Source organism: Prionailurus bengalensis, chromosome D3 (genome assembly GCF_016509475.1).
Source record: "Prionailurus bengalensis isolate Pbe53 chromosome D3, Fcat_Pben_1.1_paternal_pri, whole genome shotgun sequence".
Classification (NCBI taxonomy): Eukaryota; Metazoa; Chordata; class Mammalia; order Carnivora; family Felidae; genus Prionailurus; species Prionailurus bengalensis.
In genome coordinates, this window is record NC_057356.1 from 35,393,121 (window position 1) to 35,681,478 (window position 288,358).

Below are 288,358 nucleotides of genomic sequence, written 5' to 3' on the forward strand. Positions count from 1 at the left end.
GGAATCGCTTGCCCCACAACACCGGCTCCAACCGTAATTCGACAGAGCAAGTTAAGTTCCGCTTAAACCCAGGAAACAAGGAAGGCATCTGTTTTCAAATGTGACATTCTTTCCCGTGGGACATGTTTGCCAGCGTGTTTCATTCCTGCCTTTTGCTTTCAACTGTCTCCTTCCCTCTTCCCAGCAGGACCATGTCATATTTTCCCAGAACACAGCTCAGTCTTGGGCACGTGGGATGAAAGGATGCTTTGAAACATACAACACGAAAGATTTTCTAGCTCGTAGTGAATTTTGGAAGAGTTAGGGTACTCGGGGGGAAAAGTAAAGAATAGTTTCCATACATGAGCCATTCAGTAATTACTCAGAAGTTTAAGGTAAGTAAAACTGCCCCGAACTGTAGTCGGACTTACATTCAGAGCTTTGGTGATGCAGCTGAGGCAGAAATGAAATCTGGGCAGTAGGAAGGGAAAGCTGAGAAGTGGCTTCTGGGAAGTCAGGGTGAAGCTGGTTCTTGAAGGCTGAGTCAAAGCTGCTCGGGGAAGGCCTCCCAGAGGAAAACCAGCACATGCCGGGGCACTGTGTTACCTACAGTCTCAGGTTCGATCCCAGCAATAGTCACTAAATACCTATTTTCTTCATATCTCCCATTTTAGGCACGCTGTATTTTTCCTTGTGTTTTAAAATGAAACTACCCTACCACCTATAAGCTGAGTTCTTTCCGGATGATAAGTTCCTGGTCTTGTCCCTTCTCTATTTAGTCTCTCCATCTCATTTCTATTTGATTCTTATTCCTTTTGTGATTTGGCTTCACATCCCTTCCCATAGTCCACCTGAAGTCCTCTTTCCCCTCTTGGGTCCTACGGCCACCCCTCCTGTCCCCTCCTGTCTGCAGGTGGGCAGCGAGCCAATGCCTGGCAGTCTCCTTCTGAAGATGGACGTGGCTAAGTCTGGAGTAATCACCAAATAATTGCACAAAGCTCTGCTTATATTTTCATCGCTACTATCCATTTAACAAATGTTTGTTGAATACCTACTATTGAGGCAGACGTATGAACAGAAATCCTCATATGTCTTGTCAAATCATAGGTGATATGAACTATTAGATAAGATAGAAAGCACTATATGGCCCCAGAGGGCTTCCCCCATTTAGGGAGCTCATGGAACGCTTAACACGAATGGTGATCTGGGGCAGATAAGGAGGGGGTCTCAGGCTTGGAGGGGTCTGAAGGTCATCCAATTTGGATAGCCCTTTAACGAAAAATAATTTTTTTAAGTTAATTTATTTATTTTGACAGAGAGAGAGCGAGCGAGAGAGCAAGCAAGCAAGCAGGAAAGGGGCAGAGACAGAAGGAGAGAGAAGGAGAGAGACAGAGAGAGACAGAGAGAGAGAGAGAGAGAGAGAGAGAGAATCCCAAGCAAGCTCCATGTTGTCAGCGCTGAGCCCGATGTGGGGCTTAAATTCACAAACCATGAGATCATGACCTGGGCCAAAACCAAGAGTTGGATGCTTAACTAACTGAGCCATCGAGGTGTCCCTAACCAAAAATATTTTAATTCTATACTTTTACGGAAACAAGAAATGCCCACGTGAACACATTGCTAGAACCCCTCCCATGGTCTTAGTAGAGGACCATGTGAATGCCAGTCCTGAAGCTTAAATCTCATTGGCTTCACAATCAATCTGCTAATGGAGTTGATGTTTGAGTTGGGTTTTCAAGGTTGTCTAGGAGTTTGCCAGATAAAGAAAGAAGGCAGTAACCCACCTGGCAAAGCGATTACTATTTGCAAGGGCCAAAGACGTGAAAATGATGTTTATCACAGCATTGATTACATGGGGTGGAGTGATGGGGAATGACATCCAAGAAACCGCACTGGGGTCAGATGGAAGACGACCCTGATGTACTGAGGAGTTTTGATTATACCTTGTATCATACACTTAACAGAATTTTACCTGAAAGAATAATATGACCATATCTGTTTTTTCAGACAATAGCTTATCACTGGAAGTGCTTAAAACCTTTGATGCTTTGGGGATCATCTAATTACTGAGTCTGGAATTATGATACTAAGGTTTCAATGAACAAATTAGAGCTACCTGTTTTCCTATGAATAGATCCTGAAATCATACAATGAAGTGGATAAAGCAAGTTGCAGAACATTGGAACAGTATGTTATCATTTATGTAAAAAATGCATAAATCCTACAGAACCACACTGCATTCTGTTTATGGATGCACACACGAGAGGCTCTCAGGACTCTAACCCTATTTCCCCAAGGAGCAGTGATTCTATATTGGCTAATTAAGGTTCATGGCAACTTTGTAGAGCATAACTTCTACCAATAATGAGAATCAATGTAATTTGTGTAATAGGTAAATGTTAACAAATGTTAACCATCCATTTTGGATACTGTATCCATGAGTATTGTTCTGTTATTCTTGGTTATTGCCTATACTTTGGTCAAAAAGAAAAGAAACAATTTGTAGTGTAAACCCAGGGAAGTTTAAGAATCTTTCTTCCCTGTTACGATATTAGCTTGATAATACGCACGTCTAATTCTAGCATTAAAAAAATAAAAAGGAAGGGGCGGGGACTTCCTAACCAAGGTTTTCAAGGGAGAAGACCGCTAAGGTAACCTTTAGCACCACAGAAACATCGCAAGGCTTTTTCTCGACCTCTGCATTAATCTCAGTTGCACCTGGACTTCACTCACTTTCGAATCTGTGTTTCGATTTGCATGAGGCCATTTGAGCATTCTGATCCGTCTCAGTTGGCCAAACCTCACCTGTTGGTCTTTCTAACCCCAACACTGAACCGACAAGAGCCGCGTGGTGAGAGGGGGGCGAAGGCCCAGCTGGAGGAAGAGAGAAGCCAGTCAGAGTGAGGCTCCTGCCTAGAGCAGCATCCAAGGCCTGGCCTTTGGAGTCCACAGGGCAGTCGGACACAGAAGCAGTCCCTGCACACCTCCGATGGTTACATTTTAAGTATCTGTTTTATATGGAAGCCAGGAGGCTTGCTTTTCATCTTCATAGGAAGGAGAAAGTGGTTCTTTCTCTTTCCACATCAGCGATTCTTTCTATTTGGTAAAGAATATGGGTGGGGGGGGGGGGCGCCTGGGTGGCTCAGTTGGTTAAGTGGCTGACTTCAGCTCAGGTCATGATCTCACAGTCCGTGAGTTCGAGCCCCGCGTCAGGCTCTGCGCTGACAGCTCAGAGCCTGGAGCCCGCTTCAGATTCTGTGTCTCCCTCTCTCTGACCCTCCCCTGTTCATGCTCTGTCTCTCCCTGTCTCAAAAATAAATAAACTTTAAAAAAAAAAAAAAGAATATAGGGTGTGAGTCCTGGTCCATTTGGCTATTTTGGCAACGGATATGCACTATTAACTCTTTAGCCTGTTTTCAGTCTATTAAAGCAACACAGTAGACGTAAAACTTCCTTATTTTTTTTCTTGTTTTCTGTATTTTTCCCTAGACTCTTTTCAATCTTCAAAGAATAAGGGAGCTGCCTGTTAAGCTGGGCAGTTTACCAAAATGCTGCTCCAAGACAGAACGAGTGTTTGTCGTTTGCCTAATGCTGCGTCAGGGAGGGCTTTGCGGGAAAGAGGACATATTTGGTTATCTGCTGGGATCCAGTGAGTGTTTGGGATTTGCTCACTCCACTTCTATTTGTCGTTTTCCATGTCTCCAGTACTACAGGAGATCAAGAGGGAGCTAGAAGAAAGGGTTCCTGATTCCTTAATGCGCATGCACATCTGGTGAGATAATTAGATGAAATAATTATAGAATAAACCGGAGCCAATGGTGCATGTGTCTGCAAGGTCTGCCATGCAGCTAAGACTTCGCCAGTGGACTCAGAATCTTTCTCTCCACCTAACTCCTTCATCTAGCCGGCATGTCCTCATCTCCTACGTTGTTAATGGTCCATCCAATAGATAAGCTTCATGCTCCCTTCCTTCAATAGGTCAATGGCCTTCGCTTTGACTGCTTTTCAACCACTTATTCCTGGGGTCATGTTCTTCATTGCCTTATTGCCCAAAAGCGTTCCATCTCTGAGATCTTAAGCTTCAATGTTTTGCTTAGGCCATTTGCAGAGACTGCTACAAAGCCTTCAACTGCCACTAAAGGGCGCAAGCTGTTCAGAATAGAGTCTATATTAATATTCTTCTTAAAGAATGTTTGTTTATTTTTGAGAGAGAGAGAGACAGAGCATGGGCGGGGGAGGGGCAGAAAGAGGGACACAGAATCCAAAGCGGGCTTCAGGCTCCGAGCTGTCAGCACAGAGCCCGATGCGGGGCTCAAACTCACCAACCGTGAGATTATGACCTGAGCCAAAGTCGGATCCTTAACCGACTGAGCCACCCAGGCTCCCCTAAAGGCTTGATTTTCTAGTCTCACTTCCAACTAGGTATGGCAATATAAGTAGTACTAGTCTGATGGGATGTAAGCAGAAGCTGTATTTGCAATTCTTGCAAACTGTCCACATAGGAAGGGGGCAGTTCATTCTTTATTCCTTCTTCCTTCTGGCTGGGTGGAACAAGGCTGTGATAACTAGGGCCTGAGCAGCCATTTTGGACCATGAGTTAGAAGGTATCATTGAGGTTGAGGGTGACAGAGCTATGCTATCGTGGCAACTTGGGTTCCTTATGACTGTGGACACCAGCCCTGCGTTGCCTATGTTTCCAAGGGAGAGAAATAAGTCTCAGTCTTTTTAAGGTGCTGCCCTTTTTGGTCTTCTGTCCCTCACAGGCAAATCTCAGTCCTAATATTTATAGCTCTCTTTTCCCCATTATGTTTGCATCTCAATCTCATCGAGACCTCAGTCCTGTTTATTCTGGATTCTCTCCTGATCTTCGCTCCCTCGCTCTCCATGCTCTGTCTCCAGCCCATGCAAGATACTTCATGAAATGGCTCAGAGCTCTGTGGTGACCTATCAATCCTCCGGATATAAAGAAATTGATCTGTTCGTAGATCAGATTCCAGAGGAAAGCACTGTTCCTTTCACAGCGGCAGCTACAGCCCAGAGGACGACCATGTTACCAAGACCACTGATCCTGCAGGGGGAGCAAAGGCACAAGCAGAACACCAGGCTGTGTGCTGCTTTGTAGACGGCATTGAACAGAGCCCGCAGAAGGACGCATGCCCGTTCCAGGAGACCAGTGGAGGCAGATGATTTATGGAGCTGTGAACTCAGAAGACTCAGGAGTCTATGAGCGGCAGCCCAGACAGGGAGGCGCTGCAGAGAATGAGGTGGGACCAGACCCTGCCCCGTCACACTGGTTACAAGATGCCACCACCACCTTAACGAGAGGGAGGCTGTGATCCGCAGCCACAATTTATGACTCCAATATGGATGCTACGTTGGAATACTTCCTCACTAGGTGCGAGTTCAGTCAGTCTCAAGAAATCCTTTTGCTGGGGCGCCTGGGTGGCGCAGTCGGTTAAGCGTCGGACTTCAGCCAGGTCACGATCTCGCGGTCCGGGAGTTCGAGCCCCGCGTCGGGCTCTGGGCTGATGGCTCAGAGCCTGGAGCCTGTTTCCGATTCTGTGTCTCCCTCTCTCTCTGCCCCTCCCCCGTTCATGCTCTGTCTCTCTCTGTCCCAAAAATAAATAAATGTTGAAAAAAAAATTAAAAAAAAAAAAAAGAAATCCTTTTGCTATCTTCCTGGAGCTCTGAATTCAAGCACCTAGCTAGATATTTTTTATACGGAAAAAAATGAATTAGAAGGGCCTTATCTGAGTCGAGAGTCTCTTCCCCAAAGCAGACTACACCGAGACCACGATGTCTTGATGGGGTTCACCTTTGTTTGCATTTGCTACTCCCAGGATAGAGTGAGGCCCAGCCTCCTGTGCGCTCAGTACCGTAGAACCCTCCACGGCACTGACGTGGAATTATGCCTTTGTCTTCCACTGGACTCAGGGGTTCCTTGAACACACAATCACATAATAGTAACTCAGTCGACTGGATTTATTGGAAAGCAAGACTGTACACGGGGCCTGTAAGGTGAATGCACAATACAATTCCAGGCGTAACTTAGTAGCAGCATGTGATCAGAGGTCGGAGGGGAGGTTGGACTATGGGTGGCCTTGCGGTCCATGTAGAATTGTGTTATGCCAAATAGAATAGCACACTGGGCCCACGTGCCACGCATCCACAGCTCTCTCTCCCGCACTTCATGCATATGAGAAAGAACAATTGGTATGAAATAGCATGGCTCCTCCCCCAGGAGATCCTGCTGTACAGCCCATGACAGGAGATGCCCTGGAAGGAGGAGAAAGGTTTGCCCTAGCTGCTTAGTGTAGGGTAGCCATTTGGCCCAGAGCTGTGCCTCCCCGAGAGATGGGCTGGCCCACTCAGGAGGAAATTGTGGCTTTAGGGTGACAAGATCTTTGGGGGACTTCGTAGGTCGGGGATAACTGCTAATGCCTAGGTGGGGGCTACCAAATGGCTCTTCCTTGTCGGAGTGTGGATCTATTATCAGACAGGCCTTTCCAGAAAACATCTTCCCATGAGCTCTACCAGTGGTCTTTTGTTACCCATACAGCTTCCCCACTACCGTTTTCCCCTTCTTTTTCCTGCAAAATCATCTCTTATTCTGAGCCGGGAGGATGTACTGGGGACCTCTGAATAACCAGTGCCTGAGCCTGAACAAGAGCATAGAGTGACTAGAGGAGGGACAGATGGGCAGGGGGACAGGGAGACGACTGAACAAACAGGAAGGAATGGATGGTGATAATAATGGAGTTAAACCAGGATTTGAGGCAGAGGCGTAGAACATCCCTGTATCATCTGGTCTGGCTGGCGGATAGGCACCTAATTATCAAAATCCAACCGTAGCTTAAAACACAGTCGGGAGTTAAAGCACACCCTGGTCTGAGTCCTGCTCATTTGTTACCCAGAGCCTGTAAATGCTTCGTGAGGGCGTAACTGGTACAATTAAGACAACAATAGACATTGGAGAGTAAGGATCAGTGTGTATATTTCCTGGAAGATTTTGAGAAATGGCTTATTCGCGTGGGTTACCTATTTTTGACAAAATGCCATCTTAAGAAGCACACTTCTCGACAAATGTCAGCCCTTGGCCTCAGGCCACCTCCGACACTGGTGTGCCTCTGTCCTCAATCACCCTCGGTGTCTGGTGCAAGGGCTCGGGTTGAAACCAGCTTTGTTTGCAACTGTGCGTTTGCCAGCATTTTCAAATGGCACCGCAATAAATCTCAATATGTGTTGAAACTGTAGCAAATGCTTGGCTGGGCAGTTTCTCTATGTGATAGGTCTGGTGACAAAGCTGTCTGCTCCATGAGGGCAGGAACCCAGTCTGGTCCGTCTCCTACCATGTGCCCAGCCCCTGCAGAGTGCCGAACACTTGGTAGAGATCAGATGTTTGCTGAGTGACTGAACGAAAGGCACCACTGTGGGGCGTCTGGGGTGAGACTTGTCTTTTCAGGACTAAAGGGATCTGTTCATAAGGTCTCTGGGTGCGGATTCCTCATATACCACCCGTGGGGCTTAATCGGTCTTATTTGAAGGTGACCACAGAGGGTCGATGTTCTCATGTCCTCCGCGATGTCATTGCTGAGCCACCAGCAGGGCGTCCCTTGTGCCTCAGGACACTCGAGCCTGTTCCTGTCCTAATATGCTATCCCGCATGTATGTGCTTGTCTATGGGCTCCTTCCCTTGAGGCAGGAATCAGGTTTTTTTCAACTCTTGCACAGAGTCTAGCAGAGTAGACTTTAGGGGTGGGTACTCACTATGTGTTTGCTGAGTGAATGGGCAAGTGGACCCAAACCTCACTGCTGCACTTCACAGATGGCCCCCAAATGGTGCCTGGTAGGACACGGATTACTAATGATGTGCTTCTGCAGATATTTGGAAATGCTACTGGAAGCCTTCTGCACTGAGCAGGGGGCAGAGGGTGAATCGTGCAGAAGGAGCACGCGTGGGCTGCTGGCTGCGAGCAGGGGCTCTGGGTCAGATGATCCAGGATCTGGCCGTTGGTTCCACAACTATCGGCTGTAAGCGAGACTCAGTTTCCTCATCTATCTGAGGATTGTTGTATTAAATGAGACAATACCTGATTGAGTGCTCAGTAAAAGATTGCTACCGTGTTTGTATTAATGATAATTCATGGACATATCAGGCCCAGCCAATAATTGTAGGGGCTTAGGTGGAGAGGAACACAAACTGGCCAGTTTATTGGCGGCCAGGGGGAGACGTGAGGGGTCTGCGACCTCCCCATTCCACTCACCCCTGCCTCCTTCCCCTGCCATGGCTCAGGATCTGCTCGGCCCATGGTGCGCAGGGACCTCTAAGAGGCGCCCAGGGACCAGATAACAGCCAAGTGATCACAAGACTTGCATGAGGGAATGTTGTAGAAAGGTCTGAAAAAGAATGACCAGTGGGAAACAGGCACTATACTCAAGGCGCCGAGATCATAAATGTATTACCGGAATGACATTTCGCAAAGCACTTTGCGACACCATGAATCCGTCTGCAAACCACAGCTATTAGCATTACAACGTGCTTATTATTGGGCCGCGTGTGTGTTTCCGCTATGTCAATGCATTTATTTGTATTTATTAATATTTATTTATTATTCTTTACATGTCTCCCCCTTCCACCCCCAACCCCCCCAAAAAAAATTGGAAATGGGAGTATTGGATCCAACAAGGATTGGAAGCTCTGCCGATTTGTGCAGGGCACTGTGACGCCCTGTGACAAGGAAGAGCTCCCCTGACTTCTTGGGCTCACAAACCAGCGGGCTCATGAAGCCACGTTGCCTTAATGCAGGGTTCCAAGAAACAGGTCCCTCTGGCTTTCATCTCACTGCAAGTTAGTAGAGCAAAATTAGGCTGCAGGAAGCTGGAAGTATAAACCAGCTTTCCTTGGCCAGCGCACGGCCACCTGTTGGCCTGTGCCACCTGCCCGGGGAACACGCGGGGTGCGCTCCTGCCCCGGGGGGAAGCACAGCAGCTCACTCTAAATGCAGAAGAGGTAGGGTTCCAGCCTCCAAGGCACATGCCCCATCCGCTCTATCTCTCACCTGGAGCAGTGACTTAGAACCCAGTTTACATTTAGTTGAAATGCCAGAGTCATGTGCTCACCAGATGCCGCTACTGATGCTCCCCAGTGACGTCTATGAGGTGTTGCTAGGCAACTAGGCGGCGCCCTGTGCATCCCCCAGCCGCTCACCAGCGTCACCCTCTTTCCTGCAGCCCCTGCTGGCGCCACAGCCCGCAGGTGTCGCCTTGACCGCAGAGGAGGAAGCACTTTGCTGCCCATCTGTCTCTGAGGCGGCGAGTTAATGTTGGATCCAGCCTCCAAAGTGGCCACTGGCTGCTTTATAGGACATCAGCGCCTTGAGTACAGTGTCCCAAATTTCATTAAAAAAAAAAAAGGGGTCACTCGGTTCTGGCTCCTCCCCTAAGTGGGTCAGTGTAAATTTAGATAAGATCTTTAGTGGCTCTGAGAATTCAATTCAATTTGAACTTGACCTTTGAGGACACAGCGTTCTCAGCGGGAAGATGTTCCTGCCTTGTTATTTTGGGGTTTTGCTTTTAACTAGCGCGGCCTGGGAATGACTTCCTTCAGAATGGAGGTGTAGCCAACAAGGCAAGAGGTGACTGGAGAGATCCCCTTTTGTGGCGGAGACAAAGGTGGCTTTTCATACCCAGAAATCCTTTCTGCTTTCTCAGGGCAACAAAATTGCCAGGACAAATGGCCCTACAGCCCTGCAGCCCCATAGCCCATAGGGGTGAATTCTGCTTTGGCAAAACTGTAGAGGAGCGACTTTGGGGCTTCGTTCGAGCAGAATGGGACTAGGTAGATTCTTGAAACTGTTTCCTTGCCGCACAGCAATGAAAAGTCAAGTGTTTGTATCTAAGTAAAGGGGCATGGGGATAATAGAGATGAGAGGAGGTGGGCTAAACACCCCTATCTCCCCCTCCCAGGCACACCCCCCAACCACCCTGGTGCTGACCTGACCCAAGTCATGGTTTTGGCTCTTGCTCGCACGGCAGGTGTGAGGTGGGAGGGCACCTGGGGCAGTGCACTGGTCCCTCCCTAGGGATGAACACATTTTAAGTAAACAAAGTAAACCCGTGGTCATATCTGAGGGTCCTGGGTGTCCCGTCTGGTTCGCGGTTCTATACTTTCCCTTCAAAGTATTACATTCCAAGATGTGGAATTGCCCTGGGCAATTTCCCTGCCTTCTCCATAATCCATGAAGCGAATATAATAAATAATGTGTCCCCAGTGCCCGAGTTCATCCTCCTGCGTAAGGAGTTATGTGAGGGTTTAACAGGCCATGATCCCTGTAGAAAGGGTACCATATTAATAAAAGAAACAGTCGTGAGTAACTAACCATTACTTTTTGTGATCACACTGAGAAAAGGATTCTGGCCAAATGGGTCAACTGAGGCTCTGTTACAATCTTTTTAAATTTTATTTTACCTGTTCACTTTTAAAGTTTTATTTGAGAGAGACCGAGATAGTGCAAGTGGAGGAGGGGCAGAGAGAGGGAGGGAGAGACTCCCAAGCAGGCTCTGAGCTGCCAGTACAGAGCCGGATGTGGGGCTCAAAATCACGAAACCATGAGATCATGACCTGAGCCGAAACCAAGAGTTGGACGCTCAACTGACTGAGCCCCCAGGCGCCCCCGTGTTACAATCTTGAAAAGAGATGAAGTCAATGAAATTCAAGATATGATTTAGTCTCTTACGCTCCAGGGCAGAAGCAGGTGAGTTGGGCCCAGGTCCGCTGGACAACCTAAGTGTGTTGCAAAGCAGGGCCGCTTCAACATGGCGGCCGGCCCCATGTGCTCGGCCAGGGCCGGGTGGTGAATGGAGTGGCCTGAGGCAGCTGCAAGCAGCTGGACACCAAAGCCTTGGGATGAGCCAAGCTTTGCCAATTATTACTGTGTGATCTTGAGGCAACCAGTGACTTTCCGATCCTTGGTGTTCTTCAGCTATCAGATTAGGACAATAACCTGATTTACAGGATTAGTGAGAGAATTAAATGAGACGATACTCACTTGCATTTCTCAAGCAGTTACTGTAGGACAGACACAGTGCCAACTCACTGTCTCGATCCTCACAGTCACTTTATGAGGTGACTGTGGTTATTCCCGCTTTACCGAATGGAAACACGGAACTCTAGAGAGGGTAAGGATCATGCCCCATAGCTGCACGGTGTGGTAGAGACAGGACTTAAGCCACATCTGGCTGACTACACCTCAGGCTCTTAAATTTGGTTAATACCGTGGCTCCCAAACCGTGCAGTAAAATAGAATTAATTCTGATGGGCATTAATTCCTTAAAATCCTAGACTACGTCAGAAAGTAATCAGAAAGTCTCGGGTGAGAAGGCGGCGTTGTTTTGCTTTTTGTTTGTTTTTAAGCCCCAGAGGATTCTAGTGTGCAATAACTTTTGGGAGCCACTAGGTTAAGAAATTCTCTACTGGTCGTTCTCAACCCTGGCTGCACAGAACCATGAGGGAAATATCTAAAATACTGACGGACACACCCACGGGAGTCTGATTTATTTGGTCTGGAGAAGGGCTGTAAGTTATTCTGGGTGATTCTCAAAGGCAGCTGGGTAGAGACTGTATGCTAAGTTACAGGGAAAGCACCCTCAGAAAATGGTTGCGTTCTTCAATTATTTATCACATGAAGGCTTCCTAAGGATGCTCTTAAGTTCTCTTCCAACCTGTACTTGTAATTCCCTAGGAAAATCACTATTCACCTCTGTCTCAGCCTGCTGGCTCAAGGGACGAACTCCAACTCTACTTCTCCAACATCAAGTCCAGTTAGGCAGGAGCCAAGGAGCAGGAAAAGGCATCACTGGACTATTTAGCCCTTCATACATGTACTCAATTCATTCAGTAATAAGCACAGTTCTGCCTTTATCTACCCTCTCAGCTAAAGGCACGGGACATAGCTTTCATCCTCAAGTCCAGGAATTCAAGAAGAAAAATAATAACTGTTGGGGCGCCTGGGTGGCTCAGTCGCTTAAGCGTCTGACATCGGCTCGGGTCATGATCTTACAGTTCGTGCGTTCGAGCCCCGCGTCGGGCTCTGTGCTCGCAGCTCAGAGCCTGGAGCCTGCTTTGGATTCTGTGTCTCCCTCTCTCTCTGTCCCTCCCCTGCGTGCACTCTCTCTCAAAAATAAATAAACATTAAAAAAGAAAAATAACCGTTTCCATGACTTTAAATTCTCTTATGTCTTTCTTAACATGGAAGTAGCCCTTCTATATGCTGTGAAAATTTCATCATCCATTTGGATTTCTTCGTATTATTTGTACACGTATTTACGTTTTCTCGGACAGTTATTCCAGCCAGGAAGGGCTAAGGTATGCTGCATCCACGAACAAGTCCCAAATCTCAGTGGCTTAACACCACGAGGACTTAGTTGTCCCTCATGCTGCATATTAAAGGTGGGCCTGTGTGTGACTCAGGGGCCCAGATGGATGATCACGTGCTTTCGCAACTGCCAAGGACCAAGGTGAGTGGTGTACTGGCTCTTCAAACTCCCAGCAGGAAGTGGCCCCTATTGCTTTTTATTCCCAATTCACTGGCAGAGACCACACCCAACTTTGACCGGGGTGGGAAGAGTGATTTTTATTATGTGCTCAGGAGGACACGGAATATTCATGAAGAGCTCTCATGACTAACACAACCACACTCACATCTACCTCAGTTTTTATTAGCAATACCTTGCGGGCACTGCCCGGGCGTCTAGCTCACAAGTCAACAGGCACGGACCCAAGACAAGACAGGGTAGATGAGGCTGCTGCCATCGCTCGAATGCCCTGAGAGTCTTCTAGTGAGCCGGAGTTAAAGTGACTCCTTCTACAAGACGCCATAGAAGACGGAAGGCTGGGGGAGCCCTTATTCTGAGAGCACCACATGGGGTGGACGGCCGTGTCCTGAGGGTCAGGATGGATGAACTCCTTTCTTCCCTTTGGTTTTCTTTCCAGTGAAGTTTAGCATGGTATCGCATTAGATAAAAACACCAGTTCAATGCGCAAGAGTCATTGAAAATAATTTTGAATCTATCTTGGAAAACCCCAAAGGAACATGCACGCATAACCTTGACAGTTCTTAAAGTTCTTCTCACTTTCTTCCCTTTCCTCACCTTTTCTACCTGGAGAAACCTTATGGATATTTGAAGACTCTTACCGAAGGGATGGGGAGGTGGTCCTCCTAGGCCATCCCCCCCCCTCCACCCAGGCAGAATTAATTCCTTTTAGGTGTTCATTCTACACTTACACATGCTATTACAACCCTTATATTGTGTTAGAATGTGACGTTTATACAGTCATCTTATTTCACAAAACCTAGTGCCAGGCACTATTCTAAGTGCTGAACAAGCATTATCTTGTTTACTCCTCATAACTTACCTAGTAGGTGATTACTACTATTCATTTTCTTTCTCAGAGGAAGAAACAGGCTCAGAGGGCACAGGTAACTTTCCCGAGGGTGTCTGGTTAGAAGGTAATGGAGGAGGATTTGAGCCAAGGAAACTGGATGCCCTTGACCTGGTCATGAACCTCTTGGGAGCATGTATGTCGCATTTATGCTTGTATTCCAGCAGGCCTAGCCCAGTCCTGGGTCATTAAGACTGTTGTATTTTTTAATGTTTACTTTATTTTTGAGAGAGTGTGCAAGCAGGCGGCAGAGAGATGGGGGGGCAGAGGATCTGAAGCAGGCTCCGTGCTGACAGCAGCGAGCCTGATGCAGGGCTTGAACTCACCAACTGTGAGATCATGACCTGTGCCAAAATTGGATGCTAAATTGACTGAGCCCCCCAGGCGCCCCCTTAAGACTGTTTTTTATTATTATTTTTTAACTTTTAAAAAATGTTTTTATTTTCGAGACAGAGAGAGACAGAGCATGAGCGGGAGAGGGGCAGAGGAGAGGGAGACATTGAATCGGAAGCAGGGTCCAGGCTCTGAGCTGTCAGCACAGAGCCCAACGTGGGGCTCGAACTCACGGACCGTGAGATCATGACCTGAGCTGAAGTCGGATGCTTAACCGATTGAGCCACCCAAGAGCCCCAAGACCGTTTTTTAAATGAACGAGCATAATATTCAAACTTGTTGATGGACCATAACTTATTAGCCTGTTTCCAAATTTCGCTGTATAATTTGTGCTGCCATGAAATGTATTTTACAAATTACATTGATTTCATTGAGGTTATCTGGGGGGTAAATGCACCGAGGTGAAATGACTCAGGAAGTATAAACAGTTTTATAGGTAATTGTTTATTGCTTAATCATTCTCCAGAAATTCGGAAACTTAGAATTTATAATTCCACCAGCTGTTTTTAGGTGCGCCTATTTCATCAGCGTATCGGATGAAATCAGACCTTTGTTTTTATTTTAATCGTTTCAAAGTGTATTTATAGCGGACCAATGTGGGCCGTGGTTGATGAGTGATGAATTGTTCCAGGATTACCATAGGGATTATGAAGCTTGGACTCCTGGAGCCATGCTGAAGTGTATTAGCTCTCTGGGAAGTTACAGAAGCTTCTGTCATTGGAATGGAGTGGCTTCTTTCGATCTAATGGATGGAATTTGGCCTAGGAAAAACAAAGTTGGCTCGCTTTGTGTTCCTATCCCATCCTTGTATTTTAGAAAGACAGCGTGTAAGTAGGGGAGAGGGGTGGAGGGAGGGAGGGAGAGAATCTTAAGCAGGATCCATGCTCAGTGTAGAGCCCGAAGCAGGGCTCAATCCCACTGCCCTGGGATCATGACCTGAGCCAAAATCCAAAGTGGAGGCTCAACAGACTGAGCCACCCAGCCACCCTCTATCCCATTCTCTTAGATTAGGTTGTTCAGCACCTGTAACTGCCTCCCCAGCCCTCCCCTCCCATCCCCATGTCTGGGGTCCTCAGTTGTCTCTCTACAGAGCCGAGCCACTTTTATTCATTGACAAATGATCGATAATAGCTCAGAAGTGCCAACTTCCTTCTGAAGGATCAGAACTTAAAAACAAAATGCAGTGCAACCAAATGGGAATATGAACCTTGCTGTGTGATTCTGTGCCCTGAAGGGATGGGAACCAAGAGGGAAGACCGGTTCTTCTGGTTCTTCCTGGCCCAAGGCCATTGGCAGGCCTGCTGGCCCAGCCTGAGAGGCAGCAGAATGCACATGGGCCTCCTTCGGTTTTTATCTGAACAACTGGGGTATATCCCGGAGTCTGGCAGTGGGGCCCTGCAGAATCCTCAGCAGCAGATTCTAAAGCCCAGTTCTTGACGAGCAGCATATGGTGATCGCGGCGGTGGAATCGCTAATAATAACAGAAGCAGAATAACTGGACAAACCACTATCCAGGCTTCTCTGGGTCAACACAACTGCCTTTTACCAGGAAGCCTTCCAGCCTTGCCCTGTTTTTATCCTTGCGTCACAGTAACCTTCTAAAAAGTAACTCTTCTGCTTTAATATCTTCCAATGGATTTTTTTCCCCCACCTAGTGGAAAATCTTAACCCTTTCCGGTGGATCACGGGGCCTCTCCCAGGCTCCCTGGTCTCTCCCTCTTGTTTTGGCCACAATGGCCGCCTTTCGCTTCCTGAAACACACCGGGTCCATGCCCACTCCTCATCCCCACTTTGCACCGGCCCCTCTGCCCGGCAGACAGCCCAACAGCTTCTTCTTGCTCGGGCCTCTGCTCAAACAGTATCACCCCAGAGAAGCCTTTCCATTACGTTCCATCACACTCACACCTGCGGGTTCACATCACTGGAACAGCAGCTCTGCACAAGGAGACACCTGTCTTCTGCTCACATCTGGCGTTCGCAACTCTGAGCAGAATATCTTGCACACGGAGCACCTTGATCCTTACAGGCCTGGGAAGTAGGTATTATTGTTGCTCTTTTTCAAACGAGTCTTCGAGAGACGGCCTAAGGTTGCACTGCTTTAGGTGTTCAAACCAAAATTCAAATCCAGACTTTTTCCACTCCCAGGGCCATCCTGATTCTAGTGACCCAGGATGTAGGAAAGACTCAGCGCCCTCAGATTCACTCGAACAGCCAACCGGCTCGCTTATGCCACTCAGCCTGACTTCTTGCTAAACTGGTTTCCAGGGCCCATGGCATTCAAGGAAAGACGTGGAAAGGACTGAATGCAAATGGAAGGAAAGCGAGACGAGCAGAATGTGTACTGGTGGCCTCGTGCAACAACTACGCTTCAAAGTTAAAGGCGCCCACGTGGCTCCATTATGTAAGTTGACTGATTCGAGTCTTAATTATGCACGGACTCTGTCCTTTTGGCAACCGGGGAATGCTTCAGGTTGCTTCGAATGACCAAACCGTTTCCTTTTAGAAATAGGCATGTTAGCATCAGCTGATAGGAGTGAATAAACAACATGTGGTCCATCCATACAATGTGCGATACAATGGAACAGTGTCCAAGTGTGAAATGAATGAAGGCCTGATAACACCCTACAGTGTGTATGCAGCTCAGGAACACTATGCTGATTGAAAGGAGCAGGCAGAAAGGGCCACATGTTGCGTGACTCCATTTACATGAAAGATCCTCGACAGGCAAGTCCAGAGAGACTGAGAACAGATTCGTGGGTGCCAAGGGCTGGGGGCCCTGCCTGCCAAATGCCTATTTCCTTTCTGGGGGGCTCCAAATGTTCTGGGATTAGACCACGCGGGTGGCTGCACAACACTGTGAATGTACTGAATGTCACCGAATCAGTCGTACACTCCAGAACGGTTAAAATGGTAGATTTTGTGTTAGGTGTATTGTACAATTTAAAAATAATCCGTGCGTTAGAAAGTGATAAGCTGTACTTCCCAACTACTTTTTGAGCAAAAGAAATATGCTGAACTCTGGCAAGTTTAATTCAAAAGAGGACGAAACACAAATGTACTAAATAAAAATTAGAATTGTGGAAAGCACAGGTCTTCTTGTTAAAAGCCCAGGTCGAGGGCAACTTGATGAGAAGTAGCCAGGCTGGTCGTGACCCCGCGGGCAGGGCATGCTCAGTGTGTGAGGGCTGCTAGCTGGGCTCCAGGAATCTGCTTCTGGCTCTTTCCTCAGGACATAAAAGCAAATGGCACATTGAGGATGGCTCCTGGAGACATAAACGGACACTTCCTGCGGGGCCGGCCCCTGATGCTACCTGCTCTCCTTTCAGAGCCCAGCATTACCCACTTAGCTGCCTCCACATTCATTTGGACAGGAGCATAGAACAGGATTTCATCTGCTTACCGTCTTGCCTTCGCAGGAGCTGGCGTGCTTCCACAACAAACGGACTCAAGAATCCATACGCGCAACTATTAGAGAATCGGATGGTCGGAGAAGTTCCAAACTGGCTTTCAAGGCACTGGCACCTCAAGGCTCTGGATTGTGACTGCACTTGACACTTTGCTTACTCCGGGGTCGGCTTCCAGCCGCTTAAGCGTGTCATTGCCCTAGTCGGATGTAGTTATTACACCACTTCACAGCTCTGCTCCCACTGTTCATCCACCCAACAACCTCTCCTGCCTTCACGCTGAAATCCTGCCCTTCCTCGAGGTCCAACTCAAGCCCTACTTTATTTAGGATTTACACCATAGCATTTAAATTTTTTTTCTTTTTTTATGTTTATTTATTTTTGAGAAAAAGAGAGAGAGAGTGAGGGAGGGGTAGAAAGAGAAGCAGATAGAGGACCTCAAGTGGGCTCTACACTGACAGCAGAGAGCCGGATGCGGATCTCGAACTCGTGAACTGTGAGATCATGACTCGGGTTGAAGTCGGAAGCTCAACCAACTGAGCCACCCAGGCGCCCCTATACCACAACACTTTAGCATTTTGGTGCAATGCTTTGAAATTTTATCTCCTCCAACCAGATAGCACGTTCTCTGTGATGACCAGACCTCTCCTTTTAACTCTGGGCTGCCCTGCGGTCGTATACAGCCTTCACTGTCTGCCAGGCACCTTCCCCTCTATCCTGCTAACCCCCTGGTTCTCCTTTGCTGGGTAAATGTGTCACCGATTGGCTCAGGGCAACACGTGTGGTTTCAGGAGACATAGATTTATCACTCCTGGGGCTTTTTGCTGGAGCTACTGGGAAGAGATCTTCTTTCTCCAGGAGTTGGGAAACTCTTCCGGGGGAGTCGCCGGGGACCCTTGCAGCTGGCTCTTGGGGTAAAGCCGTACAGAGGGGAGCAGAGCCAGGAGACAGAGCAGACCCCTGATGGCACCGTTGGAAGCTCTGGCTTGTGACTGCACCCAATGCTAGCTAGCACTTTCCCAGTTATGAGTACCAACAACTCCCCCTCTTCCTGCTGGGTGGTTGCTTCCAACTGGAGAAAAACGCTAATGCACCTTCCAGCATTTACTGTGGGCACAGGGTAGGCACGAAAGTAATGTTTGTTTGCAGCAGAATATGTTTTTGCATTGAAATGGTTATTGTGGTAAAAGACACATAACATTCGCCATTTTGATCCCTTGAAGTGTAGAGCTCAGTGGCACTAAGTACATTCAGATTGTTGTGCAACCATCACCACGATCTGTTTCTGGAACTTCATCTTCCCAAACAGAAACTGTACCCATGAAACAGTAAGTCCCTGTTCTTTCCTCTCCCCAACCCCTGGTAACCTTTATTTTACTTTTGGTAACGTTACTACGTAATGCGATTACTCCAGGTATTTCGTATAAGGGGAGTCATACACTATTTATTACTTTTGTGACTGGCTTATTTCACTTCACGGCCTTGGGATTCGCGCAGGTGGCAGGAGGCATGTGCCACAGTTTCCTTCCTTTCTAAGGCTGAACAGCAGCCCGGGGTATGTGCAGACCACATCTTGTTTACCATTCATTCACCGATTTGGCATCCCGGCTGTTTTCCACCGTTTGGCTTTGTGGATAATGCTGCTATGAGCAGGGGAGGACAGATATCTGTTCAGGTCCCGGCTTTCAGTTCTTCTGGGCCTACGGCCACAACCACGGGATCGTAGATCATCTTGCTGAACTTCAGGAACCGCCGTTTTCCACAGTGGCTGCACCATTCTGTGTCCCCAGCAATACTGCACCAGGGTTCCAGCGTCCCCACGTCCTCACCAACGGTTGGTATTTTCCATTCGGGGGGGGGAAATATTTAGCTTAAAGATGGAACTTTGGTCACATGGGGACACAACTCACTCTGTTGGCCAGTCTAGAGAACAGCACTGTCGGGTCAACGGAACACCGAGGCCAGAAGCTTCGGCCTGACGTAGTTCTTACCCTCTTTGGGAGCATCACATCACCACCTTGCAGACCCCTAGTGGGTCGCACACTGACAGGCTGGGCTACATCTCATGAGGCAACATCATCCTGGTGATTCGCCACCCCCGCTTTCTCAAGTTGGGGAGAGGCAGAGAGGCCGGGCACCTTCCGGCTCGTGGGTAAGTTTCCTCACACCCGCCACCATATTTTCAACAAGAACGAAGGTGCCTTTCATCAACCTCAGGGCACTCTTACGGGGAACAGGGAAGATGCGGCGTATCACGCACGTGCCGTGGGTCCCCAGGGAGATGTGCTGGCCGCTGTTGCCTTTTTTACATGACCTCCCCTCCCCCTCCTTCCCCTGGCTCCGGAAAACTGTCAGCTTGAGCCCTTAGGAAGGGATGGAGGGCATGTGAAACACGAGGTCCCGGAACAGGCTGCCATCTTGTAAAGGCTTTATTTGCACTTCATCATTGTCTCACACAGACTCCGAGGCACGATCCTTTGATCCAGTTTGGTACCCTTTTCGTAGTGCTTTTCCTTAAACAAGAAAATCTGGGGCAAACACCGTATACTGCCAGTTCATCTTTAACAATAATTTAAAAATGCCACTGCCGTTGTGTCTCAATGCAAGAGGACAACGATAAAAGTACAGTACGAGGGATTCACAACGTGTTACGGTGGGACAGAGGACTCACACTTACGCGATGGTTGAGACCACACAGCAGTGTATGTACATGCACCCCAGTGCTTCGAACCCGAAGACGTGCAAGTCGAGTAGAGTATGTAGATTATACAGCGAATTCGGTAAGCCCAGCTGAGGACTCTGTACCTTTGCAAAAATGCTGACGTGTACCCCCTCCTGTAGAGAGGATATCTGTCTCGTCGACTGGCTTCATGGCTTTTTCACTACAAAAAGTTCACTGAATCACACAGTCTGAAGCATTTCAAAAATTCTTAAAAAACAAGAACACTGACAAAACAATATTAACTTAAAACACTCTAATTCAACGTGGAAAGAAACCAAACCGAAATGTAACAGTGCAAATTTAACAGAGAGGCAGTCAGTATTGAGAGCAAGGGTGTTCAGAATCTCTTAAAATGTACACCTTTAAAACTTTTATTTTTTTAAATTTATTTATATCTCACCTAGCTTTGTTTGTTTGTTTGTTTGTTTAATATACTGTGTGTAAAAAAGATGGAGACAAAAATAGTTTTCTGAGCTATGAAAAAAATTAAGTTATTACAGGCACGTTTACGGTTTCGTTCTAGAAACATCTCAGGTTCACAGGTTGGACATTCAGCAGCTGTGTGTGTTTTAAGAAACATTCTTTGACCTTGGGAAAGCTGGATCTCTCCTTGTGGGCGGAGCTTGGTTGATGACGACGGTGTGGTTACGCAAATCGCAGGGAATCGGTCCCCAAGAACCCATGCAAACTTGCACTCTCGTCATAGGTGTGACTTCTCCCCGGGCGGCTCCTCTTCTCCGAGCTCCTCCAAGGAGGCTGGGTCTCCGGGTGACTGAGCCGCTGAGGCAGTGGGGGAATGTGAGGCCCAACGGGACGGAGGGCGACGGTTTGCTGGTCTCTCGGGCCTGGAGAAGCAGGGTTCTAGGGATGGAGCTAGTGCGGAACAAGGTAGTTCCTTCAAAGCCGAGAAAGAAAAAGACACGGTTACTCAGGCTGACAACGCCTTGCTGGGACGACTCTCCCCACACACTTCTCAACAGACTCGGGTTACATGCAACGGACCAGGGGTAACTTCAAAATGTTCTAGCGTGCCGGGAGAGAATAACTTTAAATGGCAAGTGAAAAGTTCCACACGGATGATCAACGACACAGTAATGGGAACATACCAAATTATGATCAAAATATGGCGACGCCGTGAGATGGGTATGTTTACGCAGCATCTTCAGAATTGGGCTGGAGCCTCTGGACGGTGGGGAAAGCCACAGGCCACCTGGTCATAGCCTGACCCAGCTGACCCCATCCTTTTGGAACCCCCCCCCCCCGAATGATCTATTAGCCATAGTGACCTGGCCCTAAGAGGCCAGCCTCCCTGTGCTTTGGTCTGTTGGAGGCCCGTGAAGAGACAGATGATTTATCCAGCTATGTTAACAACGAGACTCACCTCGACGTGAACTCTGCTAGTGTTTATTCCCAATAGACTGGCAGTGGGTTCAACAAACCCCCATGGAAAAAAAGGCTGCGGGCAGAAATTTTAACTTCGGTCTGGTTTTCTCTAATGGCTGTTCCTTGCTGCAGCACTTAAAAAAGTGGCATCAGAGCGTGCTTGTGCTCTGTCACAGGCATCCTACGCCCTCGGAGAACAGTTCCTGCAGGACACGCCCAACCATGGTGCGAACCCCCTATACCACTTCCTCTCCAGGGCTGCTCTTCCTTTTCTGGTGTTAACGAACGTGGAGCTACTTGTCCCCAGTCTGCAGGACAGGAGACACGGGTGCCCAAACTTGGAACATGCTGGCGCACGGAAAGGCGGTGGCGGTGTGCAGAGACAGTGAGTCCCACAGGGCGGAACCCGTCCGCCCCCGTGACACTCACCCAAGAAAAAGCTGAGATGGCAAACCACTGCGATGAAGAATGACAGAGAACACAGACTCTCAGAGCCGGTCAGGAAAGGCGTCGGAGGGGTGACAGAGATGAGACAAGCAAGGGCAGAGGCCAGGATGAGGAAGGTTAATCCGCGGAGCAGGGGAGTGACAGTGGGGAAGAGACTGGTGGGCGATGTGGATGGGCGACGTGAGGAGGAGGGGGAGCACCGGCCTGGTGCTCCTGGAAGAGCGATGGAGTGAGGTGGTCCCTGCCTCCCTGTGGGCTCGGCAGAAAATGGCGTTAACCTTGGCGACTACTCCTAGACGTTTCCTGCCTCTTTGTGACCGCGAGCGTTATAGGACAGGATGGGGAAGCCTTGATTAACAAAGCACTGTGCTGATGGGAGCCATGACAACCAGAAAGACCTCGCCCACGAAACGGCCTGAAATAGCTGAAATGCAAACTAGGCAGGGTGAGCTGTCCTCACCTCACCTCAGCCCTGTGCACGGGGGTGGGGGGTGGGGGGATGCATGGCTTGGGAGATCTGCCACTGATTTGTCTTTTGGTGTCTCTGCTCCCGGCATTGTAAGAGTTGTGTGTGGGAGTGTGTGTTGTGTACTGTTTGCACTGTGTGTGTTGTTTAGCGTCTAAGTGTATTGGGTGTGTATGCTGTATGCGCGGCATCGTGTTGTGTAGGTGTGTTGTGTTGTACTGCTGTATATGCGTGCACATTGTGTATGTGTGTGTTGTACGTGTATGGACGTATGCTGTGTATATGTGCGTCGTGTGGCATCTTGTATATAGGAGCGTCGTGTGCTGTGTATGGGTAGGAGTGTGTTGGGTGTGTTACACGTAGGGGCAGCGTTGGGTGTGTTACACGTGTTGAATCCTGGTGTGGCTGCTGCTATAGGGTTCTTCCAACACCCCTGCAGCCTGGAGGGCTTTTTATTAGACGGCGTGACACGACTTTTTCACTAGCATCTGGTTGCAAGCCCCTACAGGAAGAAACGTGTGACCACGAGTTCAGGGGAATGAACTTTGTCTTTCGTAACACGCCAGCACATGCAAGCAAACAATCCTGTCCTTCTCAGGGGGGCCCCTGCAACGGGCGATGTGACCTTTTATCTTTGGAGCCTGCTTTTAGTCTTTGCGGGGGCCAGCTGCACTTTTGGATTTAGCAGTCCGAGCGCTCGAGTGGCCCTGAAGGCAACTCTGTGAGACTGTTCTTTGGAGCAAGCGATGGCTTTGTTGTTGAGTCATCCGACAAATATTAATTGAGCGCTTGCTATGTCACCTACGGTGACCACCTGGAAGGACAAGGTACGTTTGGATTTATTCCTTCTGAGGTGGTTGTAGAAAAACAGGGAAACGCCTCATCGCGTTATGGTCACCCCTCGTTTTGGCATCTGGTGGTATATGTGTGCCTGCAAAATACCAGTGAGCAGATGCAGGCCGAGTGGGAAAATACGTGGCTCCCAGACCCCCGCAGGCCAGGCCTCTGTGACGGAGACAGTGCCCTCTCCAGCCAGGATCCCTGTACCCCTGGAAGCATACTGGCTGCAAACTGCACAGGACAGCAGAAATCTCAGCAGCATCCCTGTAACCGTCCTGCACAGTGAGCAGTCGGCACTCCGTGAGCAAATGGGAAGGTCTACGCCTGCCAGTCTGTCCCTGAAGATGAACGCCAGGCCGGCGCAGGCGGTGGGCTCTACGGACAGGGAAGATCTACCTGGCATGATCTGGCCTTGCTTCTGAGTGTCAGATACCAACCCCGAGTTACACAAGTGACCTTTCCAGACGGTGTGCAGCGAAGGTAGAAAGCACTTACGGCGTGAGGCAGGCAGGGCTAGAGTCCCCAGGGGGCAGTTAGTAAGACAGTTTGGTTCTGGACGGAACAGACAGAGAAAAGAAAAGAAAAGCAAGTAGGTTGGAAAGTATTTTTTAAAAAAAGAAGAACAGTAAAGGTTTCAAGTCAACAAGCCCAGTGGCAGGTCCAGGGACGGCTACGAGGAGACACGCGAGGGCCGCAGAAGCGGACAGGTGCACGCCCGGTTACGCACGTCTCTCTCTGCATGGGTCTAGTCGGTCCAGAGCGCAGAGGGACCCTCACCATGGAACAGCAACAGACCTCTCCCTCCTTTCTGCTCTTCCCTGATTTGCCCTTCAGCATTTCAGACACCCATTGGTGTGCCGAGAGAGAGAAATCACACGACTGCTGTATTTGAAACAGAACATTAACGGCTGTTTGTTTTAGTCACAATGATCATGTGACCACTGCTCACACTGAAGATTTCCTCCGGTATGTTCCACTAGACACGGGAGGGAAGAACAGCACTGCATTTCCAGATTATTCTTTTCCTTCACAGAGAATGCTTCTCTGCAAGGTAGAACTGGAGCCATGGTTTCAAGGGAAAAAGAGGACAAATAGAGGTGCCTGGGTGGCCCAGTCGGTTGGGCGTCCGACTTCGGCTCAAGTCATGATCTAACAGCTCTAACGTCAGACTCTGTGCTGACAGCTTAAAGCCTGGAGCCTGCTTTGGATTCTGTGTCTCCCTCTCTCTTTGCCCCTCCCCTGCTCACGCTCTGTCTGTCTCTCCTTCTCTCCCAAAAGATAAATCCACATTAAAAAAACTGTTTAAAAAATCAATTAAAAAAGAGGGAAAACGGAGACATGGGGTGGAGATTTCCCATCATGCCTCCGGCCGGGGATGCTCACATCCTCCCCGTCCCTTGTGCAGGCGTCTGAGGGAACATTCAGGGAAGGGTCCACAGAGCGGGGCACTCAGGGCAGGCTGGCAATCAGCATTAGTCCTGGTGATTTGGAAACGAAAGCCCGGAACTACTTACTACATAAAGGGGTTTCCAATGGGCTGAATACAGTAAGTCAAGTCAGACAAGGACTAATTCCACTGGAATCTAGAACACACAAAATTCCAACCGAAAAGGGAAAAGAGCCTGCAAACATTTAATCTCTGCCAGTGAGTGTTCCACACAGGTTCTGAATCCCCGAAACTGTGCTGTGCTCCCTACCAATTGGCCAATCACCTGTTTGCAGCAAGCTCAGCCAGGGAGAAGAAAATCTAAATGGGAACTTGAGACACGACCAGAGGGGCACGGGGCGGGCATAGCTCTGTGCTGATAAAACCATTTTCGTGCCTTAGAACTGTGATTTACCCATGAAGGAGTTGTCCTTTTATTATCATAGACGGCTTGGAGCATTCACTGCAACTCAGAGCCCTTTTCGGTTCTTAAAAATTAATTTCTAGTTACTAATATTACTGGGCACTGCAGACATATCCAGTTAATGCTCTGGGACAGAGCCTAATTTCAACTGATTCCTCCAGAGCCCTAAGAAGGTAGGACATTCCCACAAATAAACTCTCTGCAGTAGTGAGTCAGAGTCACTTACCTGAGGGCCCTGGAGGGATGGGGGTTAACAGAAGCCCACAGCAGACACAATTTCTCACCCGAGAACACTCAACCATGGTATTTGTTCTTGTCAATACTATCACCTATCAATACAACAACTATCACAGAGCCTCATATGTTTGAAACATGGCCGATATGCTATCAATATTGAGTTGAATGAAAGGCATTGCCATTTCTGTAGGTCGCTGGCAATTTGACATGGTTTGACCTACCTCAGATTTAAACTCTGCATTCTGGGTTGAATACTCCTTGGTGGGTTAGACTGGGAACCATCCTTCTCCCCCAGAGGGAAATGTGGGGCTGTAGGTGATACAGGAGATACACCTGCCCCTTCTCCTCGCCTGGGAAGCCAGGGCTGCCTGGGCTGTGGCAGCAGAGCAGTGGGGTAGCCCAGGGAGCGTATTTCTCTCCCCTCGGACCCATGCCGTCTGCAGGGGCTGCCTTGCTTGGAGAACGGGTATGCGTATCTGGATTCCACGCCGTGGAGTCCGTCCATCCGGGCTGGTGGTGAGTGAGCCTCACCCTCAAGTCTACACGTGGGCTCACTGGCCGAACAGTGTCTCACTGAGGGTGGAGAGCACGTGCTTCCTCACGGCATGAGGCTGGCACCCTCACCCTTCCAGTCCCAACATCACCGTCAGGTTTTGTTTTGTTTTGCTCATTCTTGAAGTGGAAACGAGGTGGAAATGAGGATTGTTTTTTTTTTTAACGTGGTTTGGTACAGACATACTATATGTGGACATGCATCGGAACAAAATTCAGGGGTGCCTGGGTGGCTCAGTAAGTGTCTGACTCTTGATTTTGGCTCAGGTCATGATCTCACAATTCGGGAGTTTGAGCCCCACGTCGGGCTCTGCGCTGAGCGTGAAGCCTGCTTGGGATTCTCTCTCCCTCCGCCCCTCTCCCGCCGTCTCTCCCTACACACTCTCTCTCTCAAAATAAATAAAATGAACTTAAGTAAAAAAAGAACAAAACTCAGGGGCATCTGGGTGGCTCGGTCGGTTAAGTATCCGGCTTCAGCTCAGGTCATGATCTCGCGGTTTGTGGGTTCAAGCCCCGCGTCGGGCTCTGTGCCCGACAGCTCAGAGTCTGGAGCCTACTTTGGATTCTGTGTCTCCCCCTCTCTCTGCCCCTCCCCTGCTTGTGCTCTGTCTCTGTCTCTCTCAAAAATAAATAAACATTAAAAAAATGTTTTAAAAAAGAACAAAATTCAAGGTCGACTGATTGGTGAGTGTTAAGGGAGATGTAATAATAATCGCGTAATAGTAACAGCTGACAATATGTGTGTGGTCATATATAACATGATGATAATAAGTGAGGCAAAGGGGAACAGTAACAATCACATTGTCTGAAGACAGGATTTTGATCATATCTGTCTGTCTCACCTGGTTACTGCTAGGGAGATTCGTGGTTGCAGAGGGCACGGAATTTGGGGGGGCACAGAGGACTGCTATTCTGTACTGAAGCCAGCACTGGAACCCAGACATTCTCATACGTTCCTGCTGAAGGACGTTCTAGCATCCATGCCACCACACCCGCTCCGGCACACCTCTTGTGTTACCGTGGCTAAAGATCTGGATGGAGCACACACTTCACACACACACCTTTCTAGGACACAAATTCACAGAGAAAGAGGGCGAATTATAACCCCCCCGCTCCACCCCATGAAAAGCCCAGATGGACAGATGAGCATCCATCACTTAGACCAGGCGAGAGAACCTGAATCAAACCCTGAGCTATGTCTTTAAGAGAAGTTCATTTTAACTGTCCTCAGAAGATCGCTGAGGACAATAATATGAACTTTTCTTTAGAAGTGGCTCGGGGCCTGTGTTTCTGCCTATTCCAGTCTCCCATAAACTCTGTATCTTGCGAGCTCACAAGAGCCTGTTATGGACAAAGATTCTTGAAGTCAGATGACCTAGCACAATCCCCGGTTTACATGTGTTTTCCTGACATTTAAACAGAAGAGCTAGTAGGGTGAGGGTTGGAATACTCAGCCTCATTACCTCGATGGACCCTGGTTCAGCTTTGACCGTGTCTCCCATGTGGCTGTCACTGTTAAGACCTGGGGGCCCATGGGGGGCCTGTCTCCTCTCCTCCTTTAAGGCATGCTCCAACAGCTTCTTGTGGAGGATCCGGGCTACGTTCTCGGTGAGTGTGTAGCCAGGGGGAGCGGATAAGTCCTGCCTCAACGGCGTGCCCTCTCCCCCGTCCTCCCTCCACGTCTCTGAGCCAGCCCCGATGGGGCTCGGGGACCGTCCCCGGGAATCGGGGCCGGTGTCCTGGCCTGGGCCCAGCTCTGGCCGAGGTTCTGCTGAGCGAGACCGACTGCCGGCCCGCGTCCCCTTCTGGAAGGGGTCCTGCACCACGGGGCTGTGGTCGATGATGTTGAAGAGGCTGGAGAGGCCATCGTTGATGGCGGTGTGCACGGGGCTCTCCCTTGTGGTGGTGGAGCGGGCCCAGGCTGACCCGCTGCACCCTTTCTGGGCCAGCCCCAGGGAGGTCCTGCTATTTGGCTGCTCAGCTTTGGGGAGGGGCTTCCTCTGCAGCTTGGGAGACCCGTACTTGGGGGAACAGCATGTGCGTTCGAACTTGGCCTGCACCTTCTCGATGGCGGGGGCCACCTGCCTGCTCCTAAGGCCGCGGGAAGGAGACGACGCGGGCGTGGCACCACCCCCCGCCTTTGGCGTGAGACACTTGTGGGGGCTGCTGGTGATGGCGCTGCCACGCAGGGCTTCAGTCTGCAGGCCGATGTTGATGGTCTGGACGGTCTGTGTCCCTGTCGTCCGGGACCCGTTGGTCTGGCAGGCCATGTCCTTGAGAGGAGGCTTGGGGGGACCAGAGCATATGGCGTTCCTGACGGAGAAGGCCACCTCCTTCATGTCATCACTCATGTTCTTGGAAATCTGTAGGCCGTGCAGGGGGGACGCAAAACCCAGGGGGGCGCAGAGGGCACTCTCAAGGGGGCGCAGCCCTCCCTCCACGTAGTCTCGGGGGTGTCTGGAGGGGGCGCAAGGCCACCTGCTAAGCACATGTTCTGAGGGGCCCCCCTTTGAGTCTCCAGTGCCCCCCCTGGCTCTGCTTGTGGGAAACGGGCACTCGGGCTCCAAGTGGCCCTTGCCCTCGCCGCCTGCCACCGCGATGCTCTCCATCCTCCGGACCGCGGGTGGGCTATGCAGTACCCGCAGCCCGGCCTGCTCGGTGCACACGTGGCTCCTCAGAGGCTGTTTCCGGCAGTGCTCGGGGCTGGTCATGGTGTCTGTGGTCATGGTGACGCTTGTGGTGAGGTACCAGGAGGAGTCGGGGAAAGACTCGGCACCGGCCTCGTCCCCTGCCCGCCCCCCCTCGGTCCTGTCTGCCCAGGGCTCCGGGGGCCTCTCGTCCCAGCTCTTGCTGTTGAACTCCTCGATGTACTTCAGGTCGTCAGGAGACAGGGGCGGGGTGACGTCCTCCTTGCTGCCAGCAGCCGGCAGGCCCTTCTCCGGCAGGAAGGGAGAGACGTCCATCAGACGCTGGAATTCGGACATGGAGGACACGGACACAGCCCTGGGAAAAGGGGGAGAGAAGAGGGCGTCAGCTGACCCGCCACCCCCTGACCCTGCGCGACAGGCGACACACGACACGCGCGTCCTGCCCACCAGACAGGTGCCTGTTGTGCGTCAGTCTCCACCACCCGAACGACTGGGACACCTTCTAGCTGCTTTCCTGAGCTGCCCCCTGTGGATGTTTAACGGACTCTTTGTGGCTCTGGAGTTGTTCCAGAAGCCTTGTGTTAGTCAGAATTTAATACAGGTGACCCTCAAATACTATGGGAACAAGTGGGAGGCTGGGCTCCAGGGAAGTCAGAGCTAAGCTCCAAACCCACTTTGGAATGGTTTCATTTTGGCCTGTGGATGCTCCACAGGAAGAGGGAAACCTGGCTGATGAGTGCCTTCAATTTCTAACCTACCAGGAGTTTCCAGAATTCTAGGCATTGTGGCAGGGGCTCGTGGTAGGACAGGAACACAGCCCCGTCCTGATCCCACACCAGCTAATGGCATACGGGCAGGGGGTGGACACCACAACATCAGAGCTATAATCCCAAGTCCTGCTCACCCACCGGCCTCATGCTCTACTGGATGTGCTTCTCGGGAAGCACGGGGGACCCTGCAACAACACGGAGGTTAGGGGATCCGGCCCTCACGCAGTCAACATCCCACATATAACTTTGGACTTTCCCAAAACCTAAGTACTGATAGCCTACTGTCGAACGGAAGCCTTCTCGATAAACAGTCGATTAACACATATTTTGTGTATGTATTAAAGGCTGTATTCTTATAATAAAGGAAACTAGAGAAGAGAAGATGGTATTAAGAAAACCATGAGGGGGCGCCTGGGTGGTTCAGTCGGTTAAGCGTCTGACTTCAGCTCAGGTCATGATCTCGCCGTCTGTGAGTTTGAGCCTGCATCGGGCTCTGTGCTGGCAGCTCAGAGCCTGGAGCTTCAGATTCTGTGTTTCCCTCTCTCTGCCCCACCCCTGCACACGCCTCTGTCTGTCTCTCTTTCTCTCTTTCTCTCAAAAGTAAATAAACTTAAAAAAAAAGAGAAAAGAAAACCATGAGGAAGAGAAAATACATTTACAGTAGTATACTGTCTTTACTGGAAAAAATCCACAACTCAGTGGAGCCGTGTAGTTCCATCCGTGTTGTTCAAGGCTCAACTGTACCAAGCGTAATCTGCAGAGGCCAAACGGAAGATGTGGAAGGAAGCAGGGAAGTGGAAGGTGGGACAGATGTGCACATAATTTGCAAATACCGCTTCAAACAGAAATTCCATCTGGTCCTGTCCAAATCCACCAACAGGGTTCAGTTGTCCCTTCCCTGTCTGCTCCCTCCGTTAGGGCCAAGCCTATTTTTGTTCTTGTTCCCTTCCGTATTCCTGGACAAGAGGAAGACTCCCTCGGACACACACACACACGCCAGGAGGGTAAGGACAGGTGAGTTAAAGGAACAGCCGGTTTGGGATAAGTGCGGCCTGATCGATGTGGATTTGGATGTAGATGCCTCAATATATCAGCCCTTTCATTCTGTATATTTCTATTTGGTATGAATTTACCGACCGCCACCTGTATGCCCGGGCAGGCCCTGTATGAGGTGCTGGGGATTCCAAAATGCTAAGACAGGAGGTTGCTAGAGTGCTCAGGCAGCTTGTCAATCCCCTACCCCCACCCCCCAGGGCAAAGAAGTGGTGGCCAGGAAGGAGGCTTGGGACTGGCTGTGCCTGCCAGCTCAGGCCTGGACCCCCTGGTCAGAAATCCCTCCTGATGGGGTAGAGGGGAGGGAAGAAGTCTGCAGACTCACTGCCTCTGCAGCTAGACCACTTTCTCATGGGACATACTCCCATCTGCACACCACGAACAGAAGTTTAAATCCCTGGTTCTAGACCAGCACAGGTGCTGCCCAACGGGTCCCAGGTGGAGAGTACGTGGGCCACCCCACTGCAAAATCCATGCATGATGGGGAGGCCAGAGTTGGGGTCTATGTACCACAAGGACTGGCCCACAGAACATGTAAAGCTCTGGGTGGCTTTGCCCTCACCCTGGGGTCACATGCTCTTGGGGTCGCCACCCTGGGGTAAAAGAACAGGCTACAAATGATAGCAGTAGGTCTTCTACCTTGTTATTTCTCACCAGACGCAAAAGTGGGTGGTATTTTTTGTGTGTGTGAGAAATAATCTATAAACTCTCCCATGGCCCTGTGAATAACAGAAAGCTGGCTATACCTAGCATTGAAACTAAAAAGAAACAAGAGGGGATGGGTTGATTTATCACTAGGGGTATTAAGCTTTCCGGTAAGTGTGACTTCCCTCTTCTTGCCTCCGGTCAGGTCAAGGAGCTGCTGAATTAATAATGAGCTTTAGAACGCTTCTCACTGCCGGCCGGAAGTACTCTATAGGCACTGAAACCCCAATCCTTTCTGCATTTCTCGGACATGGCTTGTCTAGCCCCCAATTTCTGCCCATAAAGGAACTACCCTCAGAGTTAAGTCAGTGGCACCTGTGTGGGGACTTTTTGCCTCAAGGGTTTGGATGGATATCGTGGAACAGAGGTGATGTGGCGGGAGAAAGGGGCCGCACCAGCCTTAGCAGAGGGCAAGGTGAAACAGATATAAAACGAGAACACATCTGGAATACACGCCAGTGCGTGAAGGCGCACAGAACAAAGTATGGAGGGAAGACACGAAACCGCTAGAAGCAAGAGGGAAAAGGGGAGGATGGGGAGGACACATGGACTTTCTTACCTCGGACATTTTGATGTGTAAGTTTTAATAATATCTCTGGTGCTGTGCTATTTAAGTTTTAATTTAAGGTTAACTTTTTCAAGCATGCATGACTTTTGAAATTAACAACAGCAATTAAGCTAAAAAAAAATAAGAGGGGAGCCTGGCTGGCTCAGTAGGAAGAGCATGCGACTCTTGATCTCGGGGTCACGAGTTCAAGCCCCATGCTGGGTGTAGAGATGACTAAACAAAAAAAAAGGTTTTAGGGACACCTATGTGGCTCAGTCGGTTAAGCATCCGACTTCAGCTCAGGTCATGATCTCACGATCTGTGAGTTCAAGCCCTGTGTCGGGCTCTGTGCTGACAACTCGGAGCCTGGAGCCTGCTTGGGATTCTGTGTCTCCTTCTCTCTCTGCGCCCCGTCCCTACCCACCCCCCCCCATGCTCTCTCCCTCTCTGAAAAATGAATAAACCTTAAAAAAAATTAAAAAAAAAACACTTAAAAAATAAGATAAAATCTAAGAGCTCCTGGGCAGGGAGGAGCTCTGTGAAGGTAGCTGAACTTTGTTGACTCTTAAGTCTGTGCCAGGCATTGCTTTCCGTATAGTAACACATTTAAGCTGTAAAGAAATTGAAACACCTCCTGTTTACAGATGAGGAAACTGAGGCACACGGCAGTTACCTAACGCACCCCAGGGCACAGAGCCTGTGAGAGGCAGGAGTGCATGTGAAACCAGGCTCTCACTCTCGAATGCGGCCCTGGACTGTCCGAGAATGACCGGACGAGACAGAGCCTGAAGGACAGAAAGGCACCTCCGTGGTCTTGGATGGTTTGGGATGAACTGATACAGGGCAAAATGCGAAGGAGGCAATAATTCATGGACTCGAAGTTTACAGGAAAACCAGGGATGAGGATATCTGGAAACTGCGAACTGCCCTGGGGAGAAGTTTCCTGTGGTGGAAATAGCATGTATTCATCTATAAAGAAAAAGCGCGTGTGTGGGGCTGGGGGCGGGGGCTGTGTATGGGAAATCTTTGTACTTTCCGCACAGTTGTGTATTTTTAATGTTTAAAAATAAACAAATTTTGCTTGGATGTGTTGTTTCAGATACATCCTATCACACCTGTATGACCTAAAATATATCATAACTAACGTCAGCAAATCACTTACTTTGTATTTACTTCAAAGTTCACTGTTGGGAAATATCTTTTTTCTTTTTTCTTTTTTTAAGTAGGCTCCACACCCAGCAAAGAGCCCAATAATGAGGGGCTTGAACTCATGACCCTGAGATCAAGACCTGAGCTGAGATCAAGTGTCGGACGCTTAACCAACTGAGCCACCCAGGCGCCCCAACGGCCAGGAAGTATCTTAATAAATCCTCCTGGGAGAGCTTTAAGTTCACGGTATATAAAATGTCTCACAGCACATCAAGAGGGAGTCTTTCCAGACTAAATGACAAGAGAGGGGTTTCTGTGGACTTTTCCAAACCCACTGAACACAACATTCCTTTCTATACACAACGCACACCTGTAACGGTTCTCACCATGACACTAACGCCCACACAAGTACAGCATGTCTCTGGCTTTTCCGTGGTGAATGATAGAAAAGAACCATATTGATGAAATCAATAATACTAAAGCCACTACTTATTCGGAAGTCTTACTTTAAGTCATTTTGAAGACCTTGTTATCACGACTGCAGTGACAAGAGAGAGTTTGAAGACCAAGAGGTTTTCATTCCAGTAGCCTAACTACTGTTTTCATCAAGCTTACTTACCTTTGAAGATTTCCCTTGTGATTTTCTTCTTCCTATAAAGAAGAAATAAGATCGTCTGAATCAGTTAATACTGGCTGCCTAGGCACCTTCGATGTGCTAAATTTCGGTCGGGAGAGCCACTGCCCCCCAGCCCTTCGAGATACGACAATAAAACCAGAACCCACAGGGTGATGAAGGATTGGAGCTCCTGCAGTCCAGGGAGGAGCCCGTGTGTTGAGAAAAACTGGCTTTAAACTTCACCATGAAGGAAGTGGCTCTTCTGCGCTTCCTCAAAGGACTTCTAACTACGTAAATTTCAAAGCTGGCTTTTGTAATGACCTGAATACATCTGAATGTGTGTGTGTGTGTGTGTGTGTGTGTGTGTGAGAGAGAGAGAGAGAGAGAGAGAGAGAGAGGAGGAGGTGGGCGAAGGGAAGATCGGGCCCCAAGAGAGGAAGTTAGGAGACGATGTCCCTTGGGCTAAGCCTCACTGTAGAAGTTGATGCAACCTCCTTACACGTGAGCACTTTCTTGATTGTGAGCGTGGCCATTCGGAATGAGAGGTGAACTTACAACGACTCCCACTTTGTACCCATCAATGTGGGGCCGCGGTCACTCTGGAGCTGGGACAGGGCAGGCTCCCGACCCTGGTCTGCTTTCTCTCTGCTGTGTGGCTGCACTGTGGGGGTTGCTGACAGATCAAACAGGGTGGCATATTGGTGATGTCATGCCACCTGGCTACATACCGCTGAGAAGGTACTTGACCTCACAGACACCTGACTCACAGTGTAACTGACCCACATTTCAACACTACTTGACGAGAACTCTTTGAAGTCTGTTAAGTGTTTGGGACAGGTTCAATGACAGGTACAGCAACTCTTAAACTGACCCACACGTACTAATTCCTAAAATCAAACCCGGTTTTAAAACCTAGGTTTTGAAAAGGGGTAACCAGAAAAACCTGATGCTGCACCGGGGAAATTTCAGCCCAGTGCTTACCTCATAGATTTGCTGATCTAATTGACGCATGGTTTCTAAGTGTTGGATTTTTCTTCCCCTTTGCACAGAGCAAGAATTTATAGTATGTCATTGTTTAGTGACACTCACTAGTTCCCAATGTGAGTGCTTTCTTTAGAACAGATTTTACTGTTACCAGCAAGTTTAGAATCAGAAGGCTGCTATGATTTAAAGAGAGGCTGAAGACCTATAGTTCCCAGATTGAACTGTCTCCTCCTGTGTTTCACTGTACCTGCTCACGTGGGACACCTTTCATTCACAGAGGACACAGTCCTGCACATTCAAACCCGAGACGCGGTGGCAGAGTGCACGTGACCACAGCACATGCTAGGAGCCTGGGGTCAGGATCACCAAGCCAAGCTCTTGGTATGGTGAACGTTTCCTGTGTACTCAACTCAGAGGCTGCGATGTGCAAAGCCCTGGAGCCTGCAGACCCCACGGCCAGGTTTCCTGACAACCCCGGGGTCCTGCAGCAGTTAACCGGACCCCAAATCCCAAGCCGACCTGGGGGAGGCAGTTCCTGAACTCCCGCTGGGGCCCGCGGGCCGGAGGCTCCTCTGGCTCGTCATCCAGGGACAAGGCGTCCAAGTAGAGATTTTCCCGTGCTGAACACCTGTCCGATTCCTTCAGCTTGGACAGCGGCCGGTCTTCAAATGGGGTAGAGTCTGTGTCTGCGCAGGGCCACATCCCCAAGGGGCGGGGCATACGGGGGCTTCCCGGGTGGGCAAAGGGGCGGATGTTGCCTTCTTTTGGATCACAGAGGAAGCTGCCACTTCTCCGGGGGCTGTTTTCTTTCTGCAACTTGAGCGTTTTAAAGATGAAAGCAGTTAGCCTCACCTTTCCCTCTGTTGCTCTCCCTAAGACCACTGCTTCTCCCCAGTTTGGAATTACATTTGGGGCCACTGGAAAGACTATGAGAAGTATATGTTCTTAAAGGTCTGACCCTAATTCCAAAAGTAACACGACATTACAGATGCTTTTATTTAAAAAAAAAAAATCACAATTTTATCCGGACTGGAAAATCTGCATTAACTATACACACAAGCCAACTCCTTCTGACGAAAATATATATATTCCTATGTGTAACTTGGAGTACTGGATATAACTTGGCGAACTGCTCACGGAAATTATACATTTATTTAAAACATTGAACACTGTTAAGTGACATATTTAGAACTCCCTTTATACCTTCAGAACTTAAGGCACACTCAATGGAAAACCATCAGTGGCAGCAAATTTCTGAGGGTGAATTTGATTTTCCTAACCAGCAGGTTTCCTAATTATAATACTGTCATTTAGGATGGGTCCCCTATGTCACCTAAGTGATCGAACTGGGTTGTAACCACTGGGTGTCAAAAGCAACTTCCACTTTGCTTGAGAGGGTTAAAGCTTAGCTATGAAGTCGATTAAAGATCGGAGCTGACTGAAAACAAGAAAAATATGTCACATACTTTAGAGCCATACTTTTTTTTTGCCTGACTTGAGAAACTCGGGAACCCCCGGAGTTAGGGAGGTCTGAGTTGGAGCCATTGTCCTGTGCCTTGCTGGTTTCCTCAGCTCAGTGTCGTCATCTGTGAAATGGGGACAGCACGGCTTCCTGCTGTGGAGGGGCCACAAGAAAGGCGAGCCCACCAGGGGCCAGGCCCATTGGACAGCTCAATGCTTGTCAGCAAGACGACCACCACTGACCTCGCTCGGGCCTGGGCGCACTGATACACGTCTTGCCTGTTTCCGGCATTAGAACGAACAACCTGGAGCCATTTAGGAAGGGAGTCAACGTGAATTCACAGCGACAGGCAGAGAAATGGTGTGCAGAAATGGTGCTCACTCCCTGGAGAAGCCCTAACGGACGGCTCCCCCCCGGACTCTCTGGAGCTTTCCTCACCGCCTTCCTTCCAAAACAGGCGCAGAAAGCGTAACTGAGGCCTGAGGATATTTCCACCCACGTGTCTCTGCCGGGGTCTTTGCTGGGTGACCTGCTCACACGCTCTAGCACGTTGGCTGCTGTTCTGAACAAGAAAACTATCTGAAGGGCGAAAGTGACATTCGGATTTTCCGAAGAAGAAAGATTTCCAGTCCTCAAGTAGGGTGCCAGGAAGTTCCAAAACTCCCTTGGAAGCATTAATTTTTTTTTTTTTTTAACAGCCCATTTCACCAGCTACACCTCTGGGTCCTCACTGAAGCCTTCATCCATGAGCAGGAGGTATGTGTGGCTTCTGCATCGTCAGGAACAAAGTCACGTGCGAGAATGGGGACAAGGGGACTCTTCCTCATTTTTAGTAATTTCTGAGGCGGTGGATTATCTTCAGTTTCTGAGAAAGATGGAGATGCACATAGCCAGAGCTTAAATTCTAAGAGTCTGAGGCCGGGTCACAGCTGAATTAGCGAACAAGCCAATCGCTCTGGGTTTCAGCTACGCCCCTGTGCTCTCAACCCCAAGACACAATTCTTCTCAGTTCTCTTAAAGATGCTAGCGTTTTCTTTAAAAACAAAAAACAAGAACAAAAAAACCCCAAAACCCAAAAACAAAAAAAAAAACACCCAAAACCAAAAAACAAACAAACAAAACAACAAAAAAGGAAAGCTTTTTTTTTTTTAATTCATCTAACGCATGTCAGCGCAATTGGGTTTCAACACGTGATCATCCCTAAGCTATTCTGGGTGAGAATTAAAACACAAGAATCACATTCGAAGCTGTAAATGTGCTCCGCGGGTGTGTGTGAAGGGGAGGAAAGAATGACTAAGGAGGAGAGCTCTGAACCAGCACATTTCTAACTCAGCAAAGTGGGAATTCAAAAATAAACCCAGGCGGCCAGAAGCAATGTATACTAAAGCTGGGAAGTGTTAGGTTTCCTAAAAATGATCTGGAATGGGTTTAGCGGGAGGTATCTGCTGTAAGATGCCTCTGGGGTGTTGTAATAGAATAATGGGTCCTTAAAAGGATCGGGTTTCCTAGGAGAGTCATTTCAAACCAGCCATCAGCACCTACTGTACTTAGAATCCTGCAGCAGGACAACTTTTAGTGCAAATAGAAAACGGAAAAGCTTTGTATTTCAAGTAATACAGGAAACAATAAACCTTCCAAGGTGTCACCTTCCCCAAACGGTCAAAGGAAAAAAAGGTCACTTTGTGAGCAGGTTTTAAAAGAATGGCCTTTCAGGGTGTAGAAGCCGCTGAGTTAAGGAAGTTACTGGAAGGAGAACGGAACGACACAGGGTCCTTCCTTTAGGTCTTTAGTACAGCGGCGGGTCCTATATCATCTGCGTGTTAACTGGGAACTTAATTCTAAGGAGAAATGTAGTGTGACTCCATAAAAGTTAACTATCACCCAGTCAAATCTGGACCGGGACAGGAGACGTTGATAAGATAGATGATATGTGTTATATGACCTTAACCACATTCCTACAGTCATCCATCATATAAAATGCCTCATGTGGCACAGAAATTATGTCGGAATTTAATGACACCGGACGAGTATGAAGCATGTGTTCTGAAAGTGGAAAATGGATTTAGTGTCACTTCCTTCACCAACTGTGTTAGGGTGATCACAGTCAAGGTTACGTGGCTCACCAAGTAGTCAAATGTCAAGAGCATACGTTATGAAGAATGTTCACTTCTATTTCTTGTTTATCTATGGAATGCGGGGCTAAACATTCAATGAATGATAAACAAAACTTCCACGCATACACACACTTCAGTCACTTTCCTCTTTTACGGAGAACGCCTATAACTGCTTTATCTAATTCTCAGGATTGGGCACCAAGGTTTATAAAATTGTCTTTTAAAATGCTGACTATTTGTGGGAAAAGGCCAGATTTATTTTTGAAAGCCACAACCGCATATCTGAACCATCATTCACTGGCAACAAATCCTCTTCTAAAAACAGCAGTGAGATCATTGTACAAAGCCGGTGGGAGCCACCACACAGATTTCAGGAACAGATGACTGCCTGGAACCCATGTGTCTTGCATCCATTACGTTCAGAGACGTTAACCTTGAGGACTGAAGTTCTGAGGCTGTCGGCTTGGTAGGACTGCTGCGGTCCCGACACGGAATACGGACATGAGTCGGAAATGGGGTTCAGCAAGCACATGCCCGCTTTTATCTTTCAAAATACAGTTTCTTAAAATGGGGCACCTGCACTTCTCTGGTCACGAACTCTTCAAAAGCTCAATATCATCAGATGTCTTACTATATTTTCCCTCACTAGGAATTCTTCCTTCCTCCAGGTAAAACCCTAACAGCTTGTTTAAATGATAGCCAGGGTGTGACTTCTAAAAAGCAGCAATGCCAAGACCAAGGAGCCCATAGCTCACAGCCAAAGGGGACCCCAGAGGGGCCATGGCAGGGATCGTGACGGCCTTACTGTGGTACAGGTGGGACACAGTGAGTGCTCCTTGAGGGAAGGCCAAGAGGGAACCTCTCCGGTAACAAGGTGCCTGGAGTTACGGAGATCCTGGTTAGCTGAAGCTGGATGTGATAAATCAATGACCATTTTGCAAGAATACATGCTATTTTTGCTCTTGCCATTTCCACCTAACAGCTGATCCATTCAGGAGAGCACAGGCACACAGGGGATTTAATGCAGAAGATTCTTCTCAAATGATGCATTTCTAGGCCAAACAGGAAGTGGTCACCTTTCCTTTGATAGAATTTGGGGAATTTTGAAAGGAGCCACATCAGATATCAGTATGGTGGCTCAGTTGTGTGCGTAATCAGATCTGGGAGGAACTGTTGCTCCTTTTTCTCTGCACTGTGCTTTCTTCTCAACGCTTTTTAAAAATTTTTTTAAAAATAGTTTTATTTATTTTTGACAGAGAGAGAGACAGAGTGCAAGCGGGGGAGGGACAGAGAGAGAGGGAGACACAGAATCCGTAGCAGGCTCCAGGCCCTGAGCTATCAGCACAGAGCCCGACGCGGGGGCTGAACCCACAAACCATGAGATAATGACCTGAGCCGAAGTCAGGTGCTCAACCGACTGAGCCACCAAGGTGCCCCTCTTCTCAACGCTTTCTGAGCCAAGGGCTCCTGGTTTGTTTGGTTTTTTTTAGCTCGTTCACCTTCTCTCCCTCCCGGACAGTATACAGAAACTAACCCTGGCCATTGCACCTGCATAACACAGGTACCACATCTTGGAATGATAAGAGCACAGTTTTCAAAAGGCTCCCACATAAATGCCAGCAGTATGGGTATTTGTAATAGAGTAATGTTATTTTTCCTGAACTTGGCTTCCTATTGATTAATACGTTTCCTTGAGGCTTCATAAATTTATAAGTGTGCCTGGCTGGAATAAATAAAAAAAAAATACACATATGCTATGTAAAACTCCATCCAGGGAAGAATTCCAAGCCTTCATCAGTTTAATGAGAAAATTTAATTTGTGCATCACTCAGGCATGACCCCAACTATGCAAACCGTCCTAAGTCTGACGCAATGTAGACTTATTTTCTATCATCTGGAAGGTAGATAAACAACTCCCCATCCCCCGCTGAATTCATCTGGGTGTTGGAATCATTTGTTTAGCTGAAGGCAATGAACTACCAGCTCCCTCTCTGACTACGGTCCTACCTGATCCTAGCTCAGCAAGATCCACAGCAGGTGCAAACAGCCTGGTTTCCAACTTAATTCAGCAATTTCTTCCCTAATGGACAGCAATTCCATTCAAGTTGGAGCAGTGACTGTGACCACATCTTTAGTGGCCAACTTCAAAGGTAGTTTGCACCTTGCAGGAATCACCTAGTAAGACCTGAAATAACCCCATCTTTCAAGTTTAGTCTTTAACTTCTTTTACAGTGCCACCCACCCCGCCCCCAGCCCTGACCACAGGCCTCCCACACGTATACACACAAGGAAGTTACCCACAAGCTTTGCGATGAGATCTGTGTACTAGCAGGGCCCAGTCTGGATCTCCCACACTAGAAATTCTGCTATTTTTTCCTCTTCCTTTGGAAGCCCGTGGAACATCCTGATGTAGTAAGGACCTCGCAATAGGCTGATCTATTTTTTTTCCCCTAAGTGCTCCGATTTCCAGGTCAGTTTAGCTGTCTGTACCCCCTTCCCTGTTCGCGCTCCCTTACCTGTTCTATTCTCCACAAGAGCTCCTTCTTCTGCCTCTCCCACTCCTGCCGGTCTCGGTCTAGACGGTCGAGAAGCTCCACCTTCTCCCGGTTCCAGTTCTTCTCGCTGTGATGGATCTGCCAACGCAGGTCCATAACCAGGCCGTGACTGTCGGCGAGGAGCTTCTGGTGCGTCTCCCTCTCCTTCTTGAAGGCCCCTTTGCTGTCGGCGGAAGAGCCTGGTTCTCCCAAGTTCTTCTCCGTCTTCTCTTCCAGCTGGGAAGGAGAAAAGACTTAGACCTTAATCCCTGGCCAGTCTTGTATTAACAGGGGAAGAACATCTCAGCACGTTTGCATATTGTCCCTGGAGACATGTTTCAGCCCAGATCTGACCAGTCTCGTGGAAGAAACAGTTTTCCGTTTTAAAGTCCTAGTTAGGAGCATTTGACAGAGTCACACGGAATGTAAAGCAGTGAGTCTGCTTAGCTTCCTCTCATCTGCTTCTCAGCTCCACTTCCTGACTCGGTTACCACCCTATCTTGTCTTCCTTCTGCAGAGTTCCTGGAGGGCAGGTACATGTCCCTAAGTCCTCAGCCCCTGTATGGACACTGGTGATGGAGTAGCAGTGGGACCTACCAGTTCACAATAAATATCCGTTAAACAGCCATGAGATTAAATACCAAAAACAAACAACCAAAGAAACTTCCATCTAGGGGCGCCTGGGGGGCTCAGTCAGTCGAACGTCCGGCTTCGCCTCGGGTCATGATCTCGCGGTTCGTGGGTTAGAGCCCCGCATCAGGCTCTGTGCTGACAGCTTGGAGCCTGGAGCCCGTTTCGGATTCTGTGTCTCCCTCCCTCTCTGCCCCTCCCCCTGCTTGCACTATCTCACTCCCTCAAAATAAATGAACATTAAAAAAAAAAAACAAACAAACTTCCATCTAGACATATCATATTCAGACTGCTCAACACCAAACAGGAAACCTTGGAGGCAGACAGAAAAACATACCACACCCAGAGGTACACAGACACGAATGACAGCTGACCTCTCCTCTGAAACTATTTGAGTCAGAGGATGATGGAACAACATCTTTGAAGGACTGAAGGGGGAAAGGGTCAACCTCGATGGACTTCAAAGCTCAGCAACAATATCTTTCAAAACTAAAGCAAAGATGCTTTTTAAACAAATTAAAATAAAAAAAATCATTGCCAGCAGACCCGTGTTTCAAGAAATGATGGAGGAAGTTTTCAGGCAGAAGGATTACGATACTAAGAGACACTCTTACTTATACACACAAAAAATGAAGAACACTGGAAATGACAGAAGTACAAATAAAAACTCATGTTTCCCCTATTTAAAAACATTTTTAAATGTTTATTTTTGAGAGAGAGAGACAGAGAGAGAGAGAGAGAGAGAGAAAACGAGTGGAGGAGGGGCAGAAAGAGAGGGAGACAGAATCTGAAGCAGGCTCCATGCTCTCAGTGCAAAGCCCACGAACCGTGAGATCATGACCCAAGCCGAAGTCGGATGCTCAACCGACTGAGCCACCCAGGTGCTCCCAAACTCATGTTCCCCTTTTTAAAAATCTATTTATTTATTTATTTATTTATTTATTTTTGAGAGACAGAGAGAGAGAGAGAGAGACAGAGCACAAGTGGGGTAGGGGCAGAGAGAGAATGAGACACAGAATTCCAAGCAGGCTCCAGGCTCCGAGCTGTCAGCACAGAGCCCGACGCGGGGCTCGAGCTCACAAACTGTGGGATCGTGACCTGAGCTGAAGTCGGACGCTCAACCGACTGAGCCACCCAGGCGCCCCTTAATTGCTTTAAGGTGTTACTGAGTGCCTAAAGCAAAAACAGTTGCAACGTGATGTGTGTTTACAGACCGTGTAGAAGTAAACTGGGGCAACAACAGCAGAGGGCAGGAGGAAGGAACTGGAAGTTTACTGTTGCTGCAGAACATGATACATTTTAGCCAAAGATTAGCGAACATACAGATGCACGTTTTCCCCATTCCGGTTCGGCAGACCCCCGGATTTTATGGATGGAACCATGTTACTCTATTCAATTCTACTGGGCTTCTAATCCATCCTCCTCCTTGAAGTCAGGACAATCTTTGGCAGAGGTAAATCCAAAATGCTTCACTTCCGTGATACAGTCGGGATTTCTGTTTCAATCTTTTGCACATTCTTCCTCTCCCTCATAACCTGACTAGGTGCGGCTCCTCAGATGGACTATGCTCCTTTCTTCGTTGTGCCTTTTTTTGTCTGAAACATCCTTTCTCTCTTTTCCCCTGTACCCACTCTTATTCATCTTCCAAGACTCATGCTAAGCAGCAGCACTTTCATGAACACCCCCTCCCTGAAACCTCAGGCTGAGGTGTGGGCTCTGCATCCCCCTCCCTCCCCCTGGCAATGCCGTGTATAGGCCTCGTGGGACACTTATCACACTATTACAAATTGCCGCCCTTGTCTGGGTCTCCCACTGCACTGACGGCCCCTTCAAGAAACATCTTATTTGATGGCATCTAGAACAAGGTCTGAGTTGGGAGTTAAGTGAAGGAATCACAGACTTGGGCATTGACACCACATGGCCTTCACGGAGAGAAAATACTTAGCTTTTGATAGAATTCACTTGTTTTGCTTTTAAGTAGAAGAGAGTAAAGACGGGGGGGGATTATAAGTGAACCATCCTCGGCCTGCATTCACTGCTTCCTTGGCTGCAATTGTGTCAGAACCTTCTTCAACGATTTGGGCGGAAGATGAATCTTCACCTAGTGCCTGCCACCTTGCTTCTGGGTTTGAAGTCCTATTTTTATTTCTCAGTGTTATTGACTTTTCCCGAGGCTTTATGTGTAGCACACGTGTGGGTGGCTGCCAGGTTTCTCTAAAACAAAGACGAAATATTTTGAAATCGGCTCATCTCAAAGATTAGGCCTCCTTTCTTTAGCTACACCTACACTTACATCTTTGAAAATATTTAGCTTTCTCCCCCACAAACATATTTTAAAATAGGCTTAAAGAGCATCCTTACTCATTTTTCCTCCACTGCGGACGCTCCAGGCTGTGCACGAAGATAAACAGAGCATCTAGTAAGACTCTCCTACCGGGCAAGTAGACAGGATTCATAACTGGGTCGGCAGCTCCGCCAGCCTGGCCTGGTGCTTCGGTTTTGCTATGCTTTGCTGCTTCCTCTGCAGAGAAGGCTGTGTCTCTGCTCTACCTAGGGCTATGAACCTGATAGCAATGCTCCCTTGGGCCAGCTGGCAATGCAGTTGAACTTGTGGGTACCAGGGAAGCTGTTTGCTTTTGACATGACAGGCCCTTTCATCTCTTATCAAGGCCATTTGGAAGATGTCTCCATTCTGGGAAAATTTCTTTGTCTTTCACGACCTGGCCAATTCATATAAAATTTTAATTAGTTTAAGATCTGCCTCAAAACAGGGCCTAGAAAGTAGATTATCAAAGATGCACAGATTTCCTCCCATGATGATCAAGGGGCTGGAAGAGATCTGGAGAAACAACCTGAGCGAGCAGACTCTGGGCAGGAGGTGACATTGCTTTTAAGCATTTCCAGGGAGAAAACACTTAAGAAAAGAATGTTTCTGGAGAAGTCTGACCTTAACAACCATGGCCCTGGTCTAAAGTCTCCAAAGAGTCTCTGCTCTGTTGGGAGGGTGCAGGAAGGACCCTGTTCTCTCCACTCGAGCACTGAAGGCTCCATGATCTGAGACCCGACACTTCCTCTGGGCCTCCATTTCCTCCAGGGGAGATAAGGACACGGAAACTGATCAGACCTCCAGGGCACGTAGTGGAAGGTCTACAAGCTCTTTTCAGTATTTGGAGAAATCTAAAGGAATGCACATGTTTTCCTTTTCCAGAGATAACTAAGCCACAATCTGCATGTTCTTTGTTCCTGTCTGAACTGTGTCAGCGTGTTCTGATCACCACTTCACATTGGGCCATCCTTCGACGGGGCTAAGTACCGCCTCGTTCAGTGCAGAATGGGAAAATAAATGCTACTGGCCAAAGGCGTTCAGTGGAGACTGTGTTTCCTTCTCGGGAGAGGGACTGGGAAGGGGGACGAAGGTGTCTCGGAAAGGCTGGGAATTAAAAAAAAAAACACCTTTTTTTAATGTTTATTTTTGAGAGACAGAGAGAGACAGAGCGTGAGTGGGGAAGGGCAGCAAGAGGGGGAGACACAGAATCTGAAGCAGGCTCCAGGCTGCCAGCTGTCAGCACAGAACCCAGAAACTGCAAGATCATGACCTGAGTCGAAGTTGGATGCTTAACGGATTGAACCACCCAGACGCCCCAAGGCTGGGAATTTTAAGGAGAGAGCGAGCGAAAAGAGCGAGCTGGCAGCTGTTCCAGGCTTTCACCTCGGAGTCGATGATCTCCTTGGACAAGAATCACCCTGGATCCGAGGTACTTACTGTGCCTTCTCCCCACCGGGCCCAGACAACGGAGGCCCCACAGTTGGGGCAGGGGAGACCCCGCGGGCAGGTACCTGTTCCAGGCGGCACTTGAGCGCCGCCCACTGCACGTCCCAGGCGGCCTTGTCGCTGGCGTACTGCTGCTGCAGCCGCCGCCGCGCATGCTCGTCCTCCCGCAGCTCCGCGTGCAGGTCCTCCAGCAGGGTCTTGAGCGCACCAAACAGCTGCTGGTTTTCCACCACCTGCAGGGGGGAACATGGAGTCGGGTCTGCCAGTTCGTGCCAGGGTTTTCTTTAGGTCCGAAGAGGAGGGGAGCCTAGCGTCAACGGGGTGCCGGGCTGTGTCCAAGGGGGCTGTTGCGGTGGGTGTATGTAGAGCAGGTGCAAAGTCTGCACGGTTAGTGGGACGCAGCCAGGGGGTCCCCCTGCTGCCAGCTGTCAGGCTCCTGGGCCTAAGACTCCTAAAGGCCTGTCGGAATAGGAGGGAGGCTGGCACTCAGGCTGGTCCTCCAGGCCCAGAAGCAGAAGGGAGGAAGCTGCAGGAGGCCACGGGGAACCCGGAAGCTGGGGCTGCGAGGACGCTACATGTGACTTCAGACGTCCAAAGCTGTGACTGGGGATGCAGCTCTAGCAAGATCTGAACACTCACCGACATATTCTGTCATTTTAATACCAGCCACTGAACCAGAAGGGAATAAAAAAATAGGCTCTGTGTCTCTTATAAGCACAGCGTGGTCATACTGTGTGGCTCGTATGGATCAGTATGGCCATGTGGGGAAGGGCATGCTGAGCTTTCATAAACAAAGCCAAAAGTGAACGCTTAACTTGTTCGTGAAGGCTTCCTCATGGTCCTCTGAGATAGAATCACTGTGCCCCTCCTTTCTGCTGCACCAACAGCATGAATAACCATGGCACCTACTTGTTTTCTCCTGCCGCCCCTGATCACTCCACCGCCACGGTAAAGTACACGGGTGGCGGGCGGGAGACAAAACCTTACCCACTCCTGATTTCCAGTGTTTCACACAGTGCTCAGCCTGTGGGAAGTACGCAAACAGGTCTCATAAATGAAAATGGGATTTTTATCCCTAATCTGCTTACACCTAACTTAGAGATTTCATATTTTCTAAAATCCACCCTGCCCTTTGAAGGCACTTTTCAAAACCATGCTGGCTATCTTAGTACATTTTGGCACGGACACTATACCAGAAAGGTTTGTCTAAGTGCATTAAATCCCGAATCAATTATGGTACCTGGATGATAAAAGCCCCATGAGCTCATCTCTTTCAGTTGGGCAGAAAACACTTAGTGCATCGTGAGCTTCCAGACTGTCTCCGGGCCATCTTGTTTGGTGCATTTATGAGGCAGGTAGAATTAAAGCTCTCTCAGTTCTGTCTGGATGCAGACCGTCTCGACTTTGGGAACACAGGACCCCTTATTCTCAGAGCAAATCCCCCCTGCTTGATAAACCTCTCATGCCAAGGGCAGCAGGACACTCACTACTCCCAGCTCTCCTGCATCACGTGGAGAGTCCGTCGTGATTCTAAAACTAGTTAATCCCCTAAACACATGTGCACATAGATAAAAATGGTCAGCCACATTTGGGAAGAATTTAAGATACTTTGGCTATATGTTTGGATTTAAATGAAGTTGAGTTAGAAAAGAGAAACTCCTGGGGTTCCTGGGTGGCTCAGTCGGTTATGTCTCTGACTTGGGCTCAGGTCACGATCTCGCGGGTTGTGAGTTCGAGCCCTGCATCGGGCTCTGTGCTGACAGCTCAGAGCCTGGAGCCTTCTTTGGATTGTCTCCCTCTCTGCCCCTCCCCCGCTCTCTCTCTCTCTCTCTCTCACTCTCTCTGTCTCAAAAATAAAATAAAAACATTAAAAAAAAAGAGAAACTCCTTAACATTAGCAAATTTATTACTGAAAACTCCCCAGTTCTCCCTGTAAGTTGTCTGAAGTTATATGTGGTAGACTTTCAATTGGGTAGAAAGGCCTATTTGTTACCATTTATTGCTCTTTCATTTTTCTCTCTTTGAACACCAGTTTTTACTTTAGTAGCCCTGAGACTGAAGCCATGAAGGGTACAGTTCAGTTAACATTTTCAAGATTCAGCAACTAGAGAACCTTCTAAAAATCCTACACATTCCTTCCAACCACCTGAATGTAAGAAAATTACTACTATACTCAGCGAGATGCTCAGGATATATGTACAACTATAATAAATAACTATAATAAATCAACTTGACACCAAAAGTACTTAAAAATTATGTAAGCACAGGTGAGTGAGAAGAGGTATTGCAATTTTTTTTTTTTCAGAAATACACATCCTTCGGAGTACAGAATTTGTTTGAAAAAATTTATTTATATTTTATGGTAGATTCGTTTGGGATTTTCATCTTTGGAATTTAAGTTTAAAAAATATATACATTACTACTTTTGGGCTCCCGGGTGGCTCAGTCAGTTGAGTGTCTGACTCTTGATTTTAGCTCAGGTCTTGATCCCAGGGTCATGGGATCGAGCTCCACATGGAACTCCACACTCAGCGTGGAGCCTGCTTGGGATTCTCTGTCTCTTTCTCGCTTTCCTTCTGCCCCTCTCCTCTACTCATGGCTTGCTCGCTCTCTCTCAAAAAAACAATCACTACTTTTTAAGTCTAAGCATTTTAAGCATAAACTAATGGGAGGTTTGATCCAGTCTGAGTAGTCATCTCATGCTCGTGGAAGAAAAAGCAGAAAACTATATATTCAATTCTTGTATGTAATGGATAGCTCCCTACAAACCCCACTTTGTGAATGTAGCCAGCCGGTAGGGTTCTTAGCCCCGCACTAAATGCCTCTGACAACATTAGGACCAGAACTTTGTGGTCCTCGAAAGCAGGAGGTCACATTAATAGTCCTTTTGCAGACTGAAATTTTGGTTCCTCTAGAAATAAGTACTTGCTGCCATTAGCAAATATCAGATTAAATAAAATTAAGCCTTAATGTTTTCATGCACATTTGGGTCAGAGTGATCAACATAATGTGCTGTTATACCAGTATAATATTAATCATCATGGCAGGAGTTCAAAAACTGCTTTGGGGGGCGCCTGGGTGGCGCAGTCAGTTAAGCGTCCGACTTCAGCCAGGTCACGATCTCGCAGTCCGTGAGTTCGAGCCCCGCGTCAGGCTCTGGGCTGATGGCTCGGAGCCTGGAGGCTGTTTCCGATTCTGTGTCTCCCTCTCTCTCTGCCCCTCCCCCGTTCATGCTCTCTCTCTCTCTGTCCCAAAAATAAATAAACGTTGAAAAAAAAAAAACTGCTTTGGGATGAAGGTGGCCAAAGGGAGCAGGAGAGTCCACAGGATCAATGTCATTGATACTCGTTATTATAATCACCCAGGAGCAGCGTGTGATATGGCAAGAAGCCAGACTAGCTCTCGGCCATTGGTGCACAACACCAATGATTGATGTCCAAGAAAAAACTTCTGAAGACCCAGATGGGCCTGATGCTTATCAACTTTTCACAACAAAAACAAACAAAAACCCCAAGCCCCAAACCCAGTAATGAAGAGTAATTCTAATTGCTTCTAATGGGTCAGAGGGTGTGCTAAGATCGGGTATGCTGATCATTCACCTGCATGATGTTATTACCTGCTTCTTGCATCAGTGCTAGGTGCGTACCGTCACGTTCCCTGTTACAGAGGAGGAACCAGAACACGCAGCAGCTAAGGAACTGCCAGGCTCTCTTTGCTAGGAAGTGCAGAACACAGACTGCAATCCAGGTCTGTCCCACCCAAAGCTGGACAAACCGAGCCAAGATACTTAAATTCTGACATTATATTCTACCCAGGTTTTTGTTGTTGTTGTTGTTGTTGTTGTTTTTTGAAACGTTGCCTAAGAGAGCCACTTAATCTCTAGGAGCAATTTCCATCCTCCATATCAAAGGTAATAATATTAGTGAGCCATCCTGAAAGAATGCTTTAAAGTTACTTGTGTTACTTTTTCTCCCCGCGGTGGCCCTTGCTGGGCAATGTTTTGGGTAAAAAGATGATCCTAATCAGGTTAAGAATGGAATCAAGATTCTCTGGTCCGTTTAGAGGTCTTTGGGTGAAAGTCTTCCTGGATACAGACTTTTTGGAAACTTCTGTGCCAGGGGCCCAATTACGCAACCTTTTAGCTTATATATCTGTTAAGCATAGGCCAATTTCAATGAAAAAGGCCAATTTTTCAATCTCTTCAAGATCAGCTTGTTGGCTTTCTTACAAAAAAGCAGGAATAAGATGGCTCCACCATTTCCTTTTCCTTAGGCTAAGGGCATTTGAGCCCTTCCAAGTTCATCTCTTTTGGGCAAGCCTTACCATAATTCCAGAATTGGGATCAGGAGCTGGACTGTGCTATAGAGTGTTAAACTTTATACCAGGTTCAAGGTTGGGCTTCAGCTAATTAAGGCTGCCACCCAAATATACAATAAGCATTAATGGAAAGCGAAGAGGAAGTTTCTGAGAAAGGTAACACACCAAAATATTTGTGATGCAATGCCAGCTATTTGATAAAATCGTTCCTGCGTAAGATTTCTAAGATCTGTGTTTCATAATTCTGTGAAAGAGCTAAGCTACCATCAACCACTTTGCCTGTATCAGAGCCATTAATGCTGGAGATGAGTGTAATCTAACACTGGAACAGATACATTGTTCTGTTCTGTTGACCTGCTGCTGAGGGCCCACCCACAGAATGCCAGATGGCCTCCACTTCCTATTCATTTAGGCTCCTAGACATAGGCAGGGAGTTCCAGAATGCTGTGGTAGCTGCCCTTGACCCCCAACACAGGGAGGCATAGGTCCTATTTCATAATTACAAAGAGGGACACCTCATACGCTATTCAATAAAGTAACCCCTCTACCGGCAAGAGTCCCAAGACAAGTCCTTTACTGTTTGATCAGACAGAAAGGATACATGTACACATCCAACAACATTTTACTATTAATAAGCCATTTGTCGTCCTTACTTCCATTGTTCCATTTGGATTATTTTTAAGATTCTTTTCTAAAACTACCATCCTCCCACAGATGAAAGAGAAGGCGTCACTGAAGACTGGCCACAAAAACATAATCTCTGATGGAGGGTTACAGAGATGAGAAATTCATGTTTGTACAAAAAAGTCGTTTGTCCTTTGGCTGAGAATATGCAGGTGATCTGGGCCACGTGGGCTCTGTGCTGCAGGTCACTGTGATTTTCAGAGAGGTTCCCAAGAATAAATGTGGGTTTGTGAAGGAACTGATGGACATGTATTCAGTAAGTTATAAACCCAGAGTTATCAGCCAAAGGCTTCAAAGAAACCGGGACAGGTCTGATGAACATCAAGTGGCCAGATGGGAAGAAATCACTTAGTAGCGAGGTTTAGGGTTTGTTGCACACGTAGAAAAGTATGTCATAAACTGCTGACCATGGCTAACACTGGGGGGGGGGGATGGGGACTGAGAGAGTCCTTTCCTGAGTATCCTTCAGCATTTGTGGCTCTTCCCCTCCTGCATCTGTGCTATTTGCACAGGAACAGAAACAAACAAAAACACACAGCAAACATGAATTATGTTTCATAATTATAAGCTCTGGTCTGGTTCTTTTTTGTTGTTGTTTTTAATTTATTTACTCTTGAGAGAGAGCAAGCAAGTAGGGGGAGGGGCAGAGAGAGAGGGGGACAGAGGATCCGAAGCAGGCCCTGCACAGACAGCAGAGAGCCCAACATGGGGCTCGAACCCACGAACCATGAGATCATGACCTGAGCTGAAGGCAGATGTTTAACCGACGGAGCCACCCAGGCGCCCCTAGTCTGGTTCTTTTTATAGAGTTGCTTATCTCCTAGGTGAGGTTATACAGTTGCAAAGTCCACAGAATAAACCATGGTACAACATACAAAATTGAAAGGTAAACGTGATTTAGGCTCAAGAGGAGAGCTTCCTTATTAAAAAAAAAAGCGGGGGGGGGGGGGTGCGTCTGGGTGGCTCAATCGGTGTGTGTCGACTTCAGCTCAGGTCATGATCTTGCAGTTTGTGAGTTCAAGTCCCGCGTTGGGCTCTGTGCTGACAGCTCAGAGCCTGGAGCCTGCTTCAGATTCTGTGTCTCCCTCTCTCTCTGCCCCTCTCCTGCTTGTGCTCTCTCTCTCTATCTCAAAAATGAATAAATGTAAAAAAAAAAAAAAGAGCAGATCACAGTCTGACATACAGGCCCTGTCTGGCACAGGTGCTCTTTTGGGAAGTTTCTGCATCTTGGGCAAAACAGAAAAGTGGGTACCTAGGTGAGTCGAAGTCTGGGAGGCCCAGGGAGCCAAAGGCACTGACTTTTACTTAGGATGGCTCTTGAAGGCCCTAGGCTCCAAATGAGTCCTGGACCAGTGAGTGACAAAGGTCCAGGGAAACAGATTCTACTTGGTCCTAAAGCTGGGTCCCAAGGGAGGCTCTTCAGTGACCAGCTGTCGTTGGAGACCAACATGAAACATAATTTCATCAGATCTTGCTCTGAGTTTTAAATCAGGTTCTCTATATTTATACTTAGATGTTTTTTTTTAAGTTTGTTTATTTTGAGAGAGAGAGAGACAGAGAGACAGAGAGAGAGAGGCAAGGAAGGGCAGAGAGAGAGAATCCCAAGCAGGCTCTGCACTGTCAGCACACGAACTCATGAACCGAAAGATCATGACCCGAGCCGAAATCAAGAGTCGGATGCTCAACCAACTGAGCTACCCAGACGCCCCTGTACTTAGATGTTTTAATAAAGAATATTATGCCACATCCCTGGAAGAAAAAGTGACTTCTCTTTGAATAAATTAATCCAATTCACAGGCGATTACCTATTAGAACCACATAATTCTGGCACTGTTAATCCCCTTGCATTTAAAATCTTGATTTGGGGAATTACTAGTAGATGAAGCCTTAGGTCTCTAAAGCTTAACATAGTGGCAAGCTTCCTGGAACTAGGTGAGAGCTATCCAATAAGCTCTTGCATGTTTTCCAGTTCTTCCAGAAGGCCAGGCAAGCTAAAAGTGCTTTCTGTTCTCGAGGACAATCGGGTTCCTGACACTAGATCACTACTCGTGTGACTAAAGATCAGTTAACAGGGAACATTCACACAGCTGAGTATTTTCCAACATGATAATTAAAAACATTTTTTTTAACGTTTATTTATTTTATTTCTGAGAGACAGACACAGAGTGCGAGAGGGAGATGGGCACAGAGAGAGGGAGACACAGAATCTGAAGCAGGCTCCAGGCTCTAAGCTGTCAGCACAGAGCCTGACACGGGGCTCAAACTCATGAACACTGAGATCACGACCCGAGCTGAAGTCAGCCGCTTAACCGACTGAGCCACCCAGGCGCCCCAACCTGGTAATTTTTTATGAACTATTCCCAAAGTTGACTCGATACATTTTACCTTTTTGGACATGATGCATTTTGCCATTTACTGCGTGCAACTGTGAGAATGTTCACTACGACCCAGAGCGAAGACCGAGGCCTGGGAAATTGCCTTCCTTGGGAATATAGCCTTGGGAAAGGAGTCAGGCCACGTTCCCCGTTCTGATTATCACCTTGGCAGGATCTCAGGGTTTCTGCAAAGGGCGCGGCTCTCTGAGACACGTGTTCTTTTTCTTGCAGGCAGGCTGTCCAGCTAATACCCATGCCACGAAAGGGAGGCAGACCCACTAACTGAGAATGTTCACTCCCAGGCAATCAGCTGTCGTACAGTAGAGCTCATTAATCTTCTGTCCTCGGATGGACGGCATTGTGCACTTAACTGCTATGGACAGACGGGTCCATTAAAGGCAGTCCTGATTCTGCCCGTTGGCACCCTACCCCGCAGGCCCCCCGTGTGCTTCTAGCGCAAACTGTACAAAGTGATGAGCTCTTGCAAGGGGAAGAGCTAGGAAATCAGCTTGGGAAGGACGAGGCAAAGCGAGATGACACTGAAGTACACTGAATGTGAGGTTCCAGCTGAGTGACTCTGCATTATTTTCCACCCAAGGGTAAAATTTTCCATGAGAATTGTTTCGAAAACCAGATGTGTTACATTTTTTTCCCTTTTCCTAAGCATTTGGATGCACGCGTGGGAAACACCCAACGCGCGATCTCAGATGCAGCAGGTTTATGGCTAAGTAGTAATCAACAGATGTATTTGGGCTAATCACAGATACTTTATAGAACGGACTGACAACATCTCTTTTAAAAATAATACAAGTGGTAGGTTTTAAAGGATTATTCGCAAAGGAGTATTTTATTTTCTAACCAAATCAATTGCTGGAAAAACTCACTCCATGAGCTAAAATCTCCCCAGGGACACTGGCATAACGACAAACTTCCTAATAATTGTAATTAAACGTTCATCTGAAAGTATAATCTCTTTCTCGAGTCATAGTGTTCAGGGAAAATGAAGGACGGATGGGTGTGCATAGAAAACAGCTCTTCAGTTGTGAAAATCTGATTTGACTGTGGAGAGAAAGCCGACGCAGGGAAACACACATATCCCTCAGGACTGTGCTCGGACATCACTACTTTTCCTCATTTGGATTTGAGCCAAAGATCTGATGCCAGCCCTCTCCCACTTGACCCCTCTGTGGCTCTGGGCTGAGGGAGGAGCCGCAGCTGTGGAGTCCAGTGCACAGGGAGTGCCCACAAATGTCAGCGGCTGAGTGGTGACAGCCACACCCGGGGTAACTGCTGTGCTCTGGGTCCACCCGTCCCTGCCCCTCACCCCAGAGCCAGGGGTCTAGGGCGTGGGGCTTTGGGTTCTGCCCTGCAGAACTGTCAAAGAAGCAACACGGGGTCAGAAAGGACTCAGTCCAGAAAGCCTGGGGGCGAAAAACATTTAACGCTGGATGCCTCCTAGGGTCTCAACACTCTAAACCCAACACACATGCTGTTTTGTACAGAAGCGTGAAAAATCTGGGTGGCAGGAACAGTACCTTTTGGTTTATTAAGCAGGGGCTGTCTGCTTAATAATTAACAGACGTGGCATTTGGCAATATTTAATAATTATTTCACATTATACACTGAAATCCCACCTCACTTTAATGTGCTTTCATTTTTTTTTAAATTCATTTATTTATTTTGACAGAGAGAAAGAGAAAGCATGAGTAGGGGAGGGCAGAGAGAGAGGGAGAGAGAGAGAGAGAGAGAGAGAGAGAGAGAATCCCAAGCAGGCTCCCCATTGTCAGTGCAGAGCCTGATGCGGGGCTTTATCTCACAAACTGCGAGATCATGACCTGAACTGAAATCAAGAGTCAGATGCTTCAATGACTGAGCCACCCAGGCGTCCGTCCCCATGCTTTCATTTTTTTAAGTCTCATCAAATATTTTTACTTCAAGTGGCCCAAAAGGAACTTAAAACACTTTATACATGTTTAGGAGTAAAAAAAAAAAAACTTTCTCTTTCCTCCTTATGCATCATGTTGCCACGTGAGTGATGTTTCTCATGCCTATTCAGCTAAACCTCAACAAGAAAAGCCCTGTACATTCTGGCCACGAGGAGGGCGCTGCACTCAGTACTGTCTCTTCCTGGGAAGAATGGTCAACCTCTGTAAAGCCACAGATCACTCTACACACAGCTCAATATTTCCCCCTTTTCTCCTTCTCAGGGACGTTTGCTGACCTCTCCAACTGATCTGATCCTACTATACTCCTTGTGTATACATGTACGCCTAACAAACTAACGGGCTGACCCTGAAATAAAAGACTTAATGATAAAATTTCTAGCATGAATGCAGCTACCAGGCGATCACAGGCAGCCAGAGGAGTTTCCTGCTCCCTGGAACACCAGCACATGAAAAAAGAGGACACACACATAGACTGGCAGTCTCCTCTCCCACGTGTGGGTAGAGTGAGGGGCTGGGACCTCGGCACCCACCTGCTTGTGGAGCTGCCCCCCATGCGCAGGCTGCAGCCGCGATCCGTGGTCACCAATCTGCACAGGGGAGTGTGGAGAATGCTCTCCCATCGAAAAGCCGCAGCCTGGACCATTGTCGTCCCGGTCTGGGCTGTCCCCCTTCGGGTCTCCCTGCTCTCCAAGCTCACCGAGCCTGGGGAGGGTCTCTGGATGCTCACTCTGAAAACAGCAGGAGACAATAATCACAGCTCCACCCAAATCCTTTGCTGTGCAGCCTGGTTTTTATTGTTTGAGGATAATTCTCCACTTTATGGCTTATCAAGTCTTGACTTCTTAGCCTTTTCCCAAATGTGCTCATTTAGCCCATTTCATGAACTCACTGGCCACCTTCTTCATTTATTTATTTATTTTTTAAATGTTTATGTATTTATTTTTGAGGGGGGGTGGGGCAGAGAGAGAGGGAGACAGAGAATTCCTAATAGGCTGTTAGCACAGAGCCGGATGCAGGGCTCAAACCCACAAACCATGAGATCATGACCTGGGCTGGATGGTCAACTGAGCCACCCGGGTGCCCCAACCCTCTTCCTTTGAACAGCACATAACGGGTGCCCAATTGGTCAGCAAAAATTGGAAATTTTACTCTAAGTTATTTTGGCAATGACAAATTCTATGATTTATAAATGATTACTCATTAAAGTTATGGTTTTACAAACTAGAGGAGGAACTCCAAAGGACTGATCAGAAGGAGACTTTACAACTACTTCTAGGTTTTGCTTAACGATGGTTTTCTCGGTCATGGCTCTTTGGAAGCAGGTTGAATTGATTTTGGAAGACTTTCTTCCCTCCTGGAGGAGAGAGAATCCAAGTATCTTCCCCTTCCTAGGATGACTGCAAACTATATACACTGCTCACTAAAGTAAAAGCAGACAAAAAGTTCCTGGGAGTCTAAAGGAAACCGACACTTATGATGCCTTGAAGCCCCTGACACAGGAGTCATGGGTGCGCATGCTCAGAACCTCAGTGGTCCCAGCCCTGCACGCATCAGAAGGCAAGGCTGGAAGGAGCCTGCAGAGCTCGAGGTCACACTGGCTTAATCAATAAGACCAATCAGAAAGGAAGTGGCTCTGTCCTTGTCCTGGGATGAATCTGGGAATATGGAGGCACAGGAGGGAGCAGGCACGTGCCCAGATTCTGAGGGCAGCAAAAATCTGGCCCATCTGGAGCTTATAAAACGGCATTGGCAGGACGGGCTCTAGCATTTAGGAACAAAAACCAAAATGGAAAGAAGAGAGAAAGATTTAGAGCTAGGTTGGACAAACCAGCAAGGCGGAACGAGAGATGGGAAGGGACTCCAGGTGACAATGTCCATGAATCCATAGATGAGCGGCAAAAGAAATGGCAGCAAAACTGTGCTGCGCGATGGAGCCATAGACCAGGACTCTGAAAACAAGGTCAAGGGGCGCCTGGGTGGCTCAGTTGGTTAAGCGTCCGACTTCCGCTCAGGTCATGATCTCGCGGTTTGTGAGTTTGAGCCCCGCATCAGGCTTTATGCTGACAGCTCAGAGCCTGGAGCCGCCTTCGGATTCTGTGTCTCCCTCTCTCTGCCCTTCCCCACTCGTGCTGTCTCTGTTTTATTAAAAAAAAACAAAAAAAACAAAAACGAGGTCAAAGGACAGCATGGGATTCTTGGTCTAACGTATAACTCGACAACCTGTTGCATTTCCATGGCCTGCATTGGACTTGATAAAATAACGTGAAATGGCAGAGGGTGACTCTGTATGTAGAAGGCAGAGGGACAGCAGTGCCTGGGGGGCAAGAACAAAACGGACGCAAATAAAACGAACGCTCTGGGCAGAGGTACCTCCGTGAAATCCTCGCCTTCCTCCTCCATCTGTTTCCCTTGCCGCCAGAGCTTCAGCAGCCACCTGAGTTTGACGTAGAAAAGGAAAATGTTCTGCTTCAAGGAACGGAGCTCCTGCTGCATCAGATTTCTCTCATCACTCCAGGTTCGCTCATGGAGGGTGTTTTGCAAAGCCAGGCTGTGCATTTCTAGCTCTTTCCACCTCAAGGCGTAGAGGTGCTCCTCCTCCATCTTGAATGGAAAAAAGGAGAGAGTGTGACAGTGGCTCTTCCCACCTGCCACCCGAGCCAAACCAAAAGTCTTTGCAAACTGCCGTTCAATCCTTACCATGTTGCACCTGGGACGTGAAACACGGAAACTCCTTGAGACGTGTACTAGTTATAAAAACCTCAAGGGTTTTCCGATTCAGAAGCAAACCCTATATTTCAAAGTAAGGGGTTATAATCAATTTTCATTGTCAAGTCTCTCGGGGTGTTTTTAGTGGTCTCTAAACTTCAGGAAAATGGTTTTTCAGATGTACTACCTGCAGCTGATTTCCATGCAGATTCCATGTGCCCTCTGGATGTGGGCTTGCACACAAAGGCACGCTGGGATTGTAAAGGGGGAGTAGGTGGAGATCCTTCCCCTTGGCTTCCTGAGCCTTCTGGCGTGCACACCCCCAGCAGAAGGTGGAGACCGCCAAGCTGACGGAGAGGCCCGCAGAGAGCAGGCGGGTGAGGCAGGTCGGGGAGCAGGGATTTCTCTAGATGTGAGGTCCTCTGCTGCATACAGTGGTGGGCAAACAAGAATCTGAAAACCTGCTGCCACACTTAGGACTTCACGTTCCTATCAGTTATGAGTGACCCTTAGGGAAAGAAAGCATTGCTGAAAAGGAAGTGTTTCCCTTTGCTATGCTAAGTTCCTGCTTTTCAGCATGGGTACAGGCACGTTACAAGCAATAAACCATCATTATGTCGATAATGACTAAGCCAAGGGGTGTGAATAAAATCTTATTGCACAGATTGGGGCACAAGAATAATATCAATAGTAGCTAAAGTGACAGACGGGATGAAAGCTTTCTGTTCCACAGTCCGAAAAACAAGCTTTAGGATGCCAGCCTTGTTTTGAGCTGTCCTCTCCCGCTTTAACACGCCCCCTGGGCCAAAGATCAAGGCAGTGAGTTTTGTTTTGTCTCACTTTCCTAAAGTGCTAGATTCGTGCGCAGAAACCGTGGGGATGTGACAACGGCTGCCTGAGGTCCACGCCTGTGTGTCCCATGTGTCTTCAGTGGCTTAAAGCCACTGAAGAGAAGCAGCTCTGGGAAGGTCCCGGGTCTGCGCACAGACTTGCGTGGCCAGTCATTGTACTGGATTTTTTTTGCACTCAAGCTGTGATAACACAAAATAGTGGTGATTTAATTCACCACCTTGGCAGCCTCAGAGTCCTCCCTCCCAAGGGTTCTCTGCCCCGTGGGCACAAGAGCAGGACAGAGCGGGGAGAGGGGCAGCCTCCCACCCTGGACATTCACCGTTTGCAGTGTTATCTCAGGCCATCGACCGACTGGGGAGGCTTCAGCACCCTGGGCCGCAAAGCGAAGCTAACTCGGGATGTGCAGAGCACCTAGCTCAGGGCAGGTACGCCAGAGGTTCTAGAGTGTTAGTCAATGGAGGCCGGTGAGGGCGGGGGGGGGGGGGGCGGCTGGGGGGGGGGGCTGCTCTGTCTGCTATTCTGCAGCCTCCTGCCAACGTTCCTTCTCAGACTCTGACTTCCCCAACGTCCTGGCTGCCTCTGCCTGTCTCATGAAGCCAAGCACTTCTCAAGTCTCAGGGTCGGTCCTCTGCCCTCAGGACACGTTAGGAAAAACTGTCCCTTTCCCTCTGAACAAGCCTGGATGACCTCTCACCCCCTCCAAGCTGCAACACACTCCTCTACCCTGAATCCAAGTATGAGGCACACCTGGGGCCCTGGCCATTTTGCTATTAGCATCTCCAGGATGGACTCACTTCTCAAACATGATTTTTGGTGCAGTTAAAAAAAATTTAAAAAAAGGGAAAGTAAGTTATTTAGGAAATAAGTGCCCGTGTCTGCTAATCCTTTCTCTTAGCAACTCTGGTAACGGATTTAACAGATAAAGGATGATTAGCCAGGTTATTCTAAAATAGAAGAGTTAATGAGGCCGCAGCTCAATTAATGGCAGGTTTTTGAAGACAACCGTTTAGGGTGAGCTGCTCAAGTTTCTACCAGAAAGCTTACCACATCGAGAAAGCTTACAAATCTGCGGGGCAACAAAAGTTATGGACACACTTTTCATGTCCAGATGCATGAAGGCCCTTATTTGATTTTCCTTTGCTGGCCGTGGCTGCAGGAAAAGGTAGATTCGATGTTCGGAAGAACTTCCCGCAGACCACAGCGTAAATACAGGCAAAACACGTTCTAGAAGAGAAAGGCAGACAGTTCTCTTCATGAGACGTCTGAGGGGCCGCTCAGTGGCGGATCCTCCAGCCCTGTGAGTCCAGGAGCCTGTGCACGACAGCTTTCTCTCAAATACATCCTGCCATCTGCCTCCAGGGGCTGCGCAGTCAAGAGACCTGGTTGTGCTGAAATCGCGTTACATATTTACCTTACGAATCCTGTCTGTAAATTTCTCTGTCTCCTCTTGATGCAGTCTGGCCGCCTGTGCAAGCTGACCCTGCAGCTCTTCTAGCGATATACTCTGTTCAGGTAAAACAGGGGGGCCCCTGAGCTGATCAGTGGGATAAAGGAAGGGGTTTAGTGGACGCGAGGACTCTGCCTGACGTGAAGACGCAGGACAGACATCTGCACAAACCGGGGACACACACGGAGCGACACAGCACGTGCGGGCGCTGCAGCAGGGGAGTGAGTCTGGGGCAGCTCCCCCAAGATCCTGCCCTGGGCTCTTGTGTCGTCTGTGACGGAAGCCGGGATGCCCTCATCTCTCTCCTGGGAGACAGGTGCATCGCGGTGCCTGTGACCCGAACTTCGACCACCATGGTACCCACCAACCAGGCTGAGACCCAATTAGTCTCTGCTACCACAGCAGCTTTTCAAAATGCCGGGGCGGTCAGAGCTGGCAACTCTGATCGAGTCAAACGTGACCACCTCACATGAGTCGGTCTCTGGGATTCACTGCCCGGGTTCGTTCTAAGCTGCATAATTGATTTGCTCATACGCTTTCTTAGTAGAGATTTTCGTGCTCAGTCCAGAATGCCTTTTTCTTTCCTGGGCAGTGGTAGGCTGGATGCTCAGGATAACTGGGGTGGGGGTGCCCAGAAATACCGTCTCAGCCATTTCAGTTGCACACAGTGCCTACAAGGAACTGCACAAAGTTCTGCTTATTACATTTTAGGTTAAAAATAGTCAAAGGAATCTTTTTTTTCATGCTTCTCATTGGTAATGTCTACCTACTGGTACATGCTTCTCATTGGTAATGTCTACCTACTGGTACAGCCTACCTACTGGTACAAATGGCAACGATAGAGAAATCAAAGCTACGATTTTTGAAAGAAACTGTATTTTTTTTTTTTAGAGATGAAACAGTTACATTAAAATCAGTGGGGGGGTTAGCTATGATCTTGTATTAACCTGGGTTGACCATGTGCCTCCAGATGGTGCGTGTGTGTGTGGAAGCCAGCAACAGAACATAAACTTTCCTTTCCTTGGGGATTCCTAGGCCACCGGGTGACAATCAGTTCAAAGCCTAATCTTGGTGAGGCTGGCTCTCATTATGGTTATGTGAGGGAGACATCATGCTGGTCGATAAGCTTCCCTCTACCAGCAGGCAGATGTCTCTCCAGTTGAGCCTTACACAATGTGCAGCCCTTTGGAGCCCTGGTTCATTGCTTTCTCTGCCTGTGTTGGACCCAAGGCCCTGTGTCCTGTCCCCATGCAGCTATTAAAACCCAAGGCTCTGGCTTACCAATCAATTCTGGCAACTATCCCCCTAACAAGCTCACCCAAAAGCCAGAGACGGCTCTAATGTTCTCTTCCGAAATCAGTTCCACCCCTTGAAGATTTCCCCAAATTTCTTGGGAATTCAGCTACATATTTAAAACGGCATTTTATTCTTTATGCAGCACTTAAAATTTTTTTTTTAATGTTTATTTAAAACTCTCTTGAGAGAGAAAGAGAAAGAGGCAAAGCACGAGTGAGTGAGGAGCAGAGAGAGAGGGAGACACAGAATCTGAGCAGGCTCCAGGCTCTGAGCTGTCAGCACAGAGCCTGATGTGGGGCTCAAACTCACAAACCGTGAGACCATGACCTGAGCCGAAGTTGGATGCTTAACTGACTGAGCCACCCAGGCGCCCCTACTTTATGCAGCACTTTATTCAACAAATATTTACTGAGCACCTATAGTGCTTGGCAGTGTACTGGGGATTTAGGAGTAAATAAAGCTGCCCCAAATCTCTGCCCTCATGGGGTATCCCTTCTGACAGTTTAGGTATTTTGCACAGGACTGCTTTCAGGTGACCCAGGCTACTCTCCTCCCAGCTTTACTTTTCAGTTACTCATTAGTCTGTACATTTAAAATGTAAAAATCCTCCATGTTTTGATACATCTAATACTAGCCCGAAGCTCAATATTATTAGATGTTGAAATAGGCATCCTAATCAACCCTTTTAAGAAAATCAAGTATCTGTTAGTTTAGTTTCTATAGTATTAAACCAAACTAGGTAGTTTGGCTTTAATCTTAATAAGTCATGTACAGGGGCGCCTGGGTGGCTCAGTTGGTTAAGCATCCGACTTGAGCTCAAGTCATGATCTCACCATTCCCGAGTTTGAGCCCTGCGTTGGTCTCTGTGCTGACCGCTCAGAGCCTGGAGCCTGTTTTGGATTCTGTGTCTCCCTCTCTGTCTCTGCCCCTCCCCACCATGCTCTGTCTCTCTCTCTCTCAAAAATAAACATTAAAAAAAATTTTAATAAATAATGTACATAAACTTTTGTTTGTTTGTTTGTTTATTTATTTTTTAGAGAGAGAGAGAGAGTAGGGAAGGGGCAGAGAGAGAATCCCAAGCAAGTTCTACACTGTCAGCACAGAGTCCGATGTGGGGTTCGAACTCATGAACTGTGCACTTATGACCTGAGCCGAAATCAAGAGTCAGACGCTTAACCAACTGAGCCACCCAGTTGCCCCTACACTGTTTTTATTTCAAACAAATATATGAGCCTCATACTTCAGCATTGTTTGATTAAAAATGCGTCCCTCTGTTGGAGCCGCATCTTTGAAGTGTCACAGAAAAGGACCCGTGATGTCCTATGACATTGTTTCTCTGGGGCACCTGGTTTACCTACAGTGGCTCTGTGTCATCTGTGGAGTATGGTCAACAACGGAAACTCCGTCCTCTTCGTCTATTAGGAGTTCTATTTTTCTTTACTGTCCATTTTTGCTAATGGAATCTTAAAACTCCTACTGACAGCTAACTGTTCCTAGCTGGGATGCTGTCACTCCAAATTACAAAAAACAAAGCACAAACATGCTCTGGTCAAAGTTTCGGTCCAGAATTATTCTACCGTCACACGACTGCATCCAGCCACATACATTTGGAGGAAGTGTTCACATAACACCTAGATCTCTAGAAAATAAATACTTCATCACCCAGTTCCCAAAGTGTTCATTCTAAAACCTGTCCTTTGCCCACTTACCTAAGGTCCTGATTATACATCCAGCAAATCTGTCTGGAGCTCTCTGTGAAGGCAGTCTTTTGAAACAAATACCACCCTCACTTGGTGCCAAGGCTATGGAGACGTATCAACCTTGACATCACAGCTACTACCTTCCCTGGCAGTGTTCTGAAACCCACCGCCCACACTTTCCCCCAGATGGCTGAGTCCACACCAATGTATACTGCTCATCTCCTGGACGTCTTTAGAGAAAGTGGCTTATAAATCACTTTCCACACTTAAGAAGATACTTGCATTATCTCGAAGCAAAAAAAAAAAAGTAGGAATGCTTCTCATTATAGAGACTTTAATACTAGCAATGCTACTTAAATATTAGGACTCTATTCCACCTCTACCACGAGGACTTCATTTTCTGGTGAGTTCCATTTTGTTCTGGCCAGTTTTGTTACTGCTTCTTCCAAAAGCCATAGACGAAGTCAGCACATGTGTGCATATACTTGGCGTAAGACCCCATGTCATTTTATCCATTGTGGCTGGTATTTCACAGCTGGGGCATAAGGGGTCACAAATGCTTCATGTGTGTCATTGACTAAGGGATCAAAGGAGGAGTTGGGGAAGAGAGCCCTTTGAGATTCCTGCTCTAGAAACTCAATCCTCTGGGCCACGGGCTTGGTTTCATTTATATCTGAAATGTGACCAGTGCCCATGCTCGGCCACTTCTCATTCAGAACTATTTTTAAGGCGCCCCACACATTCCGAGCTGCATATTCTATACGTTGTTCTCTCTTAACAAGTGGGACTCTCTCAGCAGGTTTGTCGGGAGCCACAGGGAGCAAAGTCAGGGGACAAATCTGGTGCGCAGTGGGAGAACCGAGCTAACATGTACTGAGATGAATAGGTACGAGAGGAACATCTGTCCTTCTGAGCTGTGAATTTTGGCGTGCCTGCATGAATGGGTTAGTGGGTATTAGTGGGTTCTGGCTTCAGCTTTCTCTGCCTGTGATCATTTTAAGAGTGCTGGGTGTGGATGTTCCCGTCCCCTCCTAAGACTAGAGTGTGCACCATCTGCGAGGCAGGCCTTCTATTTGTTGTCACCTAGTGACAGACTCGTCATGTCCTGAAATGCAACAGTGTCAGAATATAGCTTTTCTTTTTCTCCTTCTTGGGGTTACTGCTGCTGCCGGTGGTAGTTCTGGTAGTAGGTGATTCAACCCGGCCCAAATACCCACATCTGCCTAAATAAGAATGCGTCTTCTCTTCTCTAATCCCAAATATGAAAATCTACAAGGCAAATAACATGGAAGGCATTTCACAAGTGGAGCTTGAGGAATGGATCCATTTTTTAAAAAACTTCAGCTTAAACACAGAAAGTTTCTGCCCCCCACCCCCTGCCTTTTTTAAGCTATTGATAGCAGGTATCCGATCAGCTCCCCACCCCCAAAGAGCTAAAGGAAATTCATGCAAGTATAGTAGTAATCGGCTTGCACAGACGGTAATTTCAAAGGTGACGTAAGAGGAAGTGAGACAACTCCTCGAGGCACGCCGGCCTCAGTCTTGGCCTCGTTCTAGACAGAGGCCTGTGTCTGGGTTCGCCTTTTCTGCACTTATGGGGGCATTGTGCACTGTCACACTGACGGCCTGCATGAGTCTTCACCGGGAGATGCTTCTGGGTGGGTCGGGCTGCCCTGCTCACGGACAGGAGCTCTGTGTACCGTTTCATGACAGCCTCACGGGAAAGAGGTTGCGGGCCACGGATCGGGGGATGTTTTCATTAGAAGGCTTTTAAGAGTTCTACGTCTAGCATTGTCCACTGTACAATTCTTTAGCCCAGTGTCATATTCGAAGACCAAACTAAGCAGTCTGTTAGGGTGACATCCACCCCAGGGACACAGCAGCTCTCTCAAGACCCCGACTCTACAGACAGTCTATGTTGGGTTCCTCTCATAAAAGGAAAAATGACAGAGCTATCAAAGTGGTCATAGAATAGGTTTTATCTTTTAAAAAAATACTTTAGGGGCGCCTGGGTGGCGCAGTCAGTTAAGCGTCTGACTTCAGCCAGGTCACGATCTCGCGGTCCGTGAGTTCGAGCCCCGCGTCGGGCTCTGGGCTGATGGCTCGGAGCCTGGAGCCTGTTTCCGATTCTGTGTCTCCCTCTCTCTCTGCCCCTCCCCCGTTCATGCTCTGTCTCTCTCTGTCCCAAAAATAAATAAACGTTGAAAAAAAAATTTAAAAAAAATACTTTAAAATATAATGTGTTTGCACATATATAACTGAATCTTCCGTCTGAAATGCCTTAGTGAATAGTCAGAACAAAGGATGCTCAAGTCCCGATTAATACTATTCCCCCTTCTGGGAAATGATGCTGCCTGGGCCTTGCCTTTCACGATGAGCTTTTCCCCTTTGTCATCAAAATTTATAAAATGAAAGGAAACTGGACAGATGTGTAAAGGAGGCAACGTACCATGCATGGCAAGAGAACTAGGTGTGCCGTCACTCACCCCAGCGATCTGGGTTTCAGAACATCCTCCACAGGAGATGGAGCTCTTCTGAGCAGTGCCCCCCCATGTCGGGGTGGGGAGAGGGCTGAACCAGGCCTGAGGAGTCCCTTCGGGACCCGCCCCACCTTGAGCACCAAATACCCGGGGACTTCCTGGCAAGCCACCTCACTCTCAGACCTCGATTTTCTCACGCTCAGAATGAGGCCCTTAGCCTGAAGATCCGACATTCCCTCCTGAGCTCTATCGTGCAGGGATCCTAAGTCACCACGTGGCACCAGCTAACTCTGCTAATCTGTCTCTCACGGAGGTTTATTTTCGCACAACACTCAGTTTGATTCAACACAGTATTTTCCTCTCCCCGACGTTGCTGGTTTCCAAAGCTACACAATGCCGTGTGTGTGTATGGCAGGCAATGGGGAAGCTTCTTGACGCCCCGGCATTAAGCAACATTTCCTCAGAGTTTAACTAAGCAAGGCGGCGTGTGACGTGCCTTGAATGTTAAATGAGGAGGAAGCTGCAGTTATCCTCAAACAGCGATCAGAGAGAGCGCGGGGCTGCCTTGTTTAGCCGGAGCTATGCTGGTACAGCACCAGGAAGCAGCCAGTAAAAAATCTGCACTCCGGGGGGGGGGGGGGGGGGGGCAGAGGACACTGGAAACACAACTAGGGCAGCTGTGACACCCCTTCCCACCTGGCCATCTTCAGTGGCAGGGCATATTACCCTCTTTATCCATAGCCACACTTTACATTTACAGAGCGTCCAGCGCTTTTCGGGGTACTTTCTCAATAGCTCATCGGCTCTGAGAATCTACGAGTAATCACGTGAGTCAGGGGGAACAGTATTTCTCCTCCCATTTCACAGATGAGAAAACAAGAGGCTGAGACTTGCTTGAGAAAGAGCTAGTAACGGACAAAGCTGGGCTTGAGCCCAGGGATCCTGATGCCCGTGCCAGACTGGATTCCAGCACAGCGTGACCTCCCTGCTAGAAAGAGCTAGTGGTACAGTGTTAACTGCGGACTAGGAAATGTGTCTTCCTGAGGGTTCCATCCTGGAGAGGAATCATTCAGTTCTTCTGAAATGTACACAATTGTGAGGTTGCTACTGCCCAAGCAAAGCAACATTCTCAGATAAAGACCCTGTGTGGGGCACAGGCCGATCAAAGGGGCTTACCGTGAAAGTTGCAGAGTTATAAGACACAACAATCACTAAATCTGTATTTGGGGAAACCCCCAAATAGGTGGTGTTTGCTTTCACTTTTGGTATAAAACCTAGGGACATCTTACCTGCAATTTTGGAATGAAACACACTAGAAATGATATGCTGCGATATATGCCCAACTCCAGGCCCAAAGACAGTGTCCAGAAAACGTTTTCTAAATTACAGATGCTCGTTCTTCCAGCCGGGAAGGCCCGGGGTACCTGTGATCGTCTGTGGAGGCTCCGCACAGCACACTGGGCTCCTGCTTGTTTTCTGGGAGCTTGGCCCTGACGTGTGCTCGGCCCTCAGCATGCGGGCTGCCTCCTTGTCACAGCTCGGTGTGACTCATAGTTACATTCTTCCCTCTGGGGCAAGGACCCGGATGCTGCCTTCTCGGACAAGCTGGGCCTCTGCCAAATAATATAAGGATGGTGGGACTACACAGGCTATTTCCGAAAACTGTTTTTGTTTTCATGGAAGCCTTTCAAGGGCAGTTTAAATGTGTTACCGTACGCCCAAATCAATGAGGGTAGGGATGTGACTTACTCTTACAGGACAGGGGAAAAGCCCAGACCAGAGATACGTGAGCTCAGCTCTGGGTAAGCCAGCAGCCCCGTGCGCCGACCTGTGATGTCAGGACCCACAGCTACCCAAGGCGCTGGCTGCAAGCTGAGCTCAAGGGCACAGGTGCTGCTCTACCCCAAGTGCCTCTGTGCGCATCCCTTCGTAGTCAAATGCCTGACTCTTTTGCTGAGTGAGCTTCAGTGTGCTTCCAGGAGTGAGTCCCCTGTCTTTGTCACCTCTGCTGTTTGGGAGCCACCGGGATGTCTTAGAGCTGAGCAGTAACATCCCTGCTGGGGCTGGGAAATGAAGCCTCTTGAGCTAGACCTTTCCTAACGTGGAGCAGGATGCTCTATTCCTGCAATCACCCACCCTGACCAGCAGTACCGGAGCCAGCCGAGTCATTCCTCGGGGACACCTGTCTCTCTGTCCTGGGTGGAATTACTTGGCAGGAAGAGCTTTCACCAACAGGACGGCTGACAACTGTTTCGCACAATGGAGCATCTAGGGTGTCTGGGAGCTTTGTTGACAAGAGGTTACCATGGCAACAGAGCCTGCTGAAGAGCCCCCAGGCCGGGAGCGCACTCCCTGCTTCTGCTCACCGGCTGGAGCACTGTCACCAGAAACTACAGGACAGGCCACATGAGACACAGGGAAGGACAGTTTCCTCCACACCAGCAAACACAGTGCTTGGTTTTCATGCCTGCTTTTTCTACTGTTTGACACAAAGCTACGGAACACTCACCAATCAGTCTCCTATGTTTTGCTAAAGCTCCCGGCGCCCGTGGGCGGGACGATGGCCGTCGGACCCGGGTGCTGGCAGTCTGCTGGAATTCACCCTGTGCAGACCCTTGTCTTCCATTTGCATGCAATGGTTTGAGTACCCGGGAGTCCTGCCTCGTTCCATCTCAGCCCACCACATCCCCTAAGGGCCTTGGACCCAGGGAGGAAACATCACACAGCCAGCCACACAGCAAAAGGAGGGGCGGGAGGGCAGGGGGTGCTGACCTCTAGACTGAAGTAGCTCTGGCCTGCCTGCTGGCAGCTCCCAGCGTCCCCATCAGCCCGGCGATGCAGCTGTTCCGGCTCTTCCCCGCGTTCCTGACCCGGCTGCCACTCCGGCTGACCTCTCAGTTTGGACTGTTAGGTGCATGGGAGGGATTTGGTTTGCTTTGGTTTGGTTTTGAATTTTAAATAAACAACAAAGGGGAAGGGTGTGGTGGTGGGGGGGGGCAGGGAGTGGGGCTCGAGAAAACAAAAGTGGGCAAGGCAGACAACTGAAACCACCACCAGACGAGGAAAAGCATGAACAGACACAGCGCCGTACAAGAGTGACGAGGACAGAGCCAAAATGGGGATGCGCAAGACGATGGGCGAGAGATCTGGAAAGCAAAAAGAGAATACAGAGGGGGGAAGAAGGCAGAACACTGGTTATGAGGCGCATGCAATGGGGATGCGTGAATCAGACTGAACTGCAAGCACACACCCACGAAGGATACGGAAACAAGGCTCCTCCTTCCTCGCTTGTGGTCGAGCAGCAAAAGCCATAATCCAGGAGGCAGCTGGGTCATGCACCCAAGGGCGATGCATAGGAAAGCAGTCCTTGGAAGGCCACGCCACTCCGCCATACCCTCGGCTCACGGAGGGCAGCGACTTTCTCCATCAGAGCCATCCTTCTCCCGGGGGCCGGCTCCTCTCCCCACTCTGGCTCATCTTCCAGCAGGAGCCGCTGGGCCTGGCTGCCTAGGGCTTTGCAGAACTGTACTGTGTCCCTCCAGCAATCAACCCAAGCAGGGATGCAAACGCTCCTGAGCGAGTCTGCTAAGTATCCTGACTGTGAAATGAGTTTGTACTTTGTTTTTAAACTCCTCTGCTTCTTCATCGGGACAGCCGGTCGTTTGAGACACCAAAAAAAAGGAGAAAGGACGGACTGCGTCGATCCCTATCGCTTCCATTGGGGTGAGCCTTGTGTCATGAAGGAGGGCCTCTAAGCCAAGAGCAGCGGCGCAGGTTAAAAAAGAAAAAAAAAAAAAAGAGCGGAAAAAGGAAAAAGAAACAAGGAAATCAAAGAAAACTCAAAAAAAAAAAAAGAAAAAAAAAAAAAGAAAAGAAACCCAGCCAATAGAAAGGATTTGGTTGACACTTGAGGCTTTAGTACAATGCAGGTTTGAAATCATAACCAAGCAGCCGTGAGCAGAATGAGTTCAAGTGCAGCAATGCCAGCGAGAAGGAGGAAGAGCAAAACGGAGCAGGGAGGCAGAGCCAGGAGCCCCCTTACCTGCAGGTCCGGGACCAGCTCCTTGCCCAGGTTCCCGACGGGGGAGTCCCGGGATACAGAGGTCACAGTGGAGAGAAAGCTGGAAGACTCCGTGAGGTGGGGCAGGGGGGACAGGCCCTCCAGGCGCTCCCTCAGGCCGTCCCCGATCCGGTTCACCTGCTCCAGGAAGGCCTGCAGCTCCTTCCTGAAAGCCTTCATCCTCGAGTTGATGGTCCCCAGCAGCGGGGGCTCCTTCTTGCCCCCCTCGCCCGTCTCCCCTGCCCCCTGGACGCCAGACCCCGGCGAGGCCTCGCCACCGCCCTGCGGCCCCACGTCGTCCCCGAAGCCGGCGGTGTCTGTGATGAGGCGCTCCACGGTCCGCTCGAGGCGCTCGGCCTCGTGCTTTATGCTCGCCAGGCACTCGGTGTCCTCCCTGGCCCTCAGGAGCTCGGCTGGACACGGATCGCTCGCCTCCGACGGCTTCCCGCTGCCAAAGCCCGACGTCTTCTCGCACATGTCCTCTGAGTCGCTCTCGCCGCCGATAGGGCCTTCCCGTTTGGGCTGGGGCTGGCGGCCTTCCTCCCCGTCGCTCTCCTTTTTGCCCTGGTCGCTGTCCGCGTCACTGTCCCGGGGGCTTGGGGCACGCAGGCCCAGGTGGGCGGCCAGGTCGTAGCGCTGCACGTTGGACAGGAGCACCCGGTTCTCATACTGCAGTTTCAGCACCTTCCCGCTCAGCTCGTTGATCTGCAGCCGGGCTGACTTCAGCTCCTCCTGCAGAGGTGCCCCGCTGCCCACGCCCTTGCCCGTGCCGTCCGCCAGCCACCCGGGCTCCGGCCGGGGCTCAAACTTGACCTTGCTCAGCTCATGGGTCAGCTGCCGGTTGTGGTCTTCGATCTCGGATATGGACCTCCGGAGCAGCTCCGCTTCCTCCTGCACAAACTGCAGGTGCCTGCGGAGCTCCGTCGAGGACTCCAGGGAGTCGCCGAAGGGTGAGGTAGGAATGCTTGGGGCGTGGTCCCGGCCCGCACCCTCTCGCTCATACTGGACCCGCAGGTCCTCCATTTCTGCTTTGAGGCCTCGGTTCTCCACCTCCAGCTCCACGATCTTGCGGCCTAAGATGTTGGCTTCTTCCTCAACCAACTTGAGTCGCAGCTTCAGCTCGGCCTCCCTGGTGCTGGGCGGCCCGCCCGCCTCCCCCGTGGGGAGAGGGCTGTCCACGTCACCGTAGACGGCCTTGTACTTCTGGAGCTCCTGTTCCAGCTCGTCCTTCTCCCTCCCCAGCTTGGCCATCTTCTTACGCATCAGGGAGCCTTCCTCTTTGGCAAACTGAAGCTGGCACTTCAAATCGGCACTGTCATCCTGCCAGGAGAGAACAGCCCGAGAGAAGGGTTATTTGAAAATACCAAATGTTCGTGTTTTTGATGATTTCCCTTGCACCTCGCCCCCGACGCGCACACAAACACAAAACAACCATCTTTCTGTCAGTGCGTCGAGTTACAGGTAGAAGGAGCCGACAAAGCCGAGGTGAGCCCAGGCCTTCACGTAGGGGACACCGCAAAGGCCTTCGGTCTGTTGCTTTCTCACAGCAACCAAAGAAACCAAACGATTCATTTGGGGGGAAACATGCACACGGAATCCATCACACAGGTGATGAGTGAAGAGGGCAGAAAACGGAATGAAACCCAGTGTCTGTTAGCAGCACAAAGGTTCGTCCTTCTTTTGTGGGTCCAATCTGACTAATCGCGAGCACCGGTGAGAGAGGCCAGAACCCCCCACTAAGCCCCGTGTAGCAGACAGGCTTCGGTAGCTACTTCCACGTGTCGCCACTCACTTCCTCCACAGTGTGGACCTCCCTCATCTACAGTGGCCAGCAATCCACAGGTATTACCAGGACAGAGAGGTCCTAGTCAGAGCCCTGCATTCTATGGATTTGCTGAGACCCTGAGACGTGGCAATTCAGCTCTACTCCTGCCCTCGTCTCCCCACCCCCACCATATCACAAGGATGACAGAAGGATGACAACACAGGATGATAGGCAGGAGGCAGTTCTGGAAGTCGAGGTGTGGAGCAAGTACCACGTGGTTAGGATGAATCGTGGTTGCAGACCTAACACCTGGGTTACTCACAACCTTTCACCAGGCAAGGGCAACGTCCGAACTTTTGTTCTGTTCCGCTCCCTTCACTTGCTGTAACACAGCAGGAAATTAAACTCAGAAACCCAAGGGTGGAGTTAAGTGTTCCAAAACTGGAGAAGTGGTTCTCACTGGTAGCAGATTCTGGAGGGTCCCTGAAGCAGACTCTCTGCTGCTGAAAGCCCTCACTGTGTGGTTGAGGTCCAGAAGGCACGTTTTGAACCATTTGGAAAGTTGATTGTGCCTTCTCAATGCAGATCTCAATGCCTCGGAACTACATGAGCTCTGATACAGGCCTGCACAAATGTTTTACTAGGCACGTCCAGCGAATGGGAAAAATGACCAATTTCATGAATCATTCCCGTTTGGCTACCAGAAGTTTCAAAAGACTGCCGTGGGGGCAAAGACTTCAGCAAAGGCTTCCCCATCACCCTGAGAGTCTCAACAACATGGTCCATGGTAGCCATATTCCATCCGCCCCAGGGGAGGGAGAGTCATCAAACCAATCTCTAGAATACGTCAACCCTCTTGGGGAGAACGCACTTTTAGATCATTGTTTTGTGCTCAAATCGTCTAGTGGAGTTAGATGCAGCTTTCACACTCCTTCTCTGCCATGTTCTTGCCACACGCTCACCCTTGGGCAGTAAGATACAGAAATAGCCACATTGGTGCCTCCTGTCTTCCTTTTACCCTGCCTAGATCCCTCCTCCTGCACCCCAAGATCATGGAAGGAAAAAAAAAAACCCTGATGCGGCAGGGAAGACTCAGGAAAAATCTAAGGCCAATCTGTGAGCCAGTGCCATATGGAGAGCAGGCCCTGGTGCTACCTGGGTGCCTTTGGAGGGACAGGCTCTCACTGCCACCCTTTGAGCAAAGGGTAAATCAGTCCTGCCAGAAGTGGGTTCCACTTCTGCCCCTTCTGTCCATGACACCGTGGGCTGATCACAGAGCCCTGGTGAGTCTGTCTCCTTATGCCTGAAGCAAGATCCCCACTCAATGACAAGGTCATTGTGAAGGTCAAACGGGATAACGTACTGCACAAATTGTACATGGTAAATCTCCACACTAGCACCCTGAAATTACCTTTCCTCTTTGTCTGAAGAGTAATTAATATTGGAAAAAGGGGTCAGTAACTCTGGCTTTTGTCTTCTTTGTGCATTAGGAGAATGATACAAATGTCACTGACAGGAGAGTACGGTATTTGTGCTCTAAGAACCCAATACACTAAGGATTTGGTTTGGTTTTGGTCAAGCAGACATAAAAAGGGTTTTTGTGACCAACTGGTAATAAAGCTGTCTGCCCACTCATACTGAGCAAAATGGATTATCATCACTGCTGGGGTAACAAGAGATCTATTTTAAAGGGCCTGCATAGAACACATAGGCTGTAAAAGACATTGTTTTTAATTCTAATACTAAGGATAAAAGCATGCTTATTTGTGGATTCATTCATTCTTTCAGTGAATATTGAGAACCTACTCTGCACCAGAAACGGGCATGTTACTTTTAAATGACCCCAGCTTCTTAAAACTTTTGAAAGCAGATCAAAAGCACCCTTTCAATTATTTGATAAACATAGATTTGCAAGAAATCTACGCATCCAAATACACAGAGAGGTCTCTGCTGTTCACATGAAGGAATGGAGTTTTAATACGCAAACGCACATACCAGTGGAGACAGATGGTCAACGCTTTGTAAATGGTTTAGTTTGGGAGTGAAAGCCTAGGATAGGAAGGCATCGCAGTGCCCTCAGCCCCAGCATTAACTTGGTAGCCAGTGTGTGTCCTTTGCCCTTAAATGATCCCATCTCCACCTTGAACCAGAGAAATTCACCTTTTGTGCCTGAAAGCGGCAGCTGATATCATGGAACAGAGTGTCACCAGCCTCAAGGGAACCCCACCATCTGCCCACCTTGAGCCTGGGCAGACCCAAGGAGGGGCAAGACCCCCTGCTGTGACCCATGCCCTGCCGCCACTTCTGTGGAAACCTGCAGCTGGTGAGGCCTCGGTACGGTGGAGGCCAGGCCTGAAACGTGGGGATAAGGGGCAAGGTGACCTGCACAGCTCAGGAAGTTTTTGTCTCAGACCAAAATCTGAAAGTCTCACGTGATATTCCCTGAGGGTCTCCCCCCAAAAGTTGAACCGAGAAACTGAGGAAAGGGGTAAGATCTCTGAGAGGCGCACGCAACCCGGGTCTTCCCCAGGGGTTCGGAAATGCTCAACTCTAAATGCTTAGTGTAGAAAGTCCCAGAGAGCCTTCACATCACCTCGATTTCTGGAAACCTTAAACCTCACACCCCCTTTCCCCTGCCCACCATGACCCACAAATCTGACTGAAACCAAAACCATTCCCCTCCTTCTTCTTGAACCTAGACCCCAGTCAGTTAAAGAAGAAGATTCTATGAGATACCCTAAGGAGGGTCTGATTGGTAGATTACCTGATTGATAAAGTATCCAAAAAAAAATCTTCTTGTTCCTTAAAGACAGAAACTACACACACACACACACACACACACACACACACACACAGACACACACACCCCAGGAATTCTAACACGATTAAAGCATGCTGCCATTTCTACCCAACGCCCATGCACTACCAGGCCTGCGACCGATGCCAAAGCAGTTTTCCAAAGAAAGACAATCTCTGAAGCCAAGGGAGTGTGTGTATTTAGCAAAAGGGTCAGACTTGCTCCCTCGGGTCCAGGCAGCTGGAGCTAGGCGCTGCGCCTGCCGGTTCCCATTGAGGGGGGGAGGGGGGAGCAGGGAGCTGGGCTTCACCTCTTCTGGGGGCACGGAGCCACTCCTTCTCATAAGATGGGGAATCACAGCCTCAGCTAGAGCAGCAGGAGGCTGGGTCCCCCCCCATCTTATCTCGTAACCATACACTTTCTAAGACTCTGCCAGCATTCTGGGGGAGGGGTCTAGGCTGAATCCTAAGCTGAAGGATATCAAGCTCTGGTTTCAAGAGATCATCAGATAGCTCCAGGAACGCAGTATGAGAGCAGAAGGTCCAGTCACGCTTTCCACACGACACAGGTCCTGTGGCAGGCAGAGAAGGCAAGCACGGGACGGAGGGGAAGACACACACGGGACCACCACCACCACCAGCAGCAGCAGCAGCTGGAAAGGCCTTGTCAAGCAACAAAAATATATCGCTCTGGGTATATATTCTTTGGCTTGCAAGTCTGACGTCTAGCCAGCACCCCAAGCGCTGACTACTCACGTTCCTACCTTGCGCCGGGGTGCCGGTTTCCTTTGAGTTTTGGCTGCAGACCTGCAGTTTCCAAGGCGCTCGGTTCCACCGCTCTGCTGGACAGAAACTCCTTTCTCAATGGTACCGCGGGCGGAGGGGGAACGTAACGCATTCCCAGTGCCCGGAATATTTCTCAGACACTCCTGAGAGGCAGTGACGGCCGTTCACAGCCTGGGTTACCCACAGGTGAAGGCAGTGCTATGTTCCGTAGCAGGGAAGCTGTTACCCTTTGAAGGGAGATCTTCCCTGCTCAAGAGCCAGGGAGCTGAAGCACACTCAAGGCCCGGGACACTCCAAGCCCCCAGCACAGGGACTGCAGATTTTACTTTCCCTGTTACTAGTGGATGCCAAAGTGAGGTCAGGGGAGGAGAGAGGGCAGGAGAGAAAGGTTAATCTTTGGCATTCCTGCTGTTCACACGGCCCAGTCCTCTGTGAAGGACATTCTGGGCATCAGTGAGTTTGGATAATGGCAAAACCAAAGGGGATCAAGAGTGGAGTTCACGGGGCAGGTCAACGGAGCTCTCAGTTACCCAGACTTCTTGAGTCTCTCTAATTACTACTTGCTCCGATCACTCGGGGAGCTGATGCCCCACGAATGCCTTTGTTCTCTCCAACACCTCATACTAGAGGCATTTCTTTTTTTCAAAAAAAGAAGGGAGGAATCCAGTAAAGCCTGTGTTGAGAAGCGCTCAGAAAATTCTGCCAGACACAAACCGTGTACAAAGAAAGGGCTACGTTTTTACCATCTTCTGGCGAGAACATCTCACTTTCAGTAAGGACAGTTTAAGATACTGTTCAGCTTACCCGTTAAACAACAACAACAAACAAAAAAGCCAATGTTCAAAACAATGCCTTATGAATGAACGAGCCAACACCTCACTAGCTGACCTATTTTACTGTGTGAATGACTGACGGCCAAAATACGTTTTACCAGTTGTGGATGCTGCCAGAGAGCCCTGAATTACACAAAATTATGTTTTGCACAGAGCCAGTCTGTTCTTGTCTTTCTTGAAGAAGTCACCAGCTTATCAGTGTGAGAAACAAAAAAGGAGGAGTTGGTGGTTTAGAAAGAACATTTTCACCCCATGGAGGTTTTGAGCAAGTCCAAATTTGTTGGCAGGTAACGTTTCTTTGAATATTTTAAAGGCAATGTTCTCACGCTTTTGAGACCATTCAAAATGAGGTGACAGCCCCTCGAGGAGGTGTAACATTAGAATGATACTTCTGCTTACCTGGTTCAAGGTTTTCTTTTCTTTGTACGTTTCCCGGCTGCCTCTTCTTTTCAGGGAACTCTGAAATAGATCCAAGGGACATTCTGTTACGGGGAGGTCACGTGCAGGAGCTGGACTAGGCACACGCCGTCCCCACGGGTAGGGGACACACACAATGGATGGAGGTCCTTTTTTTCCCACGGGAATCAAGGAACCACTCAGAGTCAATGTTTATTTACTTGTTTTTTAAATATTTATTTTTGAGAGAGAGTGCAAGCAGGGGAGGGGCAGAGAGAGAGGGAGACAGAATCCGAAGCAGGCTCCAGTCTTTATTTATTTCTGTAAATCTTTATTTATTTTTGAGAGACAGAGAGAGAGTGCGAGGCAAGGAGAAAGTGCAAGCAGGGGAGGGGCAGAGAGAGAGGGAGACAGAATCCGAAGCAGGCTCCAGGCTCCGAGCTGACAGCACAGAGCCCTGCGTGGGGCTCGAACTCACAGACAGTGAACTCATGACCTGAGCCGAAGTCGGAGGCTTAACCGACGGATCCACCCAGGCGCCCCTCAGAGTCACTGTTTAAATGCTGTAGAAGAAGCCTGGCAAGGTCTCTGAACCCTAATGATTGTGTTTGGAATATTCTTCAATTATTCCGTTTAATTAAAAAGGAAGGGTGGTTTGGACGATTTGTAACAGTGGGAAGGAGAGAGGAGAGAGGTAGGTAGTTTGGGAAATAGACACATGGTATTTCTGGAGCTGCCCTGCCTTCCTAATTAGGCTTTGTTGGGGCTAATATCAAAGTTAAACGCTGTTTCCTGAGTGCCTAAGGGTAAATGGCCAGATAACAAAGTGGTAGGAAGAGAAGGGTGGTGCAGGTTTATGGAGAACACCTAATCTAGGATGCAACAGTCTTCAGCCACAGCCCCCTCCAATTCATGATTAACCCTACATCTTTAAGGTCTTATAAGGCCATAACTTATTCATGTGAAGTGGCCTTGGCCGTGTCCTTCAGTGGGCTGGGTCCCTGCCTAGTTTCACATACAATGCAGTACACCTATGCCTGCTTTCGGCAAGATACGTGTCTGAAATACTAAAATAAAGTATGCTAAAATAAAGTATGAATACCGCAGGACTGGCGGGAAGAGCCAGAAACATCCTAGGGGGAGATAGAGGGATGTGAAACCTGAAAAGATGAATGGAATCCTGAGACAAGCCAGGAGAAGGCAGTTTGGAAAGCTAAAGACTTGGGGGCTTTCATTCAGACCCTGGTAAGCCTGCGACTGGGAAGGAGTCTCCCTGCCCTCCTTGAGGCGTGGACCTGGATGCTTGGATCATCTGGGAGTTCATCTCAAGGGTGCTCAGAGCCTCTTTGCTTCATCCCTTTGCTGCAACCCATCTGCCAAAATAGCCTAGGAAGGAGGCTCTCACACAAGTCACTTACATCACAGTCAGACCTACGGTAATGAACTCAGTTCTGTTTGCATTCAAAGTGCCCTCACTCACAGAACGCCAGGCAGTGCCCTTCACTGGATGAAATTTATCAAACAATTAAAATTCCAGCCCCTTAGCCTCTTAGGAGGCTGGAGGCCAGAGGCCTAAAGGGGGGGGGGGGGGAAGGTAATTGAGAGAAGGGTGAGAAAGTTACAGAATCAGCAGGGAGTGTGGGCACTCCCTGGTCAACCAAGGCGGATGTGTGGAAGCTTATTTCTAAATCCCAGCTGCAGAAGCAGCTTTACTTCCTTTAGCCTTTTTGGTAAAGGCAGGGTCAAACTACAAAGAGAACCAGCTTTCTCCAACAGGTTATGTGAAGCCCGTCTTAGGGCTTGAGATTTACCACCCATAGTATGTAGGCTTTCCAAGATTCTTCATGCTGAAGTGAAGAGTTTCTTTGATTTGAATGAGCTGAGCGAGATGAACACTTCTGGCGATTTACTACAGAGGAGAGTTCCAATAAAGAAGCAGGGAGAGAAACCATTCCCAAGGCTTCAATTTCTGGGATCTAATTCCAGGACCGAGGTCAGCGCGGTGAGCCCGTGGCTCTTCGAGTCACCCTGTACCACATCACCTTCTTCCTATGAGTGCAAAGCACATTCTGCACACAATGAAAGAAAAGTATCTGGAGGTGAGATGAAAGCTAGAAGTGGAGACAGAATAATTATGGTGTTGCATTTCAGTGGGGGAGGAAGGAGCACCTTCTGTGTGAGCCCTCCCGCGGGGAGGCAGCCAGTGGGGAGTCTGGACACAGATTCCTCCCACCAGCCTGATGGGTCTTTCCCCTCGCTGAGCCCTGAGTACAACTACCTGAGTCCCGTGATCCTTCTAGAGAATCATGGAACAGATGGGGGGCCATGGGATCCCCAACACGGATCCCAGTTAAAGGGAGAACTACAATGAAAAACAATGCAAAGATTAAAATTAACCAGAAATTGGCAGGACCTAGATGAAAGAAACCAAACAATTTTGGTGACAGATATAAAGGAATGCTTGATGCTGATGAGAAGACCCTATTTGATAGAGATGTCACATTTCTCCCACATCATTGTTTAGTACAATGGCGTTTTAACCAAATTCCTCTCTTTCCATATATTTACTGCAATGTGTATAAAAATATAATATACAAACATATATACACGAAAAGTATGAGTGTGTGTATATACACACGCATATGCACACACACACATATTCACACACACAAACACTACTGTGTATACGTGAAGGAGGTAAGAGTGGGAAAAGACTTGACAAAATGACTCAAAAATTCATCTAGAATAGGGGCTGGCAATCTAAAGCCCTCGGGATAAACCAACCCACAGTGTGTTTTGTAAATGAGTTTCACTGGAGCACAGCCTTGTTTATTACCTCTTCTCCTGCTTTGCGCTACAAAAGCAGAGCTGAGTAGCAGTGACAAACCATATGGCCTGCAGAACCTGCAACATTTACTATCTGGCCCTTTTCAGAGAGTGTGCTGACCTCTGACCTAGAAAAATACATTGGTAAAAACAGCCAAGAACACTGAAAAGGAAGAATAATGACAGTAAGTTTGCACCCTCAGATGTAGAAATACAATATAACGGTTTGGAGCTGGTACCAAAAGTCAGATGAACAAAACAAAACAGCTCAGAGCAAAACAGCTCAGAAATAAAGTTGAGAGTATATGAGATTTTGGAAGTTGATACAAGTAGCATTGTATTAATGTTTATTTTATCTTTTGAGAGAGAGACAGGGCACAAGTGGGGGAGGAGCAGAGGGAGAGGGAGACACAGAACCTGAAGCAGGCTCCAGGCTGTGAGCTGTCAGCACAGAGCCCCACGCGGGCCTTGAACCCATGAACCGTGTGATCGTGACCTGAGCCAAAGTCGGATGCTCAACCGCTCAACCGACTGAGCCACCCAGGCGCCCAGATACGGGTAGCATTTTAAAAGTGGGTGAAAGAACAGGCTACTTAGTATATGTTGGAAGAACAGCTGGCTAACACAGGGGGAAAAATCAACACCATGTATCAAAAAAAAAAATTGCAGATGAGTTAAATATCTAGATGTACGAATTCATAAAGGAACTAGGAAGAAAAGAGATGAATTTCTGTTTGTTTTGGGAGTATATCCTTTATACACAAAAGCCAAAACATCCAAGGAAAAGACTGAGTGGATTGGTAAGATATAAAATGTTTATATATCAAAAGAAACCATTTACAGTATTAAAAAGCAAGTGGCAAAATGGGGGAAAAAAAGATGTTTCTAGCACAAGGCAGACAAAAGACAAAATTTTGTAAGAATGGAAAACCACTTTAATTAAAAAAAATAAGTGGCCAACAAACACATGATTACTAGCAATTGAAATAAAGTACCATTTTTTTCACGTAGAGGCTTACAGACCAAAAGACGTATGACCGCCCCCCCCCCGCCCCAGTGTTAGCAAGGGTCCACAGAGGAAGGCACTTCATCCAGATCGGTGAGAGTGGGGACTCCCCAGCATGTCAGGTGGGCAACTCAGCCTGGTAAATGGACACACTGTGACCCAGGGATTCCACCTCTGAAAGTGACTAAGTGACGAAGTCCTGATGACTAAGTCCCTCACTCACCCAGCATGAATCCAGTATCTACTATGTTGCCTTGTCTGGGCAGCAGGGTAACAAGACTTTTTTTTTTTTTTTCCTTAAGTTTATTTATTTTGAGAGAGGGAGAGAGACAGGGAGAGAGCTTGAGGGAGGAGCAGAGAGAGAGAGAGAATCCCAAGCAGGCTCTGCACAAACAGTGCAGAGCCTGACGCAGGGCTTGAACCCACAAACCATGAGATCATGACCTGAGCCTAAATCAAGAGTTGGACGCTTAACCGACTGAGCCACCCAGGTGCCCCACAAGTGTTTGTTTTTAAGGAGCTTACATGAGAGTGTGAGGAGTCAGACGATAAGAAAGTAAACAAGAACAAAACAATTTCTAAGGAAATTGGTCTAAGGAAACATGCAGAGATACGTGGGAAGGTTTATGGGTAAGAATGCTTATCACACTACCCTTGAAAACAGCAAATGAATGCTGCGGAGGGTATTAAAATGATGTTCTTGAGGGGCACCTGGGTGGCTCAGTCGGTTAAGCGTCCGACTTCAGCCAGGTCACAATCTCGCCGTCTGTGAGTTCGAGCCCCGCGTCAGGCTCTGGGCTGATGGCTCAGAGCCTGGAACCTGTTTCCGATTCTGTGTCTCCCTCTCTCTCTGCCCTTCCCCCATTCATGCTCTGTCTCTCTCTGTCCCAAAAATAAATAAACGTTGAAAAAAAAATTTAAAAAAAAATGATGTTTTTGAAGAAAAAGAGGAAACATGATGCATTAAAAGAAAAAACGCAGGTTACAAACAGCATGTATTTTGTGATTTCAATTTACATCTAATAAAATATAAATATACGTATGTATTACATATGTATGTTAGAAACGCAGACTGGAGAAGCATATATCTCATGTTAAACAGCCTTCATCGTCAGGTGACAGAATTCTGAGGGATACTAATTTTCTTTTCTTGTGGCTTTTTATAGTCTCCAAATTACTTATGGTGAGTATTATTTCCTTCATAATTAACAAGAAAAACCCAGGAAATTATTAAAGAGGTCAGAGAAAAGAGGCTGTCACCGATCTCCGATGTAGGATTACAGTGGTGCCTCATCAGACGTTATTTGCCAGCTTCCTGGATCTCTCTTTGTATGCTGACATTTTTTTTATTAGCCTGATGTTTCAGGTATAACACACACACACACACACACACACACACACACACACACACGTGTGTATAACCTGTATGTACATTGGCTAAAAAGACCAGGAAACCTCCTGAGGAGTCAGGGAACTGGTCAGGCACCCCATTGCACTGCAGGTTACTGGCATATGGCTCCCTCACAAGCTGTCATGCAGTCACCAGGGCCTCGGCCTGGGGTACAGTGTCCTCCTGGGCTCACTGCTGTGAGTCTCAACCAGGGCTGAGGGCTAAGTGCTTTGTATATTGGCCAAGAGACCCTAGGTATAGAATGATATCTGTGGACATTATTCATGGCCAGTGCATTCCTCTAGATGACTCAGAGATCCAGTGGAGAATCTCTTCCAAGAAACCATAAGGAAAAGAGGAAAATGTTGCCCATCAAATAAACTGAGCCCAGAATGGGGGACCTGCCTGCTGATTCATTCTACTCTTTCTTTTTAGTCTGGCCAACTGCCAGCAAATCAACTCTCAATTCCTACTGAAAAGGAAAAAAATCTGAGTTTCTAACTCCAAATTGAAATCCATCTAAGCCTGATGCATTTGCTGAGTATTGAAAATGATTAAATAAAATATGAAGTTAGGCAACTGCTTAATGCTTCCTATTTTAAGTTAGCCAGTTGCTTCCAGGCAATTTTGGAAAAAAAGAACAAGCTCTCAATTGCTAAAATGTTTCAGAGACAGACTTTGGGCTTCAAATTTAGATTGGTAACAAAATGGAGACAAAAATTCGGATGCTGTGAATTTTGACCCAGGATGGGAAAGAGGGGACAGATGAAGGCAGCTGACTTTCAGAATTCTTACAGATCCTTCATTATTTAGAAAGTTGTCTGGGTTTTTTGGGCTGATTTACAGCACACATGGTTTTAAAATCAGAGTAAGATGGGGCGCCTGGGTGGCTCAGTCAGTTAAGCGTCCGACTTCGGCTCAGGTCATGATCTCGCGGTCCGTGAGTTCGAGCCCCGCGTCAGGCTCTGTGCTGACAGCTCAGAGCCTGGAGCCTGTTTCCGATTCTGTGTCTCCCTCTCTCTCTGACCCTCCCCGCTCATGCTCTGTCTGTCTCTGTCTCAAAAATAAATAAACGTTAAAAAATTAAAAAAAAAATCAGAATAAGAAAATGAAGATGCATACACCTTATTTCTTTTCAGGAGGAAGTTACCAGGATTCTTTCACCCACATTAAAGTCCTCATTTAAGTGTTAGGAGATGGGAAAGATGAGTTACTAGCTTCTCCTTTGGCCAGAAGCACCAGGTCCGCGCTGGTGGATACTTTTTTACTTTTCCTACTCTCCACTTGCCCCTTAGACGGCCCCCCACCCCGTGACTCCCACCTCAGGGAGACTGGCTCCTGTCACACCATGGAACCACGGTACTCAGCCGAAGTCTGTGGCACCACCCTTACACGGCAGGGCCCTGGAAACACAGCTCCCCTGCCTTCACATCCCCCTTGGCCACAACTGGAAGGAAACCCTTCCTCCTTGGCTCTCTTTGGAAGAATAATGGTGATATTAACAATTACCGTTTGTTAGGCATATGCTCATGTCAAAGGCAATGCTAAACTCTTTCTTTCAGCATCTGATGTAAGCTCATCCTCACGAAAGCCTTGAGAGGATACACGGTTATCACTGATTAACAGATGAGAAAACACAGTCAGAAGTTAGGTGACGTTTCAAGGTGCCCCAAACTCAGAGATGGGGCTCCAACCTGGCCCTGAGTCCACCCCCCTCGTTCACAGTCACAGCACTGAGACCCTAGGAGCTGCCTTCTGGGCCTCTGACAGCTCAATCTCCCAATTTGTGCTGCTTTCCTTTCTATTTTCTTGAGATTTTTGAGCCCCAAACTGCTGACTCTTCTTGCACAAAGAGTCTCTCCCTTTTTAGCAAAAGAGCACAAAGAACTATTACCGGAATGGTTGCAAATTGCTATGCTCACGAGGTACTTCATGGCCATGAAATATGTGTTGGCACTGGTAATTTCTGAGGATCTGAGGCTGCAGACGGCACGGGTCCTTATATGGAAAAGGCAGAAACTATTATCAGAGGACAAAATACCACAAAGTAAATGAGGAGAAGAGGAAAATATATTGAGATGCTTTGGCCGAAGAGAAATCCAGCCATTAAAGTCAGAGCTGGTTGGGATCCCCGCACCCAAGGGGAAGAGGAGGAAGGCCAAGGGGACAACAGCCCAGCCACAGGCCACACCGTCCAGGCTACGAGGCCCACCTGGGAGGGACAGAGACCGCCCGCACACCCAGGCTACCAAACGCACTTTCTCCTGGGAAGAGAATGTGGCAACACAAATGACAGGCTGCTGCTGTTGCACGTTTGGGACACATGACACGCATTTGCTTTGCAAATACGATGCATTTTAAACCTTAGAGACATTTATCTTGAGTCCTGGTAATTGGAAAATGGTGGCTAAAACATACAACACAGTAGTCTCAGACAAACACCACAAAATAAAAAGGGAAGAAGATAATGCAACAGTGTACATTATCATTAACATGTAAACCAAAAAATGGAAAATCATGGCCAGCGTAAGACCAAGATTGATGCCTGCACAAGAAATAAAGTATCCTTCCCCAAAATTATAGGAATCCTGACTTACAGTGTGCACATACACCCAGGCACTCAGCAACAACCAAACAGGACGTGAAATACCGAATTGGAGTCTACATTTCAGAAGCTTCTACCGACTCACTTAGTAGGTGACAAATAAATGGCTCTTGGGCACTCATAACAGTTGAAAATCTATAAAAACGTATGTTGTTTGCCAATCAGAACCGAAGATAAGGTTTGCGTCTTATAAATACTAATCTGTTCCTGGCTCCCACTGGTCTGGAAAAAATATACTTAGTCCACTGAGAGAGGCAAATTATTTCCCAGTTTAACAAAAGAATACAAAAAAGTGAGAAGTACTTTGAAAAACAAAACAAAGCCAGGGTGCCTGGCTGGTTTGGCCTTTAGAGCATGTGACTCTTGATCTTGGGGTCCTAAGTGTGAGCCCCACACTGAGGCTCATAAAGCTTTCATAGAGCTTACTTAATAAAAAAGGCCAAAAAATAAATACATATATACAAATCAATGATAATGTTGCCCCTTTTTGGAGAAAATTAATCACTCATTTTTTTTCAGGAGCATGTAACATAAGAAAATATTTAGGACTTTGTTTATCTTTCAAACAAAAGAGCACATGAATAAAGTTCTGAGTTACTTGTGATACTATTTCCTAATCATCAGCCATAAAACCCTTTGGATCTTCTAAATGGACTCTGAGTATTGTTCTAATAATAAAGTGTGCGATTATACTATTAAAATTTAGGCACACATTTGTCAAAACTCAGTGACTATAAACTTAAGATCTGTGCATTTCAATACACATAAATTACTGCAAAGTATAAGTAAAAATTAAGTTCTAGTTAACAATGTACATTTAAGGAAAGTGAATTGGTGCCTCCATTTTCAAATATGTAAAAAAAAAATAAGAGGGGTTAACAGATTAAATCGATGGGTAAACAGATATAGGATAAATCAAATATAGTAAAATGTTAATACAGAATTTACATGGTGAGTATACAGGCGTTCACTATAAAATTGTTGAAGCTTTACTGTATGTTTGAAACTTTTCGTAGTGTTGGAAAGAAAAAAACATTCTGCGCATACATTTCCAATTTCACTGAAAACAAGTTAATACGATATTGGCTAGCCATGAAAATTTATGGTCACTAAAAATTTTTCATGACGTGAGAAATGTTTCATAAAATGCCAATTGAGCTGCAGGATAAAAAAAACAAATTTAATATCTCACCACGATTACTTTTGTCTTTGACATATTTAGAAGCAAATACACTAAAATGCTAATAGGTCTTAGCAATGGGCAGCAGCATCATGGGTGACTTTGTGTTTTTCCTTACAGGTTTTTTTTTATTTCCCTGTAACATTCAAAATTCATATATATTATGTTTTTCAAATCAGAAAAGTTATATTTTAAGGATAAGAGAACTGACCCATAATACAAACACAAATCGGAAAAGTTATATTTTAAGGATAAGAGAATTGACCCCTAATACAAACACACCCACTAAACCTGTGTTGATTTGGCTGGGCTCCCCCTTCGGATGTACCTTTGGCCCTCAAGTGAGAAAGAAAAGAAATTAAGCTAAGGGATTAGCTCCCAGGCAGGATTAGCTGTGTCCTGCTGGAGATCATCAAATAGATTTTCACACAGAGGACAAAGGAGGGCCTAATGGACATCTGGGGACAGCAAATGAATCTGAGATTCTAATCACCTTCCCCAGCTGAAGGCTTCCTCTTGGAGAGGCTCCCCGACCAGGCGGAGGCTGACCTGCTGACCCACGTCTGTCCTGGAGCCCTGTTATCTGAGGAGCTCGGCTCCATTAATCATCCGCCAAAGGCTCTGAAATCTCAAAAGCATCCCTGGGCTGGCATTCTGCACGAAGCCAATCCTGTCCCGTTGGTTAAATCATCTGCAATTCTCATCTCCAAACCAGAGCAATTTGGATTTCCACCTCTAACACCAAGGCACGGTCTTGAGTGACTTAAGGGGAGAGTGGAGATGCCTGCCCCACAATTTCATGACTTCTATGGAGCCGAAGCTCTCTCCGTTCCCTGTTAGCCTGCACCACCATTCAGGGGACTGCAGAAGATTCAGTCAGGCGACAGTAAGTGAGCTGCAGGGTGGGGGCAGGATGCCACTTGCTTTTGCAGCAGGAGAAATCCCTAGGGCCCCAGGAGCTGTGGGGACACTGTTGGAAGGCGCAGGCCAGCCCTGCTTTCTGAGGTGGGCCAGCCAGTAAGCACACGGAAAGAAACACGCTTCCAACAGGATGTAATCTGGGAGGAACGTCACAGCAGGAATACTGGCCCTGGGCTAAGGACTGGCACAGAGCAGAGCAGAGGGCAGGCCCTGGGCAGCACAGCCCTGGGTTCAGGTGAGTCACGCTTTCATCATCTGTGGTGCTGTCATCTGTAAACACACGGGAAAGAAGCTTGACGCCCAAACCATGGGTATTTCTGCTAGCATATCACGTGGATGAGACAGAACACCTGCAAAGGCCCCGCTTCAGTCCACCGGGCCCCAGGCTCTGACAGGGACGGTGGCCGTGTCACAGAGCCCGAGGACAGAATGGGCTGTTATGTGGACTCGTAACAGCATTTTGTTCAGATGGCTCCTCCCGGGGCCGTATATAAATCCATTTGCACAGTCAAGCCAGATCCTAATGGCTTCTGAGTCGACAGAGGACAAGAGGGTTACTCAGGAAGCACCGTCTGCCTGCAAGCTTGTCCTGCCTCCTGCTCTGATGCAGCTGCAGGGCCACTGCCTGCTGGGGACATCACTCATCTCTGACAAGCCTGAGGGCCTGCTCCTGACCCCTGCCTGTCCCGGGATAAGAGCAGATCTCCCTGGTCTCTCCAACCTTCAGATCCTCTGATTTCTCCTGTTCAGCAAAATCACTCCCACCGACAGCAGCCTGGGCTGGGAAGAGCGTGGAGGAGGAAGGGACATCACATGTGCCCACAGCACATGCCCACAGCACATGCCCACCTTACTGCTCACACTCTCCAGGATGGACAGCAGGAATGGTGGTACCTCACTTCCCAGAGGAAAGTGATGCTGGCAAAGGCTACCTGATGCGCCCAAGGCTGTAGGGCGAGGAGGCTATGCCTCACTTTGGGGTGTTCTCTCTGAAGCGCACAGATGAGGCCACTGACGGCTCAGCGACTTGGGGCTTTGCCCAAAAGCCATCTGTTCAGATGTCTCTGGCCCTCTGGGGGCACCACAGCAAGTTCGTGCACTTGGTGTCGCAGCACCAAGTTTCCACCCACCTTACGCCTCCAAACCTTCTGCAGGTTTCCAGAAGGAAAGCCGCGGTGAAGCGCCGGCCCCTCTACTCCCGCCTTCTGTGCTCCTGCCTTGGCTCGGGGACACATGCTTGGCCAATGCTGCACATCTACCTGGGGCGCCACAGCGCTTCAGAAAACCAGCTGACGTCCACAGAAAGACCAAGTAGCCTGCAAATGGGAAAATGCTGGTGGAAAGGCCTTTTCTCATCCCAGCGGACGTCCACTAACTTTTTCTGCGCGCCACACAGCTCACGCTTCTGCAGGGCTTTGGTCACACGTCTCTCTACTCCACCATTTCACCCTGACTCTCCTTGTAGAGACTTTATGTCTTCCTTTTATCGCCTGGAGTACTCGCACCTGAGAGATCTCAGAGTTGAGTGTGCAATTTCAATTGGTTTTAAAAAGCTTTCATAGTTCGGCTTTAAGAGAAACTTCGAGGGGTGCCTGGGTAGCTCAGTCGGTCAAGCGACGGACTTTGGCTCAGGTCATGATCTCACAGCTTGTGGGTTTGAGCCCCTCATCGGGTTCTGTGCTGGCAGCTCAGAGCCTGGAGCCTGCTTCGGATTCTGTGTCTCCCTCTCTCTCTGCCCCTCCCCTGCTTGGGCTCTCTCTCTCTCAAAAATAAATAAACATTAAAACATTTTAAAGGAATAAGAGAAACTTTGAAAATTCACATAAGACTTTTGTGTTCCAAAATTGGTCCACACCTTCGTGAATTTTTAGTTTTCCAGCAAGCATGTGAAAACACGTATGTTATGTGTGTAAAAGGAAAGGTGAGTTAAGCATGGGCATTCATGGACAAATCTAGGTGCATCACTCATAGACTGTGACCCTGTACTCGTTTCTTGAGCTCTTGGTACCTCAACTTCCCTATTTAAAAGCGGTAATAATATTAATACCTATTTTATATAAAGGTTTCTCGTAAGGACTACGTGAAACAACATGCTTAGTAAGTGACAACCGTGAAAAACAAACATTAGCTAAACCCCTATGATTCTTTTCTTGACCAATATTTTCAATGGCTAATCATCTTTTTTTTCCCCCAGAGTAGAGAGTAAAAGCCATTATTACTCACTCCAGCTTTCTTCTGTCTGCAGGAGCAAGCCAATGTTCGCAAAACTGTCTTTTTCACTTTACATGAGAAATGTGCTTGAAGTGTGAACTTTTTCAACGTGTGTGCTTTCTGTATATTCTTTTTTTGCATGTGTAATGGAAATTGGATATCTCAGAACTTTAAATTCTATCACAGGTCACATAAAATCTGTTGTGAAATATCTTGCTATTGTCCGTTACCAAGTCACAGAGGAAATTTTAACTGAAAAAGAAATTCTCTCTGGGGGCGCCTGGGTGGCTCAGGTGGTTCAGCATCCAACTCTTGATTTAGGCTCGGGTGATGATCCCAGGGGTGTGGGATCGAGCCCCCATGTCAGGCTCCGTGCTGAACTGAGTATGGTGCCTGCTTAAGATTCTCTCTCTCTCTAAAGTAGAAGAGGGTGAAGAAGAAGAAGAAGAAGAAGAAGAAGAAGGGAAGAAATTCTCTCTCCCATGGAGTGGACGTTACTTCTATCATTTCAGGGAGGTGAGTAGGTCAGATTTTCCACAGTGCACTTACGCACGCCAAGAGACACTGGCAAAGGTACATAGGATGAGTCGAACCATGAGGAGAAAAGTGAGGACACCTGCTCTCCCTCACCGTCACATCCTATCAGAGACTCCGTCTCAAAGGGAGGCCTCCTTTTTGTTGACTGACAAGGTTTTTCACTGACATATTAACACAAAGTGAATAATAAGGTTGAGGGAGATCAGCTGAGCCGAGGGACAAGTGACAGCACGAAGCAGGGGACAGGGAAGTAAAGAGAAAAAGGATTATGAAAGCTCTGCCACACGACAGCTTCTGTCTGTGGTTTCAGACGGAAACCGAGAAGCGCCTAGAGTGTGAAATGAAATGTTCTGGAAAGACCTCCTTGTTGGTCATGGCATCAGCCAGATAGATGCGCAAATACAGAAATCTCATCTGGATATAAACAGACATCCAGTTGGGAAAAAATGAGAAAAGAGAGATTGTGCACTTTCCAGGCCCTCAGGGCAGGTCGGACCCCCGTGTCCTGCTCTGGCCCCATGTGGGAGTCCTGCTGGCCTGCCGCCTGTCTGTGCTGCGAGGGGCCCTCCCCCTGGTGTGGTTCTTTTCTTGGACGCTGTCTCCCTCCTTCTTATTTCTAACCCCCCGATAATGTCTGGGTTTCGGTTCTCTGTTTTCTTCCACAAAACTGAAAACGGACACAAGGCCTGGTCACAAGATCTCCTTCACTCTGGGCAGATATTGTACATGTTGTTAAAAATTGGGACGTTTTGAATAGGCCTAATTGTGAACTCACATTCTAGGGTAGAGATGTTCTTCGTGCAGTTAGCAGGTTATTTCAGGCTACATAGAATGTAGAAGGCCCTAGCTACAAAAAAATAATTAAGAATCACACTGATAAGGAGGAGAAAGTATACACGGAGACTGAATTCTAAGGGAGCACAGGAGCAGTGACAGCGGTGACAGGCGGGCGTAGACACAGCCTGTAAAGCCCCGCGGTGGGACAGGCTTTCCGTGCACATCCCGCTTAACCTCCTGTGTCATCTGTTTCATGCATGGTCATCTCCACTTTTCACCTGTCTTGAGAGCCTCAGACCTTGTGTCTGTTACTCACGCATAAGTGGTGATACCAAGTGGTATTCTTCTCCCATACCCTGTACCCCATCTGCTGATACCTTCTCATTCCTCCATCTCGGCTGCCAGTATTGCTCTAGTCTTCGTCCCTGCGGGGGGTTCGGGCAGCCCCCGTATCTGTCAAGAACAGAAGCCGCGCGTTTTCATCCACCCCTCTTCTCTCCTTACCCCACAACTGTAACATCCCATCCATTGCACATAATCTCTGATATTTGTCCTTCTCTCCTGCAGCTAAGAGAAGACTAGATCACCTTGGCCATTCTGTAGGCAGTCTCCTTGGTGGTGATGCCCCCCTCTTAAGCCATGCTCAACTAGTTAGAAATGTTTTCTTGGGCTGGGGGGGCACAGCAGTATTTCCATCTTGTTTACACTTGTGCATTTGCCAGGTGGCTGCCTCGGGGGAGGGGACCACATGCTTTGTGTCTGCAGCCGCCACAGGCACGAGGGCAGATCTAACTACCAACATTACACAACACAGCACCAGAGATGCTGTTCAGGCAGCAAATGGGCGTCATTCACTGATGTGGCCTTACCCTTTCTCTTTGAACATCTCAGCCTACAGACAGGTACCTTTTAAAAACACTAATTATCACGGATGTAAATGGATATTTGCACAGTAATGTTTACTGCATCATTATTCCCAACGGCCAAGAGATGCAAACGATCCAGGAGCTGAATGGATAAACAAAATATGCTATGATCCCACCATGGAATATTAATCAGCCACAAAAAGAAAGGACATTTGTGTGATACGTGGATGAGTCTTGGAAACAGGGTCGGTGAAATAAGCCAGATGAAAGAAAAAGGAAAAATATTGCGTGATTCCACTTATGTGGGATCCCTAGATTATAGGCAAATTCGTAGACAGAAAGCAGAATAAAGGTTACCAGGGGCTCGGTGAGGAGGGAACGAGGAGTTACGGCTTACTGGATGCAGAGTTTCCGTTTGGGATGATGGAAAGTTCTGGAAATAATGGTGACAGTTGTATAACATTGTGGATGTCTCTAATGGCACAATTATACACTTAATAAGAATAAAAATGGTAAATTTTACATTATGTATATTTCAGCACAGTAAACATATATGTATCTGTACCTAAAATGGTCTAAGAGCCATTAACAAAGCACTCCAAATAAACCTCTATGGATTGTTATAGCTTATACTTCGATGTCACTATAAGATCCCATGATTTATCTCACTTTCCATGTGTACAATACTATAGATTCTCCCTCTCCTTTTATGGCCAAGAAGCTAAGATTCACTAGTACTGTTTTTAATCTGTAAAATACACATTCAGATGGATTCAAACTGTTTATAAATGTTTTGAAGGCAGCTTTTAAACAGTGACCAAAGCTTTAGCAAGTTGTTTTCTCAAGAGGCCTTGCTTTTTTTTTTTTTTTTTTTTTTTTTTTTTTTTTTTTTAGCAATGGCACATTTAAAAACTTTATTATATCACCAAAGGTAATTTTTCCTCTATTGGCATTTTAAGTCCATACATTTCAACCAACTATTACATGCATGTTCACTTCATAAGAAATACAGGACTTAACTTCTCTGCAATCACAACTTATTTGTGGGGGAAAAAATCTAAAATTTACCAGAATATTTGGATTTTTTTTTTTCATAGAGATAGAAAATCTTAAAACTTGTTGGAAGCGACGCAGGAGTACCTTCCACAATACTTTATGTCTGTTTTCTGCATATACACTCAGAAAAACATTGCTTCTTGTGGAAACGTGGGAGGAAAAAGGAACGGAAGGAGAAAGCCGTTGGAAAGACTGGAGGTAAGACCGAGGGATGAGACCAGGGAAAAGGGCAAGCATTATGTTCTGTTCCTAGATAAGAGTTCTAGCTGAACAGTTTCCTCATCAGCCCCTGTGTCAACTGAGAGGTCAGGACCCTGACGCTTGCTTTCTGGTGGGTCAGCAGGGCGACAAAACACCCCACAAAGGATTGCCAACCACCGCGTCAGGTAGGTTAGCAGACATGCTGGCTTGATTCTGTATCTAACAACTTGTTCCAAGATAGCCAAACACCTTATATTCGAGATCTGTCCTCCTCACAACGCCTCAGTGGGGTCGGTGGTCTTATGTGCATTTTGTAGGTGAGGGAGAGAAAGTAATTCACCTGCCCCCACAGGTGGGACTTGAACCCAGTCTCTCCACAGAGCTGAGCTGCCTCTCTGCTGAGGGGGCTAGGGAGGGGAGGGGTCGGAGACCCTGGCAGGCAGCTCCCCTCCCTGCTGACTGTGCTCACATTCCAGGTGGACTTGTGAGGTTGGCCCACGTCCCAGAAGAGAATGTGACAAAAAATAGTGCTGTGCCTGTGATAGTTTGGGGGCCCCAAAGGGGGCGAGGTGGGGGCTAAGCACCCCTTGCCCCACCAGAGTCGCTTCATGTTTATCTGTCCTTCATCATGGGAGCCGAGCTGGCCTCTGAGGACTCAGGGCCCCTACAAGCTCAAGCCCATCAGGGCCCCCTACAGAAGTTGGAACCCCAAAGACCTTCCTGTCAATCGGGACACCCACAGCTCCCCACTGTGTCTCCCACTGCTCCCTCCTCATGCCAGGGCACCCTGCAAGACACGGCTCTAGGGTTCTCTGGGTTACTGGTGGGCACAGAAAACCTATTAGAATAACAGTTTCTCATTTATGGACACTACTCTCCTCTAGAAATTTAGGCCAGTTACCAGCTTCTCTAAACACCATGGGTTTGAGAGGACAGCCTTCTTTTAAGGATCTCACCACGGTGTTCTGCTTTTTAAACCTCCTGCCTTTCCAGGAAACCGCTTCCACATTGTGACAGATGAGAACCTCTCAAACTGCCCCCCCCCCCCCGATCAGAAGGGTCGCAGAGGGTCCTGGGGGTGGGGGAAGCGGTCTCATATGCACTAAGGGCACAGAAAGAACCCATCCTCCTGTGCGTTCTTGGCTGCATGGAAGAAATCATAAGCGACTCGTGAACCTCAGGGAGTGTGTGTTCCAGCAATCCGTGGGGTCAACAGTATTCTTTCAGCATTCCTCCTGTGCCGCCAGAGACCAGAGAGGGCCTGTGGATGGGGACAAGTACCGAGCTCCAGGAAGAATCCTGAAAACATCACAATTTTTTTTCTGCCTGGAGGAGAAGCAGCATTGTCTTTTAGCCCTTTTACCACACAGATGAGCTTTACAGAGCGGGCGCTCAGCAGCCTGTCAGGAGGAGTTTAAAAGCACTCGATGTAATACGTGTGTGTGATCTACTTAAGTCTTTCCACTCAAAGTCAATTCTCCTCCCAGACGGATCACAAATGCAGAATTACAAAACAGTAACAGCGCCCCTTAATACACTCTCCAGACCTCTCGGCCTTTTATTCTCCTGTTCCTCCGTTATTACTATCCTGGACTGGTATTCTGGAGGAGGCATTTCAACTGTATTTCACTGCCTGCAGCAAGTGGAGAAAAAGAGGAATCTACAATGTTGGTATATTCAGCCCTCTTCATCTCCGTTTTGAAAACCCTGCATCTGGTTCCCCGGGCTATCAGCACAATCTGCAATAATTGTTTTGTCTCTTTGCGTCACTTAAGATTGTCTACCTGTTATGTGATCACAAACACCTAATAACCAAGAATTTACAATTCATGCAGGTCCCTGGCTCCCGAGAGATGAAAGCGTGCCCAATACAAAATAGGCATCCACAATTTGCAGAAAAACTTCCACTGCGCAAAGTAACCCAATCGTAGCTCAAGTAAGACCGGACTTCTACAGATTTAGCAAGTCTTAGGAGTTTAACTAGCATCTTAAGGCAGAGTGCCAAGCTCATCACAGATGAGATTAATCAACCTGAAAAACGTGTCCACTGTCTTTAGCTCAAATCGTACAGATGAAGAAAAACCCAGGTGATGGGCACCGCTGTAATCTACGGAAAAAAGAAAACGTCATGTGAAATTATCTTCACCTAGAAAATGTAAAGTGAGCCACGGTTAGGTAACTGGGAAAATCTCTCTGGTGTTTTCTGGCATCACTCTTGAGGGAAGGCTTAGCAGAGTGGGTGCCACCATGCAAATTATGAGTCACCACTGAAAAGACTTCCTTTTACCTTTCTTGGATGAAAAGCTGACGAACCAGTCTTTACACCCTTGTTTAGCCAATTCCATAGTTATAAAACCAGTTCAAAAAAGAACATCTCTATCAAACGAACAGGTGCATTTTATTAATAACACTAAAACCATAAAAGTAGAAAATGACAGTATTTAATACAACAAAAACACATTCCTTTTAAAGAACTATGGCACTTTATCAGACTGCCTGTATTAGAAGACAGTATTCCACTGAGCTATTGTGATATATAAGAAGTCTATATTTGATCTTCATTGGTATTTGGTCTTTCTTGGAATTTCCTAAATGATTAGAGCAATAAAGATGGTCTTGACATTCATAATAAACCCCTGTCAACCTGAGTTGGTGTTAATGAGGTGACTTTTGGAAAGCTCCTAGATCACCTAAGGATGGGGGCCGATCACTAGAAGAACCACCTAGATAATCGGAGAACTTTCGGTCCCATCACCAGCCCTTCAGGAAGGAGAGAGGGCTGGAGACGGCCAGTGATGGAATCAACCATGCCTACATAATGAAGCCTCTGTAAAAACCCAAAAGGATGGGGTTTGGAAGGCTTCCACGTGGGTGAACATGCGGACAGAGCATGGATGCTCCTTGTCCCCCCATGTACCTCGCCATTCATAAAGTATGTGTGATCTAGTAAGTAAGAGATTTCCCTGAGTCCTGTGAGCCGTTCTGGCAAACTAATCACACCTAAGGAGGTCGTCGGTGGAAGCTCTGCTCTATTGAGGGATGGTCACAAGCACAGGTGGCAACTTTGACTTGCAACTGGCGTCTAAAGGGGGCAGAGGGCAGTCTCGTGGGACCGTAGGACCGGATGTGTTCTCCAGGTAGACAGTTGGAGCTGAGTCAGTTGCTTGGTGGTATGGGAAAAAAAAACCCACATGTCCGAACTGGTATCAGAATCAGAGCCTCACAAACCGCTTCAAAAATGCCAACAACCTCTTTTCACTCGATGTGTGTCTCCAAACATACCTCTGTGTTCTGCAATGTTTCCTGGGTTGGAACCTGAAGGCCTAACTGTTTCCCGTCACACGCCCTCGGGACTTCCAAGATCCTCCATGGGCAGTACCGCACTTCACCTGTTCCCAGGTGTCCCTGTTCCCTGGCCTTCTCTAGGTTTGTTACTGACCTGTATTTCCTGTGAATCACTTGCTACAAAGTCTACTGGGGGTTTTTACTGGTCACTGGGACACACATCTTTACTCTTACGGTGCCCGTTGGCTATTGGGGCATCCTCAGGGAGAGAGTCCCGGGGACATGAAAGGTTTCCAGGGACATAAAACTTTCCCTGTAGAAGGGAAAACTTCAAACAGTAAATAAGTGGAGTTAACCATTATGGGTGATCATGAGGTTCTAGACTCCCGGAAGTTTGGAGTCTAGTAGGAGAGCACGGAGAGGGCCCACAGGCCTCAGGAGTGGGAAAGCTAGCATTTCTAATTCACAGTTACTCTTTTAGAAAACATATCGTACTTGTCCTGCCTTCTTAAATGAAACTTACAGAATACAGGCCAACCTTGTCCTCCTATCTGGGGCTCTGTTACCAACTTTTGTGGGGACCCCGCCGTGGGTTCTCTGGCTGACTATACCCTAAGGCCAACACCATCCCCTCAATTATTAGGGCGTCAGTGGAGCCTTTCGTTCACCCCGCTCCGGCCTGTCCCTGCGGGTGTCAAATCAGCTGGGGGCTGGGGTACTGACCTCGGCCATTACAAGCAGTGGGAAATCCAGCTAATATCAGGACGAAGGGCTCCAAGAGGAGAGCTTGCCCACTAAATGTATCCCTTGGCATTCCAACAGCTCCTTTGGGGCTTCAGGGCCTTTCCTTTTCTTTCTTTTTTTTTTTTAAAGCACTCTGGGATTTGTGACCATGTTCCAGATGTGTAAAGCTGACAGCACCTGAATTTCAGATAAAGAAATTCTCATCATTCACAGTTTATCTTTTCTCCCTCTCCTGTTGTCTCTGAATGTTTCTTTTCTCCAAAAAGTTTGCCTGTGTCCTTCTGTATTGCTGACACTCTACAGAATGAGAATCCTCAATCTCTTGCCGTTGATATATACAATTCTTTTTCATGGCAAGTTACAGCTGAAATCTCAGTGTTCCCTAATGGAACTGTGACAAGGGCCAGAAGTCACCAAACTGCCTTACGACCTCCCGAAAGCCTGGTGACCCTACAAAAGGGACCACAGCACTCAGGTGCTAAAGCCTGAGCATCCCACCCCCCGGGACAGAGCTGTCTGCTCTCGCTCCTTGCCTGCTCATTTCTAATTCTGAATACAAGTCTAACAGAACAGATGAAAAGAGTCATATTTGTGTGAGGTTTTATGAGTTGCTGTATGACCTCTACCTCAAGCCCTGTTCCACGCACAACTCCCTGTGAGCGCACTTTCTGTGGACTTTAGAGGACTGTCTTCTCTGCAGAAGTGGTAGTGTGTCTTTCAAAGGTGTCTTAGGCATTAAAAATAGTCATGACCCATCACAAAATAGGTCAGGTCATCCTGGGGGCCCCAGAGAGATGTCCTGGAATTCTAAGCAGCCATGTTGGCGTCGGGAGGATTTTCTGGGACAGAGCTGGTCCCAGGAAAAGTGAGGAGAAGGGCAGGACGTGCCCATCAAACGTCCTTGGTGGAAACGAAGCCTTGCTCAGCTGCAATTCTTCCATCAAGGGTAACAATCGCACTTGCTGCAAGCATCAGGGCTGCAGAAATTTCTTGGCCACCACCCACCACTTCCTAAATTTGAGTTTGATAAGCAAGGTAATCAAGGACTGTAGACTAGTTTTTCTGGCCCATGTGATACTTTTCGTCTCAAATAAATCCTGGTTTACAAAACAACAATAATGACAAAAACCAAAGCCCCAGGAGCACTTGCAATCCTGGGTTGGGGTCAGAAGGGTCAGAGGCCTGAGTCCTGGCCCTTGTTGTGTGACGTCAGGCAAGTCCCTTGGCATTCCCGAGCCACGCCCTCCCGCAGGTAGACCAGTTGGCTTTAAGACAGCACGAAGGTTGAGTGGGGAGTGGCCTATGGCGCGGGAGCATCTAGTGTTGCTCAAATGTGCTGTATCCTTCTCCAGCAACCTCCACATAAAGCTACCTAGGGCCTCTAAAGTAATGTTTTCAGTGACTTTCAAGTGAAGCGCTTCCCTCCCCAGTAGGAGCAAACGGTGAACTGGTTACTCAAAGCCAAGGGAGGGAGATTTTTTGATACTGTCATGTGGAAAGGACCAAAGAGCTGGGGCAGAATTAGGGAGAGTTGGGTTTTTATTTTTCACATGAGCTCCCCCTGCAAGCTTTTTTCTTCCCACCAAAAAAGCCCGAAAAACGAAACCCCGTTTCCATAAATACTCCTACGCTTGGCACATCAGAGGGACGGAAGCACAGAGAAATGAAGAAAAAGAGAGCATGGAAGATATAGAGACCCGGCGGGGAGGGGGAGGCAATATCCAGTAGCGGGCATCTTGCAGAACTACACGCACCTGTGTTATAGCAGTTGGCAAGGGTAGTGGCTGCGGCTACAGGAATACATACCAAGGAAGGAATATGTAACCATTCTCGATTTAAAATGTTACAAAATGATTTGGTTTACTTTTCCCTCTGACATCATTGGTATTTTATTATTGAGCACTTGATAGATTTACTTCGATTGTTCCAGGTAAGCCTGTCTCATTATTCTAGTAGGTTACGAAGCCAAGGGCAAGGCCTGAGTCATCTACTGCCTCATATTCCCAACAGCACCTGGTGGAATGCTACACACTCAGGAGACATTTTATAGGTGACTGTTTAAAAATAAGAGAGAAAGGAAGTGGGGGAGACTTTTTTTTTTCAAATAGTTGCTTCTCATGGTCTGTAGGAAAAGCAATAGAATCTTCAGGTTTGAAAGAAGAATTCCTATATATTTTAAGTTTTAAAAATACATAGGCAAATTAAAGGCTGTGAAATGGTTCTTTCTTAAACAGATGCAGATTTTAAAACTCCTCTCAGATTTCACCTATAACAAACATCGTGATGCTTACATGTTTATATCATTAGAAGACCGTCTCCACGGGTCTCTCACATTTCCACACGTCTTGCTGGATGTACCAAGGACGCAAGGCTTGGACCAGTCCTTACCTGGACCGTTTCCCAGGACTGTGCTTGCAGGAAGCAACCTCGAAGAATGAAGTTGCATCTTTCTCTGCAACAAAGAGGTGTGCTTACCGCTGCTATGAAAGTGCCCCCCGCACGCCGCGCAGTGTTCCCCAGCTGCAACACAAGCCCACTGTGTGCACAGCATCTATCTGGGCCCTCTGGGTCCTGCCCCTTGCACTTGAGGGCAAGGGGGGGCCGGGCCGCTGATGCTGCCTGATGCAGCCTGACTAAGAAAAGTCCTCTCTGACACAGGAGTCTCGTGTCTTCCATCAGTATCCCTGGAACAGGAACAGGCCAGCTTAGCTACTTGTAACTTTGGTAAAAGCAAAATGCAGATCTGTCAGTATCTTATTTCAAATAATGTTGGAGTGTCTCCAGTTGACTTTACAGTTGAATAAAGGAAAACTGGGTTAGAAGGCCACATGTTTATAACGATGGAATTTAGCATCTGATACATATACAGATATTTAGTATGTGATACATATATACATAGGTACTTTTTTTAATGTTTACTTATTTTTGAGAAAGAGAGAGAGAGAGAGACAGAGAGCGAGCATGAGTGGGGGGAGAGCATAAAGAGAGGGAGACACACAATCCGAGGCAGGCTCCAGGCTCTGAGCTGTTAGCACAGGGCCCGACACCGGGCTCAAACCCACGGACTGTGAGATCATGACCCGAGCTGAAGTCAGGTGCTAAATGGACTGCGCCACCCAGGCGCCCCTAGTATCCGATATTTTTTAAAGTGATTTTAACATTTTGTAGAAACTGTCCAGCCTACCTTGGGTTCTGCTACATCCGGTTCTGTGTGTGCACAGAAACTCCTGTCTGGGACATGCACATCTACCCAGCGAGGCATCCTTGCCTGACCAGTTGCATCTGGCTTATCTGACTCGACTTTCATCTCTTCTTGAGCCCCCCCCCCCCCGCCCCCACGGCAATGCTGAAGGCAAATGGTTTTGTAGCCTAGGAGTCAACAGTAAAAACTGAAGTGCAACCAGCCTCTGCCTCTGGCCTGGGACCACCCTTCCTCCCCATAGCAGTAGGTCAGGATGGCCATGTTGGGTATGGCGATGCTACATACCTTTGGCTGCTTGCCATCTGTGTTCTAAGACCTCCCACATCCTGGTCGTCTATGGCCCAGCTTATCCCTCACTCACGGTTTACTGAGCACTGCACGAAGCCCAGCGCCTCCTCACCTCCTCCCTCTAGCGTCAGGGGCTATGTGCTTCCTCAGATAGCCTACATGCCCAGCAAGAGGGTGCCTGCACCCCAGCAGCACTTTCACAACACTTGATCGGTGAGTGGATCAACTTGTCATCCTTTCTACATTTCTACATTGGCGACACTGTTCTTCAATATGCCGTTGCGTTTAAAAAGTGGGAAAGCAAGCAGCAAGTAAGATTTTTAAACAGCCCAAGAAACTCAGAAGTGCACTGTGTGTGTGACATAGAAACGACAGCACATCTGAGACTGGAAACATCCCCACTCTTTGCTCAATTTGCTATTCTGGGTGCTTTCCTCGGAGACAGAGAGCCAGATCTGAAAATTTCCTCCGAATCAAAGGTGGGAAAATAAGTACCAGTTGCTAAAGTAAGCCATAAAACTTAAAAACTGATTCTCTATTTCAAAGCTACCAACTATCAGCTCTCTTTCAGTTATTATGTAACTAGAACATGAAAGCTTAAATGTTAGAAAAGTTTAACCAACTCTACAAAGCTACCATTCAGTACTTCTCATTCGCAAGTGATCTTTATGAAGCCATGATATTTACACATCTTGCTCAGAATCAAAGTACAGACAGTCCCCGACTTAGGATGGCTTGACTTAACGACTTTTCAACTTTATGATGGTGAGAAAGTTCTATGCCTTTGGTAGGAACTGTACTTTGAATTTGCAATGTGTGCCTTTTCCTGGGCTAGCGATGTGGGATGATCCTCTCCTGTGTGCTGGGCGGTAGCAGTAACACAGTGCCCGGTCAGCCACGCGGTCATGTGAGTGAATGACCAGCATGCAGCCATTGTTGGTCACTTCCAGCATAGTATTCAATCAATTACATGGCATGCTCAATACTTGTTATAAAATTGGCTTTGTGTTAGATGATTTTGCCCAATGGTAGACTCGTATAAGTGTCCTGAGCGCATACAAGGTGGGCTGGGCTACATTGTGACATTTAGTAGGTTGGGTGTATTAAATGCATTCGCAATTTATGATATTTTCACCTTATGATGGGTTTATTAGGACACAGCACATCGTACGTGTAGAAAATACTGGAGGATGTTTAATTTTATCTCGCTCTCCAACTCAACCCTGACCTCGGCGTCTTTTCCCAAATCAGCCCCCTCCTCTCTGTTGACAAGATGTCCCAGAGATTCAAAGCACTGGAATCCTCTCAAGCTCTCCCCTTCGCTTCCTTTTGGTCTTACAGGTTCATTCACAAGCCTCCTATGAAGATACCTCCACTTTTATCATTCCTCCTCATCTTCAGCTTCACCACCCTCACAGCCAATTGACCCAGGTCAATGAAACGATTTTCCAAAGAGAATCCCACTGACTCCGTCTGTCCCAACTCAAAGCATTTCTAATCTAATACAGTCTCAACATGACAACGACCAAAAAAAAAAAAAAAAGGATATTTTTCATTGTGACGTCTCCCTCTTCTAAAAAAGCTGACGGCTCTCTTGAGCCAGCAGCCAACCTCACTTGTGCTGCGCCTCCCCCGTGTCTCACCCCAACACCTACCCCAGCCTGCTCTGGATCTATGGGATTCAGAACAATGAGAAACTTTGTCCTTGACTGCTTAGGGGCATGTAGCAAAACCCCCAAGAACAAAAAGCAATTGTTTTTTACTGTTCATTTATCAGAAGGAAGCATCAAAAACAGCATCGCGGTGAGAAAACATGATGCAAAATTTAAGCTACCTCGCTACAAACCAACATCAACCTATTCTGGAAGGACTGGGATGGCCAACTTTTGAGACAGCCCAGAACAGCAGCAACAGCATTACCAGTATCCCCAGAAACACAGATAAAGTATCACGTGACACTCTTGGGTGGCCACTGAAAGAGGCATGTTTAACGTCTCTGCACACAAAACTCAAAACAGAGAAGCAAGCAGCTGGTAGAACACCCCTCTGGAGCCTCCTTTTGACAAAACACACACAAGCTACGGCCAAACATGTCAAAAATTCCTTACAAACATTCAAGTCCAAGTGCAGAGTCAGCAGCAGCTTGAGCCTTACAACCTTTTTGTTACACAAATATTCTCTTCTCCAGAGAATCCAGACACACACAACCCATGAACTGAGAAACATGCACTTGGAGCATGAAAACGCTCAATCACACGTCCATACCCACTTGACCTGCTCTGGGTCTGGTGCATGGAGCATCCACATAGCCAGCCCTCCCAGAGCCCGGAGGGACGGCGTGGGGACCCTCAGGGCAGACCTGGCCAAGGGGCCCGCTGTGCAGTGATGTGGCACCCCCGTCCCCCCCCCCCACAGCTGTTTCCCACGACTTTCTCCCGCTCCACGTCTCATATGTCAACATACAAAGAGAAGGTTGCAGGCCTCAACCCCAGCAAAGCCACAGGTGACTACCTTGTGGCTCCCCAAAATAAGTGAAGTTTTACAGGCAAGTCGCTTCACTGTAATGAAGATAAAGTACTTTAATTAGCCAAGAACCTCTCAAGTCAGACGGGTAATCTGATTATAGCTGCAATGCATTCCGAAGGCATGTTAATAATCTCTTACCGACTCCTCCCACGCCTAGAAAAAATGTTCTCAAACCTTTCGCAGAGCAGTGTCCTCTGGATTCATTCATTTGGGGTCCAAGTTCGTAACCCCATGGAAGAGCTGGTGGCACTGTAGAGCTCCCCCCTGTCCTCCATGTGATTAGAGGACAGACACTCCCTTCCTCACCCAGCTGGCCAGCCAGAAGATGAGTACATGCGGCCCCTGGCACTGGGTGCCCAGCCCCTCGCCAGGGCCACAAAGAGCGGCAGGTGGGACCCCGCCTGGGAGGAGGGCACGCTCCAGGTCTGGGCTCGCTCCAGGCCGGTCTGGCTTTGGCAGTCAGATGCACAGCCAAACAGCTGACAACAGCTTTAATATTCCCTATAGATTACCAGAAACAGATTCAAAATATATTTTTGTGTCAGCAAATCTTTACTTCAAACATCAGAACAGGTTGAAGAGGTAGGGACCATTGTCTCTATTTTATAGCTGCCAATGCTGAATTTCAAACAGTCAAGCAACCTGCCCAAGTCACATAGTTATGAAGTGACGGAGGAGGATCCGATGTCTGAATGGCGCTCGACTCGGGCTCCCCAGCACCACATGCTGAGTTCTAGCGGAAGACATCGTTCCCATGGGTATTTAGCAGGTGGCAAAAGCCTTTACTGGCTCACAGACCTGTCGCCATGGCACCTGCCTTGGCCCAGGCTGCTCTGCCCATTTAGATCACTGCAAACAGTGTCTGGACCACCCTCTCTCTTCCTGTGTCACTCCGCTGCCAGTTAGCTTCCAAAGATATGGTTCTGATAGTATCATGCTTCCTAAGAAGCCCTCCTGTGGCGCCCCACTGCCTTCAGAATAACATCCTACACTCTGAGCCCAGACAATAGATTCATGTGGTCTGTCCTTGGCCAGCTTGTCCTGTCCAGTCTCACCTCTGGCCACTCTCTATGCCACACCCCTTTGTGGTCTCACGTGGTCTGACTCTCCACTTCTCCTTCCAGTGCTTCCTTACTGTGATGTGACTTAATTACTGGTAGGGGCTGCAGCCTGGACCACTGCATTTGGCACATCAGCTATTTGTGCTATGGCACATCAGCTATCTTCTCATGGCTCTTCAATGCCTTTATGAAATAAGTTTGGAGATGCTGCACGGGAGAGAATGTCCCAGAAATGGAAAACGCTGCTGGATGATCAAAAGCTCCACCTTTTGCTGCTGCCAAATAAATAAGGTAAGTGGCCAAATATCTCAGAAGGTCATCTGAGGCAAGTCCAGGGTCGCCATTTATAACAGGACTAAAAGTAGAGATGAAGCATGACATTGTGAGGGTGGCATCACATGCTACTGGGGCTAACAGAGGACACTTTGCTTGTCCTTGCGCGTGAGAAAGTGCTTTGAAAGAACTAAACAGCCCCTGAGAAGGAGCTATGATCACCTGTGACGTCTGGCCGTAAGATGCAAGGATCTATGTCGATCCCAGTTTACGAACCATTTGGCTTCCCTTGTCACCAAAAGTCTTGCACTGAGTACAGTGATTCCATCCCAAAGACAGAAGTGACTGACCCTGACCTGATGTAAAAAGAATAAAATTCTGGAGGTTCCTGGGGGGCTCAGTCAGTTAAGCGTCCGACTCTTGGTTTCAGCTCAGGTCGTGATCTCATGGTTCAGGGAATCAAGCCCCACATCGGGCTCCATGCTGACAGTGTGGAGCCTGCTTGGGATTCTCTGTCTCCCTCTCCCTGTGTCCAACTCCTGCTCGTGCTCTCTCTCAAAATAAATTAAAAAAAAAATTTTTTTTTAATCTGAAGAATCTATACCAGTATATCAGTAAACTTCCCTAGTTCTAACAGAAATATGTTATATATATTATATATTTTCATATATCTTATATGTTTATCAAAACACATGTATGAAAGGCATAGATCTCATGCATTAGCATCTGAAAATGTAAACTAGCTCTATCGTTCTGTAGCTCTGAATTTTTATTCATCCTCAGTTATAAAATAAGTTTCCATCAGCGATTTTCGTCTTCTTTCTCTTGCTTATGTTTGGTTTCATCAAGCTTGTTAAGATTTTTGTTTAATATTTTCTCCATTTGGGGGTTTAGTTTATTCATTATACGTATTGTACCCAAGTCATAAACTATGTCACTAACTGTCAATAAAAAGCAACCGGAAACCATGGGGACTCTTAAGGGACTTGAGTAGAAATGTTTATAGTTCCAAAAAAATTATGTTCTATCCACTTACTGTGTCTGAGCCAACAGTTAATCTGCTGATGATGCCAAGAAGGTCCTGCGCTCTCAGCTGGGAGGAAGAGGAGCTGTGACCTGCCTGCTTGGGGGTGCCATGCCAAGGAACCTCGCCCTCCACAGGTCCTCACCCTCGACTGGCTGGTCTCGGCCGCTCTGCTTTCGTTTGCATGCAGCTAGGAATTCATGCATGCGTGCACAGCAAATACTCATTAGAGTTTCACTATGTGTTAAATAACACCCAGTGTGATAGAGGCAAAAATGAATAAGACAGCACCTGCCTTCAAGGAGCTTAGGGTCCAGCAGAGATATTGAGACCAATGCCCAAAGAAGAACAAAACAGGGCAGAATGTGATGATGGCTCACATTCTGAGAGCACTCGCTTCCAGCTGGGATCCAGGAGCCTCCTCCGGTAGGGACTGGAGGGGAGAAGGCCCCACAGAGGTAGCCAAATACACAAGCTGCAGTCCTGGAGGAGACGCGTGCAGGGGGTGTGTGACACACGTGATGGAGTGTGGTCACAAGGGCTCTTGGGAAGAGGGTGGGAGACAAGGGTGGAAAAATCTTGGGCCAAGGGGGCCTAATGCCAGGCTAAGAAGTTTACTTCACTTGCCAGAAAGCAAGTCCTCAGGGACTTGGGAGCTTGCAGGTGACTACTGTGGGAACCGTTTAGGAAGACCTTTGTGCAGCTTTGTGCAGAACTCAGTGGAGGGGCAGGAGGAAGGCAGGGCCCATCACGGGACAATTTAACAGTTTGGGCGTGAGGCTCAGACAATGGAGCAAAAGGGGAAGAACCAGGGACGCTGGGGTTCTGAGGGTTTTGCTTTGGGAACTGTAGACCAGGGGTACCACCGGCACGATAGGGAAGTGAGGAAGGGGGGCTGGCGTGTGGATGATGTCCAACCGGCTCTCCCGGCAACCTGAGGGAGGCCCCTCTCTCTCTCAGCGGAACCTTGGGAGAGGAACATGAGGGAGAGGCGGTGAGGAGCAGAGGCCCAGGACAGTGCTGCTCTCTCCAGGGGCCATTTACGGAAAAAATACAATAAAATGAATTATTAAAAAAAAAGAAAACAGAAAATGCAAGCCCTGTGGTTCCGTGCCTAGATGTCACGGCAGTGTGGAATTCCTACAAGGATTTCTAAGGGCTTGCTCTCAATTTCTGTGTCTGTTCCAGTGTTGTGAATTGAACGGTGTCTCCCAAGAAGATATGTTGAAGCCCTAATCCCTACTGCCGGTGAGTGTGTCCTTATTTGGAAATAGGGTCTTTATAGGTACCATCAAGCTAAGATGTATTCATCTGGACAAGGGTGGGCCTTAGTACAACACTGCTGTCCTCGTCGGAAGAGAAGAGACAGAGACAGACGCACAGAGGGAAGGGGCCCTGGTAACATCAGAGGCAGAGATTGCAGTGTGGTAGCCGTAAGCCCAGAAATGCCCAGGAACACGAGAAGTGAAGAGGGAGACAGGGAATGGATTCTCCTCTAGAGCCTGAAGAGAGAGTATGGTCCTGCCAACACCTTGATATAACACTTCTAGACTCCAGGTCTGTGAGAGAATCCATTTCTGGTTTTGAAGCTGTCCAATTTATGGCGCTTGGTGATGGCAGCCCAGGGAAACCCGGAAGTACCTGGGTGGACTGGCCGGCACCAGAGACCTGCTGGGGAAGGTCTGGGGCTCTGGACCTCGTCAGTCCAGAAGGCTGGCCGTCCTCCCAGACTCCCACTGGAAAGAGCCAGGCCATTATGGATGCTCGGGAACAATGGGCTTCGTGATTGCAAATGTGGCCCGAGTCACAAGGCCCAGTGTTAGTGGAAAGAAAGAAACAAGCAAGTCCACATCCCAAAGCTAAATCTTAAACAGCCTCCCCTGTTCATTCAGCTTTTGTCTCCTTTCTCTGAAAGCAGAAAAATATCCTTGTTTGCATTTACAGTAAGTCTCATTAGGACAGACTTTTCCCATGGGAAGCCCAAAGAAGTCAGCCCAATTAAAAAAAAAAATCCCATTGAAGGTACACTGCATTCTCAGGTCTTTATTCATTACTATTGGATACAATGAGATAATTATCTGTGTACTCATCCCACGTCAATAACCTGCACTTATCACTTCAGGGGCTCTGGGTTTGGCCACAGTGAAGATTCCACTCTTCTGCGAGTGAGCAAGTGCAGGGAACCTTCCCACTGGGTCTGCAGATCCCTAAGGTGTGGACACCTTGAGAAAAAGCTTCTTTCATGAGAAGGAAAACCAACGAATTTATTCCCAACCTTATTTTCCCTCCAATCAGGACAAGGAATCATGTGGGAAGGCACCTGCTTTAACATGTCCAGGTTTTTCTGGATTGAAATTGCGTGTGATCCCCCTTCCCACCCCTCACCCCCGAATAACAACTCTGTGTATATATCCAAGGCAGTCCACACATGTCACCTCCAGTCCTCACCATAACCTGGTTAGGTAGGCGTGAATGACCCCAATTAGAGAAGAAAATGTCGACCTCCCAGAAAAACATCATCTCCACTGGAGACATGGGGAGAAAGAGGTCAAGAAAACACCTGCCAATGCGTGAAATAGATAAAAGGGAGAGTAGACCGATCATGAGGAGTACTGAGTAACGTGTAGAACTGCTCAATCACTATACTGTACATTCGGAACTAATACAATACCCTATGTTAATTATACCTCAATTTAAAAGAAAAAAACACCTGTCAGGTGGGAAAACCAATGCTGTGACCCCCTAAGTTCCACACAGTGTGTTGTTCCATTACTTGTGACACACGTGCTGACCCCCCGTCTTTATTTCTTCAGAACACAGACACGTAGAAGTATTTAATACAAGATAGTGCTGCCAGATCTGATCCTGAGAGGGCTACCGGTTTCCTCCAGACAGAACTCTTCTGACTAACAGGGCCATAGGGGACACTAGTCTTTTGCAACCTGTAAATGTGTGAAATGCTCCCCCCACCATGGCAGCGGTTCTCAGGGAGGCGCAGAAAAGTCCGAGTCTGCCGAACTGTTTGTTCACAAGCATCCACACGCACCCACACCTGTTCAGGATTCATTGATCAGAAGGGGAATGTGTGCAGTTGGCTAAACTCCCTGATGATTCTGGGACACGTCCCACTCTAAGTCGAGACTGACTACCCTAAGAAACAACCCAACAAAAGATGCTGGAACAATGTGTTACCCGTGAGGGGTAAGGGGAGGCGGGGGGCGGGGGTGTGTGTGGGGAGGACGAAAAAGGCTCCCTCATTCACACCCTACCAAACAAGATAAATCCCATTTGGGTCAAGAGCTTAATTGCGAATGTTGGCAAACCTATAAAATCATACGAAAATATGTTCATGACCATGACCTACCCGGTACCATGAATAAAAAGACTGATAAGTTTAGCCACATTAAAATGTAAACGTCTGTTCAAGAGACATTAACTACACGATGTGGTGAGCATTGCGTAATGTATAGAATTGTTGAATTGACATGTTGTATGCCTGAAATGAATATAATGTTGTATGGTAGCTATATATACTTCAATTAAAAAAAAAGATGAGGGGCGCCTGGGTGGCGCAGTCGGTTAAGCGTCCGACTTCAGCCAGGTCACGATCTCGCGGTCCATGAGTTCGAGCCCCGCGTCGGGCTCTGGGCTGATGGCTCAGAGCCTGGAGCCTGTTTCCGATTCTGTATCTCCCTCTCTCTCTGCCCCTCCCCGTTCATGCTCTGTCTCTCTCTGTCCCAAAAATAAAATAAAAAAACGTTGAAAAAAAAAAAAGATGAAAAAAAAAATTGAAAAAGATGCACCACAAACCAGAAGAAGACATCTTGCAGCGTCTGCAAACTAAAGCCCCAAGAATTTATCACCTCATTCAGAAGACTGGCAAAAATTTTAAGTCTGACCGTAAAAGAGTTGACACGGATATAGAACAAACAAAATTCTCGTAAGCTGCTAGTTACACATAAGTTGTTACAATCACTTTGCTAAACCATTTGGCATAACCTGGTAAAACTCAACTCATGCAGAGGACCTGAACAGACATTTGTCCCAAGAAGAGATGCAAATGGCCAATAGGCACATGGAAAGATGCTCAACATCACCCGCCACTAGGGAAATGCAAGTCAAAACCACAAGGAGACACCTCTTCACACCCGTTAGGATGGACGCTATACAAAGATTACACAATAACAAGTGTTGGTAAGGACGCCTAGAAATTGGAACTCTTGTGAATTGCTGATGGGTAAAATGGTGCAGCCACTGTGGAGAAAAGAACAGTAGATCCTCAAAACATTAAAAACAGAATTGCCATGTGATCCAGAAATCCACAGAAGTGAAAGTGGGCCTTGAATTGACACCTGTATACCCATGGTCACAGCATTATTCACAACAGCCAAGAAGTGGAAGCAATCCGAGTGTCTGATGGATGAATGGATGAACAGAGTGTAACATATACATACAGTGGGATGTTTTTCAGCCTTAACAAGGAATAAAATTCTGATACATGATAGAACATGGATGAATCTTGAGGACATCATGCTAAGTGAAATAAGCCAGGTAGGAAAGGACAAATTCCATATGATCCCACATGTATGAGAGACCTAGAGCAGTCAAATTCATAAAGACAGACAGAAGAATGGTGGTTACCAGGGGCTGGGGGGAGGCAAAATGGGGAGTCACCGTTTGACGGACACAGAGTTTCAGTTTCGCAAGATGAAAAATGTTTTGAAGACGGATGGTGGTGATGGCTGTGCAATGTGAGTAAATTTAATGCCACTGAACTGTATACCTAAAAATAGTTTCAGTGATAAATTTTGTGTATATGTTACCAAAATTTTTAAAAATGAAAAAAAACAAATTGGGGGCGCCTGGGTAGCTCAGTCAGTTAAGCGCAGACTTTGGCTCAGGTCATGATCTCGCCATTCACGAGTTCGAGCCCGGCGTCAGGCTCTGTGCTGACAGCTCAGAGCCTGGATCCTGCTTCAGATTCTGTATCTCCTTCTCTCTGCCCCTCCCCGCTCATGCTCTGTCTCTCAAAAACCAATAAATGTTAAAAAAATTAAAAAACAGCAAATTGAACACGTGCACACCTTATAGCCCAGCACACCTACTCCTAAGAATACTTAGTAGAGAAGTTACAGTGCTTGGGAACCAGGGCACAGCAAGGCATGTGCACAGAAACATAGCTTTGTAATAAAAACAACCTGGAAGCAACCAAACAACCAAAAAGGCAAAGAGAAGAGATCCTCACAATGGAATGATGGAAAGCAGTAACAATGCGTGCACTCCAGCTACACACATGAGCACAGCTGACTATCAAAAGAGTATGTCAAGTGACATCGTATGTCACAGAAGAAGATCTACAGGGCTACTTCACTCCTTTGCTTATTCAAAATAAGCAAAATTACATGACACACATGTTTGGGACACATACACAGTCGGCAAAATACAAAGAAAAGCAAGGAAAAAATCAACACAATCCATGATGATGTTGAGGCGACGGTGGGAGATAGTCGTACGTGGATTTTCAAACCCACTGGTAATGTTCTATTGCCTAAGATGGGCATTCTTCTTCCATTCTGCTTTAAATTGGACATATGTTTCAAATTTACATATAAAAATGTTAGAATGTATAAATACACTTATGTACATATCCATAGAAATACATTGTGTTTATATATAATGTACATGCTTCAAATACGTTACGTTTATATATAACATAGTTCATAATTGTTTCAAAAATCATCTAAAAAATTAAGATCAATGTTTATAACTGAGAGGCTCCAAGTCTCAAACCCTCTCAAATATTAGGAGGCATGAAGGATTCATTCCTCTTATCCTTCATGTGCAGCCTGGGCCGGTGCCCACGGGTCACAATATCAGCAGAGAACCCCAGAGACAACTGCTAGACAATCTCAGTGCCCCCAGACTTCCCATGCACAGGCTTCTCATTGACATCAGAACAAGAAATCATGGGGCTGGGTTAGGGGATGAGGAACTCTTACCAATGGATCCTCGCAACAGATGGAAGGAACAGAAAACAACACGGGGGTGACCCGGCCTTTAACAAAGGGGGCCTGGAGCTATTCACAAAACCTGACAGATATCACGCCATGGTTCAAATGGGACATAGACATATTAGAATTCATACACTCCAACCAAAGTATCCAGACTTGTTAAAGGAAAAAATAAAACAGAAAGAAGGAATGTGTCAAAGACTAAAAGATACAGAAATATGGGATTCAGCCCTAAGCAGCGAGCGGCAGGAGCCAGAACAAGGAATGGAAACCAGGAGAACTATTTATCTCAGAATTTCCACATAAATCTTCTGGTGTGTGTGAACTGGGTTAATTCGCAATAAAAATCAGGCTCTAAGAGGATGAAAAAATATATATGTATAGTGTCCCTGAGAGAAGGAAATCAGGAGCTACCGAAGTTAAAAGAGCTTGCAAATACCAACGATACTTCAATCAAAAAGGAACTTCTGGGAAAAGTATTATTGCTTGTGTCACTGGAGGAAAATGTGAGCTAGCAGAATGGTATAATGGAAAAAGAATACCAGACAGGAAACCGGAGATCTGATAGGCAACTACCCACACCCAGCACATGGCAGAAAAAGTACTAATCTAACAACTCTGGGTAAGAGTCCCAGCTCTGCCACTTGCTAGCTATGTGGTGTAGGGCAGGTCTGGTAGCCACTCTGAACTTCAGTTTTCTTATTATAGTGGGAACACAAAAATGCCCACTTCAATGCCTATGTCATCTAAGATTAGACAAGAACTTGGGAGCATTTAATACCCAGGGGTACAGAATAAATGCTATGCCCCAGGCCTCAGTTTCCCAAGTATGCAACTACAAGAAAGAAGAAATGAGCTCTAATCTCATCGGCTCTATAATTTTGTTTCTCTACTGTGGTAGGCAGAATAATTCTCCTCCTCCCCCCAAACGTCCACTTCCTTACTCCAGGGGATCTGTGACTGTCTGAAGCCGTATGGCAGAAGGTAATTAAGGTTGCTAATCAGCTGACTTTAAAATAGGAAGATTATCCTGAATTATCCAGGTGGGCCCAGTGTAATCAGAGGGACCTTAAAAATGGAAAAGGGAGGCAGGAGAGAGAATCAGAGATGATCTCATCTTGCCATTGCTGGGTTTGAAGATGGAAGAAGAGGGTTTAGGCCGAGCAAGGCGGATGCGCCCAGAAGCTAAGAAAGGCAAGGAAACGGATTCTCTCTTCACGCCTCTAGGAAGCAATGTAGCCCTGCAAAATCTTCACTTTTAGCCAGCCAGGCTAAACTTCTGACTTATGAACTACAGTGCTGGGAGGTAATGAATTTGCATTGTTTTTAAGTCACTCAGTTTGGGGTAATTTGCTACCTCAGCCATAGGAAACTGATAACACCTGTCTGTGATACTGTCTGACCTGTGCTTGGGACTGGACCTATATGGTGCTGAGCAGGAGAGAACCATGCAGGAAAAGGAAAGCACTCTAAAACACTAACACACTAGTAATGTAATACGTGATTACATTTATCAACCCATTTATATGCGTTATAAAATTTGCATGTGAATATATACACATATGTGGAGATTGATTTATTTATTTATTGACAGAGAAAGAATGCGAGCGGGGAGAAGGGGGAAGGGGGGAGAGAGAGAGAGAGAGAGAGAGAGAGAGAGAGAGAGAGAGACAGAGAATCTTAAGCAGGCTCTACACTCAGCATAGAGCCCGACTCGGGGCTCAATCCCACAACCCTGGGACCATGACCTGAGCCGAAATCAAGAGTCGGATGTTCAACCGACTGAGCCACCCGGGCACCCCTGGATATATTTTTAAAACTCTGTTTAAATTTTACTAAACTGCTAGAATGGTGTTCTGTCCTGAAAAACAGGAAGATATCACTGCATCAAGGTTAGAGGATCTCCTCCAGCTTCTCCACCCCAGGCTTTTCCAGCTCCAGGCTCCACCCAAAGCAGTTCAAAGTAACTCATTCAAATCTCCCAGGTGGTTTTAAGTTCATAAGATGATGTGCTCTTGATTGTGATAAGTACAAAAATAATACGAATAATTTTTATTACCAACCACAAAGGAAATGTCTGAGGCATACAGGGGAATGAGTTGCATATGCATCTTGAAAATCCACAGCATTATCACTGCTATACTTGCTCCCTGCAAAGTCAAGGTTTTGTGAGCTTTGCTAAGGGAAACTGCATAAATTATGGGCTCCTTGAGTGTGTTATTATATGCTCCACGTTTTCTGTTTGAAAAATAAGGACTTCAGAAATACTAAATGTGAGTATGTGTAGATATTCAGAATTTGCTTTAAAATACTCAACATAAGGGGGGCGCCTGGGTGGCTCAGTTGGTCAAGCATCCGACTTCAGCTCAGGTCATGATCCCGTGGTTCGTGGGCTTGAGCCCCTCGTTGGGCTCTGTGCTGACAGCTCAGAGCCTGGAGCCTGCTTCGGATTCTGTGTCTCCCTCTTTCTCTGCCCCTCCCCCGCTCACACTCTGTCTCTCTATGTCAAAAATAAACAAACTTTTAAAAAATTAAAAAAAGGGGTGCCTGGGTGGCGCAGTCGGTTAAGCGTCCGACTTCAGCCAGGTCACGATCTCGCGGTCCGTGAGTTCGAGCCCCGCGTCAGGCTCTGGGCTGATGGCTCAGAGCCTGGAGCCTGTTTCCGATTCTGTGTCTCCCTCTCTCTCTGCCCCTCCCCCGTTCATGCTCTGTCTCTCTCTGTCCCAAAAATAAATAAATGTTGAAAAAAAAAATTTAAAAGAAAAGAAATAAAAAATTAAAAAAAAATAAACTACTCAATATAAAGGAAGGGAGGATAAAACAAAAGGAGGAATAGATAAAATAAGGCAACATGTTGATAATGGTTGAAACTGGGTGAGGACTATTTGGAGGTTCGTTACACCTTTCTCTCAAATGCTGTCTATGTTTGAAACTCTCCATAATTAAAGACAATTTAAATCAGGTATGCTTCCTACCTGCCAACATACTCCCACAAAACTGGGGCTGTGTGTCCCGTGAGAAGTGGCTTTTTGCTGCTCTAGCAGCCCAGGTGTGGTCCCGTAACAGGGCACTTTCCTGCTAGGAGAGCCCCTGAGAAGACAGGCTGCAGCTCTGGGGGGCCAGGCTGAACCGGGAGAAATGAAAGCAGCTGGAATGGGGACAAGGGTCAAGGGAAGGAGGCCCTTCTTAAAGACACAGCTTTACTGGTGTCCACCAGCTTTCACTGAGACCTAAGCCTTCCCGACACGGTGTGGCTGGGCCACGGGAACTTGGGCCCAGGCTTCCAGCTGCCTCAAGCCAGCTTGTTCCAAGGGCCATTTAACTCTCCATTAACTTGATTTGATGAGCTCCTGGAAGGCCACCAAGTGCACTGAGAAATAAACTCCCGAACAGCAAGCACATCAAAATTTACCGCATCCATTAACTGATATGTGAGTCTGTACTGCTTGGCACGAAAGCAAATCATTGCTGTTTTCTGATTTCCCCTCATGTCCACCCTGCTTTGTGTGTGCATTTCTATTTAGCTGTTATTCTATTTATTTTTCCCATCCCCTGATTTTTTTTCCATAATCTTTTTTTAGTTATGCCTGTTGCTATCACGTCCATATACTGGTCGCAGCCCTGATCAACACTTCAAGGCAAAAATCCTCCGACCCACAAACCATCCACTCGTCCCACTTCAAAAGGTTCACAAAACCGAGTATCTTCATGCATAAGGCCAGAACAGTTGACTGGGACTCAAGAAAAGTCCTGACCATGTCACTTAATCATTCTGGACCTTGGCACTGTCCTGTGCAGAAGGAGATAATCTAGGGTGCTTAGTGAAGAGAACACTGCATCTGTGGGGAGAAGACACAGAGGCACAAGATCCGTCTTGATGCTCAGGTTTTAACTCCACTCACCAACTATAAGGGAAACAACTGTCCCAGGTGACACCCTGGTCCTATGGATACAACAACGAAGACCACAGTCCCTGCCTGATGAAGCTTAGAGCCCAGCAGCTATGTGGCTTTTTAAATAAATGATCTAAAATGAAGTTCTTTAATCTCCTTGGGCTTGGGGGCATCTGTCCAACGGGGGATAAAACAATCGAACAGCTTGCTGCAAGAGCTATCAAGTGCAAATAAAACCAAAGCATGAGGGGCCCCTGGGTGGCTCAGTCGGTTGAGCGTCCGATTTCGACTCAGGTCATGATCTCGCGCTCCGTGAGTTCCAGCCCCGCGTCGGGCTCTGGGCTGACAGCTCGGAGCCTGGAGCCTGCTTCGGATTCTCTGTCTCCCTCTCTCTCTGCCCCTCCCCCGCTCATACTCTGTCTCTCTCACTTTCAAAAATGAATAAATGTTTTTAAAAAAAGTTAAATAAATAAATAAAACGAACGTATGAATGAAGTACTAGCCCGAAATGGCCGTTACCTTATTTCTCAAGGATTTCTCATACCTGAGCCAGTTCCTGCTTCCCAGAATGCAGATGCATAAGAGAACTCTAAGGATTGGGCTGTGGTTTGTGAAAGAACCACCTCCATAAAGAGAAGTGAGTAAAAAGAGCAACGTACAACTATTTCTTTCCTAACCAACTGCTAAGACAGTTTTGCTTCCAAACTCACTCAGCAGAATGGGCTCTAGGAGACATTAACAGGTTTCCCAAGTTGTTTCCAACGGTTTTACAACTCGGAGAAAGGAAATGTTACGCTCATCTCTTTACAATCATAGATATTTGCAGCAACCCTACGTACGGCCCTTGAACGTGCACACAGACCTCCCTCCCTCCGACGGGAGACTTGGGGTCAGACGGTGCTGTGATGCTCTCCCTGACCCGGTCAGTTCCTGAATTACTCTGACCTCTCTGAATAGAAGACAGATGCTGACGTTGGTCTCTGGAAAATGTATCTTAATAACATGGAGAAAACATCCCATCTAGGATAAGATGTCTTATAATCACCATAGATACACACAGGGATTTCTAAGGGAAAGTCATTCACGACTCCGGCTCAATACCTTTCTGCCGTTGCCTCTCCCCCACGGCGCACAAGCGCATGCGCACACCCCAATCTTGCTGGAGGACGTGCTTCCGGCTGGAGCAGACCCCGCTTGCCCCTTACTGTTGTCCCAACGCTTTAGCTCCCACATTCCAGTACTTTTTTTTAATGTTTATTTATTTCTGAAAGAGCACGCGTGAGCAGGGGAGGGGCGGGGACAGAGGATCCGAAATGAGCTCTGCGCTGATAGCGGTGAGCTGGATGCGGGGCTTGAACTCACCAGCCATGAGACCGTGACCGGAGCCAAGCCGGGCACTCAACCGACTGAGCCACCCAGGTGCTCCCAGAGTATGTTTTTTGGATGAACACATAACATACACTGAAACACACCATTCCAGACTTCAAGGATGTCTTCTTGGAGCTGAGTAGGCTCTCACTTTAATATAGCATCTGCTGCTAAAGGTTCTATGTGTGGTTTCTCACTCCATCGGGCGTGGTTTGCTGATATGTTATAGAGCCATTCGGGGTAGAAGTTAGCCCAGAAGGACTCTGCGAGTCCCCCTTCGGATTGCCAAAGCATTGTGTTTCTACCTTGTACATGGAATAGGTCAGTCTAACCAGACTTTAAAAGGCAGTTCTTGGGCAAAACTGTGTATTGTGTGGAAGGATAGGAGGGCAATCTCAAAAGAAAGAGCTCTGCTTCCTATTCTGAAAGCAAAAGAAATGCCATGTCTTTGTTCTCTGCAAATCCTATGAGGTCAACTAGACCTTCACAATCTTCCCCAAGGTCGTTTTCTAATTATTAGTGTTCATTGGCCAACATTTCTCAAAATATTAAAGACCACCACCTCAAAAAAATCATGCTATAAACCCAAAAGGATCCGCATTAAGGGTACAAAAAGACTATAAAAAATAATTTTGCAGGAGAAGACAAAATATTGCCTTCCTTGCTCTTTCTGTGAGTTTCCTACTATATGTAAATGGGGACAAAAATACATCTGTGATACCTATAACTTAACTAGAATAACTTAACTAGAGTGCAACTTCAGCTCAGGTCATGATCTTGTGGTTTGTGAGTTCGAGCCCTGCATCAGGCTCTGTGCTGACAGCTCAGAGCCTGGAGCCTGTTTCCGATTCTGTGTCTCCCTCTCTCTCTCCTCCTGGCTCGTGCTCTGTCTCTCTCTCAAAAATAAACACTAAAAAAAGAAAGAAAGAAAGAAAGAAAGAAAGAAACTAAACTAATCAACTCAGAGCAGAGGCAGAATATGGGCCCCCAAGCTTCTCAATCAGATGGCTGCCAGAGAGAAAGGAGTCCTCTAATATGGAAATGAGAGACCAGGCAAGACATATTTGGAGGGAAATGCCATTAAGCCATGACATCGCTGACTAAACTGTTACTTCTTGAATAATACTGAGAGAGAAATGAGAAAAGTGAGAAATGTGTTTTTTAGACTGGATGCACTCCAGTAAGAGTTACATGATGGCTGTCTCAGAGAGCCTGTGTTTAGTGGATACAGATTTTAACTTCTAAAAGCTCTGACTGAAGTCTTTTGCTATAGGTCTGTGCACCATTATAGGGGCCGGACAGACAATGCCAAGCTACTGGACCCGGACATCAGGCAAATACACCTTGAACCAGGCAGGCTGTGCCATTACACTCGAGTGATCCTAACCATAAGAAATGAGGAAAGTGCACTAATGTCCCAAGAGGGATTTACATTGAGACTCCTCATAGTAACACTGCAGCAGTAACAAGAAAATCTTAAAAGGAACCAGAGGGAGAAGTCATATTACTGACAGGGAATAACAACAGGTTAACAGTTATCAATAGACACCCAAAAATAGATACCAAAAAATAATGGAATTTCACCTATAGAAGTACCGAGGCAAGATCAACTGTTAACCTAAGATTCTCTACCAAAATAAATTATTATTTCAAAATAGAGGCAAAATAATGCTATTTAAAAAAAAAAATTTTTTTTTAACGTGTGTTTATTTTTGAGAGAGCAAGACAGAGCGCGAACAGGGGAGGGGCAGAGAGAGAGGGAGACACAGAATCCGAAGCAGGCTCCAGGCTCTGAGCTGTCAGCACAGAGCCCGATGCGGGGCTTGAACTCATGAACCATGAGGTCATAACCTGAGCTGACATCGGACGCTTAACCAGCTGAGCCACCCAGGCACCCCCCCCCTTTTTTTTTTTAGAAATACAAAGGTTTCTCTTAGAAATGATCTACTTATGCTTGATGAAATAACACTAAAAGATGCATTCTAGCAAGAGGGAAACAGAATCCAGAAAGCAACTCAAGTTGGTAAATGTAGATCTAAATGGTGAATCAATATCAGTACTTAAAAGAAAAACAAATGGAAAGTTAAGACTGGGGGTGGGAGGGTGGGGAGAATGACCCTAAATGTCAGCAAGTCACAATGTTAGAAGGAACTTTTCTCCTTTAGGAGAACGGTAAATACACTTTAAGAATGTTTAGGGGTGCCTGGGTGGCTCAGTCAGTTGAGCGTCCAACTTCAGCTCAAGTCACGATCTCACAGTTCGTGAGTTCAGGCCCCGCGTCAGGTTCTGTGCCGATAGCTGGGAGCCTAGAGCCTGCTTCAGATTCTGTGTCTCCCTCTCTCTCTGCCCCTCTACCACTCATGCTCTGTCTCTCTGTCTCAAAAATAAATAAACATTAACAAATTAAAAACGTTCATTACAATTTCCAAGGCAATCAGTAACGGAACAGAGAAAAGATGTAACTTCCAAACCCACAGAGGGAATGAAAAACAAGTCCAAGGTGTTTGACAGAAGGCAGGAAGGTGTAAAAAAAAAAAAAAAGAAGTAAAAACATGGTAGCAGGAAATGTAAAACAGGACAGTAGAATTAAGTCCAGCTATAAGTACAATCACAATAATCTAAATGGAATAAATGCACCTCATTAAAAGAAACTCAGATTATCACACACACACACACACACACACACACACACACACACTCACACACAGACACAGTTGTTGAAAACATGACTTGGAAAAGCTGAAAACGAGAGAAAATTACACCAGCGAAAATACCTAAAAGAAAGCTGATGTAGCAATACTGATATCACACAAATTGGAATATAAAGCAAAGGCATGAGCAGGGATGAATAATATATTTCATAACAGGAAAAGAACAATCTACCAAGTCATAATAGTCATGAATTTTTATGCATCTAATAATAAAGCAGAGACCACTTCCCCCAAACAAAGTCACCTTCTTTATTTTACTTAAATGGCCCCCAAAAGCAACAGACAAGAAAGCCAGCCCACTGGTCAGAGGGCCCCACTGGTGGGATGGGCCATGTCCCGGATTTAGCAGCAGTTTCTAACCTGCAGGTGGTGATGGAGCCCTGAGTGGTCCCAATTCTCGGGCAGTTCTCAAGGCATCAAGGGCCGTTTTCCTCCTCAGTGTGTCACGGGACTCAAATCCAATCAATTTCTTCAGAGCTTAGAGGATGACGAAGGGGATTCAAATTCAGGGAGACACCCCCAAGGCCAGCTGCCCTGAGTTAGGCACCTGGGTGGTGTCTTCAATGACTTCTGCTCAATTCACCTGCTGTCAATTAAGTTCTGAAGACAGCTCCCCTGTCAGCCAGCTCAGGCCACCAGGGCCATGGCGTCTGCCTCACGCCGCCGGGCACCTTTCTTTGTCCATGCTCCAGTAGCCGTCTAAATCAGCCGCAGTCTTTTTTTTTTTTTTTTAAGTTTATTTATTTATTTTGAGGGGGGAGGGGCAGAGAGAGAGAGAGAGAGAGAGAGAGAGAGAGAGAGAGAATCCCAAGCAGGCTTCTTGCTGTCAGTGCAGAGCCTGACATGGGGCTCAAACCCATGAACCGTGAGATCATGACCTGAGCCAAAGTCAGATGCTTAACCAACCGAGCCACCCAGGTGCCACCCAGGTGCCCCTAAACCTGCCGCAGTCTTTAAATACAGGCAGAAATGGCATTACTATAGGCCACTTCTTACTGCTTTCTTGAAACATAACCTTAAAACTCATTAACTTTAAACTTCCCTGTCTGTTTAAACTCTTTACTACTGAATGTCAAAACAGAGCCTAGTGCAAGAACTAAACAAAACTCTTTATAATGAATGCCAACTACCTTACTAAGTTTAGTTTCATCTCTTTGTTCTCTTTAAGAAAGTAAAGGAGAAACTTTTATGTGAACGTCTGGCCTCCCAAGACTTTTCTGCCTTGCCGGAGAGAATATGAAGGGCAGTATTCAGTACAGGTCATAGGACTACTCTAAAAAGGTGCTAAAAGAAAGTCTTCCTTGGGGCACCTGGGCGGCTCAGTCGGTTAAGCGTCCGACTTTGGCTCAGGTCATGATCTCACCGTTCGTGGGTTCAAGCCCCGCATCGGGCTCTCTGCTGACAGCTTAGAGCCTGGAATCTACTTCAAATTCTATGTCTCCCTCTCTCTCTGCTCCTCCCCCGCTCATCCTCTGTCTCTCTCTCTCTCTCTGTCCTTCAAAAAAAAAAAAGAAAAAAAATTTTTTAAAGAAAGTCTTCCTTAGTCTTACAGGAATGTTTTAAAATCCCCCTTCATGTTTCCTTAGGTACCTAACTCAAGTGGAAAGTGATTTGGGCATGAGACATAATAGTGCTTATCCAAGAGAATTAAAAAATATATATGTGGGGCGCCTGGGTGGCTCAGTTGGTTAAGTGTCTGACTTCAGCTCAGGTCATGAACTTGCGGTTCATGAGTTCAAGCCCCGCGTCGGCTCTGTGCTGACAGCTCAGAGCCTGGAGCCTGCTTCGGATTCTGTGTCTCTCTCTCTCTGTTCCTCTCCTACTTGCACTCTCTTCCTCTCTCAAAAATAAATAAAGATAGGGGCGCCTGGGTGGCGCAGTCGGTTAAGCGTCCGACTTCAGCCAGGTCATGATCTCGCGGTCCGTGAGTTTGAGCCCCGCGTCGGGCTCTGGGCTGATGGCTCAGAGCCTGGAGCCTGTTTCCGATTCTGTGTCTCCCTCTCTCTCTGCCCCTCCCCCGTTCATGCTCTGTCTCTCTCTGTCCCAAAAATAAATAAACGTTGGAAAAAAAATTTTTTTAATAAATAAATAAAGATAAAAAAATTTTAAAAAATATGTACCTGCCATATTCCACTGATTTTAAGATACACATTTTAGCATTTTAACATCTCTGAACTCAGGTTGCATGCTTTGATCTATGGCATGCAATGTCTTAATTTAAGTGGCAGCATGTTTTATTGGCTTTTAATGTTACACGTTTTCATCGATGACGGTGGCATGTGGTTTGTCAATGGAAATGGCTATTCCCAGACTGATTCTGTGACACAGGGTTAAAAAGTGAGGTGGATTCCATCCTTTATCTTCTTTATTTCTTTATTTTGCATGTACAGAGCCTTAATATGTAACAGTGGGCATGTTTCTGCGTTTCCCACACAAGCCCCCACTTCTCTTCCGGAAAGGGAAAGGCATTTTGATTAAAAAAAAAAAAAAAAAAAGTATTTGCTCTGTCCCTTATAAAGTCAATGTTACCCTTTGGTGTGAGGTCGGGTCTGCCATTTACAAGTTGTGTGACCTTGTAAATTACTTAACAAGTAATTTACTTAACATCACTGAGGCTCCATTTTCCCCAGTGAAAATGGGTCTGCCCCGCCCACGCACAGTTTGCACAGTTCACCGGTTAAGGTCAGAAGGAGGTAAGGTTCTCGGAGGAGCACCGAGTGCTCTGTCTGGCACCCAGGCAACCCAGGGCTGGGAGAGGTCCTCTCATCTGTCCTGTTCCAGAGGCTCTATACACCAGCTTCTCCCCACTGCCTGAAGCAGAGTGAGCTCCCCGGGGCTAGCAAACCCCCCTTCACCTCTTCCTGCCATCTCCTGCCAACATGTTCTAACACCCGCCAGGGCAGGTGAATAAAACAAAATCCCAGCGCTGAAGTGGCTTGGTTTGAGGCTCAGAGGCTGATGGAGGCCGGCAGGAGGAAGGGAGAGAGAAACTAAGACAGGAACACAGCCGCATTCTAATGAGGGCTGCAGTCCCAGCGCAGCCCTGGAGTAACAGAGCCACACGCAATCAGCATAACCTGAGGCACTCGAAAGGGGTGCTCTCTGGGTGAGTGAAAGGGGAACACGATAGAAGAGGGGGGAAAGCCACACCGGGGTGGCGAGAGGGGCAGGTTAAAACAAACCGCAGACAGACTAAGGCCACGGTCATGCACGCGCTAGAATCTGGCCTCCGACCTGTTTTAGGAAAACTGTAATTAATGGACAGGAAGCCACACGGTCACTACCCTTTACAACTTCTGCGGTCACAAACATACAGCGTGAGGCTGTGAGTTGGCTACCTCACTAGAGCAATTACATGCTGTAGCTCAACTGTCCAAGGCCCCAGGTTTGATGGAAAGAGGTCGCTTCAAGGCCTCATCTTCTCAAAATGCCTCTTCTGGAAAGCTCTTACTTTACCCTTCTTAACCTTCCAACCCGCAGCACCTCTCCTCTGTGGGAAATAATTAGCCGTGATTATGGAGATGCTTCAGACACACCATGGTAATGACCATGGTGGATCTCAAAATCACCCGGGAAATTTTAAAAAACACGGATGCCTGGGTCTCACTCCCAGAGGTGGTGTTGTAACTGGCCTGGGTGTCGCCTGGGCATCAGGATTCTTAAAAGCTCCCCAGGGATTCTGCTGTGCAGCCAGGGTGGGGCGTCACGGGGATAAAGAGTTCGGCCTCTGCACATACTGGTGAAAGGGACCTTTCACTACCTAATAAGAGCGGTGGTGCAAGACGTACCTTGTCAGAACCTGCCCTGAGCACTGCTGCGCTCTAATCCTCCTGCAAAGAAAAGACCCACATGTCTACATGATCATTTCAAAGGGCACCTCTGAAGAGGTCTTGCAAGCAGTAGAGAGCAAAGGCAGATATGTAATGCCCACCTCCGACCCTTCTCTTCACAGAGTTAGAAAACACAGGCCAGCCCGCCCTCCAGAAAACAGAGGAGTTAACCGAGCTCTGGACTTCTAGGACTTGAAGCCAGATAGAGTAAGAAGAGAGACAAGAGAGCTTTCCTAAGGTGCTAGAACAAAACTTGTACAGCACCCTCCCAATCCTGTCAAACAAATCCTTCTTTTAGGGGAAAGCACCTGGTACTGTGGTAATGGCCAAATGTATCCACATCATGATTACTCACCGGGGTCAATCACGACTCTTCCTCTGAAGCTCCCGGGGAGGAGGCGGGAGGGGGGAGTTGGAGGGAGAGGTGTCCTGCTTAGTTTTTCATTTGCTTATCTCTCTAGGTAGTGCTCCACTGGGGGAGATTTTGGCCCCCCTCCTAAGGGCATTTGGCAATGCCCGTAGACATTGTCACAAATGGGGGAGGGGCTGTTCCTTGCATCTAGCAGAGAGAGGCCAGGAATGCTGTGAATCATCTTGCAATGCACAGGCCAGTGCCCCACTACAAAGAATTACCCGACCCAGAATGTCCATAGTACTGAGGCTTAAGAAACCCAAGTGATTTCAATGTGTGGGCCTTCTACGATGGTTGTATGACATCTGGGTCGCATCACTTAGGTGACCCCATGAGTAATCTTGCTTAAAAATAACTCCAAACCCAAACCAAAAATCTTAACACAAGGAAACCCTGGGAAACAAACATAAAACTCCCAGCGTTGCTTCAAAATCGAAAAGCAAAAGAGTGGCCTGGCCCCGCCCCTACATGGGATGGGTTAGCCAGTGGGAAAACTGTCTTCAGTTGACAAAAGAGAACCTTCCGCAGTTAGGAGTATTTAAGGCTCTTGATCATCAAAAGTGTTTTCAACACACACATTAGGCCAAAACAGAAAGACAACTGTTGCATACAATGACGTCATCTTTAAATCCTACTTTTCTTATGATTTACAAATATAATAAATGGAAGAATCTCAGAAATTATTTCGTTTCACTCATTTGTGAGAAAAGTCGTTATGAAGGCCCATGAATAAACACAGGCCATCAAGCATTTGGGAGCCTCTTCACATCCCTACTGTGTGGTCACTGAACCAACCACAGAGAAATGCCTGGTGCCCTGACGCCCCACCACTGGCTTCCCCAAACTGCCCTCCTGCTCACTCCACACCTCTGGCCAGAGAGACGAATCCGTGTGTGATGGGACAGGGGTCTACTCCAACTCTTCAGAATCAAGTACATGGGGGCGCCTGGGTGGCTCAGTCTGTTAAAGTCTCTGACTCTTGATTTCGGCTCAGGTCATGATCTCACGGTCATGGGATCGAGCCACACATCAGGCCACTCACTGGGCATGAAGCCTGCTGAGGATTTTCTCTCTCTCTCCCTCTGTCCCTCCCCCCCCCCCCCCCAGTCATTCTCTCTCAGAGAGAAAGAAGGAAAAGGAATAAACACAAATATGCTTGATATAAATAAACATTGCTTTGCCTGGGCAATCAGCTCCCACCAGCATCCAAAAGTGAACAGCAACCAAACTCAACTGCCAACCACCTGATGCCCTTTTCTCCATGCCCTCCTTCTGGTACAATTACTGTGGGTCATGGGAAAGAGCACCTGCGACGCTGGGGAAAAAATGAGAACCCAACCATCCCAAATGAATGTTCTTTCAGTAAAAGGATGAACCAACCTGCACAAATAAACCATGAGGAAAAGTGCCCTGGGAATGGTTAGGGTCTCTCCTTTCTCTGAGGCTCATCAGAGGTCAGACGATGAGGTCAGAAATTCAAACACCGCTTGATCAATTGCTCAATAGCAAGACATCCTGTATGCTTGTGTAACGATACAGAAGTATACCTTGGTGTCTTTTCAATGCTGAGTAATTTTTGATTCCTAGGGGGAAGAATGAAAATTGCTTATCTGGCTCATAATCATAGCACTCAACATATGATGACTCTCACTTGAGTCAGAGAAACACCCAGAAAGTACACTCAGGAAATAGATAATACCATGCAGGATTTCTAAGCACTCCTATTTCTCTGACTTTGACTCTGCATTTGAAGACAAGTTACCTAAATTGTATCGCATCAGCGACATGGCTTCTAGCATATAAGTCTGACAGACTGAAGTATCAAATGTAAATTTTGAAAAGAGAAGTATTTTTTTATTTACTCCCAAAGCACACTTGATGCATTTAACATTCTAGTGAAGTCTAAAACAGAAATATGTGCTCTGTCTATATTTTGATTACTTTTGAAGACAAGCAATGTGAACACAGTGTCTATTTCACTGCAATTCACAAGTTCCAGCCTACTGTTCACACAGCAGCAGGCAGCATGTTTCAGCGGCACACCCCGCATTATAAAAGATTCCCGTATGCCAAGAAAGGTTCTATTGAGGGTAGGGGAGAAATAGCTGGGTCTCAGATCTCTGGGGGAAGTGACTGTGGCCTGCAGACCAAAGGCTGCTCACACAGACAGCATCGCTGCTTCTGATATGGCCATCCCAAAGGGGCCATCCTCTGCCCCGAAAGACCATCTGAGCATTGCCCACAGTGCCTGTGGGTGACAATGCTGCATTAACAGCTACAGAAGAGCCCACCCAGCTCACAGGGGACAGCTGGGTGTGGCAGGACCCCAGTGGTGGACACCCTGAGCCTGTCTGAATACACAGGAAGCTAACCAACAGAAGCTTTCCTCATCACTAACCAGACAGGGTGATATCATGACCCACACACAGTCACTGTCAAAATACTTGACCTAGAGTGCAATTACTGGTTTGTATTAACTGTCCTGAAGTAATCATTTACAGACTCAGAAATTCCTCACCAGGAGATCTGCAAATATGGTGTGGCTCTTTCTCAAGGAGAAATAGAGATGATGAAACTTTCACTCATTCAACAAATATTTACTGAATGCTTGATAAGGGTCGGGATGTACAGACACACATATGTATCCCATAAGGCAGAGATGTAGGTGTTCTGAAATGCCACTAAGGGACCCAACGACACTCTCAAACCGCTAGCTGGGGCAGACATTGTACAGGGAAAGCACTTTCAAGATCTATACCGCTATGTAATCAAGGCTTTATTAGCAGAGATCAGTGGGACAGAACAGATTACCCAGGAACAGACCTACACAGATATGTCCAACTGAGTTTTGACAAGGTGCAAAGTAATTCAGTGGAGGAAAAATAACCTTTTCAACAAATGGTGCTGGGCAATTAGACATCGTAGGCACAAAAATGAACTTCACCTAAGTCTCATGCCATATCCTAAGTGAATTCAAAATGGGGCTATTGATTTGAATTTAAATGTAAAACATAAAACCATAAAACATTCCAAAAGCTAGGAGAAAATATTCAAAACCTAGGGCTAGGCAAAGAGCATTTAGAATTGATACCATAAAAGGAAATATTTATAAATTGAACTTCATCAAAATTAAAAACGTATGCCAGGAGGGAGAAAGACCCTACTGAATGGATAAAAGGCTTGGAGTGAGAGAATATTTGCAGACCATATCTAAAATACAGAACAAACTCTGAAAACTCAACACCAGTCTAAACAAAGAACAGTAAAATAAACAAGCAATCCAATTAGAAAATGGGCAAAAAAACATAAAGAGACTTTTCACCAAAGAGGAAATACAGATGGCAAAGGTCATGTAAAACTATGTCCAACATCATCAGCCATTAGGGAAATGCACATTAAAACCACAATGAGGGGCGCGCCTGGCAGGCTCAGTCGGAAGACTGTGGGAATCTTGATTGCGGGATTCTAAGTTTGAGCCCCACATTGGGTGTACAGAAGACTTAAAAATAAAATCTTAAAAATAATAATAATAAAATAAAACCCCCATGAGAGATCACCTATCAGAATGACTAAAGTAAAAAACAGTGACAACACCAAATGCGGGTGGGGATGCCAAGAAACTGGAGAGCTCATTCACTGCTGGTGGCAATGTTAGATGGGACAGCCCCTCCGGAAAACAGTTTGGCACTTTCTTAAGAAAACAAAATATGCGGGGCACCTGGGGGGCTCAGTCAATTAAGCCTCTGACTTCTCAGCTCATGATCTCATGGTTCATGTGTTCGAGACCTGAAATCAAGTTCTCTGCTGTCAGCACAGAACCCACTTCAGATCCTCTGCCTCCCTCCTCTCTGCCCCTCTCCCACTCTTACACGCTCTCTCTCTGAAAAATAAACATTAAAAAAAAAGCAAAGGAAATATGCAAATACTGTACAACCCAGGAAACGAGCCCCCTCAGGCAATTATTCCAGAGAAACGAAGACTTATGTTCCCACAAAAACCTGCACACAAATGTTCACGATAATTTTATTCACAAAAGCCCCAAACGAGAAACAACCTGGGTGTCCTGCATCTAGCAAACGGGTAAATGCCAGAACACCTTCATATACTACCAGGCAGTGAAAGGGCACCAACAAAGGCCATGCGCAACAATCTGGATGAACCTTTGGAGAACACTGCAGAGTGAGAAAAGCCAGTCCCAAGAGGTTAATCACCGAACGATTCCATGTATATAACAGTCTTGAAATGACAAAATTTTGGAAAGGGAGAACACAGCAGCTGCCAGGGATGACAGATGGGGGTGGGGACAGGAGAGAAGTGGGCGTGGCCCTAAATGGTCAAGGTGAGGGATCCTTGTGATGGAACTGTTCCACAGCTTGACTGAGTCAGTATCGCCACCCTGGTTATGATACCAGACTAGACTTTACCACTGGAGAAAACTGGGTAAAGGATACACGGGACCCCTCTGCATTATTTCTTAAAACTGCATGCGAACCTACGAGTCTCCAAACTAAAAGTTCAATTAAAAAAAAATACTATACTAGGGGAGCCTGGGTGGCTCAGTCAGTTAAGCGTCCGACTTCAGCTCAGGTCATGATCTCACGGTTCATGAGTTCGAGCCCCTCGATGGGCTCTGTGCTGACAGCTTGGAGTCTGGAGCCTGCTTCAGATTCTGTGTCTCCCTCTCTCTCTGCCCCTCCCCCACTCATGCTCTGTCTCTCTCTCTCTCTCTCTCTCTCTCAAAAATAAATAAACATTTAAAAAAATACCATACTGGGGGTGCCTGAGTGGCTCAGTTGGTTAAGCATCCAACTTTGGCTCAGGTCATGGTCTCACCATGTGGTTTCGAGCCCCATGGTGGGTTATGTACTGACAGCTCAGAGCCTTCGAGCCTGATTCGGATTCTGTCTCTCCTTCACTCTCTGCCTCTCCCCCGCTCACACTCTGTCTGTCTGTCTCTCCCTCTCTCTCAAAAATAAACAAGTATTAAAAAATTTTTTTAAATACTATACTAAGACCTATATGAACTATGTTTCCAATTCCATATGAAAAATGAGCTCTACCTCTGGGAGTTAGCATGATGGAAACTTTCTCCCTCTGCTTTTCAAACTTTCTCTAGCAACCGTGTGATGATTTGATCATATGAGAATGTTCAGAGGTCAGAAGTGTTGCAGGAGGCTTCAAGGAGGAGATGGCATTTCTGGGAGACTCTTAAAGATCGAGCAGCATTTCAACAGGGAGAAGAGGCATCCTGGCACAGTCCTGGGGGAAGAATGGCAGGCACCTCCAAGCTGGATGGGAGGCGGAGGGGCCTGGGGGGCTCCCATGGGAGCAAGTGGTAGGGCAGGTTGGGAGGCCTTCGCTCACTCTCTTCAAAGACAAGTTCTGCTCTCCTTCTTCCTATAATTTTCTCAGCAGAGATGAAAGCAGCAGCTTCATAAATACTTCTAAAAGTAGAAATTAATTTTATACAGAAGCCTTAATGGGTCAAAGAAAGACACGGGTGCCCTTCCTCACCAACCCACCAGAGCGGCTTTCCTCCAGCAGCTTCCCCTGAAGACCCCAGTCAAGCTGGCCCCACAAGTGCTCGCCTCCCACTCTGACCTGGGAAGCCGCCTCTTCCTTCTGGGCCTGTAGAGAAGGGAGGAGGCGGGTCTAGAGCTGAGGAAAGAGGGAGTGGAAAAGAGTTGCTGGGAGTCGGGGAGACCTGGCGTAGCCGCCATTCATAACCCACCCAGACCTCGGTTTCCTCGTGTAGGTGATAGGAAGGCTGGCCCACTCATCTCCGGGATTCTTCTGGCTCCGACATTCAGTAGGCCTGAGGTCCCCAGGCCTGGGTCTGGCCACGCGTGCCTTCACACCTGATCACAAGACAGCCGTCAAATTCAGTCACTCCTCCCACCGCCCTTCCTTTGTCCTCGCCACCATTTTCTTTTCCTCCAACGTGACAGCCACACCACGTGGAAGTAACACAGTCCTCTGCCATAAAACTTAACAAAGTAACTTAACCTAAGAAATGAAAGCATTTTGAAAACTCTAACCTGGGCAAGCCCCACCTCCCCGCCAGCCCCTCCAGCACAGCGCACCAGCAAGCAGCAGCAAACGAGCCTGCCCCGTGCACGTCCTGAGGCCTGCCAAGGCCCAAACGAGACCACGCCCAAGAAGAGAGCGTAAGGACCGCTGTCTAGTGGGTCCTTCTAGAAGACCTTAAGATGAGCCCTTCTTGATTTGGACAAGAAATGGCTCCAAGTGACTGTGAGTGGCCAGAAGAGACTGTAACGGGCTCTCCCTCTGCCTTTCCAGCAAGTGTGTGAAATCAGCCATTAGTACGATTTGTGGTTGTTGAACGGAACACACACACCCTCTTTCTTCCCAGACACCAAAACTGTTCCATTTACAGCTTAAGCACTCACAATTATTTATGCCAAATCTTCCTGCAGCTGCTGCCCTGTTCCTAATCCTCCCCAGCCTCTGAACTCTGGCCCGGTGTTTACTCCCTTGGTTGACATGGCTCTATTCTAATCCCATCCCTGCCTCCTGGTCTCATCAGAACGTGCAAAAGACCATTTCCCTCCAGACTCCTGTGCAGACATTGCATGTATGTGTACATGCACACACACAGGTACATACATTTGCACATGTGCATACACACACACACACACACACACACACACACACACACACACCAGACTCTACTCATGCTTTAGTGTTTGGGAAGAAGACTTAACCAGACACCCTGATTCTTCCCGCTCCCGCCATCATCCCATCTCACCTCATTATTAACTTAACAGGCCAGCTCACTGGGATATCATTCAGGGCACTGCAGTTCTCCCCGCCTCCTATTCTCCAGTTAGAGTCACCCTGCCCCCTTAACTCATGAAACCAGCAAATGGAACCAGATGCTACTTTTTTCCTTCTGAGGTGTCTTGGAGAGCCTGCCAAGCTAACACACAGAATGCCTGCCTGTATCCCACGCCCTGCCGGCCCTGCCGTCCACTGCTGACGGGGCCGGGAGTGAGGCCCTGACTGACTGCACAGCAGCTGCCAACAACTTGGTCAGTGTCCAAGGAGAGGCCCTGGCATGGGGACTCTGCCCAAAGATGCTTTACACTGGCTCACTTAAGCATATCTTTTTCTTATAAGGAGGACCATAAAGTCTGGAAACACAGATAATGTTTTATTAAACTATAGTGTAATAGCAATAAACCATTTATTATGTTTGTACACCAATGTTTCCAGACTTTTCAGCCGCCTGATAGTTTGAATGTGATGACACACAGAGAAAACTCCTCGCCCACTGGTTGAGAAAAAAGCAGAAAGACTGACTGAGTCTTTTCAGGCTGCTGTAACACAAATATTACGGACTGGGTGGCTTAAAGAACAAATCCTTATCTCTGATCCAATTCTGATGGCTGGGTAACCTAAGACCATGGTGCTGGTATGATAGGAAAGGAAAGGATAAAATAGTCAGAGAGGGAAAGGTTAGGCTCCGAGGTCCCTGGGTGGGGAAAAACATGTATTTTGGAACAACGCTGGGAACTTCTGACCACAGCAAAGTCCCTTGGGTGTAAGGTTACTCTTAAGACTATAATCACCTCCCTCCCTCCCCTCAGGTTCCCCTCAGTAATTTGACTAAAGACCTAACTAAAAATAAGAAGTAGACCATAAAGTGTATGACCCACAGGGAAAGGCAGGCATGGCCACAGACCACCCCTCCTACAATGGAAACGAGCCAATCAGGAATGGATAACCCAGCACCTGGAGCCATCAAGCCAAAAAGGGTAGAACTTGAGAAGGAACAAGGGGGAAGCGGGGTGGGGACCAGAACCTTATAAAACAAAGTCCCTTGCCTGTAGTCTGCCGGCACTCACTTTCGAACGTCCCCTCTCTGTAAAGAGAGCTTTCCTACTATTCTTCCTTTCTAATCTTATACTCTAATAAACTTTTGCCTGCTGCTCATTTTGTGTCCACCTCTTCATTCTTCGAAGTGGTGAGACAACGAACCCTAGGTATTGAGGTAAAAAATCCTACAACGCTGGCAGATTGGGGTCTAGTGAGAACCCACTTCCTGGTTCACAGACAGCCATCTTCTCACTGTGTCCTCATGTGTAGAAGAGGCAAGGGAACTCTGGGATATCTTAGATAAGGGTACTGATCTCATCTACAAGGGCTCCAACCTTCATAAATCAATCACCTCCCAAAGGATTCACCTCCTCATTCCATCTTATTGGGAATTAGGATTTAACATATAAATTGGCAGGGGGGCGGGGACAAAAACATTCAGTCCCTGTCAGATACCTACAGAGAAAGAATACAGTTAAGTAGAAGCCATGATGTAGCTGAATCCATGAGAAAAAGAAAAAAAGAAAACCAGGGCAGATGGGAACTGATGAGTAGCAAGGTGGAAGGAAATGAACCAAGAGGCGGGGACAAAAGTGCTGAGTCATTGAGTCATGACCTGGAAGACCACTGGGGTTACTTGTGGCACTTGAGAGCTGCTACTGGAAAGCTTCTGCTGAACCCTGAAGGATCACATCCTGTTTTGGCAACATAGCACACTGAACTATCACGAGCCCTCCCCCCACCCCAAAACAGCTAGAAATGCTAAAGAAAACATAAAAAGCAGAAATTTGTAGACAGTTGACTCGCATATACACAAAAGGAAAATTCCCTAGTGTCAGAAATGCATAAGGGATTAGGGTGTGGAGGGCAGGAGGGACTGATGGAAGTTATCACACCCAGAAATAAGCCCTCAAAGCCAAGGGTGTAAGAAGATTCTTCAATTAATGCGCCCAGACAACCCACTGAAGTAAACTCAAAATCACTCAGTGAGGGTGAGAGCAATAAGCTTCTGCTTAGGACACTGGGTGGTGAAAAAAATAATCTCCTTTTAAGTATAAAAATCTTTAGATGTATGCCACATACAAGTCTGATATCCATTTGACACAACGCATTTGGCACACAAGTCCACAAGTCCCAAATTAACAATTATATTTGGACCAATAATACTACTGAGGCATCTGGAAAAGACTAATGCAAAATCTCATCGGAAAGCATGTCAACAAACTTCAGGGAATTCCCACTAAGAAGAGCTCATAAAAAAAAATCCACTTTAGGGATGTCTGGGTGGCTCAGTTGGTTAAGCCTCTGACTTCAGTGCAGGACATGATCTCACAGTTTGTGGGTTTGAGCCCTGCGTTGGGCTCTGTGCTGACAGCTCAGAGCCTGGAGCCTGCTTCTGATTCTGTGTCTCCCTCTCTCTCTGCTCCTCCCATGCTCATGCTCTGTCTCTCTCTCTGTCTCTCAATAACAAAATAAAACGTTAAAAAAAATCCGCTTTAAAGGGAGAAGTAGATCTGACAAACACAGGGATTAGTAACATCAAGAATTTAAGACAATGGAACAAACTGAAAGAGGCTATGACTTTAAAATGTTTCAAAATTTAAAGAAGAAATAACAGAAGATGAGGAAAAAAGAAATTTATGAAACAGAACAAGCTAAATTTTAAAAATACTAATAAAAGTAGACTCACTGAAATGAAAACTTAGTAGATGATGGGGCACCTGGGTGGCTCAGTCGGTTAAGCATCCGACTTTGGCTCAAGTCATGATTTCACTGTTGGTGAGTTCCAGCCCAGCGTTGGGCTCTGTGGTGACAGCTTGGAGCCTGGAGCCTGCTTCAGATTCTGTGTCTCCCTCTCTCTCTGCCCCTTCCCCACTCGTGCTCTGTCTCTGTCTCTCATAAATGAATAAAAAACATTAAAAAATTTTTAAAAACTTAGTGGATTAATAAAACAAATTATTTTGTAAAGAAGATAATTTGTAACTTGACAAGAAATGAAAAAATTATTCAAAATATAGCACAGAGAAGTAAGAAGATCTTAAAAAACAAACAAGGACAGTTAGGCAAGATGGAATATAGAATAAGAATGATCAACAGAAGTTCCCACATGAGACTAACAGGAATTCTGGAAGTAATACAGAGAACAGAGAAGAAACACTATTGAAAATTATTCAAAGACAGAACTTTCCAGATTTCATTAAAGACATAAACAGATTGATAATGATTATTTCATAAAATATAAAAATAAATCTAGATACATCTTATTGAAACTACAGAACACCAAACATAAAAAGAAAAGCATAAAAGTAACCAGAAGTAAAGACAGACCATCTACAAAAATGAGAATTATCTGACAGCAGCCCTCTTGATAGCAAAATAGAGCCAAAGATAATTAAAATACTGTCTTCAAAGTGTTAAAATCCTATGCCTGACTAAATATCTTTCAAGGCTGGGGATGACATAAAAAAATTTTTAGAAGATACCATTAACCGAAAAAAAACTACTCAAGGATATGTTAATAGATCAATAAGAAGAAAAGTGAACTCAGAAGGAAGGAAGGAAGGAAGGAAGGAAGGAAGGAAGGAAGGAAGGAAGGAAAGAAGGAAGGAGTAACACTCAAAAAGCAATGATGACACAGTGGAAAATGTGTAAATAAATCTAAATAAGGATTAACTATTACATTAGCCAACTTATGGGGAAATGGTTTCAAAAAGATGAAACTATAATGATACTATGTAATAATAGTATGAAATATAGGAGTTGATTGAGTTGAAGCTTTTCTTTTATTTAAAAAAAAATTTTTTTAACATTTTATTTATTTTTGAGACAGAGAGAGACAGAGCATGAATGGAGGAGGGGCAGAGAGAGAGGGAGACACAGAATCGGAAACAGGCTCCAGGCTCTGAGCCATCAGCCCAGAGCCCGATGCGGGGCTCGAACTCACAGACTGTGAGATCGTGACCTGAGCTAAAGTCGGACGCTTAACCGACTGAGCCACCCAGGTGCCCCGAGTTGAAGCTTTTCTAAGATGCTTACATTATTCAGGAGAAGAATGGAGGTAGTGATTAGTTTTAGATGTTAAGTCAAACATGCATGTTAAATATGTAAGAGTAATTATTCAAATAATACAATGTACAAATTCTTAAGCAAGAGACATGAGAATTAAAAAAAACTCAATCAAAATCAACATTAAAAAAACAGAAAAAAGAAACAAAAAAAGGCATGGAGTTTAAGAGCATAAGATACAGTGATAAAAATAAATTCAAACACATCAGTGACCACAATAAATGTAAATGGATTAAATTCACATTTTTAAAGAAGATATTATCAGATTACATTTTTAAAAAGACAGCTATAGACCATTCACAAGAAATACATCTAAATCATAATGCCATAGAAAAACAGAAACTAATGGAAATCACCAAAAAGCTGTACTAGGCAAATACTGACCAAAAAAAATATGGTATACATGATAAAAGCAAAGTAGTCTTTATAATAAAAAAATAAAGGAATACATTAGAATAAAGAGATCATTATCAAATGATAACGGGAACAATTCATCATCAAAAACAGTTCTAAACTTATGCATTTATATTCAAAATATGCAAGCAAAATTTGACAGATTACAAGAAGAAAACTTAAATACAAAATTATAACAGGTGATTTTAACATACTTTTATCCTAAATAGATATATTTAGCAGACAAAACTATACAGGATGTAAAATTTTTGAACAACGCAATTAACAAACCATCTAATAAAATTTTTCCAAATTGCAGCAATCCACTAATGGACTGTAAATTAAACTTGTAACCACCATTTAAAAAACAGAACTGAATAGAATTGAAAGTATCAAAATGGATCCCATATGGCAAAGATAAGCATTATTTTGTGAAACCTTTATGTTTGTGTTTTTGAATGATGATACAAAATGTACTACTTGCTGTGAGTTATAAAGTTTGAGTCTTCAAGCTAATGGATTTAAAGTCTTTGCCCCAAAATTGGAGCTTACCCTTTCCTCTCAAGCACTCGAGACCTATTCACAAAATCTGAACCGTTTACTAGGCACAAAAGAAATCTCAACCAAACCCAGAGAATCAATATCATATCCTGAATGGTACTGAAAGATGTCCCATGAGAGCAATCTGACTGCTAGTTAGTTCTCTGTGGCTTCATTCAACAATCCCTAGGGTGGATGAGTAAAAGAGGCAAAGGCAGTCCAAAGATACAAACTTCCAGTTATAAAATAAATAAGTTATGGGATGTATTGTACTGCAGAATGACCATAGTTAACAATACTGCATATTTGAAAATTGCTAAGAGAGTAGATCTTGGAAGTTCTCATCACAGGAAAAAAAATTTTATACCTGTGTTTAGTAATGAATGTTATCACCAGTTATTTTGGTGATCATTTTGTAATATATACAAATATTGAACCATCATGTTATATACCTGAAACTAATGTCATGTTTTAGGTCAATAAACCTATACCTTATACCTCTCGTATACCTTATACCTTATACCTTGGGTATACCTTATACCTTATACCCAATAAACTTATACCTCAATAAGAAAAAAAAAATCCTCATTGCCTGGAACGATCTAGAACATGTCCCTGTCCCTTGCAAGTGCCAACTAACTGGCCAGTTATTACTGTGTCTAACATATAACAAGTATTCAAAAATTTTTGGTAGAATGAAATACTGTTCAGAGGAAGCACTTGGGCAATCTTTAAGAAGCTGAAACCAAGCTAAGATTAACTACTTTCAGCCTGTTGAGATGTTCCACCATAGAGTTGAGTACTAGAAGAAATATATTCTCCAAAAAGGCAAAAATGTTTCGGGCCTGCACAAGTGGAGGAGTATATGGGTGTTGGGTGCACAGACCATGATGTGAATAGGCACAAGGAATCAGGAGAGCAAACTAGCTAACCAGAAGGGGCAGTTCCTCATGGTTTCATATTGCCAACCCTCTTTTTTTTTCAATATATGAAATTTATTGTCAAATTGGTTTCCATACAACACCCAGTGCTCATCCCAAAAGGTGCCCTCCTCAATACCCATCACCCACCCTCCCCCCTCCCTCCCACCCCCCATCAACCCTGTTTGTTCTCAGTTTTGCCAACCCTCTTTAATCATCTTATCTATCAATGGAGAGAGTGACTTTTCTAGGACCCACTCTGTTAGTTCAAAAGGGACCAAAGGGCACAGATTCTTCTCACCATGCTCTGCTGCCTTTTATTTCACTTCAGGGTATACAGCAGTGGAGTGGGAAAACCAGCTGGGAGACAGGGATGGTCCCCAGCAGGAAAGGTCCTCTGTGTCACGCTAAAGAGTCACACTGTCAGATTTAAGGGAATGTAGAAGATAAAACAGAGAAGGGAGAAACTGAAGTACCTGCCTTTAACGTGTTGATTGCATAGGGTCAGCCCTCGAACAGTCACTTGAGAGAAGACCAAAGTATGGATAGAACAGAGGGTCTAAAACTTTCCCTAAGAGAGCAAAAGCAGAAGAGCAGAGCCTCAAGCACAAAACAGGTGATCTCAATGTGCACAGTAAGAGAGGTTTAAGGAGAAGTGCCATTGCTTAAGCCTGAGTGACTAACAGGACGGTGGCACCGTTAGTACAAATGGGAAAGATGAAGGAGATTCACGTGGGGATGAGGGTGGCGGGTCTGTTTCTGGATACTCTGAGTTTGAAGTGCGAGGAGAAATCCATCATGGGGAAGTCCCCCAAGCAGCTGAAAAGGCAGTCTGAAGCTTTAGAGAGAAGCCTCAGCAGCAGCCCCAGAGCAGAAGGGGCACAGAGATGAGCTATTTCATTGTTCTCTGAGGTTGAGGGAGGCAGGGGCGGGGGGAGGACACAGTCCTCTGCAACTACTTCTGTCACGGAGAGATGTGTGAAACGCACGAACTCTCCTTGCCTTTTCCAGAATGTGATTTATCCATTTACGAAATTTCGGAGGTGAAATTTACTACTGAGCAAAACTCAAGATGGAGAAAATAGTATCCTCACCTGGAAGCAAAGCTCATGGCGTATTCTTTTCTGGCATCGGTAAAAGGAACCCATTCCTGGAGACCACACCTGGCACTTTGCAGTAAATACCTCCTCTACCACCTCTGAACCTTGGATCGCCTGGTCCCATCGTTCGCTGCCTCCGGTACAAGTCTTCTGCACCTACCCTCCTCAGACTCCTGTCAGTTCTTACAGTTCGTTTAGAAGCCTGGTGGAAATAAGCAGTCGTACCAGGCTGACTGCACCTTGGAGGTAAAATACCGATGGCATTCCAATCGAGCAATTTCTGTGAGTAATTTTAACCCACAGTGGAAGGGACAGGCTGGCCCTGTCACCTCCTCTGTATACATCCAGCCTGAGCCAACATCACGGTCTCTGAAGATCCTTGCCTCACCCTTGCCTGGCTTTGAACGTCAGCAATCATTTCTTCTCCCTCAGGAGCTATTTGTGACCTGATGCCAAGTCCTAGGCGAATCCACTGACGTGTGCAAGAGCAGCTTTGTTTGCTTTAAAGATATTTATTTCCTCATTTATGTGTATATGTAACTTATATACTTATAGGTAAGCAGACACACATGTAAAATTTATAAAATATATTCCTAAGATATTTTCTACACCATCAAGGTAAGGCTCAAACTGGAAATTTTGGGAAAAGAAACTATTATGGCAAACCTTCCGGCAAACTTAGGTCAAAGGAGAAAGAAAGGGGGTGCCTGGGTGACTCAGTCAGCTGAGCATCTGCCTCTTGGACTCTCGATTTCAGCTCAGGTCATTATCTCATGGTTTGTGGGATCAAGTCCGTCATCGGGCTCTGCACTGACAGTATGGAGTTTGCTTGGGATTCTCTCTCTCTCTCTCTCTCTCTCTCTCTCTCTCCCCCCTTCTACCCCTCCGCTGCTCACATGTGCGCTCTCTCTCAAAAATAAATAAACTTGAAAAAAAAAGAAAAAGTAGAAAGAAGTAAATTACTAGTAGAGGTAAAAAGACCCACAAGGAGAGGAGAAATTCCCCCAGTCACAGGGGTAAGTGTATGTGAAAGTTAAGGAGCAAGGGTTACCCATGAAGAAAGAACATTCTCAGACTCTACCCCCTCCGCTGGGAAGCTCACTGTGTCCCTAGGCAAGCTGTGGTCACCACAGCTCCACGTTCTTGTCCTTCATTCACTCCCCCACCTTGTGATTCCCTGATGCCACCACCGCCTAAGTGCCAGGCACTGTTCTAGGCACAGGGACCCCACAGTGAACTACCCAGACAAATCCTCTTCCCACACAGCTCAAGTTCTGGAGGCACATTAGTGAAGGCAACAAAGAAATAAAACCCGTGGCATTTTCAGACAAGTGCTGCCAACATACAAGTAATTGACCAAAATCCATAATGTGTCAGACGGGAAGACGGATCAGGACGGCCAGGGTGGAGGCAGGGGCAACTTGAATATGCAAGTGTGGAGGGGAAGGTGGCTGAGGTGAGATGTCAGCAGAGACCTCAAGGTGAGGGACTGAGTCCCAGGGGTATGGATCCCTGGAAAAAGAATGTGGGCTACCATCCCTCACTCCCAGACTCAAGGAACAGCAGGGCACCTGACTGGCTGTGAGGGGATGGGGGTGGGGAAGTAGAAATATCCACATGTCAAGTTGAACCGTAAACATCTCAGTAACAGAGGCTGTGCTGCCATATTCCTAGCTGCATCCCCAGGGCCTGGTACGGGGACTGAATTAAGTGTGGGCAGATGCATGGCTGGATGGATGAGGAATGGTTTTGTGGACTTCCTTATAATGGAAGCCAACAACAAAACAGGATTTGCAGTACTGTATGCAAAGGAAATACACACACACACACACACACACACACACACACACACTCATTTTCTAGATCGCTGTGCTAGAATACATTCACTCCCTAAAATAAAAAGAAAAGAAAAACCTATATTTAAACCATATTGGCGGGGCGCCTGGGTAGCTTGGTCGGTTAAGCATCCGACTTCGGCTCAGGTCATGATCTCACGGTCCGTGAGTTTGAGCCCCGCGTCAGGCTCTGGGCTGACAGCTCAGAGCCTGGAGCCTGTTTCAGATTCTGTGTCTCCCTCTCTCTCTGCCCCTCCCCTGTTCATGCTCTGTCTCTCTCTGTCTCAAAAACCAATAAACATTAAAAAAAATAATAAACCATATTGGCTGAATAATAGCTATAGGGGGCATACGCCTATTATCTGTTTACACAGGTTTAGTAGATAACCATAACATATTTTCCAGCTCATTGGAAAAGAAGACTCAAGAAAAAAGCTACTGCTTAATTTTGTATTCTAGTAATAATATACTCCATTTGGGCCCATAAGAGGAATTAATGGCCAGCTCATCTGAATGGAAATTATAAAAAAAAAAAATAGCTTTAGACCACGGTTCACCAAGCCTTTTCTGTAGCGGGCCAGACAGCAAATATTTCAGGCTTTGCAAACAACATACTGTCTTTGTCACAGTCTTCCCTGCTTTGTTGGGTTTATTTTTGTGTGGTTGTTGTTGTTTTATAAGGCTATGAAAAATGTAAAAACCATTCTTGGTTTCTGGGCCATACTAATAAACCATAGTTCACCAAATGGGACACCTGGAGTCCCAAAACCCCCAACAGTTAAACCCAAGAAAGAAATCCCCATACATTTTGGGATTACCTCTTTCAGTCTCTCCAGCTCATTTTGGAGGGCCTGCTTGGATATTTCCACTTCAATCATCTGCTGTCGGAGACTTTCGTTTTCATCTTCAGCTTTAGCACGCTTTTCCTCCACGGTTTCAAGTTCGTGGTGCAATCTAACAGATACATCTTTGGCTACCTGTATCAACCAACAGAGATAGTCATCAGAACGGGAAGCTTTCTGCGTGCTAAAGGCACATTCGAACAACTTTTGAGGCAGGATCATTAAGTGATATGATATCACAGTAAAGGGCAAAGACCCTGGCAATATTAACAAGCCTCTCTTTAAAGGAGGAGGTATTAGTTTCAAACATGAAATCCACATTATGAGCAAGGATACAACCTTTTTATCTGATTAAAAGGCTACTGTGAATAGCCCTACCTCCTTACAGAGTATCACCAAGAATGCCAGTTCTGCCCAGGCACACATGCTTTAATGATAAATTAGAAATAATAGTAACAATAACAATAACCAACCAACCAACCAACCAACCAATCAATCAATAGTTCTGTTCCCTAAGATAATACTAAACCCACCTGCTTTAAAAAAAAAAAAATCAAAATAATCCTGTAAAATGATACGGTCAAGTTTTAAATTGTCTACAGTAGTAAAATATCTGAATGTTAAAAGCAGCTAAACATTTTTAACCTTCTAAAAGGAAACAAGGAAAGATTTTGCAAAAGAAATATAAATCACCCTTACATCCCACTGAGTGACATTTTGCTAGGGGTTTATAGATTTGATAGAATTACAAAGATTCTTTTCCTGTTATCATAATGAAAGGCGAAATGAGATTTCATAAGTGCTCCCATAATGAGGAGGACATTATGCATTATTCACCTCTTGATAAATGATTTGATAATCACGGCACAGGAGAAGCCACGCTACCCATGGAGAGAGCAAATGGTAGAAAGTCTGGAATTTCTTCACCTCATTCCCACTTCTGCCAGTGCTTCTCAAAAACACCTTAGACAATTAGCTTTAGACGATTAGTTATGATCCTCTCTCTCCTTCGGTTAAATCAAACCTCTACACCTGGGTTATGGTCATTTCAGGTTTCTGCATTCTAGAAACTTAAGTAACAATAAAAATGTTAAGTGATCATAGTCAACCTTTATGAGTGGCCTTTGACCATCACTGAATTGATAATCAATAGATTTTTTAAATATTCCAAATTTTAAGAAGGCGTTTCTGTAGAATTCTACACAACTGTCAGGCTAAGTGGCGGATATCAATTCTTTCTTTTTTTTTTTTTTTAATTGTAGATCCCTTACTATGACTTCTTTCCCTTACGTTTTGAGATTCCAGTTCATATGGCAGGTTTAAATCTTGGCCTGTCAAAGCCAAATGACTACACATTCCCTATAAGCCATAAGGGGAAGGAAGAATGTTTATGCTGGCATCTGTTGAGAGAGCAACACCACCGGAACATCAGGACCCTGTGTGAGTGGGTCCGAGGGCTGCAGTCTCAGATCTGTGATCCCGCCCCTCCCCTCCCCCTGCAGCCCCTTCTGGGAATAAGCCGCCCTTCAACCCTGATCAGCTCACTCACCTTTAAATCCTGCTCCAGACTCCGGATGAGCTCGCCATCCACCTGACCAGTCTCAGCCACTTTCAGACTCTTCTGCTCTGCTTTCCTGAGGCGGTACTGCAGGATTCGGCAGTTTTTATTAGCACGGTCCAGCTCTCGCCGAAGCTCCTGCAGCTGGTAAACATCTTCCTCTAGGTAACTGTCTCTCATCTCTTCCATCTCAGCACGGAGTTCGTCCAATTCATCCTACGCAAGCCAGATGGAGTTGACTCATAAGCCACCAGAAAAAGGATGGTGTCTCCTGTGTCCCCCTGCTCAGCAATACTAAATATTAACCACCTGTACACTCACCCACCGGCTTATGGCCACACCTGTGTGACAGGACCTCTGGAAATGGTCACACAAGACAATATCCTCAGATGTCTATTCAAATCTCATGGATCCAGAGGCTAAAAACCAGGATGGATTATTCACTGCAGCCTGCCAGCCTTATTCCCCTCCTCATATTTTCTTACATAATCAGAATCATAAATGAAATCGGCTCTGCAGATAACTAAACCTTTAGATTCACACCAAACGTTGACCTAAACTTGTATCTCTAAGACACAATCTAGATGTCAAGAGGAGTTGGACAGAGCCCGCCTTCAAAGGACATAAACTTTAGTGGGGTCGTAAAACGGAAATGCCCTGGAATTATAACATACCTGCAAATGTCTCTAAAAACTCTGTACCACCATACAAATCTCAGCACTGACTATGTGACTCAATTTCAAAGGTACAACCTTTTGCATGATGTCAAATACACACTGGGGTGGTGTTTTTCCATCCACCTGGGCTTTATTTCCTATCTCCACTTGATTCTGGCACCAGCATGAAGACGCCAGGAGGTTCAGGACCTTCAGCATGAAGGTTCAGGAGAAACCCAGGAGTGGTTTCTGGCCCTCCTCTTTCCCTCCCATTCCACAGTCATTCCAGTGCTCTCAGTCCAACACAGCCACAAACCTGCAGGGCGCTCTCTTACCTGTGATGGCTGCACACCACTGCTAGTCCCTGCCTTCATCCCTCCCAAGGGAGCAGCTGCACACATAGACAAGTTGTGTGGGGCTCCCTGCCTCCCCTTTAGCCCATTCTCCACCCGGAGTTATCCTCTACTATGGAACTCAGACCATACCCCTCAAAGCCTCCAGGGGGATTCCCACTGCGCTGAGAAATGTCCTCCCCAAGGGCCTCCTTCTTCCCTGCCACACTGCTGGTCTCATAGGGCCAGGACTCCTGGCCCTCTCTGTTCCTCCCCAGCTTTTACAGAGCTCACTATCACATAAGCCAGAAGGTGCACACACAGTGCCTTCCCTGACCACCCATCCCCACCAGGTCTCTAATCCCTTGCCTTCCCTGTTTTCTCTCCATCTCTTACCACCACTGGCTAAAAGTTATTTGTGCTTCCTCCTGTCTGTGGCCCATACTGAAATGTAAGCTCTGGGAGGGCAGACCCCTTGTGTGTCTGTTCCTCTGCATTCACAGCGCCCAGAGTAGTGTGAGCCACGCAGCAGGCCTTCAATAAGTATTTGTGGGAAGAACACACATAAACATCGGTCAATACCTACAAAGACCAAATCGTAAAGATGACCAAAATCTAACTTAAACGCACCCTTGCGTCGTTCCAGTCTTGTAACTGAATCACGAAAAATTTTTCCCAGACCCACAGATGTAGCTGCAATATGCGAGACAGAAATTCTATTGAAATAATTACAAAAGATTTTAACGAGGAGTAATTTGGAGGGTGGGAGATTAAGAAAAACATTCTAGGAATTTTCTTGATTAGTTTGGTAACTGCTGGTTTAAATGCCTCCAGACTAGGATACACTCAGTCTTTCCCATTTGTTTTGTTCAATTAACACTGAGGGTCAAGGCAAGAAACTCTCTGTGACACGGACACCTTAAGTTGTCAGGTCTTGGCCTGCTATTCAGTTTGTTTCTGGATTCTCTCTACCCTCGCTAATCCTGCATTTGTTCTTAAAAGCAGAGATTTACTTATAATAAAGAACAAGAGTTTCCCAACATCAAAGCCTCAGGTAGACAAGAAATTGACCAGAAGGGAATCTCTTGAAGAGTAATTTATCCTGGAAAAGATTAAGTGTAAGTGTAACAAATAAATTGGGAATCTGTATGGAAAAACACAAATTGGCACAGACAGGGTAAAGACAGCTGTCCAGGCAACTCGATCATACGAAGCCGTCTACTGGAAGGAACACAGGTGTGGTATCTCATACCCGCAAACCTCAGTCTATAGATTCTCCCTAATCTGCCCACACTACCCTAACTAAGACAATGACTTACTCAACTGACTATGACTCCAAATGGAGCTTGTCTGAATGGGCTACCAAGAAGAACGGATGTTAAAGAAGAAAGCTTTGCCACTTCCCAGTGGTCACATGAATAAAATGTCTTTTCTTCTCTGCTTCTGAGTGTTCTTACAAAATTTCTATAGCAACAGTCACAACCCCGCTAAAAACATAGGATGCTCTAGTGTGCCTTAAAACAGGTAAATATTAACATTGAAAATGTTGTGAAGTATAAGCAAGTTTTTTTTTTTTTTATGTTCTTTTTTCCTTCATGGAGATCTCTTCCTATAAGTCTCGTTCCTCGTCAGAAAATCTGCTGGGACTAGGAGCTCATGGACCAAGCACGGAAGCCAGTCAGTTGATCTACATATATGAACGGGATGGACAGGCTGGGCTCCTCGGGGAACTGGAGAACACAGGTCTTTCGGGAAGGTGCTTGCCAACCTCTAGCAAAGAAGAAGTTGGCAGACTGACGCCCAATCCCTACGCTGAGGCTGTGATGCCGCTGTGTGGGAGCCTTGCCCTTGACCAGACCCATGCTAGCGGAGACCAACTGCAGACTGCAAGCTTTAAAACAGGCCTTATGGATGTCAATCTTCTAGTAAAGATTAGGTGACTGGTCCTGAATCTTCAAAATCAAGGTCAAGTTTTCCTCAGGTTTCACCATGTATATGATAAATCTGACTTTCAGAAAGAGCCTATTCTCCACACTTGTGTCTGAGTACAGTTAAAAGGAAATTGTTTCATTGGGTAACTAGTAAAAAAAACAGTTCAATATAAGCAATAATCACAACATGTATATGCATGCATACAAATATTCAGTAACTGTGGCCATTCTGTTCATGGAAGGAAGTGTCTGTGATCATGTTTCCTTCTAGAAAGCTTATCTATAAAAGCCAAAGTCATTAATGCCTGGAATTACCTGTTACTCAAACAAAAGTGTTTAAAGTGTGATACAGCCATAAGAAAACATAAGATACAACTTCCAGGGATAAAAATGTTCTCTAGTTTTCAAATTTTGTACCGGGGGGGACCCTCATCGACCCTAATATCAAATGCTGGATGTCATATAGATGTGTAAACAACCACAACAAGCTAAAACAAACAAACAAACAAACAAACAAACAAACAAACAAACAGTATTTAGGGGCTAGATGAACCCACACCTCCAAATCATTCATTACTCCAGATGTAAACAGCTAACATTTTTTGGCATAAATAATCACCAACATTAGTTGCACTGAAAAGAAAATTAGGGAGAGACTATAATTGCATGTATTTGAATCACTGCTTTTATAACTCATATGTTATCTAAATAAATATTTGTAGAACATAAGACATCCTTTTTTCAGTATTTTCCCTTCATTACTAAACCTGCCAGGAACATATTACCCCATTTCATAGACAAGGAGAGCAAACTCATGCTGGTAAATCTGTCCAAAGCCTCATAGCTAACAAATAGAAGCTAGACTGCAAGCCCACATGTTCTTTCCAGTAAATACTATAAATTATTTGCAACAACCGGGACAAATGGAACAATAATACGCTTTAAGTCATACTTTAAAAAACCTGCCATAGATGTGAAATAATAAAGCAAGCTAAGATTTTTAGATCTTGACAACTGTCAATGTGTGAGTATATCCATTATCTCAGTTGGTCCTCAAAAAAAAAGAAAAGAAAAAAGAAAAAAACACTGCAATGTGCAGCAAAGATATTAATACTCCCATTTTAAAAATGAGGAAATTGAGATTCCAAACATTTAAATGGCTTTTCAACACTAGTCTATTGCAGAGATGGGACCAAGGCCAGTGTTTCAACTCTTTTCATAGCGCCTTGAAAAAAAAAAGCAGTTTTCAGGTTCAGTGAAAAGAAGTTACAAGAAAAGCAAATTATAAACCGTGTAAGCTGGCAGCAGACATTTGAAAAGCAAAAACTGTGATTATTCAGATTAGGGTCATGATGGATAGTGATTTTCAAGCTACCATTACATTAATTTTCTGACAGCATGCCCTAATTTAGAATACATTGTATTACAGAACCTTAAAAATGTCTGCCATTTAAATGTTTAAGAAAACCAAATCAAGCAGAACATATAATGTTTCTGGCAAATATAATTTAGACAGAGTAAGTAAAAGTAGAAAATTGCTGTTGTTTTTTTATACACAGAAACTAAGAAAAAACTTGCCCTTAATCAAGTTTTATATTGAATTAACATCAGGTCTGTTGCATACCTCACTAAAAAGCTAATTTAGTTTTAATTAAATCTATTTTTCAAATTTCACATATAAAATGGAATCTTGAAGTCATGCAAAGCTCCCCAACTACTCCCCTTTGCCTGCAGATAACAGATCGAGCCTTATTATATACATCAAATTAGAGAAATAATGAGGCACCATGTGCGCACTAGAGTAAACCAAGATTAAATGACACACATTTCAATGAAAACAGTTTTACCCACAAATAAAAACTAAAAACACAGTGGATACTGAGTGCACCGTATCTGAACTTAAGGGATGCAAACTCTTGATCATACTGATAGTTTTATTCAAATAATAGCCTCCTTTAAGCAACCCGAAATCAATAACTAGTTCTACATTAATATTTTAATAACGTTTCTTTAAACAGACCCAATTTGGAGAGGGGGAGCAGTCGTCTGGCTACTGTTGAAATAATTCCATCTTCTGGGAGTTGCAGACAGAAACTATTGTCTGTTGTAATATACAAATAATCCACCTCATTTCCCTCTGGACAATGAAAATGTTCTCTGCACAGTCCCAGCTGTAGCTAAGAAGGCACAGGGGCCGCTACCATTGTTTACCAAGTGACAGTTCACCCAGCAGCTGATGGGCTCTGTTTGTCCTGGTCTACATTATCTTGCCACCTAAGATTATTACAGCCGCTCTTTTGCAGGCTGAATAAAGAATGGGCGTGGAAAGCGGAATGTCAGGAAAGAATAGGAACACTGTCCACTTTAACCCTTCCAAAAGAAAGGGAGAGGAGGAGCTCAACACTTTAGCTGTTCAGAACTGTGTTATTCTTGCCTGTGAGTGTCTCCCTTCTGGGCCATGCTGAGCACCTGGAATCCAAGCAGCCCAATTTAACAAAACCATTTCAGAGCTTGAAACTCAAAAGACTACTTCCGGTAAGAAACAGGCTGGTAAGGCTGGATCAGAGGTGATACACTGCAACCTATAAAATAAAAAATGACCTTACCAATCATCTCCTTTAGGGAATCACTCCTTTCAAAGGATCGGATGTTGCTCGCCCTGGTAGCTAGCAGTGACTTTTGTTTTAACCAGAAATAATTCTTCGGGAATAACAGAGAAAGCAGAGCGAAAATAAGCAACCCTTCCCCCCAGCCCCACCTGCATCCATCCTGCAGGGCACTGGCACTTTTGGAGAACACTATTTGGGCACATGCGGAGGGGACATTGTAAGCCCATCACCAGTAATTCCAAAAGCGTTTTGGGGGGCACCTGGGTGGCTCAGTTGGTTAAGTGTCCAACTCTGGCTCAGGTCCTGATCTCACGGTTCCTGGGTTCAAGTCCTGCCTCCGGCTCTGTGCTGACAGCTCAGAGCCTAGAGCCTGTTTCAGATTCCGTGTCTCCCTTTCTCTCTGCCCCTCCCCCACTCGCAGTCTGTCTGTCTCTCTCTCTCTCTCTCAAAAATAAATAAACTTTTAAAAAATTAAAAAAAAAAAAGAAAAACATTTTCAAAATAGGTCAATAAATTCAACTGATTAAATTCTCCTGAAAACCCTGTGGAAACAGAGAACATAATTAGTATGTTCACAATGAGCACTAAGGCTGGTCCGATTATCTCAGAGCACTTGGGCAAAACACGGCGGCGGCAGGCAGGTGGGCAGGCAGAAACACACCAGCCGCGTTTTGTGGATGCTCTCAGCACCGAGAAATATGCCTGGGTTCAGTATGAAAAAGGAGCAAAGGCCTTTGGACAACCAAATTCAACTGCTCACCTGAATTTCTGAAGACTTCCAAATATATCTAAGTTCATCGGGAGTAAAGGGACAAGCCTGCTTTCCTGCCTGTGTTTTCACGCAAAAAGCCAGCCACCTGGATTGAGTAGTTGTGCATTTTTCATTTAGTCAACTTGGTGCCCTCTGATGAAGAAGAGATAGCAGGGCCAGGGACACCCCAAGCAGCTCCACACTGCGCAACCGAAGGTATGTACGTCTCTGTTGACATCTATTTTAAAAAATACAGCAGAGTGGCTAAAAACCAAGAGAATTCCACTTGAAGGTCTCCATCAGTAAGACATCCGCCTATGGTTTCGCAGGCCTGATGATTCTGCTTGATTATCCTTTGGTCATGCTAGCTCAGGAAGTGTGACAGTCTTGTGCAGTAATGGTGACAGAACTGACTTGGGAAAGAATGTGGCACTTATCATGGTCACAGTCCTCCAGGATATACCAACGTAAAGTGCCCGGGCCAAGTCTCTTCTTGGTAGGTAACATTTGAATAGAAGAATGCTCTGTCTAATCACAAGAGCTCTGTACCACATTCTCTAAGAAAGCAGATCAAGGATGCACATTGATCTACTGTGAGAAAAGAAGCAACCAAAGCAACCAAAGGTAAGTTTCAATTTAGAAACTTGCCCTGTGCCAAGGCAAGCCTCCTGCCTCTGACTCCTGAGGTCACTTGTGCTCACAGCCCCATTGTGCACAAGTGGGCGCGCTCACTGACCTCTAGAGAAGTCTGCCAGGATTGCTGTGTTTTCTCCCAAATTGAACTATTGTAACTTAGCTTCTGGGTAACGAAACACGTAACTCACACGTATATTTGTGAGCATACTTCTGGTTTCCCAGCCTCTTTCAGAGCTCCTCTACCTCCTGCTCTCTCCTGCTGACAGGGGAAAGGCTGGGAGAGGCACTCAGGCAGAGTAAACGGTTGGCCGTGACACTTTCTCCACAGGAAACAGCAACTGAACATTTCCCGCAAATTAAACACTGTCAGTGGGATTTATATGACCATCTGTACACTGGCTAGTGGAGAGGGGTTCATTATGGCCCTTTCGCCTAAAATGAAAAGAGGCCCCGTAGGAAAGTTAAACATTGGGAACATTTCAAGCTAATAAAACAACTCAAAAGCAAGCAGTATACGCTGAGAAAAGCAGGCTTGCTGGGAACAGGGATGCAGCCTGGTGCAGTGAAAGCAGCAAAGGCTCCGGGGGCGGGGAAAATAGAAGCTGTACTTCCTAGCTGGATGGCCTTGGGCTGGTCATTTAAGTTTTCCGGGTTCTCAGCATCCTTGTCTGTGAAACTGGGGTTATGACAAATTTAACAACAATTATACCCCATGCTGTTGTGAAGAATCACTGAAATATCAAATATACCACATCAGACTCCAGGGTCAGACACCTATTTCATTCACAGAGGCTCTACCCACGTGAAAAGATAAAGCAAATAAACAGTCACCTCAGAATGAACTCTAAAATGACTGTTGCCTACCTGAAGATCAAAGATGCGATGAGAAACATGTTTTACGAAACCCTCAATTTTCTGTCGCTTAGCAGGTCGTGATTTGGATAAACACCATTTAATCAGAAACACTGGGGGCCTGGGATCATGCTGAGAGCTGGAGCTATAACAGAACAAGGTAATCTTTCTGGCCCTTAGGGAGTTTACATTTGCTGAAGATTCACAAAAGCGGCGATTTCAAAATGGAGTCGCATATGCTATCACTGCCCTTTCTCTTCAGCACCTTTGAAAATCGTTCTGCTGTCTATTACGTAAGAGTGGGTGACACAGGCAAATGTACTACTTGAAACATCTTACTCCCAACTCCCAATCTGGTCTCACCTCTCCTCTGCCTCACTGCCACATCTTTGCAGACAAAACAACGACTGGGCTCATTTGAGGAGAGCAGCTCCTGATAAGAAGTTTAGGTTCAGAATACTATTCTGTCAGCAGTCTGAACTTCACACTTAACCACCTTAAAAGGGCATGCCCCTGGTCCCACTGGCCAAAGCCTGGGCCTCATCTGGATACATTCAGTGTTTGCTGAGAAAAAGTACAAGTCACATCACCCAGATGAAGGAGGGACATCCACTGGTTTGGGAGATATATGTTATCATCTTAACAGAAACGTGAAAAGATTGGTACCGCTGTAGTTATTCACTAACTTGAGCACTACAATAAATTAAAACAGTTGCCCCCCGTACTACCCCCCTTATTTTCTCTCAAGTCACTTCAACTGTCTTGAACCCCATTCCCCCAACACTGTAAGTCCTCTGTTCTGCAGGACCAACCTGACCTCCTCTTGGGAGAAAAGATGGAAGTCAGATCGAGTGCCCCAAAGCTAACAAGACCAAAAGGCCATTGCTAGCTAGCAGGCCCGTAGGAAAAATCCTCAGAGGTAGGGGGGCAGAGGTTTGCAATTCCCTCAAAAGTGCTGGAGTGCTGGGGGAAATCAAGCGGTCTCTCCTGACACAAAACACCAGCTTGTGGACGCCTACAAAGGACAGGCAGGCCAAACCTGCCAACTCCTTGTCCCTCAACACAGGCCACCCTCATGGGGCCCCTGAACTTGAGGTGTATCACCGAAACACTGGGAGCACCCCCCTCCGAGAAAATAGAGGGGGTCTCACGTTCTGTAAACGCAGGAAAAGCATCTGGCACATCCGCAGCCTGGCCCACTGCAGGCTCCAGAACCTACACGCACCTGCCCTAGGCCGCGACCAGAGCTCCTTGGCTAGGGGTAGCCAGATCCCACAGGTGAGGGTGTGCATGTTTTGGCCCCACAGAGAGTCGGCTGTGTATCCAAAATGTGATTCTGGCCACCTCTCTCCCGGCACATCAACAGAGGCAAAGACGTCAGCAGGAAGAAGCAAGACTTCCAAGAAACAAGAAAAGCTAAGTGGGGTGGGAACCCGCCAGAACCCACAGGTCTTGCTGCTCCTTCCAGAAGTTTTAGCTTAAGTTCCCAACGCCCAGTGTGTGCGGGGGCGGGAAAGTGAAGGGCAGAAGAGAGAACGGGCTTGTCAGGACCGGGCAGGCAGGGCTCGCGGGTCCCCGCCCGCACCCAGACCTTTCGGGGTGGCCTCCGGGACACCCGCGGCGGAGCCGGCTGCTCACCTTGAGATAGTCGTTCTCCGAGCGCAGCTCCTCGATCTCCCGCAGCAGCTCCTCCTCCACCGCGGCCGCCGGGATCAGTCGGGTCTGCTCGCCAAGACCGGGGTCCTTGGGGATCCCGGGGACCGTTCGCTCGAACGGCGCGCGTCCCCCGGCATCCTCCGCCACGCCAGTTCCCAGGGACCCCGCGGGGACCCCGCCCGGGCTGCTCCGACCCCCGAGGCAGGCGCCGGCGGCGGGAGGCGCGGCAAGGAGCGCGGGGGGCTCGGGGCTGCCGGGCGGCGCCCCCCGAGCCGCGGGGCTCGTCGTAGCGGCTCCTCGCAGCGGTTCCCGGTCGCTGGAGCCCGTGCCAGACTCGGCGTCGCTGCTGGCGGCGGGGAGCAGGCGCTGCTCGTCGGACAGGGGTTCGGAGGGGCAGTCGGAGAGGTCGGAGCTGCTGTCCGTGTGGCTGATGCGCGAGCCTGGAGCCGGGGAGCCGGCCGCGGAGGTCACGGCGAGGATCACGGCGGGGATCGGGGCGGCGGGGACCGGCGGCCCGGCGGCACGGGCGGGGGGCGCCCCGGAGCCGCGTTTGGCTTTGCGGCCCTTGGCAGCGGCGGACAGCGGCTCGGTCCCGGGCGGCGGCGGCGGCCTCCCTGCCCGGGGCAGCAGCTCCCCGGGCGCCGTGCGCGCCACCCTCCTGGGGCCCGGAGCGGCCTTGGCGCCTCCCGCTGCCCTGGCCCCGGCTCCCGGCGGCGGCTTGTCCTTCGCGCCAGGGGCGCCGCCGCTGCGCCGAGAGAGGCGGCCGGGCGCGGCCAGGGTTCCTGGCGAGGGCGGCGCTTTGCCCGCGAGGCTGGGAGAGCGTGGGGCGGCGGGCGCCTGGGCTCGGCCCGAGGAGGGGGCGGCCAGGGCCGGGCCGGACGCCGGGGTCCGGCCGTGCAGATCCTTGAGGAAGGGTCTGGCGGGCGAGGGCGCGCGGTGCAACCGCCTACGCTCGGCCAGCGGGTGGAGGTGATGGTGGCGGTGGTGCTGGCCGGGCGGCAGCGGCTTCGCCTCCGGGGTGCCGCCGCCCGCGAGGCCGTTCAGCGTCTCCATGGCCGGGTCCCGGGCCGCGAGCAGCAGCTCGGGCGGCAAATGCTCCGGGCGGCGGCGGCGGCGTGCAGCCTCCCCGCGCGCCCGCTCATCACTGTCCCCAGCCCCGCCCGGTCTGCGCCCCGCGCTCTCGCGCCGCCGCCGTTCCCCGCGCACCCCTGGCCCCCAGGATCCCAGCGGGGCTGGCGGCCGCCGTCGTCCCGCTCTCCCCTCGCTGAGGTCACTGCCGCTCGAGTTCACCCGGCACAACGGCGCGGCGGCTCCCTGCCGCTCGCATCCCTAGACGCTGCGCTCCGGGCTCGCGGGTCCGCACACCCGCACTCGTCCGCTGGCGGCGCGCTCCCCGCTCCCGCGTCGGGTTCCCCGCCCACGGCCGCCCAGCTCCCCGCAGCGCCCGCCAGCTCGGGTGGGGAGGAACTGCACGCGCGCTCCCCCGCCTCCCGGCGCCCTGCGCCCAGCCAACGCGTGCGCATGTCCCTCCTCCCGCCAGCCGGCGGCGGGGGTGGGGGCTGGAGGGCAGGGGGGCGGGGCCTGAGCTCCGCGGGCTCGCGCGCCGGACGCGGCCCCCAGCGTTCTTCGCCCTGGGACCCTCCTTGCTTTTTGAGGCTCTAAGGACAGTGCCGAGAGTTGGGGAGGGAAGGAAGTAGCAAGGGTGAAGTGGGGTGGCAGAGAGGCGGACACTGGCCACTTGCGGGAGACTGGATGTCCGGGAGACGTGAGTGGCCCCCTGGGTGGTGTGTGCAGTGGGGTCCCAGCCCCCCCTCTGTTGTTGACCAACGGCCCCCACGGGCCCCTCCATCCAACCCTTGCCTCCTAGGTTCTCCTAGTTCCGTCCCCGCTGTCTTCTCACAGCTGTGCGCGTAGTCCCCACACTCCTCTAAGGACTGCTGGTACCCTATGCAGCTATCGCGTCAAAGCGGGCACCGTGCTCTACAGTTGGCACCCCCTGTGGCCTCCGGAGCTCGGAGAAGGAGGAGCTGCCGTAGAAATAGGAGAAGCAGCTCGCCAAGCTTGGGGTCAGAAAGGGAACTCACATTTATAGTTCCGGCCGCGAGCCAGGCGCTGTTAGACACTCCATAGGCATTGTTTTATTTAATCCTCACAGCAAGCCCGAATTGGAATTACTGTCTTCTTTAAGGATGAGGTCACGGGAGCAGGGAGGTGAAGTCGGTGCTTTAGCCAGTCCATGGCCGGGTCGGGATTCACACAAAGTCTGTAGAATTCTCAGTCCTGCCACGGGTTGAGTACCGGTTCTGCCCCTTGGGAGTCTAACGTGGGCCACCGACCTTTTCGAGCCTCAGTCCCCTTGCCTGTATAATTAGAAAATACCGCTACATGAGCGTGGTGACGATTAAATCAGCAGACGTGAGAAACGCTGTGCAAACTGTAAAGTGCTTTTCAAATATCCTTGAGTCCCGTTTTTGTCCCAGGCGTTGGGTGTTGAGTGCTACTCAAAGGAGCAAGGCCCAGCCCCTTGTCTAGACTTGGCTTTGCCAGGAGGCAAAGGAACAGTCAAGAATTACAAGTTGCTGTGGAGAGCATTTACCCCCCCACCCCTTCCACCCGAACCCTGCCTGGGAAGATGGGAGTTTTCCCACAAGGATGGGCTGTTGTTGGGTGGTTGTCGGGGATTTGCAGAGCAGGGGCTGGAGGTGAGATATCACTGGAGGGCTGGTGGGACCATATACGCTGTGGATAATATCCTAAAGGCTGGGCCAGCCTTTGGAGGATGGTGAATATGGCTGATCTTATTTGCCTGGAAAGATCCCAGCAGTGGCAGCAGGGAGGAGACGGAGAGCCGTGAGCGGGAACAGTCAGTGGCTGTGGCAACACGGTAGTGGTAGGGGTAGAGAAACGGAGATAGACTTGGGAGGATACGAGGAAAACTAGGCTCCAAAGTCTATGATCTTAACCACAAATTACCCTACTTAGCCGCCTCCTTCAAAAAAGGCAGGAGAAAGTGCTTTTTTAAAAAATCACTGTAAGTCAGGAGAGTCATACGCCCAGAAGACAGCCCGTCGGCTTCTCCTTAGATGCCGGCAGTGATGCTGGGCCACGTTCTGTGGCCGAGCTCTGAGGGCACCGAAATGCTGACCTCTCTGCTGCTGTTCATGTTTTTTGAGCCATTTACCTGGCAAGTGCTCTGAATGTGTGACAGCACACACAGAGTATAATCTGTCCTGAATCTCCTTTGACGCAATGTCTGCTAAGACCACAGCCGTATTTCATGGAGTATTTGAAGAAAAAAAGAGACTGCAGAGAGCAGCGGGAGGTGCCCAGGCCCGGCACCCAGGGATAGCCATCTCTCCCCTAGAGGGCGCTCCAACTCTCCCCTTCGGGTGACCGGCCTTTAATCAGAAACTGGCTGTCAGTCCGGGAGCACAACCTATTGTGTAATTCAGGGGCCAGGACCTTCACTTAGAACTTCCTCCAGAGACCCAGAAGTCTCCAATACCCTACATTTCCGAAGAATTGTGCCCAGGACTCCTAGCCCAAGTTCCTCATACCGTATGTAATCACGCAAAAGGCCACCGTAAAATGTTCCAGTAAGTTAGTGTTCCAAAAGTTTTAGCCAGATGACCGTACTATTTGTACCAGCTTCCCTTTGCCTCAGATAAGAAGTCAAGCAAAATTCATACCCTGAATTGTTAGCCTGGCAATTGTTTCTGCTGGCCCTTGGCAAGAAGGCATTCAGTAATGCTTTCTTTTGCCAATATTCAGTACGTTACAGGTATAAAAAAGATATCCTCTTGCATGAATAGATGTTTTTAAAGTCATGTGATTTAAAAAGAAAATTTTTTTGTTCCATCAAGTAAGTCTAAAGGTGTTAGGGGGTTACTATTTAAAGAAGCCATAAGGTGCTGTATTCTGGAAAACAACAACAAAATCCCACGTGGGGATGTCTGTTTGGATCCGTCAGCTCTCAGACCCAGTCCTGGCCTTTCCCTGCCTGCTCTGTACAGGGGAGGGAACAACTGATGAGGTTGGTTTTCCAGGTTCCTGGGGTGGCCGACTGGGCGAGGCCCGCAGAGACTGGAGTGTAACAGCAAGGGAGAAACCAGGGTTATCACCTTCTCTCTCTGCCTCCCGTGGCTTCTTCAGAGTGGCCTGGTCTCCTTCGTGCACTGGCTGACTGGGTTTCTCTCAGCTTTCACTGGATGCCCCATGGCTTCTGGTAACGTCGCCACCGCCTGTTGCCTCTCAGTCAAGGGTGCTGGTGGTTTCCTGTGGTTGCAGATCTCTGGGTTCCTTCACTGTTCCCAGTTGGGCTCTCGACTCCTCCCCCTTTCTGTAATCAGTTCCCTGCATTATAAACCCTACGTTATAAATACTTGCACTCCCTAGATACTTGCACTCTCTACCAAGGTTCTGATTTTCTCATTCTTTTGCAGAGGCCTACTGCATGCAGCATCGTTGGTGTGGTACGTAATTTGGTATGACTGTATCCATTGTCAAGGAGCAGTGTGGGATAGTGACAAGAGCTGAAGCTTCCACACCAGGGAAATCTGGGTCCAGATGCTGCCTAAGGCATTAGCACTCTCTGTGCCCTTGGGTAAGGAAGGTATTATTATCACTCTCATCATCGCCATTATCATTTAATACCAGTGGAATAATCAATACTCTTTTAAAATGTGAGCAAACCAAACTTGGAGCAAAACTTAGAAAATCTAGTATCGCCACAGTTATATAAAGAGATACGAATATTTTTAAACCTTGTTTGACTCATAGTGGGAATAATATGACGTGGGACTACGCTTCCTTTACTGCTCTGGATGCACAGGCAGAATTATATGCAGAATTTCTGTACCCTCAAAACCTTGTCCAAACCTAGGGACATCCACTTTTCCAGTGTTTTCCCTTATTTTAATACAAAAGTGCATTTAGAATATGAAATCATTCTTTGCTTAAATCATCAGAAGCAATCCTCTTTGAAAACAGTGGAAAAGCCGACTCTTGATTTCAGCTCAGGTCATGATCTCGTGCTTTGTGAGTTCGAGCCCTATGTCAGCCTCTGACAGCACAGACACAGCTTGGGATTCTCTCTCTCCCCACCCCCCCCTCTCTGCCCCTCTCTCACTCATGTGTGAGCTCTCTCTCTCTCTCTCTCTTAAAATAAATAGACATTTTTTAAAATGCAGATTCTATGGCCACATGCTCCGGAGATGTGATTTCAAAGGTGTGGAGTGGAGCCCTGGAATCTGTATGTTTAACAAATACATTTGATGCAGGTAACTGTCTGACCACATCCTAGAAACCCTGTGTTGGTATTTCTAGCACAGCTCTGGGTGTCATATGCTCATCATTTGCATTTCCTCCTGTTCCTTTTTGAAACTCCTTCCAATGCTGAGTGTGAAGTTCCAGATGACAGACGTGGAAAGACCAAGATAGAGATGTACTCTAAATCTGAACTGGAGACAACGTCCCACCAAAGTGCTGTCCAGGGGCCAGTCTTGTGGGGAAGGAGGCAAATCTCCCTCTCCTCTGAGAGCTAGAGGAAGGACATACATGAGGGTAGAAGGGAGGGCCTTTTGCCCTTGACCAGTGGTTCTCAATGAGTGTAGAAGCACCTTTAGGGGCATTCTGGCGTACTTTTTCTTATCTTGACAGTTGGGTTGCGGGGCACTTGTGGAATTTAGGGGAGGGGTCAGGGATGCTGAATGTCACAGTATGCCCTTGAGAAGAATTGTTCCACATACTGTCCAACTTCCAAAAGCCCTTCTGAAACATTCACATCGGTTAAAAAAACAAAAAACAAACCTGTCACTATCTGAGCCTAGAATGTGACTGTCCTAGTCCATTTGGGCAGCTATCACAGAATACCATTGATTGGGTGGCTTGTAAACAACAGAAATTTATTTCTCACAGTCCTGGAGGCTGGAAGACTGAGCTCAGGGTGCCTGTGTGGCCAAGTTCAGGTGAAAGCTCTCCCTGACTGCAGACGGCCATCTTCTCGTGTCCTCACATGGGGTCACGTGTCTGGTGTTCTCACAAGGCCAACCCGTCTGGGGTCTGTTTTGTAATAGTACTAATTCCATTCATGAAGCCTCTACCAAACCGAGCTAATCACTTCCTGAATGTCCCACCTCCTGAGACCTTCACATGAATTTGGGGCTGAGAGAGACACAAACATTGGACGATAGCACAGTTTTACACATAAATGCAACGCTTCTACATATAAAGCAGAATTTTTAGCGTTCCCATATGTACTGGATTTTTTAAAAAAATTTTAAATGTTTATTATTTATTTTTGAGAGAGAGACAGAGTACAAGCAGGGGAGGGTTAGAGAAAGAGAGGGAGACACAGAATCAGAAGCAGGCTCCAGGCTCCAAGCTCTCAGCACAGAGCCCGACGCAAGGCTCAAACTCACAAACTGGGAGATCATGACCTGAGCCAAAGTTGGATGCCCAACCAACTGAGCCACCCAGGCATCCCTATACTGGATTTTTAAAAAAGGAATGAAGCTACAATAGAAGTCATGGCTGACAACTTTTAGATTTACAATGACTTCTTCGTCTTCAGTCATTCTGTCATTGATGGCAGCACCACTTAAAGTACATGAGTCATCACCATAACCCACTTGTATTTGTGTTTTAGCTAATTGCTTCTACGTGTAGAATCTAACTACCTCATTATATATATTTTCTAGTATTTGTACCTAAGCCTTATATATATGTTGAAATGCAGATTATTTTGTGGAGCCTGCTTGGAGTTCTGTCTCCCTCTCTCTGCCTCTCTCACTCAAAAAAAAAAAATAAACATTTAAAATGAAAATATGTTTAGTGGAGTGATACGCATATAATGATTCTCATTTGGGGAGGGGAGGGGGGCGCTGTGCACTGACCGAGTTGAGATCCACTGTTTCTGTACGGAAACAGGTAAGATGTGTTGGGGGGTGCCCCCTAGTGGTCGGTGTTGTGACGGCATCCCTCCCCCAGCAAGGAGAAAATGAGTCTGGAAATGTTGATAATTCTAAGACTTCCTTTCATTAAATGAGGCAGTGTTCCCTTATTAAAGCTTTTGACATGTTTGCTAAACTTACAATTAGAAATTTGGGCTTCCTTTTTCTGGCAACATAACTGCTAAAATATTTTTTAAAAAATTTTTAATGTTTATTTATTTTTGAGACAGACAGAGAGAGAGAGAGAGAGAGAGAGAGAGAGAGAGAGAGAGATGCTGGTGGGGGTGGGGCAGAGAGAGACAGAGACACAGAATCCAAAGCAGGCTCCAGGCTCTGAGCTGTCAACACAGAGCCTGATGCGGGACTCGAACTCACAAGCAGTGAGATCATGATCTGAGCCAAAGTCAGAGGCTCAACTGACTGAGCCACCCAGGCGCCCTCCAAAATATTTTTAATTATTGTTTAAAATTATTTTGAGATTCTAAGCTTCACGCACATGGAAAATACACTGTTAAATAAGGGAAACTAATCAAAATTCTCTACCTCTCCTCATTAGCAGCATGTATACTCTGAAAAACTCAGGGAAATTAATATGTTATGTTTGTCTCCCTTGATTTAGAACATTCCAGATTTCACTATGCAGCTTCTGAAATGTACAGCATGTGTGTGTTTGCTTTTATAGTAATTCACTATTATTTACATCTCTACTTACACAGTTACTACCTTTCAAAACAGAAATGGGGATGTGAAATAGAAGATGCCAGAAACCACTTTATCTCACTGATTGGCTTTCCCAACCACAGTGCTCTTCTTTCCATATAAAATAAGAGTTGTTTACATGGAAAGCAAAAATAGCACAATGGATTTATAGAGGGCTCCACAGCACATCGTACTTAGAAGTTTCCTGATTAATTCAGGAAATACAACACTACGAAAGTTCACACGTATGAATACATTCTGATTACTATTTCTATGTAAACTTACTGTCAAGAGAATTTTACCCATGAGGCGATATAACAATGTAAGCTCCGTACCTGATCACAATGATTTGTTCTTTTACCTTGGACAAAATAGTTCAGTCTTCCTGGACCTTTGAGGCCTTATCTGTAAAATTAGAGAGTTGAACTTAAATAAGCTTTAATGAATGTCCCAGCTTCATGAATCTGGAGGTTGAGGTGAATTTGCCCATGCTATTTTAATTATCAACATGGGATTATCTATAGCAAATTGTAGGCCACCTCTGTTCATTCTCAGACAAAATGTACCACCCAATATAAACCAATTTTAATAGGAGGACAGTATAATGAAAAAGGTTCATATGATGGAATAAATATGACAAATGTTAGTCATGCATATTCTTGATTACCCTATCGGGGCAGACTATTGAGAGTTAATCATGTTTTTTAAGTGGCCTTCGGTATTGCTTAGAGTAAGTCCGTTTCACACTTGCCTCTTTAAATGCTGCCCACGGGATCTGAGAATTTGAAAAGCAGGTAAGAGGCATTGGAGAGAATCGTCATCCTGTCCTTTTGTTAGTCCCTAGTTAGGAACCCCCAGGACAGGGACCACTGGTTGTTATTCTAAAGCAGTCTTCCAGTCCATAATTAGGAAGATCGTAATCAAACCATAGAATATTTGAGAATGAAGGGGCACCATTAATAATTACATGAGACAACAAGCATGCACTGGACCTGAACAGGTGGCTCAGGCCATAAGGTCACTCTATGACTAATGCACATTCCTCAAGGTAAGAATGTCTCCTGATTGGAGCAGACTGACTCATTCATGTCCACCTACGCTAAGAAGACATGAACTCTCTTTGTTTTGTTTAACTCTTTTAAATATAATTGGCTAGAAGACTGTTGAAGAATCTCCATAGCCTGCTCATACACTCAGTCATTTATACACACATCCATTCAAAGATTATTTATTGAACACCTTCAAAAATGCCAGGCTATATATAGCTATTGGGAATAGCAGTGATGAAAAGAATGGCATCTGCCATGATGGGGCTCATAATCTCATATGGAGATTATTATAAGAGAAAAGCTGTCCCTGACATCTGGACCTGGCCTCCACTATCACCCAGGCCTCCCTGTTCCCTGGGATCTGGCCCAGATCTCAAAACCAGGCCATGGTATTCTCCCATTAAACATAAACAGTGTCACAGAGGCTCAGCATCAGACAAGGCCACTCTGGGATCGTATGGGTCAAGACCAAAACAAGAGCACTCCCCCAGTAGTCCCGTGTGAACAAAGACAAAACACGACCACTTTCTAAACCACTCAAATGCTCAAATATCCCTCTCTGATCCCTAATTTGAATGACTGCTGCTTCTTACCAATTGTAGCTTCAGCCTTGCTCCATCGTCCCTCCTTCTATAAGATTCATTAAGATACCCATTCAGAAATAGCCCACTTCCTGACATCATCCAATCAACAGCAAAGTCCCACTTCACTACACCCTCCCCCAAATCACCCGAGACCAAATCTGGGTTTTCTTTCACACCCTCCTACTGAAGGCTCCTGGGTTGTCCTTTCTCCCTCACTGCCATGAGCAATAAACCGGACTTAGCCACAGGGTGTTGCCCCTGGTAAACGGATAATTATGATGGCCAGCATAAGGCAAAGAATCAAGCTGAAATGGTATATGGTATTCACTCTGTGTTTCACAAATCTATGACTATGTGAAACATAACCTTCGTGCTTTAATGTGTCTTGTTTGTCCTTGAAAAGGACTATATAAATATTGAAAAATCATTATCTATTTAAAGACGACAAGTCTGCGAGCACCTCAACCTCCTTAATAGCTGCCCAGATCAAAACCTACGGTGGAGATGATGCTGAATAGACAATCTTTAACTCCAAAAATTGCTTTTGTTCTTTTTTTTTTAATGTGTATTTATTTTGAGAGAGACAGAGTGCAAGCAGAGGTGGGGCAGAGAGAGAGGGAGACACAGAGTCCGAAGCAGGATTCAGGCTCTGAGCTGTCAGCACAGAGCCTGATGCGGGGCTCGAACCCACATGCCATGATATCATGACCTGGGCTGAAGCTGGATGCAACCAACTGAACCACCCAGGGAACCCCCCACTTTTTCTTTTTGAAAGAGAGAGAGGACGCAAGTGAGCAAGGGGCAGAGACAGAGACAGAGAGAGAGAAAGAAGCAGGGCTTACCAGAAACGGGGCTCGAGCTCACCTGATGTGGGACTCAAATTCACAAACTGTGAGATCATGACCTGAGCCAAAGTCAGAGGCTTAACAACTGAGCCACTCAGGCACCCAAATTGCTTTTGTTCTACAGTGACATGAGTATCTTAATTTTTCCAGCAACATAATGCCATTTCATAATCTACGATGCAGCATTCAGTGATTTCATGAACCCGCAATTCTTTTCTGCCATGCAGCTTAATTTGTTTACTTATTTCTGTTTTCTCTGTGGGGTGCTTCTCAAATATAATCAAGGAGTTTGGAAATTTACCAAGTAATGAAAAAGGAAATAATCATAGAAGCATAGAATGAGGAGATAAATAAAATAAAAATTCATTGCCTAGTCAGTATTTCAAAGGAATGAAACACAGTATTTGAAGGTTTTCATTGTCTTCGTCCTGAAAAAGATAAGCGAGATAGAATGGAATGGGCTATCTTTAAAAGTACAACGGCAAGTTCTCTGGGAGAGCGTTGCCTATGCTGAAGGCCGTGTGTCCAAAAATGCCACAGAACAGATTCTGGTCTGGGCAAAGGGTTCTCTTTCAGCTCTATAGACGTATTCTTGGCTGTCGTCCACGGAGTGTAACCTTCTCAAGTACAGAGCCATAGGGCAATACAGAAATCGTCATACAGTGGGTATGTAGTGTATCTCTGCCTATTACCTAACTAATAGAACTCACCACTGGAGCAAGTAGGTGTCAAGAAGGAAGACAGCTAAGAACTTACAGAACTGGAGAAGCGCAGGAGCTCCCATCATTACATGGCTTTCCTTCTGGTCTTTATTCTTCAAGAAGACAAAAATAGCATCTTTGTTGTTGTCTGGTATCGTGAATATTCCACATGCTGAGAAACATTCTGCACGGATCATGATTTTATTTAATCATAAAAGTTGCCTTTCTTTTTCTTTCCTTGCTCCCACTCTTCAAAGGCTCTACAGATGCATCATCAAGGTCAAGGGAGTTGCCACTTGTAACTTAGAACAACATAGCATTGTCGTCTGTTTAAATCCCTCTTCAGGGATGATACCCTCCCATCTATTCATTCTGCAAGATTCTAGAATCTTAGACAACATTCTATCAAGTAGAACCTTCTGGATTTCATTTTGGCCTTATTCACTGAAAATTATGGAGTCCAAAGCTTTCGTTTATACTGCTTCTATATATACCTCCAGGGCAAGAAAATGGATGAGAAGAATGGTTATCTTATAGCTTTTCAAACAGAAACTCATTACAATCTCAGTTAATGAAGCATGGAGAAATCAAACTCAAAGCATCAGCATTTACTACCTCCTAGATGCCTGGAACTTTTCAAAGTGAATTACAGAGCAGATTCACACCCTTTAAAGAATTTGTAAATTCAGAAACGGCTGGGAGCAGGTGAGTATTTCTGCAAAATTTGAGAGGTGTGGATCTATGACCGAGGAAGCAAGGACTGTGGCATCCCCAGAAGCTTTCCTTTTGAATCAGGAGCTGCTTTGACCAGGACTTGCGTGGTATAGTGTTCGCAGAAGCACGGATGGCCAAGGACCTCTATCCTATTATTTACCCTTATTACTTCCTGGTGTTGGCACTTCCGCAGAAAATGTTGACGCGTGACATCAAAGGCAAAGAGGAGATCCGCAATCCCTAGTTCCTTCCCTGCTCCTCCTAAGCTGAGGGAAGCGAGCGTGGGGAAAACGTGCAAATATCAAGGAGCAAAATCAAAACAGCCAAGTTCATTTGGGGTGGCGTAGGTGATTCAAAGCGCGGTGAACATCCGCGGCGAGGTCTTGCCGAATTACTTCTATGGGAAGGCACGATGCAGTAGCTGGGAGCTGGGGCTCTGGTGCTAGACCCCAGCGTGGCCAACTTGTATCCTTGGGTAAGTTACCCGTTCTCTTCATGCCCCTGTTTTCTTATAATAATGGTGCCTAACTCATAGGGCTGTTGGGAGGATTACAACCAGTAACAAAACAAGTAGTACCGCGAGTATTAAATACTGTTAATACATACAGACAGAATCATATTATTCAGCACCCCCGCAAGACCTGAATCAAGATTAGCTATTGCTGGGGGGGGGGGGGGGGGGGGCGGGGATGGAGGTTTGAAGCAATGTATCATGAATTCGAGATACCAGCACCTCTGAGTGCATGCCCTCCAACCAGCTTTGTGTTGGTAATTTAACTTCCTGTATAAATCCGCTAAGAATGTGCTTGAAAAATATAAACAGGTATTCCAGTTTGCAAATTAAAAAAAAAATTATATATATATATACACACACACACAAGAAAGAAAACATGCAGAGGGAAGTAATTACGTCTGGCAAGGCTTGATGGTGGAGGTAGAAAATGAGGCTTCTCGCATGGATCAATGGGCCCTAGGTATGCGTGTTCTCTCGGTTTTACAGATGGAGAAACCGAGCAGCAAGGGAAAGGGGTACTTCAGCAAATGCCACCACACTGTTTAGGGGCGGAGGCAGGCTTTGCACTCAGAAGTGCTCTGTCAGGGCACAGCCACGGCCACGCCTTGAGCTCCCTCGCAGCATAAACAGCTGCCTTCCTTGCAGGTGGGGTGACCCGGGCGTGTCAGGCACCCATCGGAGCTGCTGTGGACCTTTCCGAGGGGTGACAGGGAGCTGACTTTGCAAGATGCACAGAGGACAGATCTGCTAGAGAGACAACTGGAAGGGAAGAACTAAGGGTCGTCAGGCCGATGATACAATATCGCCTCTGCTTTCTGGGTTTAGAAAGCCAGGAGCATTTCTGGAATTTCCATTCATGAGTGAGATGATGGTGGAGGGAGAGTTTTATATGTAGCAGGAATCAGAGGACTTTGGGAGCGCGTGGAGTGCATACAGGAGAGATGAGTTCTGCTCAAATGAATTCTATAGAAGTTAGAAATTGAAAAGGTGGGGAAACAGCCTGTCCCTGTATGGTGATCTAAGGAAGGGCTGACCTTAAGAACCTGAAAAAAATTGGCTCTTTTTCTTCTTTTATGTTGATTTACTTTCGAGACACAGAGAGAGAGAGAGAGAGAGGGAGCGGGGGAGGAGCAGAGAGAGAGGCAGACACAGAATCCGAAGCAGGCTGCAGGCTCCAGGCTCTGAGCTATCAGCAAAGAGCCCAATGCGGGGCTTGAACCCACGAACCACAAGATCATGACCTGAGCGGAGGTCGGACGCTTAACCCACTGAGCCAATGAGGTGCCCCCCACCCCCAAATTGGCTGTCTTTAGGTCCCTTCAGAAACTTAAATGTGGCCCCGTGAGAATGTCATTTGAGAGGAGCAAAGGAAGAAGCAATTAGATTCTTTGAGACTTGGGAAAACAGAGCCCATTAAGGCATGAGGGAAACGACTTGTGATTTTCCAGTGTCCATTTGACAACACCGCTGGGTTTGGAGTTGTTTCCCGTCGTGCTACACGGTGAAAGAAACCACGGACAAGCGCCAGCCCACCAAGAATGCTCTTGGGTTGCATGTGCTTGCTATAGGATGAATAAGAAGCATGCATTTGGTCCATGCCTTCCAAACCTGTAAATATCTCAGTCTCAAACGTTTATTTGAGCACAGAGGCAATGTGGTCAGATCCAATCCTGACTTAACAAAATGCCTTGCGAGAGCCCTTAATACTAGTAATAGCATCCGAGATGTGAAAATCACATCTTCGGGGTGCATGAGGTTTTCGATGATTTTCCATGCGTGTGTGGAATTGACTTAGCTTCTTGGGTCACAGATTTGGATGTTTTTAGCTCCTTGTCTCCCATAGCATTTTTCCCACATTAATGACTAGGGAGACAGTTGCCACAATCCCATCCCCCTGTTTGTCTGCTTTGGAGGACGTTGATTTTCACTGGAAAATAAAATGAATGAAAAAGAATGGCCAGGAGCATGTCCCTGAAACTCTGCCTGGAAGGCACCTTCAGAGGACAGAGGAGCGAGCAGATGCTTGCAAGAGGAGAAGCCCCTCGTCCGTGCCGCTTTCCTGATCCTTTAAATTGGTTCTGGGCTCCAGAATGTTTGTCTTCTTCTCTTTCTGCTTCCCCAAAGATCCGTAAGCCAATCAATTCAGAGTATGTCCTCCTTGAACAAGTTCAATATGCTAGGCACAGCCGCCACCCATCTCCTTCATGGTGCCGCTAGCTCAGCCCTGACCTCCACCCTGCACACTGTCCAAGCTGTCTGAGGTCCTCTAGGTCATGACGATCCCCATTTCCTGTCATTGCAGGCTCGGCCGGCTTCAGGACACAGCACAGGAGCGGAATGCTGAACCAGGGTTTATGGCATATGAATTGCAACATTTCCATATTTTTCCTGCGCAAACAGCCGGGACCAGATTGTATACACATTTCAGGGTAAGTCTGAGAGATGCCCTGCTAATCACTAAGAAATTTCTTGAATAAAGGAGGAATGAATCTATTCATTCATTCATTCATTCATTCATCCAATACTTTTGCTCTACTAAAGTATAAGTACTCCTCTCCAAATATGTAAACGTGAATGTTTCCTTTTTTGATTTTGGAAAAGTAAGGACGGAGAATATCCCACATCGATTGCTGCTAGATACGCTGCAAATCTCCCATGGGGGGGAACATGGAAAAGAAAATCGTAAAAATATTTGCTCCTGATTCACAATGTTAATAAAAGCTTTGTTGCTATTTAGACAGCCTGGGAATGGAATGAAATATAAAAATCTTGATAAGAGTGAATTTGGTTGGGAACTAAATAGAAGACTTTATCTATTTATCTATCTATCTATCTATCTATTTATTTATTCATTTATTCAGTAGGCTAAACACCCAATGCTGGGCTTGAACTTACTACCCTCAGATTAAGAGTCACATGTACCAGTGACTGAGCCAGCCAGGCGCCCTGAAGGCTAATTCAGATTGTAGAGAACTTACAGTTATTTTTACTGAAAGAATCGGGACACCCAACCTTGCTCTGCCCCTGGTAAGCAAAGAATGACCTGCAAATGTCCCGCTTTGGGACCAGACTGACCTCGGGGCTGAGATCTCAGCAGACCACAGGGGATCTTGCTAGCTGAGCGAATCCGGGCAAATTGTGACTGAACTTCTCTCTATGTAGCTTCCATTGTCCGCCAACAGCAGGACAATCATAGAGATAAAATACTCCCCCAAGGGCTGTTGGGAGGGTTAAATGAGATATCGTACGCCAAACCTTTTGTACATTCCAAACACACAGACAAGTTCCAATTAATTAGCCGTGTGACCTTCTGGGAAGTCACTTAACCTCACCGGTTTCAATTCTCTCCAATTCTAAATTCTCTTTCCAAACAGCCTCCTTGGATTGTAGAGAATTGTAATTAGCATATCCGGCACCCGCCTAATTTGTGCCAGCTCCCGCTATCACTGCAATTATACTGTTTATATGTAAATGGCACCTCAAGTCCCTGAATGGTGCCAGTGCACTTAGCTAAGAAAACAGTGTCTAATCTTATTGACACGCCTCCTTTCCTTAGCAAATCTTTGTTCGCTGGGAACTCAAAGGTACACTTCTGAGCAGCCCCAAGGAACTGACAAGGTTGAAAAAACTGCAGTATGAATTCTCAAGGTTTTTCTTTGGTTGAGTGTTGGGAACAGAAATGACCCTACACATGCATAGTACCCACCTTCCTTTAAAAGTGTTATCTCGACGCTAATTCTGTTTGGATGGACTGTTGCAATTAGCTCTGACTGCCACTTGAAGCATTTTTTTTTTAATTTTTTAATTTTTTTTGAAGCATTTTTAAACTGAGAGGAAATTTTAACTGCCCGAAATCACATCAAGATGTGTGTTTATGTGTGTGTGGGGTGGGGCCGGGGGGTAGGATGGAGAACACGAGTATGCGTCCAACAGAAATCTGTATAGTCGGAAGGTTTGACTGAATGAGTCTTAGAATCTGCTGGTTGACTCCATTTCCCACCCAAACATCTGAGTCAGCCCTAGTTAAGGCTCATTCATTTAGCACATAAATTTTGCCAAACACAGAGAACACAAAAATGACTAATCACTGCTTTGGGCCTCAAAGAGTCTCATTAAGGAGCCAATATACAAGCAAGGATGATGTATTAGGATGTGTTAGGGAAGATGGGTGCTGCCATGGGGCGCAAAGGAAAGAATAAACAACCTCCCACTGATGAAGGTGGGAGGGGGCTGGTGAGGAATAGTCTAGAGAGGAGGCGACCATTTTTGTCTTTTCCAACTTTGTGTTCCCCCAATTATTAAGGTTTCTTCACTGTTCCTCATTCTGAAGAAAGATGCTAGCTCTTGCCATCTGTCAAGTCTAAGGCCTCCTGTTTGGGGACATGACATTGTCCCCAAACTAAATGTGTCAGTGGGAGAGCCGCATGGCTAATAACTACAAGCAAAGCAGAGTTTTGCTGACTTGTTTGGGCATGTTCCCTGGAAGGGGAGACTCAGCAGGGCCTATTTGTCAACCTCCTCCTGAGTGGGGAAGCCAGGGCTCACCAGCAGCTTGGGGTTCCTATGGGTCATATTCCCGAAGCCCCCCGCCCCGCCCCAGTTTATGGTATAAACAGTGGGTGGACTTTTCACGGGGTCCACCCAGTAAACTTTCAAAGCCCTTGTCTTTAGGATAATTTATTCATTGGAATGAGGCCACTGTGTGCCAAGAAGAATATGGAAAGGTGGTTTCTGCTTAGAGTCTCTCCACTCCCATACAACCCAACCCAGAGGTGGTTCTTGAAAGTATCCAACAACCATCTTTATGAGCTTCAGAGTCCCCGGGGCAGTCATTCTTCAATTTCCCATGTGTCAGCATCACCTGGCCCCCACCCCCAAGAGTTACCTATTCAGTAGGTCTGGGTTGAACTTGAGAACTTGAATTTCTAGCAAGTGCCCAGGTGAGACCACATTTTGACCACCACTGCCTCAGCACAATGATTGATTGCTTCCTGCTAAAGCAAGCTTTTCAGACAATTTAAGTATAAGATTTAGTGCAGTCTTGCATGGTTAGATGATTAGACCAGATGTAATAAGAAAAGGGTGTTTGTTGAGGCGCCTGGGTAGCTCAGTCAGTTGAGCATTTGACTTCGGCTCAGGTCATGATCTCACAGTTCGTGGATCTGAGCCCCACATCAGGCTCTGTGCTGACAGCTCAGAGCCTGGAGCCTGCTTTTGATTCTGTGTCCCCCTCTCTCTCTGCCTTTCCCCTGCTTACATTCTGTCTCACTCCCAAAAATAAATAAACATTTTTAAAGATTCAAAAAAAAGAAAAAGATGTTTGATTAAAGATCACCTTTGTCTTGGGGCATCTGCGTGGCACAGTCAGTTAAGCAACCGTCTTTGGTTCTGGTCATGAGCTCGTGGTTCGTGAGTTCAAGCCCGGAATCAGGCTTTGCTCTGACAGTGTAGAGCCTGCTTAGGCTTCTCTGTCTGCCTCTCCCCTCCTCCCTCTCTCTCTCTCTCTCTCTCTCTCTCAAAATAAATAACTAAACTTAAAAAAAAGAAAAAAGATCACCTTTGTCTCACTTGGCTGAGTGGGTGGATGACAGGTTTCCCAGAAGCATTCTTCATTAAAGTTTATCATGAAATTGTTTTATTTTTTTAAATGTTTATTTATTTATTTTGGGAGAAAGAGTGCACAAGCAGGGAAGGGACAGAGAGAGGGGGAGAGAGAGAATCCCAAGTAGGCTCCATGCTGTTGGCACAGAGCCAATGTAGGGCTTGATCCCCTGGACCATGAGATCATGACCTTAGCCTAAATCAAGGGTTGGATGCTTAACCAGCTAAACCACCCAGGGGCCCTTAATTTTTTTTTTTTAATCAAGAATGCTAATTTCTTTCCAGCAGAAGATTGGGAATTATATCATACAGACTTAGATTCCCAGATTGGGTTAAGCCCATATATTCTTTTATACCAGGAACACAAGGCAAAACCTCCTTACATAAATAGAAGGTAGCTTTACTGAGGATTCAATCTCCTCCCTCAGGTCTCTAAGAAAGGAAATGGCATCACACCACATTGCACTAGAAAATCAGAGTTCCTGCCATCTACACAGCAGTAGAGTTCCTTGTCTGCCCTTCTCTCTGCAAGCCATCTGTCTTGGCTCACTTGTAGTTTTCTCTGCGTCTGGCTTTAGTCTGTCATAGCTTGAACTACGACCACATATGGCATTGCAGCTCTGTTCCCATAGCTAACCGACTCCTTTTGCTCCTCCTTGTGTTCCAGAACTCCCCCGAGAGAAAGAACTGACTAACCCAGCTTGAGCCAGGGATCTGACCAGACCCAGTGGGGGTTGGGGAAATGCTGCCAGCTCCAGGGCCAATGGCCCAGCGTCCTTGACGGGAAGGGGAGTCTGGGTAGGGAGGCAACGATGGGTGCGTGCAAGTGAGCCATATACATCCTACCTCGAAGCTGTGCATACGTGGCACTCCACGCATAAAGCATCCGGCTAGACACTCAGTAAAGATTAATTTCTTTTCTACCTCATTGTTCTTCTGGAAAATTCATCAGGAATTCAGGGAATGAGGTAGAAGATTCTGGTTAGCTGTACCATGTCTAGCAGGAAAGCATAGGGGGGATGGTCTTCTGAACCCTTGCTCCCCCCACCCCCCACCCCCTTACTGGCTGCACAACTAGTGTTATCTCAAGGCTCAGTCATGTTCTCAGTCCCGGGGCTCCACAGGACAGGCAAAATCTTCAGGTCTGCTAGCTCAGGACACCAGGGAATAGTCACACACCTCTCTTTCTTCACACTTCAGGAAAGTGTGACCATTTGTCAGAGGCTTTCTTTTCGCAGCAAAGGTGACAGAAAAATTACGGGCGTTGCTAAAACACAAAATTCAACGGAGTAAATGTGAGGATATAGTTTGCTTTATTCGATGATTCACGAATCGGCAGCAGCCCATCTTCGCAAGTAGGAAGGAGGAGTTAAACAAAATGGAACCTTTTAGAGGCAGGAGGGGGCAGGGACAAGCAAGCCATAAGCAAAGGAAAGGATTGTTTCAGGCCAGGTCTCCTTCCTTTAAGGTCTATCGGGCAGATGACCTCACTAGTACTGGTCAGGTAATTCCAGGCTTATTGGTTTAACTTCCACTCCTGGGAGAGGCTGAAAATGCAATTAGGATAGGTGTTATGTCTGGCTTCACTGGCATGGGGCTCAGCACAAGTGACTCCATTTTGGACCTCTTGTTTCTTTTCTTAACAATGTGTGAGATTGTACCTTCATCTGAAGTGTCTAAACCATATGCTTAACCATAATCCAAAGGTTTGAATAAATATGTGGATTTAATAGCATGTATATTATTTTTTGCCAATTTATGGGGCGGGGGGGAAACCCTTTCATAATTCCAACAGAGACGATGGCTCTTAATATTAACATTAAGGGTTTATAAAAAAATATAACATTTAATTCAAGTCCCTGTTTGGGCATGTTCAATTCAAGGAGATTTCTTACCTTTTCTCTAGTCCCCTCCGCTCCTTCTTTCTTTTGTTATTTATTTATTTATTTATTTATTTATTATTTGAGAGAGAGAAAGAGTGAGAGAGCACAAGTGGGGGGAGAGGGCAGAGAGAGAGAGAAAGAGAGAATCCCAAGTAGGCTTCATGCTCAATGAGGAACCTGACACAGGGCTTGATCCCATGACCCTGGGATCATGACTTGAGCTGAAATCAAGAGTCGGACAGTCAACTGAGTCACCCAGGCTCCCCTTTTGTTTTATTTTAAATTTAAATTTTACCAGTATTTCTAGGACTTCCTGTCGGTAGAAGCCGTGTTTTTACTGGTATAGTTTTGACCCGTCACGACCTTAACACCAAAAGGCAAGATGGCAATCCAGTGCCACAGTAAAAGGTCCCTCAGGACATTCTTGTCCCACTGTGGTGCTTGCATCTCTCACTGCCGTAAGACAGCAGCCAGGGGCACGGACAGCACCCTGGGAGCTCCTGTGTTCACAGTGCACCTCTGGTCTATTCACCAAGGCAGGGGGCAGGCTCTGTGGGAAGAGTCACCCAGGTCTATTTTAATGTCAAAGTAGTTGCATTTATTTCTGTACTGCAGTAAACTGTATATCAGTTTAGCAAGGATCATTTCCTGAAGGTACAAAAAATTCTTTTTTCTCAGATTGTGTCACTTACAAGCAAACTACTCTTCCTTGCCATGTGTCAAATTGACCATTGACTAACTAGGCACCATAAGAACATATTGACATTATTTCCTTTGGGAATTCTGTCGTTTTTAATCATTTTCATGTTGGTGGGAAATAAAATATTGAAAGCATATTTCATTGTATTTACCCTTATTAGAGGGCTTCCCATATTCACAACCAGTAATTCCTCAAAGAACTTAGACACAGAAACCACCAAATGAAAAGTTCAAAATAAAAAGTAGCCCTTTCTTCTTCAGGTTGGCTATAATTTTTCAGATTGCTTAGCCAAATTATGGAAAATCATATTTTATCCAGTAGTTATAATGAACCTCTGTGCTCCCGCAGCAACCTCTCCATTTATCTTCTCATATGTTTTAGGAAGAAAAGCTTTTATCCAGCATTCTTCCCTTCCGTGTTTTGTTTGGTTTTCCTGCTTTGAACTGGATCTGGAAACGTCTTCTTAATTTGAAAATAACCTTTTCTTTGGAACTACACAGCCGAGGTTCTCAAAGCTTAATGTTCATCAGAATCACCCAGAGGGCTTGGGGGCACCTGGGTGGCTCAGTCAGTAAAGTATCCGACTTGGACTCAGGTCATGATCTTGCAGTCCGTGAGTTCGAGCCCTGTGTCAGGCTCTGTGCTGAAAGCCCAGAGCCTGGAGCCTGCTTCAGATTCTATGTCTCCTTCTCTCTCTGCCCCTCCCCCACTCATGTTCTGTCTCTCTCTATAAAAAAATGAATAAACATAAAAAAAATTTTTTTAAATAAAAAAAATTAGGGAAGTCAATATTATATTCAAAATCTTTGTCACTTTTTTTCTACAGATCAACAAGAGTGTTTGTAGACTATTGAAAGGTGGATTTATATATAAGACTTATTTCCCATTGAAGACATCAGATTGGAGTCTTCTGATGAAGACATCAGATTCGAACTGACAGCGCAGAGCCCGACACGGGGCTCGAACTCACGGACCGCAAGATCATGACCTGAGCCGAAGTCGGATGCCCAACCTACTGAGCCACTCAGGTGCCCTGACCTCCCTACCTTTTAAAGATGAAAGAGAGGTTTAATTACCCCTAAACCTTCCTACAAGCCCCCTCATCCCTATGCAATTTACTTTTCATGTCTTGCTGTATCCCACTTATTTATTTTTTATTTATTTATTTGTTTATTTATTTTGAGAGACAGAGAGAGTGCACGAGCAGGGAGAGGGACAGAGAGAGAGAGGAGAGAGAAACCCAAGCCGGCTCCACGCTATCAGCACAGAGCCTGATGTGGGGCTCGATCCCACCAACTGCGAGATCATGACCTGAGCTGAAACCGAGAGTCAGACGCTTCACCAAATGAGCCACCTAGGCACCCCCATCCCCCCACTTACTTATAAATACAAGTTCAGCCTCCAGGTAAGGAGTCCTCTTTTCCAAACATAGAAGTTCCTGAAGAAAAGGGGAAGAATTAGCTTCTGTGTCCCACTGGCTTTGCCATTTAGGGCCATGTAACTCTGGGTGCAAGTTTCAAGGGATAATGAAAACTATAGCTTTGGCCTCCAGAATTGAAATACTTTTTGTAATTGAAATACTTTTGTACTGGGAAAATGGCAATTGTACAAATGAAGGATAAACAAAATCTCCTAAGTGAAATATTTTCTTCACCAAATGAAGTTTAGTCAACTACTAATTTAAAGCAACATTTCACATCTTCTTGTATATCAGCGAGAAAAACTGATAACACCCATAATTTTCATTTATAAGTGCAAAAATGCAGCCCTGTTTTCTCAAACTTATTAAAGTTGATAACTTTATCACTAACACCTTCTGGATTAAAACTGTAACCATCCAGGGGCACCTGGATGGCTCAGTCGGTTGAGCGTCCGACTTCGGCTCAGGTCATGATCTCACAGCTCGTGAGTTCGAGACCCGCGTCGGGCTCTGTGCTGACAGCTCAGAGCCTGGAGCCTGCTTCGGATTCTGTGTCTGCCTCTCTCTCTGCCCCTAACCCCCTCGCATTCTGTCTCTGTCTCTCTCAAAAATAAATCAACATTAAAAAAAAAACTGTAACCATCCAAACACAGGACAATTAAGTAACCAGAGAATAGGAGACAACAGTGTGAACGAGGTAATCTTTTTCTACCATGAATTACAAACATACAGAATGAAAGTTGAAGAATATGTAAGGAAAATGGCTTTATTTAGTTTGATTAGACAAAAAAAAATCTTAATTTGTTTTTAAATTAAAAACGGAGAACACCAATTCTCCGCAGAGATTTGTTTCCATTTCAGCATAACAAAGAAAATGTCTCTTTCTCTAGAGGGAAGAATGGCGGTTTGCCAACAGCTACTGACACTGGGGTCCAGCTAAGGTCACGGTTCTTCAGCTGTGATGTGGGTGCCCTATGTGTTCTGCATCCTGGACCCCCACCTGTAGCCCTCATGGGACTTGGGGGGTGAGGGAACCGATTCCAACAAGAAGCTCCCGCTGTATGCTGGGTCTGGAGAAATACACTAAGTCCACGAAATGGGTGCCGTCTTTTTGGCCAAGACGACGGAAGGGTGACAAGTCCCCACACCCCTTCTGTGCCACTGTTTAGGAACTGTATGCCTGCTCATGACTCCATTGTGAAGCCCCTTTTGATTTATTTCGCCAACTTTCTATATTTTATGTTTGTAGCAATTCTTTATACACTGTGTATACAAGACCTCTGCCATTTAAATGTGATGCCATATGGTCGTGTTTGGAGATACACAAGCATAAATATTGTTTTAGAGTATGGTATTTAGAGACAAAAGGACACAGATCATAAGTGTACATCTTTTTTTTTAAGTTTATTTATTTTCAGAGAGAGAGAGAGAATCCCAAGCAGGCTCCCTGCTGCTGGCACAGAGCACACTGTGGGGCTTGAACCCACAAACTGTGAGATCATGACCTGAGCCGAAATCAAGAGTTGGACCCTTAACCAACTGAGCCACCCAAACACCCCCTTAAGTGTACATCTTGACAAATATCACAAAGTGAATATGTCCAAGTACTGTCCAAGAAATAGACCATTAGTAGCGCCTCAGAGGCCTGCTCAAGCCCCTACAACCTACAGGCGGCCCCTCTCCTGACTCCTAATGCCACAGGTTAGGTGGACCTGTTTTGAACTTTATATACTTGGAGCCATTCAGTGTGTTTCCTTTTGTATCTCGTTCATTTTGTTCATGTTATTGTTTGTAAGTTTCCTATAACACACTGTTCTATGTGGTTCTATTTCATTCACTCTCATTGCTACATGGAATTCCATTGTAGGACTGCCACCACTTAATTATTTATTCCACTGTTTGTGGTCACTTCCATTGTTTACATTTGGGACTATAAAGAACAACACTGCCATGAACGTTCTTTGATGCACATGTTACATGCAGTTCTGTTGGCTGTAATTTTAGGAGATAATGCAGAATAGGTTCTACAATGGCTGTACCAGATTATATTCCTACCAGAGCGTATGAGTGTTTCTGTCCCTCCCACACACGGCACGGTTCTTCCATTTCAACTTTAAAACCAGCCTAAGTTCCAATAATCACACACAGGTCCACGTAGAATACACGCATCATTTAAACTTTGCATGGAACTTGCTGCTCTCTGTCTCCGTCTCTGTAGGATCAGTGTAATCAGTATTTGTTTTAAAATACTTAAATTCTGGGGCACCTGGGTGGCTCAGTTGATTGAGCTTCTGACTTCGATTCAGGTCCTGATCTCTCAGTTCATGGGTTTGAGCCCCACAACCGGCTCTGTGCTGACAGCCCGCAGCCAGGAGCCTGCTTCAGAGAGCCTCGCTCTCGTTCTGCCTCGCCCCGTTTGTGCTCCGTCTCTGTCTCTCAAAAATAAATAAACGTCTAAAAATATTTAAATTCCTAGGTTTGGAAGGATACATGTCATTGACATGTCCCATTCTATAGGGTCGTTGTTTCAAATTATTAGGTCGTGGACTCCTTTGAGAGTAAACCTTAAGTCCTTTTCCTCTCTAAAATGTATTTATGCACAAATGCCCAGAAACGTCTACCTGAACTTCTGAAGAGACTCACACCCTCAGAAGCCCTTCAGTTCCTGACCTCCAGATCAAGGATTCCCTCATAAAGCACTGACATTAGCCGAGTAACTGCTCTCAAGAGATCTTCCGCTTCTTACTTCCTGCCTTTTCATTTCCCTCCTCTTCTTCCAGTGGAGCAAAGTTCCAACTTCCTACTTTGAAGGCGTCACACCTCATTTCAAAGAGACCAGGGACCGCCTCATGCATGCTCACTGGCCTGGGGAGCGGGAAGGCCTCTTGCCAACAATCTCTTTATTATTCTCTCCTCTTCACCAACCTGCTGCCTGTGGCTCCCTCGGGTGGCGTCAACTCACACACATCCACCGTGCCCCAGTCCGACTCCACACCCTGCTGCTGGCTGTCTCTCCTTCTCATCTCCGGTCTCCAAGAAGGAAACATTCTTCCCCAATTTCCACATTTCCGGGGGGAAAATAGATCCAATCTGTCAAATGGTGCCAAGCCCCATGCATCCCTGATCATTAGAACCACCCGGAACTCTGATGCCTGGCCCCATCCCAGTCAAGTTATATCAAGGTCTTGGGACAGAGGCCAGGCATCAGTGTATCTTCCAGGTTTCTTTGGGTAATCCTGATGTTCAGAGAAGGTTGAGAACCAGTTGTAGAGGCTAAGGGCTGTGGACAGACAAACGATATAAGAAACGTTTCATCCAAATGTATAGAAGAACCATTTTGATGTGCAAAGTATGAGGGAATGAAAATGCTCCTGAGAAACCTGGAGAAGATTTGTCTGCAGCAGTCCATTAAATTCAGAACACTTGGAGCGATGAGCTCTCCACATGCTGTCCAGGCTCCCCTTTAGCCAAGAACAGAGACAAAAACTGAGGTCTTCACCCTCCCACTGGCTTACTGGGTTTATTTTTTTTTAATTATTATTTTTTTAATGTTTATCTTTGAGAGAGACAGACAGACAGACAGAGCACCAGCAGGGGCGGGGCAGAGAGAAAGACACAGAGTCCAAAGCAGGCTCCAGGCTCTGAGCTGTCAGCACAGAGCCCGATGTGGGGCTCGAACTCACAAACTGCGAGATCATGACCTGAACTGAAGTTGGACACTTAGGCACCCCTATTGTTTTGTGTTTTCAAAAATTAAATTCTTAGCGTTAACGTTTTTGTTGTTAAAATAACGCATACTCAACAAAGAGCAACTTTTTGAGTATGCATTACTCACATAATTTAAAATAGGGGGGTGCCCAGGGCAGCTCAGTCAGTTGAGCCACGGACTCTTGATCTCAGCTTAGGTCTTCGTCTCAGGGTCTTGAATTCAAGCCCCGTATTGGAGTGAAGCCTACTTAAAGAAATTGATAATAACAAATTAAAAGAGTTGCTGAAAGAAATACTATTGTTAAATGTAGTCCCTTTGACTTTTTCTCTGTTCATGTGATTCCTGCATTTTTGGTCAAGCGTCGTCATTATTACACTATATTAACTGAATTTTCTGCCTTTTTCCTTAAATTCTAACGTAAGTAGCTTTTCTGCCTATTATATAATGTAACTTGAAAATATATAATCTCGCATTTATTTTTTAGCATTATTTAAAAATATTCTTTCAAAAAACCCAAAATTAAAAAGAAACCCATACAATAAAATAAAACAATTTTTTTTTAATTTTTTCAACATTTATTCATGTCTGAGAGACAGAGAGAGACAGAACACAAGCAGGGGAGGGGCAGAGAGAGAGGGAGACAGAGATCTGAAGCCGGCTCCAGGCTCCCAGCTGTCAGCACAGAGCCCGACGTGGGGCTCGAACCCACCAAAACATTCTTTCTTTACTAGGAAGCCACAGAGGAGACCCTTTCCCTCCATGTGTGAAGTCTCTGTTCGGAACCACAGATAGCAAGACTATGCGGTTGATTTGAATCTGAAAAGCTTTTGCTCTCTTACTTTCTCAGTATCTCACTTTTTTATTTTCTTTCTTTCCCCCCATTTTCTTAAGTTATAGGACTGGGCTGCAGTAGGGCACCTGCTTCTCATTGGCTTGTACCTTTGGACAACGTACTAACCCTGTCGGTGCCATCATACCCGGGGCACCCGGGTGGCTCAGTCAGTTACGTGACTCTTGATCGTGGCTCAGGTCACGATCGCACAGTCCGTGAGTTCGAGCCCTGTTTTGGGCTCTGCACTGACAGCTCGGAGCCTACTTGGAATTCTCCCTCTCTCCCTCTTTCTCTGCTCCTACCCCACGCATGCTCTCTCTCTCTCAAAGTAAGTAAATAAACTTAACAAAGTAAATGAGGATAACAGCGGTACTTACCTCTTTGCCATTTATGTGTTTCTTTGCTTTAACAAGCAAGTATTTCGCATGCAGGATAAGCCAGATACTGTTGTAGACACTTTACAAATACTAACACATTAAATAACAGGGTTGTGAAGATTATACGGATAAAGTCACAGCGTAGCACATGCAGCCAAGAGCATCAGTATCCTCTGTCTGCTCATCCATTTCTTTCCTCTGGATTTTTGTTCATTTTAAAAGTATCACTGCTAGAGGGGCGCCTGGGTGGCTCAGTCGGTTAAGCGTCCGACTCCGGCTCAGGTCATGATCTCATGGCTCGTGAGTTTGAGCCCCGCATCGGGCTCTGTGCTGACAGCTCAGGGCCTAGAGCCTGCTTCGGATTCTGTGTCTCCCTCCCCTAAGCTCCTCCCTTGCTCACACTCTGTCTCTCTTTCAAAATAAATAAAGATTTAAAAAAAAAAAAGAAAGAAGTATCCCTGCTAGGGGAAAGCAGAGGGAGAACAGCCAGCCTCCTGGTTGAGCAGAAGTTTTGAAGGATGTGCAGGAGTTTTCCATCTAAGGGAACAGGAAGAGAAGGCAGGATTGCAGGAGGCAGCATGGCCCCAAGTTTCAGGAGTGGTGAGGAAGCCAGTGTGATGGAGAGTCCAGGAGATGAGATCAGAGATGAGCGTACTTGCGGGAATGGGAAAGTTTACAGAGACTGGAAGCTGGCCTCGGATGGCCAAGGAGAATCTCGGGTTCCAATCAAGCTTCCTTTCTCTAGGCCATTTCTTTTTAAAAACAAAAAGCAGGGGCGCCTGGGTGGCTCAGTCGGTTAAGCGGCCGACTTTGGCTCAGGTCACCATCTAGCAGTCTGTGAGTTCAAGCCCCGCGTTGGGCTCTGTGCTGACAGCTCAGAGCCTGGAGCCTATTTTGGATTCTGTGTCTCCCTCTCTCTCTCTGCCCCTCCCCCGTTCATGCTCTGTCTCTGTCTCAAAAATAAATAAACGTTAAAAAATAGAAATAAAAACAATAAAAACAAAAAACAAAAACAAAAGAGCTTTGTAGAAATATAACCCACATGCGAAGAATTCAGCCATCTAAAGTATATCATTTAAGCGTCTTCAAGCACATTACAGAGTTGTGCACCCAATGCCACAACCTTACACTGAAAACACTCTCATCGTCCCCAAAGGGAGCCTCATACTATCCGCACTATTTCCCTAGTCTCCACCCTCCCTCCCAGCCTCCGGGAGCCACTAATCTACCTTCTGTCTCTACGGATTTGCCTACTGTGGACGTTTCCTATGAAAGGGATCACACAGCATATAGGTCTTTTGTGGCTGGCTTCTTTCTTCTTTCACTTGGTGGAATGTTTTCAAGGCTTATCCATGGATACTGCCTGTATTTCTTTTATGGCCAAATAATATTCCTTTGTAAGAGTAGATAATATTTTGTTTATCTGTTCCTCAGTTGATGGACATTTGGGTTGTTTCCAGTCGGGGGCTGTTATGAATAACACTGCTGTGAACATCCATGTACAGTTTTTATGTGGACGTGTTTTCATTTCTCTTGGATATATATCCAAGAGAGTAGAATTGCTGGGTCAAAGGGTAACTCTGTGTTTAACCCTTTGAGGAGCTGCCCAACTTTTTTCCAAGCCACAGCACCATTTAACTACCATTGAACTCACAGCTACTATCCTTTTGTGAGGGTTCCAATCTCCCCACATCCTTGTTAACACTTGGGTATTGTGTGTCTTTTTGATAACAGCCATCCATATCGGTGTGAAGTGGCTTTTCGTTGTGGTTTTCATTTGCATTTCCTTCATGACTAATGATGCTGAGCACTTTTTCATCTGTTTGTTGGTCATTTGTATGTTTTCTTTGGATAAATGTCTATTCAGCTCCTCCGCCCATTATAAATTGGGCTATTTGTGTTTTCATTGTTGAATTCTAAGGGTTCTTTACATATACTGGATATAAATATTTTTTCAGATATGATTTGCAAATATTTTGATACAGACAGACTTCATTTTATGGATTTTTTTCACTTCCCTGATGGCATTGTTTTTTTTATATTAATACAATTTATTGTCAGATTGGTTTCCATACAACACCTAGTGCTCATCCCAACAGGTACCCTCCTCAATGCCTTGATGGCATTGTTTATAGCACAATTTCTTAAATTTTGATGATGTCTAAAATTACCTATTTTTTTTTTATCTTGTTGTTTATGCTTTTGGTGTCACATCTGAAGCCATTACTAAAGGTCATGAAAATTTTACTCCTAAGTCCTATCCTAAGAGTTTGTGGTTTTAGCTCTTAGATTTAGGCCTGTGGTCCATTCTGAGTTAATTTTTGTGCCTGGTGTAAGGTAGGGGGTCCGGAAAATTCTGGATATCCCATCAAAAATGAAGGACTTGAGTATTTATTGCTAAATGAAAAATGCTGGGGCGCCTGGGTGGCTCAGTCGGCTAAGCATCTGACTTTGGCTCAGGTCATGATCTCACGGGTCATGATTTCACGGTTCGTGAGTTTGAGCCCCACATCGGGCTCTGGGCTGACAACTCAGAGCCTGGAATTCTGTGTCTCCCCCTCTCTCTGCTCCTGCCCTGCTCACACTCTCTCTCTCTCTCTCTCAAAAGTAAAATTAAAAAAAAAAATTTTAATGAAAAATGCTGTAGATTTTTGACCCCTGTACTTAGATTTCAGTGCGAGAACTCGGGCTCATTATCTTTGAGACAGGTAATAAAAAATAAATTAGTGCTGTTCCTAGGAAAAACAAAATAAAACCCTCATCTCTCCATTTACTGATTATTTTCTATTTTTCCATCTTTAGTTCTCTCTTTCTCTCTCCAAATCCTTTCCTTTTCTTTTTTCCCTTTCTTTCCCACTCCTTTATTGTGTGGTAATATTATAAGCACGTTCAAATATTAAGGAACACACACACACACACACACACCCTTGGTATAAAAGGGAGAACTGCATAAGATCCATCACATAGATAAGAATGATTTTATAAGTTCAGTGCAGATTCAAATATTGTACTCTCCAAATCACTCATGTTTGCTTTATTCCCCTCAGCAATGCCTGGCCCTTGAGGAAGAGTTGATCTCAATGACCCCATAGTGGCACCCACTGAAGCAGCAAGAGTGAGACACCTCCTTCACTTTGCCCTCACTGTTTTTCCTATGCCCAACCACCTTGGCTTTTCCTCATGCTTCTTGGTACCTCTTGGGTTTGCTCTCGCTTCTGGAAGCCCAGCCCACGAGGCATGGACCCCCGGCTGCCTCCACAGAGCACCACCCACATCGGAGCTCAGTTGGGCACTGGGCTCTTGCAATCCTTAACTCGTTAGTTGTTGTCCTGGGTATGAGACATACATATATTAGCCTCCCTTTGGACCAGTATGAAACATCTTCTCCCTTGGATTCTAACTGTCCCACAGGGAGCACTGTGCATTCGTGCTGCCCTTGGCCTTGAAACCAGGCTGTGCTCACGAGGGGACATTCAGAGGTGGAAGGGGGCAGCAGTTGTTCCTCCAGGGGACAGAGCGGGAACTGGTGTTGGGTCAGGGCCAGACAGGCAGACCAAGCCTGGAACCCAGCACCTGCTGTCCAGTGTTCTCGCACGCCCCCAGTGTTCTGGGCAGAACCTCTCACACCGGCGGCAAGTGCACGAAGTCTGGTGGCAGGGCGCGGAGGGTCTTGGAGCCAGGCCCCACCCTCGCCCAGTAACCACTGGCTCTGGGGCCGAACAAACCACAAGACCTGTGTGTCTGTGGGTCCCCATGTCTAAAATCAGAATACAAAAAAAAAAAGTGCCCGTCTCTCAGGCCGTTGCAAGAATTATGTCATTTCGTACACAGGATGTGCTTAGCATAGCACCTAGTAGCTAAAGGTGTTAGTTAGCTGTTGTTATCACACAAAGCCAAGCGGGAGGAAGGCTGGGCGGGGAACTAGGGGTAGAGAGAGAATGCGCGCAGCTTCCCTGCTCTGCTGCGCCCACCCTGGGACCCCGCGCTTTGCATACAGCTGGCGCACAGACTCTCTCCACAGAAGCCCCGGAGCCAACTGGCACACAACAGGGCAGAGAAAGGAGCCGCTGTTGCCAAAGCCACAGAATAAAGACTTAGCCTGCTGTCAAGTGCCGAGGGATTCCTTTTGTCCAGGCACACTCTCCCCCGCCCCCTTTCAAATGAACATGAATAAACGGGGTATCCGAGGCCTTTGTCCTCCTCTCAATCCCTCCCGAGCTCAGTGCTAACCTGCAGGCTCTTGGGGACCTTGGTGCAAAGAAAGGTGGTCGAAGTTAGAAACCACCGGGCCCTGCACGGTTACAATTCAGAGCACATTATTATTACTTTTAAATCGTTTTCAAAACAAAAACGCTCTACCTTTTTTTTTTTTTTTTTTTTAAAGAAATGGGCACGTGTTTACACAGCTTAACCAGGCTCCCCACAGAGGCAGCAGGGGCAGATCTGTCGGCTCCCGTGGGCTCCGTGGGCTCCGTGGGCTCCGTGGGCTCCGTCCTCGGGATGTCAGGTGGGCGGTACAGGGCCCCAGCATCTCCTCGTTCACCCCCATTGGATTAACTCTCTGTCCCCAGGGGCGAGGTCACCCGGAGCCCAGCTGCAAATGCAAATGTGTAATGAGAAAGGGTGCAGTCTTCAGTCTCCATCAGCCCGTGTGTGCCAGTTTCCTAGGTGACAGGCGCTGCTGTTTTCCAGGGTAAGTTCTCAGGGAGGGGAAGGAAGTAAAAAATTGGTAAAAATGAACTTGACCAAGGAATTAACCCTTTTAACTAAGAAAGCCTGACCTCCAGCGATCACTAGGAATTGTGGACCCTATTTTAACACTTTCTACCTCCCCTGATCCTTCTTCCAGTCAATATCATCCATTGCAGCGATGGTTGTTCACCGATTTATTCGCTTTGTATTAATAGGTTAAAAAAAAAAAAGCACGACTGCAATTTGTGTTTTCACAAATGAGTTACATTCGCTTTCTGTGTAGTGATTAATGCTAAACGGTCTGTCTCAGAATTATAAAGAAGTAACGATTCTTCCATAGCCCTGGAAGGTTCTGGCTTAAATGCATCTATGTATCCATCGGTACACCTACACAGAAACACCACAGCCAAATACAATTACATGGCTTGCCTGCTTTCCTTCCTTCCTTCCTCCCTTCCTTCTTTCCTCCTTCCTACCTGCCTTCCTTCCTTCTTTCCCTTTCTTCCTCCTCTCTCCCACTTTCCCTGTCTCTCTTTCTTGCCAGATATATTTATCATCAGCAAACATTCATTGAATGTTTGCTGTGCGTCAGACACGCATTTTGCAAAGAGTAGATGTGCCCTGCCCTCAAGTACTCAACAGTCCAGCTGGGGATACAGGCACCAGAAGTAAGTCATTATGACCCATGTCAAGCAGCTGTCACCAGCCTGTGGAGTCAAGAAAATCACAATTCCCAATTCCTGTTCTTGCCCCCACCTCCACCCAGAGCCCAGCTGGGGCTCCCCACGGTGTTTCCTCCCCTCCGCTCCCGTGTGGCTGACAGCTGAAGCAGGCTAAAGGAACAAATAAACGCATGAATGAAAACATAAATATGGTCCAGCCGCATAGGTCTTGCTGTAAGTGTGAAGGTGCTCCTGAAAACGCGCTCGATTCATTTGAGATCACATGTTTTAAAATCCAGAGAGGGAGCTTACTATTTAAAGCAATCTGATAGTGAACCATTTTGCAAAGCACGGAAATTACCATCATTTTGTAATGACTCCGATTAACCAACTTTATTTCGTTCGGATTTTCACGTACGGCTTTTTCTTCGAGTACACCGTTCGCATGGTACCCACCAGAATCCTCCAGGAAGCCATGTAGAATCTGAGCCAGGCAAGAGCCAAGGTCAGAGAGCCCCACTTGGGTGTGCCACAGATCCCTGTCAAGGCTCCTCTTTCCAGAAGCTGGTCCAGCCTGGGCAGCACAGGGGGTAGGAGGGACGCTTAGGAGTATTCACAGCCCAGCTTGGGGCTCTTGTTCCAGCCCTGGCAAAATCACTATTATTCCTCTTTTCATGCTTTACAGTCATCTTTGAAGAGCCTCCAAATGGCCAATAATAAATCCTTGGAAGCCAAGGGCCTACGCCGGGCTCTTGTGAGGAGAGGCCGCTGGGCCTGCAAGGTGGTGGGGGGCGGGGGACAGATGCAGAGGAAGGTGAGGGGGAGCCAAGGAGGATTTGTGAGGGCAGCGGGACAGCAAGAATGGATCCAGCCTGTTCTGCAGGCTTGGCTGCCTCTCAGGGCACCGGCCCTTCCCTGTGGCACCAAATGGGGGAAGTGTGAACAGTCCCAGCCAGGATTCATCTCAGGACCTCTACACAGACGCTTTACCCTCCTCACAGTCTTACAGATGGGAGGAGATAGAGGCTGCAGGAAGCCCACTGACTTTTTCAGATTCATGGTTAGTCAGGCGGGCAAGCTTAAAACTAAAATAAAAATCTGTTCGAGTTCAGGCAAGGCCTTTTCTTAGTTACAGTCACTAGACGTTGTGAGCTGAGCTGGCTTTTTGGTCCCCAGACAGGCAAGCTACGTCACTGGCCATCCTGTCTCCAGCCGCTACTTGTTTCGTTTACAGCCTGTGAGGAAACGGCATCTCTGTTTAAGCATGGTTATTAATATCGGCATCATTCGTAGCTAAGTCACAGGAGGGGAAGAATAAGCCCTTTTTTGCTTCGCGATCTGTAAGTGCCCAGACAACCCGTCGGATCAATAGGGATTTTTATCTTAAGGTCAGACTGGCGGCTGCTGGCGGCTGAGGCCACACAGGACCAGCCCAGTGTGGCTGCCTCCTCCCCCAGCTCCCTGTCCCTGGGCGTTGTCCCTGGGCCTGGTGATATTGACATCTTTTGTTACAAAGTGGTTTATAAATGATTGTGGATCCGTCCCTGCTGTGTTCCAGCTAGTTTACAAAGAAGCATTTGAGAGACCACGGGGCTGCTAGGAACCCTTCCCTATGTCTACAGTGTCAGGGCGGCAAGATGTTGAACACGCAGAAAAAACTCTCTGCAAATGAGACAACATCTGACCAGATTTCACCCCTCCAGTGTCTCAGAGTGCTTCTCCTCTCCCTGCCCCCCTGCAACCCCCAACCATCCCCCTGCCTGCCAAATCCAAGGCCAAGTGGACACCGTCATTTCAGCTTCTGTTCCGGACTTTTGAATGTATCTACTCTGAGGACAGAGCGAAGGCTGGTTTCCCTGCGGGGGAAATGCCTAGAACGTTCGGGGAGGGAGGGGAGGGGGCTCACCCGGGCAGGAGCTTCACCCTCACAAGTAACCGCCAGGACAAGCGAGCACAGAGAGCGGGCAGGATCCTGCCGGGACTTGTAGGGACCGAATGGGGTTGTTTCCCCGTAGTGCTGAGCGAGGGTCTGCTGGCTGGGCCTGCGCTCACTGCCTGGGCGGAGCGCACCCCGAACTAGCTGACTCGGCAGGTTGCTAGTTGCCATGGCAACCCGACAGCCTCCCGGAGACCGGCAGGGTGGGGTTCTGCCCGGCAGCTGCTAAACTCGCGCAGGGCGGGGTGGGGGTGGCGCCCTAGGCTCCGCCGTTCCAGAAAGAGCTTCAAGTGTATGTGGGACTGACGGCATGTTTTCCCCCTCATGAACAGAAAAAATCATAAAACGGTGGCGAAGGAGATCCTACAAATGGCAGAGAGAAGCACCAGGACACCTGTAAGGGGCCAGCTGCTGGGCATTAAAAGCGAAGGCGTGGAAGAGTGAGAAAACAGTATCAGGGTGGAGATAAAAATCCTACCCAAGGAGAATAGGCCAAGAAAAAAAGCAACAACCTGCATCTTTTGAACCAAGGGAGAAAGTACAGGAAAGAGCCTGAGGCAGCTCCCTCAGCCCCTGGCCTGGGGCAGTGAGTGACAGGGAGGGGCTGGGAGCGACCTTGGCAATGACAAAGCACGGCTTGTGTTAGAGACCGAATAGCGGCCACCGCCCTCAGCCGGGAGCACACCGAGAGTTTTATATCAGCGCCGGCAGATGGCTAGAGATTTTGCACTGCCTTGAATTTTAAAGTATTTCTTCGTATGAAATCAGACCTCCCTTGTAATGCGAAAATGGATTTAATTTAAGTGGCAGTTTCAAGCAGTCATCACAAATTATACCAGGCACAAAATGCAAAAAGAGTGTCAGGATGGTTTTGAGCAGGAACGCTCTATTGTTAGGTTAGCCAAACCAGCAGGTGCTCATGGCTTGTGTCAAATCTGATCTCCGGGTGACCACTCTTATCCACTGGTGAGACCTAAACTATTCCGGGACAGGGGGTGGGGGGCTGTGGGGTGAGTAGTTGGCTCTCAGTGTTGAAGTAAGAGGACTCAAAGAACAGCCTGCCAGGAGTTGCAGACATGGGATTAAAGCCTGAATCGGGGTCACCACTGAGATAGTCTTCCTGACTATCTCAACAGGCTAACCTGGAAAAGTCCTAACTCTTGATCAACAATGGCCAGTATTTGCTTTATAAATTCATCTGGGGCGCCTGGGTGTCTCAGTCCGTTAAGCATCTGACTTCGGCTCAGGTCATGATCTCGAGGTTCATAAGTTTGAGCCCCACGTTAGGCTCCGTGCTGGTGGTGTGGAGCCCGTTTGGGATTCTACCCCGTGCCGCCCCCCCCCCCCCCCCATGCCCCTTCCTCACTTGTGGTCTCTCTCAAAATAAATAAACTTAAACATATTAAAAAATATAAATTCATCTGAATGAACCTAAGTGTTATTGTTTCCAAAACAGTGAAACAATGCTAAGACTCTATTTAGTACCAGGTTGGGCTCACTTTTTTTTTTTTTAAGTTTATTTATTTATTTTTGAGAGAGAGAGAGAGAGACAGAGGGAGGTAGAAGGGGGAGACGGAGAATCCCAAGCAGGCTCTGAGCTGTCAGCGTAGAGCCTGACACGGGGCTCAAACTCATGAACCGTGAGATCATGACCTGAGCTGAAATCGAGAGTCAGACACTTAACCGACTGAGCCATCCAAGCGCCTGGACAATCCCCCAACTTCTAAGAGGCCAGGAGAGAACTACCTTTCTCTCCTCACCTCCTGTTTCCTCTTTCTCTCGTTTACCTTGCAATGGCCTCGCCAAGCACTGTCGCTGCCTGACCCCAATTGCCAAGAAAAAAACCAGAGGAGAGTTACTATCCTCACATCCTAAACCTAATTACTACCTAGCGCCATCACATAGCAAGAGAAATCATGCTGTATTTCCAAATGGCCTAAGTTAGAGCATCTCTCTCCAAGGTATTCTGGCCAAGGTTACACACTCAAAATCTCCCTCTTTTTTTTCTTCTTCTCGGAAAAGTTTATATACTTCCAGCCTCTTCGTTACTCATGCTGTACGTGACATTGTTGTGTCCTCTTTAAAATCCTTTCCCCGTCTGCAGGGGCTGTGCCACCTTGTGGAAACCGGCCCCTTGGCTATCCCTTGCATGCTTCTTGAATTCCTTACCCATCACCCCCTTGCTGTAACCCTCCCTTTTTCCTCCACTGCTCCTGCAATATATGCCCACAGCCAGGAGTCACGGTCTGAGTGTGGTCCGGGGCCACAATTTACAAAGCAAACGCCAAGTCAGTTTGGAGAATAAAATGGTGTTTTTTTGTTTTGTCTTCCTTAAATGACCCAGATAAAAAGAATACAAGAAAGTTTACCGAAAGAATTATCTTTAAAACTATATTACACATAATCTCTAACACCTCTTTATGCACAAAAATGTTCAGCTTTGGATTTAGGGAAATTCCCCTGAATTCAAATTGAATTCATTAGGTCTGTTCAAATTACTGTTAAAAGGTAGGGCATAATTTTAAAGATATACTTTCCCTTTCTAAATTATTCCATATATTCACATTATGCCTTTTATATATGGTAGAAAGCATCAAAGTAACAAAGACTTTAATTTAGAAATAATGGTACTATTTGGAAATGTTAACCAGCAGGGTGGTTTGGTTTTGTTTTGTTTTGTTTTTTATCATTAGTCCTCTGGCTCCTCCTAATGGACAGTTTCATTATTGCAGAAGCACTTTAGAGATTATCCAGGACCCCTAAGTTATTTCATTGTTTTATAGTCCAAGTAGTTTCCCTAGGGGTTTGAGGTGGCTTAATTAATTGCACACTATAATACAGTAAAAACAAAAAAGAAATTCTGGCTTACAATGTATTCAACGACATCCCTTCACTAAAGGTAATAATGGATTCCACATGAGATTTCCTAACGTTGTTCCGACGTTAGTTGAAGACATGACTCGAGTACAAGGAAGATAGTTCTGGGAGTCAAGACAATGGGTTTCTCTACGCAGCTCTCCTATGAGCTGTTTTGACCTGGGGAGTAATACGAAAAAAAAGGAATAGAGAGGGTGACTTTAGAACTGTGTGTCACAGATTTTTGATAAAGTTGAGCAGCAGATATTTGAGGCTTGTGTTCAATTTCAGCAGCTTGGAGTGTGGGTAATTTGTGGAGCTGGTTAAGAGCAATCCATATGTTTTAAAAGCACCAACAGATGGTAGGGCTGCCTTCATTTTTTGGTGCAAAATAAAAAGCCTAATGAAACCGCTAGACTGAATGGATGGCCATCCAACATCATTCTTGGTATTCGATTTATGCGCAATCACTAAATACTTCTGTTGACTTTTCTGAATAGGCCGCGGTAAGGTATTTTCGGATCAGTCATGGGGGAGATGGGAAGGAAGTGACTTTTCCTCTTCTGTTTTCTTCTAGAATATTTGTAGTTTCAAATGTCCCATTTAGGGCCTTGATCTATTTTGAGTTAATTTTTGTATAGGGCGAGAGGAATAGATTGAGGTTCATTTTTTGCATGTGGATATCTGTTCCAGCACCATTAATTAAAAACGCCCTAGCCTTTCCATTGGATTGCCTCTACATTTGTTGAGAATCAGTTCACCGTATATGTGGGTCTATTTCTTGACTTAATTCTGTTCCATTCATCTCTATGCCTATCCTTTCTTCTCGGCCATGTCTTGATTACTGTAAATGTATAGTTAAGTCTTGAAATCAGAGTGTGCGTTTTCTAACTTTGTTTTTCTCCAAAATCACTTTGATTAGTCCAGTTCATTTGATTTTACCTATGAAGTTTAGAATAGCTTGTTGATTTCTAAAAAAAAAAAAAAAAAAAAAAGAACAAAAAACTCCTGTAAGGATTTTAATTAGATTGGTGTCCAATCTATAGATAAGTCTGGGGAGAGTGGACATCTTAACAGTATTGAGACTTCTAATCCATAAAAACAGTAATGTCCCCATTTATTTAGATCTTTTTTCTTCAGTCAAGATTTTGCAGTTTTCAGTTTACAGATCTTGTACATATTTTGTTAGAATTGTGCCTAAGAATTTCTCAGCTTTTTTTCAGGAGGGGTGCTCTGTAAGTGGTATTATAAAATTCAATCTCAAAATGTTTATTGCTAGCATATAAAAATACAGGTGATTTTTATATATTGACCTTGTATCTTGTGACCTAGCTAAAGTCTATTATTAGTTCTAAAAACTTTGTTGTAGATTCTCTCTGCATTTTTATGTAAACAACCATGCCGTCTGTGACTAGAGACAATTTTATTTCCTTTTGTTACTTTTTCTTGCTTTATTGCAGGCTAGTACCTCGAATATGATACTCATTAAAGAACAAACATCCTTGCCTTGTCCCTAATTTTAGAGGAAAAGCAGTCAATGCTTCACCGTGAAGTATGATGAAAAAAACCAAACTCTGTTGGTTTTTTATACGTGACCTTTAGCAAGTTGAGAAAGTTCCCTATTTCCTCTGAATGAGATTTGGCAGTTTGTGTTTTCAAGAGATTTGTTCATTGTATTTGTTACATTTATAGGCATAGAGTAGTTTATGGTGTTTCATTATTCTTCTTTTAATGACTTTAGTGTCTGTAATGATGTCTCCTTTTTCAGTATGGATAACTTGTTTCTTCTCTCTGTATTTCTTAATGAGTTTGGCTAGAGGTTTATCAATTTTGTTGATCTTTTCAAAGATAGGTTCCCCCCTCCCATTTCTTTAAAGTTTTTACCATGATAAAATATATATAAATTTACCTTTTTTTAACCACTTTTAAGTGTACAGTTCAGTGGCCTCAAGTACATTCACATTGCTCGGCAGTCATAACCACCATCCAATTCCGGAACATTTTCATCCTCCCCAACTGAAACCCTGTACCCATTAAACACTAACTCTCCCCTTACCCCAGAACCTGGTAGCTGTCATTCTAATTTCTGTCTCTATGAATTTGGCTACTCTCGGTACTTCCTATAAATGGAATCATATAATATTTGTCCCTTGTTACTAGCTTATTTCACTTGGCACAACGTTTTCAAAGTTCATCTATGTTGTAACACATGTCAGAATTTCCTTCCTTTTTAAGGTTGAATTAACATTCCATTTTATATATGTACTACAGACCATGTTTTGATTATTCATTCCTCCATCAGTGGGCACTGGGTGGGTTACTTCTATCTTTTGACTATTTTCTATAATACTGCTAGAAACATGGATGTGCAAATATCTGCTTTCGCCTCTTTGGGCATAAATCCAGAAATAGAGTTGTTGGATCGTATGGTAATTCCATATTTCACATTTTGAAGAATCACCATACCACTTCCCAGAGGCTGCACCAATTTACATTCCCACTAGCAGTGCGTAAAACTGGCAGTTTCTCCACATCCTTGCCAACATTTGTTATTTGGGTTTTTTGATGATCGCCATTTTAGTGGGTGGAAGTGATATCTGATTGTGGGTTTGTGTTGCATTTGCCTAATAACTTTTTTGGGGTCCATTTTTAACTTGGATTGTTTATTTTTTGTTGTTGAGTTGTATGGATACAGTTTTTGGTTGATTGACCTTTTTCCTATTATTTTTATGATTGTGATTTCATTGGTTTATGCTTCATCTTTATTATTTGCTTCTTCTTCTTGCCTTGAGTTTAATTTGCTTTCCCCCTCACTCCTAGTTTCTTAAAAACTTAGGGGCGCCTGGGTGGCGCAGTTGGTTAAGCGTCCGACTTCAGCCAGGTCACGATCTCGCGGTCCGTGAGTTCGAGCCCCGCGTCGGGCTCTGGGCTGATGGCTCAGAGCCTGGAGCCTGTTTCCGATTCTGTGTCTCCCTCCCTCTCTGCCCCTCCCCCGTTCATGCTCTGTCTCTCTCTGTCCCAAAAATAAATAAACGTTGAAAAAAAAAAAAACAACTTAGATCAGCTATCCAAGACCTTTTCTTTTCTAATATAAGCCCTTAATGATTTAAATTTTCTTCTGTGTACTACCTTAGCTACCTTCTGCGAATTTTGATATGTTGTATTTGCATTTTCGTTCAATTTAAAATGTTTTTAAACTTCCCTTTTGACTCCTTTGTGACACGTGAGTTGTTTAAAAGTGTATTGTTCTAACTAGAGATTTTACAGATATTTTCTGTTATTGTTCTAGTTTAATTCAGTTATGGTCAGAGAACATATTGTATATGATTTCCTTTATTTTATTTTTTTAATGTTTTTTTAAAAAATTTATTCTTGAGAGAGAGACAGGAGACAGAACATGAGCAGGGGTGGGACAGAACAAGAAAGGGACACAGAATCCAAAGCAGGCTCCAGGCTCTGAGCTGTCAGCACAGAGCCCGACGCGGGGCTCGAACTCACAAACGTGAGATCATGACCTGAGCCGAAGTTGGACGCTTCACTGAGTGAGACATCCAGGAGCCCCAGTATATGATTTCCTTTAAAAAACATTTTTAAGTTTATTTATTCGATTATTTAAGTAATCTCTACACCCAATGTGGGGCTTGAACTCACGACCTCAAGAAATCAGGAGTTGCATTCTCTTCTGACAGCCAGCCAGGCATCCCTGATTTCCTTTCTTTTAAACTTGCTAAAGTTTGTTTTATTTGAATGATGTGTATTTGAAAAGAATATATATTCTGTTCTTGGATGGAGTTCAAGTAGGTCAAGTTGTTGTTGAGGTCTTTGGTAGCCTCCCTGATTTTCTGTCTGCTTGTTCTGTTGATTACAGAGAAAGGAGCTTTGACATCTCCAGCTACAGTTCTGGATCTGTTTTTGTTTTTTGTTTTTTCTCCTTTCAGTTTCCAATTTTCCACTTTCTCTCCAGCTGCTTTTGGGGAGCTGCTTTTCCTGTATTCTCCCCCCACCCCCATCCTCTCTCCACACGCAAAAGCGGCTCCCTGCCCTCCATGGCTTCTCTCTCCCCAGGTTCACCTCTCCACGCCAGGTACCTGCTGAATTCTGTGGTTCAGGCTGTGTAGATTGTTGTGCTAATCCTCAGATCAGTTTTCTAGCTGTGCAGGATGGTTTAGTGTTGGTCTGGCTGTATGCAACGGACACAAGACACACAAAAAACTTCCATGCTGTTCCGCCATCTTGGCTCCTGCCCCCTTTCTCCTTTCGGTTTGATCAATTTTGGGGTCATGTATTTTGAAGCTCTGTTGTTGGGTGCATACAGATTGAAGGTTGTTGTCTTCTGGTGAATTAATTCCTTTATCATTACATAATGCTCCTCTTTTTTCCTGGTGATATTTCTTGTTCTGAAATCTACTTTTTCTGATATTAATATAACCAATCCAGCTTTCTTTTGATTAGTGTTTTCATGACATACTTTTTTTTTTTTTTACCATCTTGACTTCTGAATTATTTAAAGTGGATTTGCTGTAGACAGCATATAGTTAGATCTTGCTTTTTTATATAACAATTTTTATCTTTTAGTGTGTAGGTTTAAACTGTTTGTAGTTAATGCAACTATGAATATGGTTGGAATAAATTCACAATCTTGCTAGCTGTGTTCTGTTTATGTTTGCTTTTTAAAATTTTTATTTATTTATTTTGGGGGGGAGGGGCAGAAAGCGAGGGAGACAGAATCCTAAGCAGACTCTGAGCCACCAGCACAGAGCCAGACGTGGAGGTCAAACGCAAAAACCATGAGGTCATGACCTGAGCCAAAATCAAGAGTTGGAAGCTTAACCAATTGAGCCACACAGGTGCCCCTATGTTTGCTTTTAAAAGATATTTAGGGGTGCCTGGATGGCTCAGTCGGTTGAGCGCCCAACTTTGGCTCAGGTCATGATCTCAAGGTTTATGAGCTTGAGCCCCGCATTGGGCTCTGTGCTGACAGCTCAGAGCCTGGAGCCTGCTTCGGATTCCGTGTCTCCCTCTCTCTCTGCCCCTCCCCTGCTCGTTCTCTTCTCTGTTTCTCAAAACTAAATAAATGTTAAAACAAGTTTTTAAAAAATAAAAAAATAAAAGATATTTAAAAGCCATGCTTGTGATGTAATCACACTAGTGATTTTTAGGCAACTATGACTATAAGAACACAAGCTTTTTGGGCCATCTTCCCCTTGGAAGGAAGTCAATTGCTCATTGAATAGTTAATACAAATAGATAAGGAACATGTTACTATATATTTAACCCAAAGGGTTACTAAATCTTTTCAAAGACTGTGAGAGAAGACAGCAAGGAGTCTAAATACTTAGGGCTTGGTCTCACCTCTACCCCCTTGTTAGTTGTGCAGGTCTGGACAAGTTCCTCATCTCCTCGATGCTCAAATGGATGAAATAATACTACCAGTGATCAGAGCGTTCTCTGAATCCTGGGTAGAGTTGGGAAAAACAAATCTCTCTACTTGGGGAAAATACTCAGATGGGATTTCTGCATGTGTTTGGATGATGAAAGGGAATTTAATAGATAATCGTAGTCAAGTTGAGAATACGTTTTTTAAGACCGAGAATAATTAGAATATACACACAAATCAGTGACTGTTATAGGAATGCAAATGAGAAACTATGAGGCTTCAAATAATGCAGGCTGGAGAGAAGAGTCAGTTCAATGGGACTTGAATATCAATTGGATACAGAGGATGGAAAAGGGAGAGGTCTAGGGTCACTTTCAAGTTTCAGATTCGAGAAATTCGGGAGACAGTGGTTCTTTCACTGAGATACAGAATACAGGAGGACAGGTTAGAGGTGCTGGCTCGCAAATAGAAGGTGATACCAGTTTTAAATTAACGTCAGTTGAATTCGAGGGGTCTGTGGCAGACCAGGGTGGAGATGTCAGTAGGTAGCCTGGTTCACGCATCTGCGGCTGGTCTAGCCCAGACCTACAGACTTGGAAGCCATCAGCATCCACGTGGGGGTTGGAGCCATTGGCACGGGTGAGCGTATACACTGAAAAGCGGGCTGAGGACGGAACCCTGGGATATTTGTGCGGATGCTTTCAGCTGTTAGTAAAATCCCAACTCAAAGTGGTATAAACCGCTATCATCTTACATGGCAAGATGACACAGTTAACTCAGTGGCTCTAAAACATGGATTCTTGGGGCGCCTGGGTGGCTCAGTCGGTTAAGCGTCCGGCTTCGGCTCAGGTCATGATCTCGCTGTCCGTGAGTTCCAGCCCTACGTTGGGCTCTGTGCTGACAGCTCGGAGCCTGGAGCCTGTTTCAGATTCTGTGTCTCCCTCTCTCTCTGACCCTTCCCGTTCATGCTCTGTCTCTCTCTGTCTCAAAAATAAATAAACGTTAAAAAATATACATATAAAAATAAAAACATTAAAAAATCATGGATTCTTTCCATTTGTCTCATCTGCCTTCTTTCTCCGATATCTTGACTGGCCTTTAGGGAGAATTTCGTTACGGGTCCAAGATGGCCGCCACCAGTTCCCAGCATCCCTGAGGACGACCAATTGCAGAGGCACCAGAAAATCGGTGTATGGGTCTCTTTTTAAGAGTAAAAGCCTTTCTAGACTTGAACTTCATGGATTTGAACTCGTTTGTTGGCCTTAGTCCCATGCCCATCCCACTCACTAGGCAAAGGGATGGAGTTATGGTGGGTGTGCACCAGTTAAGATTCACCCCCATGGCTGCTCCTGGAAGCACGTGGTCATTTGATGCCTGGACGAAATGAAAGAAGTGAAGAAATGACTGTTGGATGGAGGCCCCAAACCTGCCACTCCCTGGGAGTAGGACACCTTTAGCCGAGGAGTATGCTCAGAAGTATTCTGAGGACACTGATGTTAAGGGCCACAGAAGCCAAGAAAGAAGAGATTCTGGAAAGGTAACAGGATAACAATAATAATTAAAAACTAACCGGTGAAATTGGAATACGATGTGTAGTTTAGTTAATGGTGTCGAGCTAATGTCAAAGTCCCGGTTTTGATAATTGAGCTATAGTTACAGAAGATGCTATCATCAGGGGAAACCAGGGAAAGGGTACATAATGACTCAGTGCTATTTTCGCAATTTTCTGTCAGTCTAAAATTATTAAAAAATAAAGGCTTTATTTTTATTTTATTTTTTTTTTTTAAGTTTATCGATTTGTTTTGAGACAGGCAGAGACAGTGTGAGTGGGGGCAGGACAGAGAGAGAGCGAGACAGAGAATCCCAAGCAGAGAATTCCCAGAGAATCCCAAGAGTTCGATGCCAGGCTCGAACTCACGAAACTGTGAGCTCATGACCTGAGCCAAAACTAAGAGTCTGACGCTCAACCCACTGAGTCACCCAGGTGGCCCCAAAATAAAAGGTTTTAAAAAGCTACAACAGGGGTTCGGATTCTGTGTCTCCCTCTCTCTCTGCCCCTCCCCCGCTCATGCTCGGTCTCTCTTGCTCTCAAAAATAAAGAAAACATTAAAAAAAAATTTTTTTTTTTTTAAATAAAGCTGTCACAGGGGTGCCTGGGTGGCTCAGTCTTGTTAAGTACCCTACGCTTGGTTTTGGCTCAGGTCATGATCTCACAGTTTTGTGAGTTCGAGCCTTGTGTCGGGATTCTCTGTCTCCCTCTCTCTCCGCCCTGTCCCCACTAGCACTGTCTCTGCCTCTCTCAAAATAAATAAACTAAAAAAAAAAAAAAAAGTTACAACAGTAATACTAGTTGCAGGGCCAGGATTATTATAGGAAATTTACGGATACGCACTCACGTACTCCTCATAACAACCCTCTGAGGTCGCTAGTACCTCATAAATCCCCATTTCTCAGATGAGGAAACTGAGGCACACAGAAGCTAAGCGATCTGCTAGAAGATTGCCAGCTGGCAGGCAGTCTGGCCAAAATTCAAACCCACCCAACCCAGTTTTGGAGACACGTTCCTCACCACCATGCCACACTGTTGCTCGGGAGGCGGTCCCACTGTCAGAGCGACCTAGAAACTGTGTTACGTCACGGGGTCCCAACCCAAGAGGCTCTCAGTGCTCAGCGCTGTAGAGACATCCGCCATGTTGAGGGCTGTCCACCGGGTTTAGTACAAGCCGGTTGTTGGTGACGTTTGGTGGAGAGCCGTGTGGTAGTGACCTGTGAGGTGAACCCGAGACGTCAGAGCAGAGAGAGCGAAGGTGACGGGGTCCCACAAGAGGAGCTGGAGAGGTGAGGGCTCTGGCTGGGGACAGGGGAGCGCTGTCCCAACAGGGAGATCTGAACTGACTTAGGTCCAGGGGACACACTATCCGCAAGGGAAGGCTGGAACCCACGGGAAAAGAGGACACTGGGTGGTGGACGGGACTCGCCTTCTGTGCACACCCGGGAAACACATCTCCCTAGAGCCTGGGGTTCTGTGTGGAAGGAGGAAGCCCTCCGAGGGGGAGGGCTGCCCGAGGTGGCCGAGAGGCACCTCTGTCGCAGCCTGGCTGAAGTCAGACAGCCCAGGGCCAACTGGGCCCGGGTTGTCTCTGCTCTCGTTTTCTTTCTAAACCTTTTCCGGCCTTACTTTCATGACGCCCCTCCAGATACCTAAGTGCCTTCCCGCTCGCAGCTTAGTTCAAGGCAAGATCTAATACCCAGTTCTTTGTACTTGTCGAATGACAGACTACACGAGTTTGGATGGAAATCCAAACTAGCAAGGTTCGTGTATTAAAACTGTGCTTTGAATTATGGAATGAACAGCTGTTTCTCAGCGTTAAAGGGCATCCCAACAATTTAGGGTAGAGATCCTTAATGGGTTGAGGGCCCCTGACCTAACAGTGGGCTTAACGAGCTGACCGGAAGGGGAAAACTGAGGAGGCTGGAGGGCTGAGACGCACGGAGACCAGTCTTCCCAGGGGAGCTTCAGAACTAGCATCCTTATCGGTCTTCAAAAACCAAAACCAAAACCAAAACCAAAACCAAAACCCACATTCTCCTCTGATACAATGAAATGTACTCGAGTCATAAGCATTTATTGAACTGTATTTGGACCAGCATCAGAAAGATGTGATTTTTTTTTTTTTTTTTTCTTAAAGAAATCTGGTCAGGGGCGCCTGGGTGGCTCAGTCGGTTAAGCGTCCGACTTCGGCTCAGGTCACGATCTCGTGGTCCGTGAGTTCGAGCCCCGCGTCGGGCTCTGGGCTGATGGCTCAGAGCCTGGAGCCTGCTTCCGGTTCTGTGTCTCCCTCTCTCTCTGCCCCTCCCCCGTTCATGCTCTGTCTCTCTCTGTCTCAAAAATAAATAAACGTTAAAAAAAAAAAAATCTTTAAAAAAAAAAAAAGAAATCTGGTCAAATCTACTGCTAACTCTTGCCCACTAAGATTTAAACACCCAGGCCCTGCACTCTCAGGGGCAGGATGCAGCTCTCACGGCTTTTGGGAGCACCTGCTGTCTTTGCTGGGTGTGCACCGTGAGGAACCTTTCACCCCCCTGGACTTGGGCGTTGAGTGGTTTTCGCCAATGGCAGATGAACCGGGGCCGTCTACCCTCTCGGTTTGTCCAACGGTTGATTTAAGCCAAAGGAACAGAGCTGGCTGCTCTACAAATGGATCCGAGTCATCAGCTTACCCTCGCTAAAAACACGAAGGCAGCTTTTCAGAACTCTTGTCAGTAGCAATTGTAAACTTATTGGAATGAGACATGCTTTACACGCGTGCAGACAGTTCAACTACATTTCCAGTAATTAGCTTCTATCATGAGAACAGGCCTGATCAAATTTTTACAAGGAGCGGCCAAGGAGCTATTGGAATCGCCAGTAGGGCTATGTCGTCTTTTTCCAGAGCTTCCCCTGGGTTTCTGAATATACTGCCTGGCCACCAGGCCACAGTTGGCTCATTCTTGAGGGCCGGGGAGGAATACGCCCTTACCTCCCCACACCTTCCTCCACACTGACCCCGGCTTCTCTCTCCTCTGCTTCCCTAGGAGTCTGTTCGTTGTTTAACGGTGGAGGCTCTGCCCTGAACTCCAGCTAGTCGTCTGTCTCTTGTACTTGAACTCAAGGGTGAGGACTGTCTCATCCTCCAGACCACCCAAGCACAGGGCCACACATGTTGCAACCATGCAATGCATTTCAATTGTGCTGGTGACACCATTGCAACTAAGTAATAGGCCACGTATCATATCCTGACCACCCTGCACTGCAATTTGTGGGTCCAGTTACAACGCTGGATGATAAATAATCCATTCAAGTACGTTTGCTTTCTCTCTCCCCCATAATGCAAGTCACTCTTGGGGGAAGAAAACCCAAACAAACTAACGTGAGGTATTCTGTGTTATAGCTAGAGGCAAGCTGGGCTAGCTCTTGTTAAGTCATCAACTAATACTACCCCTCAATTTTAATATTCAAATTTAAACCATTAAACAAAACCCACCTGCCACTGTGAAAGAGGCACAACGAGGGAGGAGGCAGAAAAAAGGAAGTGATGAGGATTTTCACACACAGAATAACCGCGTCGTTCCCCTGCTGCATTCGAAGTAATTCACTCACTGTCAATTCTCCACGAAGCAGGCAAAATCCGACCCTGTTTAATACCTATTCCGCAGACTAGAAGCAGGATTTCGTGGCCTTACCAAAATCTACAGATCTTGGGGCTGTAGGTGATTTTTATTTGGCCTTTTGTGACTTTATTCTTTTCTGTCTACACGGACCACTGAAAATTCATTTTACACCAGTCTCTCTATTCATCTCGGGTTCTGAGACTCGAAGGAGCGCTCACCTAGGACAATGAGCTATAAGAACATAATGCATTATTTATAGATGTCTTTTAAAAGGAAAGTTCCCTTTAAAAATCACGAAAGGGGTGCCTGGGTGGCTCAGTCGGTTAAGTGTCTGACTCTGGCTGAGGTCATGATCTCGCGGTTCGTGGGTTCGAGTCCCACGTCAGGCTCCGTGCTGACAGCTCGGAGCCTGGAGCCTGCTTCATATTCTGTGTCTCCCTCCCTCTCTGCCCCTCTCCCACTCACGCTCTGTCTCTCTCTCAAAAATAAATGAACATTAAAAAAATTTAAAAAACATCGAGAGATACTGAGTTTCAGTTTCTCACATGATGGCAAGACTGGCCCCTAGTTAAGAGATCTGCTCACAAAATTGACATTGAATAACCAACCCTTAAAAAATTGTGGAGCATTATGGGGTGCCTGGATGGCGCAGTCGGTTAAGCGTCCGACTTCAGCCAGGTCACGATCTCGCGGTCCGTGAGTTTGAGCCCCGCGTCAGGCTCTGGGCTGATGGCTCAGAGCCTGGAGCCTGTTTCCGATTCTGTGTCTCCCTCTCTCTCTGCCCCTCCCCCGTTCATGCTCTGTCTCTCTCTGTCCCAAAAAATAAATAAACGTTGAAAAAAAAAAATTTAAAAAAAAAATTGTGGAGCATTATAGTATAGGACACTTCTAGAAGTCCTAGTCTAAAATCCTTATTAGAGAAAAGCCTTAAAAGCATACTGAAAAACGAGAGAAAATTTAATGAAAGGCAAGAGCTACCAACCACACTGAGACACCTTGCGAAGTCCTGCCTTTAACCTCCAAACTATCTTAGTGAACAAGAAGGGCGCTTTTGTGGACATGTAACAGCGGACAGGCACGGATGCGGGAGCTAAGATTTAGTTGTAAACATAATAGGCCACAGATCACTGAAGAAGCCACAAATGCCCGTGGCAAACACATTTTTTTTCTCTTAAACTCATCTTTGAGCACGTTTCCTGAGACCCCTCCCAAGTACTGTGTCCTCCTCTAGTGGCCAGGAAAACATGGGAACCAGGCGTTTTTAAACCGAGGGATTCAATACGGGGAATTGGCCACGTGGTTAAGATGCTAATTCAACAAAGGAGCTCTCCGGTAACCCCATGACACACAGCTGAAGGAAGCAGCCACTGCTGCCAGGGATGGGGGCAGCGGGAAGGAAGAGGGGATGTCGCTTCAACTTTGAAGGTCAGAGGAAGGGTCCCCACAAACCTGGCCTGAGCTTCTGAGGAGGGCGCTGCCTGCCCGGCAGGTGCGGACGCAGAACTGGGGCAGGACCCGCTGGCCAGACATCTGAGGAGGGAGTGAGCAGGTGCTGGGATGGTCCAGACCGGGGCTCCGCAGACAAGATGCCAGAAAGCTGCCGTGTGGTACAGGGAGCAGGCAGCCAGAAGGCGCAGCGTGGGCTATTCTAGCCGGGGGCTGACGGGATGGGAAAATGGCAAGCAAATCCCGCTTTTCTCCTCCCCAGTCCCCTCAGGTCTCTCCCATCAGCCGGTGGGACACAGGAGAGCTTTCCCAGTGGGGAGATCTGAGCTAATTTAGGTCCAGGGGACACGCTAGTCGCAAGGGACAGCTGGAACTCACAGGAGAGGGGACACTGGAGGAAGAGGAGGGTCTGGCGAACGGTCCTTTAGAGCCCCAGCCCCACATCACGGAGCAGAGACACAGGGAAGGCGGTGCAGTAACAGGTAACTAATCCGCACAATCCAGGACTGACTGTTGGATGGTAAAAGGTACAAACGTTAACAAGAGTATTTTCTTGAGGGAAATATATAATATACATATACATAAGTATATACATATACATATATGTAATATAATACATATAATATATATGTATATATACATATACATACATATATACATATAACATATGTATACATATACATACATATATACATATACATATATCATATATACATATACATACGTAAGTATATACATATATATACACACACACATACATATATATACATATATATATGTTTTAAAGGGTACAGTTCAATGGCATTAAGCACATTCATATTGTATCTAACCACTACCACTATCACCAGAAGCTTTTCATCTTCCCAAACTAAAACCGTCCCCATTAAACACTACTCCTCATCCCCCCCCTCCCCCGGCAACAAACATTCTACTTTACTGAGGGGCAGAGGGAGAAAGAATCTCAAGCGGGCTTCACGGTCGGCACGGAGCCCAATGTGGGGCTCTATCCCACGACCCTGGGATCGTGACCTGAGCCAAAATCCAGAGTCAGACGCTCGACCAACTGAGACACCCAGGAGCCCTACCATTCTACCTTCTCTATGAATAGGACTGCTCTAGGTTTCTCGTATAGATGGAATCCAGTCCTTTTGTGCCTGGCTTATTGCAGCTGGCAGAATGTCAAGGTTCGCCCATATTGGGGGTCAGAATTTCCTTAGTTTTTAAGACTGAATAATATTCCGTTCCACATACAGACGACTTAGGTTTATCCATTCATCTGTTGATGGACGTCTGGTGAACAGTGATCCCCCCCGCTTTGGCTACTATGAATAAAATTATGAACACTGGTGTTTAAGTATCTGTTTGGGTCCCTGCTTTCAATTGTTATTTTGGCATGCACCTAGAGGCAGGGTCAAACTGTAGATCTACGTTTTAACTTTTTGAGAAGCTGCCTAGCCATTTTCCACAGCAGAGGGTCCCATATTTTTCTCCTTTAAAACCCTCAAAAGATTAAGATGTGGAGTTTTTTAAAAACACTGTCAGATGCACAATTTGTAATTACACCAATAAATGCGGCAACTCACCTCTCATTCATAAATACAAAATTTTATTTGCACTTCATTAGTGTAGAAAGACCACAATGCTTTTCATATCACAACACTCAAGACACGCCAAGTTATTCAAATACATAATTACTTATTTACCTTGACTAAACAAAACAGTGCAGTTTAATAAAAGATATACCAAAGGTAGAGTTCACAAATCCATTATCAGACCAAAAAAAAAAAAAAAAAAAAAAGGAAAAAAGAAACACAGTCTAGGCTTAATGGGAATAAGCTTCACCATAAAGGGGAGAAGTTTTACCATTACAAAGGTATAGAATGTTCAGGTAAATACATGTATGTTCTTTGATATAGTAAAATGTATCTCTTTAAAATTCCTTTAAACAGGATTTGTTTAGGACAGCAGCGTTGTTTTAAAATCTTCTTCTATAGTTTCAAAAACACTTCTTTCTTTATTGAATCTTTGTAGTTCTTAAAAGCACAGGGTATGTCCGTTAGGATACCATGAAAGGGATTCTGCGGCTGCAGGCCCAAGTCGACCCCTACCCTCTAACCAGCGACACTCTACCGTGACGTAACATCAATAAATAACCCTCGATGACGGCTAGGAACTCAACTTTGCCTGCGGCAGAAATACTCCCATACTTCAGAGATGCTACGGCTGGGGGGAAAGGTCTTGTGCATAAAGAAAAAGCACTTATGATAGCTTTTTTTTTTTCCCAAAAAGTCTTTAGTTTTACAAATTTTCTTTAAAACAGTAAGCGAAGCACCACTTTCTTTCTTCTTATCAGAATATCTTCTGTCCTCCTAATATAATTAACGAGGACAATTATATTATTTATTTCAAGAAACATTATACCTTTCATTTCTCCCATTCTTCATATTAGAAGTACTATGCTTCCCAGTATATGTACACTAGAGGCTGGGATAATGGATGAAATGTAATAATTTGGAGGGAAATGTGGAATCGATAACCAAAACTTACCCAGGATTGCATATTTGCATATTTACAAGTTAGTGTGTAGCTCTGACTTGGATTACAAAGTGCGAAAGGAAATTGTCAAGATGATTGTAGTGCAGAAGAGAACATTTTCCCCTTTCCAGGAATCACTTCCACTTTGTCTCCAAAGTAGCAAATCAACAGCATCGAACGTGTGGTCGAGGTGGAGGCAGTTCTGGTGGAATCTCGGGTTCTGGTTGTAATGAGAGGATACTATTGGACAACTCGTTCCTTAAAATATCCAGAGGCATCTTAAGGATAAAGAAAAAAGACAAATAGTATTTAACCATGCAGTGTGTATGTAAGCGCTCTGCAAATTATATAAGAAAACAAAGTATTTTTATCTGTATTTTTTTTAAGTTTATTTATGTATTTTGAGAGAGAGAGAGAGAGAGAGAGAGAGAGAGAGAGCGCGCGTACAAATGAGCTGGGAATGGGCAGAGCCTGGTGTGGGGCTCGATCTCCGGAACTGTGAGATCATGACCTGAGCCAAAATCAAGAAGCAGATGCTCAACCGACCGAGCCATCCAGGCGCCCCAGAACAAAGTATTTTTATATAAAGATCTCCAATCATCAAAGTTTAATTAGATGTTCAAATATAAAGGCAAAAAGTGAAAAGCAGGTTCAGGATACTTCGTGTCACGGCACTAACACTCCCCAGCTTACATCATACCCTATGGTAAAAGAAACCAGATGGATCTCACGAACATATTTTCCCAGAACCTAGTAATAATGGAAACTTGATGCATTAGTACAGAAAAAAAAAATGGTTCTGCATTTGACTATGGTTTCTTTCACTAAAGAAAAAACTTCTCTTGGCAATTACATAAACAATGATTTTATTTATTTAATTAATTAAAATGGTTATTATTTATTTTTGAGACGGAGAGAGACAGAGCATGAGCGGGGGATGGGCAGAGAGAGAGAGAGAGAGAGAGAGACACAGAATCCAAAGTAGGGTCCAGGCTCCGAGCTGTCAGCACAGAGGCCGACACGGAGCCCAAATCGTCAACTGCAAGATCGTGACCTGAGCCAAAGTCGGACGCTCAACCAACTGAGCCACCTAGGCGCCCTTGAACAATCATTTTATTAGAAGCTTCTGAATTATGCTTGAACTAGCAGATTATATGTAGTAATAGCATATACACTTAATACTAAACAAATCTTTGAATGTAAGCCTACAAATGCTTGAAGAAATTGGTGTTCAATGAAGCTATCTAGCAATTTTTCTGCAACTGAGCATCACGGAAGGCCTGAGTAATGGAATCATTATGCTGGGGAGCATAGCACTGAGGGGGAGGCAGGGCCCAGGGCTTTCTCCTCCCCGAGACACCCACAAGCTCCAGGAGGTCCCCACTGTCTTTATCTAATTCTTGTGGGAAAATGGGAAAAAAAGGAAAGCAAATGTCACATAAACATGGCACACCGTTACACCTGCTCCAGTCACTTCACCAAACCACGTTTAGGGTTCAGCCAACCTGGGCACCACACTGGACACGGAGAGGCCCTGGGCAGGACACGGCTGTCACCACAGCTGGATGCCTCCAGCCGAGTTAACCACCTCACCTGGTTCTTCAGCCCCCGAATAACTACCCTAACTGCCCTCTCTAAAACATCACAGAGGGAACAAAGAATTTCAGATGAAATATTTTCCGGATATTTTACCTTTTTCAGAATGTCATCAACCAGCTTCAGAAATATTTCATCCACGTTGAAGTTGTCCTTGGCACTTGCTTCACAGAACCGCATCCCAGTTATCTGCTGTGCGAACTAAGAATACAGATTCATTTTTTCCTGTGTGGGGTGCCATGTGGTCTCATGTGTGGCCAGGTGGCCTGGGACTGGGGGAATCACAGCTTTTTGGGCTCCCTCTTTCAGGGAGGGGCGGGCCAGAAGGTTTGTGAAGCCCCGTTTAAGCTCAGAGTTCACTGTGCCCCAAACCCCTACATGATAAGTTAACAACACGAAACAAAATCCCTGACGTGATGATGTGATGACGTGATGCTGGAACCTTCAAGTTGAATTACTTGCCCGAGTTTCTAAAACTGCAATGCATCTGACATTCAAAATGTGAGTATCACCGATTCCCTAAGGAAGGTTATATAATACATGAGAGTAAATCATGAAAGCAATTTTACGGCTTAGGAAACATTTCTCTGTAGCAAATGTCAGAACAGATAATAATGCAGTGTATACTGATGCGGACAATCCTCTCCCCACTTCGAAATGCTTTCTAAAGCCTCCTGCTCCTTCCAATCCAAACAACTGAGAAGAATGTGACTGTGTTGTTTCATAATTTAAAGAAATTATTTAAAGACAAAAAGTCTATCCACTGCTAAATGCAGCGTGGACAGTGACGTCCCTTCTGCTCCCCACATCTCTCACCTTCTCTCCCTGCTGCCTGGTGATTTCTCGGTCAGTTTCACAGTCCAGCTTATTTCCAACTAGGAGAAGTTCTGCATCCTCTGAGGCATACTGTGGAATTTTAAAAGAAGCTCCATTTCAACGATGGGCGGTCATACACGGACAGGAAACGTAAGCCAACCTGCTCTGTTGCCACCATTACCTGTTTATCCCCTCCCCAAATCTCTGAGCAGATACCCTGTCCCAGGCAGGACTGGTTCAGGTGGGGTCTAAGACGTCCTCACAGGGCTCAGGGCTTTAGAAAGCGATGGGGTAACAGGCATTAGGAACCACAACCTTCCGAGCCTTTGACCAGTAATTTCTAAGAATCTCTTCTAAGGAAATGGCTCACAAAACAGGCACAGCTCTATGCTTAAGATGGTCATCAACTGAAGAGAGTCCGACAAAACAGATGGGGAATGAAATAAGTCAAGGTACATAAAAAGAATGCAGCCATTAAAAAAACAAAACAAAACTACCCATGCTTCAGAAGAACATTAATAGGACAGGAAGGCTGGCCTGACAGAATATTCAGGGAAATAAGCAGGCTGTAAAACTACATGGAATATGGATTCAATTTGGTTTTTCAGAATGGTGAAACTTTTTTTTTTTTTTTTTAAGAGAGAGGGAGTAAGCAGGGGAGAGGAGCAGAGGGGGAGAGAGAACCTTAAGCAGGCTCCGTGCTCAGTGTGGAACCCAACGTGGGGCTCATGACCTGGGATCACGGCATGAGCCGAAATCAAGAGCCAGATGCTCAACTGACTGAGCCACCCAGGCGCCCTGCGCCCCCAAACTATACATTTTTAAATTTACTTTCATGTTTGATTCCCCGAATTTTTTATTGTGACAGGTATCATTAATCCCACAATCAGGAAAAAAAAAGTTAAGCTACAGTTCTAAGTTTTCAAAAAATATAGGTACGGTAGGACCTCTCTTCAAAAAAGACTAAAGTCTCTTGAACAACTCATTTATTTAATTTTGCATATTCTACACGATTACTTGAGACAGGTTTGCGGCAAAGGCACCTGAATGGTGTGACGTTGGCCTAGTTACTCCAGGGTCTCCGTCTCCTTATCAGACAGTGATGTATGGGCAGCGGGACAGTGCCCACCTGACGAGGCTGGTGAGGAGTGAGCGTGGGAAATACTCAAGACAACAGCACTTACTCATAAAGAGGTACGCGGCAAGAGTCAAGTATGAAAGAGGGGAGAGCATTAGATCTCAAGACCCCAGCAGACTCACAAACTGAGTACCTAATGGGGCCCTGAGGCTTGAGGTCATTGCCTCTCAGTCTACGGGATTCACCTAGGTTCTCAGAGGAAAACAAAACACCTACCTTATCGATCATCTTCATCCATTTTGGCAAATCGTCAAAAGTCTCCTTCTTAGTGATATCATATACTAGTATGATCCCCTTGGCACTTCTGTAATAAGCTGAGGTAATGCTGTTGAATCTCTCCTGCCCTGCTGTGTCCCTAAGAAACAGCAAAAATCAGCTCCCAAACAACAACCAGAGGGAGCAACTCCACCTTCCAAAGCAAAAGGGAGGCTCTTCCCCACCCCTCTGCAGGCTGATTCTAGTCCCATCCATGCACATGCATCATTATTAGTGGTGAGGAGAGGAAGTTTTTCTGAGTTAGTTACATTCAGACAAAAACATAAGTCCCAACTTCTCTCAAACCGAGGTTTTAAAAATAAGAAAAACAATGTGTAAAAGGACAGAAGAGCTACATCCTCTTCAAACCCTCTTGCTTTTTAAAAGTGATCTCTGTGCCCTGTGTGGGGCTCAAACTCACAACCCTAAGATCAAGAGTTGCGTGCTTTACCAACTGAGCCAACCAGGTGCCCCTGCAAACTCTTCTAACCGGCATCAATGGTTGTATCTGATTTTGTAGAGAAGCTGACCGAGAGTCCATCACTAGTGAAAAATATCATAAACTCAGGGTAGTTATTTTCTTAATCCTTCTAAAACAGAACAAGGGGTCAAAGGGGAAGGGAGGAGACATCAAATAGGTTTGTAATACAATAAAGCTCGTTATTGTCTGCTACTAAAGCTAGAAGTTGTATTTATTCTCCAGGCTGAAGTCGATCATTTCAACATAAAGGATGATGTAAGCTTACTAATAGCGTATAGCAGCTGGCTGAGACATATTTTCTCCATCTAATAAGCCAAGAAACTGCTGAAAACCATCATGTATTTATGAATGAGCCCGACACAGCAGGGCTTCTGATGGGGAGACGAATGTCTTTAAAGACAATCCATAATTTAGCTTTTCCCAAAGAACCTGAACTCACAGCATACTCCTGGGGGTCACGTGAGACAGGCGGGTCATGGTGTACTAAGACGGGGGCAATGCAGCGAACAAACAAGGTTCTTCACTGCAGGGCCGTTCAAGGCCTCCACGTGACTTTGAGAGGTGGTGAGAACGTGCAGATTTTCCCAAATGCAACTGATCAAAGACTACTTCCCTTCAGGTGCGCTTTGTGGGGCTGTGTCCCTAAAATACTCTTTGGCAACGGGGTTGTAATTTATGGCTTTGTTCAGACTGGCTTTGCCACCAAATTAGTTCCCATTAGCGATGGCGTTATCATGCCAAATAAACAAAAGAGCTTGTTGGCAAATTCATTTTCGCATGAAGCAAAGCCGTTTGCTTTGTTCCAGAGGATATAAGAATCCCCTGCTGCTTCTGACTGGAAGGCCCAAGAGGGCCAAGGCTGGTCTGTTTCTGTCCAGCAGGGTCCGGCAGAATGCCTGGTCCACAGCGGGCCATCAGTAAGCCTATGCTGAACAAAAGGTTACCGATTTAAAGTGTCGACGCTGACGCCACTTCAAGGCAAAATAAACTCTATTTTTTGACCGAGAAATGCCAAACAAAACTGGAAAATTGAATAGGACAGATGGGGACTGAATTCTTCAAGATTCCTAAGAAACCCTGAAGACCACACTAATAGGCACTGCACCTTGAAGGGAAGTGAGAAGGAATGGGTTCAGATACCATTTCATTTACATGAGGAATCGATGAATACAATTCTTTCTGGAATCCTACATATATAGGGGTATAATTAATACTTATGAATCAACAAAGAGTTCAGTCTTTCACGGCATGGTTTTCCCAGTCTATCACAGTTATGACTTGATCAAATTAGGCCTTTTTGTCTTTTAAAAAACACATTTTTCTACTTTGAAAAGTAGAATTGTTAAAACAATATAGCTACACCATAAATTTAGCAATTAGATTTAAGACCTTCAAGGAACATTTTGGGAATTATGTAGTTTAATAAGCCTTTACTCTAAGCAACTTTAATCTGGCTATTGAGTGTAACTCAGCTGACATTAATTTCTATGGACATTCGATGAATTAGAGTCTAGACAGTGGGGGCTCAAAACCAGTGAAATCAGAGATAACAGACAACAAAAAATTACTTTTATTTAAGGTGGTAAGAAGACTTGGCATGAAATCTACTCTCTTTTTAGAGTTTTGGGTATAAAATATAGTATTGTTATCTACAGGCACAATGTTGTACAGAAGTTTCTAGAGGTTTTAATAAAAAAACTAACAGTTGAAGAATAGGAAGAGTAAAGGGCATTTTTGTTTTTCACCTTTTGAGAGAGAGAGAGAGACAGAGGGAGGGAGGGAGCGAGAGAATATGCACACATGTGGGGGAGAGGGAGGAAGAGGGAGGGAAGGAGAGGGAGGGCAAGCAAGAATCCTAAGCAGGCTCCAAGCCCAGTGTGGGCCCAACATGGGGCTCCATCTCACAATGGTGAGATCATGACCTGAGATGAAACTAATAAGAGTTGGACGCTTAACCAACCGAGCCACTTGGCCGCCCCTAAAGGGCATTTTTCATAGTTAAAAACACCTGTTGCCTGAGCGCAGTTAGCAATGTTCAAAACATTAAGAAATTAGCAGTCTCTGCTGGCTTTAAGTCAGACACAAAAAAGAGGGCAGACCTCAAAATGCAAAATCTGAGGCAATCATTCCAACACAAGTAAACGAACCAGTAAGTTCATTTACAAAAACCCCAATGAGGAAACATTCATCAGTTCACCACTCCCATTTAATGTCATTCCTTAAATTCCATCTTTTGCCTGGCTCTGAATGCTTGAGGTAGAAAAGCACCTTCCTTTGAGAGACTGTTCCGTATTTCCAAAATATGTGGCTTGTACAAATTTGTTTTCTTTTCCTCTCAAGCTCCTTTGCTTATTTCCCCTGCTAAATTGTCGGTACCACATATGGTCACAGAATAGGGAAATAAAATGCCAATGCAGTTCAACAAGAATTTATTACATACCCACTCTGCACCAGTACCATAAAAATCCCACACAAGTTCCTGCTTCTCAAAACCGCACATGCTAATAAGACACCAATGCACTGATCGTGCTTTTCTCTTTCTGTGAAGATGCAGAATCCTACTATTTCCCCTCTTTATCTCCATAAACCCGAGTTTTCATTACAGTGATAAGGAGCTGATTTCTCGACATTTACAGTGTATTATTGCAGGGAAAATTGTCACCTGCTGCAGCAGGAATATGAGGTGATCATTTCCCTCTCTGCTTTTGGTGCAAACCGAAAGATTCCTGCAATTCTGTTTCCCCAGTTTCGTAATACAACTGTGCTTTGAAAATTCAAAGATTCTTACTTGTTGTATTTAATATATCCACTTAAAGATGTAATTAGGAATTTGCAGGGCAAGGTCCTGCAATGTGCATGAAATGTCCCATCTCTTCCAAGCAGAGGATGAAAAACGAGTCTGATGTTGACATAAGAATGCTGGCAAGATAGACAGGGATGATTCATTTTAATTCTGCTTGCCTAAAGGTAGGAGACAAACGTCATAGTTCCAAAGTCCATTTCGACACAAGAACTCTAAGTCCCTGTGTATGATCTTCAGGATGGCATTCGGCATTCGAATGTAAATTCATGAACCTATATTCTAGTCGACACATTTTATTTTAGCTACACTTATGTAAAGGTCTTTTACACACACATGAAGAAACATTTTAGATGCAGAGATGAGAAAATGGTCCTTTTTCTGACCACGGATAATCAAGGAACTGAAAAATGTGGCCATGACATAAAAACGTGGCATGAAAGTGTGACGATGCCGTCCGTAGATTTTGGTAACTTACACTTTTAGGAACCTACGGTTAATATTTTCTCAGATGGAAATCGTCACGAAAAAATGCACTTCTTCCAATCAGACCTCTATGAAAATCGACTGGGAATGTCCATGGACTGACATTCTAGAAAATCAGAGCACAGCTATTATTAGCAGAGCGCAGGCTACTGAGGCTCTTTGAAGAGCCCTCTCCAACTACACTGGCTCCTCCTGGGCCCTCAACTGACAGGAAAGTGGTGACAGCATGCCCGCGACAAAGCAGACATGACAGCAAGAGCACAAGCACCGCTTCTAACTCTGAGGTAACTCGTGTTATTACTTTAAATCGTGAACCACGACTCCAATACTTCCTTTCTATCTACTGCCTAACAACGAAGAAAATGTTTAATCCTTTATGTAAAAAGCTTCAGAAGACAACAATCTTACTTTGAGTGTTGTGTGATTAACAAGTGGCAGGCATTTTGTGGATACGTTATTCACTGTTGAAAACCCCTTTGGGAAAAGAGAGGTCCTTCCTTCCTCACGGACTCATTGGGATATTCCCTGTGTGAAACCTGTAATCAACCTTTAAATACACTCACTGAACCTCATTTTCCTCCCTCAGTTAATAGTCTTCGAAAGAGTCAAGGAGAAGCAGAGGAGTGGCTCTGGGAAACGTGGTCACATCCAAAAGAAACGTGGTTCCTGGGTGTCCCGTACATTTCCCGAACTGCACCCTCTCGCTTTTCCCCGCAGGGTGGGGCGAGTAAGGCGAAGCCCTCTCAGATCAGATTCAAAGGCGCCGTGGTGAAATTCCAGAAGTACCCAATGTCAGCAGGCACAGAGTCTTAGTGGGCTGAGTTCCAGGGAGGCACAGGACATCTGGACATACTTTTCACAGGTCAGATTACTACTGCCTGAGATGAAAACTGAAATATTAATACAGTAATTAAGGTATGTCTTTGTAGATAGGCCCTGAGGTCATCCCTTAGACACTGCTGTCATTCAGTAAGCAAGCTTCAGACATTCTAATATTAGCCACATAAGCCTTTATTCAGGATAAAGTATCCTTCAAAAAGTATCTCCCCCACACGTGCTAGGTACAGAGGTAAACATACTCTGGATGATTTTTTTTTTTTTTTTTTTTAAAACTAGGCTTCATGCCCAGCACCGGCTTGAACTCACCACCCTGAGATCAAGACCTGAACTGAAGTTAAGATTCGGAGCTTAACCGACTTAGCCACCCAGGCGCCCCCTGGATGATCCTTTTAATAACGGTCTTTTACCTTGAGAAACTTAACAGAAGACCATGGGGGAGGGGAAGGAAAAAAAGTTAGAGAGGGAGAGAGCCAAACCATTAAGAGACTCTTAAAAACTGAAAATAAACTGAGGTTGATGGGGGGTGGGAGGGAGAGGAGGGTAGGTGATGGGCATTGAGGAGGGCACCTGTTGGGATGAGCACTGGGTGCTGTATGGAAACCAATTTGACAATAAATTTCGTATTAAAAAAAATAGGGATTGCAAAAAAACTCCCAAAAAACAAAAAAAAAAATGGTCTTTACCTTAGAGAGCTTACAATCAGAAACAACAGCACGTGTGAAAGATCCTCTGTTAGCTCCAGAGTTCAAAAAATGGGCAGCAACGTACAAAGTTTGTGGACTTTCCAATCAAGGGCTAATAAAATATATCCACGTTTTTTTGTCATCAAGTATTTAGACAAGACTGTTCATGTTTCGAAATCAAGCCAATAACCCCCAAACCCAAACCGGCCTTGAAGTGGGGGAGACTCGCAGGAGACCAAACGAAGACATTACCTGGGACGCCTCCAGGAGGCGGCAGTGCGCTCGGCTGCAGCCGGGCCCCACCCAGGGCACGGGTGAAGGATGAAGGCATGGCACTAACACTCAAGCATTAGGTGACCGATGATGCCACAGATGAGGCAGCAAGTAACGCGGATGAAAAGCAAACACACACATGGTGGACAAACACTCAGAGCTGAGCGGACCTGCAGAGGAGTTAGTAGGCTGAGTACACAGCAGCTGTGATGTTAAACACAAGAGGGCGGTCTCGAACCCCTCAGCGGTGCCACGTTTAAACCGCCACCAGATCCGCGCTGCACCCCGCAGGTCGGTCTCCCGGGGGAAGGGGGGCGGGGGGGGGGGGGCGGACAGCTCCCGGCGCCGCACAGCTGTGACACAGCTGGCTCGGTCGCCCAGGCGTGGTGCCGCGACAAAGGGGCTTCTCTCCAGAGAGTGGCCGCGGATTCACACCCAGCTGGCACCCGTGGGGCTTACGTCACGTGCCGCCAGCCACGCGTCCAGGGGGAGCATGCGTGTCGCACTGCGGTGCTCACGCTCTGCCCGCCCTGGGCAGCCCCCCAGCCGTCTACGGGGGATCTGCCTTGAAACTGCGCGCACCCGGTTAGGGGCGTGCTGGACTTTCCTTGCGGGCGATCAAATAGTTAACTGGAAAAATGTGAAAACACGCATTTGAGCAATCATCTAAGCGATGACAGTTTTGCTATTATGTCAAATGCTTTGAAAAGAGGCATCGAGGCTCCAATCATTAAAGTTAACAGTGTTCTTTCACCGCTCCCCATGTGCAAATGAAATATGAAATGGGCAGACATTTCTAAATTTCCTCATTGTTCATTTTATTTAAAGATGAGCAAAGGAGAGGAAAAGTAGGAGAGGCAAGCCAGCTTGAACAGTTAATTGTATTAGACAGGCGAACAGACTGTGAACACACATGGTGTTACTGGGTGCACATCCCCACTTACCAGATCTGTAATCTGATTTTCTTTCCTCTTAGCTCTACGGTTTTGATTTTAAAGTCAACACCTGTAAATAGAAAGAAAGAAAGAAAGAAAGAAAGAAAGAAAGAAAGAAAGAAAGAAAGAAAGAATAAAATGCAGTTTGCCATAAAAAAGAATCCTGTGTGTATATTTTGTATCATTATCAGTAAGACAAAAAACCTGGTGTTACTAAATCCCAAAAGGAAAAGCAGAAGTCCACCAATGTCTATGATGCTCAGTCTATATTTCCACATACAAGTGTACAAAGTCAACTTGTGTTTTACAACGAAGTACCTACATGGTATTTGCTGATCGTAATATGATTTATTGCTACCACCGTTTAGCATAAAAGCCATTTAGAAATTAGCAATTACGTGAACTGAATGGCTTTAAAGAATGATATATTGGGGAGAATTCTTACAGGAAGTGCTGGAAACTGAATCTTGATTTCGAATAGCCTTAGTCTGGATTTAGAAATCACTGCTTGAACTCTGTAGCATTCACAAAGAAGTCAGTTAATACGTAAACATTACTTCTTTATCACATTGTGAATAGCATGGAACAGGAATTATTTTTTAAAAACTTACTCATAAAGGTTAACATTCTCAATTGTAATTTTGATTCATTTTAATTCTGAGCAAACTGTCATGTATCACTCACTATCCTTTCCTAATTCAGCCCTTAAAGCTTCAGCTGATTTAAACCAAATTTTCATTTGTATATGTAACCTTATACAGGTCTCAGTTATAGAAAACTTGTACATTTCCAAACAATATTTTTTTTTTACACACTTTTTTAACTGAAAAAACAAATCAAAGTGACGCTCACTAAATTGGAGAGTCAGAATTACTCCCTACGGGAACCGCTTCCTGCCTGTCTCAGGATCCAGCATCACAGTGCTGTCAGGCCTCTAATGGGCAGGGGCCCATGTCCTCCAGTGAGTGCTACAGGACAGCATGGGGGTAAGGACCCTACTCCCAGGCTCTCCAGCTCAGGGATTTGATGCAACACTGCAAAGTCAGATGATGTTCTCAAGGTGAAGTGAAAGACATGTGACTGCGTTTTATAATTAGCAACACACTGCAGACACCAGTGCAATACCAAAGACATGTTTACAACCTGGGGAGGGGGGCGGGGCACCAGCCCTTGGTCTGTACAACAAAGTTGCAAGAATATAAACAGTCACAAGAGAACAAAGCTAGAGAAATACTCTGCATTTCAATTCTTAATCTCTTATACCAGACATAATTTCAAATGTCACTGAGAAAAAGCTGGTTAATTCAATTTCACTTTCAGTTCTGGAACTGATTTGCTCTTCAAAGTCAAATGACACTCTAAACCAGCCTAGAAACAGAAAGCATGTTTGTGCATTACCAATATCTTTGGAGTTCCTGAATGACGCAACCACAGGGAAGAATGTAACTTAAAGTGATACTCTACAAGGCACAAAAAACAGCCTGGAGATATTTGCTAATAAATTCTGATTTTAAACAGGCACAGCTTAAAGACAAAACACTGGTCCTCCTGATATTAGCTAAAGTTAGGGCCTCCCCACGTTGCTCGGTGACGGCAAACCACAAATCAAATTCAATTTTTGTCATGACTAGTATTCTACTTTACTTGTTTCCAGTTTGAGGTTTTGTTGTTGTTTTTTTGTAAGTTTCAGCTAAGGGGACTGTAACTTTTGTAAAACGTGTCACAGTGGCTGCTACTTTATTAAAAAGAATTGGCAGATGAAACTTCTTTTGTGAGCTCTGCTTCACATCAACTAAAAGAATCCCTTGAAACAGCCAGAGTCAATAATTTTTGTTTTGATTAGGCTGTTTTTGCTTAAGGATTATTCTGAACCCGAACATGTCAGACACCTTCTACCTACTTGAACGATTTATACAACTTTCACAATCCTACACCAGGACTCTTTTGTAACCACCAAGTCTAATGAATACGAGTAAAAGCTAAGGCTGTTCAAAATCAGGAAATAAGTGGTAATGTTATCATCACGTGATTATAAACAGGTTACTGATTTTAATAGGACAACAAAACAAAGATGAACCCACAGCGAACAGGATTAAGAGTCTGTTGAGCCAAGAAGACATCTATCTAGTTTCGGGCACATGGGTGGATTGGCTGGTTGAGCGTCCAACTTCAGTTCAGCTCATGATCTCATGGTTAGTGGGTGCCAGCCCTGCGTCAGGCTCTGTGCTGACAGCTCGGAGCCTGGAGCCTGCTTCGGATTCTGTCTCCCTCCCTCTCTGCCCCTCCCTTGCTCATGCTCTGTCTCTCAAAAATAAAAATAATGTAAAAAACAAAACACACAAAAAAGACTATCTAGTTCTAGTGAGTTGCTTAATGACAACTTCACTAACAACAGAAAAATAATCTAAATCTAAAATCCCATTAAAATAGCCCTCTCTCTTAAATGCAATATCCTTTACCACATTTAACAGCCACTCAGTAGCTTGTAACAACTGGAAACTTGCTCTAACTTATGGCTTGGAAACACATACTTGTATCAGAGTATACAACCATTTCTAAGAACATTACATCAAGTCAAAAATCTCTTAAGGTTGTCTATCTTAAAAATTTGCATGCCACAGAAATTATAATGATCCTTAATAGAAGATATTAGGTCATCCGTAGCCTCAGATATTCAGTGATTCATTTTAGGAAAAGTCAGCACACAGCTGGCCTTGAGAAGGAGCTCCAGGGACCAAGGTTTATGAACAGGTAAGGGACAAAAAGAATGGCACGCCCATTTCCAGCCCTTGCTGAAAACCCAGTTTCCTACAGGTAACTTGACTACCAGGGGAAGCAATCAGCCCTACCATTGGTTGATGGGGACAGTCTCTGCCCTCAAAGGGCTTAGTCATACTGGCCTAAATCGACACCCCATGCAGCTGGCAAAGAAGTGCCTTTCTCTGCTGTTCTCTCTTCTTAGAGAACCTCCTTGTCTGCCCAGAAACCTCTGACAGCCCAGTTGATTCCCAATCTGAACCCGGCTGCCTGCCCCACAGTCCCATCTGTGTACGGTGTTCTTGGACCTGAACTTTCTCCTGGCCCTTATCACAACATTCCTTCTTTGCTGTTTGGTGTCTCCCTGAGGGCACAGTCATGCCTGACTCCCTACAGCCTAGGACACTGCCTGGCACACAACAGCAACTGGGTAAATCTGATGAATGAAAGCCACCCTCTCTTCTCCATCAAATACTAGCTACGTAAGAAGAAATGCTGACTATTTTGGGGAAAAATTAAGGAAATTTATGACTGTTTAGCAAAAACAAAACAATAAAACTCACACAAAACACTATAGAAGAAAGGAGAGGCAGATGTTCTGAGTGTCTGGTGCCCAGTACCCATAGGTCATTCCAGAAACAGAGTATTTCGTTTCTCCTACAATTCTTATTGTTGACGGTAAATCCTTAAAAGATGGGGCAGTCTTTTTAAAAAAAAAATTTTTTTTTTTTTTTAACATTTATTCATTTTTGAGAGACAGAGACAGAGCATGAGTGGGGAAGGGGCAGAGAGAGAAGGAGACAGAGAATTGGAAGCAGGCTCCAGGCTCCGAGTTGTGAGCAGAGCCCAACGCGGGGCTCGAACTCACAAACCCCGAGATCATGACCTGAGCAGAAGTCAGACGCTCAACCGAGCCACCCAGGCGCCCCGGGGCAGTCTTAATATGCTTATAACTTCTCCCTCCATACACCCACCCCAGGGGATTATTACGGTAATACTGGATTCAGTCACTTAGACAGGAAGTGGTCCACTAAGTGAATTACTCTAGCAAAAGCAGCTTACTTTTCTTGAAGCTTGCTAATGCTATGAGAGTCTTTCAAAAAATATTTTAATCAGGGGTGCCTGGGTGGCTCAGTTGGTGAAGCATCCGAGTTTGGCTCAGGTCATGATCTCGAAGTTCATGGGTTCAAGTCCTGTGTCGGGCTCTGTGCTGACAGCCCAGTGCCGGGAGACTGCTTTGAATTCTGGGTCTCCCTCTCTCTCTCTCTCTGCCCTTCCCCTGCTCATGCTCTGTCTCTCTCACTCTCAAAAATAAACAAACATTAAAAAAATTTTTTTTTTTACTATTTTAATCATAAAGAACACAGGTTATATGTGGGCTATATAGGGGCTATAATTCCTATAACAATGGGCACAGATGGCTCTATTTGAGTCACCACGTCTCCTTGATCTTGTTTTCTTTTTTAATTTTTTTTTAACGTTTATTTTTGAGACAGAGAGAGAGAGAGAGAGAGAGAGAGCGCACGCAAGTAGGGGAGGGAGAGAAAGAGGGGAACCGAATCTGAAGCAGGCTCCAGGCTCTGAGCTATCTGCACAGATCCCCATGCAGGGCTTGAACTCACGAGCCACGAGATCATGACCTGAGCTGAAGTCGTATGCTCCACCGGCTGAGCCACCCAGGTGCCCCTGGAGTCTTGTTTTCCTTTAATAACAATGATAGTGGACGTCTGTCAAACGCTCTGTGCTGACATGGGATCCTACAGCAGCCCAGTGAAGTGAGCACTAGTGTCCTCCTTTTACAGAAGGAGCCACCAGAGTGGAGACAGGATAAGGTATTTGGCTGTTAAGGTCATATCCCATGCTAGCTAGCTGAGTGGCAGACCTTAGATTCAAATTTGTAACATTGCCTGCAACGGAAAGTTGTTATGCTAAGAGTCAGATGCGCGAAAACAAAAGGAAAGGTGTGAAATGTTCTGTGAATGACCCAGAACCACACTGATGGAGATGTTTAAAGAACAAAGCCTAACTTTACACTTGGTCTTCTCTGCATTTGTTTCCCATAAATCTTAGCAAATAGCATAAAGGACTGGCATAGGTACGTACTGCTGACACGAATTCTAAGATCCCCTTAAGGCAAAACAGTTCTAAAACAGGACCGTATTTCTTCCTGCTGGGCAACGAGAGGTTACAAAAGTGAAAATGGCAAAAATAAACAGAAGCTTCTTTCTTCACATTCCTTTCCAGAAAAAAGCTAAATAAATAAAAGCAAAAATAACACCGTGGTCCACACCTGTGATTACAGCCGAATGGACTGCTCTTTTTCTTCTCTGCCCTGCTTCCCTCCCCCTCCTCAAAGATCTGATTTTTCTTTACCTAACACTTTTAGGACGTTGAAAGATTTCACAGACTTTGGAATTAAGTCTCAATTCAAACGGTGGCTGTCATGTTACGGACACTTCATAATAACTATCTTAAGTTCATACAGTGGCGTTTCTTCCAAGGACATAGATTCTATACAGGGTCATCCAATTTGGGACATGGTCTTTCTACTAAGGGGGAGGATTTCCAGTGTTTTCATGGCGCTGAGTGAGAAAGTAAATTAAGGAAGGAGTCAAAGTCACACAGAGGGAGGTACATTTAACGCTGGAAAATAAGTCACTTGAATGCATGTGGGGCCAGTCTTCTGCCTAAACACCACCGGCCAGGGAAGAGTACAACCTAAGTCCCCACAGGAAAGCACCACATAAAGAAAAGGGTTCAGTAACATAGAGACTGAGTGCTATGACTATAAAACACTCTGATCGGCTCAGCAGCAGGTACTGTTAGGAACACAGGAAAGTGATGGTAGGACATTTAAAAAATGCTTATCAGGCCTGAGGACAGCAAGCATCCATCCTAGGAGTAAGATCTGCTTCTTCCTCCCGCAAAGAAAGACCACACTGCATCTCGCCATCCCTGACACACGCAGCACGAAGAGATGGCACTTGGCTGGACACCTGCACCACGAACTCCACGAGGCAGGGAGGAGTCCAAGGCGATCGCTTCAAAGGAGAGGCGGGGAGGGAACAGAGCGCGTGCCCCACGGAGCCCGTCAGAACCGGCAGGCGGCTGCATTTTCGCGAAGTATATACATTTAGGAAAGCACTTCACAGAAAGGGTCTGTTCCCTTCGTAATAAAAAGATGAAGAACCCTTCTATGCTGCTTCCTACACCTCAGGCACTATTCTAAGGGCTTTATGTCCATTAATTCACTGCAGTGTTTGCACTTGCCAGTTTTATGAGGCAGATATTATTGTCCCCATTCTACAGATGAAAATACTGAAGTCAGAGGGGCTGGGAGCTGCCCAGGGCCACTGAGCAGATGAGTATTAGAGCACCGATTTGAACCCTGCGGGTGGCTCCAGGCTACACTCTTACCTCACCGGGGCAGCCTCATCTGATAAGAAAAGGAGGAAAAGGCTGCAAGATACAAAGCTATCTTTCACGGTAAAAAAAAGTTCTGCATTGCTAAGGAAATATTTTTAAAAACTAAGTGAGGTCTGCTGGTGGCCTTGGACATGCTGCTCCTGCCCCAGGAAGCCTTCCTGTGCTCCCTGGTTACAGACACACATACCCCTCTCTCAAAAGGTGGGGACAACAGGAAGAGAATACTGAGGGAGGGGAGGAGAATCTGAAAACAAACAAACAAACAAAAAACAACCAAAACCTTAGACGATGAAAAGTGGATCAGTAGTATTTTCTTCATGTGCAAAAAAACATTAACTTGACTACTATTCAGATTGGGTCCATAAAAATGCTGGCACTGTCAGATGCATTTTGCCCTTTAGCCAGGTCATGTGTTTACATTTTGATTTTCATATTCACCTGTATACATTTCGGTATGTATCTCTAAAGGATAAAGATTCTTTCTTGGGACTGTTTCACCTATGAGACACTTTTTTTTGCATCTATGGTATAGATTAGGAGGAGATGGGAACATAACTGACATTTATAATCGTCCCTTCCAAGCCAGGTACCTAAGATATTTCATCTCCATTTATTCCTGCACGTGAGACGAGAAAAGCGTGCAAGTCCTTCTTATTTCTTTTCATGAGTGCGGAGACAGAGATTCAGTAGCTCACTAAAGACACACAGACAGCTTGTGGTAGAGGCAGGACTCACATCCGGGACCCTGTATCCACCTTTGAAATCACACCATTGGGGTGGGAGGCAGAGAACATTGTCTAGAAGGAGGAGTGGCCAAGGAGAAGGTGGAGTGCTTTCCTTTAGAAGTGAAAATTTGATCGTAGGTGTGATGGGCTAGCAGTCAGCCAGGAGGGGGGCTCTGGGTGCGGCACGCCTCAAGAGGGAGAGGAAGCACGCGAATGACAGAGCTCCTGGGTTACAGAGGCCTGTTCCATCGCCGGGTCTCCGCTTAGAGGGTCCTGGATCCTAAATTAAGGTGGGCAAACCAGGAGAATTTGATTCGTCAGCTACTTCCGCCAGAAGCCCGCTTGAGGTGGAAACAGAATCTGTTTGGTTTTAAAACGAAGAAGGCATTACATAAGCACCACAAACCAAACACTGGAGGCTGTCAGATTTGGAGGGGAAAAGGTTTTCAATGGAATCGAGTGTTCTATTCAGCCGGTGTGTTTTCTGGTTTTAAAGGATAAGGGGTTTTTGACAAACATAATCACATTCAATTAAGGGCACTACCTGAGGTCCGTAGTTTGGTTTTCCAAATGTCAAAGATGTGCGATAAAAGGACAAAAGGAGCATAATCAATTTCTTCCTCTGTTGAAGTACAACAGCATATAGCACTTTACCTCTTTTCTGAGGTTTTACTGTGGCTCTTTCCATGACTCACCTGCCCTTCTGAAAAAGGACAAGCCAGGTAAGGAGGTGTTAGCTTTGTGCCCTTTAGAATAGCTAGCAGAATGGTGTCTTACAGAAAAACAGCCTCCTGGATAACACCTACTGAGTGACTAGGCTATACGAAGCTACATTTTCTTTATAAATTCCAACAAATGCTTCATTAGAACAATGTATCTGGCACCCAAGGCTGGAGAATAATTTGGACTTAGCAGTTCTCAAAGAAACCTACTCTGCCTTCTGAAGCCAGTTCTAAGATCTGCTAACAGATTGCTCCTGGCAGATTCCACGCGGCTGGAGGGAGAGAGGCAATCTCTAAGAATCTGGATCTCTATCATGCATAATAAAACCTTTCTTCTTCAGTGCAGAACAGTGAAAGAAAGGCTGAACGCACTTAAGCCAGGTCTCTAAATAAATTTTTATTCAACCCGAACAACCAGACGACTAAATTTCCATATTTTCTTTGAAAGCTAACTATTCCACAAAAAGGGACGTACGTGCTCTGCACAAGCCTATCCGTTTGCACTGAGTTCATTAAATAAATCAAGCTAATGACAATGCATAGCATCTGCTGGTATAAAAACGAAATGTTAACCATTCGCATCTGTTCCTCTCACACTGACATCTCCCTGAGTCATCGTGTTACATCATTTTGGCAGAGGAGTGAGACAGCACTGGAGAGGCTCTGTGTTGGGCTCTTGGGGTGGGAATTCTGGACAACTCTCCCAATTCTCTACTAAGTGAAGCAATTAGGCAGATCAGCCATGGCATGGAAGACTGCATATGAGCACACAAGAGCAAAATAAAATACACCATTTGGAATTTTAATCCAGTATTAGATGCTCATTCTGGGATTTCCAGCAAAATGTCTGACCTGTTTCCAGAATGAAGTACAAGCAGCTTCCAAGCAATGGAAGCAGCCGTTCCATTGCTTCCAGGTAAAGCCGACCAGACCCCTGTGGGCTGCATTTGCTCCATCATGTCCCCTAACATTCAAGGCCAGACCCACAAGAGCCGCTTCTGCAGGGGACTTATGCCCACCTGTTTCCTGATAAAATGCAGCCACCTACCTGTACCACTAAGCTTCCCTGCCCATGGAACAAGCATCCTCAGTGCACCTTCATCTTAACTCTGGACAAAAGGGAGGAGTCTGGCAGAGAGAACACAGGGACCATGGCCAGTAACTGAGGGAAAACAGGCTTCAGTAAAGCACCATCATCTATGACCAGTCACTCTCAGGGGCCAGCCTGTGAAGTCTGATGTGTTGATGCGCAATGAAAAAAATGAAGAGTGGTGAGGTTCTCGGAACTAAATTCAAAGAACTTTTTAATCCTGATAGTCTGTCTTTCCTTTTTTCTTTCTCTCTCTCTCTCTCTCTCTCTCTCTCTCTCTCTCTTTCTTTCTTTCTTCTGAAAAGCTGCTGACAGCAATTTAAAAAAATGTCTTTACCTGGCAAAGTAAAAGAACTGGCAATCCTAGGTTGGCTTCCAGCACTCTAGGGGAAATTCTACTGCCCAGGAAAATCAGAATTCTGTTCTAGACTGCCTTACTCCTACTTCTCCTCCTATATTCATATATTCATATGTATGAATATATTTGAATATATGAATATATTTTATACATATATATATGTATAAAATGTTGGAACATTTTAATAGATATGCAAAAGGCTGAAGATGCTCGAATGATCGAATATTTAGGTAAGAAATACAATTCGTAGAGCATACGTTAAAATCCAGAAGGCAAGTGACAAGTGATGATAGTGGCATAGTTTCAGAAAAGTCAATTTCATTGATACCATAGATCAATGACAGCACTATCTTCACAGGCCTGTAGGGGGCCTCGATTAAGTTGTGAAGGACTTCATGGTGTTTGATTTGGAGTCACAGAATTTTCACAAAGCAAAGTAACTTTAAATTTCCAAATAAGCTAAGGAACGGTTAGAAAGAACTCACTTGTAGTAGCAACCCTGGCCCTGATCACTTGCTGACCAGCTGTGACAGGTGGGTAAGTTGCTTACCTCTCTGGGCCTTTGCCTCCTTATCTGTAAAATGGGGATACATTTCAGGATTGCTGTGAGGATTAGACAGTGTCCCTTTTGCTGGCACATAGTAAGTGCTCAACAAATAGTAGCTACTAGTAATAGAATGTTACATTTTATAAGCACAGACAACTAAATTACTTATCCAAAGTCACAAGCTAGTTACTGACACCTAACTCAAAAGCCCAGGTTCCTCATTCATATGCCAGTGTTTTCTCTAGAATCTACTGTTGCCGGTGTGGGGGTGAAGGTGGGTGAAATCATTTCAATTCAAAGTTAACAGTTTCCAACAGTTATACAGAAATAAAACAAGTGCTGAGACATATAAAATTTAATTGATTTGTTTCCTATATGTCAGATAGTTATAAATTTCTATAGCAGAACTAACTTGTTTCTATTTCCTTAAACGTCAAAAAAACTCTACTGCACTTTTTAAAGGACCTGTCAAATTATGCTAGTTACATCAGATTAATTCAATTCCATGAGTACAAAATCCCACTTGAAAATAATACTCCATCCTAGACAATTTGCATTAAATAAGTCAATTAGTAAATAGTCTTTCTAGCTTTTTATACCCTGGTGAACTTTGTGTTTTTTAAACCAGAACAAAAAAATCAACATTTGCTCATTTATAATTTTATGAAATCCCTTGGGATTTCAGCTACACTCTTATTTCTTTAAAATTTTTTTATTTTAGAGAGAGAGAGAGGAGAGGAGAGGGGCAGAGGGAGAGAGAGAACCTTGAGCTCACAGCTCGACACAAGGTTTGATCCCACGACTTCAGCGTCATGACATGAGCTGAAAGCAAGAGTTGGATGCTCAACCAACTGAGCCACACAGGCACCCCTCCACTACAATCTTTTATAAAAAGTTCAAGTGAACCTGATTCTCTGTAAAAAGGCATGCACGGAGCCACTCCTGTAGATTCTGAATTACATGAGTCCTTCACTTTAGTGACCCACCTGGGCTGGCGCATGCTCAGAGACTCTTCCCTGCCATGCTGTGGGGTACGGAGTCATGAGGAGCACACATCTGCAAGCCCAGACAGGGTAAGGGAAAGTCCTCGGTGGAAGAGGCTCTTTCTCTACATGGATCCAATGTTACTATTGAAACTTGGAAAACTGGCCTCAGAAGCACAATTAGCTATGAGCTCACCGCTCAGACGTAGGCCTTCAGGTCAGGTGACCACAATTCCACACCACACCCAACACGACATTTAAACATCACTTTTCTTTGTGTGTGTTTCTGTTTTAAGTTTATTTATTTACTTTGGGAGAGAAAGAGACAGAGAGAGAAAGTGAGAGTGAGAGAGACAGCGCACTAGTGGAGGAGGGGGCAGAGACAGAATCCCAAGCAGGCTCCTTTGTGTCAGTGTGGAGCCCGATGTGGGGCTCGACCCCACTAACTATGAGATCATGACCTGAACCAAATTCCCGAGCCAGATGCTTAATGGACTGAGCCACCCAGGAACCCCAAAATACCATTTTTCTAAGGCAACTTGCAGAATGAAGCATTCCGATTAGGAGGAAGCCTCCCAGACACAGCCCTCTTCTTAGGTTCCCCCACTGGAGGGGCTTCCACTGTGCTCCTTGAGTATTTCATACACATTTCCACCACTGCTCTTACTAACAGGGGCATCTTGCTCCCCACAGGCTCTGAGCCACTTCTGGACAGAGACGGTGTCCTGCTTACCACTGGGTAGCACAGTACCTCACACCCAGTAGGAGCTCAGCAAATGATCTGATAGCTGGAAGGAAAAAAAAACACAGGCAGGGATTGCAGGGGGAGAGGGCAGCTAGTTAGCATTCTTCAGCTGTCTTCATACTCTGGATCAGACCACAGGTTATTAACTTTCTGTGAACTTCCCACAATTATTAAAAACTTATCGAGTCAAGTACTATAGGCTATGTTTGGAAGAAACAAAAACCCAACTGCACAAGGAACCCTGTGGTTGTGGCAGCGTGGGAGACATGTGAAGTGTGTATATTTGTTTGTTAAGGGGACAGAGAACCAAACTGCCTGGTTTCCTTGCCTCCTGTTTCTTCATCATTCCCCAATAAATATCCTATGTAATCCTGCCAAATTAGTTTCGCTGTCTCCATGCCAATGCTGTATTCAGAGGCCTTTCCAGCTCTAGTTGCTATGGGATAAGGCCCATGCTCTTTAGCATGGCAGGCAAGGTCTGGAAGCTTCAAGCATTATTCCCAGGGTCCACTAATGAGTCTTTTCCAGAATGTGTCTGTGAGATGATGATTTATACTAAGAAATATATATTTGGTCTTGGTCCCCATTCCAGTCACAGAGCTCCTAGAACCCTTGGGCTTTTCCATGGAGAAAATTATAAAAGTATCTTTTGGTATGTTAATGAGGTGACTTCTAGACCGCTCCCAGAGGTGACTTTTAGAATGCTCCTCACCAAAAGATGGGGGCTGGTCAACAGAAGAACTAAGTGATTAGAAGGTTGGAACTTTTGTCCCCCACCCCAAGGAGGGAAAAGGGGCTGGAGACTGAGCCCAATCACCACTGGCCAATGATTTAACCATGCCTACAGAATGAAGTCTCCATAAAACCCAAAAGCGCAGGTTCCAGCTTGGAGCTGGTGAACACGTGGATATTTGGGGAGAGTGTCATGCTCCGAGACCACATAAACACCGGGCCCCTTTCTGAATCACGTACTTTTATGACTCACTGGTAATCTAGTACACAGGAAGTTTCTCTGAGTTCTGTGAGCTGCTCTAGCAAATTAATCAAACCTAAGAAGGTGGCTGTGGGAGTCTCTGATCTACAGCTGGTCAGTCAGAAACACAAGTGAAAACCTGCACTTGTGACTGGCTGTGAAGAAGGGGGCAGTTCTGCACAACTGATCTCTTAACCTGTGGGAGTGGGGGGCGATGTTCCACTGTGGCCCCTGCTTAGAAAACCCTTCTTCACCCCTTCTCTTTCCCACTCTAAAGTACACCTTTGTCCATTTCCTAAACAGCCCCTCCACCCACGCAAGCCCTCATCTAACCACCTATAATGCCTGTGCTGATTTCTCTTTATCACACGGTACAACCCTATCATCCCTCATTTTTATATAGTTTGAAGTGTGCAGCCATAAAACACTGATACTTCTGAATTGCTTTTAACTCTATTGACATCAGGTACTAAAATAACCATGTGAAACCTCATTCGATTGTTCAATTCTTCTACATGATCCAAGACTGGATATTTAAAACGGGTATAGTTATGTTACTGAATTTTAATATCATGGTCCCAAGGGCGTCATTTTAAAAACAAACGGTACAGAGAGCACAAATATTTCTCAATCTATTCCAAAAAAGCAGTAAGGGAAACACTTCTCAAAGGCAGAACAAAAAAGACAACATGAAATTTGGGGGGGTTAATTGTCCAATAAGACACTGAAAATGTAGTAATGTCTTGTTATAGGACATTTAAAAAATCAATTCATCCCCAAATTCTACCGTGGTGGGTACCACTAGTTACAAAGCTAAATACGTGTAGAAGTATGTGGGAAGATACTTTTAATCCTGTATTTCACATTTTAACACCTGTCAATGTTTCTTGGACCTCTGGACCTCCTTGGGGAAATCCTGTATTGCCCATCACTGAAGATGACTGCCCTTTACTTTGAAGAATTACCTCATCTATGGGGTTCCCTAGCTTTGACAGCTTTAAGGGGTTTGCCACAGGAACAACTTCTACCCACACCAACCTGACCAACCTCAAGGCCAACTCCTGTGAATCCAACTTCGTTTAAAAAAACAAAACAAAACAAAACAAAACAAACCTCCCCTGCAGTTTCCATTTTAGATCCCGAGGACAAAATACTTTCTGACCTGGAGAGTTACTGTATTTACATCACCGTTGTACTCCACCCACCGGGAGGACCCTGGCACACCCCTCCCCATTTCTGCAAGACCTAGGGTTACGCGAGGTCATGAACAAGTACAGCTGAAGTCCCGCTGTCCCGCACTCACAGTTACTACAAGAAATTTAGTGTAGTTTTAGTCTTAATATTCTCCCCAGATCCTCCACAGGGAATTTCAAGCTTCATTATTTCAGCGCATCAGAAAATGGGAGTTCAAAATTAGAAAATAAGCCCTGGTTCTCACAAGGCACTGCTAAGGCGCCAGAATTGGCTATAGATGACCCACTTTGGCTATCTGGCCAGGGGCACAGCTTCTGCACTGCCTGCCTGCTTCCCACATCGCATTACCTTTTTTCTTGGGTGAGTAATGTAAGGGGCAGGAGTTTCCGTGGAGAGATTCTCACCGTCCCTGAGAGCGGAACAGGACCAATGTATCACCCTGGTCTCATGACCGGCTCTTGGGGGGTGCGAGAGGGGACGCTGGTTCAATAACCAGCTCGGATGAGGGACGTGGGAGGGGCGTGAGGGGTCTGTGCCGCGCGAGGATGGAGGGCCTCGAGGCCCCAAGGGCAAGTGTGCGTGGAGACTACACGAAAATCTCGGCCTGGCTTTGGGAACAGGATGGAGGGGCTTCCACTGGGACCGCCCCTCCCCTTAGATTTCACCGAGAAGCCCATCCTCCAAATGCAAGGCCACCCAGCTGGATAGGGAAAGGCTCACGGACGCGAAGAGAAATGAGGCCGGCAGGGCGCAGGGCACTAGCCCTGGGGACCGCGGGAGGGCAGAGTCTGCGGCGGAGGGGCCCAGCTGGGGTCTGGCCCAGCCCCGGCGCCCTTACCCACGGTGGACTTGCAGGCTTCGCAGAAGGTGTCGTCGGTGAAGCGCTCCATCAGGCTGGTCTTGCCCACGCCACGGGAGCCGATGATGATGACCTGCAGCTTGAAGTCGGCCGGCCTGGGGGGCTGCTTCCTCCGGCGAGCCTGGCCTCCCGACAGCGCCGGGGAGCCCGCGCCCAGGCCGCCGCCGCCCCCGGCCCGCCTCTGCAGCGCGGCGGCCGGATCCATGCACGCATACGGCTCCCGCTCGGCCCGCCGCCCGCCGCCGCCCGCTCCCGGGCCGCGCGCCCCGGGCCCCGGCGCCCCCTCGGCCTCCGCCGCGCGCCGGGGGTCGGCCCCGGGCTCGACGTCCGCCCGCTCTAGCGGCCCCGGCAGCCCGCGGATTCCGCGCTGCAGCTGTGCCTCCGGCCGGTCCCCTGCGCCCGCGTCCAAGCCGCCGCCGCTGCCGCCGCCGCTGCCGCCGCCGGGAGAGGAGGAAGGGAAGCAGCTACTCCGCAGCAGCGGCAGCAGCATCCCGGACGAGGAGGGGCAGGAAGCGCAGGCGCGGGGCGGGGCGGGGCGGGGCGTGGGGCCTGCGAGGGGCGGGCGGTCCGGCGCTCGCTCGCCTCCTGTCGGCGGGAGGACCGCGCGCCCTGCGAGCCGGGTCTGCCGTTGCCGGTTTCTCCTTGTATGCACCTGTCTTTGCTGTCTTGTATCCCCGCTGTTCTGTTTTCACTGCTCTCCCCCCCCTTTTTTTTTCTGTCGACTCTGTTTTCTTCTCTTACTTCTTCGTCCTCCCTTCTTTCCCTTTATCACCCGTCCTTTTTCTTCTTTCACTAAATCCAGTCCCCAAACACCATGGCTGTTTATTAGCCATCTCTCCCCCAAACCTGTTACATTCTCAGTGTAACGTCTCCCAAATTACTGCTGCAAACTCAAATGTTGCCGGGACTCTCGCAAGTCCCCCGAGTCAGGCCTTGTCCGTCACACCTTGCCACCTGGAGGCTCCTGGGCCTGGGCCCAATCACAAGCCAACCCCCCTTTCTCCCCATGGTAGGTAAACTTCTTCGTCTTTCCTTGTCATGTCTGTCTTTCATAGGAAGAAATGTCGTGTCTTTTCCACAGAAGACACACGAAATCAGGTATTTTTGGCCCAGCTTTGCTGCCTCACTCAAAGTCCGGAAGTTTTTATTCCATTTAACTTTTGATATAAATAAATGGCATGCTTCTTTGGGGGAGAGGGTGAGACCTCAAACAGTAGTCAGAAACTCCAAGATTGACACTACAAAACTTCAGGAATTATGGACTCAGGCAGGGTGTTTTGCCATTTCTATTTGAAAGGATTTAAGGATCCAGAAAATCGCTGCGAGGGATCCCTTGCCAGGGATTTGTTTAGTAAATTCCTTAGCGTGAACTTGAGCGCCTCAGAACACAGGGTTCTAAATATGATAGGACCTGGCACATTTGCTGAGAATGATCAGGTAACCCACCGAATTTCAGCTTTATTTAGAACTGGGTTTGGTAATGCGTAGTACGTGTGGATGTTACCCCACAAACCTGATTTGTAAAAATCTTACATTGCCCACAAATTAATTGGAAGTTTACATTTATACAAGAGTCCTTAGCTTTCCAAAAGCAATCACTATTTTTTCTTTCTTTTTTTTTTTTTTACTAGTTCTTAGGACACTTAAAATATGATTGTATCTCTATAATTTTATTTTTTATTCTTTAAAAACGTTATTTATTAAAAAAAATTTTTTTTCAACATTTACTTACTTTTGAGAGATGGAGAGAGACAGAGCATGAGCGGGGGGGAGGGTCAGAGAGAGGGAGGCAGAATCTGAAGCAGGCTCCAGGCTCTGAGCTGTCAGCACAGAGCCTGACGTGGGGCTCGAACCCACAAACTGTGAGATCACGACCTGAGCTGAAGTCAGACACTTAACTGACTGAGCTACCCAAGCACCCCTATTTTCTATTTACTTTTGAGAGAGAGAGAGAGAGAGAGAGAGAGAGAGAGAGAGAGTCGGGAGGGACGGGGGGGGGGGGATCTGAAGCAGACTCAGTGTTGACAGCAGCCAGCCCAACGTGGGCTCCAACTCATGAACCTGAGATCATAACCTGAGCCGAAACTGGATGCTTAACCAACTGAGCCACCCAAGGACCCCACATCTCTATAATTCTAAACACAGCTCCATCATTCACAGTCAAGTGACCACTTTGAACTGTGGACTTCTCTCCTCTGTTTTAGGAATGAGAGTAGTGACCCCCCCCCCCCCCCCCCGCCCTTTACCATTTAGCAGTGTTGAGAAGCAAGTGCATCCCTCTTGGCAAATGCATGGTGTCGTCAGTCTTGACATCCATACCATACGTTGGTGGGAGTCCATCCTGTTCTTTAGTATGTCCTGACAGGCATGTTGTTGGTCACTGATTCCGATGCACAGCTGGCATCTTTGTAGTGATCTGTGGGCTCAAGAGCTAGCTGGGGACTTTGTGCTCTATGCGATTATTCATAGTTAATATACTGTGGCAAGGGAATTTTGAGCTGTTGGGGAAATGGTGTCATTTAACTAAATTGTGGTAACTGGAATTTCTGCTTATCAGAGCCTGCAAAGAGAGTACTGTCTATACCAGAAAGTATTCATTATAAAGAGGGTGGGAATCAGATTGCGTTATTCTTCCCTGCTAGCAGAGCTCTGCGATTTGTCCAGACACTCACACTGCTCTGTGAAATCATGGGCTTCAGGTAAAGCTTGCCCAAGCATCAGGAACAGGGGGAGAATGTTGTTTTATCTCAGTCAATCACTCATATTCAACCCTCCTTGCCAGTAAGTGGCTCGGGAAAGGGCATATGACCAAAGGCTGGTCAATGAGAAATTCACAGAAATCTTCGGGAGGAAAGGGCTTCTGGTGAAAGGTTTGTAGCTCTTCAAAAAAGACCCAAGGAAGGGATCGTTCCTCTTCTGCCTTAGACCCTTTGTGTGAAGGCTATAATCCTTACAGGAGTTTCTGCCGTCTTGCTGTCTTGAAGACAGCTGGCTGACAGGTTGTAGATGGCCGAGTGGAGCGATGTGGTTGGGAAGGCACCGAATTAACCAACCGCGGAGACAACCTGCCCCCACCCATCTAGGAACATTTTACCCCACGATGCAATGAATCCCGTTGTTGTTTAAGACTTTTGAGTTAGGTTTTTTCATATTTGGGAGCTGAAGGAATCTTAACAAATAAAGGAATGCATGCTTACAAATACGACATTATAGAGGTAAGCTTGAATCAGCCCTAATCTTTTTAAAAGAACGTACTTTATCCATAACAAATTACCTGTAATGTGCCTGGCAACTGCTCATGACATACAAGTATTTCATGTTCCTGCTGTTCAGAATTGGGCTGTGTGAGGGAAGCTATGAAGGGAAGGCAATAGGCAGACTAGCTAGAGAAGATTACCAAATGCAATATATTTCCCCAAATTGGAAGCCAAAGTAACATTCTGTTGGACATGGAGACTGATACAAAAAAAGCATCATCTAAAAACTGAGAGTAGACCCAGGTTTTGTGGGGCTTGACAATTTTAGGGTCCCTTTTTAAGTTTTATGGATGCTGGCAGAAGACAGGAGGTTCATGGGTCAAAGTCATGGACACGTAGAGAAGCAAGCAGGTCTCAGTCTTGTTCCTGCCAAGACACAGTTTTTCCCCCTCCATTTCTGTTGAGATATAATTGATATATAACCTTGTTTTAGTCCAAGGTGTGAAACATAATCCTTGGCTACTTGTATGTATTGTGAAATGATCACAACAAATTTACTTGACATCTATCACCTCACATGGTTGTAATATTTTTTCTTGTGATAGTTTTTTAACTCTTCTAGCAACTTTCAAATATACAACACATTATTGTTTTATTTTATTTTTTTGATTTATATCCAAATTAGTTAGCATATAGTGCAACAATGATTTCAGGAGTAGATTCCTTAGGGCCCCTTACCCATTTAGCCCGTCCCCCCTCCCACAACCCCTCCAGGAACCCTCTGTTTGTTCTCTGTATTTAAGAGTCTCTTATGTACAACACAGTATTGTTAACTACAATCTCCATGCTGTACATTACATCCCATGACTTACTTGTTTTATAATTGGAACTTTGTACCCTTTGACCCCCTTCACCTATTTCACCTTAAGCCCCACCTCTGGCAACCACCAATCTGTTTTTTGTGTCTTTGACTTTTGTTTTTTTAGATTCCACATATAAATGAGATCATGCAGTATCTATCTTTCTCTGACTTACTTCACTTAGCCTGATACCCTCAAGGTCCATCTTTGTTATTGCAAATGTCAGGATTTCCTTCTTTTTAAAGGCTGAATTATATTCCATTGTGTATGTGCATGTAGCACATTTTCTTATCCATTCATCTGTCCCTAAACACGGGGCTTGTTTCCATGTCTTGGCTATTGTAAACAATTTTGAGGAACTTCCATACTGTTTTCCATAGTGGCTGAACCCATTTATATTCCCATCAACCGCGGAATGCATTTTATTAGTTTCCCTTATCACTTTATTATTCCCAGCACAGTGGGCAGCATGAATGTCGTATTCACATCAGTTTCTTCTGTCCCCAAGCCCCACAGGTGTTGTGGGGCTGGGTCCAGGTGGATGCTGTGCCGAATCGGGTTTGCACCGCAGCGGGAATCCCAGATGTTAATGGGGCTGCGAGCAAGCCTGCCAGGAGGGAGTCGTGTCGATTACACTGGTCAGCAGACAGGTCCTCCTTCTGTCCTGAAGGGAGCCAGGATCTCATTCTTCCAAGGTCATCTGCTCTACAAACATCCCTGAAAAGATGGTCAGGAACAAAAGTCAGTGCCCCTGCTTCCAAGATCTACAGAAGCACAAGAGACCCGTGGAAAATGACCTTCCAACAAAAATTAGGTAAAAAGTAAACATTTTTTTCTGGATGATAAAATAAATGATAATTCACAAATTTAAAAGAGCTGACAAATGCTCTGAACAAAATTTCAAAACTTGGTATTTTCATTCATTAATTGCCTGAATCACGTCTGTGATTTTTTTACATTTATTGACTGCATACATCTGATTATATTATAATACTTTTGTAATATCGCTTACAGAGAGAATTGAAAGGCAGTCTTTCCTCTGGCATGGTTGATTGGAATTTTTAAAGTTTTGTTATTGGTAGCTGGAATGCGTAAAAAACATGTGTGTTAGTATCCAGAAATATTCTCTTTGTGGTTCTGCTATAGGCTTATGTCCTGCAAACACAGGAATCCTAATCGACACCAGTTTCATTAAAAAAGGAAACAAAATGTATCATGTGTTTATAACTGTCTACACTTCACTATTAAGTGCATCCCTTACTGGAGAGGATTCCACGTTGCTTGGGCACTGAGGAGGACTGAATTTTCTCCTTATGGTACTGCACCTGTCACTTCCCCTCCATTGTCTTATATATTGTTTTTTTTTAAAGTTTTTATTTATTTTTGAGAGAGCGTGAGCAAGGGAGGGGCAGAGACACAGGAGAGAGGGCACAGAGGATCTGAAGCTCTGTGCTGTCAGCTCAGAACCCAATGTGAGGCTTGAACGCACAAACGCATGAGGTCATGACATGACTGAAGTGGCTGAGCTACCCAGGCACCCCTGTCCACATATTTTTGGTGCCAGCTTGTAGGACATGTTCTCATTGCAATATGACTGACACATGGGGAAGTGTGATGGAAGCAGAGAAGGCATAGGAAGAGCCAACAGCCTTAACCAATTACAGTAAAGTTATTCTCCTCCAAACGTTATAGACGCTTGCTTATGAGAACACAGTGCTGGGATCCTTCCCAGGCCTCTGCAAATGAAGGGTCCTGAAGCTTAAGCTTCATTACTTAACGATAAGTCTGCAGCTGCATAAATCCCAACTCCACACTTATATACTAACCCAAGTCGAAATAATCTTTTCCTTGTCATCACTCAATTAAGATGAATAAATGTCTCAAATATGAACACGTAAAATATATTTACACTTAAAAAAGGAAACTGTTTCATATCTGAGGATTCTGTATAAGAGTTTGTTGACAAGAAAGAGGTTGAAATTTACTGAAGGAATAATCAATAGAGCCAAACCCTGGAAGAAATGGGAGACTGAGCCCTGTTCCTTTCCTCAGAGAAGCGGGGTAATGGGTGATGATCAACGCGTTTACAAGGAAGAGAGAAGAAAAGCATCTCAAGGGTGCCCAGGACCTCTTAACCATCACTATGGTTAAATCCAAGTCCAGATCAAGACCTTTGGAAGCCATAAGCTCTGGACAGTATGTCGTCTTCCAGTGCCTTCTCTGTATGTAACGCAAAAGACAAAGCAGAGGAAATTTAATACAAATTTAAGAAAGGTGTTAGGGGTTGAAATGTGTGTTCCAAAAAGTTATGTTGAAATTCTAACCCCTGCACCTCAGGATGTGACCTCATTTGAAAATAGGGTCGTTGCAGATGTAATTAGTTAAATTAAGATGAGGTCATACCGGAGTTGGGTGGGCTCAGATCCAGCATGACTTCATGTGAAGAAGAGAAGAGGCACAGACACATGAAGGGGAAGGTCGTGTGATGACTGAGGCGGAGATTGATGTGCTAAAGCTGTAAGTCAAGGGAAAGAAAAGATTGCTGGCAGGACACCTGCTGGAAGAGGCAGGGAAGGGTTCACCCCTGCAGGTTTCAGAGCCAGCATGGCCCTGCCTGATTTTCCACTTCTGACCACCAGAACTGGAGAGAGAATCAATTTCTGTTGTTCTAAACCGCCCAGCCCAGGGTCCTTTGCTGCAGGTGCCCTAGCAAACTATAGTTGATCCTTGAACAGTGTGGGGGTTAGAGGTGCTGATGCTCCCCCCTTCCCACACAGTTGACAATCTGTGTATGACTTTTGCCCCCCGCCAAATCTTAGCTACAAATAGCCCACTGTTGACTGGAAGCCTTACTGATAACATGAACAGCCAACTAACACATATCTTGCATGTTATATGTATCTATGGGATTATTACAATAAAATAGGCTGGAGAAAAGAAAATGTTAAAAGAAAATCACAAGGAAGAGAAAATATATTTATAGTACTGTACTGTCTTTATTGGAAAATAACCCATGTTATACATGTATATATATGTATATGTATATGTATACGTATATGTATATATACATATATATACATGCACACACACACCTGCTCAGTTCAAACCTATGTTGTTCAAGGGTCAGCTGTGATGTGAAGGACCAAGGGATTCTGATTTTTTGTCATGATTAATTATTTCAATGCTTTTTTTGTTTCTTTCAGAAGATATGAAATTCTTCCCTAAAACTCTGCTCCTTGTCCATCTTTTTGGGTGCCTCTGATTTCCTGATGCTCTAGGTACAACCTTGGTATGCCCTTGTATTTGTCAGAACTGAAGTTCTTTTCTCTCTGATCCCATAAGATTTTCAGTGATGGACTGTTGTCACCAAGACACTAGTCCATGTTCTACCTTTAGGACTCAGTTCTGGGGTAAAGCCAGTTACTGCCTTGGAATCCCAAGAACCAATCTGGCTGAACCCGTGTTGCCCCTAGATGATAGAAGTGCCCTCAACACCAGGAAGCCTTCACTGCTGGACATAGTAGGTCCGGGGAAAGTGACCAACAATAGAGCTAAAGGCATGGTCAAGGTGACTTGTGAGGATCGGTGTCTACCCCACCCCATACTCTATTGCCTATCACCTCTGTACAGTTTTGACAAATAGTTATTTGACATTTTCTCAATGTTATGTCAAGTGCTGTGCAAAAGCAGCTGAGAGACAAGTCCTCTAGTGGCCTCTTCTAATTCATGGCCTTTCCATGTCAAAATCCTGCATTTCCTCTAGAAAGAACTTTTAGAATTTCGGAAGATCGTCTGGCCAGAATGAGGTCACATGCTTTGAAACCAATTGCCAGCAAAGGAAATAGGTCCATCATCAAAGGTTACCTCTTGTCCTGGGTATATTGTCAGTCTCCATGAATTACTGGGGGAGAGCTGGACACCCGAGTGAAATTAGGGCTTGGGTAGCAAGGAAGAAGGTGGGAATGGATGTTGGGTAGGCATCCAACAGTTCCTACTGTCAGTGCCAGCCTCAAACATGGCAGCATATTGGCTGCTCTCCTTCTATGCTTGTGAACCCACCTGTCTGTGACTTCACCCCAGCCACCCGGTCCTAGCAAGAAGGTCCTGCCTGCATGACTGTCCTGTCTTCCTTCTGCTCTGGCATCCACTCTCCCAGTCCTAGGTTTCTGGCTGACACAGCCCTACTTGTAAGGTAAGGAAAGGCAAATGACAGCCTGAGCTGGATAATAGGACCCAGACAAAGATAGAGAGATAACAAATGCTTACCACATGTTTTGGGACCAGTAGGGGTCAGGAATTTTGGAAGAAGAGACACACAATCAGAGGAGATTAAATAACTCATTTATTCAACATGCTTAAATCAATCACCTCTTAAGTGCTTGGGCCTGGGGGCATAATCCTGGACAAGAGGATGCAGTCTCTGTGATGGACATTCCCAGGGTCACTCTCCGACCTTTCCCAGTCTGTTCTGAGCCCAGGAGGTGACCTGTCCAGGATGCCAGGACAGGCCTCTCACCCTCCGGCTTCCAGGTGGGGTTTGGCCCATTTGAGGCAACAGGAGGAGATCAGAAGTGGGGAGAGAGCGAGGGTGAGTTCTTATTCTTCAAGTTCCAACCCTGTTGGATTACTACGGGTCACCTACGTGTCTCTTAATGACATGCCATCTGCTTCTTTTATTTTGCTTTATCACTATGTTAGTTTATCCCACACGAAAATATTTCCAGTTGAAATTTTTAGATACTGCCTTTCATTTGACCTGAATATTTTTACCTGCTTGAAATGGCTCAACTGGAATAATACGCTTGTCTCCATTTTATTATTTAATAACATAACATACTATTGCAGTTTATGCTGCCTAATAAAGTGATCCTTAGAATATGTGTGTGGGGGGTGTGGTGTCAAAAATGGGGAATCTGGGGGCGTCTGGGTGGCGCAGTCGGTTAAGCGTCCGACTTCAGCCGGGTCACGATCTCGTGGCCCGTGAGTTCGAGCTCCGCGTCAGGCTCTGGGCTGAAGGCTCGGAGCCTGGAGCCTGTTTCCGATTCTGTGTCTCCCTCTCTCTCTGCCCCTCCCCCGTTCATGCTCTGTCTCTCTCTGTCCCAAAAATAAATAAAAAACGTTGAAAAAAAAATTAAAAAAATAAATAAATAAAATAAAATAAATGGGGAATCTGAACATTCTGGTAGTTACATACAATGGAGTCTACATTAACATCTTGCACTCTGGATTGTGAAAAAAAGTTACACACACACATATACACGGTGCTTCAAAAAACGCAAGTGGGTACTTTCAAAAGCAACCACCTTTTGGTCAAGATGTTTTATTATTTATTTGTTTGTTTGTTTGTTTTAAGTAGGCTTCACACCCAGTGTGGAGCCCAGGCAGGGGCTTGAACCAGCAACCATGAGATCAAGATCTGAGCTGAGTTCAAGAGTCTAACACTTAACCAACTGAGTCACCTAGGTCCCCATCAAGATGTTTTGTTTTGTTTTATTTTATTTTATTTTATTTTATTTTATTTTATTTTTTAAGCTTATTTATTTATTTTGAGAGAGAGTGCAGAGAAGGGGAAGAGAAAGGGGGGGGGAGAGAGAGAGAGAGAGAGAGAGGGAGAGAGAGAGAATCCCAAGCAGGCTCCTCACCGTCAGCGCAGAGCCCAATGAGAGTCTCCATCTCACAAACCCTGAGATCATGACCTGAGCCAAAATGAAGAGGCAGATGCTTAACCGACTGAGCCACCCAGGTGCCCTGTCAAGATGTTTTAGATGTGAGCTTTTTTCTTCAAAGGAAACAAATACGGATGATATGCTCATTCTCCCTAGACAGTTTACTGCATCGGAATCATTCCATTATTTTATGTTTTTTAATTTGTTATTTTACCACAATTCTTATATTTTTAATGTTTTTATTATTTATTTTTGAGAGAGACAGAGTATAACTGGAGGAGGGGCAGAGAGAGAGGGAGGCACAGAATCCGAAGCAGGCTTCAGGCTCTGAGCTGTCAGCACACAGCCCGACGCGGGGCTCAAACTCACAAACTGCGAGATCATGACCGGAACTGAAGTCGGAGGCTTAACCAACTGGGCCACCCGGGCACCCCTGAATCGTTCCATTATTAATCAGAAGTTCTGCAACGGTCTATTGTTTTCCATCAATTAGTGGCTTTTCTTTTTGACAGAATGAGATGCGTGTGATGGACCCTTCTTTTCTTTCTTCTTTCCAACCTCTCCTGCCTCCTTGTATGTAAACGAGCCGAAGGTGGCCGTGGTACTATGGTCCATCGGTTGTTTATGTGTTCACATCAGCAGAGACCCATTAGCTCAAAAGCCTGAAGGTGGCAAATAAACTCTTCTATATCCAGCTGTTTTAACCATAGCCTCAATGAGTAGATTTTTAGCCATTTAGATCCTGCTTGCTTTGTATAGCCCAAGAAAATGTGCCTAATTTCTGCTAGCCATGGATCAGGTAAACCAGGACTATGAAGACCCCAAGCTGCTCTTTGGAGCTCTCTGATCCAGGGACTCTGTCCAGAGACTCTGTCCAGCCATGGAAGACCCCTTTCTGATCCTCTTATTGCCCAGGAGCTCCCTTGCTGAGCTGGGGTCTCTGGACAGTCTCCTGCCATCAGACACTTCCTCACATGCAATGCAAAAGCCCGATGACGCTTGCATGTGCTACTGTCACCTGGTGGTCATGTCTTTTTCCTTGATCACCTCTGAAATTCCTTGAATCCCCTACACTTCTATCCAAAAAACGGTCCTCTGTTTTTTCTTGAGAATGTCAAGTATCTAATCAGGACAGTACACCTAACATCACAAAACTCAGAAAGTGGGAACTACAGGGTGGCTCCCAAATGTCTGTGTAGATGGCTCTAGTGATGGCAGAAAAGCTAATGACTGCATTTTGATCTTGGCATAATATGTGGAAGCCTGAATGTAGATTTCAATTGGAAGAAGAAGAAGAAACTGAAAAAAGGCGGAGCTCAGATGAAAACCTGGACAGTTACCTAGAAATTGTTTCTTGTTTAAAATTCATGCATAGGGGCGTCTGGGTGGCTTAGTTGGTTGGGTGTTCCACCCTAGGTTTCAGCTCCGGTCACAATCTCCTGGTTCATGGGACCAAGCCCCATGTCGGCCTCCAGGCTGACAGCGTGGAACATGCTTGGGATTCTCTCTCTGCCCCTTTCCTGTTCATGTTCTCTCTCTCTCTCTCTCTCTCTCTCTCTCTCAAAATAAATAAATAAGCATTAAAAAATTCCTACATAAAGGCAGTAGAAATATTTCTGGCCCTCACAATCTGGAAAATCACAGAGCAAGTTTTGCTTTAGAAGAGTAATTACCTTTGTCAGGAATTATTTGATGTAGAAATCTACTCAAATTATCACAAGTCAAAAGTAGAATTTGTTGTCTTATACCCCAAAATGGGAGGTACAAACAGGCCCCATGATGAGATACATTTAGGAATTGGAAAGTCAGAAACAGAGTGTCATGGGCTGATTTGTGTCCCTCTCTAGATCCCCCCAATACAGAGGTTGAAGTCCTGCCCCCCAGTATCTCAGAATGTGACTGTGTTTGGAGATGAGGCCTTTAAGGAGGTGATTAAGGTAAAATAGGGTTATATGGGTAGGCTCTAATTCAATATGACTGCTGTCCTCATCAGAAGAGGTTAGGACACAGACACACAGAGGTAAGACCATGTAAGGACACGGGGAAGAGGCAGCCATCTACATTATAGGCCAGGGAGAGAGGTCTCAGGAGGAACCAACCCCACCGACACCTTGCTCTTGAACTTGTAGCCTCCATATATTTCTGTTGTTTAAGCACCACCCCCCCACCCCCAGTCCTGGGACTTTGCTATGGCAACCCTAGCAAACTCACATACACAGGTCACTAGATTATGAGTCCCACATCTGTGGTATCCATAACCTCTCTTATATGCTCACCTCAGTTCCATTGCCCCGTTTATCTGCATCTACAGACGTCTTTCTTGGATGTAGTGCACATACGACAAAGATGGTCTTGCCACCCTTGGTTCCAGATGATTACTCTCAGCTCCAGCCTCAAACCATTTTCAGTCTCCCAAAGAGAGAACCTGACTAACCCCGTTGGGTCAAATGTCCATCCAGGTATGACAAGAGCTATGGCTGTTGGGGTAGGAGGGTGGAAACCTGGCCGTCCCAATCTGCTTGAGATGTCCGCAATGAGTAACCCTCAGGTACAGGGGCTGGGCTGAGGCAGGTGTCCCAAGGAGTGAGCTACTGTAGTTGTTATAAGCAAATCTTAGAGATGAAAGTGTAATCATCAGACAAAGCCAGCACAATATGGTCCATTGGAGTGGCCCAAACTTTTTAAAAAAAAATTTTTTTTAAATGTTTATTTATTTTTGAGAGAGACAGAGACAGAATGCTAGTGGGTTGGGGCAGAGAGAGAGGGAGGCGCCGAATCTGAAGCAGGCTCCAGGCTCCGAGCTGTCAGCACAGAGTCCAACACGGGGCTCAAACTCACGAGCTGTGAGGTCATGACCTGAGCCGAAGTCGGACGCTCAACGACTGAGCCACCCAGGCGGCCCTGGCCCAAACTTCTTATATCCTCTTTGTCTAAACTGGTATGTGGACAATGGAACATAATGGTGGGAAGACATGACTCCAGCAGCTTATTCCAAAAAGCCTGGATGCCACATATAAGTCTGTGAAGACTTTAATCATGAGCAGGGAAAGAGCAGACACACACACACACACACACACACACACACACACCTACATCTGCATACACGTGCACACGCACACAGTCCTCAGCTGTCATTTTGTGATGTTTCTCTGCTTTAATACTGTCCTTGCGTTTCAAACACAGTCAAATGCACACACCTGGGGGCAGAATGGAAAGGAAACAACCAGTGTGCTTTTGTGTGTGTCTTGTAAGGGTAGATGAAGATCCTACCTCTAAATAAGGATGGTCTCATGTCCCTGGAACATTTTACCTAAGCAAGTATACATGCTTTTTTTTCTCAAAAAAAAAAAAAAAAAAGGAAATTTAGAAAATGTAAAGATACCAATTGATGTATTCGGTTTCAGGTTCCAGAAATTGAACAGGGACAAGCTTTAGCAAGAAAGGGAAGTTGAGTTTTAGGCTCTGGGCACGGCTCATGGAAACCACAGAGTAACACAAATGGAGCCCGGGACTGAACGGGAGCCAGACTCCAGCACCATCAGGATTTTCTCTCACCTCTCATCCAATGCCTCCGTCGGGTGTCAGTTCCATGGGATCTCTCTTGTTACCTGTCTTTGCTTCCCAGTTCCAAGAAGAGGAAAAGGCTATCTGCAGCTCCCAGAAAGAAAACATATAAACTCTCATCTCTTTTTCCATTTCCAAAGTCATAGGGAAAGCCTCTGGTGGTCCTGGCTTGGGTCTGTGCTCCACCTTTAGACCAGCAAAGAGCAGCAAAGAAGGCAACCCTCGCCCAAGAACAGGACAGCTTGATGTAAACAGATTCATGGGCAGGGGAGGCCAATTCCAGAAAAGTGCAGAGGGATGGTGGAGATGATGTGGTCTGTGAGCTGGGGAGACAAAATTACAGCCGTCTGCTTCCACAAACAGGCAGAAATGGGGAGAAGACTTATACCACGTAGAGATAACAGTTGGAACATTTGAATACTTTTTTCTTCTTTTCACTGAGAAAGGACATTTTCTATCCACACTTTAAGATAGAAACAGTGGTAGGATCGTGTGGGTGTTTCTAAGTTTTCTTTTCTTTTTTAATTTTTAATGTTTATTTATTTTTGAGACAGAGCATGAGCAGGGGAGGGGCAAAGAAAGAGGGAGACACAGAATCCGAAACAGGCTCCAGGCTCTGAGTTGTCAGCACAGAGCCCGATGCGGGGCTCGAACCCACGGACCGCGAGATCATGACCTGAGCCGAAGTCAGCCGCTCAACCGACTGAGCCACCCAGGCGCCCCTCTAGGTTTTCTTTTAATATTTTTGTGTATTTTCTAAGTTCTCATGTGAGTCCACTTTTATCATTTGTCAAAAATCACTATATTTAAAAAGTAATGAGAGTATTTCAGGAGACATCACATTTTTTGAAGTTTTATTTCTGTCTTCTGAACACTTTCTCACCGGTGCGCTGAACAGACTTGATTCATGGGGTGCCATCATGAAATAATTTTATCTTGTCTGTCCCTGTGCTTTAAAATTTGTTCAGTGGGACTAGTTTTTCTCCATCCCTGGATAAAAACGCAGGCAGCCTGATGGCTTTGGGTTCACTCCTAAGTAATACAAATTGTCTCAGTACAGAAATGAGGATTTCCAGTCGCTGGCAGGTTTCGTAACTCAAACTTGATTCGACTGAGGTGTCTGTCCCTTACCAGGTAGGAAGCCTACGGCTGAGAGACCTCCAATGTTCTGTTCTATTTTTTTTTTTTCCCAAACCTCGTCCCTTTGCTAGCCATGGCTTCTGACACCTGCAGGATTGGGGTTACCTGGGGATAATGGGGAGACAAGAGAAGAAATGGTCTGTATTAAGCTGATACTGTCATGAGCTGGCTTCTTGCTCTCTGGTGCTGGCAGATTCCGTCTCATGAGCCATTGTATGAGTACCTCAGGAGTCTTCCTTCAGCCACCCACCCAAGGGGGCATCTCCCGTTTGTAGTTCCCTAGTTGGGGGTGATGATTTTCTTCTGGTTCATTGTTTGTGTTTTGCCCAGAGCTATACCTGCCACTCTTTGCCCCTGCGGGGGGCTCTCTTGGACAAGACCTGACCAGCAATGGCTTTCTCATAGGTAGGAGGCGTTCATGCCCATGTGCAGCACCCCCCACCCCCAAACAGCCACTGTCCCTCCCCTGGGCCATTGGTGGAGCAGAGCATCCCTCATTCTTCTATATTTCTACAAGTGGCAACCAGACACCGGTCTCCGGGGTCGCCACTGCACGGGACACAAACTAGGCTCTCCCGTAATGCCTTTCTCAGCAATCGAATTGAGGTCAGGTGTTCCCCACCACTCCCCCAGGGGCTGGGACTTAAAGCACATCAACAGCTCTCTCTATAAGTCCTCTGGACAAATCCCCCCAGTCTCCCCACATTCTGATCTTCAGTGTAGGCCAGGATTGCAGTTTCTCACCACTTACCTTAAAAGCAGGCATCTTTATCTGGAAGCTCAGTTTGGCCTATGATCTTCCTGATGTCAGGGTCTCAGCTCAAACTTGCATTTTTATATCCTCTAATACACTACAGAATGCCCCCTCCTCTTTAATTTTAAGGGAATGGATGGATAAATGAATGGGTGAATAAATAAATAAATATTGCTTTATCCTTGAAAGCCTTTTTTTTTTTTTTTTTGAAAATTTTAAAATGCAACAATGCTTTGCTCGCCCGGCATCCATTCTTAAACATCACACATCTGAGGGGTTATGCGGTACTCTGCTTCAGAATTAACACTGGAAATGATAATACCTTTCATTTATGTAGCACTTTAGAGCTGGAAAAAAAAGAGTGCTTCCAAATTACTTGTTTCTGTACTCAACTTCTCAGAATTAGGAGACATAAAAGAACCATCAGAAAAAAGACAGAGCCGTGAATAATGTGTCCCTTTGTGTCTGCCTCAAGCTTGTAAGTAAGCAAGAAAGTGCACGAGGGATTTTAAAACTTTGGAAGATTTGCACCTCAATCGAGATTACAGTTTTTGTTTTCCTTTCTTTTCTTTTCTTTCTTTTTTTTTTTTTTGAGAGAGAGAAAGAGCGCGTGAGCTGGGGGAGAGGGGCAGAGGAAGAGGGAGAGAGAGAGAATCCCAAGCAAGCTCCATGCCCAACACAAAGCCCCACTCGGGGCTCAGTTTCATGACTGTGAGATTAAGACCTGAGCTGAAATCAAGAGTCAGACGTTCAATTGAGTGAGCCACCCGGGCGCCCCTACAGAGTTTTTATTTTTAAGCAGTTTCTACAATCAGCGTGGGGCTTGAACTCACAACCTCAAGATCAAGAGTTGCACACTCTAGGGGCGCCTGGGTGGCTCAGTCGGTTGAACGCCCGACTTCGGTTCAGGTCATGATCTCACAGTTTGCAAGTTCGAGCCCTGCATCAGGCTCTGTGCTGACAGTTCAGAGCCTGGAGCCTGCTTTGGATTCTGTGTCTCCCTCTTTCTCTGCCCTTCCCCCACTCACACTCTGTCTCTCTCTTCTCTCAAAAATAAAAAAACATAAAAAAAAAAAAAAAAGAAGACTTGCACGCTCCACAGACTAAGCCAGCCAGGTGCCCTGAGATTACAGTCTTTTGTATGGTTCAGAAATTCTTCCAGATTTACTCACTGATGGTCATACTATTAAAAACAAAAACTAGATCTTTCTTGTTTTTCCCTGAAAGGAGGCATTCCAATTTGAAGATTAATCTCAATGATGCTGTATTTTAATAACCGAACACATCTGAAGGTATTAATGGCGTGTCATAGGACTGCTCTCCGGGCGACGCTCTCAAGGAGTGTTTTATACTTGTGGTCATGAGACCAAGTGAGGCTGTCCTATGCAGGGTGTTTGCGAGGAGGTCAGGGGCCAGGCCACTCCGTTTCACAGACAATATATGTTTCTTTCACTGCCACCTTAATTGCACTTCCAAAGTCTGAAGTCACTGCTCCTTACTGGGACTAATCATTTTATTTGGAATAATGCCTTCTTAATGGTGGAGCTGTGGCTTTCTGCCTCAAAAAAAAAAAGTGCAAATTAAAAAAAAAAATCTCACCTTCTTCTCTTTTTCCCTTTCTTCCTCCCCCTCTTCCCTCTCCTTCCCCCTGTCTATTTTGTTCTCTGCATAAACCACCCACTCCAACTTTAGTCCAACTGAAGATGTGCATCTTAGCATTTGCTTGGTGACTGAGCCTCTATTTTTCCCCCGCTGGGGAGAGAGGGGCGTAAAAGCACTGGCGGTCAGAAATTAAGGTCTGCCTCTTCTTCCTATGGTCCTTCCTCCTGGTGCCTGGACGGGAGGCACAGAAAATCCCCTGCAGCCCCACCCACACGTCCAGCCGTGGTCGGAACTGCAGAAAGCCACCCGGCCTCTTTGAGGAAGTGGGCTAACCTTGGTCTTTTTCTTCTGATGACTTCTTCAATTTCATATCTCTGACTACATAGCTAAGAAATACACTGAGAGAATATGGGTTTCTCTAGCAGTAATATGGCGCCTATAAAAACTCTTAGTCCTGGAGTCAGGGGTCAGGGGGCTGCGCTGTATTCTTTAGCTCACGTCAGGAAGGATGCCGCATTGCTATGACCTCCCAGAATCCGCACCCAGGCACGATCCAGCTGGCCGGACATTATGGCAACATTTTTTCCTTTCAGGGCTGCTGCACCTTTGAATGTGACCTGGGTCTTCCCATGCAATGTTGCTTTATCATCTAATGAATGTATCAGTTTATGCAACAAACAAATGTTACTGAGTAAGTCTACCAGACACTCCTGTGTTAGCTGATTAAAGGAGGTTTAGAAAAGGATCCCCGCCTTTTGAGAATTCACAGTTCAGGAGAAAACACGGGTCTCCTCCGTATCTGCCTACCACTCCCAGCACCCAGTGTATTGAATGTATTGAGTACAAATGGGAAAAATTCTAGCTGCCTTTGTAAAATACGGGTGTTTCTGATTAGAGATGCATGCCGCGAAGGGGTAAGAATCTGCCGCTTTGGTAAAGATTTTAGGGATCTCATGGTTTGGGGAAAGAAGGGAAATCCCGTCTAAGCAAAAGGGGAAGTGGTTGCCCCTTGCATCCTCTACCAGTTAAAAAAACCCACCAGAAACCCCCCCCGAAAGACAGGGCCCGCGGTGAGACTTTCTGGATTTTGGATACAGCACATGCCGCACTGCTCTGATCTGCTTATTGTATGACTCAGAAGGCTACCAGGTTTTTAAGTTTACTCATCTATTTTGAGAGAGAGAAAGTGAGAGTGGGGGAGGGGCAGAGAGAGAGGAAAGAGTGAGAATCCCAAGCAGGCTCCGCACTGTGGAGCGGGATGGGGAGCTCGAACTCACAAACCGTGAGATCATGACCCGAGCCGTAGTCAGACGCTTAAACGACTGAGCCGCTCAGGCGTCCCACAAGGCTACCAGTTTTAAGTGGGGGCTCAGAGCAGGAGAGAGTTCTGGAGAAGGCCCAGGCCAGCCTTCTCCCAGGCCATTTCACCCAGCAGAACTGATGATATTAGCGGTATCCGTGGCGGATAAGGAGGCTGGATGACAAGTTCCCCCACTTCTGAAGTAAGGAGGCTGGATGACAAGTTCCCCCACTTCTGAAGTAATGCCATTCCACCTGCCATTTGGAAAACAGCTCTTGGTGCGCTCTCGGGTTCTCGTGGAGACTGACTTGCTCGCTAACCAGAGATATACCCAGTGCCTGTGTGACCGGAGCTGACCATCATGAACTGGTATGTCAGACCCACCATGTCACAAGCTTAGAAGGCAACGCTACATTCGAGATCGGTCCTGGCGGGCTCAGAAGACGCAAGTATTACCTAAACAGGTGGCCCGGAATCTCAAAATAACAGCCTTGCGACGATAATGCCTGCGCCCCAACTGAAACCTGGGGCTTAACAGGGGTGGGGGTAGGAAGAAGGCTTCCCCTCGCTAGCTGGCAGAGGAAGCAAAGATTCAGGTGTGGCTTATGGATGCGTTATCATGATATTTTGGAACTGGGCATGTCGCTACACAACAGCTCTGTTCACGAGTGGCCTTAAGGATAGTGCTGAAAGGAAATCCGGCCGGGGCAGAGCTGCAAGTGACATTCTTCTTTGTTCCCTTGTGTGGAGATGCCGTCGGAGGGATGGGTAAACATGGATTTCTGGGCAGTGGCACAGGACTTGTTGACTGGGGGCCAGGGAGGAGCAAGACTCGAACTTCAGGTGAACTAGCAAAATGCAAGGTCTTCAAGGTGTACAGATGGGCTAAAATACAGTAGAGACGCTATTCTCGCATGAACAGGGTGTAAGAACTAGAAGGTCTATGACCTATCCACTTAGAGATGAGACCCAGAGCGTGATGCGTAAATAGTCCTGTGTCATAACCTCCCGTTAGCAGGAAAAGCGGTTGCCTAAAACCTACTATCAGGGTAACAGTTTCAGACGGCTGAAAAATTGTTGCATCTGCCTTGAGTGAACTTTATTCCTGTAGGGTGGAAATTGACTTGGGATTTCATAGAACTTATAGAAGAGGTTTCAAAACTGCTTTGTGCCTTCTTATTTTTTTTTTTAAATTTTTTAACGTTTATTTATTTTTGAGACAGAGAGAGACAGAGCATGAACGGGGGAGGGGCAGAGAGAGGGGGAGACACAGAATCTGAAACAGGCTCCAGGCTCTGAGCGGTCAGCACAGAGCCCGACGCAGGGCTCGATCTCACGGACCCGTGAGATCATGACCTGAGCCGAAGTCGGACGCTTAACCGACCAAGCCACCTAGGCGCCCCGCTTTGTGCCTTCTTACAAAGAAATATTTGTTTATTTGATATTTACATGTGTTTATTTATATGTCTCTTTTGAGACATGCTTTCATTATACTCTAGCGGCAATGTTGCCGGTGACCTTCACCCGCCTGAACCATTTTGGTGGCTGCCACCATTTACTAACAAGCAGCCGAGGGCCCTGTGTGACCGCATTAGCTTAGGAAGTTTCCCACACAAGTAACTGGCAAGGATTAGGGTCCTGGGCTTGAAACGGCCAAAGAGAGAAATGGTGGGGCTGCCAAAGAAACTTGATGAATTCAAAGTAGTCAGTAAAACTGGGGTTCATTAAAAGTAGTCAACATCTGGGGCGCCTGGGTGGCTCAGTCGGTTAAGCGTCCGACTTCAGCCAGGTCACGATCTCGCGGTCTGGGAGTTCGAGCCCCGCGTCGGGCTCTGGGCTGATGGCTCAGAGCCTGGAGCCTGTTTCCGATTCTGTGTCTCCCTCTCTCTCTGCCCCTCCCCCGTTCATGCTCTGTCTCTCTCTGTCCGAAAAATAAGTAAACGTTGAAAAAAAAAAAGTAGTCAACATCTATACAAATACCCAATTTGTTGTTATAAAATAGGAGTAATGAAAACAGTATAGTGCTGGTATAGGGATAGACAAACAACGAGGACAGAACAAAGATCCTGGAAACATGCGTATGGATATTTGATTTATGACACAGGTGCACCATAGGACAGTGTGTTTTCCCACCCCAGACCTAGGACAGTCGGGCATCCACATGGCCACGGAATGAAATTAGACCCTACCTCACACGATCCTCCAAAACAAATTCCAGGTAGATCAGGGACTTAAATGGTAAGACAAAACTATATGTGGCTTTATAAGTTCACTTGGGAGCAAATCTGCATGACCTTAGAGAGGAGAGATTTCTTGTGCAAAACACAAAGAGCTCTATGCATACAGAAAAAAAATTGATACTTTGCATTTGAAAGGAAGGATTTCTGCACATTTGGAGTACCTAAAGAACCATTGTAGGTAAGAAAAAGATGGACTGCCCAACAGAAAAAAATGGGTAAAATATTTAAACATTTTACAAAGAGGTACTGCAAATGTCAATGACCTTTAAAAACCTTTTTTTTTTTTTTTTTAATGTTTATTTATGTTTGAGAGAGAGTGAGCACAGGCAGGGCAGGGGCAGAGAGAGCGGGACAGAGGATCCAAAGCAGGTTCTGCACTGACAGCAGCGAGCCTGATGTGAGGCTTGAACTCGCAAACTGCGAGATCATAACCCGAGCCAAAGTCGGGCGCTTAACCGACCGAGCCACCCAGGTGCCCTGCAGATGTCAATGATCTTGTGCAAAGATGTTCGACTCTTTTAACAATCGGTGAAATGCAAATTCAAACCACCCCGCAACCAGATGGGCAAAAGTGACCTTGTACTGCAATACTCTGTCAAATTCTCTTTTTCTGGAGACTGCCCTATTCCAGAGACCCTCTGTTTTACCTGTGCAGAGAATAAATCTGTCTTCTGTCAGATGGGAGAGGGAGGTTTCCACTGCATAGAATTACAAAAAGGGCTGGGCCTTTTGTTTTTTAATTAAACATACAACCAATTGTCCTCACCTATGCTTTAATTCCTGAGTCCTTTGGAGGAATCATCGCCGTGTATCATGTTTCTTCTCAGCTTTCCCTGCTGCTGGCTTAAGATCCAATTTCCCTGGGTTTACTGAGTAATTTATCACTCTTTCATCTGCTTCTAGAGACTAAATTTTGTTGTCTCTTTTTCGTCCTTGAGGGATTATTACTTAAAAAAAAAAAACAACAAAGAAAAACCTAAACCTTTCTCGTCATTTTAGTGGGATTTGGGGAGGAAAAGAATGTCTACAATTGGATATAAATTAATTCCCTATCTCTGAGTCAATGTTTTAGACAGTTGTTTGTAAAATAAGTTAGGAAAGGGGTGCCTGGGTAGCTCAGTCGATTAAGTGGCTGACTCTTGACTTTGGTTCAGGTCATGATCTCGAGGTTCGTGGGATCGAGCCTGCTTGGGGCTCTGCACTGACAGCATGGAGCCTGCCTGGGATTCGCTCCCTCCCTCTCTCTCTCTCTGCTTCTCCCCCTCTCAAAATAAATAAATAAACTTTAAAAAGTTAAAGAAATAAAATAAGTTAAGAAAGAATCAAAATACGGTACCTCTGACCCAGTTGCTCATGGTCAACAGAAGAATAAAGTGCTGCACACGAACAAATGATTTTATCCATTTGTCATCAAATTTTCTCTCATTACTCTTTTCTTACTTTCTCATTTCAGTCCTCACATGGAGGAAAGCTTTAATGGGGGCCTTGAGCTGCGTGCCGGAAAAACCGCACCAGAATCAGCCAGATCTGAAGTAATGCCATTCCACCTGTCGTTTGGAAAACAATTCCTGGTGTTCAGGGTGGACTCTGGTCAGTCTCAGGAGGACCCTCCCTCTGGAGTGATTCAGAGGAAGGGAAGTTTCTCTTTTTTTGGAAGTATAGGGAGGTCACACACTTGTTTGAACTATAATTTGGATGTTTATAATAAAAATATAGTTTATTTTTACTGATCTGGCCTTCCCGCGTAGGGGATGCAGCCAAAACTTTATTCAGTTTGGCCCAGTCCACTTTGGAAATGTTTGACTGTTTTTTGTAATACGCGCGGTCTCCGCAGACCTCCCCAGACCCTACTTCCTTTCCTTCTTCTCCGGTGTTTGGGTTAGTGGAAGGGCTTACGGGGGCTTCTTCACAGAACAGGGCCTTGGGGCTCCTGAGGTCTCTGAGGCAGAAATTCATGGCAAAGAACTCTGGCCCATTGATTCTTTTGGCTTCGGTGATTCTTCCAGGAAGCATCAACTACCTCCTTTTGGCTGGCCAGGCCCTATCCTGTTTCTCACTGGTTAATGAAACCTGGTTAATGAAACTCCCAGATCAAAGACAAGGTTAATGAAACTCCCAGATCAAAGACAATGTTCAGGCAGCTCTCTGAGTCCAGGCCATGCTAACCCACTCGCCCATGGAAAAGATAACCTTTTCCTCAAGGAAAATCATACTATTTTACATACTTCTCATAAAAATACAACAAGCAAGGTGCCTGGGTGGCTCAGTTGGTTGGGTGTCCGACTCTTGATTCAGCTCATGTCATGATCCCAGGGTTGTGGGACTGAGCCCTGTGAATAGCTCCTTGCTGAATGTGGAGCCTGCTTACGATTCTCTCTCTCTCTCTCTCTCTCTCTCTCTCTGCTTCTCTCCCCCACTCACGCTCTCTCTCTCTCTCAAATAAAATTTTTTTAATTTAAAAAATACAACAGGCAATGATTTCAAAATCACACAAGTCAAATAAAGGAACACAAAGCACAAAAAACTTAAATGATCTATAACAATAATTAGAAACATCAAATCATTAGGCTATAATGAAGATTTTCATGGATATGAAAATCCCTGTATGAAATTCCAATGCATAATTGTTCCAAGATACTGTTTTCCAGAAATGATCATTAGATTTTCTAGCGACACTGTAGATCCCGAGTAATTTTTTTTTAAAGATTAACTTTGAGAATCTATATTCCCCACAGACAACTGAAAATGGCAAAGTTAGATATATGTTAGGAGCTTCAGAAATACTCAAATGTGTCTGGTAAATTGATGTTGCAAATACATTGCAATTCTTCAAGAGGGTCACATTAAATATTAGAAAACCATCCAAGTTCTTTAGCTCCTCATGTCAATATCCCATTAATTTAACATTCCTTACCATCTTCCTCAGCCAATTTCAACTGTAAACTGAACATAGTTATAAGAATGCATGCTTATTGTATTCTTCAAATTACATATGCCTTCCAAACAATGAAAAGGTTATGATATATTTTCGATATTATAAAACTTTCTTTTGAGGCTATTGTTGTATCTAATATGGGAAAAAGAAAAATTAATTTTGAAATTGAGTTTGGGGTCTTAAATGATGGGGTCTGTAGTCTAAATGAGTATTCTTTTTTCTAGAATATTCCATATTTGAGAAGTTGATTTCATGTCAGAAGACTGCAATTTGTTCCGCCTAAATAACATTAAAAGAAGTAAATATTACTGCATTTTTCTTCAAAGAATTTCCTAATCCCTCTGATGCTTTCATGGGCATGAGTGTATTACATTTTTGTTACTGCATCACTTTGCTTATAATGCCAATTTCACTTTAACTATGATTTCAAAGGAATACTGGGTAAATACAGTTGAAAATAGCCATTTAAAATACCGTAACTCAGGCTTGCATTCTAAAATGTGTACCTTTCTTTATGTTTTCAACAATTTCTAAGTGGGTTAATCTGAAGCCTGATGGCATCCACCCGCCTTCTCACTGAAGATTTAATGGTTTCAAATTTATGCTTGGCAAATGTGTTCTTAATACATCCAATATTTACTGAAGCAGCAAAGAAGTTGTACAGTTCTCAGATATTAACAAGAATTCAGTGTTGTCAAAAGTTTTTGCTCCAACGTTCACTGACATATTTGAAAATGTGCAAAACAAGGAATATCGAATGCCCTAGAATTTTTGTGTATGACTCTGCTGTTGCCTCCCATTCTATTTTTTAGGCATATTTATGGCCTGCAAATATTTCTCTCTAAATTTGAATTTGGTATTAGAATATGCATAAATCCTCATCAACCATGTCATCTGTTGGGTAAAAGCCCACAAAATCTCTTCACACAGAATATTTGCATCTTGGAAATCCAGAAATCAATAATTATCTGTTCTCCATATGGGCTTTTATCTAAAACAACTGGGTAATATTTTGCATTTCTTACCTTATTCAAAATGATTTTACGCACCACACCTATTGTACCTCTATGGGGTTCTGTGTTTTAGTCCCTAAATAATGTGTAATATTTTGCATTGATCCTTGTATTCTGCGTAAATGTTCTGTTATAATGTTTCAATTTTAGTCATGGTTTTTGCCAAATGGAGAAAATTCCCCCATCACATTCATAAATGTTCTTAGATCACCCTTTGAACATTAACAAAGCTGTATCATATATATTATTCATTCAGTGTGCCCATAATCTTTTCTGTTTTCATATAGTTTCCATCCTGTTGCGTGGACACAGGTACATTTTTTTGCAAACGAGTTTTTATTTTTAAATACTTACTGTGGAAGATGTTTTTGAAGATGTGCATTTCACTTATTTCATGTTTGGCAAGAACCCGTGACAATTGCTGACCATGTGTGCAACCATTATCATTCTTCAGTTGATTGTTTTCATCCCTAAAGAGTTAGCAATATAGACAATATACTGAATTTTTGCGATAGAAAAAGTAACAAGGATACAGTGATTTCTTTCCTCCATTTGGGAAGGATTTGCATGGAATGGGTTTCTAATCTTGCTTCTTGAACTAATTTTAGTTGGGTAAACTCTCTTGAGGTGGGTAATTTTCAACAAGAAGTTCTGGTGTGTAAAGTTCAAATCCTGCGAGCATGTACTTGGATAGGTGGAAAATATATTCGGTTTAGTGCATTTTCTAAAAAAAAAAAAACCTCTTGCAGTTTTTCTTGAAATGCGTCAGTAATGGTTAATATGGAATTAATGTATTTGACCACACCCTGCCTATCAGTGACACAGCTGTGTTATAATTTCCTTTGGAGTTGCTTTATTTTATTCTCGCATTTTTTACTTACTTTCTTAAAGATTTACTTAACAATCAAAATAATTTAATGATTTATGTTTTTGTTTAGTGGTCCTAATGATGAATAAAAATTTTTCCTGCCATCTCAGAAGGAAACAACATAATAGTTTAGCATTTTATCTTGGAAGTTTTAACTTTTAAGAATAACGTGTATTTAACAAGAGTCTCAATTTTAACAGCAGTTAATTTTTTACTGACAAAATTTTTGTAATAGCAAATTACACAATTGCAATATTAAAACAGATCATTTGTGGATGATTAATGGTAAATAAAAATTTTTTCCTTAGACATATACATCTTAATGGAAGTATTGTAGAATTAAATTGAGAACTCAGGCCTACCATTTTGGAATAGTAAACAATCACCAGATGATTGAAATTGCAACATAAAATGCAAAATTTAGTCACGGCACTATTACCAATACAGAATTTTAAAATATTTTGAAAGATCGTCCCAGATTAGCACATCAGACTGGAAAAAAGCTCCTTTTTTAAAAGCACAAGTTTGTTTAGATGGGCTAGATGATCAGGTCTTTGATTATTGACTCATTTCCTCTGTAGAAGTTAATGAAGAATCATATATATTCTACAGTCTACAAGCCACTTTTCTTCTATCAAAAATGATGACCATATACGGATTTTGTTAAAACAAGACACATTACTGCCATCTCCTGGAAAATTGTCATAATAATTATACAAATTGCCCATCTTTGAAGTGTACAAGGTGTAATACAGACATAAACAATCCACGATAATAAAGACGTTTCTCATGTGAACAGTTCCTTCTTGAACGTGGTGTCCTGTGTAGTGCACAGCTTGAACAACTGTCCATCTCGTTCTTAGTTACCTTCTGGGTCCAGTCACATGGGTTTTTCTGAATGCCTTCTTTGTTAAAAGTGTGACTCTGAGGAAGAAAGTCAGAGTCTCACTTAGGAAGAAATGTGAGTAGGCAGGACACTGCTGACTCTTCTCATTGGAAATGCATCTGTTCATCTGACCTGTCCCCAGCCTCATCCTGGGCTGTTCCACATGTACATTGACTTGTTCAATTTCTGCTGTGGCTTCACAGGTTAATGCCCTTAGTTTTCAAGCCCTTTAGCACTGAGTCCCTACCTACTGCTCAAGCTTCATCTTTCTTCCTTGTACTCTTGCTCCCGAGTCTTCGCACATGCTGACCCCTTTGCTTGGAAAATTCTTTCCCTTTCCCCCTTGCCCTGCAACTTCAAGGCCTTTAATTTTTAAAGCACAGACATAAGCTGTCCTAAATCCCTACATGTTTTTAGTCCTATATTAGAAGTAAGATAAATATATTCTTATCTTATAAATTGTGAACAAACAATTCTCGCATCCAACAATTTCTGTAGTGAATGGGTTTTGGCAACCCAAAAACATTTTGGAAATCCAACGAAGGAAACTTTTGGCAGCATGCATGGCAATTCTGAAATAGAGAAAAATCTATTGAAATTTGTACTGGGGGCACCTGGCTCCGCTTAAGCCACTCAGTTAAGTGTCTCTTGATTTCAGCTCAGGTCACGATCCCAGGGTCATTGGATCGAGCCCTGCATTGGGCTCTGCACTGAGTGTGGAGTCTGCTTAAGATTCTGTCTCTCCGTCCCCTCTGCCCCTCTCTCCTATTTGTGTGCTCTCTCTCTCTGTCTCAAGAATAATTTGTTTTAATTAAAAAAAAAATCTGTATCGAGGGGACAGAATTTCAAAACACGAAACGGCATATAGCAGGACAGATTGAAACACTCTGACATCAAAGGGCCCGAATACAGCCGTGATTACCAGAGGGCAGTGGGCTCCAGGCCCAGAGGAAATTAGGCCAGAGGAAGCCGCGCTCTGGGAAAGTAAAAACAATGATTACAATCCAATTATGAACTCCCTCCTGAACCAGAATTCAGGCATTAACTACGCCCCTCCTTTTTGGCTGAAGTCCACGCCGTTCCCCAACCCTTCACCAAGGTCACCGTGGCACTGACCTGGACAGCGCCCCTGAAAACTTTGCAGCTTACTGACAGTGTGATCTGAAGGTTTTATTGTTTAGATTGATTTATAGGCCAGGATGAACTGCTGAGATCTCTAATATTTTCAGAATTGATGCCAGATTCTAAGAGCAATTCTATTTAAAAGAAGATCAGGAGGTTTGTGCTGGTTGATTTAAATCTATCAGTGTCCCGCCCTTTGAGGCGGTCTAACTCTTTGGGGGAGGGAGCCTCATGGTACCTTGGACGCCAGCGCAAGGCCCTTCTGGGTGGGAAGGTCGGAGGTCCTTCATAAATACACGGCTGGCTGGACAACTGTGCTCCTGACCTACACGCGTTTACGGACACGTGATTTCAAGACGTGTGGACACAGACCACCCGCAGAGCTGGTGCAGCTCCAAGACTGGAAAGAATGAAATCTCACGAAGACTGGGAACCTGCAGGTCACATAGCAGCCAAAGAGATCCCAGCACCCGGCTTCGGCCAAAGTGTGCCCAGTCAATCAGAAGCAAAGAGGTAAAAGGGAAAGACACACACTTCCTCTAAGGAGCACATTTTCAGGCTACATCAACGAGCAAACAAAGAGAAAAACGAACCAGCAGCGCCTTTGAAGAGGGGAGGTAAATTTGTTGCACGAATGGCCTCAGGATCAAAGCTGGTCCCCCAGGTCTCGAGGTCTCAGGAAGCTTCATGTGTATGTCAGGCTCTGCAGGTGAATGGTTTCCACTCTCCGTTTCTCCCTTCATTTCCTTTCTCATTTAGGTAGCTTTTATTATTTTTAATCAACGTAACATACGGTCATTGTAGCAAATACAATATATTTTTTATTATTCCCCATTAATGGAACAAATATTCAAAGTGACAAATAGAAAGGTAGAAGTGGAGGCAGGGAAGGGGAGGTGAGAGGGGGAGAGAGAGAGAGAAAGAGAGAGATTTATTATTTAGTGTTTCTGGATTTATCTGCCATAGACACGATCTCTTAACTGTCATGGAAACAAGGTTTAGTGTTCAAACACTCTCCCTTGCTTTCCTTTCTCTCTCATTATCCTATACCTTCTTGGGTTAAATTATACTAATCATAACCAAATTTGGTTAAATTATCCTACCGTTTTCGGTATCCTTGCCTCCCCTGGTCCTGTCTTTTCCTTGATCAGCCCTCAAGTCTTGAAGCCCTCTGATCAAGCCCTCAAGTCTTCAAACTCTTCACGGTTGGGAGTCTTTTTGTATTTATCTTACCAATATTCAGTGGACTTTCTGGGAACTATTTCTTCATGTACTGTGACACTATTTCGATGGGTAATTTTTATTTTATTTATTATTACTTGTAAAACAGTTTATGTATTCCTTCTTGAAAGAAAGGGAGTGTGAGTGGGAGAGGGAGACAGAGAATCTGAAGGAGGCTCCGCGCTGTCCGTGCAGAGCCTGACGCAGGACTCGAACTCACCAACCATGAGATCATGACCTGAGCTGAAGTTAGATGCTTAAGTGACTGAGCCACTCGGGCACCCCTGGATGGGGTTTTTAAATCCACACAGGCATAAGCCTTCAATTATTTCTCCTGCAATCAAAGAACAATGTTATATATCAGCATATCGACAAGGTCTCTGGCCAAGTATATAAAGATACTAAACTTTAATCTTAACCTTCTTTTTTACCCTCCACATTAGAAATTGTACTATCCAGCTCTAAAGTGGAAAGTCCAGACTGTTTAAGCTTCAGTCTATATTGCTGAGTTGTATCACCTAAGTAAATTGCTTGAAATCACACGCCTGGCCTCGTCGGTATTATCAGTTCATGAAGAAAAATTTTTATGTTTTTTAAAATTTTTATTTTTTAACGTTTATTTATTTTTGAGACAGAGAGAGACAGAGCATGAACGGGGGAGGGTCAGAGAGAGGGAGACACAGAATCTGAAACAGGCTCCAGGCTCTGAGCGGTCAGCACACAACCCGACGCAGGGCTCGAACTCACGGACCAGGAGATCATGACCTGAGCTGAAGTCGGCCGCTTAACCGACTGAGCCACCCAGGTACCCGGAAGAAAAAATTTTAAATACCTCATTCCTTTTTTTTCAACAGCCAGGCAACTCAAGGGCATAACATTTGTCATTAACTTTAGCGCTATTTTTCCCCCAGTCTTCTCAGGAATCCCGTGGTTCACACCTGCTTTTGCTCTAGGGAATGCAACTTCTTTGGTTTTGTTTTTGTTTTAATCTTTTTTTGTGCTAGAGAAACAACAACAACAAAAAAAATTTTTTTAACCGGAAATCATTATGTTAAGCTTTTTCCAGGAGAACTCATTAAGTTCTACCAAAGGAATCACAGTCTTAAAAATGATGTGACAGCTTCAGGGGTTGCATAGTTTTCTTTGGCAAAGTTGATACCAGATGCCCCACTACCCATTGGATGGTCTTGCTAGGACTTAGTGTCCCCATCTGTATGTGACAACCATATGTATGTTCATCCTTCCTGACTCCTCTTAGGGATTTTGTGTTTGCACTTCTCTGCCATCGTTATTTATGGTGCTGACTAGGCTCGTCAGTGGAAGGCAACTATCAACAGGGCAGAAGAGAAAAGATACACATACGATCTGGAAGGCGATGGAAAGTGGGAGGTGGGGCAGACACACAGAGAATTGAAGAGTCAGCATGGGCTGGAATTCTGGCTGTAAGACAGAAACAAGGTTCTGAAGTTTGCCTTGAAGTTTGGGACTTGGGATCCTTGGATGGGTAAGGAATTCTAGAACATGTTGCTGCTGGGTGTTGTGCAATTTCATTTTCCTCTTTGGAAGTGGGACTCACGTTTCTCATAGATGTAACATTGTGCTGAAACAGGAAGCATGGCAGGTTGTAAACATTGCCCCAAATTCTTCCCATTTATGTTAAAACCAGTTTACTGCATAATTTTGCAAACACGTTTGTAGGCACAGCCCCCAATGCATGGAGCGGGGACCAGCTGTCCCAACTGAGCTTACCTCAAAATGTTAAGCCTCAGAATTGTGAACAAATTAATGATGGTGGTTTTAAGCTACTAAGTTTTGGAATGATTTGTTATGCAGCAGAAGCTAACTGATACAGACAAGAACAAGAAGGTTCAGCACTTCGTAAGGATGTTTTGAGATGGTGATGTCTGCCTGGTGCATAGATGTGCTTACCAGCTAGTAGCCTGTAATAGTCAGGAATAGCAGGGATAGTCAATTAAAGGGAGAAAACACTGGAGAACTTTAGCAATGTTAGTGCCCCTGGAGCTATCTACTCCAACCTGCCTCTGCCACCAGGCCCAGCTCGTCCTGTTCTGCCTGATGGCTCCCCGTGGCAGAGATCCCCAGCTCTATTGTAGCCCATTACATTTAGAGAGCTCTGATTAGTGACATGCCCTCTCTTATGTTTAGCTAAAAGCAACAACGGTGAAAATGAGGAACTTATTTTATTTTTAGAGTAATCCTGAGTCCAGAGAAAATGTAAAGTGAAGGAAGGAGGCCCACATTCCTTTGAACTACCTCTTCCTTGTCCTCTGCCCCGAGAACATCTGCTTGGTTCCCAAACTGTGAAAGCATCTTTCCTTGGGATGGCTCAGTTAGCTGGTCTGCAGTGATTCAGCTAGCACCTCACCAAGGGTGGAAAGTCTGGGTGGAAAGTCTGGGAATCTGGGCTGTGTATACAAGATGAGACAAATATAGCATATCGTATATGGTGTGATATGGTATATGGCATGATATGGGGTATGGTATATAGTATAGTATACCACATATGGTATATATGTGGGCAGAGCAGGGGCCCTCATACCCAGCAAGTCTGTGATATGACATGATTTTCTGTGCTCAGAGGACAAATTGTACAAGGTTTATGGCTACAGGAAGTTCGTTGACCTGGGGTGGAATCAAGTACCGTCCTCAAAATCAAACAGTAGAATGAGTGGGCTTTTTATTCGTTCATTCATTAATTCATTCATTCAGCAAACATTTACTGAATTCCAGGTTCTGGGTATTCAGTGACCAAAATATGAGAACCATCTGAACTCTTGGAGCTTCTATTCTGGAAGGGACCATAGCCGATGAAAAAGTTACTATGCAACATGATTTGGGGGCATAAAGCAGAATGAGGAGCTGGAGAGTGTTTGTGATACCTCTTTAGATAAGGTGGGCAGGAAAGGCCTCTCTGAGGAAGTGAAGTTTGAACAGGATCCTGAGTGGAGTTTCCACCCGCAGGGACTTCTGGAGGAGCACTCAGGCCGAGATTGAGGTGCATTGGCCTCAAGAGGGCACCGTGGGCGGGGCTGAAGGGTGGATTGCAGGGATAGGGATGGTCTCGGGGGGGGGGGGGGGCCCGGGGTGGAAGCCAGGCGCCTGTGTATCACACGCAGGGCCTCCTAGCCAGGGAGAGAACTTTGCATTTGATTTAGGGCCAGCAGGATGGGAAAACTCGGCAGATTGAGGGCAGGGGAGTTACTCGATCTGATTCACATCCTTACGGAATCCCCCTGATTGTCGTATGGGAAACAGAAGATTTGGGGGAGCCTTAGAAAGGCAGAGCCGGATCTGGGAACTAGAACAGTGGTGGCTCTACAATCGGATGACCTTGACATGTAGCTTGACCCCTCTGAGTCCTGGAGCTGTACCCCTAATTGGTGCCGATAATGGTACCATTCACCTCATAGCGCTGTTCTTAACAACTACTTTTTGAGCAGCTGCTCTGTGCCAGCCACACTGTGAGGTGCTGAGCTGTAGCGAGGGCTGGATAAGGGATGCACGTGAGAGTCCAGGATGCTCCTAACGCAGCAGAGTTCAAGAAATGGTGTCCGTGGCTATTATCTTAACGATTATTCAGTTAGCGTCCCGGTCCGATGGAGGAAGCAGCTCTGGGTCTCATATCAAGGGCAACAAAGACACACGCTCCTGGACAGGAATCCCTCGGGGTGTCCCTCATTCCTGGAGACTCAGGCCAGGGGCTATGGAAACATTGGCAACATCCCCGCACCCGGTTTCTCCCCTGCCCCTGGCACCCTGCCATTGCACTTTTACAATTCTAAGACTTGCAAAGTGACTTGCATTAATTTGCCTTGTTTTGGTGCATCTTAGCCTTTGAACCATTAATCTTTTAGCATGTGATCTTGACTTCTTGTTGTCGCTCTTGTATCACTCACCTCATTGAGTCAAAATCGGCTTTTCTGTAGCTTCCAATGTGCAGAAATATAGAAAGAGCGGTTGGTTGGCCTTGGTATCCTCAATCTAAGGGTTACGACAACATATTGTGTTGCGTTATTGTTTATTGGATGTATTAGTAACACGGCCTTAGATGAAATCATACTAAGAGGCGCTAGTTTAGAAGGAGTATATCTTTTTAGACTTTATTTTTAATTGTGATGAAATGCACACAACATAAAAATTATCTGAACTGGGGCGCCTGGGTGGCTCGGTCGGTTAAGCATCCGACTTCGGCTCAGGTCATGATCTCCCAGTCTGTGGGTTCGAGCCCCGCGTTGGGCTCTGTGCTGACATCTCAGAGCCTGGAGCCTGTTTCAGATTCTGTGTCTCCCTCTCTCTGTGACCCTCCCCCGTTCATGCTCTGTCTCTCTCTGTCTCAAAAATAAATAAACGTTTAAAAAAATTATCTGAACTACTTACTATACTATATATACTACTTAATATAGTATATATACTACATATATTTACTCTATACGCTACAACCATACTTGATTGTATAGTTCAGTGGCATTAAACACATTTGCACTGCTGTGCAGCCACAGCCACCGTCCATCTCCAGAACTCTTTCATGTTGCAAAACTGAAACCCTGGTCCCAATAAACAACAACTCCCCATTCCCTCCTCCCCCAGCCCCTGACATCAGCACTCTACTTTGTTTCTCTATGACTATGACCAACTCTAGGCCCCTCAAGTCATTGGAACCATACAGTGTTTGTCCTTTTGCGACTCGCTTATTTCACATAGCAGAATGGACTTCAGGTTCATCCGTGTGGTGGCCTGTGTCAGAATGACTTTCCTTTCCATTTTTAATTTTTCAAGACTTTATTGAGGTATCATTGGCAAATAAAATTTTAAGATCCTTCAAGTGTACAATGGGATGATTTGATAAGTGTAGACATTACGAAAAGAGTCCGGTCATTGAGTTAGTGGACACGTCCATCACCTCACATATTTACTTTTTTTTCTTTTAGGTGAGAACTCTTAAGTTCTACTCTTTTATTAGCAAATCTTACTTACATAATACAGTTTTATCATGTATAGTCATCACGTTATGCACTAGATTCTCAGAGCTTATTCATCTTACAACTGAAAGTTTGTACCTTTTACTACCTCTCCCTATTTCCCCACCTCCTCAGCTCCTGGAAGCCACCATTCTAGTCTTTTTCTAGAGTTTGACTTTTTTTTTTTTTTTAAGAGTCCCATATAAGGGATATCACCTAGTATTTGTCTTTCTCTTTCTGGCTGATTTCACTCAGCATGATGCCCTCCAGATTCATCCATGTTGTCACAAATGACAGGCTTTCCTCCATTTTTTAAGGGAAATAAAAATTTCCTTCTTTTTAAAAAATGTTTATTTTTGAGAGAGAGAGAGAGATCATGAGCAAGGGAGAGGTGGGGGTGCGGTAGAAGGAAACAGAGGATCCAAAGCGGGCTCCACACTGACAGCAGAAGCCTGACGTGGGGCTTTAACTCAGGAACCGTAAGCTCATGACAAGCTGAAGTCGGATGCTTAACTGACTGAGCCACCCAGGCGCCCCCTCCCCCCAAATTTCCTTCTTTTTAAATGGAATAATATTCCATTGTATATATACTATATTTTTTTTTTATTCATTCATCCATTGATGGACACATTGGCTGTTTCCATACTTTGGCTATTGAGAATAATGCTTCAGTGAACGCAGGGATACAGATATCTCTTTGAGATAATGATTTCATTTCCTTTGGATACATACCCAGAAGTGGAATGGCTGGGTCATATGGTAGTTCTGTTTTTAATTACTTGAGGAAACTCCGTACTGTCCCCATAATGGCTGCACCGATTTACTTTCCCATCAACAGTGTACAAGATACTCTGTTGTTGAGAATTCTGCCTTTTCCCCATTAAATGGTCTTGGTATCCTTGTCAAAAATCATTTGATCCTATGTGTGACAGTTTATTTCTGGGCTCTCTGTGGTATTCCTTTGGTCTACATATCCACTTTATTCTAGTACCACACCCTTTTGATTGTTGTAGCTTTGTATTAAGTTTTGAGATCAGAGAGCTTGGGACCTCAGCTTTGTTCTTCCCTTTTTAAAAGATAGTTCTTGGCTATTTGGGATCCTTTGGGATTCCATATGAATTTCAGGATGAATTTTTCTGTGTCTGCCAAGAACATCACTGGGTTTTTGATAGGATCGTGGTGGATCTATAGGTCACTTTGCGTAGCATCATCATCCTAACAATATCAAGTCTTCCAACGCATGAGCACAGGCTGTCTTTCCATTTATTTATGTCTTATTCAATTTCCTTCAGAAATGTTTTGTAGTTTTCAGTGTACAAGTCTTTCGCTTCCTTGGTTAAATGAATTCCGAAGTAGTACATTATTATTTGATTCTGTTGTAAATGGACTTGTTTTTTAATTTCCTTTTCAGATTGCTCATAGTGTGTAGAGACACAACTGATTTTTGCATGTTGATTTCATATCGGGCAACTTTGATGAATTTAATAGTTCTAACAGAGTGTAGTGTGTGTGTGTGCGTGTGTGTGTGTAAAGAATATAACTTCTTGAATGATTTTAAAACCATCTTCTCCCTATCTATTAAAAGGCTGTGCATGAATGCTCTCACATCTAACAAAGACTGAATGCGGATGTGTAGAGAATCCTGACCACTCCATGCCGGTGTCATAGAAAAAGCATATCACACGATTGCCAAGTGTGCTTTGAATCTGTCAGTTACACAAAACCAAGTGTAAATGGCTGGTATTCCAGGTTGAAAATGTTGACAGAAGAGCGGAATATTCCAGAGGTCTTTTTAGATGTTTTCAATTTGCTCAGCATTAAAACGTGATCTCTGAATAAATTTCAATTGTGCTTATCCCAACATGTCAGTAATTTCACAGAAAAGGGTAAATGATGTTTAGCAGAAAATTGCTTTGCTTTGTGGGATCTCCTGCCACACCATAAATGAGGTGTAAATAGTTTTCTAGTTTGGGAAAAACAGTGAAAAGACTTTCCTCCTTGGGAATGGAAGTTTTACCTACTTTCGAAGTAATTGGAACGCCTGCCTGAAAACATGATAATCCGAGAACGCAGAGTTCAGAGAATTTCTGCAGTGTCAAATTAGAGCTGCAAATGGAGGCTGTGTGTACTGGGCGATACATATAGCTGAAAGGAAAAGGATATGATTTAAAGAGGGAAATAGCTTGCAGCTGCTTCCACCGTTTAGGGGGATGGGGCCAACTCCTCTCTGTTGGGCCAGCCCTCAGGGTGGCCGAAAGGAGGGGAACAAGGTAAGCAACGGTTGCCTGTGTTGCTCTGGACCCAGAACAACCTCATCTAGGCCCCAGGAGTGTGCACTTTGGTGTTATCCCGAACTAAGATTCCCTTGAGATGGTGAGGCCAGGGATTAGAACGGGGTCGGGGGGTGGGGTGGGGGTGGGGGGGTGGGGTGGGGGTGGGGGGGTGCGCGGCGGACATATGCATTACACCCTGTAACTCATCAGAGGCTGCAGAAAGCAGATCAGCAGAACCAGTGGCTTCTCAAGCACGCGGTTGCAGTAAATCAAAACCCTCCCCCTTCTTCCTTGGACTAAGGGACAAATTACCACTGAGCTCTTTCCCAGACATCCCCCATGCCCTGCTCGTGGAGCAACCAGACCCCGCGTGGGCCTGCCTATAATTATTGTTTACTTCCATTTCTTTGGCTCTGTCTCCTTTCAGTCCATTAACATAATGAGAGGGTCCCGTAGCCAGGCAACTGGGGATGGAACAGGTTCAGTTTAGACTCTGACTCACTGTGTTTCATTGGCTCAAACTCCAGTTGTGTCTGCCCTTGGTTTACCTCTCTTCTGTAGACTGCAAACCAGTCCCCAGTTCTGCCAGGTGACTCTCCCTGCCTTTGCTCCCGCCTTCACCACTTTATCCCCCAAACCCAAACTCAGGTGGATCTGTGTAATCTTCCCTGAGTATACAGGCAACCCTTTTGTTTCTGCTCATCACTGCTGAGGACTTTTCCTTTCTCTGTGCAGTAGATTGTCCCTCTGATCAATATTGCCCATTAACATCGACTCCACTTCGTATGTCTTTCTAGATAGTTTTACCCCTATAAAAGGCAACAGGCTTTTAACTTTTCCCTTGTCTGTTCATCTTGTTTCACTTCTTTTGTATAATTGTTTGACTTCCCCTTGTATTATTCCATAGCATATGATACCAACTATTATAATTCCCCGTTTGAAACGATGTAAAATATTAACTGTCCTGATCCCTTTTTCCAAAAGGAGACACCCTTTTAACCATGCTAAGCATGCATGCATGATGCATCTGGAAAGATTATCTTTTGACCATCATCGATAACTTTAACCACTTTTTTATCCCGTGGTTCTAAAGGGGGCCAGATTCTTATTTTTCCTAATATATTTCTTCTATATTTTTAAAAATTTTAAACAATTTCAAACTTAGAGGAAAGTTGTAAGTACAGAACAGAACTATTTTTTCCTAAGCCATTTGAGAATCCTTTGCCCCTATGATGGCCCATCTCACCCAGATGTATTTGCTATAACCAGTATATCTCCTATGTAACTATGGCCATTCAAATCAGGAAATTAATGTGATGCATCATTACCATCTAATCCTCAAACCTTCTTTACATTTTGCCAGTTATCCTAATAATGTTCTATAAAGCAAAAAGGATCCAATCTAAGTCTTGCATTACAGGCAGTTCTTTATCTCTTCAGTTTCCTTCAATTTCGCATAATTTCGGTCTTTCCTTGATTTTATGACCTTGAGGTGAGTTATTTAGTAGAATGTCCTTCAATTTGGATTGGTCTGATGTTCTCTCATGATTAAACTCAGATTGTGCATCTTTGCAGGAATATCATAGAGGTGATGCTCTGGTCTCATTACATCCTTCCATGTGGCTCATTTCAGTTTCTCTCATTACTGGTGGTGTTTACTTGGATCACTTAGTATGGTGGTATTTGTCAGTTTCCCGCTCTAAAGTTACTCTTTGTTTCTCGTAGTAAATGCCAAGTATTTTGGAGGAGAGTTCTCTGATTCTATGTAAATATCCTATTCCTCATGAAATTTTCAAGTTACTTATTTTGTGATTTATATGGACATGGACCTGTGGATCCCACTTTTACTCAATGGTTTATAATCTGTCATTATTATTATTATTACTATTTGTATGCTCAGAAATATGCCAGATCTGGTCAGTGGAAACCCCTTGAGGCTGGCATCTGTGTCCATTTGATAGTTCTTCGAGTACCACCATACTTTCTGGCACAAGAAAAGATTTCAGGGTCATCTTGGACTTTTCCTGCTGCGGTGCTAGAATCGGCCACTTCTCCAAGGTGCCCTGGTTCTTTTGAGTGGAAAATGGTATTCAGAAACCAAGACGTGGGCACTAAATGTGCTCATTGCTATTGGGATATTTGGTGTTCCCAGCCCTGTCTGTGCACAGGGCTAAGGCACGTATGTGTGTATGTTCATGCGCACCTGCACAAACCCACATGTACACTTGCATCTATATTTATTTTGGTACATATCTTTATGTCTTGAAAACCTCTAATTCCAATCAAGAAACAATGCTCCTGCTGGGCTTCTCCCTTTTCACTTCTCCAATGGCAAGAAATCTGGTTCCCATTATCCTCAGCACAGCTGCTTATTTGGTCAGTTTCCCAAGCTGTGCCCAACTTTGCGTCGCTGCTGCCTCTCCCACCTGCATGCCCGTGCAGATACCCTTCTCACCCTACACCAGGCTGGCCCCCCCAAGCACAGGGCCTTCTCATTCTACTCCGCTTTGATACCCTGATCCAGGTCAGCCTCTGTGGGAGACATGTTCGCCCTTCTCGGGACTCTGGCTCTGAGGGAAACACATTTTAGGCACTCCCCCTACCTCGGGCAGACACCCACTTTGCTTGGTTCAACCTAACGTGCTTTGGACTTTACTGTTCAGAGAGAGAAAGAAGAGAAGAGAAAGAGCCCCCGCGTGTATTTAGTTGTAGCGTCCACCTGCACAAAATGCCAACTTTCTTGACTCTTGGTCACACGGTCTGGAGGACAAATTCCATGGCTTTTACATTATGTACACTTTTGCATTATATACACTCCGGAGGATTAAGGGTAAAATTCTGACCAATTAAAATGGCCTCCGTCCCCTGGAAGAAACAGAAGCCACTTGTGGCTCAAAGTATTGTAAATAATTGACTCCTCTTGTTACAACTTTGTCCTGGCAACATTTGTCAGCACTGCCCTCAGCTTCAGCAGTAGGGCTCCTTCCCTTCCCTGGAGCTTCAGAGTCTCACCCTCACCTCCTCCTAGCCATCACCTCCATCTCCCTCTGCTGCCACACGGGGTGGGGTCATGGGCCCAAAGGCAAGTGCCCACTTGGGGCCTGTGCTTCCTTCTCCTCAGCTCTGTTCTGAGTACCTGGGACCCTGGGTTTTCCCACCCACATAGCCCTTGAGCCTGCTTGTGGGGCCTGTACCGGCTTCTTTTCCAGGCCAAAGTGAATAGCATCTTAACTGCATGCACCCAGGAGTTAGACAGTAGCCAAGGGGTGGCTGTTTGGAAAGGGGGGATAGAAGCTGGGTGTGTGGGCTGAGATCTCTAGACTGGGCATCCACGAGGCCCCTTTTGGTGCAGAGTGAAGCTGAGGGTAAACATTACCCTTCCATCAGGGGCCATTCTAACATGTTCCCAGGCATCTGCTCTGATGACCTGTTGTCAGATCTGTCAGGGAGACACCTGTTGTTAGGGTCGCTACTCCAATACCGAGAAGCACTCTAAGAGGGTCGTCTCTTTCCTCGAAGGGGCTCCGGTTAAGGGGCAATAACTGGTAATAGCACTCAGACCCGGCTGCACTTTGTCGGCCTCCACTTCTGTGGGGTTCGAAGCGACCTGCTTGCAACCAGATCCTCTATGCACCGTATCAGGGAGGGCTCCCAAAGTGCGGCTATTTGGGTGGCCAAAATATAAGAAGCTATAGTAGCTTATTTATTAGCACGAGTCACTAAGGTTTGCTTAGAGGAAACCCACATTTCTCAGGGCCCTCTCGTTTGTGCCAGACAGGTCATAGCAGCGCTGGTCGTGGGGAGATGGGCCCGTTGACAGCAGGCCGCTTTTCGCACGTGTGTGCGTCTTGCTTGGGAGAGGATAGGAGAGTTAAGGGAGACTTCGATTACCCAGCACAATTCAGAACGAGAACATTTCAATTTCCTCCTGGCAGATGGAGTTTGGGGACCCTGGTATGCGGGGAGAGAAATGAGGAAGGGTCAGGAGAGAGGAAGGGTGGTACTGGGTAGACGTAAGGAAATCAACCAAGAGAATTTAAAGACAAGGATGTTCACCAAATAACAACAACCCTTTTAATACCTATATGGTGCAGGTGACGAGTACAAATCATCAGAATCATCTTTAGAATATCTCCCTTTCGGGGTGTCTGGGTGGCTCAGTCAACTGAGTGTCTGACCTCGGTTTAGGTCATGACCTCACAGTTCGTGGGTTCAGGTCCCGTGTCGGGCTCTGTGCTGACAGCTCGGAACCTGGAGCCTGCTTTGGATTCTGTGTCTCCCTCTCCCTCTGCCTTTTCCCTGCTTGTGCTCTGTCTCTCTTTCAAAAATAGATAAACATTAAAAAATTAAAAATATTAAAAAATGAAATAAATAAAATATTTGCCTTTCTGCATTCATGAATGTATTATATGCCTTTATTACTTAAAAATTCTTATCTCCTGGCTCTTTTTTTCAAAAAGTTGTGATAACAGGGTGGCTCAATTTATTAAGCATCCGACTTTGGCTCAGGTCATGATCTCGTGGTTCGGCGTTTGGGCCCTGAGTTGGGCTCTGTGATGACAGCTCAGAGCCTGGAGCCTGCTTCACATTCTGTCTCTCCCTCTCTCTCTGCCCTCCCCTGCTCACACTCTGTCTCTCCCTCTCAAAAATAAATAAACATTAAAAAAATTTTTTTAAGTTGTGATAACAGCTTGCACTTATATCTTTATGAAGAGTCTATACGTTTAGTATGCATGGAAAGTCGAATTTCTATATTACCTTTTAAAGTTAAAACAACCAATCATTTCTTATTTCACTTGCAAAATAATTTTTGGGGGGTTGGAGGGACCACGCATTATATATATCCAGAGTTGAAGACAATGTGCACAATCATTGATGCTTATATTAATCATAACAAAATCTGTCGCCTACAGGGTGGCTCTAAGGGTACTAAGCATACTCGACTTAATGTAAGCAAAAGCTCGCAACAAACATAGTTTCCTATAACAAATGCCTATAATCTCAAGGTCATATGTCAATATACCTTGTAACTTTCTTTCACAAATCTTTCAATGAAACAGGAATGCTCTTTGCTCTTTTAGGTAAACTCAACTCTGTGATGAGAAGATACAAAATCCATATAGACTTCATTTAGACTTTATGGTAACTTGCATGTGAATCCTTCCTAACCCTCTTCTCTGTCTTTCAAAATGAGAGACAATGGGTAACGTGGGGCTTTGCCTTCTCAGAATCGCTTGTATCTACAGCTTAAAGTTCCTGCTTAAAACAAAGAGAAAACAAAAAAGCAGACAAAAACTTGGGACCTCTGGGGTCAGCTACCTTTTTAATCCAGATTGAATAAAAAACATTTGGAGGATCTGTTTCGAGTTTCTCCAAATATCTCAGGTGATACCCACAACAGGGCTGTGTGGCACATGTCAGGGACATACTCTACAAAGATAAAGTCGGGTTTAGTTTCTTTTGGAAAGTGATGAGCCTGAAGATGGGTGGGCACCCATTACAATGAGTGCTGGAATCAGGAACCCAGCTTTAGCTAAAGCCACTGTATTGTGCACTAAGCCGGACTTCCAATTTGATAAGTATGACCATAAACCAGTTACATACATCCTCAATGGACTGCTACTTTATTTTCATTATATGTCGAAAAATTTCTTCAAAAATGTACCTTGATATTAAACTTAACATCTATAGAACTTTTTAAAAATGTTTATTTATTTTTGAGAGGGAGGGAGGGAGGGAGGGGCAGAGGGAGAGGGAGACACAGAATCCGAAGCAGGCTCCAAGCTCTGAGCTGTCAGCACAGAGCCCGACGCAGGGCTCGAACTCATGAACCACGAGGTCGTGACCTGAGCTGAAGTCGGATGTTTAACTGACTGAGCCACTCAGGTGCCCAAGTATCTATAGAACTGTTAAATCCTAAGTGCAACTTGGAAAGAAATCAGCAACAGGGGGAAAAATTAGTTGATTCTAATAATTCATAATTTTATTTCTAACAATATATTTTTAAAAGTTTTTATTTACAAAAAAATTTAATATTTATTGATTTTTTAGAGAAAGAAACAGAGAGAGAGAGTGGAGGAGGGGCAGAGAGAGAGGGAGCCACGGAATTGGAAGCAGGCTCCATGCTCTGGGCTGTCAGCACACAGCCCAATGAAGGGCTTGAACTCACGAACTGAGAGATCATGACCTAAACCAAAGTGGGACACTTAACCAACTGAGCCACCCACGCACCGCTTGTATTTCTTTTTTTAATGTTTATTTACTTAATTTGAGAGAGAGAGAGAGAGAGACAGAGACAGAGAGAGATTGCGAACAGGAGAGAGACTGAGAGAGAGGGGGTAAGAGAGAATCCCAAGCAGCTGAGAATCTTCCCACTGAGAGAGCAGAGCCAGAGGCAGGGCTCGATATCACCAACCATGAGATCATGACCTGTATATTCATCATATTTCTAACAATATTGTTTAGGTATTCATTGCTTTTAAAAGACTTCAGGGCTCAAATAATGATCTACAAGCAGATGGAATGAGTTCTAGAAATAAGTTACAAATATTAATGCAAAATTCTGCCAGAGAAGTAAACAAAAAAGTAGAAAAATAGATGTTTTTTCTGAACATATAAAATATTTGTCCTCTTCTTTTGAAAAAGACATCTTAATTTATGTCAGCAAATTGTATGATAGTGTTGGGAAGTGGGAGGGTGTGGGGATTCGTGTGGGTTTGCACCACCTTTGACCTTGGCCCTCTCTTGGAAATAGATTACCCTGCCCTGTGCAAAGGAAGAGAATTGATCTCAATGAAGAAGCTACAAATTAGACAGCATGGTGCTCCCATAGCAAGATACGAAGGGCAGTGGATATTAATTCCATTTAGGAACTGATGCAAATAAACAGTACCTCCAAGACATTTCAGCTGCCTCCAACAGCCACCGAAGCATGGTTAATTGTTTTTGTTATAATAAGCCTTTACTCTGGTATCAGGTGCATAATTTCTTGACATGTTACATTTGAAACACAATATTACAATTCTACTTAGATTGACACAGCTGGATCAACTTCATTTTTCCATTTCATTCAAATAACCACAAAATTTCATGATTGACCAGAGGATTAAATTAGCCTAATGGACAAGAACAGAAGAGGCATTTCCCTCTTTTATTTCTTTCTCTAATAGAGTTATATCTAATAAAGGCATTAAATACGAATTTTCAAAAACCACCATCCTGGAATGACACATTGACATAACTTCGTGAACAAGCGTCTGTCTTTGAGGGTGATTTCTGTGATTATTCAGTAGAGAATTTGGCCACTTTTATTTCATAGGACTCATTTAGTAAATTTCAAGGTTATGTATATGGTACCTAACAGCTGGTTGATTGAGCTAATTCAGAAAAAAGAATAAGCCAATTACCTTAGGGACAAATTAAATTTCTTTCACCTTAACCCATTGTTAAAAATAGGACATTAGAGTCTGTGTTCTGGTCCTAAAATAGCACAGCCTAGAAAACTAGGCAGGAAAAGGGATTCACATGCATCACTGTTTTTACTCATGTGACAGACATTTCCTTCTTCCCTGGTCTTTTTAAATTGGAGCCTGTCCCTAAATTTGCCTATGACCATCCCTGCATGTCCTGTTTGCTCCCCATGTGGACTCCTGGTGACTGAGAGGAGGAGATTATAAGGCTCAATATCTTAAAAGAATGATTTTAAACTTAACGATGTTTCAGGTTTGGGTTCCCACAAGCAGTCACTGAGATGAGAATTTCTAGTTGTGTGATTTACTGAGGATGTCCTCCGAGGAGACACTGGGACAGGGGTAAAATGGGCAGAAGCGTGGTGGAAACCAAGCAGGGGTATGATTGCAGCAAGTCTCACAGGAAAGCTTTGGCTATGTGTGCAGGGCAAGGGAGCCGGGCGTATGTGCCCTGGGACTTCAGTTATTGGCTAGGAGCTGCCCAGCAGGATGCAAAGTCCCAACACCTCCAACTTGAGTAGTGCGGGGAAGTCCTCTAAGGAAGAGTCATAGGCTTGGGCAATCCTGAAGCCAGTGAAGGGGGGCTCTGAGGATACATGTCCTGAGGACAGTGCCCACCACAGTCCACCCCTTGTGCTGCCAGGATCCACCTTGTCTCACATTATGTCCTCTGACTTCTCCTGGTTTCTTCATTCTGGCGCTTGGTCATAGTTTCCATAGCTTGGAGCAGAGTATATCCTGCTGCTGCAGGGGTCACAAGACATATATCTATGACCATCACCCCTTCCAGCACTTCTGTTAGTTTAGGTGATTATTTGTGGGTCACTGACAATGTTCCCCGCAAATGGAATTAAAGAAACTGGTCACATATTGTTAGATATAAGGCATCGGGAACACTTGGCTATTACCTGAACATTAGAGTCAAGATGATGGCATCCAGAGGGAAGAAAACAAGCTATGGGATAGGTATCCCTTGTACCACTTAACAAAGCCCATTTCTTTCCCATCTGCCACGACTTATAACAGGCAAATGTTCCAGAGTTTTTGAAATAGTTCAGCTTTAAACCCCACTTCTGAAATGCCAACATTTGAGCTTCTAAATGTTATATTCTAGTTGCCTCTCACTCACACACCACAAAAACCCTCCCTTTGACTGTTGCAGGTCATTGCTACCAATTGTGGCCAAGCAAAGTGGCCATGTGACAGAGCAGCAGCCACAGGAAGCAGGAGCAGAGCAGGTGGGCAGGGTTTGGAGAGCTGAAAACCGGCAGAGTTTGCAGAAGTGAGCATAGCAACATCAGCACCAGTCAGGAAGACACTTGCCCAATGCCAGACAGGGTTTCATGGGAGCCATGGCAGGGCCTGATGTCATCAGAAGACTGGGGAGGAGAAAGGAAGTGTAGGGGGCGCTCGCGTGTTCTAATTTTTTTTAACGTTGACAGAGAGAGGGACAGTGTGGGCAGGGGAGGGCAGAGAGAGAGGGAGACACAGGATCCGAAGCAGGCTCCAAGCTCCGAGCTGTCAGCACTGAGCCCCATGCTGGGCTCGAACTCACAAACCGTGAGATCATGACCTGAACCGGTCAGACACTCAACTGAGCCACCCAGGCACCCCAAGGGCGCACACATCTTCTAAAGACAAAAGCAGACAAGTTCATGGAACACTGGGAACTCAGGTGTTCTCTGAGGGAGACTCCTTTGCAAACCAGTTGCTGGTACACAGCTCTTGCTTTCTGCCCCCACCAGGCCAGGCTTTCTGCTTTGATAGAACTATGATTCAGCACGTCGTCCTGTCTTCATAGGCTGGAACAAGTCACACTCTTCATCTGTGTTACTTGCACTGGCTTTGTATTAACGACACATCTTGTGTCACACCCTGGACTATGAGTCAGTCACAGGGTCTTCTTGGCCTCGCTCTCCTCCATTCACTGAGGTTGGGACCATTTGCTGGCCCATCTGAGGAGGAGGTGTGAAGCAAATTACCGTAAACCATTAAAAAAATATAAAGGGCCAGCATGTGAAGCATTACACACTGTGAATTATGAACAACAATGACTATGTCGGGCCAAGTAAATTGTGTCCTATTACAGGGAATCATTTCAGACAGATGATTTGTTCCTACTTGAAAAATAGGCTGAATATTTTTTTAGAAGCAAAAATCTGCATTACGAACATCTTGAAGTATCTAGAGATGTGTGAGGTTCAAGGGTTTCTTTTATATTTATCAGGTCACATTAGTATTTCAGTTAACCAATTTTGTTGAGTACTTCCTATGTGCTGGGGATATGGTAACCTGATGCCATCTCCCAGTAGTGCTACAGAAAGTACCAGAACACAGGCAACGTAAATAATGGCTTCAGGGAGCTGATGGGGAAGCTGTGCACCTCCCCCACTATTTTTTTTAAGTTTACTTATTTATTTTTAGAGAGGGAGAGAGAGAGAGAGAGAGCACAAGCAGGGGAGGGGCAGAGAGAAGGAGAGAAAGAATCCCAAGCAGGGCACAGAGCCTGATGAGGGGCTCAACCTCACAAACTGTGAGATCATGATCTGAACCGAGATTGAGTCGGATACTTAACTGATGGAGTCACCCGGGAGCCCCCCCCCAAACTCTTTTTTTAAAGTTTATTTTGAGAGAGAGAGAGAGAGAGAGAGAGAGAGAGAACACAAGCAGGGGAGGGGCCCAGAGAGGATCCCAAGCAGGCTCCATGCTGTCAGCGCAGAACCTGATATGGGGCTTGATCTCATGAACTGTGAGATCATGACCTGAGCTGAAATCAAGAATGATACACCAACCAATGGAATCACCCGGGCTCCCCTGAACATCCTCTCTTAACTTTAAGTCTTCCATCATATGCTGAAAAATGCCCTCTCCCCTTTCCCCAGTTGCTCTAAGATATCTTTGCCCCAATCCCTAGAACCTGTGAGTTGAACATTACCTTATTTGGAACAGTCTTTGCAGGTGTGATGAAATTAAAGCCCTCGAGCTGGGAGATTATCCTGGATTATCCAGGTGGGCCCTAAGTGCAGTCACACGTATCCTTATATGAGTGAGGCAGAGGGGTTGCTCCCAAAAGACAAGAGCAAGTGAAGATGGGGAAGGGTTGGAGCAACATGGCCACAGACCAAGGACCTGCCTGTAGAAACTGGATTCCACCAGCAGGCAAGAACCAGATTCTCTCCTAGAGCCCAGAATATCTCCCTTTGATACCCAGAGTATCCTGGATCCTGAAGAAGCAAGCCTAGAAAAGCCAATAAGAGGGGACATTCAGATCTTTAAGGACCTGTAGGGACTGTCCAGGTGGAAAAGACATGGCAAGGCTGTTTAGGCAGGGGGCCCAGTATGGAAAAGTCAAGCCAAAGATCACAAGGGCTGCTGCCTCTTCTGGGGAGGCCCTCTGTGTCCCCTCTGCCCACCTCACCCCTCCTTTCTGGCTCAGTGGATCTCAAATGGGGCTGATTTTTGCTCTTTCCTCCAAGGGACGTGTGACAGTCTCTAGAGATGTTTTAGCCATCATGACCTGGGGGCTCCTACTGGTATCTAGCCGGCAGAGGCTGGGGATGCTGCTAAGTATCCCGCAAGGCACACGAAGCCTCACTACAGGCCAAAACGTAGATTGTGTTGCAGTGGACACACCCGCCCTAGCTAATCGCACCTATTGCGAGGTTGCATCTCACTTCTTGCAGCCCTGACGAGGTCAGAGCTCTCGCAGTAGCCTATACTCCTTCACTTGCTCCCTCACAAGAACAGTGAACTGTGCAGACCAGAAGCTCCTGAAAACAGGGCCTGGGATTACGGAGCTCAGGAATTATCCACTGAGTGGTGGTGAACAAGCAGGGCATTTTGGAGACAGCCAGGAGCCCAGTGAGGGAGGCTAGTAAGTTGGGAAGGAGGGAAGGAGTTCCTGAGATGAGACAGCATGGAAGGGTCTGAGGGCCATGGGATGGGCTTACTTGCCAGTTTCCTTCCATGCCCTCAGAGACTCCTGGTGCAATGAGACTAGATCTCCTCTGTCTTAGAATGGTGGTGTTTGTGGCCCTTGTTAGGGTGCTCTTGCAGGGGTCTAGGGGAGAAATGATGGGGAGCGTCAGGCACAGGCAGAAATGACGGGGCAGATGCGAGGAATGTGTTGGTGGGAGAGTAGGTAGGACAGTAGAGGATCCAGTAGTCATCCCCTGGATTTCAGAGAAGAGAGGGAGGAAGAGAGAGGGAGGACATCTCTGAGTGTCTGCAAAGGGGGATGGTATTTGGAGCAGTCTGGTGGGAGAAGGTGGAAGAGGATGGTGAGGTTATCTGCCTACTTCTCTTCTACTTCTGTTTCCAACGGATCAAGATACTCTCCACGGGGAGCTGCTTCCCTGAGTTCAGGAGGCATCATCCGCTCCTCACTGCTGATGCAGGACATTAGATCCTTATGGTGTGGCATTTTATTAAAGCCTAGAAGAGGAAAAGGAAGTGAGCTGGGGGGAGGGGCAGGTGGGTCATGTGACCCAGAAGAGAAAGAAGCTGGGAAGGTACACAGGGTGCACGTCCCATATGGCAGGCAGGCCAGTCCTGGCTTAGCTACGAACCAGTCTTGTGACCGTGGCCAAGTCACCTGGCATCTCCATTAGGATCCTCAACCACAAGGGATAGGCGGGGTTAGATCGTCTCATGGGTCCCTTCAGCAGGGATTGTCTGCCTCTGCAGAAATGAGCCTTGTTCTGACTGCCGTGTTTCTGGGGGTGCTTAGAAATGATACTGGAAAGCCAGGCTTTCAGCAGTCAAGCTGCTGGCAGGGAAAGAATTCTCTTGGTTTAAGCAGAGATTTTGAAAAAGGGATGGAGGGAGCATTCATTGCCTTTGTACCCAAGGGGAAGTATTACTTTCACCCGGAAGGAGAGGAAGGGGAACCGGCTTCAATGATTTCTTTGTCCTCTGAGAAATTTGCTACTCACACCCATGCAGCAGCAGTCAGCAGTCACCGTTGGAATGAATCTGAACAAAAGTTACAAAATAAATAATTACAACCGGCTGCAGAAGGAATCTAATATTGTTAAAAATCTCTCAAGCGAAAACACCGTCATGTATTTGGATCTAATTGCCAACAACAGATAAGCATTCATTCATGTGGGCATCTGAAACAATGGTGACTTGGGGTGGAGGAGGGGGAGAATGTGGTACTGGGAGGCACTGGATGATTACGGCTACTTGGGGTGGCTCTTCTTCAAGTCAGATCAGGAGAAAAATATTGAAGCATCTGAACTGCACACAAGGTCTGGAATCACCCCCAGCAATACTGGTGCCTGGAGAACAGATGCAGTCTGCTTTACAGCGAGGGCCAGTGATTTCCTGGCCACGAGTTGCCTTCACCAGCAGGACTGCCTGTAGCAATTCCACTTTCTGTGCTGGGCCCAGGGTGCTACATCGCACAACCCAGGGGACGCGGTAAAAATTAGATTCCACGCAGGAATGTGTGTTTGAAAGGGGCTCTTGTTTTCCTTTTCTGTGTGTGCTCATCCCATCATGTTAAATATTTGACAGCAGATTATTAAAGTGCATATACTTCGTCACTTTCAATTAGGATTACCATATTTAGCAAATATAAATTCAGGTTGCCCGGTTGAGTGTGAATTTCAGATGAACAGTAAATAATTGTTTGTCTCAGATGTTGCATGGACATAAAAAATATCCATCGTTTATTTGAAATCAAAATTTAACTAGGCATCCTGTGATTTTAAATCAGAAAACCCTGTTTCAACTATAGTATTTTTTTTGCATGTACAAACATTTGTGTGTGTGCAGATATAAATATATTTTTCCACATAAATGGTAGCATATTGCACACTATTCTGTCTTGATTTTATTCTTTAATAATGTATCTAATAGATTACTATTTATCAGTACACATATACCTACCTCATTCTTTTTCATAGCTACTGAATAGATTACCATAGACACTTAGCCATCGATAGATATTTATGTACAACTTACAAATTTTTTAAGTCACATGGGGCTCGACCTCATGACCCCAAAACTGAGAGTTACGTGCTCTACTGACTAAGCCAATCAGATGCCCCCCAACTTAGAATTTTATGGTCACCAAATAATGTAAAGCCTTTTTATTTGTGCTACCTTCTCTAGGAAAGAGCTAGAGAGGTCTAGGGAAGACAAATATGGCCTTTGTTTTGCTATCCAGTTGCTGATGGAAATGCATCATTCAGTAAACAGTTAGCAGCAGTCATCATCGTCCCCTTAGAGCCCTGCACAGTCCTGCTTTAACATGGACTGGTTGCTCTCCAGGAATATACACAGCATATTCTGGGTTTTGTCTTCACTGCTGTCATAGGTTGGATCCATTGTTTCCTGGGTCCGATGTCTTCATCTTTCTTGGTTTATACTCTCACTTTTTTAGGAGAGCATTCTCTAGGAGTTTTCTTACAAAAACAGCTTATGGAGTAATATTCTAGGTTTTTGCATGTTCGAAAAGATTCGATTTTGTTCTCATATGTTATTGATAGTTTGGCTTGATACAGAACTGTAATTTGCAAATATTTTTCTTTCAGAATTTTAAAGAAAATATTCCGCTATCTTCTAAATTCTGTGTTATTATTAAGAGGCCTGAAGCCATTCTGATTTTTTTTTTTAATATATCTTGTTTTTTTTCTCTTTCTTCTTTGGAAGCATATAGCATTGTTTCTTTCTGGTGATGAGAAATTTCTTGAAGATGTGCCTTAGTGTTGGTCTTTTTTATTAATGGTGCATGGCTGTTGATAGACCCAATAATTCTAGAGACTTCAATTAAAGTTCATATTTTTTTGTATTTCCTGGGTAGATTAGTCCCAATAATTTTCCCTGTTCTCTTATTTTAGAACACGTCTTATTAGGATATTTGACTTTTGGGAGATGAATCTCTAATTTTCTTATCTTGTCTATTTTCCATATTCTTGTCTATTATACTTCCCAGGAGATTTTCTTGATTTTTCTCTCTCAAACATTTTAATGAATTTTTAAAATGTTGAATGTTTGTGCTCACTTCGGCAGCACATATACTAAAATGTTGAATGTTTAAAGTGTTGAATATTTTATCAGTTGGGATAGGCTAGCATATCTCAGTGACATCAAGTGACAAAGGTTCCTTTCTAGTTCAAGCTACACATCCCTTGAGGGTCAGCATCGCTCTGCTCTGCATTATTGTCCCACTGAGACACAGCTGATGGCAGGATTCACACCTGGAACATGGCTAGTCTCCTAGCAGAGAGGAAAAAAAAGGAGCATATGCAAATCACACATTAACTCGTAAAGCTCTTTCCTGGACAGACACTGCTGCTTATGTTTTAGTGACCAAAGCCTGTCCCATGACTAAATCTGCCATTCATAGGGTAGGGAATTATAGTCCTCCTTCAGGAGGGGAAATGAATATTGTGGATAATAGCACATTCAATCACACATGATGTTTTTAAAATAGCAAGATTGCATTCTTGTTTTCTGATTCATCCATTACTTGATTTATGGATTTAATATCATCTCAAAGCTCTCCGAGGACATTATTTACATTTTAATTTATATTTTAAAGTTTTTGCCTGAAAAATTATTTCCGCTGGTTCTCTTCTTTTTTCCATTTGTTTGTTTGTCTTTGCCTCCATACCGTGGGCTTTCCTCGGATGTATCGTGATGATCCTTGGTTGCCAAATCAGATTTAAGAGTAAGTCACTCGAAAGAAGATTGGAAGTTGAGGAGGCTTCTCTTTCGAGTGGGTAGCAGATATCTTGTCGGGGCCAACAGTTAGTCTATGGAGGTTGTACCAGTCCCATCGGGAAATAGGCGGCACTTAAGAAAGGGACTGGGAGAGAATTTAACAATAGAGTTACGGAAAACAATGGATGGTGAAGCACTTGGTGTTTAGGGAGCCATTATCATTTGACACCTGAAGAGACCAGGGAGATTAGAAGTTTCTGAAATCTGATAAAGCTTAAAGCGGTGGGAGAGGGGTTTCTCAACAGGAACTGTTACTGTTATGCCCAGAATTCGCGATCCCCAAAGACCGCCAGGGAGCCGAGTCCGATATAAAAGCAGAAGAGCCTTTATTCAAGCTAGCTCGTGCTCAATCCCCTACCTGCACCGACGCAGCGGTGAGATACAGGGGAGAGAGAGCCAGTTTCAAAAGGACAAAGGTTTTATTGGGGCCTAGGGGCAGTTGGTGAGGTAATGGCTGTGGCCTCAGCCGATTGGCTGGGGAAGGGTCCGAGTCCTGTTAGGCAGGTGAGCGGGAGGTTACTCAAGGGGAGGCGGCGTGGTCAGAACAAGATGGAGTCGGCCGGCGTAGGCCCGCCCTTTCATTATTATAGGTGGGGGAATGCAGCATGCCAACTCTAGCCTGGCACGAAGGGAGATAATAAATACTCCAACCATCTCTCCTTTTCAGTGTTCCATGCTCATGCCAGTGCACCCCTAACCCAGCAGGACCCACCCGGAAGCCAGCAGAAGAGAGACCCCACATGACACAGTGGGTCGGGGTTTTCCTCCTGAAACAGAACATAGAAGAGGGAGGAAGAGGCCAGATCTGAAGGACCAAGTGGAGAACATCTGGCACAGAGATCTTTTCTCTAGGGGACAACTCAATGTCTCCAGCAGGGAGTCCTCCGGAAGCCTTCTCAGGGTGAGCACCTGGCTTCCAGGCATTTCTGCAAAAAGGGTGAGACGGGGAGGCTGGGAGACTGGGAGACCAGTTATTCTGTATGAAGACTCTCCTCTAATCCCGTCCTCTCTTCTCCATGCCTCAGCCCAGCACTCCACTGCATCTTCTGCCCCAGGTAATAGGCTGCTCAGGGGATGAGCCAGTTCCCTTTCTGTTGTGTAAATCCTTAGGATGGGGCTTCCTCCCCTCTGCTGGATCAGTTACCACTTCTCTTCCAGGCTGTTGTTGAAATTCCTTGGTTCTGCTTACATTCCCTTTTTGGTTTCTCTATTTTACTGGGAAATAATACTACTTAACCTTTTTATATTTATTTTAACGTAAGGACGTTCTTTGACATTGTCTATAACGTGCTGTACAAAAAATAAGTAATTAGAGTAACAAATATAATATGCTGACGTATTACGCTGACAATAGATACTGATATACCCCACTCTCAGTGGAATATATTCTAAGGATGAGGGAGAGAAAGAGAGAGAGAAAGCAAAGAAATTATAACCTTGATATTGTATGGGTTCTTTCTAAGGGTATTGGCATTTTAAACCCAAAACTCTTTGGGTGTGAATTATAGACCGGAACGCATGAGGAAACATATCCACGTTTTAGGAACCTTTCAGTTGAATAAGTAGAAGAGGGGAAGGTGTGGAAGAACACCGTGTTGGTCGATCTGATACTATGGCTTTAGACACCAACAGTATCTGTGTTCCTGTTGTGAAGTAGTGACAAGTGCATAAATTCACCAAGCAGGATTCTTGCCAGGGATGTTTGACCTAAATGTCATCACAAGGAAAGAGACAAACACAGAGTGTAGGACGTTTTGCAGGGACTCTTCAGAAGACGCGCCATCATGAAGAACAGAGAGCGGTGAGGCGATGGTTCTATATTAGGGGAGAATAACAAGACATAATACCCAATGCAAGCATGTGAACCTTGACTACATTCTGAGTTGAAAGAGAACACAAAGGAAGGACGCCATTGGGACAGCTGGGGAGGTGGTGTTAGATTATTTAGTTGAATTACATTGTTTTTTTTAGGGGTGGGAGCAGGGTTGTGGTTGAAACCAATTACACTGGTTTTTTAGGGGTGGGAGCAAGATTGTAGGTAGCCCACACCCTACTTTCCAATGGTTTGGCAAGAGGAAGGCGAGAGCGTGCAGAGGGAGAAGTGAAGTGGGCTTGACAAGGTGTCAGCAGATGATGGATTTTAGGTGTGTTCACTGTATCACTATTTTGAAAGTTCAAAATAAAAAGTGAATGAATTGTAAAAACTTCTAGCTTTAACATTCCAAACAACAGTTGCAAGAGCATAGTTGTCTATTCCGTCCCCCCCCCCCCCCCCCCCCCCCCACTTTCTAGTAACCCAAGTGAGCTTTGCTTTGTGAAATCAATAATACGTGACTGAGGCACACTGAAGGAAGAGAGGAAAGGTAGGGAGAATGTCCTAGAGCAATAGCTCTGGTCGAGAAATGCAACTCGCTCTCCCGCTGAGAGAGTTTGTTCAAAAAGATGGCTTCTTGCAGCTTCACCTTACTGCTCCTAGATGCCAACCACCAAAACCCAAGCCACCTTCCAGTCCCCTAGAAAAGGGATTGCCATACACTTCTCTGTGAGAAGAGGCAGGAAGCCCAGGGACACAAGCATCCCTTCCTGGCACAGGCCAGTCAGAGCTCTCAGTCAGAGGATGCTGACTCAGGATTCAAAACCAGAAACTCTTCCTATGTGTCTGGAAAAAGGGAGAAGTGAAAAATCTTGCTTGACATGGGGCACCTGGGTGGCTCAGTCAGTTGAACATCTGGCATTGGTTTCAGCTCAGGTCATGATCTCAAGGTCATGAGATCAGGCCCTGCATCGGGCTCCACACACACAGCGTGGAGCCTGCTTAAGGTTCTCTCTCTCTCTCTCTCTCTCTCTCTCTCCCCCCCTCTGTCTCTCTGCCCCTCCTTGACTGGTGCACATGCTCTCTCACGCTCTCTTTCTCTCTCTCTGTCTCAAAATAAATAAATAAATAAATAAAAATCTAGACATGGTTTCAACTTCTGCTTATCACTGAGCGGTGGCAAACAGCAAGGCATAAGATCCCTATCTTCATATTCATTTTGTCAGGCTCCCCAGGGATGAGAAACAAACATAAGAAAGGATAAGAACAATGGGTGGTCGGGATATCTAGCTGCTGGAGCAGAAAGCGCCGTCTGCCCTCCTGAACTTGTTCCAGCCATTGGGTTTTCTTCTACCTGCCTGTGAGCCTCTCTCATAAGTGGGCGCTCCAACACCTGGGGGTACTAACACCCGACACACACCCTCTAAAGAGCTTGCAGCACTGGGTGAAGTCACTGCCTTTACCGAGGGCTCTAGAACACCCAGTGGCAGCTGACCACGATCACTTCCCCTTCTGAATAGATCGTGCATATGAAATCACATTTGCCACAGATAGGACGGCACTGTGCACATATACGTGTTAATTACCAGGCATGCATATACTTTGGCACATTACAACGGGAAAGAAAGGGTTTGGAATGGTTAATATTGATCAGTCCCCATCCCTGATCTCTCTGAAGTTATGCTTGCAGCTTGTAGACCCGGCCACTTGTTTTTTTTAGAAGTGGTTGTGACAGGGCTGGTATAGACACATATGCCAATTTGCAGATACAGATATGATTAAAATGGGCCTATAGACAGGCTATAGACAGACATACAGGTGCAGGTGCACATATGTGTGTCGTTTAGAATAGTAAAGAAAAATGGAAGTTAGCTCCTGGGTATTTGTCTTTTCCCAGTGTATCTGACTCAGTGCTTCCTCTTAGTGAGGGCAACAGTCTTGAAAAACTATCCTGCACGGAGGTTAGAGAGGAAGGAAAGGAAATGGGGACTGATAACTCTGTCACCCTAAGTGTTCTTCCGGGTGAACTCCCAGGGTGGAATGGTTGGGTTAAAAGGGTGGCTCATTTTAATTGTAGAACTGCCAAGTTATCCTCTGACAGTGTCATAAAGATTTTCATTCCCACCAGCAATGATGAGAATATTCTCTCTCCACACCTTCGCCAACCATTAATACTTATAAAATAACAACAACAAAATAATAATTTCTTTACAATGGACGAGAATTGTATTTCATTTTTTAAAGTTTTCATTTCCTTGATTCCTGATGAAGGGATTAAATAGATATTTAATATATCTATTGGCCATTTATACTTCATTTTCTCTGGTTTTTCTTTTTCTTTCCTTGTTCATCTTCCTTCCTACTAGACTGTCTTTTTTTGACTGACTAGAGGGAATTCTTTACATATATGCAAGATTAATATTTGTCTGTCATAACCGTTACAAATATTTCATCCCATTTGTCACTCGTCTTCAATTTTGTTTTGGTATATATTTTTTAGTCATAGAAGTTTTAATTTTTTTTTTTAACGTTTATTTATTTTTGAGACAGAGAGAGACAGAGCATGAACAGGGGAGGGTCAGAGAGAGGGAGACACAGAATCCGAAACAGGCTCCAGGCTCCGAGCTGTCAGCACAGAGCCCGACGCGGGGCTCGAACCCACGGACCGCGAGATCGTGACCCGAGCCGAAGTCGGCCGCTCGACCGACTGAGCCACCCAGGCGCCCCGTCACAGAAGTTTTAAAAATGCTTTAAGGGTTAATCTAGGAAAAGCGAATGTTGCTTCTAACCTTTTTGTTCTATAAAACTAGAAAATTCAAATATGATTGACTGAAAAGAGTCATATCTTCCAGTATAAGCACTGGGAACCTAGAAAGCCAGCATATAACTCATGGCACCATCTTGCAAATCTCAAGTGCATCTGACACTTTCATGTTGTCTACATAAGGCTCTTGTCATCAGTTAGCTAATGAGCGACAGGGGCATGCTTGGCTCCTTGGAAATCCGAGGCTCGTAGTGAAGAGCAGAGGGCTTCCTATGAGAGTCTGGTAGGGATGCCAAGGCACTCACAAACACATGGGGAACCATCCAGGTGGCCAAAATCTGCTGTACCATAGGTCATTGGGGTACGCAAATTCCACTGTTAGAGCCTACTTTGAACAGAATTAGAGAAGCGTTGTTTTACTCCGTCTTGGCTTAAACAACAGGCATTTATTTCTCACAGCTTTGGAGGCTTGGAAATCTTTTTCTGTTTGTTTGGTTATTTATTTTTGAGAAAGAAAGAGAGAGTGCAAGGGGGGAAGGGGCAAAGAGAGAGAGGGGACAGAGGATCCCAACTGGGCTCAGTGCTGGCAGCACAGATCCTGAAGGGGGGCTTGAACTCATGAACCTGAGCTGAAGTCGGATGCTTAACTGACCGAGCCACCCAGGTGCCTCCTGGAGGCTTGGAAATCTTAAATCAAGGTACCAGGCAATTCAATTTCTCGCGAGGGTTCTCTTCCTGGCTTGCAGATGGCTGCCTTCATGCTGTGTCCTCACATGGTCTTTCATTGGTGTGAGCATGTGGAGAGAGAGCGCTGGTCTCTCTTCCTCTTCATATAAGGGCCTACTTCCTACTGGATCAGGGCCCCGCCCTTATGATCTCATTTAACAATTACTTCCCTAAAGGTCCTACCTCCAAATACAGTCAACGCTGGTAGTTAGAGCTTCCACATATGCGTCTGGGGCAAAGGGAGAGACACAATTCAGTCCACAGCAAGAGTGGATCTCCTAAGCAGCCTCGCTGAAGACTGCCTATTCATGATCCCTGAATCAGAGGAAGTGGACGTTGGGAGATCAAATATTTTCCACCACTTCCAACATGGCCATAGAGAAGAGGCACCCGATCCACTCTGATACCTCCTTCAGAGAAGAGGTACACAATCCACTTTGCTTCTTTCTAGGGAGTCTTGACCTTAAAGCACCGAAAGGCTTGCACCTGCCCAGAAAATTTTCCTTTCTGTCTCCTTTGTTCACTTTTTCTTGCTCTATTGGATTGTTTCTCTTTTTCTGATTGGCCGAACTCCTGCCTCACTCCCCAAGTCCAAAGTATAATGTTCATGTGTCACCTAAGACACACTACAGAGTTGTCCAGTTGGCTAACATACGGTGTATACAGTGTGCTCTTGGCTTTGGGGTAGATTCCTGTGATTCAGCGCTTACATACAACACCCAGTTCTCATCCCAGCAAGTGCCCTCCAAGGCAGGACAGTCTTAAGAGTGGCCCCAAGATGCTAGCCTCTCTGAGGCTGCCATTCTCATATTTTCTCGCTTGTGCTAAGCTCGCTACTGAGCCTACTGCTTGGGCAGCCCCCCAGCCTCATCTTGTTACCGGCATGGGATACAAGAACATGCTCATCAAAACAGTGCACCAGTTCTCCTCTTCCCTCTGTAGAGAAATTCTAGACATTAATAAGATATTTTATTTACAGATCAATTGTCTTAGGCTATTTATTCCTCCCCATGTCTTTAAATGAGTCTGACTCCTCCATGCATCATGATTGATGCCCAGTAAAAATGGACCTTGAGGATTCCAGCCCCATTTGGTGAAGTTGCCCCTGCAGCAGAAGCTGTCTGTGCCCTTGGCACTCAACTGTTTTCCAAACATGCAACAGCTTCTTACTGAGTCCTTGTGATTCTGCCTGAGAGTTTTCTCAGTCCAGGGATAGGCTAGACCTGCCAGGAAGTTAAAAGCTGTGGGAACAGCTCTCAAGCAATGACAAAGAGGAGCTCCTTGCCCTTTGGATGGGACAGTGCTGAAGCACAGTCTATATCAGGGTTGGCAAACTTTTCCTGTAGAGTCAGGTAATAAGTACTTCAGTCTTTGGGGGCTAAATGGTCTTTTTTTGCAAAGAATCTCCTCTGTTAAAGGGTAACAGGCAGCCGTAGATGCTCTGTAAATAAAAGGGCATGACTGTATGTCAAGAAAACTTTATTTATGACCACTGAAATTTGAATTTCAATAATGTTCACATCTCATAAAACAGTATTTGTCTTTTCATTATCTTTCCTTTTTTTCAGTAGGTTAGAAGTGTTTTATTTATTTATTGTTATTTAAATTCAAGTTAGTTAACATACAGTGTAGTCTTGGTTTTAGGAGTAGAACCCAGTGATTCATCTCTTTCATATGACATCCAGTACTCATCCCTAAAAGTGTCCTCCTCATTATCTTTCAACCATTTAAAAATGTCAAGACCATTCTTAGCTCATGGGCCATACAAAAGCAGTTAAGCTTTAGTGGGCTGGATTCAGCCATAGTTTCTGATCCTAGGTCTAAAGGATCTTCCTGGGGGCTCCAGTGAGATAGAGCCCATTTGCTTCTATTAGCTTCTATTTGCTTCCATTCCTTCCTGCGTCTCTGTGCCTAATCCACTGGAATCACCTTTCAAATAAGCAACTTGCACTCAAATCCCTCTCAGGGTCTGGCCCTGTTCTTAGATCTTGGATTTTCTCCTCTTTTCCCCTCCCCCAAAGTTACAGACCATAGAACTGCAGAGAAGGGCAACTGTAGCTCCCAGACGCTGTCCCTCCCTGCCTGCCTTCCCCACCCTCTTTTTTTTCTTTTTTCTTTTAGAGAGAGAGAGACAGAGAGACAGAGAGAGAGTAAGCATGAGTGGGGGAGAGGGACAGAGGGAGAGAGAGAATCTTAAGCAGTCTACGTGCATAGTGAAGAGCCCAATGCAGGGCTCAATCCCATGACCCAAGGATCATGACCTGAGTCAAAATCAAGAGTCTGATGCTCAACCAACTGAGCCACCCAGATGCACCCTGCCCCCCTTTCTAGGTCAACTTGTGCTTGTGCTGCTCATCCATCTGGCCAGCTGCCGCACCTCTTCGCTCTGTATTCCATTTCCCCAAGCATACTTTAGTGAATAGGATTAAGATGGTCCTTCTCTGATACCACAGTGCTTTCATTCTGCTGGGGAAGGGAGAAGAGCAAATCTACAATTATAACCAGTGAGATCACCAGGATGGGTAGCAAGGCACAGGAGTCAGGGAGGATTTATGAGACCTTTCTTAAGCCTCGTTTCCTCACCTGAAGTGGGGATGATAACAGCTCATCCTTTATGAGGCTCTCAGAGAATAAAATTGATATCAAAAGTCAATCATGCATTAGAGCGCAGGGCACACAGCAGGCACTCAGGAAGTAACTGCTGTCATTAATAGACAAATAATGTTCTAGGATCTCATAATGGAAGGCTCACAAGTGAAGGTCAGCATAGTCATGGGAGAGGTAGAGGTGAGTGGGGCAGGACTGAGGAATGAGCAGTGTTTGGGTTGATGGGATTGGGAAGAGAAGCGCTTCACAGTCGGCGTATAGTGTGAACAAAGAGATGAGCCACAAATGCCCAACAGAGGAAGCCCCAATAACTAATCTAGCCCTCATTCCTGGAAACACAGACCAAAGGAGAAAGTGGATCAAGCAGCTGGGACACACTTGTTGAACATGCACTTAACAAGTCTCTACTTCTATCACAGGCAGTATTCTAAGTGCTTACTGGATAATCTCATTTGATTCTTACAACAATAATTAGACCAGGATTAATACCACCCCATTCTACAGGGAGGAAACGTGAGGTTGCAGAGAAGTTAAGCATCCAGTTTGTCTACCCGCAGCAACTCTATTGCCAACTGCCATGCTATGATGATTCTGTGGCATTCAGGAGAGAGGCTAAGCTAGACTGGGAGCTCATAGATGGCATTCTGAAGGAAGTGATGTCTATGCTGATGTCTGAAGAAGGAGTGGAAGTTATCCCTGGAAAGGGAGACAGGCAACACTCAAGGCCATATCGTATCCTATGATTCAAAGGCACGTTGGAGGCAGCAGAAATAGTTTTGTCTGGCTGGAGCAGAATACTGGAAAAACATACTGGGGATGAGAGAGGAAATCACAGGCTAGAGGTTGGCTCATGAAGAACCCTAGAAACTCGGTTAAGGAATCTGGACTTTATCCTATGAAAATAGAGAGATTTTGAAGGCTTTCGAAGAATAAAGATTTCTTTCAGTTTCGTTTACCAGACTTGCTCTTGGTGTGCATGGAGAGTAGACTGGAAAGGGACAGGACTGGAGGTAGGGGTGTTAGTTAGGAGACTGTTGTGGCTTTCCAGGCAGGGGAAGATGGCGCTGTGAACACGGGGAATGACAGCAGGGACTGAGAAAGAATGAATGGGGTGAGAAAAAAATACAGAATTGGTAGGACATGGTGATCGATTGGAAGTGGTGAGGGAAACAGAGTTGAGAGTGATACTTAGATTTCTTCCCTGCAACTGTGGACAATGGTGTCTTTCCCACTAAAGGAAGAGTCAGGAGCAAGTAGGAAGATGGGAAACCCTAACATAGGTGCTAGCAAACCAAAGCGTGCATTCTTCCATTCATCCGATAAACATTTATTGAGTGTAACCACTTACTGTTTAGAGTTAAGGCAGCTGAAGAAGTGTGGTTTCGAACCTGGGGAAATATGGGCTGAAGAATTGTGTGTGGTGACCCAAGAGTCTAGAACAAATAAATCCTTCTGCCTAATAAATGTGATTTAGCTTTAAATGAAAGGAGAGTACTGTGGCTGTGTTGAAAACATTACTGTGTCACTGCTTTGCAAGCATATCAAGGACAAAGCAAAACACCTATCGCATCATGATCACCTTTGGCAAATGTACAACAGTGAAGAAAATTATAAGTGATTTTAAACACCTCTGATTTTGAGCAAGGACTGCAGCAGCTGTGGGAAACCTGCTGATGGAGGCAAAGGCTCCAGTAAGGCCAACAAGAACAACCATTCGTGAGGTGGGTGTCAAAGGTCAGGCTCAATGTGCAGATGCTATTCCTTCGAGAAAAGGCATGGCTAATGGTCACATTTTCCACTTTAAGACTAACATCTGGGCTTTGGAGTGTGACTGTTTGCAGTGACAGAGGACAATCATGTGATCACTAGGAGTCAGGGATTCAGCCTTAGTTATATCTTCTATGCTCTGAAAAGTCAGGCTGGGTGTATTCCCGAAGCCTCTCATGCAGAAGCAAGCATTCTTCAACCACTAGCTGGGCTTATCTATTCAATGGGGGATTTCAAATGCATCTTCTGACAAGTCTGAGCATACGTCTTCCGAAAAATCTGAGGACATGCCTTCTGAGAAAGCTATGTCTTTAGCTATAAGGCAATGCTCAATGATGATATTTTCAGCTCTCAGAGCCTCAATTCCACAGAGAGTGTCTTTGGCCATAAAAGGATCTGGATGCATCACTCTGATATGGCAGAAGACAGTTGCGACTTCTCACAGATCCTGCGGTTTCCCTGCTCCGACGTTATCAACGTTCAAGGAAGTCTCCTTCTGCACACAGGGGAAGTTTGACTTTAGCTTTGTTGGCAACATTCTGGCGTTTTAGGGCCTCAACTCTATGTAGCTCACCTTGAATTTCAGCAGAAACCATAACCTTTATCAGCGTGAGGAAGTGCTCCTTGGCAATGAATGATGCAGATGGCTTCATGTGGTTAGGCGTAATCTCTGGCGGAGCTGTCCACTTTGCACAGCCACAGCTACATGAAAAACTGAGTTCGAGTCCTGGTCTTTCCTAAGGGACATGCCCTGAAAGGAACATGGGATAAGGAAATGCCACCTTTTCTTTGCTGGGGAGATCTCTGTGCTCAAGAACTTGTTACCTCCTTAGTCCTGAGGATTGTTAAGAGTTGCCCACACTTAAGTGGGAGGGGCTTGCTTGTGACTACTTTGTTCTTTGGAAGTACCACGGTCTTTATTTTAATTCTCTATGGGAATTTACTTTTTTCCATACTGTATATTTGTCTCTTTGTCATGGTTTTAAGAGGCTCACTTCCCACGGCTGTGATGTCAGTGAGGTGCATGTCCAAATCAGAAGGGAGGGTAATCTCCGTGTTACCTAGGGAAGCAAGAGGGGAGATAATTAGTATGAAGTCTTCAGAAATGGAGTCAACTTGAAAAGAAGAAGCACTGATAAATAAATTAACATTTAATTCGTATATTACAGCAAGTAGAAGATAATCGGGAACTGTAAACTATAAGAAAACTTCATGAGACTTCAAAATTTTTAAATAACTTATCAACAGGATTATTTAATCCCTCCTTTGATGTCTCTTCTTTTTAGTGAGTCCTGAAAGGTGAAATAAGAGGTACTGGGAACAGCATTCTTTCTAAAGGACGTGGGGTTCCAGAGTACGCATTCTCGACAGAACAAATGTGCTCAGTTGGACAATAATAATTCCCTTACACCGTAAAGCTTGAGCCCATTACAGCTAATACAACTTTCCCATCTACAGTCCTCAGTGATTCTCCATTACCTCTTGAGGCCATTAGGGGAACTATTACCATCCCCATCTATAGATAGGAAAATCAAGGATCAGGGAGCTCCTGGAGGAATCATAAGACACTCAAAATGGGTAATTTGAAGAAAGTTTAATAAAGGGACTGTTTTTCAATGCATGGACAGTGTAGGGGAACAGCAACATCTGGGAGCTGCTACCCTCCCTTCCTCTGAAGATGCAAAGGAAAGCAGTTTACAGAACCCAGAGCATGTAGCTCTGGGAGAGGGCTGTCCAACTGGAGCTTTAGGTAGAAGAACTCAGCCAGCCACAGCAATTTGTTCAGGAGTACATATTCTGTTCTCCCTCTCTTTGGCCTCTGACCTCTCGTGACCTCTCCCACGTCCCCTTCACTTTCTTGGCTGACACTAATCAGAAGCCAGACAATAGCAGAGCCTGGTTGATGCTGACCTCCCAGGTCAGCCTCCGGGGTACAGAGCAGGGTAAAGAAAATGTGAGTGGGGCTGGAGACAGTGGAAGACGTCCTGCAGAGATGGTTCAGTGATTTGCTTGAGGCTAAGACAAGAAGGTGCAGACTCATAGTAAAAACTTAGTTCTTTTTTTTTTTTTTTTTTTTATTTAAAAAAAATTTTTTTTTTCGACGTTTATTTATTTTTGGGACAGAGAGAGACAGAGCATGAACGGGGGAAGGGCAGAGAGAGAGGAGACACAGAATCAGAAACAGGCTCCAGGCTCTGAGCCATCAGCCCAGAGCCCGACACGGGGCTCGAACTCACAGACCGCAAGATCGTGACCTGGCTGAAGTCGGACGCTTAACCGACTGCGCCACCCAGGCGCCCCTATTTTTATTTTTTTCTTGAGTGAGAGAGAGAGAGAGAGAGGAGACAAAGCACGATTGGGGGAGGGGTAGAGCGCGAGAGGGACACAGAATCTGAAGCAGGCCCCAGGCTCTGAGTTGTCAGCACAGAACTCAATGCAGGGCTTGAACTCACAAGCCATGAGATCATGACCTGAGCTGAAATCGGACGCTTAACCAACTGAGCCACCCAGGTGCCCTGGTAAAAACTTAGTTCTTAACACTCAGGCGCTCTTTCTATTGCATCTTCTGGAGGAGTAAAGGAGAGTTAATCAGAGTGTGAATGTGGCAGCAGAGATTTCTCTTGCTTAAATTTTCTATGAAGATGAAAATGACAATGCATTGCTAAGCCTACGGTTTTAGGAGTATCTCGACATGGTCATTTAAGCCTCAAGAATTCTAAATGGAAAATGGCTTTAGGCAAGTGATAAAGAGAATGAACATAAGCAGCACAATGAGCAGCTGGTCCATCATCTTTCACTCTTTCCTTTTCGGTTTCCATTAAAAAATTAAAATTTGAGAATTATTAGCAGGGAGTACAACCATATGTGTCATTTTTATGGCCAATGGAGGCAATAACACTCTCTTAGCTGGTTCACCTGAAGAATATAGACTGACCCACACTCTTAGGTCTTCCGGAGCACATAAGGCTGTAACAAGATCAGGTCAGTTGCTGTAATTCAAAGTAGAAGGTTTGGAATCTTACTAAAATTCGATTGGTTCCTGAAAATCAAAGTTGAAGCCCATTCCTTTTTAAGGGTTTCCTGTC

The 288,358-nt window shown here is 45.8% G+C and overlaps 2 protein-coding genes and 1 long non-coding RNA gene across 15 annotated transcripts; 1 reads left to right on the forward strand and 2 right to left on the reverse strand.

Annotated features, from left to right (window-relative positions):
* Positions 1-19,628: 19,628 nt before the first annotated feature.
* On the reverse strand, positions 19,629-150,308 carry MTCL1 (microtubule crosslinking factor 1). Of its 13 annotated transcripts, XM_043558306.1 has the most exons (17): positions 148,840-150,308; positions 139,426-139,650; positions 137,853-138,011; positions 75,141-75,200; positions 73,887-73,964; positions 68,544-69,881; positions 67,274-67,405; positions 58,990-59,112; positions 56,391-56,621; positions 54,551-54,748; positions 44,764-44,931; positions 40,279-40,533; positions 34,706-35,002; positions 33,206-33,237; positions 27,178-28,717; positions 23,571-23,627; positions 20,722-20,834 (listed from the first exon to the last, which is right to left on the reverse strand). In XM_043558306.1, the coding sequence occupies exons 1-16, from the start codon at positions 149,908-149,910 to the stop codon at positions 23,589-23,591; spliced, it is 5,946 nt and encodes a 1,981-aa protein (XP_043414241.1). In that variant the 5' UTR covers positions 149,911-150,308; the 3' UTR covers positions 20,722-20,834; positions 23,571-23,588. The 13 variants fall into 13 exon arrangements, with proteins under 13 accessions (XP_043414236.1, XP_043414237.1, XP_043414235.1 ...); XM_043558301.1 differs by lacking the exon at positions 23,571-23,627 and having other exon boundaries at positions 19,629-20,834; positions 73,887-73,961; positions 148,840-150,306; XM_043558302.1 differs by lacking the exon at positions 23,571-23,627 and having other exon boundaries at positions 19,629-20,834; positions 58,990-59,082; positions 148,840-150,306.
* A 172-nt stretch (positions 150,309-150,480) lies between these two features.
* On the forward strand, positions 150,481-170,316 carry LOC122470568. The gene is made up of 4 exons (XR_006293938.1): positions 150,481-153,460; positions 159,943-160,874; positions 163,216-163,342; positions 169,924-170,316. It is a non-coding gene; the product is annotated as an uncharacterized LOC122470568 (long non-coding RNA).
* A 28,825-nt stretch (positions 170,317-199,141) lies between these two features.
* RAB12 (RAB12, member RAS oncogene family) lies at positions 199,142-225,268 on the reverse strand. Its single transcript, XM_043558313.1, has 6 exons — positions 224,752-225,268; positions 210,403-210,463; positions 203,857-203,995; positions 202,503-202,592; positions 201,783-201,887; positions 199,142-200,368 (listed from the first exon to the last, which is right to left on the reverse strand). The coding sequence occupies exons 1-6, from the start codon at positions 225,260-225,262 to the stop codon at positions 200,255-200,257; spliced, it is 1,020 nt and encodes a 339-aa protein (XP_043414248.1). The 5' UTR covers positions 225,263-225,268; the 3' UTR covers positions 199,142-200,254.
* Positions 225,269-288,358: the final 63,090 nt, after the last annotated feature.

What these genes read in the sequence shown, in the direction of transcription:
- MTCL1 (XM_043558300.1), bottom strand. Translation starts at nt 149,910, where the DNA reads ATGGAGACGCTGAACGGCCTCGCGGGCGGCGGCACCCCGGAGGCGAAG. An exon ending in AGCTGGTCCCGGACCTGCAG is followed by an intron (nt 67,406 to 68,543) that starts GTAAGGGGGCTC and finishes TGCACCTAACAG; the next exon opens with TCCAAACTGAGAGGTCAGCC. An exon ending in TCAAGTGCCGCCTGGAACAG is followed by an intron (nt 40,534 to 44,763) that starts GTACCTGCCCGC and finishes TCTCCTTCCCAG; the next exon opens with CTGGAAGAGAAGACGGAGAA.
- RAB12 (XM_043558313.1), bottom strand. Translation starts at nt 225,262, where the DNA reads ATGCTGCTGCCGCTGCTGCGGAGTAGCTGCTTCCCTTCCTCCTCTCCC. An exon ending in AGCCTGCAAGTCCACCGTGG is followed by an intron (nt 210,464 to 224,751) that starts GTAAGGGCGCCG and finishes TTCTATTTACAG; the next exon opens with GTGTTGACTTTAAAATCAAA. An exon ending in AAAATCAGATTACAGATCTG is followed by an intron (nt 203,996 to 210,402) that starts GTAAGTGGGGAT and finishes GCTGTTTCTTAG; the next exon opens with GGACACAGCAGGGCAGGAGA.